The 250,815-nt window shown below is 47.9% G+C and overlaps 7 protein-coding genes and 1 pseudogene across 10 annotated transcripts; 4 read left to right on the top strand and 4 right to left on the bottom strand.

The window, feature by feature from the left end:
- Positions 1–10,997: 10,997 nt before the first annotated feature.
- LOC144949034 (P2X purinoceptor 3-like) lies at positions 10,998–52,005 on the bottom strand. Its single transcript, XM_078878831.1, has 12 exons — positions 51,860–52,005; positions 47,568–47,721; positions 46,337–46,408; positions 25,068–25,143; positions 24,243–24,339; positions 21,943–22,023; positions 21,461–21,602; positions 19,165–19,301; positions 17,051–17,144; positions 14,044–14,109; positions 12,367–12,444; positions 10,998–11,205 (listed from the first exon to the last, which is right to left on the bottom strand). The coding sequence occupies exons 1-12, from the start codon at positions 52,003–52,005 to the stop codon at positions 11,080–11,082; spliced, it is 1,269 nt and encodes a 422-aa protein (XP_078734957.1). The 3' UTR covers positions 10,998–11,079.
- A 9,018-nt stretch (positions 52,006–61,023) lies between these two features.
- LOC144952122 (uncharacterized) lies at positions 61,024–121,157 on the top strand. Of its 2 annotated transcripts, XM_078882536.1 has the most exons (6): positions 61,024–61,340; positions 70,761–71,453; positions 72,570–72,632; positions 74,006–74,068; positions 75,446–75,607; positions 120,468–121,157. In XM_078882536.1, exons 2-6 carry the CDS (start codon positions 70,787–70,789, stop codon positions 120,482–120,484), a joined length of 972 nt encoding a protein of 323 aa, XP_078738662.1. In that variant the 5' UTR covers positions 61,024–61,340; positions 70,761–70,786; the 3' UTR covers positions 120,485–121,157. The 2 variants fall into 2 exon arrangements, with proteins under 2 accessions (XP_078738662.1, XP_078738655.1); XM_078882529.1 differs by lacking the exon at positions 120,468–121,157 and having other exon boundaries at positions 75,446–78,044.
- VPS29 (VPS29 retromer complex component) lies at positions 84,903–90,023 on the top strand. Its single transcript, XM_078882487.1, has 5 exons — positions 84,903–84,997; positions 86,260–86,451; positions 87,172–87,285; positions 87,988–88,109; positions 89,139–90,023. The coding sequence occupies exons 1-5, from the start codon at positions 84,995–84,997 to the stop codon at positions 89,254–89,256; spliced, it is 549 nt and encodes a 182-aa protein (XP_078738613.1). The 5' UTR covers positions 84,903–84,994; the 3' UTR covers positions 89,257–90,023.
- Positions 91,165–103,995, top strand: LOC144952072 (calcium release-activated calcium channel protein 1-like). The gene is made up of 5 exons (XM_078882475.1): positions 91,165–91,454; positions 93,634–93,777; positions 96,305–96,422; positions 97,987–98,099; positions 100,479–103,995. The coding sequence occupies exons 1-5, from the start codon at positions 91,278–91,280 to the stop codon at positions 100,920–100,922; spliced, it is 996 nt and encodes a 331-aa protein (XP_078738601.1). The 5' UTR covers positions 91,165–91,277; the 3' UTR covers positions 100,923–103,995.
- A 1,448-nt stretch (positions 121,158–122,605) lies between the features above and the next one.
- Positions 122,606–153,868, bottom strand: TCTN1 (tectonic family member 1). 3 transcript variants are annotated; one of them, XM_078882508.1, is made up of 13 exons: positions 153,660–153,868; positions 150,459–150,573; positions 148,576–148,679; positions 146,018–146,151; positions 141,769–141,874; positions 140,324–140,439; positions 136,723–136,839; positions 134,094–134,222; positions 133,095–133,176; positions 131,800–131,899; positions 130,617–130,782; positions 126,851–126,991; positions 122,606–123,566 (listed from the first exon to the last, which is right to left on the bottom strand). In XM_078882508.1, exons 1-13 carry the CDS (start codon positions 153,838–153,840, stop codon positions 123,438–123,440), a joined length of 1,620 nt encoding a protein of 539 aa, XP_078738634.1. In that variant the 5' UTR covers positions 153,841–153,868; the 3' UTR covers positions 122,606–123,437. The 3 variants fall into 3 exon arrangements, with proteins under 3 accessions (XP_078738634.1, XP_078738640.1, XP_078738644.1); XM_078882514.1 differs by having other exon boundaries at positions 131,800–131,896; XM_078882518.1 differs by lacking the exon at positions 134,094–134,222.
- Positions 153,869–154,174: 306 nt separating this feature from the next.
- Positions 154,175–174,874, top strand: LOC144952140 (GTPase Era, mitochondrial-like). The gene is made up of 11 exons (XM_078882547.1): positions 154,175–154,322; positions 154,620–154,763; positions 156,620–156,747; positions 157,565–157,642; positions 159,658–159,704; positions 160,875–160,936; positions 162,142–162,260; positions 166,089–166,373; positions 168,388–168,537; positions 170,654–170,734; positions 171,948–174,874. The coding sequence occupies exons 1-11, from the start codon at positions 154,193–154,195 to the stop codon at positions 172,068–172,070; spliced, it is 1,347 nt and encodes a 448-aa protein (XP_078738673.1). The 5' UTR covers positions 154,175–154,192; the 3' UTR covers positions 172,071–174,874.
- Positions 174,875–190,905: 16,031 nt separating this feature from the next.
- On the bottom strand, positions 190,906–191,074 carry LOC144931132 (U2 spliceosomal RNA; annotated as a pseudogene).
- A 44,256-nt stretch (positions 191,075–235,330) lies between these two features.
- Positions 235,331–249,747, bottom strand: LOC144949028 (dual specificity tyrosine-phosphorylation-regulated kinase 4-like). The gene is made up of 11 exons (XM_078878817.1): positions 249,699–249,747; positions 249,075–249,223; positions 247,941–248,077; positions 247,028–247,168; positions 245,274–245,406; positions 244,718–244,799; positions 243,273–243,442; positions 242,709–242,769; positions 241,192–241,309; positions 239,944–240,207; positions 235,331–235,499 (listed from the first exon to the last, which is right to left on the bottom strand). The coding sequence occupies exons 1-11, from the start codon at positions 249,745–249,747 to the stop codon at positions 235,331–235,333; spliced, it is 1,473 nt and encodes a 490-aa protein (XP_078734943.1).
- Positions 249,748–250,815: the final 1,068 nt, after the last annotated feature.

The raw sequence follows: 250,815 nt of genomic DNA, 5'->3' as shown, positions 1-250,815 counted from the left end.
CGACAGACCTGTTCTCCACCTGAGGACGGCTGCTTGCGTTGTGGCCGAAACGTCGTGAGAATTATTTTATTATGTTTTATTTTTATTATTTTATTATTTCCATTCTACGTGACTTTACCGAAAGAACCAAGAAGATGAATCCCTGCAGTCACGAAAACTTTAAATCGAAATTTTACACTTCCGTTACGGAAGTGTAAAATTACGTTTTTGCAATGTTTTCGTGACCGCTCTTATTGAATTAAAATAGCAGGTGTAACGTAAATTAATGCATTTTCGTAAATAAAATATTTAAACCCCGTTTTAAATACGTTTGTGTTCAAATTATAATAATCATAATAATAGGGTTTCCCCCTTTTTTCTAGCACAAAACTGCAACCTTTTTACGAGGAATCATGTGTGCATTAACCACAATACTTGTGGTCAAAATGCAAACAAAAAACACACTCTGATAATATATGCATTGTCCTTGAAACTGATTGGTCCTCACCAGAGACGGCTTTCTTTTGAGCCTCGTCTCAATTGGTGCTAGACCAGAGGACGCCAAAAGGCGTACAGCTCAAAGACAAAAAAAGTGGGGGGGAAAAGGGGAAACCCCCTATTATTATAATTTGGTACTGGCAAAGGTTCATACTCTTAGTTCTTTCGGTAAAGTCACGTAGGTAAAAAATGAAATTAAAATTAATAAAAAAATAATAATAAAAATCACGACGTTTCGGAGGCAACACAAGTCTCCGTCATCAGGTGAGACCGTCACAGCCAGATTTGCTGCATCAAGATTTTTTTATTTTTTATTAATTTTAATTTCATTTTTTACCTACGTGACTTTACCAAAAGAACTAAGAGTATGAATCCTTGTAGTCACGAAAGCTTCAAATATAGAACTGGCAAAGGAGCTCTAATGATGACGTTTGTGTTCGTTTACACTTTGTTGAAAACAGATATCATGGTGGTTGTCAAGGGAGGCTCAACTCGTAGCTTTGGCCACCAGGGGGGGCCAAAGCACCTCCTGGCCCCACGCTGGTTACGCTCCTGCCAGGCCCTGTCTGTTCCACCTTGGCCCCCTCTGCGCTCGCTCAAGTATTGCGATCTTGGTCCTCGTGTTGACTCCTAGATTGTGTTTCGATTTAAAGCTTTCGTGACTGCAGGGATTCATCTTCTTGGTTCTTTCGGTAAAGTCACGTAGAATGGAAATAATAAAAAAATAAAAAAATAACATTTATTTTTTATTTTTTTATTTTTCTTCTTGGTTCTTTCGGTAAAGTCACGTAGAAGGAAATCATAAAATAATAAAAATAAAACATAATAAAATAATTCTCACGACGTTTCGGCCACAACGCAAGCAGCCGTCTTCAGGTGGAGAACAGGTATGTCAAGGAGACAGAGAATTATTTTATTATGTTAAATTTTTATTATTTTATTATTTCCTTCTACGTGACTTTACCGAAAGAACCACGAAGATGAATCCTAAATTGTGGTCGACATGACCCATCGTCTGTGAACAAAACAATGCTTCGCAGCTCATCGGACTTCCTCCAGGATAAATAAAGATTCTGATTCTGATCATCACCGTCAACCCAAAATGAGCACCGCATTTTGGGAAGTCAACATTCGTCTTAGGGGCCGTCCATAAATGGCGTCACGCGATTTTGGACGAATTTTGAACCCCCCCCCCCCCTTCGTTACACGGCGTCACGAAAAGTCAGAACCCCCCTCAAATATGACGTCACAAAGCTCTGCCCCCCCCAAATTTTTTTTAAACATGCTTCAAATCGCTTTCAACTATTGTCATTGTAGTGCGTATTTAGTGTGGCGCTGCACTCTGATGTTGTAGGAGAAAACATTTATTAAAAAGTCAATTTGATTAAGTAGAACGTGTTGTCTATATTTACTTAAAGTTGCGCATTTTGATGTGACGTCACGTTTCTCAAACCCGCCCCCCTCGTCACATATCGTCACAAATGTCTGACCCCCCCCCAGGTGCGTGACGTCATGTATGGACGGCCCCTTAGTTGAACACGTAGTCACGACAAATATTTTCCATGAGATGATTTTTTGGGTTAGATCGCATAGATTCGTCTTAGTTTCAAGTTTACTTTGTACTTCCAGATGAGAACTCAAGAGACCATGATAGGAGTATTATATATAGCTCAATGGGCCTTACCTGGTAACATTTTTAAAACACATTCCTGCGGAGGGAGCTGGTAGGAACGTTGGGTTGCTCGGTCAATGGCCAGGGTCAACGGCGGCGTGGTGTATTCCGCAAATATGCCCGACTGTGAGGGCGGGCGCAAGCCGGCGTGAGTAGGTTAAACGTTGAGTTTTATAAGGGCACCACGGGGTGACCAGTTCCTCCCCACCCAGCCCCACCCCTCCCTCCCTCCACCCAGCCCCACCCTCCCCACCCAGCCCCTCCCCACTCAGCCCCTACCCACCCTCCCCACCCAGCCCCTCCCCACCCTCCCCTCCCCACCCAGCCCCTCCCTACCCACCCAGCCCCTCCCCTCACGACGGACGGACGGACACAATAATCCCCTGTGACCTGGTGTAACCAGAGGTTCCAACCAGTAAAAAGTTTCGTTTATTTGCCCGAGTGATCTGAGGCATTCGTTTGCTGCCAGTAGGGGCGATGACCGCTGCTGTGTATCATCACAATTGAGAATTTTTGCCGTTTATTTCACATTTTGTCAAATGACAAAGGCACACGACAGTCTGCGCTGGCGAATGACATCGCTGGATCTTTCACGGGCCACTGTGAAACAGTCGGCGCGTGGTGTTATCGTGGACATTACACACTGCAGTATTAATGAGGGCGGCGGCTGAGATTCGAGCCGTGAAACCTCCGCAATAAGCCACGGAAGTGCTACCGCTCGGCCATGTCGTCATCGCCCTCCTATATATATAAACTGGCCCTGCCATAGGAATGTGGAATTGTCGTCACGGACTCGGGCATTTGCCCCAGCAGTGTGTTAAAGGCTCTACGCTATACCGGGGATCTTTATCTTTGATGATGGTAGTAATTATGATGATTTTGCTGATGATAATGATTGTGTTGGTGATGGTGGTGATGACGATAATTATGCGTGCTATGAAGAAGACCCGTTGGCAGAAACGTCGCATATCTATTTTTATTTTATTTTAAGACAACACAGCGTTATTGACGAATATTTTGAGTGTCTCTTCTGTTAATTGTGCCTGTGTATTACTGCCAATGCACCAGCAGCATCACCAAATAATTTGAGAAATATCAGCGTCCTATAAATTAAAATCTTTATTCTTTTGATGGTTGTGGTCGTGTTGGTGGTGGCGATAATGACTTGCGATGGTGTCATCGTGATTTCGATGATACTGTTGATGATTCTGGTGGTAAAACTATAGTAGTGAAAAGGATGCTCATGTGATGAAGATAATGATAGTGGTGATGATGATGATGAAAATGGTGGTGGTGTTAACGATTGGGGTTTCATTTTCTCCATTGACATTTTCCGGAACGCCCCTGGGGCTGGCTTTGGGTAGGCATTAATTATCGGCGTAAGACACGATCACTCTGAGTATACGCTTATCACAACAATCCAATGTATTTGGATCCTATATCCATATAATCCTGCGGACATGATTATTGGAATCTCGAGTGCAATGAGGACAATAAGGCAAGCTGAATCGGACTTGCCAAAATAATCGCTAGAACAGCGTTCCAAAATTCTGAAATGAAGTGCCGGTCACGATTATGGTAATGATGATTCCGCTACTGCTGCTGATGATGATAATGTAGTTGGTGGTGATGATGGTCATGATAATGGTTTGAATCAATTTTTTTTATTTAGACTGCAGGAGGAATCCGATGAGCTATGAAGCTCTTTATTCACAGATGTCCAGTATGGGGGGGTCAGCAAAGTATGGGCGGGCCAGCAAGTTTGAGGAAGATGGCTCACAATATTTAAACTAATTCTAGATTTTAAGTTTTCGTGACTGCAAGGGTCCATACTCTTTGTTTTTTTCGGTAAAATCACGTAGATAGAAAAAAGAAAATAAATTAATTAAATCACGACGTTTCGGAGGCAACACAAGCTTCCGTCTTCAGGTGGCACCGTCACAGCAAAATTACTGTATCAGTATAGTATTTTTTTTGCTGTGGTTTTCCCACCTGATGATGATTGCTTGTGTTTCAATCGAAACGTCGTGATTTAATTTATTTTATTTTATACCTACGTGACTTTACCGAAAGAACCAAAGAGTATGAACCACAACACCTTGCTGATCTCGGCAATGAGCATAAACCATCACGTAAACTCCCGGTCATCCTCGCAATGGCTTTTGGGTAACCATCGAACAAAGATGGTGACCACATCACGCGCTTTCAGATGCGCTTCTGCGGCCATCTGGAACGCTCTTCTTCCCGGTGTTAGGAAATCACTGGAGCTATGCACTTTTTAATATAAATTGAAAACGAATTTATTTAGAGCTGCTTTTGTGTTTGGGGCCGTCCATAAATGACGTCACGCGATTGACCCCCCCCCCTCAAATATGACGTCACAAAGCTCTGCCCCCCCCCCCCACAAAAATAAAACATGCTTAAAATCGCTTTAAACTATTGTCATTGTAGTGCGTATTTAATGTGGCGCTGCACTCTGATGTTGTAGGAGAAAACATTTATGAAAAAGTCTATTTAATTAAGTAGAACGTGTTGTCTATATTTATTTAAAGATGCGCATTTTGATGTGACGTCACATTTCGCAACCCCCCCCTCCTCTCGTCACACATCGTCACAAATGTCTGACCCCTCCCCCTAGGTGCGTGACGTCATTTATGGACGGCCCCTTTAGTTTGTTCTTCCCCCACACCTCTGATGAGCACGGTTGACTCCGTATGGTGCGAAATAAGTTCAACATACATACAGACATGCACGTGTGCCCAGTATCGGTTGCCCAAATTCAATATTCCCTACCGCCAATCACACATACAACCTTATGTTTGCCCATTAACCACAGCCCAAGGCATTTCTCAAGGCGAGAACCATACATTACTTTGTAATTAATGCTCGGTAAGCACTTGATGAAGCATTGTGAAGGAACATGACACCAAGCGCACACACGTTTGTCAGGACGGGTGTAGCTACACAGGAGTTGGCAGTCGTGGACTACTGTCTGCTGAACTTCTTTCGCACCGTACGTAGCCAACCGTGCTAATCGAAGGTGCGGGAGAAGAACAACAAATTTCGATTTAAAGCTTTCGTGACTGCAGGGATTCATCTTCTTGGTTCTTTCGGTAAAGTCACGTAGAAGGGAAGTAATAAAATAATAAAAACATGATAAAATAATATAATAATATTATATTTTATTATGTTTTTTTTTATTTTATTACTTCCCTTCTACGTGACTTTACCGAAAGAACCAAGAAGAAGGACAACAAACTAAACACAAAAAGCAGCTCTAAAGAAATGCGTTTTCAATCTAGATTTGGAAGTGCATATCAGAAGGAAGAGCATTCCAGACGGCCGCAGAAGCGCATCTGAAAGCGCGCGATGCAGTGACCATCTTTGTTCGTGGGTACCCAAAACAGCTGCTGCGAGGATGACCGAAGGAAGTTCACATGATGGTTTATGCTTATTCTTAGGTTTTTTCGGTAAAGTCACGTAGGTAAAACATTTAAATTAATCGTGCTGTGACGGTTCCACCTGAAGACGGAAGCTTGTGTTGCCTCCGAAACGTCGTGATTTTTATTTTATTTTATTTTTATTTTACTTTTATTAATTTTAATTTTTTACCTACGTGATATTACCGAAAAAAACCTAAGAACATGAATCCTTGCAGTCACGAAAGCTTCAGATCTAGAAATGATGTATGCTCCTTGACGAGATCAGCATTGATTCTGGGCACCAGATACTGGGGACGAATGTGTGTCTCACTCACTCAATCGATCTTCATTCATTTACTCTATTGGTTTATCTTTGTAGGGCAGCACTCAGAGCCCTTGGGCGAGTCTACATTGGGAATGTATCTGGTCGGGGTCCAATAACACATTCCTGCGGAGGGAGCTGGTAGGAACGTTGGGTTGCTCGGTCAATGGCCACGGTCAACGGCCAGGGCGTGGTGTATTCCGTAAATATGCCCGACTGTGAGGGCGGGCACAAGCCGGCGTGAGTAGGTTAAACGTTGAGTTTTATAAGAGCACCATGGGATGACCAGCCCCTTCCCACCCAGCTCCACCCCTCCCACCCCCCACCCAGCCCCACCCTCCCCACCCAGCCCCTCCCCACCCTCCCCACCCAGCCCCTCCCCACCCTCCCCTCTCCACCCAGCCCCACCCCTCCCATTTTTGGATGCACGACGGACGGACGGACACAATAATCCCCTGTGGGCTGGTGGAACGAGGTGGTTCCTACCAGTACAACTCAAAGCGTCTTTCTGTTTAATCAGGTAACCGGGTGGCATCTGTCTCTGTTGGTGACCCTTAAGCCAGCGGTGAAAATGCTACTTTTTCATGGCGTGTGTTAATCCTTTCCCTCCAGAACAACCAACGTTGACTTCCCACAAAGTGGTACTCGTGTTGTCGACCTTTTGTAGTACAAAAGTCTGAGTCAACACCAAAACCAACATTTGCATTCACAAACTTACAATTGTGAGTCACATGCTCTGGACCCACCAGAGCACTACCTCGCCTGGTATACAGGAGATCGTGGGTTCGATCCCGACCCTGACTCCTGTATATTCAGAGTTTGAGTTTGCATGCCTCTCTCCCCGTGGTTGCGTGGATTCTTCTCTGGACCCTCCGGTTTTCCCCTCCACATTTATAAACATGCGTTTGCAGTATTTGGTCTGATATACATGTCCACGTGATAAGCCACTTCGTTGAGCTATTATTTGTGGCCAGGTCGCTTTTGAAAAATGGCTATATAGCTCAATGGGCCTTACCTAGTAAAATAAAAATAAACAGTTTAGCTTCGTTTAAACAGTTTAATGACCTACTCCAATAATGACAATGGTTGCCGGTTAAGATCCATTCCTGATCATTTAGATTGAATCTCTGTAATGCAGATCCGCACTTTTAATTCGGATCCAGAGAGATACAAAGGATCTCGGATTCGATGGCCAGTTCCCAAATTTAGATGCTCTCTCTGCTTTCCACAATCTGTATCGACTGTAACCAAGGCCCACTTCTGCAATACTGATCTACGATCGCTAACCTAGATCTATTTCCGTGAATCTCGATTCACTTTGATTCATATATTCATCTAAAGCAGAGCCATTCCCTCTAATCCCCGCAAATCCACTCGAGTTCCATCTCTTAGGTGAGTTTCGAGTTGCGTCTCTTAGGCAATCGGTTCACTGTCTCCGATATCTTTAATAACTTGTTTCAAGGCAAACCCCCATACCATTTGACTTGGTAAACTGGCGACGAAATAAACACATTGGGTCAACGTTTGTCCAACGGTTACAACCACATGGCAACGTTGGTCCAACGTTGCCATGTTCACACTGGGTAGGAGAGCTATTGTAAATTCGCATTCGCACCTCTGATTAGCACGGGTTGGCTCCGTACGGTGCGAAAGAAGTTCAACATAAAAACATGCGTACGTTTCAGAGTGAAAAGCAACGGAGTAATGTGCCTAAACTATGTAGTTTTTTCTCTCTGTGCTATATTACCTGCTGTGACACGTGTGTGTGTAATAAACGACTTCCACGACACGTTTGAGACTTGCGTCGTTTCTTTATTAGTTACTAGCTGTACTACCCGGCTTCGCCCGGGACTTGGATTCACCACGACCCAGTGGCGATGTTCACACACAAGTTACTTGTTTGAGGCTGAGTCGACCTAGGAGAGGCCCAGGACCGGTTGAAATAATCGTCACCGGAGGTGGCCGTGAGTGGGAATCGAACTCGGGTCGCCGGGTTCGTAGCGCGGCGTGCTAACCACGACACTACAATGCGTTACGCTTCCACATGCGAGGGTCACGTGACAGATGTGACGTCACAGCTCACTTGGCGTGCAAAAAATGTATGCTATATTGAGCTCCCCCCTCCCACAAAAAAAGTGTATTTTTATAATTTTTGCATGGTGTACAGTCTGGAAAGTACCCACATGGCAAATGTCCAGTTTGTTGCATGTCGGGAAATACTCTAAACATTTTGAACAGACACACATATTCACAACTTTGCCGTTTATATATATGGAGATGACTGATCGGCTCCGCACTCTCTTTACGTGGTCACCCTCTCTCCCTCTTGCCGCATGCACGCGCTCTCTGCTCCTCTGTTCCCTCGACGCGGCTTTCCTCGATGCGACCCTGCGCATCACTGGTCGACGGCTCGCCGGGAATCGGGAGAGCTTCGGCCCTCGAGGCTACCACGTGGTCGGTGGCGTGGCAAAATGGCGGAGATGCAGTCCGGACCCAGGCTTCCACACCGAACCCCGAGTCTCTCCTCCTGCCTCTCCTTATATCCTCCTTGGCGGAGCGAAGCCCCGCCTCTAACCACGCCCCCTTCAAAACCTTCTCGATGGTTCCCAAATGTACCCCTGAGCTCCGCCCATGAACTTTGGCCCAGATCGAACCCGTAGCCCTGATTGGCAATTACCGATGCGGCAAAGCCTATGCAGCCCTCAGTATGTCGGTGTGCTCTCTCATTACACATGGATTCCTGACATAGGAAATTGAACAAAAGCTGTACAGTTTGCAGAGATTTACTAGGGGGTGTTAATGTTGGGAATTACATCGCAACAGGAATGTATGGTTTAGAGCAGTGGTTCTCAATGAGGGGTACACGGACCTCTGGGGTATGTTTAAATGTCCCAGGCGATTTATAAATGTGTGAAATTATATCTAGATTTGAAGTTTTCGGTAAAGTCACGTGGGTAAAAACAAAATAAAATAAAAATAAAAAATAAAATATTTTATTTAGTTTTCACCTACGTGACTTTACCGAAAAAACCAAGAGTATGAAATTATATCGTACATGACAGCCAATGGTGAATCATTATGTATGAATCTGGCAATATAAAATAACAAGTCCACTACCGCTCCGAACACGTGTACAGGGTGACTGGAAAGGCAGGACTCATACGGTCATTTAATTAATTTCAACACTGGCATTAATGTTGATTCTTTAGGTTAATATTTTATCTGTTATGATTAATACGTATTTTTCTTCTTCCTGTAGGGTCACCTCAAATATGTCGTTAATGAAACTTGAGCAAGAACCCTGAATGAATTGAGACGAAACATAATTGATGAATGTTCAAATATCACACCCGTAGTCTTAATAAAGTCCGACATTCATTTAAAAAAGGACAATTAATGCGTGCATTAATGTTAATGGGAGTCAGTTTGAACATGTTAAAATAAAAATAACCGTGTGTCCTGAATTTTGGGCCGCACAATATCATGGCTAGATAATCGTGGTTTCTTCATAAACCATGATAATCAGACCTCCCCTATACATATGATCATATCAATGAGCTCCTACGTTGTTAAATAAATTAGATGCATCGAATCATATATACGGTACGTTTATTAATTACAGTTGAATAGGTAACATTCACATGCACAATAACAAGACTCTCCTCTAAAGTAAATCTATTCATGACAATCTATAACCAGGATTTACATCTACATAATAAGAATCCATTTCAATGAGGTTCCACTCACTTGAATAATCTTAAACTCGACCCACTTCCAATGAACTGGATAAACTGTCCGTAACCCATATCCATTATAATCCATATGCAATCTTTCAAACCCTGATCCACGCTATTCCCGCCCTGTACCCATCCAAATTTACTTCGTCTGATCTTGGGATTTGCAGAGGACCTCCACAAAGCCCTGGCCTACAGGGAGTATGTTTGAAATTAAATGAACTGGCAATGTCAGGAGGTCAGGTTTCAGAATTAAAAATCTTGAGATCCAGCATCATGACAGCAAGTTTTAGGATTGGTGTCATGGGACCTTGAGCTGGGCAATTAATTCCGCATTCCCATGAGCCACATCACTCGTTTTGTGTCACCAATGTGAGTTTAACTCGAGTTCAGGTGAACTCCCTTTCCCTCGAGTTCGATGTCAATGGTAACTCGGTAATGAGTTTCAGAATCAGCATCTCAGAACTTTGTTCCAGGAGTATGGGGCATCAGGTGGAGCATATTTAACCTTTGCTCAAATATCGTCATCAGGACTGACGTACTGATTAAGATATTGCTCCAGGAGACCGTGTTTCAGATTTATTTCTCAAAATATGACCCCAGAAGAACTCGGGTTCACTATGACTCAACTTGGCTCTGAACGACCATGCTTCAGAATCACTGTTTACTGCAGTTCCGATGATCATGGTTGGCTACATACGGTGCGAAAGAAGTACAACATACATACATACATACTGCAATAACATTCGAGGAGACTAATGTCTCAATACCCACCTCTAGACGTCTAGGTTTAAGGATCACTGTCTTAATTAAAACTTAATTCCAAAAACCTCTGTCTCAAGATCAGTATCGTAAGCTTTGCGTCCAGAAGACCGTGTTTCACCATCAGTGTCTTGCTTGAGCCTCAACACTCAAGATATAACTGGACTCGGGGTAGAACATCTTGGAGATATAGCTCTAGCAGAAGGCGAATGATCACGAGAAAGTATCGTGACCGATGTCTCAGCCAAGCGGGGGTTTCGGGCGAGTACACATGTATGCATATACTCTTTGTTTTTTTTTCGGTAAAGTCACGTAGGTAAAAAATAAAAACATGATTATTCTTTTTTTACCTACGTGACTTTACCAGAAAAAAACAAAGAATATGGACCCTTGCAGTCACGAAAACTTCAAATCTAGAATAAATGCATATGTATGTTCAACTTCTTTCGCATCGTACATAGCCAACCGTGTTAAGTGAGGGTGTGGGTTTTAAGCAGAGGTGTTGGTGCTAATAGGAATTTTGGGTGCTAATCGGAGGTGTGGGTGGTAATTGGAGGTGGAGGTGCCAATTGGAGGTGGAGGTGCTAATGGGAGGTGGAGGTGCTAATTGGAGGTGTGGGTGGTAATTGTAGGTGCTGGTGCTAATTGGAGGTGCTGGTGGTAATTGGAGGTGCGTCGTGGAGAGAGGGATCACAGGATGGAGTCGTCAGAGGAGGGGTAGCTGCTGGGGATGCCGTTCACCCTCGTGACCACGACCGTCTGTGAGGGCGACGGTGAAAACTCCATGCTGGCTTTGCACTGCTGGGAGGAGGTCACCTGAACACAAGACACACACGTGACGACACAGCTCTCTGAAAGGGTCTCTCTTTCGGCGCCGTGCCGCGCATCGTTCGGCAAATTGTTCGCGCTGAAGAACAACAACAACAACAGCAAACACACGTCAGCGAGCTATTCGATATGACAATGAAAGTCTAATGTTGTAAAGTACAGGTAGTCCCAGACTTACGATGGAGATGCGTTACGACGACCCCATCGGAAGTCGAAAATATCGTAATTCGAAGATGGCCTCGCCTAACCAGGAGTCTTAAAGAATGGTGATAATTTAGCGAAAACAGAGCAATTTTTACAATACCGTACTGTATAAACTATATACTGTATGTATTTAATAATTACAATACATGCTTTTTTCCACTAAAATTGGGCTTTGAAACACAAAAAACACAGGGAAAAAAATACACGCCCTAACACCGTGACAACTTAACTAATTTGCTAGTAATTTACGCATTTGTCAAATTTGGACCCTGACGCTGGAACACTATGGCCTATCCTCTTGCGGACAACGTTAGGGGTTATTTAACGCTCACAGTGAAGCATACGACTCGTAATGTTGCTATGGTTATCGCACCCGCAGTATTCATTGGGGCAGGTGAACGTGCTACCGCGAGACAACATCACCGCCCTAATACATTTGAGATGCCAGTTAACTCTTTGCCATGCTGATGACACGTGTACGTTATCAGTTTTTCTTCCGATTCCGGTTCCGATGACGTCCGTGTACGTCATCAGAATGGAATCGTGAGTAAAAGGCCATGCGGGAGGTCGTGTGGCACAGTTTGGCGCCAGCTATCGCACAGTGCGGTCGTGTCGCTGCAGTTCTGAGAGCGGTGAGTACAATGCCTTTGAAAACAACGGCTCTATGCCTCTAGAAATAACATTAACGCGTTCTGAGACTCAGATGTCTCGGATCGGGAAAAGGTTAACTCGGCATATTCTAGCTCCGAGGATTAAACGCGCCATTTTGCCATGTGACAAACACACGGCATGTCGTTCCACGATATCACCATCCCACGTGGCCACTAACACAAGGTAATGCACTGCTCACGGTCAGCGATTGAATGGCATTGTCCTCATCTGATGCCAAAACGATGCAGAAAGAGCAGAAGAGACCTGGCTGGAAGGTATTGGCTGCACGCTCACCTCCTCGAACTTGCTCTGCCGGTAGACGGAGCGCTGACGCATGATGTTCAGAAGCACCCAGTCACAGATGATGGATGCCTGACGAAGACAAAGATCCCCGTGTAGCCTTAACACATTCCTGCGGAGGGAGCTGGTAGCATCGTTGGGTTGCTCGGTCAATGGCCAGGGTCAACGGCGGCGTGGTGTATTCCGCAAATATGGCCGACTGTGAGGGCGGGTACAAGCCGGCGTGAGTAGGTTAAACATTGAGTTTAACCTATTCAGCCCTTCCCCACCCAGCCCCACCCCTCCCACCCCCCACCCAGCCCCACCCTCCCCACCCAGCCCCTCCCCACCCTCCCCACCCTCCCTTCTCCACCCAGCCCCACCCCTCCCATTTTTGGATGCACGACGGACGGACGGACACAATAATCCCCTGTGGGCTGGTGTAACCAGGAAGTTCCTACCAGTAACAGACTGTAGGGGTGGCATGGCACACGAGGGGGTGGGTGGCCAGCACCATGCCCGACCACCTTTGTTTCCCTAGCGGCGATGTTTACGCATCACACCAGGTACTCATTTGAGGCTGAGTCGACCTAAGGGAGGCCCAGGACCGGTTCAAATAATCGTCACCGGCGTTGGCCGTGAGCGAGAATCGAACTCGCGTCGCCGGGTTCGTAGTGCAATACTGCGGATATATATTGAACTTCTTTTGACTGTACGTAGTTAACCGTGGTAATGGGAAGTCCACTACCACTCCACACACGTGTACATGGTGGCCCAAAAGGCGGGACGCTTAGGGTCATTTCATTTATTCTAACGCGAGCATGGAAACATTTAATTGTTTATTCGGATCCGCCTGATGACGGTTGCTTGTGTTGCGATCGAAACGTCGTGATTGATTTGATTTGATTTATTTTATTTTATTTTTTATCTATGGTTGTTTTTTTGTTGTTATGGGGGGCATGTAGGTCTCAGGGTTAGGATAGTTCACCTACAATTGTGACTTTACCGAAAGAACCAAAGATTATGGATTCCTGCAGTCACGAAAGCTTCAAATCAAGATTAATATTTGATCTATTATCATTAATTTATCATTTTTCTTCTTCCCGTGGGGGTCATCTCAAAGCTGTCGTTTACAAAACTCGACCAAGCACCCTGGATAAATAGAGACGAAGCATAATTTATGAATATTAAAAGTTTACACCTGTAATCTTGAAAAAAGGAAATCCTACTTTTATTTCAAAAGAGAATGCATGCATAAGTATTATTGGGAGTCAGTTTGAACATTTGCTCTCAGAAATTGAATCATCCGATGTGATTCGTGAGAATAAATTGATTGACCGCCGTCGTATAACGTAGTCGAGCATATGATATCGATTCAAAATAGATTTTTGGCTGAGGCCGCGTAAATAATGACGGAATATTGTATTGTATATGAGCATTGTGTTAGTGTGCAGTGTAGTGCAGTATTGTAATTCATCGCATTGTTTTATAGTGACCTTCGTTACGTACCAGCGCATTGGATTTTCTTATTTTGACATTCCCTGTAAACGTAGTGGAGTGCGTTACGAGGCAATTCAATGAACCGCGCTGTATTCTAGCAAATTGTATATTAGCACAATACCTCGCGCTGCATTGTAATGTGGTGCGTTTTGTCGCAGTGCATCAGAGTGCGTTGCGAGCGAGTCTACTTACTACTCCAACTGAAGTGAGAGCTGCCACGAGGTTGATGATGGTTGGGATGATGTCAAACCTCCCGGCCTGCACACACGCACAGTCAAGGTGCATCAACCATCAAGCTGCAACGTGTACACAAAAATATTTGGCACGTGTCGTGACAGGTTCTGCTATTCAGTGGCCTAAAATCAAATGTTTTCGCTCCGGATGACCGCTGCAAAGTATGATCTTGTGTTTTGACTTAGTGTGCTGATCTCAAAGGTGCATTGAAAAATGTTGATACTCCTTCTGATGCTCCTGCTGTTGTGGAGTGACTCATACAGTGAGCTATGGCTACAGGGTTTGGTGGTACATGTTGTTTATGTCGTTTATTGTGAAATTTCGGTCACAGTTCCTATGATCACTGTTACATTTGTAATGCGGGCGTAAACGGCTTCGCGGATATGACGTCATGGGGGGGAGGAGTTAGGTCACGTGTGAGAGAGGGGTGAGGTCTTAAGGGAAAGATACCGGAAGAGACGGGAGAGTGTGGGAGATAGAGTTAGAGTGAGGCCACGCAGGGCGGAGGTCGAGGAGTGGCGAGATCGCCACACACACGGAGAGTAAGACTTGGCACCGTCGGCCAGCGGTGACCAAGCACGGAGGAACGACGAGCAGCGGTGGAGCTGCAGTGAGGGCAGCGGTGGAGCTGCAGTGAGGGCAGCCGGAGGACTGCACAGGGGATCTGCAGCGGAGCTGCAGAGGTGTGGAGGCTACGGGAGCGAGGGCAGCTATGGAGCTGCCAAGGGGAGAGCTCTGAGCGAGGGCCGTGTGGGACAAGTGTAAGAACCCGAATAAAGGACAACGGAGACAGACCCAGGATCGAGTCCTTTATTACACATTGCTTATGGCTTTATTTTGGTGATTTCGAAAAGTTTTTTGGTTTGGCCATGTTTTGTCTGTTGTAGTACGGAGTTAGACTGATGGCTTTAATCTAAGTTGTCTTGTGGTTGTTGTTATTTGCCTTACATCCCACTGGGATTTTTGCACAGCGTTGGTGTATGGTGCGTTTTCTGGAAGACTTTGCAGTTTTTTCCTGGATTTTTCTGTTTGCGCATAGTCACATGGTCACTTTAAGATGTTTTTTTGTTCATGTTTTTGTTTTCTTGCACCCGGTTCAAGAAAATGAAAACTAAAGATCCGACCATATCCGTCCAGTGCTCGCTGAGCTGCATTAGAAGGTCGCACTCACTACACACAAAGTGCTTGCCACAAATAAACCAGAATATCTTTGCTGATCTCGTCAAGGAGCACAAATCATCGCGCAAACTCCGGCAATCCTCGCCGTGGCTTTCGGCCAGCCATTGAAACAAACAGGGTCACCGCAACAGGGGCTTTCAGATGCGCTCCCGCGACCGTCTGGAATGCTTTTGCATTCTGATGTTAGGAAGCCACTGGAGCGATGCACTTTTAAATCTAGATGGAAAACTAATTTCTTAAGAACTGCTTTCTGTGTTTAGTTGGCCGTCCTTCCGACTCACCTAGGATTAGCACGGTTGGCTATGTACTGTGCGAAAGAAGTTCAACATACATACATACAGCACTCACTATCCTTACCACCACCATCACCACCTCAACAACCTGTAACATTTTATAATAATAATCATCATATAATACAAGAGTATTTTTTTAGCCTTTGTCAATGGACTGCTGGATCAAGACCTCCTCCTTCACCACGCTGCACAAGGCAGGTTGAAGGCTGCGGTGTGGGGGTGGAGGGCACACCTTTAGATATAAGTTGCCACTGATGTTAGCCGTGGTCGGGGAGAAAACTGAGTGTCGCCAACCTCATAATGCAGCAGCAGCACATTGCGTGCAACAGTTGAACGTTCATGCAATCGTAGGTGAGCAGACTGACCGTGCAACATGGGGGACCTGTGATGGGAGACTAAAACCCCAGACTTCAATCCACGACCCAAGAGGTGCTGCGACATTGGTAATTATGAGCCGATGAGAGGCACCGAGATAGAAGGCTTTAAGCCAGGGCCTGTAATAATGGCAATTGTGGACTCCCTAACAGAGAGACCCCATCCAGTGGACCGAGTTCGGGACCTCAGAAATGCAGTTTAATGCCGTGACGTGGTCATTATGAACCTCCTCAGAGAGTCGTCCAGTTGCAGTGCTTGGACAGTGGTTATGGTGCTCAAATAAATGGCGATTGTGAACTTCCTTAGGTTACACATTCTTGCGGAGGGAGCTGGTAGGAACGTTAGGTTGCTCGGTCAATGGCCAGGGTCAACGGCGGCGTGGTGTATTCCGCAAATATGGCCGACTGTGAGGGCGGGCACAAGCCGGCGTGAGTAAGTTAAACGTTGCATTTTATAAGGGCACCACGGGGTGACCAGCCCCTCCCCACCAATCCCCTCCCCACCCTCCCCTCCCCACCCAGCCCCACCCTCCCCACCCAACCCCTCCCCACCCTCCCCTCCCCACACAGCCCCTCCCTCCCCACCCAGCCCCTCCCTGCACGACGGACGGACAGACGGACACAATAATCCCCTGGGGGCTGGTGGAACCAGTGGGTTCCTAGCAGTATTAACCTTCTGAAAATCCAGGGCTCAAACTCTGATCCTTTAAGGCGCTGCCTAAGTGCTGTGACGTGCTATTGTGCATTCTCTTAAAAGAGGGAGACACACTTCGACCCATGACTCAAATCCAGGTCCAAAGTAGTTGCTGGCTTAGGGTTCCGACGATATCATTAAAAGGCTTAATGTTTCTTACCCACGTAAACAAATACAATCAATCTTTGAATCAATACAAAGTAAGTATTGCCGCCTACTGTGAAAACCTAGCAGGACCTTGCTGAAATAGAGCCATTACACTCAATTAAGCTTTCCTGGGTAAAGAAGTGTAAAAGATTATAATAATTTTTGTCTGTGAGGTTAGGGTTTGAATCCAGGCAGTGTGAGTTCTGATGTGGTCAGGGGTTGAACCCAGGCGGTGTGAGTTGTGATGAGGTCAGGGTTTGGCGACGAAGTGGCCTTACCTGGCCAGACACGAGGATGTCGATGCGCACTCCGTACGCCTTGATGAGCGTGCGGTGCTCTGTGCCGTTGGGGAAGACGTAGTGCTTAGCGAACCTGGCGCGGAACGAGAGAAGGCACCGACTCGCAGCGAAGGAGAAGCAGTCCGATCGTAGTTGCATCCCACTGGGTTCTTTGCACACAGCGTCGGTGTACGGTGCTTTTTCTGGAAGATTTTTGCTGTTTTTTTTCCGGGATTTTTCTGTTTGCACGTAATCACTTTAAGATGTTTTCATGTTTTTGTTTTTAGTTTGTTGCGGTTGCACCCGATTCAAGAGCCGAATGGCTCACGGGGCTATACCCAATAAATTAAACTGAAACTGTGTGCGTGTTTGTGCCTATTATTAACAGACTATACGGTGGGACCTTAGTCTTTGTTTGGGCTTGTTACGACTGTTGGGGAAAGTGCTGTTAGCGAGCACCAATGAAGGCCGGCACGGCACAGAGTGGGGGGTGGGTGTAGGCACCACGCCCGGCCGCCTTTGTCTCTCTGGTGGCGACATTTACACACCGCACCAGTTACTCAATTTGCGGTTGAGTCGACCTAGGGGAGGCACAGCACTTGTTCCAACAATCGTCACTGGGTATTGGCCGTAAGCGGGAATCGAACTCGCGTCGTCGGGTTCGTAGCGCAGACGCACGTGCATATGCGGCACGGGCATTTACAAGACAAAGATCCCCCGTATAGCCTCAACAGACTGTAGGGGCAAGTGCTGTTAGCGAGTAGCACCTGTGAAGGCCGGCACGGCACACGTGGGCGTGGGTGGCCAGCACCACGATTCCGGTTCACGGCCAACACCGGTGACGATTATGGGAGCCGGTCCTGGGCCTCCCCTAGGTCGACTCAGCCTCAATTGAGTACCTCGTGCGGTGTGTAAACGTCGCCACCGGGGATAAATAGGCGGCCGGGCGTGGTGCTGGCCACCCCACCCCCTCGTGTACTGTGGCGGCCTTCATAGGTGCTCGCTAACAGCAACTTGCCCCAAGTCTGTAAAGGCTATACGGGAGATCTTTATCTTTGTGCCTGTTATGGGGAGACAAAGGCGGTTGGGCCTGGTGCTGGCCACCCACCCCCTCGTGTGCCGTGGCAGCCTTCACAGGTGCTACTCGCTAACAGCACTTGCCCCAACAGTCCGTTGAGGCTATACGGGGGGGGTCTTTGTTTTTGCGTGTGCCTGTTACGAGGAGCGACGCTCACAACAACGACGACGAGTAGAGTGCCTGGCGGCGGCTAAAACGCAGTGGGCGAGCACGAGGGTGTTTGCGTCTGCCCAAGTCATCTCAGGGCAGTCAAAAAACACCCATGGCGGCGAGCCTTCGACGACGCTTCGCACATGGCCTCGAAAGTGCACGTGGCCTGGCACAAGCGCCGCCGCCGTGACCCCAACTGCCGCCGTGACCCCAACCGTGGCCGTGACCCCAACCGCCGCCGTGACCCTATCCGCCGTGACCCCACCCCCTGCCGTGACCCCAACCGCCGCCGTGACCCCACCCCCCGCCATGACGTCACCCACCGCCGTGACCTCACCCACCGCTGTGACCCCAACCGCCGTCGTGACCCCACCCCCCGCCGTGACCCCATCCGCCGTGACCCCAACCGCCACGCCACGCGGTGGGCGAATGGGGGCCTTGTTTTGTTTGTGCCACCCTTTCGCCGTTGCATGTGCGGGTGTCCGCGAACCGCGAGAATTCCGTGTCACTGCGAGTGTTTGGCTGTTGTTGTTGTTGCTCGTGTTGGTGTGATGCCACTGTGTTGATGATGTTGGTACTGATGTTGGTGTTGATGTTGGTGTTGATGTTGGTACTGATGTTGGCACTGATTTGGTGTTGATGTTGGTACTGATGTCGGTTATGTTGGTACTGATGTTGGTGTTTATGTTGGTACTGATGTTGATGTTGGTGTTGATGTTGGTATTGGTGTTGATGTTGGTGTTGATATTAGTGTTGATGTTGGTGCTGATGTTGGTGCTGATGTTGATGTTGGTATTGGTGTTGATGTTGATATTGATGTTGATATTAGTGTTGATGTTGGTGTTGATGTTGGTGCTGATGTTGGTTGTCGGGGGTTTGACCTCACCGGAAGTTGTACCCTGAGCCCACGGGGTTCTCCTTGGACACCGTGTCGAGGCGTCGGAACGAGTAGAGCGGCTCGCAGAGCGAGGCGTTGAAATCGAAGTTGCACCTCCAGTCTATGAGCACGCCCAGCACTCCACCCTGCACACCGTGTAGCCGAAACAGACCGCTGGGGCAAGTGTTGTTGGAGGAGGTGGGTTGCCAGCATCACGCACGGCCGCCTTTGGGACCGTCCATAAATGACGTCACGTGATTTAGAACGATTTTTGACCTCCCCCCCCCCCCCTAGTCACACGGTGGTACAAAAAGTCAGACCCCCCTCCCTCAAATATGACGTCACAAAGCTCTGCCCCCCCCGCTCCCAAAAAATAAAACATGCTTAAAATCGCTTTAAACTATTGTCATTGTAGTGCGTATTTAATGTGGCGCTGCACTCTGATGTTGTAGGAGAAAACATTTATTAAAAAGTCTAATTAAGTAGAACGTGTTGTCTATATTTATTTAAAGTTGCAAATTTTGATGTGACGTCACATTTCTCAACCGCCCCCCCCCCTCGTCACACATAATCAAAATAAGAATAAAAAATAAAATAAAAAATAAATATAATTCGAATAATTTATTTAGTTAATCGATTTTATTATTTTTTTATTACAATTTTTCACCTACGTGACTTTACCGAAAGAACCAGTTAGTGTGTTTTTTGTTTGCATTTTGACCACAAGTATTGTGGTTAACGCACACGTGATTCCTTGTAAAAAGTTTCAGTTTTGTTGCCAGAAAAAAGGGGGGAAACCCCCTATTATTACAGCAGTACAACTCCCACCTCCATGCCGGTGTCAGACTGCAACACTGAGGTGAGCAGTGCCATTGGGGGCGGGGGGAGGAGAGCCCGAGGCCTGATGATAATCAGCTGTTTCCCTCTAAGGCACCCCTCTCAAACTCTTGACAATCACACCGACGAAGGCCATGCCACACCGCGGAGTTATCATTGATACTGGACTCTCATCCTCTCGCAAAGTAAACCTCAACGCTGCAGGAACCTCTTCGTTGTCCCCCCCCCCCACATCTCCAATTAGTTGGCTACGTACGGCGCGAAAGAAGTTCATTATACATACCCGCAACATCTCCCGCACCCGACGTGGTCTTATACTGCCTGCCGAGACCCTGACCCATGCCTTCGTCACTTTTCCCAACTCAGCAACGGCAACTGTCTCGTGTTCAGCCCTGGTGATCTGGCTGCCATTGGTGGTGTGTTTGAAATTGGTGGGGTGTTTGAAATTGGTGGTGTGTTTGGAATTAGTGGTTTGTTTGAAATTGGTGGGTGTTTGAAATTGGTGGTGTGTTTGAAATTGGTGGTGTGTTTGAAATTGGTGGGTTGTTTTAAATTGGTGGTGTGTTTCAAATTCGTGGTGTGTTTGAAATTGGTAGGGTGTTTGAAATTGGTGAGTTGTTTGAAATTGGTGGGGTGTGTTTGAAATTAGTGGGGTGTTTGAAATTGGTGGTGTGTTTGAAATTGGTGGCGTGTTTGAAATTAGTGGGGTGTTTGAAATTGGTGGTGTGTTTGAAATTAGTGGTGTGTTTGAAATTGGTGGGTTGTTTGAAATTGGTGGTTTGTTTGAAATTGGTGGGGTGTTTGAAATGGGTGGGGTGTTTGAAATTGGTGGTGTGTTTGAAACTGGTGGCGTGTTTGAAATTGGTGGCGTGTTTGAAATTGGTGGTGTGTTTGAAATTGGTGGCGTGTTTGAAATTGGTGGGGTGTTTGAAATTGGTGGTGTATTTGAAATTGGTGGTGTGTTTGAAATTAGTGGTTTGTTTGAAATTGGTGGTGTGTTTGAATTTGGTGGTGTGCTTGAAATTGGTGGGGTGTTTGAAATTGGTGGCGTGTTTGAAGTTGGTTGCGTGTTTGAAATTGGTGGTGTGTTTGAAATTGGTGGCGTGTTTGAAATTGGTGGCGTGTTTGAAATTGGTGGCGTGTTTAAAATTGGTGGCGTGTTTGAAATTGGTGGGGTGTTTGAAATTGGTGGTGTGTTTGAAATTGGTGGTGTGTTTGAAATTGGTGGGGTGTTTGAAATTGGTGGTGTGTTTGAAATTGGTGCTGTGTTTGAAATTGGTGGTGTGTTTGAAATTGGTGGTGTGTTTGAAATTAGTGGTGTATTTGAAATTGGTGGTGTGTTTGAAATTGGTGGGGTGTTTGGTTCTGGTTGTGCAGCTGCCACTGGTGTTGTGTTTGGATCTGGTATTATGTTTACTTCTGGTGGTGTCTCTGACACTTGCCCTCGTGATATGGTGGGCTTCCTCACATTGGTCCCGATGCTTTTGAAGTCTTGCCCAGCGCCCTTTAGGATGTCGCGCAGGGAAAAGATGGGGCACAGGTTGTTGTGCTTCGGGTGGTGGTGGCACGACTTTAGGAAATTCTTGTCCATGTTCTCCGGCAGGTTCCCCCTGTAAGCACATCCACACAATCAACCACACAGTCACCAATCACAGACACACTCAACCAAGCAACCACACAGACACACAGCCAACTGCAAAATCAAACAAACAACCACAAACACTGCCAATCGCACACTCAATCAACCGCACACCAATTCAACTTCATAATCAGCCATAGCTTTTATAAGCACCCACACAACCACACATCTGCTCAAGAATCCACTGAGTGAACCACAATAACCACGACAAAATTGACGTTGAGAAAAAAATCAACTTTGACAACAACACATTTTCAGTGTGTGTGTGAGGGCTCTGCCCTCCCTGCCTGATCGCTCGCTCGCTTGCTCACTTTGCGATGTTGAACTTGGAGAAGCGGATGTTGTTCTTGATGAGAATGGTGAAGTTTTCTGCCGACCGCAGCAGACGCTTCCTGTAAAGAATCCAAGAGTGGCCACACAATGCATCAGTGAAAGAACGCGTATGTGTCTCGACAAAGTTACATCCGTGAGGTCCTCCGGCAGGCAAGGCTGCACTGGGTGGGTCACGTAGTCTGCCGGATAGAGGGGGCTAAACGGGCGTGGCACGGACTAGAGAGGAGATGGAGTAATGTGGTAGAAGAGGACGTGGAGCTGAGTGGACTTGCCAATGACTGGTACCAGTGGTATCAAGATCGGCCTCTGTGGAGGAGGCTCGTGAAGGACGCTACTGGGCAGTTGGAGGCAGTCGCCCTCCAGCAACAACGGAAGGCGGAGGAGCGACGCTCACAAGCGGAGCGCCGGGCGACTAAAACAAAGCAAGTTGGCACAGTAGGGGGTACAGCTGGTGCATCTACCGATCATCTCAGTCAGCCGACCCATGGCACCTGGGCCTATCCCGAGACCTATCAGCGGGCCTTTGACACTTCACATGGCCTCAAAGTGCACCTGACCTGGCACAAGCGCCGTGGCAAATGGCAGGTATTGGTATTGGTGGGGAGCGGTGGTGTAGCGGTTAGCGCGCTGCGCTACAAATTCTTCGATCGGAGTTCTGTTCCCGCTCACGGCCAACACTAGTGACGATTATCTGAACCGGTCCTGGGCCTCCTCTGGGTCGACTCAGTCTCAAATGAGTACCTGGTGCGGTGTTAAAAAAACATCGCGACTGGGGAGACAAAGTCGGTCGGGCGTGGTGCTAGCCACCTACCCCCTCATGTGTCGTTTAATAGGTGCTCGCTAACAGCACTTGCCACAACAGTTTGTTCAGGCTATAGGGAGGATCTTTGTTTTTTTTGGGAGCAGTAATGTAACAGTTTTACACGTAGGCTTGTCATACATAATAGAGTTTTTTGGGGGTTAGATCGCGTAATAGAGGTTTTTTTTATTAGATCGCGTATTATGGGTAATGTAGCAGTTAGCGAGCCGCCCTACAAACTCAGCGACCCGAGTTCGATTCACGCTCACAGCGCAAACACTATGTTGAACTTTTCACCGTATCTCACGGTCCTACATAGTAACTGCCAGCATTACTGCAAGGATATTCATAACCTGGAAAACCAATCTTGGACTCCTCATTAATGAATTGGCCAAACATCAAAATGAGCAGGATCTTCCTGAATGAGTATACTGAGACTCGGTGAGGCTTTCGTGGATAAAATGGATTTGCTATTACTGGTCGGAACCACCTGGTTCCACCAGCGCACAGGGGATTATTGTGTCCGTCCGTCGTGCATCCAAAAATGGGAGGGGTAGGGCTGGGTGTAGAGGGGAGGGTGGGGAGGGAATGGGTGGGGAGGGTGGGGAGGGGATGGGTGGGGAGGGTGGGGCTGGGTAGAGAGGGGAGGGTGGGGCTGGGTGGGGGAGGGATGGGGCTGGGTGGGGAGGGGCTGGTCACCCCGTGGTGCCCTTATACAACTCAACGTTTAACCTACTCACGCCGGCTTGTGCCCGCCCTCACAGTCGGCCATATTTGCGGAATACACCACGCCGCCGTTGACCCTGGCCATTGACCGAGAATCCCAACGTTCCTACCAGCTCCCTCCGCAGGAATGTGTTTGTGTGTATATATACGTAAGGGCGTGTGGGGAGCCGGTAGTCCACTGTGCGACGAACCCCGACAACTCGACTTCGATTCCCACTGACGACCGATAACAGTAAGCGTATATTTGAACCAGTCTTGGGCGTCCCCAAAGGTTGACTCAGCCTTAAACAAATTATTACCTGGTGCGGTGTGTAAACATCAGCATTTGGGAGAAAAAGGCGGTCGGGCGAGGTGTTGGTCACACACCTTACTCGTGTGCCTTTGCCGGCCTTCATGTGTACTCACTAACAGCACCTGCCCCAACAGCAGAGGTCGCAAATGGGTTTTGATTCCTTACCCGTACCTGGCCGCACCAGGGTCGCAAATGGGTACCCGTACCCGTACCCGGCTGGGTACGCGCACCCGTTCCCTACCCGTACCCGTACCCTACCCGAAATGAGTGACAAACGGTGACTCACCAGTGACTCACGGCCTACCCGTACCCGTACCCGGCCGCACCAGGGTCGCAAATGGCTACCCGTACCCGTACCTGGCCGGGTAGCCGGGTATCGGGTAGGGTACGGGTATCGGGTACCCGGTTGCGACCTCTGCGCGTGCGTGCGTGTGCGCGTGTGAAAGTGAAGCTCTTGTCACCCCACGTTCTTTCCCTCCACCTCCACTGGGCACCAGGCGTTCACTTCGCATGTGGACACGTTCTCGTCAAACGGCACGCAGCGTCCAGTCTTCTCTCCTGCGGTGGACCCAAAGTCAAGAGGTGAGGAGGAGGTGGTGAAGAGGAGTAGGTGGCGATTAGGGCATCCAGAATTGAAAGAACACAGAGAGGATTGTTTTTTTTTGTTTACCAGGTAAGGCCCACTGAGCTGTATAGCTCTTATCTTATTTATTTACTTTTTACCTACGTGACTTTACCGAAAAAACCTAAGAGTATGAATCCTTGCAGTCACGAAAGCTTCAAATAGAGAATTACATTGCTTTCATGGCATTATTTTGGTGATTTCGAAAAGTTTTTTTTTGCTTGGCCATGTTTGTTTGGTGTAGTACGGAGTTAGACTGATGGCCTTAATCTAAGTTGTCTTGTGGTTGTCGTTGTTGTTTGACTTGCATCCCACTGGGATTTGTGCACACAGCGTTGGTGTACGGTGCTTTTTCTGCAATATTTAGCAGTCTTTTCTTGGATTTTCTGTTTGCACTTAGTCACATAGTCACTTTAAGATGTTTTCTTGTTCACGTTTTTGTTTGCTGCGGTTGCACCCAATTCAAGAGCCGAATGGCTCACAGGGCTATACCTAATAAATAAAACTGAAACTATGAGCAGTGCCATAGGGAGGCGGGGGAGGAAGTTCGAGGCTGACGATAATCAGCTGTTACACTCATTTCCCACCTCCTAAACCACTGCACCACCGCTCCCCCACACACACATTCGTATCTTGCACACACACACACAGAGCCCTCTCGCACCGCTATAGAGGTGATCGTTGTGCCTGGGAAGGCAGCTTGTGTCGTTTGTGCACTTCGCGAATTTGTTTTCTCCGTCCTGTGAAAACACACACACGCATTTCAAGACATTAGGGGGACGTCCATAAATGACGTCACGCGATTTTGGACGATTTTTGACCCCCCCCCGCCTTCGTCACACGACGTCACAAAAGGTCAGATACCCCCCCCTAAAATATGACGTCACAAAGCTCTGCTCCCCCCCCCAAAACAAATAAAACATGCTTCAAATCGCTTTAAACTATTTTCATTGTAGTGCGTATTTAATGCGGCGCTGCACTCTGATGTTGTAGAAGAAAACATTTATTAAAAAGTATATTTAATTAAGTAGAACGTGTTGTCTATATTTATTTAAAGTTGCGCATTTTGATGTGACGTCACATTTCTCAAACCTCCCCCATCGTTACACATCGTCACAAATGTCTGACCCCCCATCCCCCCCCCCCCCAGGTGCGTGACGTCATTTATGAACGGCCCCTTAAGCGAGTGCCATACGTTGAGTTCACGGCTCTTATCACGGCCGTGGCACGTGCGGGGATTTACACCGAGAGGCAGAAAGAGAAACGGAGCCGTGGATTAGAGCACAAACGCTGTTACATTTCTAGATTTGAAGTTTTCGTGACTGCAAGGATTCATACTCTTTGTTTTTTTCGGTAAAGTCACGTAAAAAAAAAATAGCCTTCGCTAAGTTGTCCTCACCTGAAGAAGGACGCTTGTGTTGCGCCCGAAATGTCGTGAATTAATTTATTTTATTTTTTAAAAATTACCTACGTTATTACACTTTGGCAGACATCGCATTGACCATTCAGGAAAGCGAGTGGGCTCTGGCACGGGCACGTCCACGATACGGGATGGCTCAAAGATCAGGAAACATGGGGTTAGATTTATTTGGACAAATCGCAAAGGGTTACTTTATTTAATTTAACACACGTTCAAACTGACTTTCGTCAACATCAATGCATGCATGAAATGTGTTTTGAAAGCTCATCAATTACGTTTTGTCTCAATTCAGTCAATGTTCCTTTTTAATTGTTAAACGTCATTTGAAAAGGAATAAGAAAAATAGATATCAGTAATATACAATAGGTATCGATTTAAAGCTTTCGTGACTTCATGGTTCTTTCGGTAAAGTCACGTAGAAGGGAAATAATAAAATAATAAAACATAATAAAATAATTCTCACGACGTTTCGGCCACAACGCAAGCAGCCGTCCTCAGGTGAAGAAATAGAGCTGTTGGAAGGACAGGACGCTGTCTTTCCGACAGCTCTGTTCTGAGAATTTTATTATGTTTTATTTTTATTGCTTTATTATTTCCCTTCTACGTGAGTACACAAAAATAGTTATCGAGAAATTAGTGTTCAATCTAGATTGTTTCAAAGTGCATAGCTCCAGTGGCTTCCGAATATCGGAAGGAAGAGCGTTCCAGACGGCCGCGGAAGGGCGTCTCAAAGCGCGCGATGCAGTAACAGAGGTCGCAACCGGGTACCCGATACCCGTACCCTACCCGATACCCGGCTACCCGTACCCGGCCGGGTACGGGTACCCGTTTGCGACCCTGGTGCGGCCGGGTACGGGTAGAGGTAGGCCGTGAGTCATTGGTGAGTAACCATTTGTCACTCATTTCCCAACCTCTTGTCTCTTCTCACAATTCAAGTTCCTAGAATCAACTCACCCGCGCCTGCAACATGGCTTCATCCCAGAGGTCGCAATCAGGTACCCGATACCCGTACCCTACCCGTACCCGGCCGGGTACGGGTAGGGTACGGGTACGGGTACCCGTTTGCGACCCTGGTGCGGCCGGGTACGGGTACGGGTAAGAAATCAAAACCCGTTTGCGACCTCTGTGCAGTGACCGTCTTTGTTCGATGGCTCGCCAAAACCCGCTGCTAGGATCACCAGAGTTTGCGTGATGACAGCAGAGGGCAATGCAAAAAATATCTATCTGACCGTTGTACTGTATTTTTATGCTGCAAACTCTATGCATTCACCGACACGCACTGACGTGGTATAGTATGATCACCCACCCCCACCCCTTTATGACCTGCATGCACGACCGTGGGGAGGCCCTCATCTGGCAGTGAATTGACAGAAAGGTTTTGCATTTTTTGTGTATGTGTAGAGGAGTCGTGGGTGACGTCACGTCACGCTCGCCCTCGGAGAGAGTGGCGTCGCAGAATGTGACGTCAGGCGGACCTTGGGGGACGGTGACGTCATGTCCCCTGGGGGGTATTTAAAGGGGGACCCGGGGGTAGGAGTGGGGACTCGGGGTAGGTGATCCTCACACGAGGCTAAGGGAGGCTACTCCGCCCGACCGGCCGAGGTTGGGGTAGTCCCGGACCGGGGCAGGGAGGAGAGCCGAGTTAGCCGGCGTTGTAGGGGATCACAGTCCCCTGTCCCCTGGGGAGTTATAGGCTAGGGTGGTTTTGGTTCGGCGTAAGAACCTCAATAAACTCGGCGTGAGCCCCTAACAGAACCTGCCTCTGCGTCGTGTAACTTGCGCCGCAACACATGTACGCGACGTGTCAACTACATGTTTGCTCGCCAACACGGACCGACTGCAGGGATGGGAGGGACGCAGGGACAAATGCAAGTGGGAATTAAGGATATGGAGACTGAAATAAATGGAGGAAGTCGTGATGAGACAGAGGCAGCAAGATGGGAAGCCAAGAGACACGCGGAGTGAGAGGGTTGCTGAGGTTAATGTAATCTATATCCATTATCGCAACAGTGCTTCCGCAAAGCACGTGTCGATGTGGACATTCGTCAATAACGCACACTTAGATGGATTCCCAGCAAGCACACTCACCACACAAATACAAATCTCCCCCGTGGAGCCTTTAACAGACTTTGGGGCAAATGCTCTTAGCGAGCACCAATTAACGCTGGGACCGCACACGAAGGGGTGGGTGGGTGGCCAGCACCACGCCAAATGGCCTTTGTCTCCGCAGTGCTGATGGTTACACACCACACCAGGTACTCATTTAAGACTGAGTCGACCTAAGGAAAGCCTAGGACCACTTGAGATTATTTACTGATGTTGGCCTGGAGTGGGAATTGAATTCGATTCTCTGGGCTCTTAGTGCAGTGCGCTAACCACTGTACGACTGCTCACCACCACATTCACATTCCAACATGAACACAAACCGCACGTGTATACAAAACCACAGGAAATACGCTCATAAAAAAAACTACGAAGACAGCTATAGCCTTAACTAACTGTTGGGGTAAGCGTATTAGCGAGCACAATACGACGGCCTCCACAGCACATGAGGGGGTGAGTGGTCAGCACCACGACCGGCCGCATTTGTCTCCCAGGTGCTCATTTGATCCTGATTCGACCTAGCGGAGGCCCGGAACTGGCTCAGAAAATGGCCGCTGGTGTTGGTCGTGAGCGGGAATAGAACTGAGTTCCCAGGTTCATAGCCCAGCGCGCTAACCGCCTACGCCACCGCTCCCACACCAAAACCACCCCCACACAGCCTCACGCACATAACGTGTTGCCCATTAGTCAGGACACGTATGATTCATGTCCTTGGTTCTTTCGGTAAAGTCACGTAGAAGGGAAACAATAAAATAATAAAAATATAAAACAATAACATTCTCACGACGTTTCGACTGCAACACAAGCAATCAACATCAGGTGTGAAAAACATAGCAAGAAAATTTAAAAAAAGTGGCGGGTTTTTTTTATTTTCTTGCCGTGGTTTTTTCAAATTTAAAGTCAAAATTTAACACGTAGGATTATTTCATTTGTTTTAACACTGGCATTAAATGTTTTGATTGTTAATTATTGAAGTTAATATTTGATCTATCATCATTCACCTCAAATCCATCATTTACAAAACTCGACCAAGAACATACTCTTTTTGGTTCTTTCGGTAAAGTCACGTAGGTATAAAACAAAATAAATCAAATCACGACGTTTCGGGCGCAACATAAGCGTCCGTCATCAGGTGGGACAACCACAGCAAGAAACAATTGCTGAAGTGGGCAAAAGGGGCAGCTGTAACAAGAGGCTATATAGGTAAGAGAGGGGGGGAGGAGCCAGGGAGGAGAGATAGAGAGGGGGGTTTGGGATAGAGGGAGTGGAGGCTACAAGTAAGACACAAGCACGGCAAAAAATGCCGGGGTGTGCCCGAAACGTCGTGATTTAATTTATTTTATTGTATACCTACGTGACTTTACCGAAAGAACCAACGAGTATGGATCCCTGCAGTCACGAAAACTTCAAATCTAGATCGACAATTAACCCTTGAATGCATTGAGACAAACATAATTGATGAATCTTCAGAGATTAGATCTGTAATCTTTAAAAAAGCCCTAAATTAATTTAAAAAGATAATTCATGCATTCATGTTAATGGCAGTCAGTTTGAACATGTGTTAAAATACATTATATAATCCATAAAAGAGTTTTTTTGGGTTAGATCACGTAAATATACATGCGTCGTCAAACGTGCCACCAACCGACACAGCCAATTAGTAAGGTTTGTCACGTAAACAAGAAACATACTAATTCGTTACTAGTACAGCACACCGGTGTGTTGGAGAGTAAACCCACAAAATTGACAATTGGAGTCCGATGTTTTTTCGGCCAGTAATTCCAACTGGCATCATCAGGCGACAGCCAGATTTGTGGAGAAATCATCCTGTTCCGTTCTTATTGTTATACAACACTGTGGGATTTACACCATTGGAACCTCATTTGCCAGTAAAAAATTTGATAATTGGTTTTTACCCTTCTATCTGGCAACAAAACTGACACCTTTTTTACAAGGAGTCATGTTTGCATAAACCACAATACCTGCAGTCATAATGCGAACAAAAAAGATAACTCTGATAATGTATGCACTAGGCCAGGGGTCGGCAACCTGCGGCTCCGGAGCCGCATGCGGCTCTTTTGAACCTTGACCGCGGCTCCGGGGCGGATGCTAGCGAGGGGAGGAGGCGCACTGTGACACCTGCTCTGGCGTTGCCGCTGCTGACAGGTCGCCGCTCCGCTCCACACTGCCCGCCCGGTGACAGGCAATAACGTTGCCGTTGCTTTGTCACATGTTTGGAAGAAGTAAAAACCTTCCTGGGCAGCAAAGAGCTCACCTTTGCTGAGCTGGAACAGCCAGAGTGGCTGGAAAAATTACATTTTATGGTAGACATGACAGCACATCTAAACACGCTAAATACAACCCTTCAGGGGAAAGGAGGCACATCCCTGCACATGCTGGAGGAGGTTTTGGCATTCGAGCGCAAGTTGACAGTGTTTGTCAAAGATTTACAGAGAGGTACACTGTCTCACTTTCCCTCTTTGAGAGAGTTCAAACAAAGTCATGATACGATAAATTTGGAATATTTCAAGTCTGCAATCACCACAATGCAAAGTTCGTTTGGGAAACGATTCTGTGAGTTCAGAGAGGAAAAAACGACATTATCCTTCCCTGTCACTCCCCTGGCGATCGATCCATCCCTATTGAATATGACTGCATTTGCAGGTGTAAGTCAACCTGATCTTGAGATGGAACTGGCCGATATAGCCGACAAAGATATATGGGTGTCCAAGTTCAAATGCTTGACCGCTACTCTTGAGGATGTTGCCCGTCAGAAGGCCATTCTGGCTCAGAATCATAAATGGAGTGATATTGAAAACCTTCCCAAACAGGACAAACTTGTATTCGAAACATGGAATGCCATCCCCAACACTTATATAAATATGAAAAAGTATGCATTTGGAGTCCTGTCGATCTTCGGCTCCACATATGTATGTGAGCAGGTCTTCTCCAACATGAACTATAATAAAAACAAACATCGATCACGCCTCACAGATGACAGCTTGCAAGCCTGTGTGAAAATGAAGGTGACGTCTTACAGCCCTGATGTGCAGACACTGTGCACTGAGGTTCAGGAGCAAAAATCCCATTAACCAGGTAATTTAGCTATTAATTTGCAAAAATATATTTTACATTGTTAAGTGAAAAAGTCCTTTTTTTATTCAGATTGACAGCTGACTGCACGATCCTGTATATAGCAATAAGGTAAGAAACAATATATGCAGTGTTATATTTGTTTTAAATGTTGCAATGGTTTTGCGGCTCCCAGTTTATTTTTTCCTTCGGAAACGGGTCCAAGTGGCTCTTTATGTCTTAAAGGTTGCAGACCCCTGCACTAGGCTTTAAGGAAAGCTGCCTCGGGTGTGGACCAATCAACTTCAAGGACAGTGCATACATTAACAGAGTTATGTTTTTTTTTGCATTATGACTGCAGGTATTGTGGTCTATGCAAACATGACTCCTTGTAAAAAAGGTGTCAGTTTTGTTGCCAGATAGAAGGGTAAAAAAACAATTATCCTGTGCGATTTGTTAAAATAAACATAATAAACCCAGGTGTCCTGACTTTTGGGCCACAGACATGACCACACAGACATTGAAAACCACGTAGAAAACTACAAGAACATAAATGCATCACGGCCCACGTGAACACACACAATACACACCAACTACACAATAAACCCAACACAATAATATCTTCCATAATAGAGGTTTTTTTTGGGTTAGATCGTGTAAATATATAAATGTGTCGTTAAAACCCGCCACCACCCGACGCAGCCAACTAGTAAGGGTTGTCACGTAAACAGAACGTGGCCAATTCGTCACTAGTACAGCACACCGGTGTGTTGGAGAGCCAAGCCACAGCATTTACACTCTGAGTACGACGTTTTGCCAGAAATTACAACTAGCTTCATCAGGCGACAGATAGATTTGTGGAGAAATCCACCTGTTTCGTTCCTTAAATAGAGGTGTAGATGTGGTGACCACACTTCTGCGCTCTGGCACAAAGTGGGGGGGAGGGGGATTAATGAGCCAACGTACATTATGCATGCGCATTATGCAAGCCCTTTGATCTTCTCCTTCCTGTCCATTGTGTGTATTAAAATAGCCGTACCAACGGTAATCCCTATTGAAGTATGGTGCCCTGTATAGGCATGCATTTAAACAATGTGTTATTTGATGATTCTCTTCCACGCAGCACTAAGTCGGTAGCTATCCCAACGGTTAAAATGTTTTTATTATTTCTTTAAATTTTGATAGATTCTCTAATTAGTCTTGGCCAGTAGTAGCTAGTTTTGCAACATTATCAAAATCAATTGAGTGTTCTTGTTGGCACGCGTGTTTTGCTACTGCTGACAGTTGAATTTGTGAGTATTTAATATTTATCTGATGTTCTTTTAGTCTCGTGCTAATCATTCGTCCTGTTATTTGATTTGGTTTTGGCATTCGTTAAGTTTATCTTTGCCGTGGTCTAGCCACACGGCAAATAATTTAATAATTCATTCAACACGTTAAAGAAGCTCTGCAAATAAATGGTTACAATGATGCACAAATCAACAGGGCATTGAATGCCAAAACCAAATCAAATAACACGAGCATTGAAACTGTCCAAGTAATAAAAATGATCTAAATACCGTACATTGCGGGAGTAACTGATAAACTAGCCAGATGTTTGAAAAAACCAAACATCCGAGTCAGATTTGGCACCGTACATAAAATACAGAAATTTATATATCGTACAAAAGATGTATTACCAAAGCTATCAACAGAAGGTGTGTGCAGGATTAACTGCACTTGTGGCAAATGTTATGTTGGGCAAACAGGACGAATGATCAGCACGAGACTAAAAGAATATCAGAGAAATATTAAATTCTCCCAAATACAAATGTCAGCAGTAGCAGAACAGGCGTGCCAACAAGGGCACTCAATTGATTTTGATGTTGAAGTTCTGTGCAAAACTAGCTACTACTGGCCAAGACTAATTAGAAAATCTATCGAAATTGAAAGAAATAAAAAAATATTTTAACCGTTCGGATAGTTACTCAATTGATTTTGAAGTTCTGTGCAAAACTAGCTACTACTGGCCAAGACTAATTAGAGAATATATCGAAATTGAAAGAAATAAAAATGATTTAACCATTCGGATAGTTACCGATTTAGTGCTGCGTGGAAGCCAAACATCAAATAATACATTGTTTAAATGCATGCCTATACAGGGCACCATACTTCAATAGGGGTTACCGTTCATACGCCTATTTTAATATACAAAATGGACCGGAAGGACAAAATAAAAGGGCTCGCATAATGCGCATGCATAATGTACATTGGCTCATTAATCCCCCTCCCCCACTTTGCGCAAGAACGCAGAAGTGTGGTAACCACATCTACGCCTTTATATAAGTGTAGTGACGTAAATGGGGTCACTATGGCGGTTAGCACCAGCTACCGTCACAAGAGTGGAGCTGTGGGTCTTGGGCCTCTCTCGGGCACCAGAGTGGGTATCAGAGGTCGCAAACGGGTTTTGATTCCTGACCCGTACCCGGCCGCACCAGGGTCGCAAACGGGTACCCGTACCCAGCCGGGTAGGGTACGGGTATAGGGTACCCGATTGCCACCTCTGGGATGAAGCCATGTTGCAGGCGCGGGTTAGGATGATTCTAGGAACTTGAATTGTGAGAAGAGACAAGACGTTGGGAAATGAGTGACAAACGGTTACTCACCAGTGACTCACGGCCTACCCGTACCCGTACCTGGCCCCACCAGGGTCGTAAACGGGTACCCGTACCCGGCCGGGTACGGCTAGCCGGGTATCGGGTAGGGTACGAGTATCGGGTACCCTGTTGCGACCTCTGGTGGGTATGCCATGGAAGCAGGCCCTAGGGGGCATAGTCCTGGTGACAGTGAGAGAGAGGTCGAGTGAGGCCTCACGTGACAGTCTGGGTGACCCCGAGAAGGCACGTGACTGGACGAGGTGGCAAGGGGGGCCCAAAAGGGGGAAAGAGGGACACGTGACGTAGGGGCCAGAGCCTTCGGGAAGGCCGATAAAGGCCAAGTCCCGAGCCCCGATCAGGGCTGTTCTCTGGAATCAATCCTCGGTGATACGTCTCTCCGATCTTCGGTCTTCGCTCGGCATCGTGGGTCAGTCACAATGTTACTGACTGACCCGGTTATGCAGTTGCCCCCGTGGTGGCTTAGTTAATACTCAAAGTGGCTATCACCTATGTTGTTATTTAGTACGTTTATGTAGTTACCCGGTTGGGGTGTTGGAATCAACGTGTTGCCTCCAAGTCAAGTGTGTGCCTCCGTGAAGAACACTACATAAGGAAGAACAACCGGTGGACTTCTCCACAAATCTGGCTGTCGCCTGATGAAGCTGGTTGTAATTACTGGCGAAACGTTGTACTCAAAAAGAAGGAAGCTCGTAAACATGGCAGCACAGCACCGCATATCGAGAGGCTGCACACAAGTGGTGGGTTTGGGTGGGAGAGCGGATTTGGAGCGGGGCAGGAGTTGCTTGGTTAGAAATTGTGGAGCGAGGTGTCGTCGTTATCGTTGTGTTTGATCATGTGGGTGGGTTGGGGGGGATAATCTGAGCCTAAAATCAAAACAGGCAGTGCGTTACACAGGCAGTCGTCAGGTCACAGACAGACACACACAAATTGGGTCTCCGCACTCCATCCAATGGGCCACAGGGTTTGGCCTGAACTCAACTCACTCCGTTGTGGCTGTAAGCCGTCGGCAGGCGTAATGATATTAACCGAGGCGGGCGGGAGGGGGACGGATGCTGGTAAATCCGGACCATTACATTTTTACCCAATGCTCAGTGATGTAATCAGATTATCGTTGCTCAGCGTCTACCGGTTTCATGATCGCTTTATAGAAATAATTTCATTTTTTTACAGTTTTTTAAATAGATTCTCACGTACGTATAAGCAATTTCAGCGGGGAAGAACTGCTCAACAGCGTGACCTGCTCGGTTCAAATATGAGCACAGCCAACGCTTACAGAACACGATACAAGGCCGACATTCATCATATATAGCGCTCGTATTTGTTTTACTTAACAGTATATCCACCTCATAGACACAGCATTGAAGTATTCACAAAATTAGCCAGGCATTGCCTCATTGTCCAGGAAGTAGCAGCAATAATATTCTTTAATTTCGATTTAAAGCTTTCGTGACTGCAGGGATTCATATTCTTGGTTCTTTCGGTAAAATCACGGAGAAGGGAAATGATAAAATAATAAAACATAATAAAAATTATCACTATTTCAGAGAATATTAACACAAATTCTCACTATTTGTGAGAATTTGAATGATGTTTTATTATTTTATTATTTCCCTTCTACGTGACTTTACCGAAAGAACCAAGAAGATGAATACGGGCAAATGTCCCTCATTCCCGCGCGAACTCGGGTCATCCTCACAGCAGCGGCTCTTGACGAGCCCTCGATCAAAGACGGTCACAGCATTGTGCACTTTCAGATGCGCTTCTGCGGCCGTCTGGAACGCTCTTCCTTCCGATATTGTGAAGCCACTGGAGCTATGTACTTTTTAATCATCTAGATCAAGGCCGTAATTATAATTTATATTGGGGGGGGGGGGGGGCGCATTAATTATGCTCAAAATGTCCCCCCCCCCCCCAATATATTGCTATTTTAAAAAAATTGCTGTGCTATGTAAATAAAAACAACAATTTGCTCAACCTTGGCCACAATATCTGGACTTGTCTTCATATAAATCAATGCATAGATTTATGTTTATATGATTGTGGTTATGGTTGTACTTTACTTTATTACTCCTTAATCTCTGCCATTACATACAATGAAACAAGAAATGGTAAAAAAAAGTAAAAACAGAGCAATGCAAATAAAAAAAAAGTCCATCCCACGCGTTAGTGATTTTTTTTTAAAAATATTTTAGGCAGGAAATGAGTTTTCAAATTGAGATCTTTTTCTGAGTTGGGACCCCCAGACACCCTGGAAGATTTGGTCCCCCCCCAATGTTGACTCCATGGCTACGGCCTTGATCTAGATTGAACACTCATTTCTTGAGAACTGCTTTTTGTGCTTAGTTTGTTGTCCTTCCCCTGCACGTCCGATTAGTAGGGTTGGCTACATACAGTGCGAAAGAAGTTCAACGCACACTCATTTAAAGACCAGCTCGTTTAAAGGCTGACTGGCGGAGGCCCAGGACACGGTTAGATGGAGATTTCAGGCTTCAGGTTTATTTTTTTTAAGCCAGGTAAGAATTCAAGAGACCAGGGATGAGTCCCATTAACGAGAATGACCCGGCTCAGTCAGAGATTGTCACTCGTGGTACGTGTCATCGCCAGACGTCAACCTTGAGTTGATCAGGATTCATATTCTTGGTTCTTTCGGTAAATATTCATATTCTTGGGTTTTTTCGGTAAAGTCACGTAGGTAAAATTTTTTAATTAATCAAATTAAATAAAATAAAAATAAAATAAAAATCACGACGTTTCGGAGGCAACACAAGCAATCATCATCATCAGGTATTTCATTATTTCCCTTCCACGTGACTTTACCGAAAGAGCCAAGAATATGAATCCCTGCAGTCACGAAAGCTTTAAATTGAAATTTATCAGGATTATTGCTTACAATGAGCGACACGCTACGAAACCACCACTCTCCTCACGCAGACTCTCATGTGCAGCCTTTTACAGACTTCTTTTGGGGCAAGTACTGTTAGCTAGCATCTATTAAGATCGGCAAAGCGCACGAGAGGGTAGTGCGGCCATCAAACATGCACTGACCACCCCTCGTGTCCCACCGAGGCTGAATTCTACACACAGTGCCAAGCACTCCCTTCATACTGAGTTGATATAAGTGAGGCCAAGCACCAGTTCATATTATGTCACTGATGTTGTCCATGAACAGGAATTGAATTCATGATGTTGCGAGGTTCATAGCACAGTGCGATGATTACTGCTCCCAAAAAATGCACCCGCACATACAGACTGCCCATGCATTTCTCTCCGCGATTATTAAACTAATGAAGCCACAGTCCAAAACACCTCCCTGCTCACATGAGCACTGGAGAATTTGCTCATCTCCATTCACAGCACTGGCTCAACGGTACGTATGTATGTTGAACTTCTTTCACACCGTACCTAGCCAACCGTGCTAATTGGGGGTGCAGTGGAAATTCCACGTTTCTATGATGGGGAACAAGTACATCCATGAGACAACCATTGTTGTTTTCTAGCAAGTTGGGACTCATATTATTGACCCTGAAGATACGACGATGGGACGTGTAAACACTTGCTGGAAGTTGAACTCGCAACCTTCCAAGAGCAGTGAATGCTCGTTATATACATTGCACGGAGGAAAGGAAACGATCAGACTCGCTAAACTCAGTCCTTCATTCCCATTAGCAAAGGTATCGAGATGTGAATATTATGAGCGACCGCGGTATTAGCTGTAACAGAGTGACAAAGAAGCGATTGAACGACTGTGAAAGAGTCGCGGTCGAGGATAAGTGAGCGCAGGAGTTGATCAATAATAGGCGTCTGGAGATAAGAGTACTTAAGGAGTTATATGACGTCATATGCTCAGGCTGTTCGATAGACATGACGCGATGTCTGCGTAGCATTTGCGTACATATGCGATTCATATACACGTTGTATAATCTGCAAACACCACAATATTGATTTAGTGCCATATAATCGTGGATCTTTGGAAGCAATATCGACAGGCTAAATCATTAACTCCGCCAGAAATGTGTTTCTGCCTGTCCCAAGCCAGGATGAAGGTGGAGAGGGTTGGTGTCTGGTGGCAACCGGCCGTAAAACCCTAAAGCCATTACATGAAAAGTCCTGGCAAAACAAATGGCCCTCATACTCTTAGGTTTTTTCGGTAAAGTCACGTAGGTAAAAAAATAAAATAAAAATTAATAAAAGTAAAATAAAAAATCACGACGTTTCGGAGGCAACACAAGCTTCCGTCTTCAGGTGGAACCGTCACAGCTACGATTGCTGTATCAAGTAAAGAGAAATTGCAAGAGACCTGACCTTGTATATATACTGGTTGAGGGGGGAGGAGCCAGGTTAGGCCCCTGGACAGGAGTTTTTAAATCCTTTATATTAAGTTCACTTGATTGCGAGCTTACGACCGTGCAAATCTTTCGGTCGTTTTTTAACCCACTTCCCGTGATCCAATCGAGCTGACATTTTGCACACAGACTCGTTGTGCGTGACAATTTATTTTCGTGAAAATTTTTTTCCCAAATTTTACACTTTTTAGGAATTTCTTTAATATATTTAATTACCAATTGCTTAATTGGGACAGGCAATCATCTGACCCATAGGTGGCAGTCATCTCAAGCCAGAGGACGAGAGGACTCTAGCCGCCACGCATATAAAGGATTTATAGTGAAAAACTTAGTTTTTACGGGTTAATTTTTTTTTATGATAAGATTGGTGCGGCTGAGGCTGCTGCTAGGACTGAACCTTTGTTATGTAGACTGCCAGGGTGGGCCCTCAGTTCCCCGCAGCCCTTAAGTGAGCAGAGGGTGCAAAGAATCTCGGGACCCAATGATTTTACTGCTGCAGGGAGTGCTGACACGGGCGGTGATAGTATGTTGTCTGCAACATATCAAGATGGAGAAACAGAATGTAAAGACATGGTCTGCTGCTGAGGCAGACTGTTTAAAAAGTTTTGAAATGGGTGTAGCTCAAGGGTTATAAAGAAGTGGCCTGGGCTAGTGATGTTAATGTGAAAAATTAGCATGTAACTGTAAGATAGAAGAGCGGCCTCCTAAACGAGGGCATGGAAGTGGCTATGTTAATGTGAGAAATTAGCATGTAAAAGTAAGCTAGGAGAGCGCCTTTGAGGTACAACCATTGCAAACCTTTTAAAACAGCCTGCCTCAGCAGCAGACCATGCTTTCCCACCTGATGATGGACGCTTGTGTTGCGCCCAAAACGTCGTGATCTATTTTATTTTATACCTACGTGACTTTACCGAAAACTTCAAATCGAGATAGAATGGAAAGAGCAGAAGGTTGTTGGGGAGGATGATGAGATTGGCCACGTAGAATATTGAAATAATTACAAGAAAAGGTCAGGAATTAGTGGACTGCTTGAGGAGGAGAAAGATGACATCGCATGCATCCAGAAAACAAAATGGAAAGGCAGCAGAGCGAAATTGATTGGCTGTGCTTTTAAATTGCTATACCATGGAACAATATCAAGGAGAAATGGGGTTGGAGTTGTGCTAAGTGAGGAGATGAAGACAAAGGTGGCGGAAGTCAGAAGAGTGAATGACTGATGAGAGTCAGATTGGACAGTGGGGTTGTAAATGTGGTGTGTGCGTATGTCCCGCAGATCGGCTGCAGTGAGCAAGAGAAGGATTCATTTTGAGAGAGCTTAGACCAGTAGCTTCAAAGCTTACTGGTAGATGAAGCAGTGGGGATGGGCACAGACTTAAATGGAAGAGTGGAAATAAGTAAGGACGGATATCAAAGGAACCATGGTGGATGCGGATATTTCAGTTTCATTTACAGTAGAACCTCGGAGATCGAATGCACCAGAACTCGAACAAATCGGTGTTCGAACGATATTTCTGAACAATGTTTTGCCCCGGAAACCGAACGAAATTCGGAGGTCGAACGGGCAATCGCCACTTGAAAGAACCTGCACGGCTGAGATGCGCATGGCCAGCGTGCATGACGCTTGCCCAGACAAAGGTTTTGCCGTGTGAGAAGCTCAGTTAACACTTAGCTCTAACCCAGTGCAGTTACTCGCAAAACATCGTTCCTTAATTTTTTAACACCACCACCTCCTCCTCACCACTTCCACTCAAGCCATCAACTCTCTGTACTACAGGTAAAAAGTGAAGTTCAATGTTAATTTATTTCATTTTTTCCATATATTTATTCATTTATTCCATTTATTTATTGTGTTTCTTGTTTTTTTGTATGATTTTATGCATGTAATTACTATAAACTTCGTGTAAAAATGCTTTATAATGAGAGATTTGTTTGTGTTTGGAACCAATTAATTAATGTCATTTACATTAATTCTTATGGGGAAAATTAATTCGGTGTTCAAGCAAATCGGCGTTCGAATGGCCTTCTGGAACGGATTAAGTTCGATCTCCGGGGTACCATTGTATTAGGTATAACCCCATGAGCCATGCGGCTCTTGACTCGGGTGCAACCGCAACAAAACAAAAACATGAACAAGAAACATCTTAAAGTGACTATACGCAACAGAAAAAATCCTGGAAAAAACAGCAAAGTCTTCCAGAAAAAACACCGCATTTCAACGCTGTGTGCAAAAAAAATCCCAGTTGGATGCAAGTCAAACAATAACAACCATAAGACAATGTAGATTAAAGTTATCAGGCCAACTCTGCACTACAACAAACAAACATGACCAAACCACAGAGAAGATGAGAGAGAAAAGGCTGGTGTGGTTAGGTCATGTTGATAGACAACAGAAAAACGATGTGGGTCAGACGGTGCAAGTGATGCAAGTGGAAGGAAATAAATCAAGAGGAAGGCAGAAAAAGAGGTGAGGCGATAGGATGCGGTCGGACACGGTGGCCCGAGGAACGGAAAGGGAGATGGTGCAGGACAGGGCAGCATTGAGAAGGTTGGCAAGTGGGACAAATGCGTGGAAGAAGAAGATTCACAGTTTAAATAATTGCCAGGTTTGAACCTAGCATCTGGATGGCTCCGACAAGCAGCCATTAATTTCACTCTCCTGAAGCCATCCATCTGGTCGACTGATGCTCGAATATTCTTTTGACAGGAAACCATTTAAGGGAATCGATTTTTGAAACACGGGGTCAAAGATCATCAATTCCCATCCGGCCATCAGTTGTTTATGGGAAGCGTCGTGGTGTTGGTGGTGGTACACAAAGGAAGACAGTCGCGTTTATTTTATATGAGACATGCACTGAGCACTATTATGGGCTCGTAAAGGACGTTACTCGGGCAGTTGGAGGCAGTTGCCCTCCAACAACAACGGAGGGCAGATGAGTGATGCTCGCAACGAGCGGCTAAAACCACAGCAAATTGGCACAATCGAGAGCAGCTTCGGTTTGGCCGGATAGAGGCTGGATAGGAGATGGGCTCATGCAGTAGAGAAGGATGTGGAGCTGAGTGGATTTGCTGATGACTCGTACCGGCAATGACTGGTTCCAGTGGTCCCATAACAGCTGACTCAGAACCGTGACCTCCTGTAAGCAAGCGAGCCTTCCACACTTCGCGTGATAGCCTCAAGGCACACCTAGCCTGGCACAAGTGCCGTGGTGATGTAACCGCCACTTAGTGGCGAATGACCACTCAGGAGTTGTTATGTATACATTGCGTAATTGTATAATAGCGATCAAGCGCGCCAGCGTTGACGTTTAAGACGATACCTATGGATTTAATCCCTGCTTTTTACAAAACACCACCCCTCCCCCCCACGTCTTCTGATGATACCTTCTCCAGCCTGCATTCTACTTTTCCCTGCATTGCAACATAGGCAAAGCCATGTACACAGCACGCGTGTGCAATGCGTGTGGGCATGCACACGTGTTGGGGCAAGTGCGCGCCGTTTGCAACATTGTGGTCGGCTCGGTTGGAAGTTCGATATTCAGGTGACATTCGCAACTGCATCATCATCATCTCTACACTTCTAAAAAACAACGGTTATGTGAAGCTGGATGAATGTGAGTGTTTGTGCACAACCTTCACAGCAAGAGTGAGGGTTGTTGTGCAAGCGTTCACACATGTGTAGTGGTGTTAACTACTCGCTGTTCGCAAACTGTGAGAGAGCGGATCGTAAACAAGGTTTTCCCGCTAAATCAGACGGTCAGGGTCAAATGGGGTGAGGTAGGATCCAAACGCCAGATTGGGAAGGACCAATCGGAGGGTTCCACAAGGTGGCCGGGGATTGGACAACCCGGCCACGAACAGGTATAAAAGCCAGAGCGCTGAGAGCTCTTGGCCAGTTCTGCTACACGAAGACCCAAGTCGGCCGAAGACATCTAGGACCCTGGACCAAGCCCTCCAGCCCTTATCAGGGCTAGGGCTCAGAGTAACCAGTGGTCGGGGAGAGATCCCCTAGGTCCAGCCAGAGGACGCTGGGAGAGCAGGGAGATTAGATAGCCTGCAAGGTCCGGAGCCTGTACCTTCTGAGGGTAACGGGTGATGGGACCATATACCCCTTAGTGTGATAGGGACTGTGTATCAAGATAATAAACAGTGTGTGCCATAAAGAAGTTTAGAAGTCCCTCCTTTACAACACTACACATGTATGTTGAACCTCTTTCGCACCGTACATAGCCAACCGTGCTAATCTGAGGTTTGGGACACGGTTGTGGCTTGTGCAAATATTCACTGAATATTGAACTTCCAACCAACTTCTAACTGCGGTTTGAGACAAAACCTCTATGAAGGCCGGCATGCCACATTGAGGGAGTGGGTGGGTGGCCAGCACCACGCCCGGATGCATTTGTCTCCCCAGTGCTGATGTTTACACAACGGTACCAGGTACTCATTTGAGGCTTAGTCATCCTACTCGGGGAGGGGCCCAGGAACCGGTTCGAAAATTCACCACTGTTAGTCGTGAGCTGGAATCGAACTTGGGTTGCCTGGTTCAGAGTTCAGTGCGCCAACCACTGTGCCACCGCTCCCACCATGCTATTGTCAATCCACTGCTGGATGAGGGCCTCGGTCCCCATGCCATGCGGGTCTTGGGGGTCGTGCGAGGTTACCTTGACCATCCTTAACTACGCTAACTCAGTGTGGGATAGTGAAGGTGGGCAGCATAGACATGAAAGTATAGTACAGTACAACGAATTTTACTGGTAGGAACCTCCTGGTTACACCAGCCCACAGGGGATTATTGTGTCCGTCGTGCAGGGAGGGGCTGGGTGTGGAGGGGGGGGGCTGGGTGGGGAGGGCAGGGTGGGGAGGGGCTGGGTGGGGAGGGTGGGGAGGGGCTGGGTGGGGAGGGTGGGGAGGGTGGGGAGGGGCTGGGTGGGGAGGGTGGGGCTGGGTGGGGGCTGGGTGGGGTGGGGAGGGTGGGGAGGGGCTGGGTGGGGGGTGTGGGGCTGGGTGGGGCTGGTCACCCCGTGGTGCCCTTATAAAACTCAACGTTTAACCTACTCACGCCGGCTTGTGCCGCCCTCACAGTCGGCCATATTTGCGGAATACACCACGCCACCGTTGACCCTGGCCATTGACCGAGCAACCCAACGTTCCTACCAGCTCCCTCCACAGGAATGTGTTCGCAGCACTACCTCCTGCTGGCAATGCAGCCCCGCAGCCGCCTACAGCACTTGGTTAATTCATGTGGCTCACCCACCCAGGTTAAAACTCTGCTGAGCTTCTGAGATCTGATGGGATTGGGAGAATTCATAGAAATGTCTGCAAAAAGTTGTAGCAGTTAGCGTGCTGCGCCATGAACTCGGCAAACTCAGTTGTATTTCCACATACGGTCAACACCAGTGACGATGATATTATCTGAACCGGTCCTGGGCTTCCCCTAGGTCGAATCAGCCTAAAATGAGTATCTCCTGTGGTGTGTAAACAATGCCATGTGGCAGACAAAGACTGTTGAGCGTGGTGCTGGCCACCCACCCCCTTGCGTGCCGTGCCGTCCCCTTCATAGGCGCCCGCTAAAAGCACTTGCCCCAAAAGTATGTTGAGGCTGCACTAAAATAAATTGTTAAGCAGGAGTGTAAAAACTAATTAGTTGCGTTCTCAGTGAAAATGTGGTAGATTGGGGGTCAGAGGCCAGAGGTCGCAAACGGGTTTTGATTCCTTACCCGTACCCGTACCCGGCCGCACCAGGGTCGCAAACGGGTACCCGTACTCGTACCCGGCCGTACCCGTACCCTACCCGTACCCGACCGGGTACGGGTAGGGCACGGGTATCGGGTACCCGATTGCGACCTCTGGGATGAAGCCATGTTGCAGGCGCGTGTGGATTGATTCTAGGAACTTGAATTGTGAGAAGAGACAAGAAGTTGGGAAATGAGTGACAAACAGTTACTCACCAGTGACTCACGGTCTACCCCTACCCGTACCCGGCCGGGTACGGGTAGCCGGGTATCGGGTAGGGTACGGGTATCGGGTACCCGATTGCGACCTCTGTCAGAGGCCTACTTGGGGGTCAGAGGCCTTTTTTGTCCTGGTGCTCCACACGTGCCTCTAGGGCAGTGGTTTTCAAACTGTGGTCCCCAGACCACCCAATGGTACGTGACCGCCCTCCAGGTGGTCCGCAGGGTTGTCATGCAAATGCGGGTTGATCCGGAAAGAATGGCAATGTTTATACCTTTTGTTTCGGACCTGTATTAATATTTGATTCATGATATTTAATTTCAATATGAAATTAGGTAAACTACCCTCGTTAAACTACCCTAACGCTAAGATCTAAATGCCCCCCCCCCTCTAAGAAAAACCTGCCGTGTAAAAAAAAGTTGTATTGTTCCGGTAATATCATCTTCTATGACTGGTATTTAGAGAGGGAAGTGAATGCGTCTTGTCACCAGGGGTGGGGGGCTGGGTGTTCCGCGGAAATACTGCTCTAGAGGACAACAATCACCTGAAAATGATTATGGCTGATGGCATATCGTTCGTTAGCACCAGGATATAGGCGGCATATTATTCCCTGAGTAGGGCTCTTACCCTACTCGATAGAAAGGGAAGAGTCGGACACTGATCGGTGGTGTGCTGACGAAAAATAGTGCCTGCTGTTGGTTAAACGTGTCGATCAGACTCATTAGTGTTGGAGAGAGGGCAATCCGATGGAACTGTGATAAAAAAAAACCTGCCCAACGATGCTCACCGGCTCCCTCGTGATCGCTCCGCATGCATAAAATATTAGGAAACCACTGATCCTCGCAGCGGCTTTTGGCTAGCCATCGAACAAAGATGGTCACTGCATCACATGCTTTGAGGTGCGCTTCCGTGGCCACCTGGAACGTTCTTCCTTCCGATATTAGGAAGCCACTGAAGCTATGCACTGTTGAAAACGAATTTCTTTGGAACTTCCTTTTTGTGTTTAGTTTGTTGTCCTTTTCCCGCACCTCCGATTATCACGATTGGCTATGTACGGTGCGAAATAAGTTCAACATTCATACATACATACATGCAAATCACATGTGCGATGAATTACGAATGATACGAAATGTAGCGTAACTTGTACACAAGTCATGCACACATTTAATATGTTGATTATACACGAACATAATTATACGAAACAAGACGGGCAACACAAACAAGGCCGACTACAAAAATGTGACAAATTATGTGGAGCGGATGACTCAAAAGATACAACCGAGGCAACAAATGAGATTGACAATATAGAAACGGACAATATAACGAGACAAGGCGAAAAATACGAGATAAAAAGAAAAATATATACTGTACAGGCAATACGAACAAAATGGCACACATGACAAAGACAAAAATCTCTGAAAATTAAAAACACATTAAATTTCTTTTCAATGTGAAGCATTTAACGTACAAGTTAGTCGGTGATGGTGCTGTGTTGGCAGGGGATGCACAACCACAATTTATATATTTTTAAATACAATCATAAAATATATAATCGGCGACGTTTCAGGCAATTACCGTACCTTTCTTCATGGCACATTCAAGTAACTTTCCATTCGCCTATCCAGGTAAAAAATATAAAGTATCTTAAGCCATTGGCAAGCTGGCTGTCTGGCCTTAATGTTACCCATCAGCATTTGTTTAATCAATAAAACTCTCAACCAATTTCTTGCTTGTGGGTTTCATTAGCTGAGTAAAGCTTGTGAAACTATTCACTATTTTAACAAAATATTTTATATTTTACCAGGGGAGGCCCACTGGCCTATATAGCTCTTTTTCATAAGTGACTTGGCCACAAATGATAGCTCAACGAAGTGGCTTATCATATGGACATTTATAGCAACCAAATGCTCTAACGCACGTTGATTCTAAATATGGAGGGGAAAAATCGGAGGACCCGGAGAATAGTCCACCTGAACACGGGGAGAAAGAGAGATATGCAAACTCCAAATATACAGGCGTTCGGGTCGGGATCGAATCCATGACCTCCTGTATACCAGGCGAGGTAGTTAACATCACACCACCGTGATTATGATAAGAGAAACACGCAAACTCGAAATATACAACAGGTGCCAGGGTCAGGATCAAACCCACTATGGCGCCGGAAAACTGCTGGATTGCGAGGCATTATTGTAAAGAATACCCCACCTTCACGATAGGATCTCCTGTTCAATGCAAACAGCAAGACTGTATAAGTAAAGCAAACTCGTGAAGCACTGCTGTTGTAGAGCATTACACGTATGCCTCAAACCCAGGAACTGAGACAAAGGTTACTGGCTCTGTGGCCCAACCAGACCATTTTGAACCACCGTAAACTCCTCACACTGCTTACCTCAGGACAGTTGCCGAGGGTCTGTTCCGGCGTCACGTACACGTTTGTGATGATGGCAAAACTGCTGGAGCCCTGCGGTGGGAGAGAGTGGGAGAGCGGGGCACAAAGGCAGCGTGTGTATGTGTATTATAATAACAACACACATAGTGCACTAGCTTGATACGCGGTGGTTTGGCTGCTGCAGTTCTTTATTATTAAAATTTCCCTTCCTTTATTACTGCTAATCCCACACTAGCATAATATGACTTTGAGATCCCCCCACCGCCTACACATTCCACAAGGAGTGACTAACCCCATATCTGCATGTGTCATCAACATGCTTAATTCCTCTGTTGATATGTAAACTCCTTTGTCAAGGCGCTCTTCTCCTCCCACCCAGCTTAAAATACTCTGATGTTGTAGGAGTGTTGTTATAACAATTCTATATTTATTTAAAGTTGCGCGTTTTGATGTGACGTCACATTTCTCACCCCCCCCCCCCCTCGTCACACATCGTCACAAATGTCTGACCCCCCTCCCCCCCAGGTGCGTGACGTCATTTATGGACGGCCCCTTACTTAAGGGTATGTATGAGGTTACCCAGGTAGTGTGATGTTACCCAGGGAGTGTAGGGTTATCTAAGGGGTGTGGGGTTATCCAGGGGGTGTTAGGTTACCCAAGGGTATGTATGAGGTTACCCAGGGAGTGTGGGGTTATCTAAGGGGTATGAGGTTACCCAAGCGTATGTATGAGGTTACCCAGGGAGTGTGGGGTTATCTAAGGCAAGGCCGTAATATTCAAATATGCTCAAAATGCCCTCCCCCCCCCCAATATATTGCTATAAATAAATTGCTATGCTATGTAAATAAAAACAACAATTTGCTAAACATTGGCCACAATATCTGGACTTGTCTTCATAAAACAATGCATAGATTTCTGTTTATTTGATTGTGGTTATGGTTGTACTTTATTATTTCCTAACCTCATTACATACAATGAATCAAGAAATGGTAAAAAAAAAAGTCTATCCCACGTGTTAGTGAATTTTTGTATATTTAGGCAGGAAATGGCAGGAAATTGGTTTTCAAATTTAGATATTTTTTCTGGGTTGGGACCCCCAGACACCCTGAAATATTTGCCCCCCCCCCCAATGTTGACTCCATGGCTACGGCCTTGATCTAAGGGTGTGGCGTTATCCAGGGGGTTGTGAGGTTACCCAAGAGTATGTATGAGGTTACCCAGGGTAGTGTACCTGAGCGGGAGAGACGTACTCTGCCACATCCCACACGCGCCGCGTCTCCGTGCCCACGGCCCCGACCGCCGCCACCCCTTTCACCTTCGTGATGATGGAGACCTCGCTCACGATGTCAGTCGCCTGGTATGCCTTCTGGTACACGAACACGTACCTGCACAAGCGATGCACAGCATTGTATCGACACGTCTCGATTGTTGCAACTCAGTACTCGACGGGGACGTCTGGCAAAGAAAAAACATTACCAAGCTTCAGTTTAATCATTGTTTTTTTACCCTTCTATCTGGCAACAAAACTGACACCTTTTTTTTTACAAGGATATGTTTGCATAGACCACAATACCTGCAGCCATAACGCAAACAAAAAACATAACTCTGATAATATATGCAATGTGCTTGAAGTTGATTGGTCCACACCCGAGACAGCTTTCCTTAAAGCCTAGTCTCACATGGGTTGGACCTGATGATGCATTATGGCTGCAGGTATTGTGGTCTATGCAAACATGACTCCTTGTAAAAAAGGTGTCAGTTTTGTTGCCAGATAGAAGGGGTAAAAAAACAATTATCATATTTTTTACTGGCAAATGAGGTTCCAATGGTGAAGCTTCAGTTTAGTTTCATTTTTCAGTTTCATTTATCTGGTTTAGCCCTGTGAGCCATTCGGCTCTTGTATCGGGTGCAACCGCAACAAACAAAAAACATGAGCAAGAAAACATCTTAAAGTGACTATGCGCAAACAGAAAAATCTAGGAAAAAAACTGCAAAATCTTTCAGAAAAATACTCTGGCACGGGTCGTGATGGGTCCTGCAAGATATCCCCCTACTTTGCTGAGTCCAATGCTCGCCGAACTGCATTGAATTAATTAATTACGAGGCCGCATGAATTATACACAAAGTCCGAGCCACAAATCAACCACAACACCTTTGCTGATCTCGTCAAGGAGCATAAACCACCATCACGCAAACTATGGTCATCCTCACGGCAGCGGCTTTTGGCTTAGCCATCGAACAAAGACGGTCAACCAGAGGTCGCAAATGGGTTTTGATTCCTTACCCGTACCCGTACCCGGCCGCACCAGGGTCGCAAACGGGTACCCGTACCCGTACCCTACCCGATACCCGGCCACCCGTACCTGGCCGGGTATCGGGTAGGGTACGGGTATCGGGTACCTGATTGCGACTTCTGGGATGAAGCCATGTTGAAGGCGCGGGTGGGTTGATTCTAGGAACTTGAATTGTGAGAAGAGACAAGACGTTGGGAAATGAGTGACAAACAGTGACTCACCAGTGACTCACGGCCTACCCGTACCCGGCCGCACCAGGGTCGCAAACGGGTACCCGTACCCGGCCGGGTACGGGTAGCCGGGTATCAGGTAGGGTACGGGTATCGGGTACCCGGTTGCGACCTCTGCGGCCAACTGCATTGTACGCTTTCAGATGCGCTGCTTCTGCGGACGTCTGGAACACTCTTCCTTCCGATATTAGGAAGCCGCTAGAGTTATGCGCTTTTAATTTCGAGGTTGAAAGCTTAATTTCTTTAGAAATTATTTTTGTGTTAAGTTTCTTGTCCTTCCCCTGCACGTCCGATTAGCACGGTTGGCTACGTATGGTGCGAAAGAAGTTCAACATACATACATATACCATACAGCAGCATCCTTCAGGAGCCTCCATTATATTAAAGATGGATTGACCACCACTTATCGTTGCAGCGCCGCACTGCTTTACGAATCTCTGAGCGAAGGCTGTGGTGAACCTCCTCATTCTCGGACGTGGGATGTTGGTACACGGTGGGAGTGGGCCTCCTACTTTCACCCACTTTTTGGCACATTTTCCCTCAGTCCCTCTTTCCCCAGTAGAGCTCCCCCTTCCTTCACCTTAGCCAGTGGCTTGGTCATTCTTGTAATTTTAGGTACAAACAGGTACCGGCACACAAACACCCACAAAGCAGTACGCACAGAAACACATTCCTACACGTAAACGCCAGGCTACACACACAATACACAAACACGTATTATACTGGTAGGAACCTCCTGGTTACACCAGCCCACAGGGGATTATTGTGTCCGTCGTGCAGGGAGGGGCTGGGTGGGGAGGGAGGGGCTGGGTGGGTGGGGAGGGTGAAGAGGGGCTGGGTGGGGAGGGTGGGGCTGGGTGGGTGGGGAGGGTCTGGGTGGGGAGGGTGGGGAGGGACTGGGTGGGGCTGGGTGGGGGGTGGAAGGGGTGGGGCTGGGTGGGTAGGGGCTGGTCACCCCGTGGTGCCCTTATAAAACTCAACGTTTAACCTACTCACGCCGGCTTGTGCCCGCCCTCACAGTCGGCCATATTTGCGGAATACACCACGCCGCCGTTGACCCTGGCCATTGACCGAGCAACCCAACGTTCCTACCAGCTCCCTCCGCAGGAATGTGTTTACATACAGCGTACACCGATACACTCTTGTAGAAAACGTGTGCATGACATTAACAGGCGCTGGCGTTTAGAAGTACATGCTTAGACAGTGGAGTGTAGAGAGATATGTTTAACGAAAGGTAGTATGCTGTTGTTGTTCTCAAAGTTGTTTAACAAAGACGTAAATTGAACAACTACTCATTGACAATTATTTACACATAACGAGACTATCCTGAGTGGCATCACCTTAAAACGCTACTTAATTAGTAACGTGCCGAGGAAGAAAGGAAAACAGACAACACTACGCAGAATTACAACATGCTGTATAGCGCGTTATAGACTGGAAACAACTGCTGTTAGCTAGTTCCAATTAAAGTCTACCCCAGCACACAAGATCGTGGTGGGACCAGCACCACGCCCAGCCGCTTTTAGTCTCCCAAGTGCTCAAATTAATACACCACACAAAATTGAATTGACTTATAGGGGGCACACGATTGGGTCAGAAGCCATTTGCCACTGATGTTAGCTGGACTAGGGGTTAAACTAGTGCGCTAACCACTCGGGCACCACTCCCTACTACAGTAAAATTACAGAGAAGCATACAATACGATAACAGTAGCAGCAACCTCTTTGGTTCTTTCGGTAAAGTCACGTAGGTGAAAAATAAAAAAATAAAAGTACATTTGTGATTTAATTAACTTTTTTTTCCAGTAAATTTGTAATTTCATTTACTTCTATTTATTAAATCCTTTATATTAAGTTCGCTTGCTTGCTTGCGTGCTTGCGTGCTTGCTTGCTTGCTTACGACCGTGCAAATCTTTCGGTCGTTTTTTAACCCACTTTCCGTGATCGAGCTGACATTTTCCACACAGACTCGTTGTGCGTGACAATTTATTTTCGTGAAAAATTTTTTCCAACATTTTACACTGTTTAGGGAAAAAAATGTAAATATTGAATTACCAATTGCTTAATGCTGGCAGACAATCATCTGACCCATAGGTGGCAGCCATCTCAAGCCAGAGGACGAGAGGACTCTAGCCGCCACGCATATAAAGGATTCAGAGTGAAAAACTTTGTTTTTACGGGTTAATTTTTATTTTATTTTATTCTATTTTTTATTTTTCACCTACGTGACTTTACCGACAGAACCAAAGAGTATGGATCCTTGCAGTCACGAAAACTTCAAATCTAGAATGAACAGTAGCAGCAGCAGCCTATATTCACACAAAGTGGTGGTGACATGGCCCCCGTGGTTGTTGTGCCAGGCTAGGTACATTTTGAGGCTACATGGAGACAATAACGGATTGCTCAGTGGCAGGAGGTCACAGGACAAACCCAAATGTCATTGGCTTCTAGACCGCAGTGGCTGGCATATAAACCACCCCACCTGCACAATGACGCTACCTCATTATGCTTCATCTGCCTGGCATTCAGCTCAATATTGTGTCACCCACCGTCTGCTGTTCAATGCGATGGCTGCCCAGTCGAGCCTTTCATGAGCCATTTGCACAGAGGGAAATATTGACAGCACTAGCACCACTCATTGGCAAATTCACTCAGGCCCTCCCGGGCCACATCGCTCATCGCCTGCCAAGTTTGTGTGGCGTGTTCATTTAGCTATTGCATCCAGCCAAACAGCAGCTGCTTGGGATTTGTGATGGCTGTGCATGCGGGCTGCACAATCCAGCCAAAGCATTCTTGCCTGATAATGCTCAAATCTGTGAAAATCTTTGAAAAACAGTGAAACTGCTCTTGCCCATACCCCTGTTGAGTATTAAGTATTGTGTGTTGCTGTTGTGTAGGCACCTGCGATTATCACGGTGGGCTACGTATGGCGCGAAAGAAGTTCAGCATACATGCGTGTATTACGTGTATTATTGTAGTGGTTAGTGGTTGTACACTCACCCTATGAAATAAGCCAGGATGAGCGTCTGTCCGATGCGATATGCGACGCCGAGGCCTCTGCTCTTCACCACCACGCTCTTTGGCGTCTCGTAGTCGAGAAATCCAGAGCAGCAGCTGCCCCCCTCAGACTCCTCGAATCCCCCCATCCTGCACCGGAGTCAGAACCTGGAACTTGGGAGCGAAAACCCGAACTCCCGAAAAAAAAAACTCTCGACACTGGACCCCGAAAGATATCGACGCTGAAATCTGCAGCCAATCCGAATGCGGACCTTGAAATCCGGACGCAACCCAAATCCCACAATGAATAAAAAAATTAATCTTCAAACTAAAAAATGCTAAATTGGAACTCAGAACCTCAATCCAGACTCCGACATAAACCTAACTGCAGAACGCAGAGCGCACAATGATAACCCAAGATCAAGACTCAGAGAATTAATCCTGGCAACCCAACCAAGCACTAAATTTTAGCTTTTAACTGAGAAGCAAAAGAGGACAAAAGGAACCCTGGTAAAAGTATTTTACAGAATTAGAAATAAAAGCCGAAAAAGCTGGATCCCATTCTGCTCTCACAAACCAAACCCAAAAATATCGTATTCTGGACCAAGATCTGAAACTTGGATAATTGTGTAAAGACACTGCCCCAAACCTGGATCTAAACCCTAAAACTGGAAGCCAGACCACCGCCTAGAACCTGGTTGTAACTTTACCCTTGCAACCAAGTGACAGCAGAACTAAAAATTAACAAGACTCCAGATCGTAATCCAGATCACCACCTGGATCCCAGAACGCAGAAGCAAACCCGGTCCTCGGTATAGCGAAGGCACTGAGCCTGATATGGGACGCAGCCACAGCCAATAAACCAGAACTCAAGAAAATCCTTAACAAAACTGAGGCTGGAATTGAGCTCTCATTCGTTTCGGTGTGAGTGGCGCGTTCAATGTGAGTTGTGTGAATGTTAGCAGACGCTGCTTATTAATAAGAGCTCTTCCCTCGTTTATCCCCTCCCCTCCCCTCCCCACCCCTTGCCTCCCAAGTGGGCAGCAGGAGATGGAGGCGCCAGGGATGTGCGGAGAGTGAAGTGGGCAATCCCTGCGGGCAGCAACTCAGACACACACAACTCGTATTACTTCCTCCCACCTGCTGACACGGCATCTACCACACACCGCAAACACACACACACCTCCCACACAACTACCACCGGCTAGCCGCTATTGCTTTCTCCCTCCTGTTCACCTATAAGATAAACACACCTACCACACACACACACACACCTCCCACACAACTACCACCGGCTACCCGCTATTGCTTTCTCCCTCCTGTTCACCTATAAGATAAACACACCTACCACACACACACACACCTCCCACACAACTACCACCGGCTAGCCGCTATTGCTTTCTCCCTCCTGTTCACTTATAAGATAAACACACCTACCACACACACACACACCTCCCACACAACTACCACCGGCTAGCCGCTATTGCTTTCTCCCTCCTGCTCACCTATAAGATAAACACACCTACCACACACACACACACCTCCCACACAACTACCACCGGCTAGCCGCTATTGCTTTCTCCCTCCTGCTGACCTATAAGATAAACACACCTACCACACACACACACACCTCCCACACAACTACCACCGGCTAGCCGCTATTGCTTTCTCCCTCCTGCTGACCTATAAGATAAACACACCTACCACACACACACACACCTCCCACACAACTACCACCGGCTAGCCGCTATTGCTTTCTCCCTCCTGCTCACCTATAAGATAAACACACCTACCACACACACACACACCTCCCACACAACTACCACCGGCTAGCCGCTATTGCTTTCTCCCTCCTGCTGACCTATAAGATAAACACACCTACCACACACACACACACCTCCCACACAACTACCACCGGCTAGCCGCTATTGCTTTCTCCCTCCTGCTGACCTATAAGATAAACACACCTACCACACACACACACACCTCCCACACAACTACCACCGGCTAGCCGCTATTGCTTTCTCCCTCCTGCTGACCTATAAGATAAACACACCTACCACACACACACACACCTCCCACACAACTACCACCGGCTAGCCACTATTGCTTTCTCCCTCCTGCTCACCTATAAGATAAACACACCTACCACACACACACACACCTCCCACACAACTACCACCGGCTACCCGCTATTGCTTTCTCCCTCCTGTTCACCTATAAGATAAACACACCTACCACACACACACACACCTCCCACACAACTACCACCGGCTAGCCGCTATTGCTTTCTCCCTCCTGCTGACCTATAAGATAAACACACCTACCACACACACACACACCTCCCACACAACTACCACCGGCTACCCGCTATTTCTTTCTCCCTCCTGTTCACCTATAAGATAAACACATCTACCAAACACCCCTCAGCGCACCTACCACACATACTTCAACACACCCACCACACACACCTACCACACACACCTCAAACACTCCCAACCACAAAAACCTCAACACATTTACCACACACCCCACAGCGCACCAACCACACATATTTCAACACACCTACCACACACACCTACCACACACACCCACCACACACACCCACCACACACACCTACCACACACACCTACCACACACACCTCAAACACTCCCACCACAAAAACCTCAACACATTTACCACACACCCCACAGCGCACCAACCACACATATTTAAACACACCTACCACACACACCTACCACACACACCTACCACACACACCTACCACACACACCCACCACACACACCCACGACACACACCTACCACATACACCCACCACACACACCTACCACACCCACCACACACACCCACCACACACACCCACCACACACACCCACCAGACACACCCACCAGACACACCTACCACACACACACACCACACACACCCACCAGACACACCCACCACACACACCCACCACACACCGCAAACACACATCCACCACACACACCTACCACACACACCCACCACACACACCCACCACACACACACACCACACACACCCACCACACACACCTACCACACACACCCACCACACACACCTACCACACACACCCACCACACACACCCACCCACACACACACCCACCACACACACCCACCACACACACCTACCACACACACCTACCGCACACACCCACCCACCACACACACACACCACACGCACCCACCACACACATCTACCACACACACCCACCACACACACCCACCACACACACCCACCACACACACCCACCACACACACCTACCACACACACCCACCACACACACACACCCACCATACACACCCACCACACACCCACCACACACACCCACCACACACCCACCACACACACCTACCACACACACCTACCACACACCGCAAACAGACTGCTCCCAACGGCTTCCTGACGTTGCTTCCTCCCTCATTCTCACCTATGAAATAAACACACTTACCACACACCTCACCACACCTACCACGCACAATTCAAATGTGCCGCTGTCATATAAACGTGGATATTTCTGTCCCAAAGTCAGTCAATAGTGGGAAGTCAATCATCCGACACGGCATTATGTAATATTAAAATGTGGGACCTTTTTTGCCAGTTTCAAAGTATGAAAAAATAAGAATAGTTTTTAACCTTTCCTGGCAATAAAACAGGTGTTAAGATGTTCAAACACCAAATAGAAGCCTTTTTGTAAGGAATCAAGTCCGCATTAACCACACGTACTTGTGGTGAATATGCAAACAGACATGATCTGATAAATAATATGCATTGTCATTTGAAACGGATTGGCCTACACCCAGAGACAGCCTTCTACTGGTAGGAACCACCTGGTTCCACCAGCCCATAGGGGATTATTGTGTCCGTCCGTCCGTCGTGCATCCAAAAATGGGAGGGGTGGGGCTGGGTGGGGAAGGGCTGGGTGGGGAGGGAGGGGCTGGGTGGGGAGGGGATGGGCTGGGTAGGGAGGGGCTGGGTGGGGAGGGTGGGGCTGGATGGGGGGTGGGAGGGGTGGGGCTGGGTGGGGAGGGTGGGGCTGGATGGGGGGTGGGAGGGGTGGGGCTGGGTGGGGAGGGGCTGGTCACCCCGTGGTGCCCTTATAAAACTCAACGTTTAACCTACTCACGACGGCTTGTGCCCGCCCTCATAGTCGGCCATATTTGCGGAATACACCACGCAGCCGTTGACCCTGGCCATTGACCGAGCAACCCAACGTTCCTACCAGCTCCCTCCGCAGGAATGTGTTTAATTGGCTCCCTCGGATGGAGGGGGGCTTATGACACACATTTTAATTACACGACGACCTAACCCAGCAGATACCAACTGTGAATCGTGATATTGATCGTGAAAGTCTACGTACGAAATCAAGGACAATTTCGTTGGTACTAAATTTCGATTTAAAACTTTCGTGACTGCAGGGATTCATCTTCTTGGTTCTTTCGGTAAAGTCACGTAGAAGGGAAATAATAATATAATTAAAATAAAACATAATAAAATAAAAATTCTCACGACGTTTCGGCCACAACACAAGCAGCCGTCCTCAGGTGAAGAAACAGAGCTGTAGGAAAGACAGCGTCCGAATGAACACCGCCAAGCTTGGCAGCATATATTTAAGCTGGGTCGGGGGAGGAGAGCGCCTTGACAAAGGAGTTCACATATCAACAGCGGAATTAAGCATATTGATGGAAAATGCAGATATTGGATTAGTCACTCCTTGTGGAATGTGTAGGTGGTGGGGGCGGGATCTCAAAGTCATATTATGCTCGTGTATTATGTAGGATTAGCAGTGATAAAGGGAGGAAGTAGGATTAGCAGTAATAAAGGGAGGGAAATTTGAATCGTAAGGAGCTGCAGCAACCAAACCAGCGCGTATCAAGCTCGTGCGTGATGTAAGCAACAAAAAAGGGAGGAGTTTCTAAAGAACTGCAAAAGCCCTACTACCATATAATACACCTATGTGAAAAAACTAAATATAAACTACATCAATATAATGCATGTGCTCAATATACTCTGCAATAAGCTGAGCTACTAACAGTAAGTCATACATTACACTTCTATGTCGCAAAAAGAATAATAATATGCCTCCAGCTAAACTTTTTTCCTTACATCACACGGATATACCCCGTACTATACACTGCCATAGACAAACACCAACATTGAATTATACACTGCGTAACTATACACTACCCTATACCTTAGACCAGTGGCGGCTCCTGCAAAATCTCTCAGGGGGGGGCAAATGTCTGGATGATTGATAAGGATAAGGTCCTCCCATGCAATGGATAAATTAACAGCTTAAGCATGTAAAGGCAACTTCACTTCTTTCATATTAATGAAAAATAAAGTGACTCTTAACAATACATCTTGTTTTTTTCTATACTCACTATTATTACAATCCACGCAGTGTCTTTTATTAAAGACCCCACTAGGTGGCGACAAATAGTATTGTTGACTGAAACGTGCTTACGTATGATGACGTAAGCACGTTAGTGCGAGCCCTCCCGGAAGCCATAGAGAATGCATTGCAGCGCCCGCCGTTCGAAAAAAAACATCTTTGAATGTAAGTCTATGGGACCACTCGGGGCGATTCTCAGCCGGAGTGAAATCGCCCAAAAAGAGGCGGTACTCCACAGAACGTGACATGACACTGATTGGACTATATCCAGAGGCACAGTAACGCCTAGCGTAACTCTGTGGTTGAATGAGATTGGTGGTGCGTCGCCCAATCGCCCTAATGAAGAAACCACCCCTGCCTTAGACTATACATTGTAATATTACACTATGTGCTTGTGGCCAGACCGCTTCTGAAAAATAAGCTCATTTGCTCAGTGGGCTTTACCTGCTAAGATAGAGTTTAGTTTTATTTGTATATATTTTTTAAGTGATTTGTCATCTCGTGTTTGTTGTATTGTTTGTTGTTGCCACGTTCTGACCTGCTCCGACTGGATATCTGTGAAAGATACTCTTAGGTTGTTTCGGTAAAGTCACGTAGGTAAAAAATTAAAAAAATGGAGATAATAAAATATGATAAATATTGATATAAAATATTAGTAAAATGTTTTTTTTATTTATGTATTTTTCCCTACGTGACTTTACCGAAAAAACCTAAGAATATGAATCCTTGCAGTCACGAAAGCTTCAAATCTAGAATCTGTGAAAGAGGTTTATCGGCCATTGGATTCCTCCAGTATAAATACATATTCTGATTGTGGCGTGATTAACCTTAGGGGCCGTCCATAAATGACGTCAGGCACCTGGGGGGGGGGGGTCAGACATTTGTGACGATGTATGACGAGGGGGGGGGGGGGTAAGAAATGTGACGTCACATCAAAACGCACAACTTTGAATAAATATTGAATTGTTATAACAACACTCCTACAACATCAGAGTGCAGCGCCACATTAAACACGCACTACAATGACAATAGTTTAATATATTTGAGGGGGGGGGGGGGTCTGACTTTTTGTGACGCCGTGTGACGAGGGGAGGGGGAGTCAAAAATCGTCAAAAATCGCGTGACGTCATTTATGGACGGCCCCTTATGGCCGGACCCCGGGGACCCGAATAAACGGAAGTAAAAATCGTATTTAATGAATTAATATATTTTTGGCGACTCCGTCCCACCGCGCACATAAAACGCCACGACCCGCCTGGCACGGATCATTCTGTTGTCATGTCGTGCGCAGAGGAGCTGAACAAGCGAATGCACTCCGTGCTCGGGTATGGGCAGGATCATTATAAGGCTGATCCAAAGCTGCTCAAACTGCCTACACGACTTATAGCATTATTTGTCATAACGTTGTGCATAACACAGTGAAACTGCTCTCTTATCTTCATTATTATTTGTGACCTACCAAATCAATGTTTGCAGCCAGGATCAATCGATGACAATCCTATTACCTGCAGATATTTAACAGACGAGATGCGTTGCGCCGTTAATTCCTCCTGTTTGATAATACTTAGATTGTCCGTATGCATCTGTGTAGATAGGTTTTTTTTGCGGTTAAGCCATAGTCCCCACATACCGCTCGTATCAATGCGGATAAGAGGATCGGCGACCCACTACTCTGTAGAGTAACATTGGTGTAAGCGCTTGCTACAATATGAACAGCGCATTGAAAACGCGTGCTATTTTACGTACCGTTTACAAAGTGTGTTCACAAATCGACACTTAGAAACACGATGATTGACAGAGGGGTGTAAATTATTTTTTCGATAGTGTATTTAAATAGAGGTACTGCAGGTAAGTAGTTTTTCAGTTTTAAAGGCACAGTTTAACAAGACAACACTTGCCACCATCCTTCAAACCCATTGGTGAAAAAAAGCAAAGTTTTTTGTTTACATTATAATATGTTTATGCGAGAGCCGGGGGCTTATGACACCCCGGGGTCCCGCCAGTATACAGGAGGTCTACATTTAGAATCAACATCACGCCGTTTAGAGTATGTGGCTGCTATCAATGTCCACATGACGATAAGGGGCCGTCCATAAATGACGTCACGCGATTTTGGACGATTTTTGACTCCCCCCCCCCCCCGTCGTCACACGGCGTCACAAAAAGTCAGACCCCCCTCCTCAAATATGACGTCACAAAGCTCTGCCCCCCCCCCCAAATAAAACATGCTTGAAATGGCTTTAAACTATTGTCATTGTAATGCGTATTTAATGTGGCGTTGCACTGATGTTGAAGGAGTGTTGCTATAACAATTCTATATTTATTTAAAAGTTGCACATTTTGATGTGACGTCACATTTCTCACCCCCCCCCCCCCTTCGTCACACATCGTCACAAATGTCTGACCCCCACCCCCCCTAGGTGCGTGACGTCATTTATGGACGGCCCCCTAAGCCACTTCGTTGAGTTCTCATTTAGTCGTCAGGCCGCTTCTACATAGCTCAGTGGGCCTTACCTGCTAAAATAAAAGTTAGTATGTTAGTAGATTTGAAGCTTTCGTGACTGCAAGGATTCATACTCTTGGTTTTTTCGGTAAAGTCACGTCGGGAAAAAATAAATAAATGAAATTACATTTTTCAGGAAAGCTGTCTCGGGTGTGGACCAATCAACTTCAAGGACAGTGCATACATTATCAGAGTTATGTTTTTTGTTTGCATTATGACTGCAGGTATTGTGGTCTATGCAAACATGACTCCTTGTAAAAAAAGGTGTCAGTTTTGTTGCCAGATAGAAGGGTAAAAAACCAATTATCATATTTTTTACTGGCAAATGAGGTTCCAATGGTGTAAATTGTAAAATAATATATTATGTTAGTATTTGTAATGTGACAAGAAACCAGAGTAACCAGTTAAATGCCACACGCGAGAGAAATGCAACATTGCCATCTCCTGGCCACATCGCAGCCGCACGCACACAACGCCTCGCAAGCCCCCAGCTGGTCCACAAATCCCAGGCTGAGCCAAAGCTACCCCCAATTCAATCACGGTTGGGAGTTCAAATCCTGGTTAGATTTGAACTTCTAACCTCAGCCCATCATCCCTTCGGTAGCGAGATGTTATGCCCTTCGTCGCCTGTGTACCATGACGATGCCTGCTGTATATTTGGAGTTTGCGTGTCTCTCTCATCATCATCACGTGGGCTAGAAGATGTTAACTACCTCGCCTGGTAGACAGGAGGGTGTGAAATCTATCCCGACCCTGACGATGCCTGCTGTATATTTGGAGTTTGCGTGTCTCTCTCTTTCTCATCATCACGGTGGCCAGGAGATGTTAACTACTTCGCCTGGTATACAGGACGTCTTGGGTTCGATCCCGACCCTGACAATGCCTTTTGTATATTTGGAGTTTGCGTGTCTCTCTCTCATCATCATCATCACGGGGCCTTGGAGATGTTAGCGTGTAAATATAGACAGCACGTTCTACTTAATTAAATTGACTTTTTAATAAATGTTTTCTCCGACATCAGAATGCAGCGCCACATTAAATACGCACTACAATGACAATAGTTTAAAGCGATTTGAAGCATGTTTTATTTGGGGGGTTGCAGAGCTTTGTGACGTCATCTTTGAAGGGGGGGGGGGAGGGGTCTGACTTTTTTGTGACGCCGTGTAACGATGACGACGGGGGGGGGGGGTTCAAAAATACTTTAGAATCGCGTGACGTCATTTACGGGACGACCCAGGGAACAAAGACGGCTGTGGCGGACCCGAGCAGCGAACTGCAGCCGACGACGCGAATCTCGACCGCGGCGAAACGGCCGCCAACTTCGGCAAGCCGCCCGACTCCGAATCGGCTCGCGCGAGACCTGCCGCTTGCTCCCCCTTCAACCTCTTCCTCTTACTCCACACTGGTTTTTTTTGTTCCCTTTCTCGCTCTGCTCTTCCTTTTGCCGCCCGCTCTCTCTCTCTCTCTCGCTCCCTCCCCCTCCATTCTTCCCTTACTACTCTCCGACAATCGACTCCGACATCCCAAACGAGGCAGCGGTTGTCGAACGAACGCCAAATCAAGGTGCGTGTGTGATAACCCTCAGCCACGAACCCCGCCTACACGAGGTTGAGATTCCCGCTCACGGCCAACGCACAGTGATGATTCGAACCGGTCTCCCCCAGGTTGACTCGGCCTCAAACGATTAGCTGGTGCGATGTGTAAAAAAATAAAAACTAGAGAGACAAAGGCGGCCGGGTGTGGTGCTGGCGACCCACACCCCCCCCCCCCCCTTCGTGTGACGGCCTTCATATGTTGCTATTCGCTAACAGAACTTGCTCCAACAGTCTTGTTCAGGCGATGTATTTTATTGCATTTTAAAGACTGCATGAAGGGGCCCAATGTGTTCTCCACAGGGAATGCATTATTTGCTCCGCTGCGGATCTCCTGCCACCGTTTTCCCATTCACATGTTTCATTGCTTCTACATACTATTAACATGCCCTCCCTTTGTTAATGCTACCCCCCCCCCTCCCTTTGGTGCTGCTGATCCTGCATAATGCATGGGCATAATATGACTTTGAAACCCCCCCCGCCCACCTCCTACGCATTTCCCATGAATATGCTAAATTCCTCTTGATATGCACATTCTTTTGTTACGTCTCTCTTCTTCTTCCACCTCCAACTCAGCTTATATGTAAGCTCCTAGCTTGGCAGTGTCTCATTCTTCACCTGAAGACGGCTGCTTGCGTTGTAGCCGAAACGTCGTGAGAAATGTTTTATTATGTTTTATTTTTATTATTTTATTACTTCCCTTCTACGTGACTTTACCGAAAGAACCAAGAAGATGGGGCCCAATGAGTTCATAGTCGCCGAGATTTACGACCCTGACCGCCTTGCTGTATAGTTGGGATTAGTTTTGTTGTCATTTGTATACGTACAGTGCGAAAGAATATAGGTTCTTTGGGTCAGATCGCGTTATTTAACAGGACCCTGCGGGGTGGGCTGGTAGGAATAATACTTAGTACCGGTACAGGGATATCGACCGGGTATAGAGGAGTTAAAGAAAAAATTACTGTATTCTAGTGTAACGTTCATTAAAAGTGTTTGTTTTGACAAGAAACGCTGTGAGATTTAAAGACTCGTAGTCTTTCATTTCCAAACGATCACATCTGAGATTAATTGACCTTAGATGGGGAAACTCGAATGCATTTACTAGTATAAAGGTGAAATAAAATAGAGGGAATAAACGGCACCTTGGTGCATTTTATGTCGTCTACATAGAGTTGAATAAACGGGCGTTTGGCATATTCATATAACAGTACTACATTGAGCAGTGTTTGTTTGGCACTTCGAGTTTTTATTCGCGCGCACGACATGGATACCGAAAACAACCACGACTTTGAAGACCCCAATGGTTGTCTGGACGCCCACGTTGAAAAGATGCTTGCTGAAACAGAGACCGCATTTGCTGCTGGAACCCTTTACAAACTCGCAGTGAAAAGCGTCGTTTCCATGGACCCAGAACCAACCGCAGTTGGTGCTGCTATAACGGTAGCATCGCCACCAAACATGCAGCCAGCAGCTAAATAATCAAAGATTGCAGCACACGGCAGAGATGTGGTGAACACGGCAGAGATGTGGTGAACACGGCAGAGATGTAGTGAACACGACAGAGATGTAGAGATGATAGTGAACACGACAGAGATATAGTGAACACGACAGAGATGTAGAGATGATAGTGAACACGGTAGAGATGTGAACACAGCAGATGTAGTGAACACCACAGAGATGTAGAGGTGATAGTGAACACGACAGAGATATAGTGAACACGACAGAGATGTAGAGATGATAGTGAACACGACAGAGATGTAGTGAACACGACAGATGTAGAGATGATAGTGAACACGACAGAGATATAGTGAACACGACAGAGATGTAGAGATGATTGTGAACACGGCAGAGATGTAGTGAACACAGCAGATGTAGTGAACACGGCAGAGATGTAGTGGACACGGCAGAGATGTGGTGAACACGGCAGAGATGTGGTGAACACGGCAGAGATGTGGTGAACACGGCAGAGATGTGGTGAACACGGCAGAGATGTAGTGAACACGACAGAGATGTAGAGATGATAGTGAACACGACAGAGATATAGTGAACACGACAGAGATGTAGAGATGATAGTGAACACGACAGAGATGTAGTGAACACGACAGAGATGTAGAGATGATAGTGAACACGACAGAGATGTAGAGATGATAGTGAACACGGCAGAGATGTAGTGAACACAGCAGATGTAGTGAACACGACAGAGATGTAGTGAACACGGTAGAACTATAAGCGAGTGAATAGCAGCAGCGACGAGGCCTCTCGCCGCTGCCGGGCTGCAGATTCAGCCGAGTCAGGCACCACTGCCAATATGCACAACAACAACAATAAATCTTCTTGGTTCTTTCGGTAAAGTCACGTAGAAGGGAAGTAATAAAATAATAAAAATAAAACATAATAAAACAATTCTCACGACGTTTCGGCTACAACGCAAGCAGCCGTCTTCAGGTGAAGAATGAGACGCTGCCAAGCTAGGAGCTTATATATAAGCTGAGTTGGAGGTGGAAGAAGAAGAGAGCCTTAACAAAAGAATGTGCATATCAAGAGGAATTTAGCATATTTATTATTTTATTAATTCCCTTCTACGTGACTTTACCGAAAGAACCAAGAAGATGAATCCCTGCAGTCACGAAAGCTTTAAATCGAAACAACAATAAACGTGCTGCGTTTCATCTCTGTGTTAATAAGCCTGCCGCACTAGGCCTCGCGAAGCCTGCTGCACTCGGCCTCGCGCCGTGCTTTTCGTGCACATATAAGGCGATTAAATGTATCTCGTCTCTGTTAATAAATGTTTCTTGTCTCTGTGTTAAAAAAACGTGCTGCGTTTCAGTAAAGTAATTTTTTAAATAAACGTGCTGCGTTTCAGTAAAGTAATTTTGAAGCGAAGTTTAAAGTTTTGCCGTTATGCGCCGGAAGCGACGGCCATCTTGTTTAATTCACAGATCGCAGGGGGAGCGGGCGGCCATCTTGTCGGACAGGGTCATGCCAAGTGTTTGCAGTAGGGGGCGATGTTGATACACGGACGGACGGACAAACGCGGACGGACGGACGGACAAACGCGGACGGACGCGGACGGACGGACGGACGGACACATTAATCTATTGGTGGTCTGGTCCACTTCGTTCCGACCAGTAACAGGACCCTGCGGGGTGGGCTGGTAGGAATAATACTAATACCGGTACAGGGATATCGACCGCACACACACGCGCATACACACACGCACATACGCGCACACACGCACATACACGTACACACGCACACACGCACACACACCGCACGCACACACACACACACACGTACACACATGCACGCACGCACACGTAATGAAGTTGTGTTGCTACGCTTCCAGTTCGCCGTGAATAACGATCCGAAGCCCAATAGCGCCCATTCATCACGCCGCTCGAGTGGGCCGGACACGCACACACGCACGCACACACACGCACACAGTCACACATATACACGCACGCACACACGCGCATACACACGCACACACACGCACGCAAACACACGCACACACACACACACGCGCATACACACGCACACACATACGCACACGCACGCGCACACACGCGCACACACGCACCTCTCACCTGCAAGGCAGCGGTCGCCGCTTCTCCTCCCACATCTTTCGTCGCGGCAGCTGTAACGATGGTGCAAGTTTGTTTTTATCATCAATTCCTCCTCCACCCCTCCCCGCCACTGTTCACCCACCAGAATAAATGAGTTCGCCCATAGTCAGTCGATCAAAAAGTTTCGCCGTGAGGCGCCGGAAGCGACGGCCATCTTGTTTAATTCACAGATCGCAGGGGGAGCGGGCGGCCATCTTGTCGGACAGGGTCATGCCAAGTGTTTGCAGTAGGGGGCGATGTTGATACACGGACGGACGGACAATATAATCTATTGGTGGTCTGGTCCACTTCGTTCCTACCAGTAACAGGACCCTGCGGGGTGGGCTGGTAGGAATAATACTAATACCGGTACAGGGATATCGACCGCACACACACGCGCACACACACACGCACATACGCGCACACACGCACATACACGTACAACAACAACAACAACCGCCATTCGCCACTAAGTGGCGGTGACGTCACCACGACGCTTGTGCCAGGCCATGTGCACCCTGAGGCCACGTGAAGTGTCGAACGCCCGCTGGCAGGAGGTCACGGGGCAGACCCAGGTGCCACGGGTCGACTGACCGAGATGACCGAGATGACTGGCTGATGCACCACCTGTGCCCCCTACTGTGCCAACTTGCTGTGCTTTAGCCACCCGGCGCTCCGCTCGTTGTTGTGAGCGTCGCTCCTCCGCCCTCCGTTGTTGTTGGAGGGCGACTGCCTCCAACTGCCCAGTAGCGTCCTTCACGAGCCTCCTCCACTGAGGCCGATCTTGACACCGCTGGTACCAGTCATCGGCAAGTCCACTCAGCTCCACGTCCTCCTGTACCACATCACTCCATCTCTTTTCTAGCCCATGCCGCGCCCGTTTAGCCCCCTCGATCCGGCCGAACAAAAGCTGTTTAGGCATGCGGTGGCTGGGCATGCGGGCTACATGACCCAGCCAACGCAGCCTTGCCTGCCGGAGGAGCTCACTGATGGGACTTTGCCTAGATCTTTCAAGGACTTGTGAGCTCCTCACACAATCCAGCCTGGTTAAACCCAGGATGGATCGTAGGCAGGCCAGCCTAAATGTTTCCAACCGGCGAAGATGCTCCACTAGGGGGGTCCACGTTTCGCAAGCGTAGAGAAGGGAGGGAATGACCGTGGCCGAGAAGACCTGAAGCTTCGTGCGGAGCGACAGACCAGGTAGCTTCCACACAGCGTTACGCAACCGATGAAAAGATATTGCCGCTCGACTGATTCGGAGTGAGACCTCTGCTGATAAACTGGAGCCGGTCATAAGCACACTGCCCAGGTATGGGAAACTCTCCACTCTCTCCACAACTGCCCCATCACCGATTGGGAGTTGTGGGGGTGGAGTGCCCGATGGTACAAAATACCCAGGCAGGTGCTTAGTTTTGGTGGGGCTGATGGTAAGGCCCCACCTCTTAGTGGCACGCTCCAGTCTCAGCAGCAGCGTCTCCAACTCCTCTTCTGAATGAGCAGCAATCACCAAATCATCGGCATACATAACGTGGTTGACCAATAGGGAGCCATCCCTTGATCGCACCCGGGCGTCGATCAGCCTCCCATTATATCTGTACCAAATGGTAATTCCCCCGGTACAGCTATTGAAGGCTTCACGAACTACGCAGTCGAAATAGATGTTAAATAATGTGGGAGCCAGAGGACATCCCTGTCGCACCCCAAGGTGTATAGGGAAAGGCTCAGACTCCCGGCCACGTAGTTTTACCCGGGCCCGCTCACCATCATGAAGGTCCTTAATGATCGTGAGCAGAGGGTCAGGGACTCCGAAAGCACGAAGAACAACCCAGAGCCCAGTCCTACTGATGGTATCATAGGCCTTGACCAGGTCAATAAAGCAGAGATGTAGGTCTTTTTGGAATTCCCTACACCTCTGCTGTAGCAGACGGACAGAAAATATGGCATCTGTGCAGGACCGCCCTTTCCTGAAACCGCATTGGGGCTCCGCAAGCCTCTCCTCAGCGTGCCTAGCAAGGCGATGTTGAATAATCCTTGCCAGGACCTTACCCGGCACACTGAGGAGTGAGATGCCCCTGTAGTTGTTACAGTCGGTACGGTCCCCCTTCTTAAAGAGGGGGACCACCAGGGCATCCTTCCAGTCCTGCGGAACCCGTCCAGTGGTCCAGACTGTTGTTATGATGTCATATAGGGCAGTCTGTGCACATTTCGCTTGGGAGATCATCTCTGCCCGGTGCCTTCCCTGGTCTCAGACTCCGGATCGCCCTCAGTACTTCCTCAACAGCTGGCACCTCAGCCAGCCACTCACAGGGGGTGACCTCTTCCAATATTTGAGGCACCGCAGCCTCAGCAGGGTTATCCCCACTTTGTGCCATGATGTTTTCCTGGCTGAGAGATTTTCCCTCCCCCAGGACCTCACAGAAATGCTCAGCAAATCTGCAAACCTGTTCCTGGGGGTCGGAGATTGGATCACCGTTTTTTCCTCTAATGATGGTAATAGGTGTGGCGCTGCAGGTTACTTTTTTGATGGAGTTAAATAGTGATTTGTAATCGCGGGCCACTGAGGCAGACTCCATCTCCTCAGCAACCCGCGACCACCACCCATCCTTACAGCGCCTTACGGCTCTCCGAACCTCCGAGCGAAGGCTGCGGTAAACCTCCTCATTCTCTGACGTGGGATGCTGTAGGCGATGAGAGTGGGCCTGTCGCTTTTTCTCAATTAACCTGAACACCTCCTCCGTCAGCCAGGGTTTCTGGGGAGGTCTGGACCGCGTACCCAAAGCAGCCATTGCAGCTGCATGAGTCACAGTCTTAAACCTCGCCCATTTACCCTCGACATCAGGTGAAGTGGGGGACGATGCCAACCCCAGCTGCAAGCAATGATGAAATTCTCGCTTGCAACTTTCATCAGCTAGCTGAGACCAGGCCACTTTTGGTTGGAATGGGGTCCTGGGTGTACACCCACCACCGGAGTGGAAGAATGGCAGGCGCATCTTACAGATGACTAGTCGATGGTCAGAGGTCAGATCAGCTCCACGGTAGGTCCTGGTGTCAAGGACATGGGCTCGCATCCGCTGGTCCGTCACTATGTAGTCCAGCAGATGTTCTTGCTTGGACCCGGCATGTATCCATGATGTTGTGTGGATGCGCCGATGCCGGAAGAGCGTGTTGGTAATTACAAGCCCATGGGCTGCACAAAAATCTAGCAGCCTCCTACCGTTATTATTGAGCTGATCTGGCCCATGCCTTCCAATCACTCCAGACCAGGTGCCAGCATCATGACCAACTCGGGCATTGAAGTCACCCAACAAGATGACTCTGTCCCGAGTGGCCACTTTAGCCAGCACCTGTGACAGGAGGTCATAGAAAGCGTCCGACTCATCGGCTTTGCCTGCATCCCTCCACGGATGTTCGTCTTCGGTGGGGGCATAAGTAACCACGACCACCACTCCTCGCCTCTGGTTGATGGGAAGGCGAGCCCAAAGTATCCTGGGGCTTACAGCTTCCCACACCTCACCGCCACGCTCCCACGCCCCCTTCATTCTTTTGTTCAGAAGAAGAGCCACACCCTGTTGTTTGGCAGTCTCCTGCCCCGAGTAGAGGACTGTCCACCCCTCATGGTGGCAGGATCCAGAACCGGTCCACCGGACCTCCTGAATGCCACAAAGATCCAGGCGGTACCGGTCCAGCTCCCGACAGAGGAGTGGCAGCCTCTCCTCCGCAGTGAGCGTTCGAACATTCCCCGTGGCCATCCGCAATGGTTTTTCGTTGTTTCTGGAGGAGCCCCGAGGGTGAAAATACACGTACACACGCACACACACGCACACGTAATGAAGTTGTGTTGCTACGCTTCCAGTTCGCCGTGAATAACGATCCGAAGCCCAATAGCGCCCATTCATCACGCCGCTCGAGTGGGCCGGACACGCACACACGCACGCACACACACGCACACAGTCACACATATACACACACGCACGCACACACGCACACACAGACACGCACACACACGCGCATACACATGCACACACACACGCACGCACGCGCACACACGCGCACACACACACGCACCTCTCACCTGCAAGGCAGCGGTCGCCGCTTCTCCTCCCACATCTCTCGTCGCGGCAGCTGTAACGATGGTGCAAGTTTGTTTTTATCATCAATTCCTCCTCCACCCCTCCCCGCCACAGTGTTTGCAGTAGGGGGCGATGTTGATACACGGACGGACGGACGGACGATATAATCTATTGGTGGTCTGGTCCACTTCGTTCCTACCAGTATAAATGTGTCGTAACCCTCCACCACCCGACATGGCCAAACAGTAAAAAATTAACCCGTAAAAACAAAGTTTTTCACTATAAATCCTTTATATGCGTGGCATCGGTTTTATTTTATTTTTCATTTCTGTTTTTCTTGAGTAAGAGTTTCATTTTTATCACATTGGTATTTTAAATAAAATATGAAATTGTTTTTTTTCCAAAAAGTGGAAAATTTTGGAAAACATTTTTCACGAAAATAAATTGTCACGCACAACGAGTCTGTGTGCAAATGTCAGCTCGATTGGATCACGGGAAGTGGGTTAAAAAACGACCGAAAGATTTGCACGGTCGTAAGCGCGCAAGCAAGCAAGTGAACTTAATATAAAGGATTTAAAAAGTGTTGCGTTGACAAAATAGTTCACTACTTTAGTCCACCAGTGTGTTGAAGAGAGAATCAACAGCATTTTAAATTTTTATTTGAAAATCTTATTTTAAAATTGTATTTAAAATTTTTATTTGAAAATTTTATTTTAAAATTGTATTTAAAATTTTTATTTTAAATTTATTTTTAAATTTATTTTTAGATTGTATTTTAAAATTGTATTTTAAATGTATTTAAAAAAATTATGTAAAAATGTATTTTAACATTTTATTTTAAAATTTATTTAAAATTTATTTTAAAATTTTATTTTAAAATGCTGTTGATGCTCTCTTCAACACACCGGTGGGCTAAAGAAGTGAATTATTTTGTCCTTTGAAAACGTGACACATTTTTTTACTGTTTGGCCGTGTCGGGTGGTGGAGGGTTACGACACATTTATAAATAACGCGATCTCACCCAAAAACCTTTGTTATGAATAATATTGGTCGCGAAAGCCTACGTGTTAAAGTGCGAAAGAAGTTCAACATTACACCTATACGATGCCTGCTGCTGTATAATTGGAGTCTGCGGTGTCTCCCCCCCCCCCCCCCCGTGGTCGCGTGGATTTTGCTCCTGGTCCTCCGGTTTAGAATCAACGTCACGCGTTTTAAGAGTATTATTTGACTCGCAATGAATATCCACGGATGCTATAAATATCCCACACGATAAGCCGCTGTGCTGGGCTATCATTGGTGGCCAGGTCACTTTTGAAACACATTCCCGCGGAGGGAGCTGGTAGGAACGTTGGGTTGCTCGGTCAATGGCCAGGGTCAACGGCTGCGTGGTGTATTCCGCAAATATGCCCGACTGTGAGAGCGGGCACAAGCCGGCGTGAGTAGGTTAAACGTTGAGTTTTATAAGGGCACCACGGGGTGACCAGCCCCTTCCCACCCTCCCCACCCAGCCCCTCCCCACCCTCCCCACCCAGCCCTACCCTCCCCACCCAGCCCCTCCCTCCCCTCCTCACCCAGCCCCTCCCTGCACGACGGACACAATAATCCCCTGTGGGCTGGTGTAACCAGGAGGTTCCTACCAGTAAAAGTTCCGAAAATGACTACCACCCTCATCACGTAAAAAGCTCTTAAAAATTTTTTGAAAATGTTGCCGTTCAGTTTCCCGTAGGAACCGTGAAAAGGCAATGGCGTGCGCGGTGGCAACCGGCCCAACCCCAGCCATTACCTCCATCACCCTGGACCCCACTGGGGACTTCCCGGCGTGGCTGGAGGCGCAGGGCGTGAACGAGGAGGTGGCCCGGGCCATGGACACGGAGCTGGGCATCCGGGACTACGAGGTCCTGCGCGCCTGCGTCAGGGACGGCCTCGTGCGTGACGAGCTGCTGGCCGCGGCGCGCGACCGCCTGCCCTTCGGCTTCTACGCCATGCTGCGGCGGTTCGTGGTGGAGCTGGACTGCCTGGACGCGTCGGGGGCACCAACGCGGCTGCTGCAGGCCGAGGCTGGTGGTGGCCTTTGTAGTCGTCGTGGTTTTAACGATGAACTGAAGGACATATTCGCAAAGATGGTCAACGGGTTGAGTCGCGAACTGTCGCTCACGATGCAGAGGCTGCACCAGGTGGATGTAGGCGCCGCTCGTGATGATGCTGGTGATGATGCTGGTGATGCTGGTGCCGAGGCAGGAGGCGATGTCGGTGGTGGTGTTGGACGTGGTGGAGATGGTGGACGTTCAAGTGGATTATTGGGGGAGGCTGGGTCTTCACAGAGTTCGCCAACTCGGGACAGCAAGCACGCGAACCGCACGGCCGTGAGTGACATGCCTGGCGAGAACTTGTTGACGGTCTCGTTCCACGGTGAGTTAAGTTCGTTGGTCCACTTTCCTTTGCAAGGTAGAGTTAAGGTTGGCCAATTTTCTTTCGTATGGCTGATGTAGATGCAGAGCAACAACTATAATTTCACATTCAGGTGGTCAAGTCAGATAACTGCGCCAGGAGTAGCAGAATGTATTACTGTGATGTCTCCTTTGTGTTTGTGGTTGGCTAATGATAGGCTGCTGCTGCACTGGTAGATGTGTGTTTGATAATTGTTTTTTTTACCCTTTTATCTAGCAACAAAACTGACACCTTTTTTTACAAGGAGTCATGTTTGTATTGACCACAATACCTGCAGTCGGAATGTAAACAAAAACATAACTCTGATAATGTATGCACTGTCCTTTAAATTGATTGGTCCACACCCGAGACAGCTTTCTTTAGAGCCTAGTCTAGATAAAAGGGTAAAAAACAAATTATCATATGTTGTTACTGGCAAATAAGGTTCCAATGATGTAAATGCTTACCCCGTGCTCTCATACTCTGATGGTGCATTGTCTTTGAGTTGTGCGCCTTTTGGCGTCATCTGGTCCAACACCATGTGAGACTAGCCTCTAAAGAAAGCTGTCTCGGGTGTGGACCAATCAATTTCAAGGACAGTGCATACATTATCAGAGTTGTGTTTTTTTTTTGCATTCCGACCGCAGGTATTGTGGTCAATGCAAACATGACTCCTTGTAAAAAAGGTGCCAGTTTTTTTGCCAGATTAAAGGGTAAAAAAACCAATTATCATATTTTGTTACTGGCAAATGAGGTTCCAATGGTGAGATGTGTGTTTCTTTTTTGTTTCAATATTATTCCAGTTGCACTATCTGGGTAATGGTGTGAGATGATCGAATCCATTGGGATATATCTTTGGACCGTGCTTCAGTCTGTTTGGCACATTTTTAATAACTTAGCACTGCTGAGATCCCTTGAAGTGACCATTTATTTGACACTATGGTAGGGCACTTTCCCACCACACCCTGCAAGAGAGAGAATGTTCATCGCACGATTTTTCAGAGCTGGAAGTTAGCCAAATTAAATGTAAATTCCCACATTTTAACTTTACGTAAAATTATGTCTTCTGTATTTATGTGTGTGTTTGTGTCACGACAGATAGACCCATTATAATGCAAGGTGAACACTCAATCAAGCTGGAACATGTAGATGTACGACAAGGTAAGATAACTGCAGCTAGACAAGGTAAGTTAACTGCAGCTAATACAAGTCCATGCGATGGCATTGTTTTGGGCTACAGTCGTAGTCTTCCAGCATTGCTGTGGCCAGAGCATTTGACTTGCTGCCAGGAGTTTGCGAGTTCATATCCTCGTTGTGGCCAATTCATCCTGATATTAATCGTGCCTGTGGGGTCTATAAAATGGATGCTGCGAAGAGATGCGCTTCACTGTTTGAGCGTGAAGAGATTTTTTGTAATCGGGCCGATGTTACTGGACCATGATGACAGTTGGTGCATATGAGATAATATCACCCCAATCGTTTTTGCCTCCCAAATTCAATCTCGTATTATCTACGATGGGAGTGGAGAACCAATGGCCCATCTGAACATTCTGACCTCCTACTTTATTTCACCACGATCGCATGAGGCCTACCACTTTTACATGGCCTACAAAATGATATTCATCCATCATTGAGAAGATCTGCACACAGTCCCATCGAAGAGCTACTCCAGCAGGGAAGGCTCCATTGGCTGCATCATGTAGCCCGCTTTCCCAGCCACCGCATGCCCAAACAACTTTTTTTTTTGGCCGGATAAAGTGGGCTAAATGGGCGCGGCACGGGCTAGAAAAGAGATGGACTAATTAGTGTTAAGAGGATATGGAGCTGAGTGGCCTTGCTGATGTCTGGTACCAGCGGTGTCAAGATCGGCCTCTGGAGGGCACAGGAGTGACGCTTATAACAATGAGCGGAGCGCCGGGCAGCTCAAATGGAGCAAGTTGGCACAGTGGGGAGCACAGGTGATGCATCTGCCAGTCATCTCAGTCAGTCAACCCATGACACCTGGATCTGTCCTGTGACCTGCCAGCAAACCTTCGACACTTCACGTGGCCTTAAAGTGCACATAGCCCGGCACAAGCGCCCTGGTGATGGACTTGTCTGGATTTGGTGGTGGTGGTGGTGATAGTGGCCACGCCATCTTCTCGAGTGCTGTTCCTACTTGCCCAAAAGTTGATGTAATTTGAGGGGTCTCTGTGCGTCTGCTTGTGTGTGGAGTCGTGATACAGCGGTTTCCACACACACCACTACAATGCCGGTGGCCTGGGTTCAATTCCCAACAATGTGCATCAGTAGTGTGTGGTATTTAAATGTTTTCTGGGCCTTCCTTGGTCATTTCAAACTTATACGAGTACCTGGTGCAGTGTTTGCCCATCTCTACTGGGGAGGTAAAGGTGGCCTGGAATAGTGTTAACCACACTATTCGATTATGCTCTTTAATGACCTTAATAGGAGCTTGCTAATAGCACTTACTCCTACAATTTATAAGGCTGAAGAGGTAAACCTTCTATTTATGTGTGTGTTTGTGTCTACTGCAGATACACTCATTCCAATAGGAGATGAACACCCAATTGAGCTGGAACCTGTAGATGTCCAACAAGGTAAGATAACTGCAGCTAACACTTGAGTCCATGCAGTGGCATTGTTTCGGGCTAAAGTCGTAGTCTACTTCATTTCACCACGATCACACGAGGCCTACCACTTTGACATGGCCTCCAAATGATATTCACCCTTAAAACTTTAGTGACTGCAGGAATTCATAGTCTTTGGTTCTTAAAGTCACTACTACCATCACTTACATTAGCATTATCTGCCCCGCCGATGCTGCCACACCTGAGCTACGCCAATGTTAAACCTTTACCTGGCAGCCCTTTAATTGGTGGAAACCCACCACCAATGCCGCCGTTGCCCATCACTCACATTAACATTAGCTGCCCCGCCCATGCTGCTGACACTTGGACTACGGCCATTTTAAACCTTTATAAACAGTTTGCCTTTAGAGGCTAACCCCCTTTTCCTGATGACGACCGCTTGTGTTGCGGTCGAAACGTCGTGGTTTTTTAATTTCACTTTATTACTATTTTTCTACCTACGTGACTTTACCGAAAGAACCGAACAATAAGAATATGATATTTACCCATCATTGCAAAGATCTTGGCTGCACTAATCAGGTACTAGAGGGGAATATTTTTGAGCTGGCAACAGCAACACTTATTTTATTTTAGCACACTCGCTCACATCTGTCACTGCAAGGGTCTCTTCATACTCTGTTATACTGGTAGGAACCTCCTGGTTACACCAGCCCACAGGGGATTATTGTGTCCATCGTGCAGGGAGGAGCTGGGTGGGGAGGGAAGTGCTGGGTGGGGATGGGAGGGTGGGGAGGGGTTGGGTGGGGAGGGGTTGGGTGGGGAGGGTGGGGAAGGGCTGGGTGGGGAGGGTGGGGAGGGGCTGGGTGGGGAGGGGGAGGGTGGGGCTGGGTGGGGGGTGGGGCTGGGTGGGGGGTGGGGCTGGTTGGGGAGGGGCTGGTCACCCCGTGGTGCCCTTATAAAACTCAACGTTTAACCTACTCACGCCAGCTTGTGCCCGCCCTCACAGTCGGGCATATTTGCGGAATACACCACGCCGCCGTTGACCCTGGCCATTGACCGAGCAACCCAACTTTTCTACCAGCTCCCTCCATAGGAATGTGTTTTCTCGTCTTGTAATTGAACGGTAACACATTTGTTAATGTGTGGCCAACCATTACATATCTGAAAGTCCTATTCGGCCCTCTGCAAGAAATGTGTTCTTCACCCTCGTCTATCACACAAATATTCAATAATCGTAAATATTTGATTGAGAATCATAATTCATTGATTCTCACGTTACATTTTGGTGCATGTATCTTGAACAAGAATCGACGAGTAAATGAAATTCAGCATGCCGACGCACCACTACCCATCCCCTTTCTTATTCCCCCCCATTTTTCTCCACAGGTCCCTCCAACTGTTTGCCCATCTCCCGGTTGAGGGGGCGTGGCGGCCTAGCGCAACTTAGCTCCCTGGAGGCCGTGGACTACCCCGATTTCTTCACCATCACTGCCACCGCCTCCTCCGACCACAGCAGTCTCAGGAAGCGGAAAACGAAGATGGTGGTGGGTAGCGCCAATGACCTTATTGGCGAGGCAACAGTCAGCGACACGCAAGGCAGTGGCACTGGTGGTGTCACTACTGCCCGACCCTGTGCGAAAGCCCCTCCTCACAAGTGCCCGCTGTGCCTGAGGCACTTCACATCGGTCCACTTGCTAATGGGGCACCTGCTGTCGCAGCACCATTGGCAGCGGCAAAAGCAGCAGCGGCAAAAGCGGCAGGGGCTTCAGCGGCACCACTGCACGGTGTGCGGACGCACATTCCAGTCGCTGTTGGTAGCCACGCAGCACATGATGAGGCACCAGTGCGGCGAGAAGCTTTTCCGCTGCTGCGCTTGCGGGCGTGGCTATCGGCAGATGGCAGGGCTGCGCTACCACAGCGGGCGCTGCCCTGGGGTGGCGAAAACATGACTGACGTATTGGCTGGGGAAGTGGGTGCTGGGGTAGATGGGGATGGGTCGACGAGAGAGGAATGTTGGAGGGAAGAGAGGAAAGGCAGAGCAGAGATTTGTGGGAGAGGAGAGGAGGGTTTTCTGTGTAGTGGGTTCCACGGAGACACACACTTTATTCTGAAAGGCACCACGTTTGTTATACGGCCCCAACAGGGCTACTACTCTCACGTTACAACGGGTTAACTCGACCCTAACCGGGTCACTACATAACCGGGTCAGGATGGCAACTTCTTCCTGACCCACAGAGCCTGAAAGTACAATTTAAGAGCGAAGAGACATCAACTCCTAGAGACAGCCACAATCGCTTTGCCCCATCCCTCTTATCGATCTCTCCCGAAGGAACCGGAGCCAGCGTCACGTGTCCCTAAAGCCCCCTTTTCAGGCCCCCTTGCTACCCCGTGCCGTTCACGTGCCCTCTCTCTCTCCCTTCAACGGGACCATGCCCTCGAGGGCCCGCTTCCCTGCCACACCTCCGCCGGTGCCAGAGAGAGGTACGAGACAGATGCAGTTACCTGCTCGTGAACCTAGATGGCGTACACGCCATAGAGACTCTATTTACATCTCTACATCTGGATAGGGGGAGGGAGGAGGAAAGATGTGGGGAGAGGGGATGGAGTTTTGTAGAGAGGACCGGGGGCTATGGTGTGAGATGGGAGGGAGCTGTGCATGTGTGTACGCCTTTGTGTGTGTGCTTATGTAGAGAGCGACGACCCGAGTTCGATTCCCACTGACGGCCAACATCAGTGCTCGGAAGTCGCTCACTACAAAGTATTTGGTCACAGGCACCTGTGTGGAAATGAACGCCTAACGTGCCCAGTGATGATATCCTGTAGGGTGGGGGGGGGCGTGAGGTCAGCACGCAAGAACTTGGCACAACCTGGCTCAACGCTGTGGGGATGTGGGTGACGTCATCGCCCACGCACGAGCATTTGCCCATGCGCCAGGAATCCAGCCAGGCAGCCGTGCATCCAGCCAGCAACACTTTTTTGTTCGAATATAATTTGATGAAGAATACAATTCACCAAGTCTGAAACTTAGACTGAAATAAAAATGCAATGAAAGATATGTTCCTGACCAAACCTTTCTTTGTTTTTTTTTTAAGTTAGAGAAGTTTAAGAATCAATGCAGTATATACCTGAAGACATCCTGGTTGACAATTTGATAATTAAATGGAGGGCAAGGGTATTGAGGACACCACATGGACCCTGGGTGTTCTCACACCTGAGCTTCCTGTGACTTGCATAAAAAAGCCATTATGATAATTTTGCTTCATCACTTCTTTTGCCAATTTTCTGGCTTCGAGAAATAAAAATATTGACTGTCACGTGGTGAATATTTTTCTCTGTACATGAAGCCGATGGGAAAGTGCTGCCCCCTGATGTGGATGAGAGGTCACTTGAAGAGATTTTTGGAGTAAATACAGGCCGTTCCCGCTTTTACGACAATGCATTCCTGGAAACCCGTTGTAAATCGGATGCTATTTTGAAAACTAATTTCTTTGCTTTTCGTGTTTAGCACAAAGTACAGTAAAATCTTGGATTGCGGGTAACTTGGTCTGCGAGTGTTTTGCAAGACGAGCAAAATGTTAAATAAATATAAATTTGATAAACGAGCGAGGTCTTGCAATACGAGTAGTACGTGCATACGCTTTGTCTGCCGAGCGTCACGTGATCACAACTGATGTACGAGTGCTTTGATATACGAGTGCTTTGGATTACAAACACGTTTCCGGAACGAATTATGCTCGCAATCCAAGGTTTTACTGTACGGTAGTTAAACAATGGGACACCTTAGCTCTGCACAATTGTAAAGCCAGCAGTATGCATACTATGGTTTAACTGAAGTCCGCTTTCAACTGTTTCAAGTTTCATTTATTTGGTATAGCCCTGTGAGCCATGCGGCTCTTAAGTCGGGTGCAACCTGTTGTATGTCTTGGAGTTATGAAATTTGATGAAAATAATGAAAATTAATCATTTTCCGAAAAATGCGCAAATCGCATTATGTTAATGTGTGTATTAACATGCATAAATTATGATAATGCATGTAATGATATGCATAAATTATGATGGTGTGAGTAATTGTATGCATAAATTATGATAATCGCGGAGATAATCGTAGCAATTTATGCGGATGCTTGCGATGATGTTAATGTGAGCAGTTGTGGTAATTAGGCTCAGCTTCGTTTATTCAGAGTTATGTCAATCAGGATAACACGATGATCAATGATTAAACGTTTACCGATTATCCTAGTGTGTGTTATGATATTTAGGTCTCCATTTTCATATCTCATCACAGGATACAGTTATCAAGAATAAGATGGTTTTGCATGGACTTGGAAAGAAGCACTCGAACAGTTGGTGTTAAGCAATTTTATTCTAACAAGCATGTGACATTCTATCATGCAGGTCGAACATGCGTCAATAATTCATGAATAACCAAACTCTTATGCATTTGCGATATCATGCGTTCGATTAATATGAATAACTAACATTCTTATGCAATTACGAGATTAAGCATTGACTAAAATGAATGAATAAACACTTATGCATTTACTAAATTGAATAACTCAAAACTCTTATGCATTTTCGATATTGTGCATTCGACTAATATGGACAACTAAAATTCTTATGCAATTACGAGATTAAGCATTGACTAAAATGAATGAATAAACACTTATGCATTTGCGAGAACAACTCAAAACTCTTATGCATTTAACGAACTGAATGACTAAAAACCCTCCTAACAACCAGGCATCTCATTAGTTCGTTTTGGTATCGATCACAATCGGCGACTGGCCGAGTTTGAAACCAAGCATGACACTCTTCATTTTGCGGTAATAAAAATCACTTATTATACCCAAGAGGCGAAAGTATATGTCAATAGATTCATCGGCAAGTGTGAAATCCTTTTAACGGAAGGTTGGAGTCAATGGTGGGTGAGGCGTGTTGCGGGAGAGCGAATTCGGCTCGGTTTTAATTAATTCTTCCGCGAGACTCTTAAGACAAAGAAAACTGGTTTGACAAGATTTTCTCTCTTTGTGCACGGTCGATTCGCAATGAGGATTTCGAGGGTTTTAGTTTGCATCGACGAATCTATTGGTCGTTTATGTGATAAGAGAAACAAAAAAAAGGCAAGAAAAAAAACTTCACCCTCTTATAACCGACGGATTCTTAATTACTCAGAGGGCCACGATTCCTTACGGCCAGCTGGTGTTCAAACTTTATAATTAGTCTTCTGATGATTGTCTAGGGTTGGTCCCATTGTGAGAGAGGTGGATTGTTTCTTGGATAAATTCTTGCATGCCCCGCGGGAAGTAGGTGTGTGCGTGTGTGTGTATGTGCTTCCTGGAGGTTGTGAGTGGGGGAGGTGATACGACCCTGGTTCGCAGATTCCTCTCGCCCGTGCGGGTTGCAGCCGCGACTTTCTCCGCAGGGAGGTGAGCGGCGGCGCTTGGCGGCGCTTGGCGGCCCTCGGTAGCTGACGGCGCGGTGGCGCGTTCTTTGTAGCTGACGGCGCGGTGTCGCGCTCTCGGTAGCTGACGGCGCGGTGGCGCGCTCTTGTAGCTGACGGCGCGGTGGCGCGCTCTCGGTAGCTGACGGCGCGGTGGCGCGCTCTCGTAGCTGACGGCGCGGTGGCGCGCTATCGGTAGCTGACGGCGCGGTGGCACGCTCTTGTAGCTGACGGCGCGGTGGCGCGATCTCGGTAGCTGACGGCGCGGTGGCGCGCTCTTGTAGCTGACGGCGCGGTGGCTCGCTCTTTCTCTCCACTGCTGGATGACGAGTCGGTTCTCGTTGGTTGTCGCTCTGGCGATGAACGATGCTTTCGTTCGTTGCTGGTATTGACGTTGGGTTGAAGTTGTTGGCTCGAGAGTGATAGCTGGAATCTCCGTCCGTTTCACTCACAGCTCGGCGGCTCAGTGTAGTAATTCTTCTTAGGTGGTGCAGACCTCAGCTTGTCACTGCACGTCGCTACCCCGCGAACATCGTCATTCTGGATGACGGGAGAGCTCCTTCGTTGTTGGCGACGAGATGAGATGGGGGGCCTGAGCCCCGGTGAGAGAGATGGAGGCCGGAGCCCCGGTGAGGATCTGTTTGGTGGGGCCCGTGGCCCGGACGAAGTGTGATGGGGCCAGAAGCCCTGACGATGTGTGATGGGGCCAGAGGCCCTGACGATCTGTGATGGGGCCAGAGGCCCTGACGATCTGTGATGGGGCCAGAGGCCCTGACGATCTGTGTTGAATGGATTTTTTTTTGGCTTATATCGAGAATATCCACTCAGTTTCCCGAGTTGTTCAAAGTCTGTCATAAAACCTTCTTGTGGGTGGGGCCATCTGCATCCGTGTGTGTGTGTGTCCGTCCGTGTGTTTCGCGTGCGTGTTTGTCCGTGTGTTTATTAGCTTTGAAGACACAGCTGTGTGTCGTTCTGGAAGGGGGGGGGGCTCGTGACGGCGCCAACGAAGATATCCATTAGCCAGACCGATGATTCGCGTCGAGTTCTATATATATAAAAGAGATATTCGAATCCATGTTTTTGTTACTGAATAATATTTGTCGCGACAACCTACGCGTTAAGCGAGCTTAATTATTTCCGCCCTCGCTCGGGGATCATATCTTTTGTCTCACACAGCTTAAGTTGTTTTGGTTTGGAAGTTGAAATGCGACTTATTCCATTATGCCCCAGTTATGCCGAAACCGTGTTCCCGATGTTTCATCGTGACCCGATCTCTCATGGAGATGTTATTCCTTGCGTGTGCAATTTTTGCTGTCCGTGTTGTGGGAAGACAAAGACGGTTGTTTCCACGGTGGAAGCACCCGGCGCATGCGCTTATTTATTTATTTCCCAGAGCGTGTTAATTTCCTTTGAGCCATTGCCCGGGAGTTTTATTGGTCTCATTTCCTTGCTTTTGTGCCTGCGTGTGGAGATCCTCTCGGAAAGACAAAGACGGTCGTGTTGCTGCTTCCCCTGGGTCGTTGTGTTTGGTTAATTTTGAGAGCCTTATTCGCCGTTAGCTCCTAGGATATTCACTTTAATTCCGTACTTATTATTTGACTTCTTGTGATTATTTAATCTGCTATCCCGGCTAGGAATTTTGTTTTGGAGCGAAATAGATGCCATAATTGTTCTTCGATGCTTCGGCCCGGCCGTGTAGAAATTCTTTGAAGGTAAATAATGTCAGTATTTAATTAACAATGATGAGTCGCGATTTTGGTGCAGACTGTAGTCTGCTTTCCAATTGGAGTGAGGATGGATACTGTTTGCTTAATCTTCATGGCTAAGTTTACTTGTGCATCTAACATGGTTCAAAGACCCGTGTGTGCTTTTTGTCGTCAATGCTGTTTCTTTGTTAAAAACATAACCATCTCTTCCTCCGCGGTGCCCGGCCCTGCAAGGTTTTTTTTACGAGAGGGTGTCATTTCGACCCTCTGCCTGCCATTCCCCCCTCCCTTGTTCCTCCTGTGTGAAATTCGGGGAGTTTTTATGATCTTGATTACCCTTCTTTCATGCCCTCTTTCCTTTGAAATGAGGTGTGCGCACATCTGTGTTAGTGTGTGGGGGCCTCTGTGGGAGTGTGGGGGCGTGTTCGTTCCCACGTTGCCGCGTCTATTAAAAAAAATGATATTATCTATGTTGGCAGAATAATTCTTTAAAAAAATTTAATTTTAAATATTAAAAAGGGGGGCATATACACAACAAACCGCAACAAACAAAATATGAACACAACATCTTAAAGCGACGACGCGCAACAGAAACATCCTGGAATAAACCAGCAAATATTCCCAAAAAAAACGTATTAAAACGCTGTGTGCAAAAGTCCCAATGTGGTGCAAGTCAACAACAAAAACCATGAGACAATTTAGATTGACCACATCTTTTCGAATCACCAAAATAAAGCTATGAAAACAATGTAACAAAAGTAATCATAAGAAGTGTGATTCAAAGTTTTACAATAAACGATATACATAACACGTACGACAAAACTTGCAGCCATAGCTGGCAGCTGCCCCAGGTTCACACACACACTGCTACTTTCCAGTCGATTAGCACAGGTGGTTACGTACGGCGCGAAAGAAGTTCAAAATCCGTACGTGATAAAAAAAAATACCGGTTACTATTTTATTCAGACAATGCCTAATCTAATGTATCTCCTTCAAAGTAGTCTGATCGAACGCAGTAATTCCAGTGGTCCTGCCATTTGTCGAGGCATCTCTGGTACTCTTATCTCAGGATGGCTTTCAGGTCCCCGAGTTGCGTTTTGGATGATGGTTGGCAAGTTTTAAAATATCTTCCTTTTAGGGTGCGTTTCAATGTAGGGAACAGGAAAAAGTAATTTGGTGTCAAATCTGGCGTCCCGGTACTTTTTGGATCAACACTCGTACGTATGTATTTTCCCATAGATGCAATGTTATACTTCTAGATTTGAAGCTTTCGTGACTGCAAGGATTCATACTCTTAGGTTTTTTCGGTAAAGTCATGTAGGTAAAAATAAATAATAAAAATAATGGAAATAATAATAGAAATAAAATAATAAATCACGACGTTTCGGAGGCAGCACAAGTCTCCGTCATCAGGTGGGACTGTCATAGCTAAAATTACTGCATCAAGTGATGCTGCATCAAGTGATACAGTAAATTTAGCTGTGACGGTCGTGATTTATTATTTTATTTCTATTATTATTTCAAGTATGAATCCTTGCAGTCACGAAAGCTTCAAATCTAGAATAGCCGATGTGTGTTTCCTTTTTATCAGCCATATTCAATATGGTTCAATAGGTAAAAATACACAAACACTTGAGAATAATAAAAGCTCCAGCCATGATATAAACGTCATAAATGAGGATCTTGTAAAGCAGACCTTCGTAAACTGGGGACAGCCTGTACTGTAGTTATGCAATATCCTCATCCACGTACCTTTCCCTAACGTGGAGTGGTGCATTGTTCAGAAGATTTGTTCATGGATTCTTAGTTTCACGACTGCTGATCGCACAGTCGGAATAAAAATTGGGGAAAAAGATGAGCATCGAAAAACAAGACGAAGTGTCTCCGAAAAATTTATTTTATTTGTATTGATTATTTTCTTTACCTACGTGACTTTACAGAAAGAACCTAGAGTATGGATCCTTGCAGTCACGAAAACTTCAAATCTAGAATGTCTCAGAAGGTTCATAAGACCATGTCGGTGCACCGAACATCTGAGAGTGGGTGCATCAGGGATGTTATCAGTGGTGCCATTGCACAGCAATGGATACCCTCTGAAAGAGATGAAACTCAGACTCTTAAGGGGGGTGCCAGTGGAGTGGCTTGACGTGGCTATTATATGAGCCCCCTATAAGAGAGACGCACACCCCCTTTCAGAAAGTCATGTCCGTTTTAAACCTCGAATTGGATCGTACAGCACCCGTCCTTGCAGCCGTTGTCGATAACCCTGGGCCTGTATGTTGGGCACTCATCTGTGCACGGTGGAGCTGTGTTAAGTTGTGGAAGCAGAGGGCAATGCTGCAAACTTGTACTACACGATGCTCCCACGTCAATGATCTCCATATTCACCCATCCACTGATGTGGTCTTTCCACAGAGTGTGAGGAAGCCCCTCATCCAGCAGTGGATTGACAGTATAAATAATGACACCCAATATAAGACATGATCCTTATAACCTGACATGGCCATTATGAACCACTAAGCCACACTCATTGGAGACACCTTATACTGGTAGGAACCTCCTGGTTACACCAGCCCACAGGGGATTATTGTGTCCGTCCGTCGTGCATCAAAAAATGGGAGGGGTGGGGCTGGGTGGAGAGGGGTGGGTGGGGAGGGGCTGGGTGGGGAGGGTGGGGCTGAGTGGGGGTGGGAGGGGTGGGGCTGGGTGGGGAGGGGCTGGTCACCCCGTGGTGCCCTTATAAAATTCAACGTTTAACCTACTCACGCCGGCTTGTGCCCGCCCTCACAGTCGGGCATATTTGCGGAATACACCACGCCGCCGTTGACCCTGGCCATTGACCGAGCAACCCAACGTTCCTACCAGCTCCCTCCGCAGGAATGTGTTGTTCAGCTTGTCTACGCAGGGAGGCCTCTGATTCTCATGACGATTTTTGAGGGAGGGTCCTGCCAAGTTTTCGCAGGAGGCGATGATTGCTGTGTAGATCCTAGTTGAGTAATTTGCGGGTATTTTTTCAAATTTGGACCCTGACATGGCCATTGTGAACCTCTATTAGACAGACCAACCCCTTTAAGAAAGAGCTGTGGCCAGCTGTATACTAGTGAATTAATGGAAATGTCCCATTCACTAATTTACATTGCAAACTATGGGAAAACAGTGTATTTTATAATTTCTGCATGGTGTACAGTCTGGAAAGTACCCACATGGCAAATTTGCAGTTTGTTGCATGTCGGGAAGTATGCTAAACATTTTGAACAGACACACATATTCACAACTTTGTTTTTTATATATATGGAGATAAATGAAACTGAAAAAATAAACTATTATGAGATTAACGAATGTGTGTTTTGTTGTCGTTGTAAACTGCACGCCATTGACACTGCCCCCCCACTTCTACGGACAAGCCCCGCCCACCCTAGACAAGCCCCGCCCACTAGACAGGCCCCGCCCAACCCGGGTCCGAAACTGTCCACCCCACCCCGTGCAAAGCTATTCGACGCTGACCACGCCCATCCGGACAGGCTCCGCCCACCTGGTGCAAATACATCCTATGCTGACCACGCCCATCCCGGACAGGCTCCGCCCACCTGGTGCAAATACATTCTATGCTGACCACGCCCATCCCAGACAAGCTCCGCCCACCTAATGCAAATACTCATAAGCTGACCACGCCCATCCCAGACAGGCTCCGCCCACACCCTTGCCGGCCCCGCCTTGACCGTCTTCGCCCAATCGCCCGCGTCGTTGCTGCCACCGCCGTCTCGCGCCGCTCCTTCTTCCGCCGTCGCGATGGTGACATTTTTGGGGGGCTCTGGGGGTATTGAGGGGGGCCACAGGGGACCCATGGGGCTCTCCGGAGTGCGGGGTGTTTGTTGGGTTGGCGGGCGGTGGCGTGGGGTGAGGTTTCGCTGGACCGGCCCTGTTGGGGTAGAGGGAAACGCAGCGTTAGGGGGGGCTATGGGCTGATGGGGTTAAGGGTCTCGTGATCGTGGTGGTGGTGATGATGATGATGGTGGTTGGTGATGTTGGTGATGGTGATTGTGGTGATGACTCAAAAACTGTGATTGCCGAGACATCCCCTCGCGTCTGGGAGTGATGATTTTGATGATGGTGGTGATGGAAGAAATGATAGTGGAAGTGATGTTTATGATGATGATGACGTTGGTGGTGATGTTAACGTTGGTGACTGATGACATTCTTGATGATGATGGTGGTGGTGATGATCGAAGTGATGGTGGTCGGTGTTGATGGAAGTGCTGATGGTATTTACGGTGATGGCGATGATGTTAACGATGGTTACTGGTGATGTGTGTTGGGTCACGAGTTGAGGCATGTGACCAGTGTGTGGGGAGCGGTGGCGCAGTGGTTAGCGCACTGCGCTAAGAAGCCGGCCACCCGAGTTCAATTGCTGCTCATGGTTAACACCAGTGGAGGGTTTATGTGAACCTGTGAGCTCTGGAGAATTGCACACACCGGTTTGAGCACCACGTTGGTTAGGAGATGTTAACTCCCTCGCCTGGTACACATGAGGTCATGGGTTCCACGCCTGCTGCTGTATATTTGGAGTTTGCGGTGTCTCTCTCCCCGTGATCGCGTGGGTTTTTCTCCGGGTCCTCTGGTTTTGCCCTCCATTTAGAATCAACATCGTGCCTTTAGAGTGTTTGGTTGCTATACATTTCCACGTGATTAGCCACTTGGTTGAGCCATTATTCGTGGCCAGGTCGCTTCTTAAAAAGACCTATATATGTTTAGCTCAGTGGGCCTAACCTGGTAAAATAAAAAATTGATGAGCATTACCCTCGTTCTATCTTTTGACATGAGTGTGTGGCACATTACGAGTTGAAATTACCATTATCACTTGACTTTTTCTTGAGAGGCCTCGCCAATATCCGCTTCCACGGGCCGTTCTCTAGCAAAGCGGTTGCGCTGACCCCGCTAGAGATACCGGATGGATAACTCATCTCTTGATGTGACAATGAAAGGGTCATTGGGAATACAACTTGGGGGGGAAGGGAGGAAGACTGAAATGAAAATGACGCTGTCGACGTTCACAGTTGGTGTTGGTGCTAGGAGATCTCCACATCCCACACCGCAGCTCAGCTCTGCCGGCCAAGTTCAAGAAGCTGCTGGTCCCGGGCAAAATCCAGCACATCCTGTGCACGGGGAACCTGTGCAGCAAGGAGTCGCTCGACTACCTGAAGACTCTCGCTGCTGATGTGCACGTGGTGCGGGGAGACCTTGACCAGGTGACAGACGGGCTAGCAGACATGGCAACACACTGGGGCACCGCGGGGACGTTGGGGATGTGAAACACGAGAGATGTGTCCCACAATTCACACGTGTGAATTAAGAGTTTGGTGCTTGAGGACACAAGTACACAGAATGGGGTGAATGAGAACATGGAGGGACACAAAGACCAGAGTAGCTGAGGATATTGGGGCACAGGTATACAGGGGCACGGTGACATTGGGGCACAGACACACTGGTACACAGAGGCACAGAGATAAGAGCATTGAGGACACGGACACAAGAAGACAATGGTCGTGCCCTTGCATGTCTCTCTTATGCCACTTATCTTCCCGTTTGTGCCTATATCTGTCCCTGTGTTTGTCTTTGTGTTTCCCTGTGTATATTTCCTTGTGTCCTGGTGCATGTTGCATTGTCTGTGCATGTCTCCCTGTGTCCCCTTGCTTCCTTCTGTTTCCACAAATCCTCCGTGTAACGCTGTGGATCTCTTGTGTCCCTGTGTTTCTCCACGTGTCTGTGCATACCCCCATGTGGCCCCCGCTTGTCCATGCATCTAAATTCATGTCGAAAGATAATAAATTACGTGACTTTACCGAAAGAGCCAAAGAGTAATTCCTGCAGTCACGAAAGCTCCAAATCAAGTTTTAAATTCAGGTCCCCATATATCTGCTTAATGTCCACATTTCTTTGTGTGTGTCCCCGTGCGTTTTCTCGTGTAGGTGGGGTCGTGGCCAGAGCAGAAGGTGGTGACGGTTGGGCAGTTCCGCATCGGCCTCTCTCATGGACACCAGCTTGTGCCATGGGGAGATGCAGCAGCACTGGCCCTGCTACAGGTGCCTGCACATACACACAGACAAATATTCCCTATGTAGCCGTAACGGACTGTTGGGACAAGTGCTGTTAACGAGCACCTATGAAGGCAGGCATGGCACACGAGGGGGTGGGTGACCAGCACGATGTCGCACCAGGGACTCATTTGAGGCTCAGTCGAGCTAGGGGAGGCCTGGGACCGGTTCAGATAATCGTCACTGGTATTGGCTGTGAGCAGGAATCTAACTCGGGCTGCTGGGTTTGTAGTGCAGCGTGGTACCCGTTGCACACGCACCCTCAAAGGCATACATGTAAGTGCATACTAACATACACTTGCACGTACATGGATGCACACAGATGTATAGACATACACGTGGGGAGCAATAGCATCGTGGTGTGACCTTCGAATCCCGCTCATGGCCAATACCAGGGATGATTATCTGAACCAGTCCCGGGCCTCTACAAGATCGACTTAGCCTCAAATGAGGCTGAGTCGATCCTACTGGGTATGGTGCTGATAACCCCCCACCTCCTTGCGTGCGGTGCCAGCCTTCATAGGTGCTCACTAACGGCACTTGCCCCAAAAGTCCTTCGAGGCTATACAGGGGGTCTTTGTCTCTCTGTATGGGTCTGTGTGTGTTTTCCTGTGTTTTCTTGTGTGTATTTGTGTGTCTGTGTGTGGCCACGTGTGTATGTGTGTCTGCCTTTGCGTGGCTTGGCAACAGAGGGAGCTGGCTGCTGACATCATCATCACGGGACACACGCACCGTTTCGAGGCGTTTGAGAGCGAGGGGAGGTTCTACATCAACCCCGGCTCGGCCACGGGAGCGTACAGCCCGCTGGACAGGTGTGCTATAATTGGGGGCACACGGTGGGCGACATGGGGGGAGAAATGGAGGAATGCAAGACACAATTGACGGGAGACATGGGGGTCAAACGTGGAGAAACATGGAGAGACATGGGGACACATGAGATTTGGGTGACGGGGTACATATGGGGAGACATGGGAGAAACATGGAGAAAAGGGGAGACATGGGTGATGGTGGACATACATGTGTAATAATCCTTCAGGAGACGGCTTCGGAATCGGTCCTTTTTATTTTCACTTCACGATACACCTTGCTCACTCACTCTCCGTTGCTGGCAGACAACGGAGAGAGGACAGACCACCCACTAAGTCCCCGCCGCGCACGTGGCAACCCCCGGCCCCGTCCGCGCGTGACCCTGCTCTCTTCCTGCTCCAGTCTGCTCACGATCGTTCTCCTCCCCTCGCTCTTAACACCTTCGTCACGTGGTTCCCCCAGCCAATCATCCATGGACAGCTCCGACCATTCTCGATGGTTCCCTGTCAATCCCGGGACCACGCCCCTCATCCGGCTCCCCATTAGCTGGGGCCCCGAATGGCTAAGCCATCCCCCTGATGGCCTGTCATGATGACGCATGGGCCATGGTCCCTATCCTCAACCCTTATTGGCTACAAGCAGGACCGGCAAGCCAATCCCCACGTGAACCCTCTGTGGCTGTTATTACACATGTATGTATGTTGAACTTCTTTTACACCGTACGTAGCCAACCAGGCTAATACATGGGGACAAGAGACAGGCCATTGAGTTATATTAGGAGATATGGAGGAGATGTAGGATACCCTGGTAAGGGCTGCCAAATCTAGGCCGAGCCTATTACAAAGTGTCCATGGGAACGCGCTATTCGTGTTTCCCCTGGTGAAGTGCATCTGGCAGTAGCGTATATCGCCCCGCATTTCCACGTGTCTTTGTTTGTCCTTGCTAACGCACGGGCTTGTCTGTGTGCATCTCGCTCTCTGTCCCGAGTAATGTGGGATTTTAACGATCGCGTGTTTATCTCCACGTCTCCGCAGTAATGTGGTGCCATCGTTCGTGCTCATGGACATTCAGGCGTCCACCGTGGTCACGTATGTTTATCAGCTGTTGGGAGATGACGTCAAAGTTGAGAGAATCGAGTACAAGAAGGCATGACGTGGCCTCCCCACTCCCAGCACTACCACCTCCTGCACCATCACCACTGCTACTAATTCACTGCTACTAACTCACTGCTACTCATTGACCACAACACAAATGCTACTACTCGTACTAACACAGCATTGCTGCTACTACTAACACAGCACTACTACCACCACCACCAGAACCAACGCAACACAAACACGACTAATAGATACAATTAGACAACACAATGATAATTTAGTGTGATAAAATAAGACATGACCCAAGAACAACCAGTACAACTGCACATGAAATACATCCACTACTACTCGCATCATACAACGAGTACTACTACTACTGCCACTCATTTAATACTTGGACATACGTGAGAGCCATGAATACTATTACTACGTGCGTGATACGAGTAGTTCTATTAATATTAACAGCAGGACGAGAAGCAGCATCACCAACACTACTGGCAACTGCGTCTTTACCACCGTTATTTGCATCGCCAGCACCATCACCTAAATCACCACCACCATCCACTGCACCACTACCTTCAACTATATCACGCCATTACAAATACCACCACTACCACAAACATCGTCACCAACGCCACCACCAAACCGCTACGCAATCGTAAACATCACCACCTCCCACAAACGCGACCATCGCAAATACATCACCTCAGCAGGCAGCTGCAGCATCTGCACAGATGGATTTTGGCGAGTGATGCATCTGTGAAATGTCGCCTTTACACATTCCGACGTGAAAATTTAAATTAAAGTGCCACATTTCATCTACACGCCAACTCTTGTTTCACTGTGTTTTTCTTAATGCCTCCTAAGTGGGGTGAATTTAAACCGTGGACCTGGTCTCTCTCATAGGGGGTTCATAATGGCCATGTAAGTACGCTGAGTCAGAACCTAGTTAGATTCCCTAGGTTCAATCACTGGGGCAGGCTGTGGGTTGGCATAGTAGTGTGGTTGGTATGGGTTCTGGTGCAAGGAATGAAATGAAATTCAACTTTTAAAACTTTTTATTTTACGAGGTAAGGTCCACTGAGCTGTATAGCTCATTTTCACAAGCCACCTGGCCACAAATGATGGCTCAACGCAGTGGCTTGTGTGGAAATTCATAGTAGCCAGATACTATTAAACGCACGTTTATAAATGTGGAGAGAAAAACCTGACGACCCGGAGAAAAATCCACGCAACCATGGGGAGAGGGAGACACCACAAACTCCAAATATACAGAAGGCATCGTCAGGACCGAGATCGAACCCACGACCTCCTGCATACCAGGCGGACTTCCTTCGCACCGTACGTAGCCAACCGTGCTAATCGACTGGAAAACACATTCTTGCGGAGGGAGCTGATAGGAACGTTGGGTTGCTCGGTCAATGGCCAGGGTCAACGGCGGCGTGGTGTATTCCGCAAATATGTCCGACTGAGGGTGGGCACAAGCCGGCGTGAGTAGGTTAAACGTTGAGTTTTATAAGGGCACCACGGGGTGACCAGCCCCTCCCCATCCAGCCCCACCCCTCCCACCCCCCACCCAGCCCCACCCTCCCCACCCAGCCCTTCCCCACCCTCCCAACCCAGCCCCTCCCCACCCAGCCCCACCCCACCCAGCCCCTCCCCACCCAGCCCCTCCCTGCACGACGGACGGACACAATAATCCCCTGTGGGCTGGTGGAACCACTCAGTGGGTTTCCTACCAGTAATACGCGTCCCGTTGTTCAACGCCTGCAACACGTCACCGATATGAGCGGTTCGAACACACGCAAACGACGTCATCGCCTCTCGGTTACAACAAGTGACGTCATCGCCTCGGGTTACAACCAGTGACGTCATCGCCTCGGGTTACAACAAGTGACGTCATCGCCTCGGGTTACAACAAGTGACGTCATCGCCTCGGGTTTCAACAAGTGACGTCACTGCCCGATGATGTCACGGCCGGGCATGGCCGCCAGAGGTGGGAGGTTTGTCCTCCCTCGCCTCTCCTCCTCCTCGTCGTCGCCGTCGCCCCTGCCTTGAAGCCCGCCCGCCGCGGCGATGGAGACGGTGGAGGAGGCTGCGGCGGCGGCGCTGTCCCGCGCGGGGCCCGAGGCTCCGTGGCTGCGTCGCGGTGAGGCGAACCTCGCCGCGCTGTCGTGGCGCCGTCTCTATCTGAGCCGCGCCAAACTCAAGGCCTCGTCCCGCACCTCGGCGCTTCTCTCCGGCTTCGCCATGGTGAGGCACGGCTCGCTGTGGGGGGTAGTGGTGGGGTGGGTGGTGGTTACGGGACGAGGGTGCGTGTTGGTGTGGTGGTGGTTGTGGTGGTGGGGGGTGGTTACGGGACGAGGGTGCGTGTTGGTGGTGGTGGTTACGGGACTAGGGTTCGTGTTGTGGTGGTGGTTGGGGTGGTGGTTGTGGTGGTTGGGGTGGTGGTGGTTGTGGTGGTGGTGGTTGTGGTGGTGGTGGTTGTGGTGGTGGTTGCGGGACTAGGGTTCGTGTTGTGGTGGTGGTTGTTGTGGTGACGGTGGTGGTGGTGCTGGTTGTGGTGGTTGTGGCTGGGGAGCGGTGGTGGTTGTGGTGGTGGTTGTGGTGGTTGTGATTGTGATGGTGGTTGTGATGGTGGTGGCTGGGGAGCGGTGGTGGTGCGGTTAGCGCGCTACGCTACGCACCCTGCGATTCCCCGGGTTCGTAGTCTCCTCTCACGGTTATCTGAACCGGTCCTGGGCCTCACCGAAGTCGACTCAGCCTGAAATGAGTACCTGGTACGGTGGTTAAAAACCATCGGCACTGGGAGAGACGAAGGCGGCCGGGAGTGGTGCTGGCCACCCACCCACATCCTCGTGTGCCGTGCCAGCTTTCATAGGTGCTGCACTTTAACCCAACAGTCTGTTCAAGGCCATACGGGGCGATCTTTGTATTTATTGGTGACTGGGTCATGTAACCCGCATGCCCCAGCCATCGTATTGCCCAGGCAGCTTCTGTTTGGCCGGATAGAGAGAGGGGGGGGGGGCTGGAGAAGAGATGGACTTGGTACGAGAGGATGGGGAGCTGAGTGGACTTGCCGAATATTGGTATCAAGATCTCTGGAGGAGGCTCGTGAAGGACGCTGCTGAGCAATTTGGGAGGCAGTCGTCCTCCAGCAATAGCGGGAGGACAGAGGAGCGACGCGCTCACAACAATGAGCCGAGCGTTGGGCGGATAAAGCGCAGCATGTTGGCACAGTGGGGAGCACAGATTATGCATCTGCCAGTCATCTCTAGTCAACCCATGGCACCGAGATCTGTCCTGTGACCTGGCCTTCGACCCTTCACGTGCACGTAGCCTGGCACAAGCGCCGTGGTGACGTCACTGTCACTCAGTGGCGAATGGAGGTTGTTGTTGTACTCGTCTGGATGTGGTGGATGTGATGGTGGTGAACACGCCATTTCCTTATTAAACCCATGACACCTGGATCTGACCTGTGACCTGTCTGCGAGCCCTTCAACACTTCACGTGTCCTGAAGGTGCACTTAGCCTGGCACAAGCGCCCCGGTGACATCACCGCCACTTGGTAGCGAACCGCGGACGTTGTAGTTTATAATGCCAATGGCGAGGGGAGGTTGACGTGGCTTAGCGCGCCACACCTACCCATGTTATTATCGCACGCTTTGATTGAACTCACTCTGTCTGTTGTTGTTGTATCCTCAAATCTTGTAACTCAATTTTTAACCCACTTCCCAATGTGGTATCGATTGCAAACTTGGTATACTTATGCCACACCGATGACAATACTATATTCTATCATAAAATATATATATTTTAAACATTATTTTTATATGTTATGTTTCGACTTGGGTCTAATTGTCCACGCTCAACTGACGTTGGCTGTCAATCACCACGGTCCCTTACGTTATGGCAAGCTTCGGGGCCACTTCCTGGAGTCGTGGAGTTCTTCCATTACTAGTACGGTACATTTCATCAAAGCGTGTTTTTAAGAAAGTTTTTTTTTAATATTACTTATTTTAACACATGTAGTTGTAGGGATGTTAGGCGCCGTGGTACTGTACATTGTAGTTGTATAGTATTACACTGCCTCGCGCGATACCACATGCTTGTGGTGTTAAATGGGTTGCATTGTTGTGCCCGTTCTACTTTTGGATGTGTCTGCCTAGAGGCGGATCTGGATACCTCCCAAGGGGAGCGGTTCTGAAATTCCCAAGCTTTTTAAAATAGTCCTACGGTAATAATAAACAATATTAAATGTATTTTCTCTGGTAAATATCAATGAAATACCAATATTGGGGGGGGGGGGGGGGTCGTCTCAACGTCGATCCGCCACTGATGTATGCTGTGGCATGAGTTCCCACTCTTAAGTTGCACTGTTAATGAGTTCCACTGTTGGACGTGTGTGTGTGTGCGTGCGTGCTGAGCCTAGGTGGCGATGGTGGAGGCACAGCTGGATGCGCGATATACTTACCCCCCCGCGCTGCTCGTCTCTTTCTCCGTGTGCACTACCGTGCTGGTCGCTGTGCACCTCTTCGCGCTCATGGTCAGCACCTGCATTCTGCCCAATGTGGAGGTGAGTTCTTCGTCCATAACCCCCTTTTCCCATCCGGTGACGTACGTCTGTAAATCGTCGTCCATGTGGACGTCATTGGAACGGAAACGGAAGAAAAACTAAAATAAAATAACTTTATGGAAACCGAGGCTCCTCCAAGGTCATGCAGAAAGGGTGTGTGGCACAATTTGGCGCCAGCTTTCATAGAGTGCGATCGTGTGGCTACGGCTCTCTGCGGTGAGTACAATGTTTAAAAAAAAAGTGCTATGCCTCTCTAAATAAAATGAACACTGACCACTTGCGCGTTCCGAGATTCAGCGGTGAACAGGACCCAATCTGCAGATGTTTCGGAACGGAAAGGGTTAACAGGAATTATATTCTTTGCCAAATTATTTTTTCTAAATTTCAGGTGTATCGTGTGATCATTGATGGCACCTCCTCTTGCTCAACTGTACATTCGAATAGCAGCTCACTGTCGCTCAACTTTTTAGTGTTATTTGAAAAGCAGTTAAGTGCATTGAAGAATGAAAGCTGCAATATTGTGATATTGTACGAATTCTGGCAACTTTTAGCAACTTAAGTATCAAAAGCAGTGTTAATTGAATGCACCCTTTACGCTCTATTTAATTAAAACATTCCTTTGACCTCCTGGCTGCAGCTCCTTGGTGCAAATAGGCCAGAAGAACATTCATAGCCTGAAACGTTAGCGACTGTTTTGTTTGTGTTTTGGTTATTAGGCGGTGTTAATATGGTGGTGCATTGGGTGGCGCACTGTGACCTGGGCCGGATTGCTGACTACGGTTAACATCAGTGGCGAGTGATATCTGGAACAGTCCTAGGCAACCCCCACCCTTCACCAGCCTGCACCGACCAGCATGGTGAAGTTTGGTTAAACAACTACCATGACTGCTTCATCCAGAATCAGATTCACAGAATCCTGTAAAAACCCTGCGGTGTGCTTATTGTGGTTTGTGTTGTATTGCACGCTAAATTAACAGGCCTATTTTGGCTGTTTTTGTACGTTAACGTGAATTGTGTGTGTTTTAGTCCAGATGCTGCTGGAAAACGTACATTTGTTCAAACAAAAACACGAGATCAGCATCGACCTCCTGGGTCTCATCAGCAGTGAGGCTTGGTTCATAAATAATGCTGAGTTTTTGTAGATGTTATTGGCAAGAGCAGTCTACCTTTATGACAGGGCCTCATGGAGAGACGGAGGAAAAATCTGTTGATATTATCATCTGTAGCGTTCCACTCCACCCATAATGAGTAAAAAAATATGCCGTGCATATGTGTGTTGTGCGTGTGTTGACTTCCCAGGAGTAATGCGTGCAAAATGAAGACCTCTATTATGGCTGTTTCTGCACGTCAACATGAAATGTGTGTTTTCGTCCAGATGTGCGTTTTCCAGCAGCATTTGTTAAAACAAAAAACGTGAGATCAGCTTCGACATGCTGGGTCTCTTCAGCTGCGAGGCTTGGTCGATAAATAATGCTGAGTTGTTGTCGATGTTATTGGCAAGAGCATGACAGGGCCTCATGGAGAAACAGGGAAAGTTTGTTGATATTATGATCATCTGCGGTGTTCCGCTCCATCCATCATGAGTTTTGAGAAAATATACCGTGCATATGTGTGTGTTGTGCGTGTGTTGACTTCCCAGGATTAATGCGTGCGTTGTGTGTTCTGTTTTGTGTGAATATTGTGCGTATAATGTGTTGTTGTATATGTTGGCTGTGTAATGTGTGTGCATTTTTATTGCGTTATATGTTGTGTATGTTGTATGTATGGAGTGTGTTGTGTGTGTATACTGTGTATGTTCTGTGTATATTCCATGTATATGTCTCGTGTGTGCTGCGTATGTGTGTTGTGTTGTTCTTAGGCGGTGAGTAACATGTGTGGTATACATACTGTTTGTGCTTAATATGTGTTTTATGTGTTTTGTTTGTGTGTGTGTATGTCTAGTATTGTGCGTGTGTGTGCTGTGCATGTGTGTATTCTGTGTTGTATGTATCTTCTGTCTGTTGTATGGGTATTTTACACGCTTTCTTTTAACCCACTCTGTCTGTTGTTGTATCCTCATATCTTGTAACTCAATTTTAACCCACTTCCCAATGTGGTATCGACTGCAAACTTGGTATACTTATGTCATACTGATGACAATACTATATTCTATCATAAAAAAATAAAAAATCAATATTTTTTAACATTATTTTTTATATGTTATGTTTCGGCTTGGGTCTAATTGTCCATGCTCAACTCACGTTGGCTGTAATTGGCCACAGCCCCTTGCGTTATGGCAAGCTTCGGGGCCACTTCCTGGAGTCGTAGAGTTTTGCCATTACGAGTACATTTCATAAAAGTGTGTTTTTAAAAAGTTTTTAAAAATATTACTTGTTTTATGTGTATGCTGTATGTCTAGTATTGTCTATGTATGTGTGTATTGTATGTATAGTCTGTCTATGTATTGTATTGTATGTATAGTCTGTCTATGTTGTATGTGTATTGTGCATGTGTTGTACGTGTGTGTATGTATTTGTTGTGTTCCCAGGCGGTAAGCAATGTCCACAACCTCAATGCAGTCGCAGAGTCTCCCCACGAACGTCTGCAGAAATACATCGAGCTGGCGTGGGGCTTCTCCACAGTGCTGGGCACTCTGCTCTTCCTGGGTAACACAGCCATGCATCACCCGCACCCGCACAGCTGTTCCTGGGTAACGAAACACGACAAAGATCCCCCATATAGACTGTTCTTCAGCCTCCCACTCCCAGCCCCGCTCACTTCCTCCTCCCCCTCCCCCCGCATTTTCTTGCTCGCTCCTTAATCTCTCCAGTGTGATGCACTACTCTCCCCCTACCCCACACCCCCCTCTCTATCTCTCCTCCCTGGCTCCTCCCCCCCCCCTCTCTCTTACCTATATAGCCTCTTATTACAGCAGCCCTTTTGCCCACTTCAGCAATTGTTTCTTGCTGTGGTTGTCCCACCTGATGACGGGCGCTTGTGTTGCGCCCGAAACGTCGTGATTTAATTCATTTTATTTTATACCTACGTGACTTTACCGAAAGAATTAACTAACTGTTGTTGGAGCAAGTGATGTTAGCAAGCACCTATTAAGGCCGGCATAGCACACGAGGTCGCTTTAGCCTCCCCTAGTGGCAATGTTTACACACCACACCAGGTACGTATTTAAGGCTGAGTCAACCTAGGGGAGGCCCAGGACCAGTTCAGATATTCATCACCGATCTTGGCCGTGAGTGGGAATGGAACTCGGATTACCGGATTCATTGGGCAGTGCGCTAAGCACTACACTACCGATCCACACGCACTCACATACACTGCTGTTTGGTTAACATAGCCATACACTCGCACACACACCATTTTCTCCTGGGTAACACAGCCACACACACACATACACTTTCTTTCTGATTAACATTCGAAGACGAATGCAAACATCCCCCGTATAGTCTTAACAGATTTCTGGGGCAAGTGCTGTTAGCGGGCACATATGAAGGTTGGCACGGTATACCAGGGTGTGGGTGGCCCCCACCACCCCGGCCGCCTTTGTCTCCACAGTGGTGATGATTATCTCAACCGGTCCTGGGCTTCCCCTAGGTCGACTCAGCCTCAAATGAGTACCTGGTGCGGTGTATAAACATCGCGACTGGGGATGCGAAGGCTGTCGGGCGTGGTGCTGGCCACCCCCACCCTCGAATCCTGTGCCGGCCTGTTAAGGCTGTACAGGGAATCTTTTTCTTTGTTGTGTGAACATCAGCACTGGAGAGACATTAAGGTGGCTAGCTCTGGTGTTGGCCGCACCAACCTTGTGGCCTGTATGTGCCATGCTGACTCGTTGACGGAACTTGCCCTGACAACCTGTGTTAGGCTAAATGGGATAATTATTCAATCCTGATTTGAAGTTGTCGTGACTGCAGGGATCCATACTCTTTGCTTCTTTCGGTAAAGTCACGTAGGTATAAAATAAAATGAATTAAATCACGACGTCTCAGGCGCAACACAAGCGTCCATCATCAGGTGGGACAACGACAGCAAGAAACAATTGCTGAAGTGGGCAAAAGGGGCTGCTGTAACAAGAGGCCATATAGGCAAGAGTGGAGGCTTCAAGTAAGCAACAAGCACGGCAAAACATAATTATTTGGGATAATTATTTGTCTTTGATTACGCGCTTCACATGGCATTGATGATGATCGTGTTGGTTGTTTTCTTGTCGTTTAGCGGAGGTGGTGTTGCTGTGCTGGGTCAAGTTCCTCCCCGTGGGGTCTACATTATCGGGGTCGAGGGGAGGGGCTGGGGGCAGTGTTGTGCAAGGGGACCTGAATCAAACTGAGGTAATGACGCACGATCGTACGACGTCGCAGGCCTCTCGTTATCCATTGCTCCCCCAGTGGTTTAATGAATTGTGACCATGCAGCCATAATTCGGGTTTGTATTTTCATCAGCTTAAATGTAACATTATATTTGCCTTTCATTTGGGGACGGGGGGAGAACACTGGGGGGCCATTGTTGTTGGCGAGTTTTTTTTTTTCCTGGCCATTGCTCAGAACTGTGGCATGTTCCATCTGAAGCGGTCCTTCACCAACCAGTCCCTCCAGAAAAACGCGGAGTTTTTTGGTGATTGTTGCGGGCAAAAATCGTTGATTATGCGGCACGTTTTCTTAAAAAATGCGATGGAATATGCGGGATATTTATGCAATTTTATGCGATTAAATTGCGGGAACTTGCAAAAATTGCGGGAACTTGCAAAAATTGCGGGAACTTGCAAAAACTGCGGTTTGATGAAAAAGAGAAAAACAAGTGATTCCCCCAACACCCTATTCACTAGGCTACTACTTTAATGTAAAGAGTCATTTCTTATTACTTCCTATGATAAGTAAGCATACTACATCACAGAAAGTGCTGGGAATATTTAAGTTCTCATCTTGTTTTATTTCAGACATTAACAAACAGATGGCTCAAACTTACAAAACATTGAGTCGAACAAGTTCTGTAGCTTTACAAAATGAATATGCTACAACTTCTGTAAAAATGAATAAATAAAATATTAAAAAATTTAATGTGTGCTTCCTGTTTTACAGAGGTAGCTATGCAAAATAATTTGCCCCCACTGTCATGTAACACACTGGGGAACTGCTTTGCGCGGTCTTTTGCGCTTATGTTTGATGGCAAATGAGAAAGATTTGCGGGCTTCATCATGGTTTCATTGGCATCGCGGGGTTTGCAGCTTTTCAATGATGTCGCGTAATGAGTGATGTCACTTCATAACGTTCCCATGGCAACAGGGGAAATGGCTGCGCTTGTGTGAAGTAAACGCAACATTTTTCAACTTTCTGCTAAGATATATGTGACTTTTTGCAACGAAAATGCGGGGATTATGAAATCATGCAAGCCCGCATATTTTGCGCGCGGAAATCTGCAATTTTTGCGGCGAAAGTGCGGCGTATTTGAAAAAACGCGCCCCCCGCATAAATATGCGGACTTTGGCTAATTTTGCGTGAAATCTTGCGATCGCATAATCGCGTTTTTCTGGAGGGACTGACCAACCCACACATATCAGTGTGGCGAATCTGCATGGTGAAGTATGGTCATACAACCCCCGTGACTGACGCGTCATCAGGAGTCAGCCTTGAGCCACTCCATGAATTGATATTTTTCTAATAATTAATTATGATGAACAAAACATTGAATTTCTTTACGCCATTAAATGTATACACAGTAAAACCTTGGATTGCGAGTAACTTGGTCTGCGAGTGTTTTGCAAGACGAGCAAAATTTGTAAATAAATGTTAATTTGATAAACGAGTGAGGTCTTGCAATACGAGTAGCACGTGTTTACGCTTTGTCTGACGAGCGTCACGTGATCACAACTGATGTACGAGTGCTTTGGATTACAAACACGTTTCCGGAACGAATTATGCTCGCAATCCAAGGTTTTACTGTATCTTGCAAATGAGCAACTAAAATTGGTTCTTGGGCCTTACAATACGTCACATAATGCATAATTTGTGAGTTACAATTGTTGGTTTTCTGGGATCATGCCGATGTGTTATCTAGCTCGGGCGGTGATGGCTAAGCATGCCTGTAATCCAATACTGTGGAGGCGAGGGTTGGTGGTTCACACAAATGTTGCGATACTCCTTTTCCCATGATTGTCAAGGTGTCATACCCTGACTCACCAACAAGGGATCCTGATACAAAATGGCCGAGGCAATTCAATATTACTGGTAGGAACCCACTGGTTCCACCAGCCCACAGGGGATTATTGTGTCCGTCCGTCGTGCACAATCGCTTTGCTGTTCAGAGTAATGTTGATTGCCTGACAGTCTTAACTAATAGCTTTAGTTCTCAGCGCCATACGTTAGCCACACGAAGTTGACCGGGCTGAAACCATCGACTTATTACACTTTAGAACCTGGATTATTGACAGTAGAGTTTAGGGAATGTGTGAGTAGATTTCGAATTTGTCAAATTTGGACCACGATGCCTGGCCCACGTGGCCTCCTCTTTTTCTCATAACATCATAGGATGTTAATGTCCGCTGCGAAGCGGATGGCGTGTGTTCATGAATAATCCACACACAAGGTAGTAACCAGGCCAGCCACTGGTCTAAAATCGCAAACCTGTGCAACAAGCGGAAAGTGCGCAAACCGCTTTGCCATGTCACCGATGTCCCCCGTACGTGCGTTCCCCTCAATCCCCGTGCATTCCAGATGGCACCACCCCCGTCCCTGCCCGTGGGCCTCCAGGCGGCGTGGGCGTCCACGGCGGTGATGGTGCCAGTGCTGGTGCTGTTCGTGTGTTTCACCGTGCACTTCTACCACTCGCTCGTCAAGCACAAGACGGCGCGGCACAGCCACCAGCTGGACGAGCTCTCCCTGTTGCGTGTGCAGCTCGATCCGCCCGGCACCGCCGTCAACGCAACGCAGCACCACCACCACGGTGGCGGTGGCGCGGCCCCGCAGCAGCAGCACCACCACCACCACGGCAACCACGGACAGCATGAACGCGCGCAGGCGCACGATAATGGCCACCATAACCACGGGCAGCAGCAGCAGCTGCTCAGCTACGGACGCGGCACCAACCACGGGCAGCACGACGACGACGACCTTGACGGCGACCGTCACGGGCACAGCTATGGGCACGGGCAGGCATGATGGCGACTCGCTCGTACGCACGGCCACAGCAGCCATGAGCGCGGCAGCAGCAGCAGCATTAGCGGCATCAGCAGCGGCCGTGGGTTTTAGCAGACTGACCAGCGGCGGTGGCGGCTGCTGCCTTGGACCGAACGGCGGCCGTGTGGGTTGGGGGCGACATTGCCGGTTGGTGCCAATTAAGTGGTTTTTTTTTTACCGCCGTCAAAAACATGACGTCTGTTGTCACTGTAAAGGGATAAGAGCGGTAATGAGGTTTGCATACATTTCGAGGTGCGGGAGCACAGGTTTTTTGAGAGTTTCTGTAAAGGATTTGAAGGAGGAGGAGAGATGTTTTAAACATTCACGTTTGTTGCATCCACTTATAATAATCTTGAGTGCAGTTTTCTGGGTTTGGCGTCAGGAATTGAATTCAACTCCTGAAAGTTGCCCGCCCACAGCAGCAGCTTGAGGTGGAAACTTGAGAAGAGAATTGTTCAACACGCAGCCCATCTCCCGAACACTGCAACGTGGGAGAGCGCAGAGCTGTTTCTTCCAGACACGCGTAGCTTGGTTTGATGGGAGCTTACTGTGGGTTTTGCGGAGCCTCAGAGGTTGGGAAGAAGCAGTCCCCCCCCCACACACGTGTGAGTGGTTGGCTGATGATGTGGGCCCTCATTTTAAAGAAGGTGGGCAGTACGTGACCCCCCCCCATCTTTAGACAGGGTAAAGCGATGGGCAGGGGATGACCTCCCCAGCAAAAACTGCCAGTTATATTGCAGGCTGCCTTTTTTATGTGACATCATCACTGCTGTTTGGACCACACAGGACAGGTTCTGCAGAAAGGGATGGATTCCCTGGTGGGTCTGCCCTTAAAATAGTTAGGGGGGGGGGGGCACACCTGTTGTAAACGAGGTAATGGGGACGCATCTCTCTTGGTGTAGCAAGAAAGGTCCTGGTTTAAATTATTGCAACGTCTTGCTCGTATGCCAAGCAGAAGCTTGCAGAAGCCACTTTATGAATACAGGCAGGGGTGGTGGTCTGGCACAATGTTATTTGATCACCGCAGCAGACGTGTATCGAAGTACGACTGGGCCCAACACCTCTGCTTTATTAACCTCTGAGCTGCCAGCAAAAGATTTGTCACCTATCTTAGCACAAACACCGTGGTGGCATCGCCAGCACTGGGGTGTGGCGCATGGCAAGTGGTGTTTCGTCGGCTTTATTTGCGTCTGCTCGTTCGTGTGTGTTTTGTGTCGCCAAACTTGGCACGTGTGTTGTGATATTGCCACCTTTTAGTGGTGCGTATTTTTGTATTGTGCGTTTGATGTTTACGTGTATATGCGGTTTCTCCCTCGTCGGTTACATAGCCTCCGTGACCTTTACGTTTAAATAGCGTTCGGGGTATATAGGTTGGGTGTGCAGCGAGGTAGGTACATAGGTAGATCAGTCTGTGGATAGGGTGGTGATTGGTAAGGTGGGTTAGATATTTAGTTTGGTACATATGTAGATGGCTGGTTCGGTGAGAAGGTAGGATGACACCGATTTGTTTAACCACGTGAGAACTGGAGAGACCGGCATAGTCTCATTTGCAATAGTTGAACCTGGGTCACTAAAATGGCAAAATAAAATAAAGTAGAGCAATGATGTAAATAGAAATCGGAGCAAAAACAACTATTACATGAGACGCTGAACATATTGCACAGCCAAATCAATGTTAAATAAGACAATTACCTGCAGCTTAAGTTGATTCTGGCAGGTTATATTGAGACTGATGGTTAGAACAATTACATTTAAGTAACGGAAACATTGGTAATGTGATGATTTAATCGTCACAGACACGTTAAACATATGTTGCTGCTGCTCTATATAAGAACAGGAGACAGAGCAGAGCCTCACCATTCTGGTGAATTGCCCGATGATGCTGGATGCAATTACCAGCGAAACGTCGTACTCAAAAATTGTAAATGTTGTGGTTTCACGCTTCAACACACCGGTGGGCTAAAGCAGTGAACTATTTGTCTTTTGTCAACGTGACACTTTTTTACTGATTGGCCGTGTCGGGTGGTGGAGGGTTACGACACATTTATAAATAACGCGATCTAAACCCAAAAACGTTGATTATGAATAAACATGTAGTCTGACTATTGTATTAATATGTACACAGATAAGAACATATGAAGTCGAGTGCAAGTGAAGTTGTATAGAAATGACTGCTCGGCATCAAGTTGAGACCTCAATGTTTTTTTAAACGATGGGCTTCTAGGTGTTGGAGTTAGTAGGCAGAGGGGTAGTGTAGGTTTTCTTATAAAATAACCAGCTGTCCAAGTCTCGTATCTCTCAATGTGTTTAAAATTGCCAAGTAAAGCCACGGAGTTGGCACCTGTGATGGTTTAGGTTTATGTTTTATGCTTCCGTGGTACACATAACAAAATGTATTAAGTGTAGCAGTGTATTTATGACTTTCAGCTAAGGTCACTGACAGCTGCAATTAGGCCCCAGGGAGACGTTCGGGTCCAGGGCTTGAAATTTAAGACCTCAATGTTTGCTGGCTTAGTGCCTTGTCACAAGCATCATCGACTCGGGAGAGCTCGCCAGTCATCTCGTGTGCTGCTTTCACATTTATCCGTCTCATTGGTGAACACTGCAAAAAAGAATCCAGCTCTCAAACAAGTGCACCGATCTGTGCCCTTGTATTCAGAGCAGGTCATTCCAAGGGGTCATCACAGCCAATGACGGTCGGTGCCACCAAATATTGCCATCGCTTCCGTCAGATCCTTAAGCTGTTCCAGAGTCAAACACCCGATCTCCATAGTTTGCAGCATCATCATCAGATTCTAAATGTTTATTTATACTGGAGGGATTTGGTGAGATTTAAAGCTCAATGTCACAGATGTCCATTGGGGCGGATCAGAACTTTACGACAAGCGATATAAAAACAACAAAATACAGATAAAACTAAGCTCTTTTTTTTTTTAGCTTACCAAAAGCGACCTTTCCACAAATTATCACACAACGAAGTGGCTAACGTAGAAATTACTCTTAGGTTTTTTCGGTAAAGTCACGTAGGTAAAAATAAATAATAATAATAATAAATCACGACGTTTCGGAGGCAACACAAGTCTCCTGATGACGGAGACTTGTGTTGCCTCTGAAACGTTGTGATTTACTATTTTATTTATTTATTTTTTACCTACGTGGCCTTACCGAAAAAACCTAAGAGTATGAATCCTTGCAGTCAGGAAAGCTTCAAATCTCTAATGTGGAACTTTATGGCTTTGGCTTAATTTTGGTTGCACTGTTACCTTTGCTGCAAAATCGTTTCTGTCCACGTCACTATTTGGATCCATGCGTGCGCACACTTTCTGATAGTATAGGTCGGTGTTCTTCACAAATTTTCAGAGGAGGGGGGGGCCCACTGTCGCCAATAATAAATAAGTGTGAGGGCCGCCATACCGCCTGCAAGGGGCTGTTTTCACATTTGATATTGTCGGAGACTGCACGTAAGGGGCCCACACTAAAGGCCACCAGGAGCCACCAGTGAACCCTTGGGCCTTGCAATGAACACTGGGAAAGATAGAGTCCACATGCACATTTACTGATGTTTTGATGAATTTTTAATCGCAGTTGCAAAGGATTATAAGTAACTAATTTACCTCCTTAGAGTGCACTACACGAACATGTAAACACGGTACAAATGGTTTTATTTAATGCTCTTTTTTTGTACGTATGTATTTTAAAATGTATTTATGTTAATGCGTGTTTTGTATTGCGGGAAACCTTTTAACGATTTTTTGCGTTTCGGTCACTTGATGACATTGTTAAGTGCCGTCTCCAAATGTCTTGATCGTCTGCCTTTCCATCTCTGGATCACTGTAACAGGTAGGGCTTTTGCCTGAAACGTTTGCCGCCTGTTGTTATTCTGCCGTACGTCTGCTGGCATACAGTGGAGCAGCGCGCCTCCCGAGTTTTCAATCGAGCATCGCGAACATTGTGTTCGATTTGCGAAATATGTTGCGCGTTATAAACTGCGGTTATTATTTTTGTTATTTTTTATGGCCAGCTGCCTAAGATGTGCGGCCACAGAGTCACCTTGGTGTGGAGTTTTTTTTGTTACATGTGTAGTGTTGTACAGACGGACTCTTCAACGTCTTTTGTAGCACACACTTTTATTAACACGGTCCCTATGCACTGAGGGATATACGGTCCCCTCACCCGTTACACTCAGAACGTACAAGCCCCCGTACCCTACAGGCTACTCAATATCCCGCTCTTTCAGTGTCCTCTGACTGGACCTAGCGAGATGTCTCCCGACCACTGGTTACACTGAACCCTAGCCCTGATAAGGGCTGGAGGGCTTGGTCCAGGGTCCTAAGCTTCTTCCGCTGTCTTGGGTCTTCGTGTGGTTCAACTCCCCGAGAGCTCTGAGCGCTCTGGCTTTATACTTGCTCGTGGCCGGGTTGTCCAATCCCCGTCCACCTTGTGGAACCCTGTGATTGGTCGTTCCCAATATGCTTTTCGATCCCAATTCACCCTATCTGACCCTGACCGTTTGGTCGCGCGGGAAAACCTTGTTTACGGTCAGCTCTCACAGCTTGTGAGACCCTGACCGTTAGTTTGAGCGGGAAAACCTTGTTAACGATTTGCTCTCCGAGTTTGTGAATATCGAGTGGGTAACTCTACTACATCACCCTCCCCTTCGGAAGCCTCAGCCGTCCCGGCTGTTACAAGCAGAAAATCCCCACCAATGAATCAAAGTGTGTGTGTGCCACAACCAACAAGAACAGGAACATCCAACAAGAACAGGAACACCCACTATAAATACCCCCCCCCCCCCCCATCAACAACGCAACATATGTACATGGTCAGAACCAATCACAAATAACGACATTCGCGACGCACAACGCATGCAGCATACAGCTGCCGCAAAAAAAACGATGGGCAATCAAGAAAAGCGACGCGATCTAGCCCGTGTGTATTTCGCGGGCCCGTCGTAGGGGATGGGTGCCCCTTTCCGGGCTGCAGGCTGACCAGGCATCCTGGCAAAAATGTCAGCAGGGGCAGGAGGCCTCTCTGCGTGGACCCTTGGAGCAGACAGGTCGGGCAGCCTGGCAAACATGTTGGGCGGGTCAGGCATCCTGGTAAACATGTTGGGTGGGTCAGAAGGTCTCTTTGCAGAGACTCTTGTTGTAGACGGGTCAGGCATCCTGGCAAACATGTTGGGCGGCTCACGGGGCCTTCGTGCAGAGACTCGTGGCTCGCACGGCTCCCTCAGTCCCGCATCATCTGCGGGAGGAATGAGACATCTGCGCTGTGAATTAGGTACCAACGGGGCGACATCCAGCTCGTCGGGCATATCACACGCTCGGCCCTCGTGTTTTGAGTGTGACGCAGAGCCGCGCGGCGTAACAAATGGCTTCAGACGAGAGGGGTGCACGAACCAGCGCCGTCGTCCCCAACGTATCTTAACACACTGTGGGCGCATTACCTGGACCACCTCAACCGGACCTCGCCATGGTTTTAGGAGTTTAGCCGATGTGGACACCGGCACCTGGGGGCAATGAAGCCACGCCATATCACCTGGAGCCCACTGATGCACGGACGTGCGAGGGGCCTGCAACCTCGAATTTGCCCGCTGGCGGGAAGCAGAATTTTCAATCGCCGCATCACGAGCCTCAGACAGCTTTTGCAGGTTGAACCGCAAATGGTCAGTGAGCTTCGATGACTGTGGGAGCTGCTCTATCCCAAGCCGCACATCAGGGGGGAATGGCCTCCCTGCCATACATTAGGAAAAATGGGGAGAACCCTGTCGCTGCATGTGGCGCCATGCGGTAAGCAGCGAGGACCCCTGGGATCTGCAGGTCCCAGTCTACGTGGGATTCGTCAACCTGATGGCATAGCATAGAGGTGAGGGTTCTATGCAACCGCTCCACCATGCCATCTGTTTGGGGGTGATAGGGCGAAGTGCGCACCTTCTTAGTGCCCAACAGGCGGCATACCTCACTCAGCAGGGTACTTGAAAAATTTCTTCCCTGGTCGGTCAGCAACCGTTCTGGAGCGCCCTTGTCCAGCACATAGCCTTGAACAAAGGCGTCCACCACGGCTGCTGCCGACTGGTTGGGGAGGGCCCAGGCCATAGGCCACCGTGTAAAATACTCCACCCCAACCAGAAGGTACTTGTTACCACGAGGCGTCGTAGGGAAAGGCCCCAAAATGTCGAGAGCAACCAGCTCGTTCACACGGGATACCGTGATGGGCTGCAGCGGTGGGCATGCCGGCTTCGCTGGAGGTTTACGTTGCGCACATTGGGTGCAGCCCGTTAAAATATCAGTTACGTCGCGGAGCATGCCCGGCCAGTAAAATTGTAGTTTTAGCAAGCCAATGGTTTTGTGCACACCCAGGTGCGACAATCGCTCGTGTGCTGTGCACACAGCCGAACACCGCAAAGCCGATGGCACTACAATTTTGTACTGGCAAGAATCAGCATCCCAGTGCATGAGCAGACCGCGGCGCATGGCAAAAGAGTTCGATTTACTTGAATGTGAGGACGAATCACATGCGCGACGACGCAAAGGCAACAATGACGCGTCGTTCATTTGGTGCCGACCCCATTCATCCAACGTTATCCCCAGCAAGTCGTCACTTGCTGGCGGATTTTGGTGGTCCACACCCGGCGCAGGATCGGAAGGAAGGGCAGCAGAAACCGTTTCAGGAGGTGCAACCGGGCGTACTATTTGCGGTTTGCACCGGCCAGAACCCGTGAAACAGGCGCATTGTTCTGACGGGAGGCGAGATAGCGCGTCCGCATTACTGTGCTGTGTACCCTTACGGTAAATCACCATAAAATTGTAGTCGTGGAGGACTTCAAGCCATCGGGAGAGCTGGCCAGACGGTTGGTCAATGCGCAAAGCGTATTGTAACGCAGAGTGATCGGAGTGCACAGTAAACCGTTGACCGTACAGGTATGGCCTGTATTGTTGTATAAAGTAAACAATGGCCAGCAGCTCGCGTCGGGTTACGCACTAACGTTGCTCTGCAGGGGACAAAACCCTGCTTCCATAGGCAACCACCCTCTCAACGCCATCAACGATTTGGGACAGCACCCCGCCGATCCCGGTGTTACTGGCATCGGTGTCCAGAATAAATGGCTTTGCGAAATCGGGGTAAGCCAGGGGCGGTGCTGCTACAAGAGCATTCCGTAAGGAGTCAAATGCGGCCTGTTCCGCGTCTCCCCAATTAAATTTCAGCCCTTTCGCTGTAAGAGCGTGTAGTGGCTTGGCGATTGTAGCGAAACCAGCCACAAAACGTCGGTAGTACGACGCGAACCCGATAAAACTGCGAACATCCCCAGCAGAGGTGGGGGTAGGCCATTGGCTGACACATTTAGTCTTTTCAGGGTCTGTGGAAATACCCGAGCGGCTGACTATGTGGCCTAGATAGCGCACAGACTCACGCAGAAGGTGGCACTTCTGCGGTTTGAATTTAAGGTCCGCAGCTCGCATCTTTTCGAAAACAGCGCGCAACCGTTCAATGTGTTCGTTGAACGTGCGGCCAAAGACGATAACGTCATCAAGATAGATAAGGCATGAGTCCCACTGGAGCCCAGCGAGGACCAGCTCCATGAGCCTCTGAAACGTCGCTGGAGCCGAGTGGAGCCCCATGGGCAACCTATTAAACTCGAAAAGGCCCTGTGGTGTCCGAAAAGCAGTCTTTGGCTTTGATGCTTCGTCGAGGGGGAGTTGCCAAAACCCTGACAGAAGGTCCAAAGTGGAAAAATAACGCGCCCCTGCCAGAGCATCTAATGACTCATCCATACGTGGAAGAGGATATGCGTCAGCCACAGAAATTTTATTTAGGCGCCGAAAATCTACACAGAATCGAAGACTGCCGTCGTGCTTTTTGACCAGCACTATCGGGGCACTCCAGGGGCTGTTGGAAGGAGAAATGATATCAGCCGCCAGCATGTCGTCAACTGCCCATTTAACATGCTGTTTCTCCGCAGGGCTGAGCCGAAACGGGTTTTGGCGGATAGGGGCAGCGTCACCAGTGTCAATGTGGTGACGCAGCAGCTTGGTGCAGCCAATATCAAATTGTGATTTGCTGAACACATCCGAAAATTCCCGCAAAAGAGCCCGCAATTTACTCTGCTGTGACCCGGATAAATCGCCGGCATCCGCGCAGAGAGCGTCAATCCATCCCTCGTCAACGTTATGAGGGAGAGGCTGCTGACTGTTCGCTACGTGTCCGACAACCCCGGTCCCCAGGGGCGCCACTGTCGCATGAGCGAGCACTGTCCCCTGTGGAATGACGGTGTCTGACAGACCGACATTCAAAACTTGTATAAATGGCTCCCTGTCGCCCGCTACAAGAGTCTGTGCGGCCACCAACGAAAGGCTGTTAACTGCTGTGTTGGAGGGTCCCAATAAAATGCCATTTACCGAGGCGGTGGGAGCGAGCGGTTTCTTTAACCGTAAGGGTACGAGCATTTGTGCCCCTGGCGGAATGCGTACAGCGCAAGCCGCAAAAGCCTGTACGGAAGCATTTTCCGTCCGTGAATGCGTGGCCGCGGGTAAAAATGCCATCCGGCGGCCCGAGGGAAGTTCAATACATCCCTGATCGATAAGGATTTTAATGGGCATTTTGGCAAGAAAATCAGTTCCCAGAAGGCACGGCACCGCAAGGGAAGAAGACACAAAAACAGGTCCGGCCAATTTAATATCGCCAATGGCAATTTGAGCCCGAATTTGCCCGAGAATCCCTAGGGAACTTCCATTAGCGGTGAAAAACGGAATGGAAACCTTTTCCAATGAACGACATCGGCCGGGCAGTATGTTGTAAATTAACTCGGAGATGATAGTGGCCGATGCACCAGTATTGACAAGCACGCGCACTTCCACCCCCTCGATCGAACCAACAACCACCGAGGAACCCGCCGTTGCTGCAACCACTCTATGGGCCAGCTCTGACCACTGCCCGGGTCGCAGTGGTCGCGAAGAGTCGGCCAAACGCCGCGTGTCATACGCCGTGTTCCGAGCGGAGTCAATGGTGTGTTGTGGTGTGTATGAGGGCCGAGCGTGTGGGGTGCCGCGACTTGCCTGGTTATGCTGCGCTGCTCTGGAAGCTCTGTAGTCTCGGGATCCGGCGGAGCGGCGGCGAGGTGCACGGCAGTCGGAAGAAAAGTGGCCTCGGCGGCCACAGTTGAAACACGTCGCGTCGCCGCGGGGGAAGGGCCGTCCCCGCTCCCAGTCGTTGCGGCGACTGGTGCGATCCGGTGATCGCTGGGGCGTCGCGCTGAACGTCGAGAAGACTCGATCAGGAGAGCGAGCGTTGTCCCTGCTGGCAGGCACCGATGTCGTAGCCGATGCGGTGATGGTCTCGTCCTGGTCAAGCATTAAGTGAGCATGAATGCTCCGGGCAGCTCGCAGTGAGCACATGTCCTCGTCATCCACGGCCTGGATGACAAGGCGCAGCCCCCTCGCCATCTCCAGCAGCTTCTGAAGGACGAGTGCGTCGATAGCCTCATCGTCCATGCGGGGGTAAGCCGCTCTTGCCATGACGAGTAGCGCGGTGCGGAACGCCAATGGCGACTCCCTTGGCTTGCACCGTCTCTCGTAGAACTGGTGGCGTGTGGCGGAAGGAGGTCCGTAGACATCAGACAGCCGCTGAAGTGCTGCTTGTAGTGTCGCCCTTTGTCGCTTGGGAATGGAGATGAGTGCAGCGAGAGAGTCATCGTCCAAGGTGGCTGGCAGTGCACGAAGTGCTTGTGCATCCGACCAGCCCACCATCTCCTGATGGCTGAGGAAGCGACGTTGAAATGCCGCCCAGTCGCCCCCTGTGGACGAGAATTCGCGAAAGACAGGCAGTCGCTGCTGTAGAGCAGCTGTGTCGTCGTCTTCGGCAAGCTCGGACTCGGTCCTGAACGCAGCGATGGCTTGGTCAACAACATGTACTGTACGGCGTGGCAGCCGTGATGACGCGGTGTTGCTGGAGGGTCCTGCAGAGGCAGCGTCGCTCTGCGATGACGCGGTGTGTTGTGATTGGCCCCTGGAGGTCCCAGCATACACTTGGCTTCCGCCCCCACGTGACCCGTCGGCGGGAAGGACATTCTCTTCCGGGTTTGCGATGGCGGGGACGCCCGCCGTCGGCCGCTCCTCCCCGCCCGCAGCCCCCAGGGTAAGTTGCTCCAGGATGGCTGCTGCAGCATGCAGCAGCTGGGCGAGGCGGGCGTGAGCAGCCTGGGTGCCGTCGCTCGCGGCGATCGGCTGCACAGCTGGTGGTGGGGCGGCTGGCAACACGCCAACATCTTCAGCGCCGCCCGCGGCACCCACAGGTGAGTCGGAGCTTGCATCATCGGGACTTCGCGTGCGGTTCGTTCGTCTTGTTTCCATCTTCTGACGCCAATGTAGTATTGTACAGACGGACTCTTCAACGTCTTTTGTAGCACACACTTTTATTAACACGGTCCCTATGCACTGAGGGATATACGGTCCCCTCACCCGTTACACTCAGAACGTACAAGCCCCCGTACCCTACAGGCTACTCAATATCCCGCTCTTTCAGTGTCCTCTGACTGGACCTAGGGAGATGTCTCCCGTCCACTGGTTACACTGAACCCTAGCCCTGATAAGGGCTGGAGGGCTTGGTCCAGGGTCCTAAGCTTCTTCCGCTGTCTTGGGTTTTCGTGTGGTTCAACTCCCCGAGAGCTCTGAGCGCTCTGGCTTTATACTTGCTCGTGGCCGGGTTGTCCAATCCCCGTCCACCTTGTGGAACCCTGTGATTGGTCGTTCCCAATATGCTTTTCGATCCCAATTCACCCTATCTGACCCTGACCGTTTGGTCGCGCGGGAAAACCTTGTTTACGGTCAGCTCTCACAGCTTGTGAGACCCTGACCGTTAGTTTGAGCGGGAAAACCTTGTTAACGATTTGCTCTCCGAGTTTGTGAATATCGAGTGGGTAACTCTACTACACATGTGCAGCCTTTTTGTGAATTAACTGCTTTCACTAGGAACAATACACACACGGGAGCATAAAAGTAGAGTAGAACAATGACTTTTGCTGCCACTTCTAGCCCTTGGTGTAGTGCCCCTGCAGCTGCCTGTAACGCCTTTTGTGCATATCTGCTCGACTTCCGAGATCCGCAAGAGATCCGGGTGCATTCCGAGTGATTTGGTCGTCGGTTTTTGAAAGTTGTAAAATTAATAATAGGGGTTTTCCCCCCCTTTTTTCTGGCAACAAAACTGAAACCTTTTTTTTTTACAAGGAATCATGTGTGCATTAACCACAATACTTGTGGTCAAAATGCAAGGAAAAAACACGCTCTGATAATATATGCATTGTGCTTGAAACTGATTGGTTCACACCAGAGACGGCTTTCTTTCGTCTGAATTGGGCAAAGGGGATCTAACGATGTAGATGCTCACCCCGAGCCCTCATTACTTTGATAGTGCATTGTCTTTGAGCTGTACGCCTTTTGGCGTCCTCTGGTCCAGCACCAATCGAGACGAAAGAAAGCCGCCTCTGGTGTGGACCAAACAGTTTCAAGGACAATGCATATGATTACACCATTGGAACCTCATTTGGCAGTAAAAAATATGATAATTGTTTTTTTCCCTCCTATCTGGCAACAAAACTGACACCTTTTGGCGTCATCTGGTCCAACCCTAGGCTCTAAGGAAAGCTGTCTCGGATGTGGACCAATCAACTTCAATGAGAGTGCATACATTATCAGAGTTATGTTTTTGTTTGCATTATGACTGCAGGTATTGTGGTCTATGCAAACATGACTCCTTGTAAAAAAAGGTGTCAGTTTTGTTGCCAGATAGAAGGGTAAAAAACCAATTATCAATGCATATGTTATCAGAGCGTGTTTTTTGTTTGCATTTTGACCACAAGCATTGTGGTTAATGCAGACATGATTCCTCGTAAAAAGGTTTCAGTTTTGTTGCCAGGAAAAAGGGGAAAACCCCTATTATTATATTTTGGTACTGGAAAAGGAGATCTAATATTGTAAATTTAAGATGATAAAAAATAAGAAAACACCAAATAGGTGTCTACGTGGTTGTTTGAACATTTTAATTATTGCCTTTTATTTTAATTTTTATCTTAATACTGGCAAAAAGGGTCCTGTAGATTGTAAAATTAAAATGTTCTCTCCTTATTCATAGTTTCTCCTTCCCCTCTTTCACTCCTGACCTTGCTTCTCACATTTCCACCTGCCTGTTCACCATCCAATCTTGGATCTCCCAGCACTCTGTGTATTCATCCTCCAAAAAAAATCTCAATTATTTTCGACAGGTAGGAACAACACTTCCACACTGCCCACCAGGGATAATTTGTCTGTCTGTCGTGCATAGCCACGCCCTCGATTTGTATTTCATAAAGCGCTTCGGGCGGGCTCAGCACGACGCAGCTTGCGCCGCGTGACACGGATCGCACAAATGCGCTGTCCAACCAAGTTTCTACCTGCCCACTCCGAAGGAACGTGTTCCTTCCAAAACCAAAATTATTTTCCTCCCTGCTTCCAGTTCCCCTCCTCCCCATCCTATCTCCATCTGCGCGTAATCTCGGCATCATATTTGACTCCTCTCTCTCTGTCCGACCACATGTCTGCCACTACCCGTTCCTGCCGCTTTCACCTGTACAACATTTGCAAAGGTCCGCCCCCTCATCTCAACTAGTGCTACGAAACTTCCAATTCACTCATCTTCACTCGACTCGATTGCTGCAACTCCCTCATGTTCGGTCTTCCCTCCTACGCATTGAAATCACTCGTAAATCCAAAATGCCGCTGTCTGGATCATCTTCAATCTCCCCTACCACTCCGACACATCGCCTCTCCTCCAGCCACACTCTGGCTACCAGTCTATCGTTGCCTCTTCAAATTCCTTGCCCTATTTTACATATCTCTGCCCCAACGTATCTCACGTCCCTTATCTCGTTCTTCGCTCTGTCTCGACATTCTCTGTTCACAATCCCAGCTGTCTCTGTTCCATCTTCTCCTTGTGCCCAATCACGATTCCGTTCTTTCTCGCATCTATCTGGCCCCCTTTCCCCGGAACAAACTGCCCCTGCACGTCAAACAATCAGCCCCACGATATTATTTGGGTCCTTCGGTAAAGTCACGTCGATGGGTTCAAATTAATATTAATAAAATAAACAAAAAACTACGACGTTTCGATCACAACACAAGCGATCGAAATGTTTCAGTTTTTTGTTTATTTAATTTTTATTAATTTGAACCTATCTGTGTGACTTTACCAAAATACCCAAAGAATATTAATTCCTGTAGTAACGAAAGCTTTAAGTCAAGATTGAATCAGACCCACTGTCAATTTTTCATTCTTCCCTCAAAACCCACTTATTTTCCCTTGCTTACCAAAACTCTCCTTCCCCCTCCCTTCGCCATTATTAACACTGTCCCTCTTCCCAACTTGTCTATCCATCCATCCATCACACTCGCTCATTATCCACTCACCGTCGTATATTTGACGCATCATATTCATGTACTACCGTCCTCAAAAACGTATTATCACACCGTTCTGCTGTGCAAATTGCCAATCCCCTCCGTTCAGCGCCTTGGTTAAGGCGCTGTATACATTAAAATAAGATCAGAGTTTGACCTTTAGGGTCACCGTGTGTGTTCGAGCCCAAAGCTCAAGGTCAAGGGGTCATCATAATCACAGCTGTTGATGCTGCCACACTTCGCCATCTCATTTGCTAGAGGCCCCCAACTGCTGCACAGTCGAACCTTCGACATTCAACGGCTTCGAATACAATTTCATTGCTGACATCTGGAAGCCCAACATTTTTCCGTTCGAGAAGGACTCTTCTTTTTAGTTTATTACGGTACCGTTAGGCGTTAGACGGCGGGAGCATCACGGACTTAACGATTCCTAATAAAGGTGAAACTGATGTGCAATTGTCATGTCGGGTAGCAGTGCGCTTATAACCCCCTATAAGGGTGAAGCCTGTTTGCACTTGACACACTGGTCATTTCACTCGACTGCCATGCATCTATCATGTAAGCTGTAGTGGGGCTTGCAAGGCGATGTGGATGCTTCCCACGATGCCTTTCTCGTCTTTACAACATCCACCTTGGTGTGCAACGGTTTATGTTTTTGGACCACTTTTGAGCCCATTGCCAATTCACTGTTGAATGAAGGCCCCCATATGCCGTGCCATTTTACTGGTAGGAACCTCCTGGTTACACCAGCCCATAGGGGATTATTGTGTCCGTCCGTCGTGCATCAAAAAATGGGCGGGGTGGGGCTGGGTGGGGAGGGTGGGGCTGGGTGGGGAGGGGCTGGGTAGGGAGGGTGGGATGGGTGGGGCTGGGTGGGAGGGGTGGGGCTGGGTGGGAGGGGTGGGATTGGGTGGGGAGAGGAGGGTGGGAAGGGTGGGGCTGGGTGGGGGGGAGGGGTGGGGCTGGGTGGGAGGGGTGGGGCTGGGTGGGGGGGAGGGACTGGGTGGGGAGGGGCTGGGTGGGGAGGGGCTAGGTGGGGAGGGGCTGGGTGAGGAGGGGCTGGGTGGGGAGGGGCTGGTCACCCCGTGGTACCCTTATAAAACTAAACGTTTAACCTACTCACGCCGGCTTGTGCCCGCCCTCACAGTCGGCCATATTTGCGGAATACACCACGCCGCCGTTGACCCTGGCCATTGACCGAGCAACCCAACGTTCCTACCAGCTCCCTCCGCAGGAATGTGTTTGGGAGATGTTTGATCGCACGGTTTCGGGTGTGCTTTTGCGGCCGTCTGGAACGCTCTTCCGATACGAGGAAGCTATTGGAGCTATGCACTTTTAAATCGCGATTGAAAACTAATTTCTTTAGAACTGATTTTTGTGTTTCGTTTGTTCTTTTACACCGCACCTCCGATTTGCACGGTTGGCTACTTTGCAAAAGAGGATTCATCCATCGTGCTTCACAGCGGTCAGTGCGGTGGGTTGGTGAAGGAAAGAGGATGCTGAGGATTGGTTTCAGATCGTACCCGTCACCCATGTTAGCCACGGCCTGGGAGCCAAACTTGGGTTGCCGAGTTTAAAGTGCAGCGCTGTAACCATTGGGCCACCACCTCTGGAGGTACCAAGGGTGGCACAGTCGGGTTTTTCACAATCGGGTTTAATTGTCTTTTTATATTAAACCCGATCATCTGAGATTGGGAGAAATCCGGTTTAATTGGTTCTAATTGCAGAACCGCACTTCGCCAACTTCTCAACGATGGGCTTCATCCATTCCAAGCTAAGGAACTTACTGGCGCCCACTATTGTGGAGGAGAAGCTCGTGTTCATCAAGACCAACCTGCACGCCGCATTCTACGACTACCCCGTGCCTGACGGCCCCGAGTACGATAGCAGCACCGACGAGGAAGCAGCCTAAGCCTATCAGAGTTTCGTATTCATTAAACCAGGTTTTAATTCCCCGAAATCGGGTTTAATTGTATTAAAGAAAAAACCCGATGCCTGCCGCTGGGAAAATCGGGTTTTTTCCACCCATGGGAGGTACTGGTTTTTGTTTTTGGATACTTTCACGTCATACGTATTTCAGCCACTACAGCAGCAGCAGCAGTTCTCTCATTAAAGCGTCTCCCGAGTTTTTAAAAATAGACGTTAGTACGGTAATTCAACACTCAAAACAGAGGCGGGTTTAAAATAACACTGCCTCCTCCAGGCTCTGTTACGCCCGACAAACGACATCAGTTCCAATCTTGATTTGAAGCTTTCGTGACTGCAGGAATCCATACTCCTGGGTTCTTTGGGTAAAGTCACGTAGGTAGAAAAAGAATTGATCGCGACGTTTCGATTGCAACACGCGCAATCGTCATCAGGTGTGATTGTCCCGCCTGATGGCGATTGCTTGTGTTGCGATCGAAACGTCGTGATCTATTCATTTTCTACCGAAAGAACCAACGAGTATGACATCGGTTCCATTTAATCCGACACCAATGTTTGTCTTGCATACGTTTTAGCAGCGGTATAAAAGATAACTGGATAAGACCGTGTGGTTATTCTGCGTGTCTCTTTGCCGCAGCTATCAGAGTGCTCGCTACATCTCCACTCGCTGTAAATCTGTCAACTCATACTCTTTGTTTTTTTCGGTAAAGTCACGTAGGTAAAACATTTAAGTAAATTAAATCACGACGTTTCGGGCGCAATACAAGCGTGGGGACAACTTAGGGAAAGTACACCTGAAGAAGGATGCTTGTGTTGCGCCCGAAACGTCGTGATTTCATTTAATTATTTACCTACGTGACTTTACCGAAAGAACCAACGAGTATGAATCCTTGCAGTCACGAAAACTTCAAATCTGTCAACTCATCTCTGATACCCCCGCTGTGATTATGGTTGTCACTCGGACCACACGTGGCCAATTTATTGAATTTCGTGAGTTTTCATCACCGGCCATCGTCTCACTCTCATGCCGGCAGAACCGACTTGTCGCGCGTTTGAGAATTCTTAACGTTTTGTTTGTTGCGTTACTTGGCCACTGCCACACAATTGGTCATCTAAAACCCTTGATATGTTTTTGTTTAGACCTGAAGTTTCACACCTAAATTGTCTATTTTTTATTTATTTTTTATACTCCGATTCAAATTGCATCTGCTACTGTAAACTGCCTCCTACCCTTGCCGTCGTTATACTGGTAGGAACCTCCTGGTTACACCAGCCCACAGTGGATTATTGTGTCCGTCCGTCGTGCAGGGAGGGGCTGGGTGGGGAGGGGCTGGGTGGGGGGTGGGAGGGGTGGGGCTGGTCACCCCGTGGTGCCCTTATAAAACTCAACGTTTAACCTACTCACGCCGGTTTGTGCCCGCCCTCACAGCCGGGCATATTTGCGGAATACACCACGCCGCCGTTGACCCTGGCCATTGACCGAGCAACCCAACGTTCCTACCAGCTCCCTCCGCAGGAATGTGTTTGTTGATGTTATTTGTTGAATCGTTGTGGTTACCCTCGCTGTGTGTGCGGACGCACAACATTCATTCGGTCTTATTTATTTGTTTTTATAAAACACACCTCGGAACATAATGGCCGCAGGACTGCTGCCCGCACCTGCGTTTGGAGGCGATAAAGTGGAAAAACACCGCTGCTCTAAAGATATGACTTGATAAATCTCCGTACTGTTTGACATCGATTCTCAAACTCGTGTTACGAACATTGAATTGAGCGTTCAAGAATCAAATGTTTCGATTAATATATTTTGCAAGCAATGGGTTAACATCGCCCGTGCAACCCCATTAAGTGGATACTTCATTTACCACCGGTGGTTACTACGTGCACTACAATTCCGAGAAAATAATCGAGTCTTGAATCGAATCTCAACCCTAAGTTGCGACAGCTTCATCGAATTGTCAGTGGAAGCGGTACAACTGCCACCAATCGGAGTATGTTTTGTCGCCCAGGGAACAAGGTCTTGGCGACGTTAATGGGCATGGAATGATCATTTATGGGCAGATAGGGTTGAGGTTATGGATAGGGCTGGGGTTAGGGATATGATTTATTTCGAGCTGCTGGTTGGCACAGCAACTATTTGAACTTATGGCGGTACCCCAGGGTACCATAGTTCTCCGGTTCTCACATAATGTCCGTGATGCAGTCATTTTTAGTCTCTGTTGATGGTCGGAGATACGGCATTCGACTCATCTCGACGAGCTGTACACGATGCACCACTACGGTGCGTACCGCGATTGTTCAGGGTTTCAGCGCAATCGTCCTCGCTGCTTTTCGACATCGCGGAGTGGCACAGATTTCGGATTGATTGGTACCCCAGTCGCGGAGTGAAGTAACACCCCTGGGAAAAAATAGTGTCCCAGAAATAAAATATTTAATTGCCTCGGCCATATTGTATGATTTGGTACCCCGGGCACCACCGTCAGGAATCATTTATCAGTATTTCACACTTTACCATGCCCTGACCGAGTGCAATCATGAAAGCATTTGCAGTTGCGGTACAGCACGATTTGAGGTCGCAGTTTTTATTCCTGATCAGCCATCCCTGTAATTTCCACTCAAAAACCCCAGTGTCTCCTTGTTCTAACGGGCAGCACTCGCGGTCCCTGAGTGTCGGTGGTGGGAAATTCCGCATTCCTATGGCGTTTACGGAGTACCAATTCTTTCATTGATGTTGCATGTTCATTTTTATAAACTCTGCTGCACAACGGTACACTGCTGTGAAGTGGATGTTTGACCCAGCGATGATAACCCGCTGAAGGAACTGGCCATTGTGAGTCAACAATGTCATCGCAACTGATTCCTAAATGATAACACTTTCTGTAACTGATGAGTAACTTAATACTGGTAGGAACCTCCTGGTTACACCAGCCCACAGGGGATTATTGTGTCCATCCGTCGTGCAGGGAGGGGATGGGTGGGGAGGGAGGGGCTGGGTGGGGAGGGTGGGGAGGGGAGGGGCTGGTCACCCCGTGGTGCCCTTATAAAACTCAACGTTTAACCTACTCAGGCCAGGCTTGTGCCCACCCTCACAGTCGGGCATATTTGCGGAATACACCACGCCGCCGTTGACCCTGGGCCATTGACCGAGCAACCCAACGTTCCTACCAGCTCCCTCCGCAGGAATATGTTTCATCAGGTACAGCAAAGTGTATGGAGGCTGGAAACAAATAAAGAGGAATACATAAAAAATGTGAAATGTTTCGATCAAAGGTGCGATTGCGACGATCATGGCCTTGCGTCTAATGACATCACCATGTTTTACATGCAAAATATGGCCACATTTTAAATCTTGGTGGTCTCAGTTAAAATTTTCTAATTTTTGTTTTGTCTTAAGCAGGTGACAACTATAAAAAAAGACCGGCAGAATCTCATTTGTAAGAGTGACCTGTCTGCTTCTATCAGGGAGTTAATGATTGCTGCGTATAATACCAATTGATCATTTTGCAGGTATTTTTTAGAGAATTGACAAACTCCAAGTTTGTCAGGGTCCAACCCTGCTGCCTGGCACACAGTGGCCTACTCTATAAAAAAAAACGATTTTACTTTACCAGGTAAGGCCCACTGAACTAAACATTCCTCTTTTTCAGAAGCGGCCTGGCTATGAAATGATAGCTCAACGAAGTGGCTTATATGGACATTTATAGCAGCCAAGTGCTCTAAACGCATGTTGATTCTAAATGAGGGGGAAAAAAACAGGACCCGGAGAAAAATCCACGCGACCAATGAGAGAACATACAAACTCCAAATATACAGGAGTCGGTGTTGGGATTTAATTCACAACCTCCTGTATACCAGGCGAGGTAGCTAACATCTTGCCACCGCGGCGCCAATATTCTCTTGCGGACGGGGGATTTTTAATACCCACTCTAAAGCCGATGGTGCGTATTGCTATTACGGTTATTACAATCACAGTAATAATAACCAGGGCAGCTGTATTTGAACCGTGAATGTTTGGAGAAAGCGGCGAACAAGCTACTGCTAAGCCACGTCACCGCCCCTTGCACTGACAGTATAGGTGCTTTTTTGTTTTTGATCTTCGCCCACACCTCTGACTAGTATGGTTGGCTACGACGAGTGTAAAAGACCTACATACATATGTAGTGGTGATACGCGCTGGTAGTAAGGATCGTGGGGTAGCGCGTGGTGATTGGCTGTGTGTTGGTGACGCGCGCTGACGGTGAGGGATCGTAGGTCAGCGCGGGGTCATGGGTTATGTGATGGTGATTGGCTGTGTGTTGGTGACGCGCGCTGACAGTGATGGATCGTGTGGCAGCGCGTGGGGATTGGTTATGTGCGCTGGCACAAGAAGGGATCGTGTGGCAGCGCGTGATGATTGGTCGGCTAGGGTGGGTGCTCGCATCGCGGTCCGCATAGGCTCCGTCTCCTTGGAGCGGAGGGCTATATAAGGCGGTGCGCGCGGGCGCTCGGGGAGAAGTTGGCGACCAGTGAAGACGGAAGACGGAGGAGGAAGAGATAGGGCCCTGAGACACCTAGTCCCGCTGTCCTTGTAGGGACCGGGGCCCTGTGTGGCTCAGAGGCGGGACCTTGGGACCCGGGGGCCGGACGTCCGTGTGAGGACCGGGCCACGGGACCCAGTGGTCGTGATCCGTACCCAAGCTGGGGTGGGTCTAGAGGTTCCCCCGGATGCTACGGGGCTGGAATGCCCGTGTGTGTGTAGCCGGGTGGAACGTGTAGCGTGAGCAGTAGTTACCACACGTGTCAGGTGGAACGTGTAGCGTGAGCTGTAGTGACAACACGTGTTATTGTGACAACCCAAGTGTGAATAAAGTGTGCTACCCGTCAAGTGGTTTCCCGCCGTAGTTTACTATACTTCACATACATGGTGACGTTATTTCACGTCCTCGGCCTGCTGGGAGGACTACGTTGTAAAAAGTAAAAACTTCCCACAACCAAGACTCTCGCCTTGAAAATGTTTATACACCAAGAAAAGCCTCACTCACGAGTCCCAGCACTCATTTGCAGGAGGGTTCTCTGAAATATGTTTGGACAATTCTGAGTATTTATTAATTTATTTAGAGGGGCATCGCGCCGTTTTTAAAGACGTCCTCTCCACAGAGAACCAAAGCGACATGACCACTCTGATAGCTGGCGGCAAATTGTGACATACTCCCTCCCGCAAGGCATTGTGGGAGCTTCGGTAACAAAGGTATTTTATTTGAAACTGATGACACACACGTACGTTATTGGAATGGGAAAGGGTTAATCGCAAATGGTGCAAATCGGTTTATAATAATGCTCCTCAGGTTTTCATTTTGAAATACCGGAAGATGTGAGCATCACACCATTGAATGTTAAAATTATGATGATGATGAACATGTAACCTCCACAATTAAGTCTTTCGATGAGGGGCACTTGTATAATAGTGTTTATCTACACGAACTCAAGTCTGTAGAGAAATGCAATGGTGTTCATAATTTCATCAGGCGAGAGACATTGAGATTCAATATCTCGATGTATCATGGGGTTATACTTTTACAATCCTCAATTTGGTACGTATTATTTATCTGTATGGCACGGCCGAGTCTCCCCTGAATAACATAAAATCACTGGTGACTTCCCCCAAAGCAGATCGTGGGAATTCACGTTAATATGAAGGGGCCCAGTGCGCTGAGTACTCCTGATGGCAATACGTTGCAGGATTCCACATCGTTACACAGTGCGAGTATATATATAGTTTCGTTAGCTCGTGTGCTTGGCATACAATCAGGAATTCCAAATTCTCTTTGGGGGCAGACTCAGCCCATCATGCCTCTGTCAATAAAATAGGCCCCACAGCTGTGGAAAGTCAATAGTTGTCTTATGAAGACTGGTCCCCTGCTACTAGAAAGCAGCACCAAATCAGCCTGACACATTCCATTGTATCTTGTAGCCTCTATTAAGCTCTAACTGGACTATGACCCTTTCCTAAATGACTCCACCACTAACAGAATCCTGCGGAGGGAGCTGGTAGGAACGTTGGGTTGCTCGGTCAATGGCCAGGGTCAACGGCGGCGTGGTGTATTCCGCAAATATGCCCGACTGTGAGGGCGGGCACAAGCCGGCGTAAGTAGGTTAAACGTTGCGTTTTATAAGGGCACCACGGGGTGACCAGTCCCACCCAGCCCCTCCCTGCACGACGGACACAGTAATCCCCTGTGGGCTGGTGTAACCAGGAGCTTCCTACCAGTATAAGTTCATGATTGTCAATGTACTTACTCCCAGTGCCTCAAGTCCTGGGTTTAAGCCCAGGTGCTGGGAGTCGCGTATTCACGACACTTGGAAAAAAAGCGTTACACGTTGAAGACGGAGATTGTTGTTGCGTAAAAATAATGTTTAATTGTGACAATATATGGCTTGTGTGACGGTGACAGCTGTGCATAGTCTGTGGTGTCATCACATATAGTTGTCATAAAAATCACAGGCAATTGAGCATTCAGACAAAAGCATATGAACATGCGTGTGCACATATGGGGGGGACATAGGTACACATGCATGTGCTCATATTGACATGCACACATGTGTACACACAAACACACACCAAACTCGTGGGGCAAGTGCTGTTAGCAAGCGCCTATTCAGATTGACACGGCATACTAAGGGGTGGCATTTCCAGAACCCGGACACTTGTTACCCCAGTGATGACGTTTACAACATGCCAGCTCCTGGTCGGGCTAAGTCGACCTAGGGGGGGTCCTGGACTGGTTCTGATGTCACTCACCACTGATGTTAGAACTCAGATTAACTGATGAAATCTGCATCATTACACGCCAACTGTGTGTACACGCACACACACATGGACCCCCATTTACCCAGTAGGAACGAGTGCTGTTAGCGAGAACCTATTCAAGTCAGCACAGTGCACAATGAGTTGCTGTGACCGGCACTACACTGAGTCGCATTTCTCTCTGTAATGCTGATGTTTACACACGGCACCAGCTTTTCAATTTAGGTTGAGTCTCGAGGCCCAGAATCAGTTCAGATAATGGACCACTGATGTTAACCGTGGCTGGTAAACAGACGCAGGCCGCCGAGTATTTAGCAAAGTGCACTAACCACGACAGGACCACTCTCCACACACGTGCACGCACGTTCAAGTGCGTCCCTGCATGAACGGCAGGAAGAAGTCGTCCGTCGGCGGTGTGGCTGGACGAGGTGGGGTCACGTCGGTGAAGCTCAGCGACAGCGACAGCATCAGCGGCACGCTCCGTGTGATATTACACTGGGGGACAAGGGGCGATAGTTACATGGAGACAAGGAGCGGAGTTACATGTAGAACTGAGATGGTACATCTCCCCGTGTTACATGTCCCATCTGTAACTCCAGAAAACGATTATTGATGTCCCATATCAGTGTGTTACATGTCGGGGATATGGTGAGATAGTGACAACATGACTAACGTTGAATTATCCAGCGATATGTGGTTTCAGTCCTGTGAAAAGGTCTTAACTTTGCTGTTGCCCCACGTAGAATCCCTGTCGATAAGATCATCGCTGAAGTTGAATCAGCAGTGAGACATCTCCCCCATAATCAAGCTGAGATGACTCGGCACGAGGTTGACAAAATTATTGAGAACAGCAAATTGCCAAAAACATATTAACTTCGGTGAAGCAAAAGCCTTAAGGGAATTAGGAGCAAATAAAGATATCCAAATTCTTGCTGCTGATAAGGGCCTGATCGATTTGTTGTTATGCCCCGTGAGGACTATGATAATAAAACCAAAGATTTTTAGAACGTAAAACAACGGCAATCATTGCCAAGTCATCTATTCTCAAGGAAGAGCAATACCTGATCAAACCAAGGGCATCAAAACCACCAAGATTTTTATGGGCTACCAAAATTTTTTTCACAAACCTCATGTCCCATTAAGACCCGTAGTACAATAGGCTCTGCCACGTACAAATTAGCACAATACGTAACGAAACAAATACAGCCTTACATCAAACATATAATGAAAGATATTAAGCTTAACCCTAATGATATTATATTCTTAGGTTTTTTCGGTAAAGTCACGTAGGTAATACATCAAAATTAATGAAAATAAAATAAAATAAAAACAAAAATCACGACGTTTCGGAGGCAACACAAGTCTCCGTCATCAGGTGGGACCGTCACAGCCGAATTAGCTGCAGTCACGAAAGCTTCAAATCTAGACCTAATGATATTTTCGTAAGTTTTGATGTGACCTCTCTATTCACGAGGGTTCCGGTCAACGGGTCAATTAAATTACTCGACACTCTGGTAACGAACAAAGGTTTAGCCAAAGATATCCCAAGACTAGCTGAACACTGTCTAAAGAACACTTCTTGTGGAAAGGTGACTTCTTTAAACAAAAGGAAGGAGCAGCAATGTGCTCTCCTTAGTATCCTGGTATAGCGAATTTGTACATTGAAGATTTTGAAGCAAAAGCAATAGCTTCAAGCACACTAAAACCATCTGCTTGGTTTAGATATGTGGATGACACATTGGTGGTCTGGCCACACGGCAAAGATACACTGAACGCATTTCTTAATCGTCTCAACTCGCAAAACCCATCCATCCAGTTCACCATGGAAGTGGAAGCTGATAGAACTCTGACATTTCTGGATATTCTGCTCGGACGGGATTGAAATGGAAAAACAACACAGTGTTTACCGAAAGAAAACGCATACTGACGCCTATCTGAATGCAGTCACACCATCACCCGCACAGAAATCTGCTCTTATCAAGACGCTCATTCATCGAGCTAAGAAAGTGTCAAATGGTGACAGTCTGAGAAGTGAAATTCAACATGTTAAAGAAGTGCTGCAAATGAACGGTGACAATGATGCACAAATCAATAGGGCATTGAATACCAAAACCAAACAAAATAACAACACATTCCTGCGGAGGGAGCTGGTAGGAACGTTGGGTTGCTCGGTCAATGGCCAGGGTCAACGGCGGCGTGGTGTATTCCGCAAATATGCCCGACTGCGAGGGCGGGCACAAGCCGGCGTGAGTAGTTTAAACGTTGAGTTTTAAAAGGGCACCACGGAGTGACCAGCCCCTCCCCACCCAGCCCCTCCCCACCCAGCCTCACCCCTCCCATTTTTGGATACACGACGGACGGACACAATAATCCCCTGTGGACTGGTGGAATCAGGTGGTTGCTACCAGTAACAGCAGTAGCAGAATACGCGTGCCAACAAGGCCACTCAATTGATTTTGATAATGTTGAAGTGTTGTGCAAAACTAGCTAATCAAAATAACTTTAACCGTTCGGATAGCTACCGCCTTAGTGCTGCGTGGAAGCGAATAATGAAATACATAATTTAATTGCATGCCTACAAAGGGCAGCGTACTTCAATAGGGATTATCGTTGGTATGGCTATTTTAATAAACAATAGACAGGAAGGACACGTTCAAAGGGCCTGCATAATGCACATGCCTAATGTACGTTGACTCAGTAATTTCCCCCCCCCCCCCCCACATTGTGCAAGAGCGCAGAAGCGTAGTCTCCACATCTACGCCTCTATGTAAGGAACGAAACAGGTGGACTTCTCCACAAATCTGGCTGTCGCCTGATGAAGCTCGTTGTAATTACTGGCGAAACGTCGTACTCAGATTGTAAATGTTGTTGCTTTGCTCTCCAACACACCGGTTAGTGCTGTACTAGTGACGAATTGGAATGTTCTGTTTAGGTGACAACCCTTACCAGTTGGCTGTGTCGGGTGGTGGCGGTTTTTAACAACGCATTGATATATTTACGCGATCTAACCCAAAAACCTCCGATGGAAGACCCAGGTATATTGGGACATTATGTAGATAGAGACATGTACATGAGTACACACAGTTATATGCGGACACAGGGACCCATTCTGTACTACACATACTCGGGAGCGTGCCTGTGTAATAAAGGTCGTGGAAGCGACTTCTGGAATCTGGTCTTTATTTGTCTTTCGTTCACAACACTCCTATCTTACTCCTTCACGCTGCTGACAGACAGCGTGAGAGGGAGAGAGGGAGAGGGAGACGCGCGGCCACGTGGCAGCCTGGACCCCGCTCCAGCGTGGCCTCACCCTACGTTCGTTCCAGATCTGACCACGTGTTGTTCGTCTCCACCCCTTTTAATACCCGGGTCACATGGTACCTTTCCACCAATCCTGGTTAACCTCTATGGAATCTTCTAGACTCCATCGTACGCTCCCAGGACCACGCCCCTGAATCGTCCCCCCATTGGCTGTAGCTAAAGCCAGCAGAACCAATCCTTTACTTACAGATGTCACCTTCCCATTACGTCAGGGCCACGCCCCTAGACTTCCCCCCATTGGCTATGCGCCAGGACCAGCAGAGCCAATCATCGTAACGAGGTGTGATCCATCAGCAACCCGGATATATCCTCACATTACACCTGTATGAGTATGTGTGAGTGCAAGTGAGTGAGCGGGCCTATGTGTGCGTTTGCCCTTGTGAGTGAGCATGCCTGTTTGAGAGTGAGTGATTTGAGTGTGTGTGTGCCCATGTGAGTTGGCAAGTAAGTGAGCGTACTGGTTTTGTTCGTCCTGGAATGATCCGTGCCCCGACCACGCGCCTCTGTGGGTTGTCCAGGGACCCGTGCAGCGACCACAGCACGTCGAGTTTTGCGGACAATGTCAGCGTACAATTGGGATTGTCGCATTCCAACCCCTCCTGCGGTGACACGCAACAACGCACGCTAGTCGGCGCACATATGTTCCCGTGCCGCCACAAGCGACAACACACTCAAACCACGCCATGAATCGTACAAAGTACACGTGCAGCGCTTTTGTCAGTCCAAAGCTGGTTAAAGGCCTGCCCACACTGTACAAGTTATTTCACCATACTTCACCATGCGGTCTTTCAGGTTGGTGAAGACGTGGAGATAAGAGCACGGTACAGCACAGCAGATTTAGCTGCGCTGCCCACAATTTAGCCCTGCAGCAACCTCTAACAAACTTAATAAAACATGATAATTGGTTTTTTACCCTTTTATCTGGCAACAAAACTGACACATTTTTTACGAGGAGTCATGTTTGCATTGACCACAATACCTGCGGTCATAATGCAAACAAAAAACACAATTCTGATAATGTATGCACTGTCTTTGAAGTTGATTGGTCCACACCCGAGACAGCTTTCCTTAGAGCCTAGTCTCACATGGGTTGGCGCCTTTTGGCGTCATCTGGTCGACATGGGTTGGCGCCTTTTGGCATCATCTGGTCCAACCCATGTGAGACTAGGCTCTAAGGAAAGCTGTCTCGGGTGTGGACCAATCAACTTCAAGGACAGTGCATACATTATCAGAGTTATGTTTTTTGTTTGCATTATGACTGCAGGTATTGTGGTCTATGCAAACATGACTCCTCGTAAAAAAAGGTGTCAGTTTTGTTGCCAGATAAAAGGGTAAAAAAACTATTATCATATTTTTTACTGGCAAATGAGGTACCAATGGTGTTAATAAAACATGTTTGGGATAGATCGCGTAAATCTAAATGTGTCGTTAACCCACAACTACCCAGCAGCCAATTAGTAAGGTTTGCCACGTCGACAAAATGTGCCAATTAGTACTTCAGCACACTGGTGTGTTGGAGAGTAAACCCACCAACATAATTTGAGTACAACGTTTCACTGGCGATTACAACCAGCTTTGAAGTTTTCGTGACTGCAGGGATCCATACTCTTGGTCCTTTCGGTAAAGTCACGTAGGTAAAGAAAATAAAATAAAAGATAAAAATAAATCACAACGTTTCGGATGCAACACAAGCGTCCGTCACCAGGTGGGAACAATCACAGCAGATAATCCCCTGATGATTGTAGCTCTTTTGCCTATTTCAGCAACTGTTTTTTGCGATTTATTTTTATCTTTTATTCTATTTTCTTTACCTACGTGACTTCACCGAATGAACCAAGAGTATGGATTACAACCAGCTTCATCAGGCGATTTGCCCATGGGAAAACGATCGTTTAACGAGTTTTCCCTTAGCGAGCAATTTTCTCAACGTTGGCCAGCCACATCTGTACACGAACAAGCCCTCCACACCATGGAGATGAGGATGCTCAGATGGAGCCTCGGACTCACTCGATGGGATCGTGTCATGAACGAAGACGTTCGGAAGCGACTTGGTGTGGCCCCCATTGCGGACAAGATGCTTGAGGCAAGGCTTCGGTGGTACGGCCATGTGATGCGAAGTGAAGAGTCATCAGTGGCCAAGACTGCCATGCGTATTGAGCCAGAGGGCCGCCGTCCACGCGGACGTCCGAAGAAGCGATGGATGGATCGAATAAAGGAAGACATGAAGATGGTCAACGCATCCCCCGAAGATGCCCTGGACCGAGCCAAATGGAGAAGACAATGCCGAAAAGCGGACCCTGTGCCACAGCGGGAACAACGCTAGGAAGAGTAGTCTCGCTCATTAAGCGAGAAGCGCCTGTAATTGCCTTTTGTTTTACGCCGCTGGTGGTTTTCGCACCTCCAGTGGCCGCAGGAGTTATGTCAACCGATTGCGGTACAATGCACGGAATGAATCGCACCTCCGATTAGCACGGTTGGCTACATATGGTGCGAAATAAGTTCAACGCACATGAATCAAACATTCTTACACGTGTAATTCCATGCACGTGTTGTCAACAACATTCCCTGTCGAGCAATGGCTCAATGAATTTCCACGTCTCTTGTAGCAATCCTTTAGTGTCCATGTGTTTGCATGACTTTCTATTGGAGCTGTGTTTTATTGGTTCGTGCAGTGCCAGCATCACAGTGAACAGGGTTCAACTCGCAAATATATACAGTGGAACCTCGGTATACGACCGCTTTGGAATAAGTCGAATTTGGTATATGTCGCGTTTTTTCGAGAGAAAAAAATTAACCCGTAAAAACAAAGTTTTTCACTATAAATCCTTTATATGTAAGATCACCTCTTGACATGCCCCGTATATTCCCGAGGGCACTAGCGTTGACCCGTTTAACCACTTTCAAGAACCTGGCAGCTTCAATTTAACTGCTCTATAAATAGTCTCCATTGTACAGCGTGGGGGAGGGGATTTCATGCCATGTGGTTAGTCAACATTTGCGTCATCATGAAACGGGCGGCTAGAGTCCTCTCGTCCTCTGGCTTGAGATGGCTGCCACCTATGGGTCAGATTATTGTCTGCCACCATTAAGCAATTGGTAATTAAATATTTAAAAAATTTTCCCTAAACAGTGTAAAAATTTGGAACATTTTTTTCACGAAAATTAATTGTCACGCACAACGAGTCTGTGTGCAAAATGTCAGCTCGATTGGATCACGGGAAGTGGGTTAAAAACGACCGAAAGATTTGCACGGTCGCAAGCAAGCAAGCACGCAAGCACGCAAGTGAACTTAATATAAAGGATTTAAAAATGTCTTGGGATACGACGTCTTGCTTGGCATAAGACGTCTTGCTTGTGAATACGATGTGTTTACGAGAACTTGTGTGGGTCGGGATGAGTCACCGCGTACAGTACCCGCGTATGCCCCGTTCACGACTGAAACAAAGCGAGGGGTAGGGTGGCGTGGGGGAGAGGGGCGGGGGACGTGGGGGAGAGGGGCGGGGGACGTGGGGGAGAGGGGCGGGTTGGCGTGGGGGAGAGGGGCGGGTGGCGTGGAGGAGAGGGGCGGGGGACGTGGGGGAGAGGGGCGGGGGGCGTGGAGGAGAGGGGCGGGGGACGTGGGGGAGAGGGGCGAGGGACGTGGGGGAGAGGGGCGGGTGGCGTGGAGGAGAGGGGCGGGGGACGCGGCGGGCTGCCCCCATGGAGGGTGGAGCCCCGGGTCGAGGCGCGCGCGACGTGCGGGGTTGAGGCACGCCACGTGACCAGCGCAGCTGGCAGCAGCGCGGTCACGTGGCTTCTGTATGCATTTGAGTAATTAGTGTCTAAATTATTTTATACAACCCCATTAATGTATAATATGCCATATAAAATATCATTTCTTTTCCTCTGGAACGGATTATTTCCTTTCCCTGTATTTCTTATGGGAAAAATTCGTTTGGTATACGTCATTTTCGGTATAAGTCCTACCTTCTGGAACGAATTAACGACGTATACCGAGGTACCACTGTACATCATTAGTGGCATAAAAAAACCCGTCCCTCGGCCTCCCCTAGGTCAACTCGGCCTGCAATGCAGTGTTCCAACATCAGCAATGGAGAGACAAAGTGTCACTGGACATGATGCCAGCCCACACAACAGCCAGCCTTAATCGTTGCTCGCGAACAACAATTGCTCCAACAGTCTCTATAGGTAAAAGGGGGAACATTGTTTATAGTCTGAGCTTACCAAAAGTGTGGCCAATCCCACGATGGGTACAGAGGGTGCCTCCATTTTCAGATCCATCGCGTCTCCCCACTCTGTCAGGTTCTCCGGATAGCTTTGGTTTCCGTTACCGAGCCATGCGTTCAACACACGGCGCTGTATTTCCATGCAGTTCATTTGATTGTCCAGCCTGCGCACAATGACACATCGGCAACACACACGACCATATCAGCACGATACTGGTAGGAACCTCCTGGTTACACCAGCCCACAGGGGATTATTGTGTCCGTCCGTCCATCGTGCAGGGAGGGGCTGGGTGGGGAGGGGAGGGTGGGGAGGGGCTGGGTGGGGAAGGTGGGGCTGGGTGGGGGTTGGGAGGGGTGGGGCTGGGTGGGGAGGGGCTGGTCACCCCGTGGTGCCCTTATAAAACTCAACGTTTAACCTACTCACGCCGGCTTGTGCCCGCCCTCACAGTTGGGCATATTTGCAGAATACACCACGCCGCCGTTGACCCTGGCCATTGACCGAGCAACCCAACGTTCCTACCAGCTCCCTCCGCAGGAATGTGTTACGTGGAAGAGACACCCTACACCAGGGCATGAACCCACACATAAGAGATACTGGTGCAGTATACCAGCATGGTTATTATGAACCCCTAGTGACAAGGGAGTAAAATCAAGATCTTAGTGGTGGTGATGATTCAACGCTTTGGAAGCAACATGAGGGTTTGAACCCAAGTGTTCAGTGGCGATGGCTTTCTGTTACCGAACGAATACATTACAAGGTCGCACTGAAAACACACAAAGTGCTTGCCACAAATGAACCACAAAACCTTGCCAATCTCGTCAAAGAAGCATAGACCATCACAGGAACTCCGTTCATCTTCACAGCGGCTTTTGGCTAGCCATCGAACAAAGACGGTCACTACATCGTGCTTTCAGATGCGTTTCTGCGGCCGTCTGGAATGCTCTTCCGATATTAGGAAGCCATTGGAGCTGTGCACTTTAAAATCTAGAATAAAAAAACCTAATTTCTTGAGAACTACTTTTGGTGTTTAGTTTGTTGTCCTTCCCCCGCACGTCCGATTAGCATGGTTGGCTATGTATAGTGCGAAATGGAATTTAGGCACACAGAACTAGGTAATCTTGACTTGGTCACCTTTAACCCCATGTGTCATTCCCCGGGGACTTTTGGGTGAGAGACAAACCTGAGGTTGCATCCAGCTAAGGTTTGCACTCCAAAGAGAGCCGGCCGACGCTGACGATCGCAGTCCGTTTCAGTCGGGAGATGAACTTGAATTCGCGTGGTGAGGGGGGGTGGTCAAGGAAGCAGGGAATCGACACGTACACGAGAGGTCATGCACGTGTAGGAATGTCTTCAATTTATACATCTACTGCTGGTTGATGGCCTCCCCGTAAGCCATTGCCATCTCTCGCCATCTTCAGAGGTAATAATCCACCTAGCACCTGCTGCACATGAGCCAATTTCATCGCTACCAGGATGTGTTTACACGGGATAATATCACAGTGGATGTTTGAGGATCGTGCCTAAGCACTTGACCTCTGAAACCTCTGGATGTGTGCCGATACTTGCACCGCCAAAGGCACGATCGTTTACAATGTTTGTGTTACATATATGCGGGCCAAATTATACGAACGTGTGCAAGGCATGCAATGGTTGCATCGGCTAAAAGGTTTAAAAATTAAGGTAGATTTATTTTAGCAAATTTCTACACTCGCGATCGAAAAGTCACGCGTGAGAATCCACTAACTTTAGTTTGTAAATGTTTTACAAATCTGGAACTCGTCCCTTATGTGTACGTGTGCCTTCCCATTTCCTAAGTAGCACTTAAGACGTGCAACCACCACGCATGTCAGATTACTGCAAGCTGCTGTGTGTGGCCTATGTGAGCAGTGCAGCAAAATCCATTGTTTGCATTTCGACTGCAAGTCTTGTGGTTATTGCAAACATGATCCCTTGTATAATGGTGTCAGTTTTGGTGGCAAATAAAAGGGTAAAAACCTATTACTATATCTTGCTACTGGCAAAGGAGGTCTCAATGTAAATGCTTACCCCGGGCTCTCAACACTCTAATAGTGCGATGTTTTTGAGTTGTGCGCCTTTTGGCATCATCTGGTCCAACACCAAGTGAGACTAGCTTCTAAGAAAAGCCATCTCGGGTGTGGACCAATCAATTTCAAGGACAGTGCATATCATTATCAGAGTAGTCTCTTTTTGTTTGCATTTTGACTGCAAGTGTTGTGGTTATTGCAAACATGATCCCTTGTATAAAGGTGTCAGTTTTGGTGCCAGATAAAAGGGTAAAAACCTATTACTAAAATCCATTGTGGTTCTGTACTTTCTATGGTCACACTGACCACTCTGGTAAATTATGGTCAACTCTCCCCCATGACACGCATGGAGCGGGGAAGGCCCCCATCTAACAGTGGATTCACAAAAGGGCTGTACACGTGTGTGTGTAAGTGTCGGTTGAAGGATATGAAGTGTTTGAGATGCCAAGCAGTGGATGATCCCAAAGGTATCCTGGGTTCCCACTACGCTTGGTAGGTATATTCCTCTCATTCTGCGCCCAGACATATACACAGGCACACACACACACACGCGTGCAGACTCCAATGCATGCACAACTATTTACACACATTTATGCTTTTATACAAGCACCAACGGTTTCAAAGATGATTGTGGACAACACGCACCATTGCATTTATCTGCTCTCTACAAACGCACGTGCATATTTTGAGATCACGTGAAGTGTCCAATGCTTGCTGGCAAGAAGTCATGGGACATGCAGGTTTTATGGGTCAACCGAGATGACTGGTAGATGCACCCTCTGTACTTGCTACTGTGCCAAGTTGTGTGCTCAGTCAGCACACACCACACATACACTTCGTAAACAACTAGAGTTTCAACAGGCAACCTTTCCTCAAATGTTACCCTAAAATGACAATCACCGTGGGAAAGACTGCCACTAACATATTGGTGTTCAAACCGCAGTCACATATACGAGTCGTGTTACCGTTGGCAGCATCACATTCAGGCACAAAGGACAATAACAGCTGCCATATGCCCCTAAGTGGCGGTGACGTAACACAATGCTTGTCAGGCTAGGTGCACTTTGAGGCCATGTGAAGTGTGTCGAAGACTTGCTAAAAGGTCACGGGGTGCCATGGGTTGACTGAGATTACTGGCAGATGCACCACCTACGGTCCCCCTACGATTGAACAACACGAAATACAAGAAGACAAAGATCTGCCGTAGCACTGTAAAAGACTTTAGGGGCAAGCGCTGTTAGTGAGCACCTATTAAGGCCGGCACGGCACACGAGAAGGTGATGTAGCCAGCACCATTCCCGGCTGCTTTTTGTCTCCCCAGTCGTATTGTTTACACATTGCACCAGGTACACATTTGAGGCTGAGTCGACCTACAACAAAGACACATGCACACAGTACCTGTACATACATACCTGCACAATATACGTACCGAAACGAAGGAGACAGTGAATGTCTGAAGTAAGGAGGAGTTGATGGGTGTCAAGTTCGCCTGGTCTATTATTGCCGTCACGTTATCAATGTAGCCCGAGGCAGCATTATACTGCACGATGAACTGAACCTTTTCGCAGAAAAAACACAGTACACAGCACACTTGTACACACTACACCTGTACAAGCTACACCATTCATGCACATCTGTACACAGGTCACAATTCATGGCACATCTGAGCACACTACAGCACACACTTGCTCGCCATATCTCACTCGCACACACCACACAGACAATACTCATACACACCATGGCTGTACCTAACACACATGTACAAGCAACACATGACGCCAGAACACAAGCTATGCTACGCCTGTAAGAAACGTGTTTGTCCACACAATACATACATGTGCAAAACCCACGTCCAATATACACCCGAACCACAGGTACCACATCTGCATACAATACACCTCTCCTAAACACACTGCACACCACATTACACCTGCATGCACGCATATTATTACACGTGCCCCTGCATTGTTGTACGTGCATGATAACATTGATTGAATTATCCCTGGGATGAAATAACATTGCACTCTGAATGCATACATATGCGATTGTGCGAGCACATATTTTAGTGTGTAATGCGTGCATTCATGCATGAACGTTGTGCGTGAATGTGTGGGAACATCTATAGGCATTTCTTTGTTATGTCTATGTGCATGTATGTGCGTATGTGTATCAGAGCCATTCCCTTTTCACTTTAGGGTGCGACAGGGATGTCCTCTGGCACCTACATTATTTTACATCTTTTCGACTACGTACTTCGAGGAGCCATGGCTGTACTGGAGGATTTTCCATCTGGTATATACGTAGTGGCATAGTGCTGGCTGCTGGCGAAAATGGGGAACTGCGGTGTACAGCAGTACTGAAGCGTATTATTAAATAAATACAATTACAATTCCTTACAAGGGAAACAAATACCAATGAATAACAATTGAATGATTACCAATCTATATAATTACAATACCCTCCCCCCCTCTTTGCCTCGAATCACTGCACCAGATTGAATTAAATGATGACGTCACCCTGCTGCTGCTCTATTTAAGACCGGGAGCAACAGGAGAGCTTCACCATTCTTGCCCGATGAAGCTGATTGTAATTACCAGCTAAAACGTCGTACTCAAATTTTAAAATGCTGTTGAATCTCTCTTCAACACACCGGTGGGCTAAAGAAGTGAATTATTTTGTCCTTTGAAGAACGTGACACGTTTTTTTACTGATTGGCCGTGTCGGGTGGTGGAGGGTTACGACACATTTATAAATAATAACGCGATCTGACCCAAAAACATTTGTTATGAGCAGTACTGATGTCAGCAGGCTACGATAGACACCAGAGGGGGACATATAGGGGAAGGATCACAGAGGAGGGGCCCATAGGGGGGCCCATCGGGAAGCCTCCGGAACCCGCTAGTAGGTTCCAGAGAGGGGGCGTTGCCCGGGCGGAAAGGGGGCGTGGCCCGGGCAGAAAGGGGGCGTGGCCAGGGCGGAGGGGGCATGGCCCGGGCAGATAGGGGGCGTGGCCAGGACGGAGGGGGCGTGGTCTGGGCAGAAAGGGGGCGTGGCCCGGGCAGAAAGGGGGCGTGGCCCGGGCAGAAAGGGGCGTGGCCCAGGCAGAAAGGGGGCGTGGCCCAGGCGGAGCGAGGCCACGCTGAGAGTATAAGAGGGGCCCCCCTGTTGGGGAACTCGGGGCTGTTGCTGGAGTGGGATGGTGCTCGTTAAATAGAAGTGCCTCCAAGTCTTATCGTCTCCGAGTTAGTCACTACACTTCTATACAAAGAGAAGCAGATCGATGCTCGGGTGTGGTCGAGGCATGGCTCCCTATCGGCCAACCATGTTATTACGCTGATGATCTCGTGATTACTGCTCACTCTGCGGAGGAGTTGGAGGCACTGCTGGAGCGTGCTACTAAGAGATGGGGCCTTAGTCGTGGAGAGTCCATACCTGGGCAGTACGCTTCTGACAAGCTTTGGTTTGACAGCAGAGGTCTCACTCTGAATCAGTCGAGCGGCATTATATTTTCATCGGCTGCGTAACACTGTGTGGAAGATTACTTAGTCTGTCACTCCACTTGAAGCTTCGGATCTTCTCGGCCACAGACATGCCCTCCCTTCTCTAAGCTTGCAAAACGTGGACCCCCCCCTAATGGAACATCTTTGCCGGTTAGAAAAATTCTGGCTAGCCTGCCGACGATCTAGCCTGGGTTTAACCAGGGGTGGGGGGGGGGGCTAAACGGGCACAGCACGGGCTAGAGAAGAGATAGAATAATGTGGTTCGAGAGGATATGGAGCTGATGCGACGCTCACAACAATGAGCGGAGCGCCGAGCGGCTAAAACACATCAAGTTGACACAGTAGGGGGCACAGGTGGTACATTGGCCAGTCATCTCAGTCAGTCAACCCATGGCACCTGGGTCTGTCTCGTGACCTGCCAGCGGGCGACCAACACTTCACGTGGCCTCAAAGTGAAAATAGTTTGGCACAAGCGCCGTGGTGTTGTCACCGCTACTTTGTGGCGAATGGCAGTTGTTTTTGTTATTGGCAGCGTGCGTGCGTACGTATGTTTTATACCTTTATCAATGCATTTGCACAGTGGTCCGAGGTCCAACCAACATTTTTGGGTGGATCTTTCCATATGACGGGGACCAAATCGACTACTTGACGCAGAGTAGTTTCATTCAGAAGAACCTGGGAGCAGAATTAATACAAGAAGCACAAATGCATCAGTTTTCACTTGGTTCAAAACCCACAATTTACAAGTGTTGGCTCAAATGTCCAACATGACCATTATGAATCACATGAAACTAATTAAACCTTTCCCCATTCCAATGACATATGGGTATGTATGTGTATATCATAAAAAATTACTTTATTGGCGAGTCTTTAGGTCGGAAGACGTATCGAGGCTCCCACAAGGCCATGCGGGAGGGTGTGTGGCAAAGTTTGGCGCCAGCTATCGTAGAGTTGCAGTCGTGTCGCTACAGTTCTCTGCTGTGAGTACAATGTCTTTAAAAACAATGGCGCTATGCCTCTCTAAATAGAATTAACACAAACCACTTGCACGTCGTTCCGAGATTCAGCAGTGAACGGGACCCCACCCTGCGACTTGCAGACGTCTCGGAACGGGAAAGGGTTAAGAGATATCCAGTCCTGGAGATTGAACAACGTATTTCCTAAATTCTGGCGCCGTCACCTGACATAGACATTTTTAATTCCCTGCGGAAGACAGATAACTCTGCTCTACTCTACAACTGACCTATGCCGAGCCACCTCATCGTAGCTCAGGAGGCTCCCATGTAGTTTTTTTTCAAATGCAGAACACAAGCTGGGCACTGACATCACACACATTGACAACAATTATTAACTCTGCCCCTGGCTCTGCTTGGCCCAAAGTCAAGATTCAGATGTCCTGACAGCACCACGCAGATGTCAGAATCAGAATATTGATTTATGCTGGAGGAATCTGATGAGCTATAAAGCTCTTTCTCACAGATGTCCAGTCGGGGCAGGTCAGAACTTAACAATCAGATGCGGCTCAGATATGCCAATGGAAAAGCAGTAATAGAAAGACACCTAGCGCTAATGCTCAAACCTAAGCACATGTGCTGTGTTTCCACGACTACTCAGAATCGGCCCAAGCCAGCCTTGTTTGGTTCCAGTTTTGGGGCGAACCCCCAGAGTGCATGTCCCTGTCCCAACAATGCTTGCATGGTCCACGAGGCCTTGTGGGCTCAGCCCCTACCAATCGGCCCTCAAGAAACTCCCTATCCCTACTCGGAAAATTCCGTCACAGTTCCTATGATCACTGTTTCATTGCTTTCATGGCTTTATTTTGGTGATTTCGAAAAGTGTATTGGTTTAGCCATGTTTGTTTGTTGTAGTACAGAGTTAGACTGATGTACTTAATCTAAGTTGTCTTGTGGTTGTTGTTGGTTGTTTGACTTGCATCCCACTGGGATTTTTGCACACAGCGTTGGTGTACGGTGATTTTTTTCTGCAATATTTTGCTGTATTTTCTTGGATTTTCTGTTTGCACTTAGTCACATATTCACTTTAAGATGTTTTTTGTTCATGTTTTTTGTTGCGGTTGCCCCCGATTCAAGAGCCGAATGGCTCACAGGGCTATACCTAATAAATGAACTTGAACTCTCCATAGCTGCGAGGTGGAGGTTGGGATATAATCTTGAAGTTTGTTTTTAAACAAAGTTCTAACAAACATTAAGTTCAAGTTTTTATATATATATGTTTTTATTCAGGTGAAAATTAAAGAGACCAGCAGTCTGATTTGCAGGAATGACCAGGGTCAACAAACTTAAAGCAGGCTTGGGTCGTGCTGTGTATTTGAACAGATTGTTGTGAATTTTTGTAAGTTGAACTACAGGGCATCACGGAGTATGCATCCCGTTTATGCGGTGACTCTGTGACCAGTAACATAGTTATCAAGTGTGCAGGTGGTGGAAATGCAGCATGGCTCACAGGCCTGAGGGGCCCAGGGACCGGGATATGAAGCAGGGGTTATTTTTTTACAGAGGGCCGGCCCAATGACAAGCATTCTCTGCCACTGCTTCTCATATATCTCTACTGGTTCTGAGGTCGACCAAGGTAAAATAGTGGAGCATTGTGATCACAGCGAACTCCAAGTCTTGCCCCAGAGATCACTTATATCACAGAACTCGAGAATGTACTCCTGTTGCGCCGCGGTGGTGAGATGTTAACTCCCTCGCCTGGTATGCAGGAGATCGTGGGTTCGATTTAGACCCTGACATCTGTATATTTGGAATTTGCCTGTTCTGCCCGTGGTCACGTGCATTTTTCTCCAGGTCCTCCGGTTTTTTCCCTCCACATTTAGAAATATATGCTGAGAGTATATGGCTGCTATAAGTTAACACGTGATAAGCCATTTCGTTGAGCTATCATTTCTGATAGCCAGGTTGCTTCTGAAAAAGAGCTATTATAGCTTTGTGGGACTTACTTGATAAAATCTCTTTTTTTTAAATAAAAAAATTGCGTAAAAAAATTTCGTTTCTCCCCCAATACTGAGCTGCTTATCTTAATGCATTTTCTTATGTGGTGGGGTTTTCTCATCATTTGCAGAACATTTGGACTTGAAATATAGTTTGCCATCATGGATTGACTTGCCTATTTTCAGGCTAAAGCTCAAATTGTCCACGTAAAAAACCTCACCAAACGTGTTGCAATAAAAAATGTTGGAGGAAGCAGGAAAGTTTGGTTTTAACTTGCAGAATAGAATGTCAGCAACGCAATATTGACCTTATCCTCGCAAGTATTTCTGGCAAAGTGTTATTCGGACGCACTTCTGGGAAAGGACTGCCAAACTCACATGGTAACTCGGGCAACTCAGAAAACAATGGAAACGCTTATTTTAACAACCAAATCGAGTTTGTCCTTCAACTTGAGTTCAAACCAGCTCAAATACACTTGAGTCAATGTGAAATGGCTGTCCATGGAAACCAGATATTGGTGTCGGGTCAGCCTGGATAGGTTACATTGGGAACACAGGCTCATTGGCCCAGGTTGTTAGACAAACAGAGCCAGCACACTTCCCAGTGCAGTGGAACCTCGGTATACGACCGCTTTGGAATACGTCGAATTTGGTATACGTCGTGTTTTTTCGAGAGAAAAATGTCTTGGGATACGACGTCTTGCTTGGGATACGACGCGTTTGCTAGAACTTGTATGGGTCGGGATGAGTCACCGCGTACAGTACCCGCGTATGTCCCGTTCACGACTGAAACAAAGCGAGAGGGGCGGGGTGGCGTGGGGGAGAGGGGCGGGGGGCGTGGGGGGCTGCCCCCATGGAGGGTGGAGCCCCGGGTCGAGGCGCGCGCGACGTGCGGGGTTGAGGCACGCCACATGACCAGCGCAGCTGGCAGCAGCGCGGTCACGTGGCTTCTGTATGTATTTTAGTAATTAGTGTCTAAATTATTTTATACAACCCCATTCATGTATAATATGCCATATAAAATATAATTTATTTTCCTCTGGAACGGATTATTTAAATTCGTTTGGGATACGTAATTTTCGGTATAAGTCCTACCCTTCTGGAACGAATTAACGACGTATACCGAGGTTCCACTGTTGTCATAAAAATGTGGCACCAGAGAGAAAACCAGCACCCAGTGCTTGAAACCTTTAAACGAAGCTAACTAACCTTGAGGAAACTGAAGGTGGTGAAGATTTTCCCGTCAAGGAAAGAGTATTCTGTGCATGCCTTTTGGAGGTCACCAATCAAACGCAGGCAAGATACTGAACTGTCCATTCGAAACCCTGCACGCACACCAACAGACAGACGCGAAGACATATAGTGCAGTTAGTATGCATCTAACGATGCAATCTGACACGTTACATTAATTGCCGTGATTATAGGACATTTTTTTATTCAAGAGTGTTTGGTTACATTTTTACTGACTCATTGGTATTGTATGCCTTGCTTGTGTTGTCTCATTCATTCAGTTGAAAGGCATTTTAGAATTCCATTTGCATTGTGGATAATGATCACGTTCTACGCAAGATTCAATGTATGAATATCAATTTCAATTAATAAATCGTTCTATGGCTAGCTGGAAGGGTTCCCATGAAGAATGGAACACGCACACAGATGCATTATATACAATGAAGCATATCCATTACCAGACTGTGGTGCTGTTAATGATGTTGTTTATTCTGGTAGTGTTGCCAATGTTGATTGTGATGATGATGGCAGAGATGATGATGATGTTGATTATTGTGGTGGTGGTGGTGTTGATGACAATGTTGATTCTGATAGTTGATTGTAAAATTGCTCTAAAAGTTGACAGTGGTGTTGATGATAATAGTGATACATTTTTCTGGTAATGTTGCTTATTGTGGTGGTGGTGATATTCGTGATGTTGGCCATGATGCTTAATTGTGATGTTGGTAAGTGTTGGTAATGATGAAGACGGTGATGTTGATGGTAATGTTGATGATTATGTTAATTATATTGACGATATTTGTTCTGATGATGTCGATTGTAGTAATGTTGTTAATGTAATGTCATTCACCTCCAATTAGCATGGTTGGCTCCGTACGGTGTGAAAGAAGTTAAAGTTCGAAGTTCAACATAATCGTACTGGTAATGACGCAGTTGATGGTGATGAGGATGTTAATATACAGGCGGTCCCTGCATTTACGAAACAATGCGTTCCTGCAAACCTCGTTATGAATCAAATCTTCTTTCCCATATACAGTAGAGCCTTCACTTGCCGATGTGTTTTTCCTTTCATCAGCTACATTTAACAATATTTCAATAGGTATAAATACACATAAACACTTGAGAATGCCACCAAGTCACATCGCAAACCAGACTGACTGTTCAAATGCGTTCGGAGTCATGTTGGAAGTTGCGTTGTAAATCAAGTTTCTGCGTCGTAAATCGATCCATGGTGGCATTATATAAACATCATAAATGTGGATCGTGGTCAACCGTCGTAAAACCGTAGACCGCCTGTATGTTGAAGACATAATTTGCGGGGATGTCAATTGCCATCGTGTTGTTGATGATAGCGTTGGTAATGATGATGCATATGATGGTGATGGTGATGAAGTCAACGCTGTTGATTGTGTTGATGTCCTCACCCACAGGGCCACCACCCCCACAGATTCCGGTTGAAGAGACGGGGACAGGGACAGAGAAACGAGTTCGTACATAAGACTCGAACACAACCTCAATAGGGTCACCCACCTGGATGACACAAAAACACAAAGAAAGTCAGAAACAGAGACACAGAGACAGTTAAAAATTTAAAACTACAGTCACTATGATAATTGTTTTTTTACCCTTTTATCTGGCAACAAAACTGACACCTTTTTTACAAGGAGTCATGTTTGCATTGACCACAATACCTGCGGTCGGAATGCAAACAAAAAACATAACTCTGATAATGTATGCACTGTCCTTGAAATTGATTGGTCCACATCCGAGACAGCTTTTCTTAGAGCCTAGTGTTGGACCAGATGACGCTGTCAGTTTTGTTGCCAGATAAAACGGTAAAAAACCAATTATCATATTTTGCTACTGGCAAAGGAGGTTCCAATGGTGGACTACAGTCACTACTTTCACTAATTAAAAAAATCCGAGTTTCATGATTTTTCACTGGCCGTTCCTTCAAGGCTGAGTGGCCAACCCCCACAGTTTGTCACGGTGAAGCAGGCTCGGCTCAGATGGTTTGGGCATTTGTTGAGAACAGGCAAAGGTGCATAATAGAGGGTTTGTTTGGGTTAGATCGCATCAATATAAATGCGTCATTAAACCAGACACCACCCGACACAGCCAATTGGCAAGGTTTGTCACGTAAACAGAACGTGGCCAATTCGTTACGAGTACAGCACACCGGTGTGTTGGAGAGTAAACCCACAACATTTACAATTTGTAGTACGACGCTTCGCCGGTAATTATAACTATCATAATCAGGCAACGGCGATTTTTGTGGAGAAATCCTCCTGTTTCGTTCTTAAATAGAGGGATAAATGTGATGTCGTCACTTGTGAACCAATCAAGTGCGGGGGGGGGGGTTAATTAATGCATGTACATTATAATGGATATGTAATGTGAGCAAGGATTGAGGGGGGGTGGAGTCTGGGTCACGTGGGGAGTGGGTGGAGTTAGGGTCACGTGGGGGGAGAGGATTTAAGGAGAGAACCGGAAGGGGAAAGGGGAGTTGAGACGGAGTGAAATACGAGGAGGCCACGCTGGGCAAGAGGGAGAGTGTGGCGCGGTTGCCAAGCGGTGGGAGACGTCGACACGCCATCGGTGTCAGACGCTAGAGAGCTAACGGGGCAGTGCTAGCTGTGGAAGGGGCAGCAGTGACGCTAGAGAGCGGGGCAGCGGTGGGGCTGCAAGGATCGCCTGACGGGGCAGCAGTGAGACTGCATATTGGAACAGCAGGAAGCCTGCATAACGGGGCAGCCGAGGGCTGTGGAGAGGTCGTCGAGCGGGACGCGGGCCTGAGCGAGACGCCGTGGTACGGAGATTCTACGAACCCAATAAAGGACAACGGAGATCGACATCTGAGAGAGAGTCCTTTATTACAGATGAAGTATTTGAAAATGACGGCAGGAAACTCCTTGACGGGAACACACTTCTTTTATTAAATCTTGACTTGTAACAATACAACGCGTGGCCTCTCTTCTTCACAATGCGCTTCTCTTGACTCTGGATTCTGTGCTGCTGGCTCTCTGTGCCTCGTGTAGACTCCGCGCCTCGGCTACACTCCTCTCTCGCCTCGTGTAGACTCTGCGCCTCTGCTACACTCTCCACTCGCCTCGTGTAGACTTTGCATCTCTCTCTCTGGCTACACCGTACGCATACTCGGCTCGTGTAGACCTTCCTCTCTCTCTGGCTACACCGTATGCATACTCGGCTCGTGTAGACCGTTCTCTCTCGCTGGCTACACACTATACATTACTCAGCTCGTGTAGACCGTTCTCTCTCGCTGGCTACACACTATACATTACTCAGCTCGTGTAGACCGTTCTCTCTCGCTGGCTACACACTATACATTACTCAGCTCGTGTAGACCGTTCTCTCTCGCTGGCTACACACTTATACCTTACTCTCCTCTACTCTCCATTACTCTCCATTACTCTCCTCTCCGGGCTCTATCTCTGCACCTTCGTCTTCATTCTTAGATGGTTCCACTTCTGCCCTGCTCCTCTGTGCATCACCTTATATACCCCTTCTTCCCGGGAGACGGAGCGGATGCGGACCTCAACGTCGGCACCGCTCCTCAGTTACCCAATCCCCACGCGCTATCCCCACGATCCGGTTCCGCTCAGCGCGTGTTTCCACTCCCCGACCAATCACACCGCGCTGCTACCCGATCACTCCCTCTGGGCGCGTCACCGGCACACAGCCAATCAGCAGCACTACCCCCACCCGCGCACTGACGCCTGCTCCTCCCCGTCAGCGCGCGTCACCACACACACACCCGTACATACGCGCTGGCACACGACATATACACCCAGCGCGTATCACCACTACACAGATATCAATTACTGGTTGGGTTAATCATAGGGTAATCAACATACATTATGCATGCACATTGTGCTTGTACATCCTGCCGTTTTTTGTGTGCACGAAAATCAAAGCTATCAATAGAAGGTGTGTACCGGATTAATCGCTCTTGTGGCGTGCTGCGCTACGAACCCGGCTAACCGGGTTCGATTCCCGCTCACGACTCAACCTTAAATGAGTACCTGGTGCTGTGTGTAAACATCGCCACTGGGAAGACAAAGGCGGTCAGGCATGGTGTTGGCCACCCACCCCCTTGTGTGCCGTGTTGGGCTTCATAGATGGTCGCTAACAAAACTTGCCCTAACATCCTGTTAGGGCTATACGGGGGACCTTTGTACTCTGCTGTCAAGTGGAATTATATTTTAATTAACTGCATAACACTGTATGGAAGCTACCTGGTCTATTACTCCATACGAAGCTCCGGATCTTCTCAGCCACAGTTATGCCCTCCATTTTCTATGCTTGCGAAATGTGGAGACCTTTAAAGGAACATTTGTGCTGGTTTGAAACATTCAGGCTGGCCTGCCTATGTTCCATTCTAGATTTAACCAGATTTCATTGTGTGAAGAGCTCACAGATCCATGAAAGATCTAGACACAATCCCATCAGTGAGCCCCAGCAGACGAAGCTGTGTTGGGTGGGTAATGTACTATAGCCTGCATGCCCAGCCACCGCAATGCCTGGCTAAACGACCGCATCAGAGGATAGAGAAGAGATAGAAAAAAAAGACGTGGAGCTGATTGGACTTGCAGATAACTGGTACTGGTGGTGTCAAGATTGGCCTCTGTGGAAGAGGCTCATATGGAGGACGCTACTGGGCAGATGTAGGCAGTCACCCTCCAATAACATTTGAGGGCAGAGGAGCGATGCTCACAACAATGAGCAAAACGTCTGGTGGCTAATAACGCAACTAGGAGGCACAGTGAGGAGCACAGATGGTGCATCTGGCAGTCGTCTCACTCGGTCAATTGGAACCACCTGGGGTTGTCCCATGACCTCCTGCCAGACAGCCTTCGACACTTTACTTGGCCTCAAGGTGCACCTAGCCTAGCACAAGCGCTTTGGTGATGTCACCTTCACTTAGTGGAAAATGGCGGTGATACTGGTAGGAACCTCCTGGTTACACCAGCCCACAGGGGATTATTGTGTCCGTCGTGCAGGGAGGGGCTGGGTGGGGAGGGAGAGGCTGGGTGGGGAGGGGATGGTGGGGAGGGGCTGGGTGGGGAGGGTGGGGCTGGGTGGGGGGTAGGAGGGGTGAGGCTGGGTGGGGAGGGGCTGGTCACCCCGTGGTGCCCTTATAAAGCTCAACGTTTAACCTACTCACGCCGGCTTGTGCCCGCCCTCACAGTCGGGCATATTTGCGGAATACACCATGCCGCCGTTGACCCTCGCCATTGACCGAGCAACCCAACGTTCCTACCAGCTCCCTCCGCAGGAATGTGTTTATACCCTAGGTGTGTACTGACCCCGAATGTGTATATGTTTGTGTACTGCCCCTGGGGGGTAGCAGTGGTTAGCACACTGCGCTATGAACCCGGCTACCCGAGTTCGATTCCTGCTTACGGCCAACATCGGTGACGATTATCTGAACTGGTCCTGGGCCTTCTCTAGGTCGACTGAGCCTCAAATGAGTAACTAGTGCAATGTGTTAATATCGCCACGATGGAGACAAAGGCGATTAGGCGTGGTCCTGGCAACCCACCCCCTGGTGTGGCATGCTGGCTTTCATAGGTGCTAACAGCACTTGCCCCAACAGTCTGTTAAGACCAAATGGGGGATCTTCATCTTCATACTCTAGGTGTGTGCACTGACCCTGTATGGTCTTGTTGCGCAAGCTTCTGGTGTCTTCTCCACCCACGTGAACGCCGTTCCCACTCCGCTCTGCAACACTTCTTTGTCGAATTCCGTGATGCTGCGCATGACCGGGTAGAAGTTTCGACACGAAACTGGAAGCAGAAAAATGTGCGTGCACATGCGAGAGTGAAAACCTTGGAGACCGCGCGGGTGCTCAATTGATTAAGCCTGACAATACACGGAACATTGAGTTTCTCTTGATGTTATGCATGTGTATCACAGCGCAGGTCGCTACACAGGAAAACCTTGCCCAACGTGGCTTTATCGAACACGTATCTAGGCTCTACACGGTTTACCTGATGAGGTCTGTTTTACGGAACACGGGGGTCATAAAACTTTATTTGGAGCTTTCGTGACTGCAGGAATTACTCTTTGGTTTCTTTCGGTAAAGTCACGTATAAAGAGAAAATAATCAATTAAATAATAGAATACGACGTTTCGAATGCAACACAAGCAATCATCATTAGGTACAAATGAAATAGAAAACAAACCTAGTATACTTAGAAATATAATGCAATACAACACAGAGGGTCGGCTAACATAACAGTCAACACCCTACCTGGTTGATTACGTTCTTCCAGAGAATGCTAAATTTGAGAGAGAGATAAAACACAGAACCGGGGACATATAGACAGACATATAAGCAGAGAGATATAACACAGAGACACATAGAGAGAGACACACACATAAGCACACAGAGAAACCACGCCTCTGTGTCGAGGCCTTAAACAGAGAGAGAGGGGGTCATATTTCGGCGATATGCAGTTTCATGCTGCTAAAATTCGCATCTCCGCATGAAAAAAAAAAAGTGGTGTTAATAATTTAGCATCCGTTGGAATGTGGGCATTAATCGACCATGTATATGCGCAACACAACGCGCACAATGGCACAACGCAAATGTTTTCACATTGCCGCATGCGACTGTCCATTCGCTGAGGATGTTAGTCATACGGACGCCTAGATGGCGAATCATTAACGTTCAAGTGACAGTGTTAGGGGCGAGCGTTAGGCGTGAGTGCCGCGGTGAGGTGAAATAAAAGAAATGGGAGTCCGCATGACACACAAGAGTTGTAGCGCCACTCAGCATCCTTTTGTACAATAACAAGGATGGAAATCACGTAAAATTATTTAAACAAAGAGGGAGGGGGTGATCATTTCGGACCCAATGCAACCCTATTTTTCCCATCAGGGCTATTGTTCGTCCAACACAATTTTGTATGTATGAATGTAGAACTTCTTTCGCACCGTACACAGCCAACCATGCTAATCGGTGGTGCGGGGGAAGGACAAGAAACACAGCATAACATGCACGTAAAAAAATACATATCACGTGTACAAGAAATCAGCTTACCTGAATGAGCAAACCATATTTAAGCCTTTGAAGAAAATCAAGAAATAGCGAAGCAATTACAGTGAGTGTTCTTTGGGTCTTTCGGTAAAGTCACGTTGATAGGTTCAAAGAAAATAACAAAATAACAAATAACTACGACATTTCGATCGCAACACAAGCAGTCGTCATCAGGAAAAGGGGAGTTAGCTTCTAAAGACAACTGTTTATATAAAGGTTTGAAATGGGCGTGGCCCAAATGTCAGCAGCCAATGCTAATGCAAGTGGTGGGCAGCGACCGAGGTGGTGGTGCGTTTTCCACCAATCAAAGGGCTGCCAGGTAAAAATTAGCATGTCAATGTCAGATCGCCGATCATCCTCCACGGCGAGCACACCAAGGTGGCTATGTTAATGTTACGATCGAAACGTCGTAGTTATTTGTTATTTTGTTATTTTCTTTGAACCTATCTGCGACCTATCTACGACGCAAGTTGTTGCTCGCTGCTAGACCACCATGCACGAGCCGCATCTGCATCGGCGTGTACATAGGCGACGCTCGCTGCAGCTTGCAGGGCAAATGGCTCGTGCGATCGTGTGCTCGGAGTGCTCAGTGCTCCGTGTGTTTACAATGCTGATGTTTATTTATCTTTCAGTAAATACTTTTGATAAATACGGTAATTACTTTTACTCAGGACGCAACTCTGCGTGCATTTTCCTATTTGTTTTGCTTCTCAATAACGTGTTTATCACATGTATTAAAGACACGTGACCGTCACGCTTCAACTTTCCCTGTATTTCCATTGGTTAAGGTTCTCAGGAAAAGGTGGTCACTTCATGCAGCTGCACAAACGTATACATGAAGGGGGTGGGGGGGGTTGAGAATTGTGCTTTGATACATGCAATGTGTGCTAGATAATTAAACGTGGTTTGATTTACTGAAATGTGACGCATGCATTACAGTGCAGGGAGATTTGAGGAATACACAAGAAAGGTTTTGGAAAAAGGGCAAGCGTTTCACACTGCACATGCGGCACATCAAAAGAGGAGACACGATAATCTGTTGTGTATTTGGGCCCAACCATCACAGGGCCAGATACATGGCGATGGCATGGAGAATCCATCCTGTAAATCAGTGCTGATGATGACAACGATGAGGTACTGTTGGCGGATGACTTGGCGAGTAACTCACAGTCGTTGTGGGTGATGCAGGCCAGGCTGGGCCGGCTGTCGTCGAGGCTGTAGGGGGTGTTGTGTTTGAAGAATGTGGAGGTCGGCACACACACACGTGCCCATCTGCACACGGACATGCATAAAACAACCATAATCACACACCCGGGCCGGTACGCAATCTGAGTATGTTGTGTGCTTCGCGTATTCTGTTATCATGAGTACTAATGCCCTGTGGTACTCATATTTTTACGTACTTTTGTCTTGTGTATACTTAAACGCCCTCTTCGTCAATCCACTACTGGACGAGGGTCTCCCCACACTGTGCCGTTCATGGGGGTTATTTGGCAATAACTCAGTATGCTGTTCAGTGTAAGTTGGCCAATGTGGGGACTCAAACACAGGAGCATAGAACACTACAACAATTGATTTTGCTGCACCACACCCTACTGATAACTCATGGACAACTGAAATCCAGATTGAAACCCAGACTGAAACTCACGATTTCGGTGATAACAACTTGGTGTTCTAACACCTGAGCCACCCAATCGCCTTACCATCCGGTAATGTTCGTCATCTTGTCTTCCATTGTCTGCTTATGTCAGGTTTGCCGCTGCCCAACTCCTGAGCCGCACCCGTAAACGAGACCACATCATTCCAAAACCCCGATCACTTCCCTGGCTCCCAATCCAATCGACCTCTCCCCTCTAATCTCACTCTACTCCTCTACACGGAGTCTCCGCTGAAGCTCCCAGTCAGTTGGAGGTTGCTCATTCTCCTCCGTTGCCACCATAGTCTGGAAATGCCATCTGCCCAGTCATCCATACTATTTACTCCCTTGCCCCTGTTCCAGCCCAGGTTCAAGTCGTTTCGTATTTCTTCCAGAGGTGGGACAAAGTCATTGTTATGCAAGTCCAAGTCGAGTCGCAAGTCATCAAATTCATGACTCGAGTCTGACTCGAGTCCAAGTCACATGACTCGAGTCCACATCTCATAGGTGGGACAAAGTCATTGTTATGCAAGTCCAAGTCGAGTCGCAAGTCATCAAATTCATGACTCGAGTCTGACTCGAGTCCAAGTCACATGACTCGAGTCCACATCTCATAGGTGGGACAAAGTCATTGTTATGCAAGTCCAAGTCGAGTCGCAAGTCATCAAATTCATGACTCGAGTCTGACTCGAGTCCAAGTCACATGACTCGAGTCCACATCTCATAGGTGGGACAAAGTCATTGTTATGCAAGTCCAAGTCGAGTCGCAAGTCATCAAATTCATGACTCGAGTCTGACTCGAGTCCAAGTCACATGACTCGAGTCCACACCTCTGATTTCTTCTATGACTGCCTCTTTCTGTAAAATAAATAAATATAACCATTATTTCTGAATAGCGTCTTGAGATGCAGTCACCCTTATATGCTATGTAAATCCACATTGTATTTGTACACGAGTCTTTGGGATCTCTATGTAATAAGTCTATAGATCTCTACGTAAACCTGTGGCTCTCAACATAATTGTATAGGTCTCTATGACTGCCCCTATAAAGTAAACATGCTCACTGTTTAAATTTCGATTTAAAGCTTTCGTGACTGCAGGGATTCATCTTCTTGGTTCTTTCGGTAAAGTCACGTAAAAGGGAAATAATAAAATAATACAAATAAAACATAATAAAATAATTCTCAAGACGTTTCGGCCACAACGCAAGCAGCCGTCCTCAGGTGAAGAACAGGTCTGTCGGAAAGACAGCGTCTGAATGAAACACCACCAGGCTTGGAGCGTATATTTGCTCACTGTTTCTCTACAGCACCTTCAGATGCAATCGCATTTAGACGTTCTGTAAATGCACGTTGTTTTGTATTGTGTGGTGTGCTTTTTGTCGTGCCCATCTCGTGTCATGCTGTTTATGTCACCGGTCCTGTGGACTTGACGTGAACACTTCGCGTTCATAGGCTGTGCAGTCGTTGTCACAGCCGCAGCCGACATCGCAGCCATCCTGACTCAAGTCGCAGAGGCAGGGAACCATGTCTGCTCATGTACACGCAAACACACACACACATTAGGGTTGCTGTGATACATTTTTTGCTGACAATATTAAATTAATTTTCACGATATGATGATTCCACTGCGTTTGTTTTCACAATTGTGCTGTATAGCTCTCCGATGTGTTTTTGGGTTGCACTGGGCATACAACCCAAAAACACATGTAAAGATATGATTATTGCGATATCCATTTCCCACAACTTTGTAATTCACAATTTAATTGTATAATTTTGCACGTTGCTCTATTCACAGATTACTAATACGTTCAACTGCAGTTCACAAAATATGAAAGTGCTGTTATCGATAACCAATTAAGGCTGGCACAAGTGCCTGTGAGAATTGTATTGACGACACTGTGCTTGGCCGACTTTGTCTTCCCTGTGCTGTTGTTTGAAGCATCACACCATGTATTGATTAAAACTGAGTTGACCTAGTGGACGCCCGGGACTGGTTCTAATACCACTCGCCACCGATGTTAGCATGGGAATAGAACTCGTGTCTCCGGGTATGTAGCACAGTGTGCTCACCAGTATGACCCCCCCCCCCCACTTACCATGCACATATATACAGACTTCGCTTAGCATGACCCCGTAGAACACTGATTCGTTATAGCGCTTTGTCCTGGAGGATGTTTTTTATGAAAAGATTAAGAAATCTACAAAGTTGCTTACGAGTGAGAACACGCAGCAGCGCTGACCGAGAAAATGTACCCTGTATGATTTGTGTCATTACCGATACCCCAATGAAGCCCTCATATATTGCTCGCAGGGAAAAAATTACTCCGTTGGGAACGCATCCCCATATACACAATGGTATAATGACCCCTTTTACCACTGATTTGAATGTGCTCACTTTTCCAGGGGCGCTAAGCAAGGTCTGCCTGTATATCAGGACTCCAAAAATCCCAGGTGATGTGGGGGAAAGTGTCGCACAGCGTGTTATCCGTGGTGCACCAGGATATTACACGGAAAAAATCTGCACGGAAAATCGTGATTTGTAGGGTTTTTAGCAATGTAATTCGGATAAATCTGTGAAGAATAATTCACACGTAACTCATCAATCCATGAGAAAATTTGCTTTTGGAAGCCCAATAGGAGCAAATATGCCACTGGGGGTCTGTAGTCAAGGATTTTTTTGACTTCAAATCTAAAAACGGAAAAATCCTGTACGACTCAACATATCATGCAGGCCAGTCGATGCAATGTAAACCAAATATATATTACCATTTGGAAATAAATAGACACACCATGAGGGGATTTATTTTTTTACATTGAAGCATGGCAGGGGTCGGCAACCTTTCAAAGAAGAAGATATTTTTTTTGTCTTTGACCAAAATAGTTCGAGAGCCGCAACACATGCAGAGCTGCTTGTGCACAGCAGATGACAAACACATTCTGACTTAAATAAACAAAATAGGCGATGGAATAAACTGTGTCTCTTTAGTATTTCCCCTCCCCTTAGTTATTCTTTAACAACACAGTTTGACCGTACATTTTGTTGTCACCAAGACATTCCATAGTTTAAGATTTAGGTTTAAAAAAATACGGCTGCCCGCAAAACAGGGCAGCCAAATAGCCGCATGCGGCTCCAGAGCAGCAGGTGCCGATACCTGCTGCCATTTCGGTAAGCCAGGTCAAGCCACTTGTTGCAAAATGAGAAAAATCTGACTCTCTTGAGTTGTTAGAATCAGAATATGCAATTTTACGGCTGGAGCAATCCGAGGACCTACACAAGCTCTCTTTTTTATGCCACAGATATCCATACTCTTTGGTTCTTTCGGTAAAGTCACATAGGTAGAAAAAAAATCAAAAAAATCACGACGTTTCGATCGCAATCTTCATCAGAAGCAAATGCAATTGTCTTATGGTTGTTATTGTTTGACTTGCATCCCACTGGGATTTTTGCACACAGCATTGATGTACGGTGCTTTTTTCTGGAAGACTTTGCTGTTTTTTCCTGGATTTTTCTGTTTGCGCATAGTCACTTTAAGATGTTTCTTGTTCGTGTTTTTACTTGTTGCGGTTGCACCCGAGTCAAGAGCCGAATGGCTCGCAGGGCTATTCTCTCTCTATATATAAAAGGTAAAGTTGTGATTATGTGTGTCTGTTCAAAATGTTTAACGTACTTCCCGACATGCAGTCTGCCTCAGCAACAAACCTTGCTTTCCCACCTGATGAAGGATGCTTGTGTTGCGCCCGAAACGTCGTGATTTATTTTACTTTATACCTACGTGACTTTAACCGAAAGAACCAAAGAGTACGGATTCCTGCAGTCACGAAAGCTTCAAATCAAGATTGATCTCAACCTTATTTCAAAGAAATGTCCCCATCACAAGGGAGAAACGCAGTCAACAACAACAACAAAAGTTTCCCGTCTTGAAACGGCTGTACGCCGTATGAAACTTGAACACTCTCATTTCCCTGGACAAGGACACGGGTAAAAACCGTATGGGTCGACAGTTATTCACAAGTTCAAGTTAATTTATTAGGTATAGCCGTGAGCCATTCGGCTCTTGAATCGGGTGCAACCGCAACAAACAAAAAACAAAAACATGAACAAGAAAACATCTTAAAGTGACTATGTGACTAAGTGCAAACAGAAAATCCAAGAAAAGACAGCAAAATATTGCAAAAAAAGCACCGTACACCAACGCTGTGTGCACAAATCCCAGTGGGATGCAAGTCAAACAACAACAACAACAACCACAAGACAACTTAGATTAAAACCATCATTCTAACTCCGTACAACAACAAACAAACATGACCAAACCAAAAAAACTTTTCGAAATCACCAAAATAAAGCCATGAAAGCAATGTAACAGTGATCATAGTCACTATGACGGTATTTTCACAATAAACGACATAAACAACATGTACCACCAAAACCCTGCAGCCATAGCTGGCTGCATGAGTCACTCCACAACAGCAGAAGCATTAGGGTCGCATCGATCGAGCGGTTTATCGATCACGACCGGCGATCACAGTCTGCCGATGCTGTTCAATTGTAGCGGTCGCCATGGTGACGCGCGACGCCTCTCCACACCAACCGCCCGCTCCGCGCGTCTCCCTCACCCTTGGCCGTGGCATGGCTTCCCTGAATCTCCGTGCTCGTTGGGGTGGCTTGGGTCGAGGGGGTCGTGGGAGTCGTTGGTGTCGTGGGGGTCGTGGTGGTCTGCGCGAAACAGCAGAGAGACAGGGACAGCAGCAACAGCAGCGACGGCGCAAAGACGCCGCGTACGGTGGAGGCAGCCATGACGATTGTGCGCGGCACGTGACCTGCGGAACCCGATCTCAACATCCGGGTAACTGGGGGGCTATGGGACCCGCCTTTCAACATCCGGGTAACTGAGGGGTTTGTGTGTTAGTCTATGAGACCCGCCTCTCAACATCCGGGTAACTGGGGGGCTATGAGACCCGCCTCTTAACATCCGGGTAACTGAGGGTCTGTGTTGTCAGTCGATGGGACCCGCCTCTAAACATCCGGGTAATTGGGGGGCTGTCTTGTAAGTCTATGGGACCCGGATCTCAATATCCGGGTAGCTGGGCTCTCTGTCAGTTTATGGGATCCGGATCTCATTGCCGAGTGCGCAGGAACCGGTTCCGCGATGGCCGCCCCCATGGCTCTGGTCGTGTGTGCCCGCTTCGTGTCGCCGCGTCTCGCGTCCCACCGCTTCGCGTCCCCCCGCTTCGTGTCCCAGCTTCTTCTCGCCGCGGGCCGCCCCGGCGCGACACCACGTGCGTGTCACAGTGTGTGCACAGTGCGTGTGCACACACATGCACAGTCCGTGCGTGCACGTGTTTGTACAGTGCGCGTCAGAGTGTGGAGCTTCGCTACAAACCCGGCGACCCGAGTTCAGTGCCGATTATATGAACCTGTACTGGGGCTCCCCTTGGTCGACTCGGCCTCAAATACGTACCTAGTGCCATGTTTAAACATCACCCCCGTTCCGGCCTTGATAGGTGCTCGCTAACAGCACTAGTGCCAACAGTCCATACAATCTTTAGCTGTTGTGTGTGTGTTTGTGCCTTCAGGGTGTGCTTGCTATGCTGTGCGGGCCGGAGCCAGCCGGGATGAGGAGGACAAGGTGAAGCTCTCTGTACTCGGCAGCGCCTTCCACGGGCCAGCACAGGGCAGCAGCCCTCTGGCAAATTCGCTGAGCGTCAGCGCTTTACCAGGTCCACACATACACATTGTACACTGTATATACAGAATACACAACACACCCACAGTGGACATATAGCACACATAAAGTATATCCTGAGCAAACATGCAGTTTACACATACAGCACATTGTAGTTACTGTACGTAGAGTATATATATACTCAGCATACTGTGTATACTGGGACAGGACGTAATTTGAAGCATGATTCGGCAGCCTTGCCGCCATTCCTCCGTGAATGTCAATTTTTGGTGGGGGTGTAAGCCACCAACACCATTCCTCAACTGTTGACGGGAAGCCTAGCCCACAATAGCCTGGGATTCGAGGCTTTCTACACCTCATCACTATGCTCCCACACCCCCCTCAATTTTTTAATTCAGAAGAGTCACTCTTAGTTATTGCCATTTTTCTGCCCCGTGTAGTTTAATGTCAAGTTCAGGTTCATTTTTGTTAACCTGGTGACTTCTCAAGAGATTAGGATCAACTCATTTGCAAGTGACCTGGGTCTCCAAAACGACAAAAGTAAAAGAAGGTACAGCAATAAAGTCAATAGAAATCAGAGTAGAAATTACGTCCAATGAGAAATGTAAAATATTGCACTAACATATATGAATGTTATATCATGAATTCCTTGTATGGCAAGTCAGCGCGGGCAGATTATTCTTTGACTCGTCATAGTACAATTGCAATTCAGAGAAAGAAACATTAAAAAGATGTAGGGTGACTTGTACTGTACTACTATCTAAACTTATAGGGATATGTCAAATGCAATTGCAAATTAAGTTATCCTAAAAATCGGCAGCTTAGCATACCCCTCTTTAACAGCAAAAGTGAGATTTCAGTTTGGCCAGACAACGTCAAAAGATCCACGTCCCCACTGCACTTGTGACACATACTTAGATGGATTTCTCGGTTATCCTTTGGTAGTTGACGTTGACGGGATTGCCAGGCCCATCGCACCCGTCTGAGTGCCCTCATTAGTCACTGTCGTGGATGTGAGCGTGCCATGAGGGTAACCAGATGACTAAAGTAATTCTTCCCCCCCCCATGGCATCGCTCACATCCGTCTTCTACCACAAGCAAGTGAGTGTGGTTGATGCACCCAACTTCTTCGGGTCTTCTCGGCCACAGTTTTGCCCTCTCATCTCGACGTTTGCATGAACCCCTTTACACCAGCTCCAGCTTGGAACATTCAGGCTAGCCTGTCAACAATCCATCTTGGTTTTACTTTGCTGGATTGTGTGAATAGCTCACGGATCCTAGATATATCTGGACATGGTCCTATCCGTGAGCTCATCTGGCTGGAGAGGCTCCATTGAGTGGGTTTTGTTGCCCTCAAACCCAGCAACTGCATGCGCAAGCAGTTTCAGTTTGACCAGATAGAGTGGGCTGAATAGGCACAGCACGGACTACAGCAGAGATAGCCTGATGTAGTACAGGAGAATTTGAGCTGATTGTATTTGCCTATGACTGGCACTATCGATGTCAAGATCAGCCTCTGTGGAAGAGGCTCGTGAAATACGCTACTGAGCAGTTGGGAGACAACAACAATGGAGGCTGGAGGAGTAACGTTTATAACAACGATCGGAGTTCCGGGTGTCAAAAACGTAGCAAGTTGGCACAGTGGGAATCACAGCTGGTGCATCTGCCAGCTATCTTTGTCAGGTCCGTTAACCCATGGCACCTGGGTCTGGTCCCATGACCTTTCAGCAAGCCTTGGACACGTCGGTGGCCGAAAGTGCACCTAGCATGGCACAAGCATTGTGTGACATCTTCACTTAGTGACACATCAGCTGTGGTGTGTTAATGTGTCATTTCTATTGTTTGTGTCTAAATTTATGCTGTATGCTGTGTATGCGCATGTGAATGTAGATGCCCACGCAGCTCAGATGGCGCTGACCCCGGATCAGCCAAGCTGCCCTCGTCTTCTCCGCGTCGCCATCATAGGCGCCCCCAATGCTGGCAAATCCACACTCGCCAACCAAATCCTGGGCAGGAAGGTACACACATGTGTGGGTACCTGCTACCTATGTGTGCATGTGTGTATAAGTTTGAGTGAGTGTCTTACGTGTGCGTGCCCGCACACGTGTATGTAAATGTGTGGGGAGCAGTAGTATAGTGGTTAGCTCACAGCGCTACAAACCTGGTGACCCGAGTTTGATTCCCGCTCACGGCCAACACCAGTGACAATTATCTGAACCGGTCCTGGGCCTCTTCCCTTAGGTCGACTCATCCTCAAATTAATTTCTAATGCAGTGTGTAAACACTACTACTGGGAGACAAATCCGGCTGGGCATGGCGCTAGCCACCCACCCACTCTTGTGCCATGACAGCCTTCATAGGTGCTCACTAACAGCACTTGCCCGAAGCGTCTATTAAATATTATATGGGGGATATTTGTCTTGGGGAGTGGTAGTGTAGTGGTGAGCGCACTGCACTGCGAGCCCGGCGACCCAAGTTTAATTCCCGCTCATGACCAATAACAGTGGTGAATGTCACCACTGGGGAGAAGAAGGCGGCTGGGCATGGTGTTGGCCACCCATCCCCTCGTGGGTCATGCCGACCTTCATAAGTGATTGCTAACAACACTTTCCCCAACATCCTGTTAAAGGCAATACAGGGAGGCTTTGTCTTTGGGGAGCATTTATGATGTGGTTCGTGCACTGCGGGTGTAGCCAGGAATAAAATTTTGGTCGCTGGGTTAATTGCGCAGAGCATGAATGACTGCCACTGTTGTATTTTTTGAGTGTGTACGCCTACATATTAATGCGTGTGTATTTGCGCACGTGTGTATTTTGTGTGTGGGCGAATGTGTAGGTGTTTGGTGTGTCCAGAAAAGTTCACACGACTCGCTGTACGTCTGCTGGAGTCCTCACGGAAGATGATGCTCAGATCGTAAGAGCCATTAATTTATACATGCTCATACACTCTGAACACTAATTAATATACACAATCTCACATGCACACACATGCAAATACAAATATCCCCCGTATAGCCTCAATGGACTGTTGGGGCAAGTGCTGTTAGCGAACACCTACGAAGGCCGACACGGTAAATGAGGGGGTGTGGGTGGCCAGCACCATGCCTGGCCGCATTTGTCTCCCGAGTGACAATTTTTACACACCGTACCAGGTACTCATTTGAGGCTGAGTCGACCGAGGGGAGTCCAGGACCGGTTTAGATAATCACCACCGATTTTGGCCGTGAGCGGGATTTGAACTCTGTTGGCCGGGTTCGTAGTGCAGCGTACCTACCGCTACGCTACTGCTACGCTCCCAGTTGGGACATTACCCACGTACACACACTCATCGTGCAAGCAGACACGTATAAACAGACTCGTGCATTTATACTCATAAACACACACTCTCACATGACCTCTCATTCGTGCACACACTGGTATAAACACGAGTATCAATTGTCACGATCACTCACCTGGCATTGCTTGGAACAGATTAAGATTACTCGCAGAATGGTGAGACTTGGAACTGCGGATTGTCCAGTATTTTTTTGGGAGAATTGTCAAAGCGTGCAGTCGAGTGGAGATACCTTAAATTACCACTAGACTCCCATTCATACCATTGAATACTGGAATCTCCATTTACATTTATGGGATTCTTCTGACAGCTTAGGAATTGGCCATATTAATACGGTACTTATGTTTGCACACATCGTCAATACACACGTACTGAAACATATGCATGTGCGGTCTATAAACCCTTTCACCCGTGTTCGATTCCCGCTCACGATCAATAACAGAGGCTAATATTTGAAATGGTCCTGGGCCTCTCCTAGGTCGACGCAGCCTTACATTAGAACCTGAGTTTTTGGGTAATGTATGATTTAATTTATAGAAAAAACTAGGTTGTAAAATGCAATATTACCTTATCAGAATATTTATCTTGGATAAATCCGATGAGCTGTGAAGCTCTTTATTCACAGATGTAAAGTGGAGGTGGGTCAGAAAGCTAAAAGCACAAATGCTAACTCAGAGGCTTTACATTGACGAGAGCCTTACAGTTTACCAGCAATTTTACCTTGGACTACTGTAGAAATATTTGATAAAATTGTATGAAATCGTACAAAAGATTATTATTTTTTCATAAACATATTAACCATAGTTCAGCAGTTACACGTTACCAAAGGGCCCGCTCAACGGGCCCCAACGGTCACATGACCACTCCTTCATCCGCACACGCTTGAGTTTATATTTATAATACAAAGTTTAATATTTTTAAATTTCCTTTATTCACTTTCCCAATCCAACAGTAAACATACTGTCAGGTGATGCAGGTTGTGCCCAGTCCTTATTAACGGAGCTCATTGTTGGGATGCTCCAGGGATGGCTGAACATTTATTAAAATAAATACGTGAGGGGTGCGGGTAAAATGAGGGGGGGGACGTGGAGTGGTTAACATGTTGGGGGGGGGGGGTAGGACCTACGCATGGTGGCTGGTGGGGGGGGTTACTATGTGTGCGTCCTTTTGACACTGGCCCCCAAGGGTCTTAAGACGTACATTTACGTCGTCGGTTTTTCTCCCGATTCTGTTCAATAATACATGGCATGAATGTACGTTATCAGAACAAAAACGAAAATAAAATACATTTACATTGGTATGTCTTCATGTCGGAAAATGTACTCGGGTTCCCGCTTGCGTGTTCTGAGATTCAACGGGGGACCTACCCTGCAACTTTTGCAGACTTCTTGGAGCGGGAAAGGGTTAAGCCGTGCAGCAAACTGATCTGAACACGTCATTACACTTTGTTTAAATATCTTACGTAATGCATCTATTTTAATGCAATAAACGCCCAGTACGCTGCTTATTTGGGGTTCTGCGTACGGACATGTACTCCACTATTCACGAAGGCCGTATATCTCAATGTTTTGCCGTCTTGTGTTCTATGCATTAAGGTGCTATTGGACACGCCTGGTCTGACAAGTCCCTCTCGTTCCAAACGGTAACGCACAGTGCACAACACGCGCACACAATGTATGACAGCGCGTGCAATACTGTGCGTCCATCACACATCGCAAAGCGCAGTGCGTGTGTGGAGCGTTGACACTGGTCAGTGGACTGCGCTACGAACCCAGCAACCTTTGTTTGATTCCTGCTTACGGCCAACGCCAGTGAATTTATCTGAACCGGTCTTGGGCCTCCCCGAGGTCGACTCATTTGAAGCTCTGGTGTGGTGTGTGAACATCGCCACTGGGGAGACAAAGGCAGTCAGGCGTGGTGCTGGCCACCCACGCCCTCGTGTGCCGTGCCGGCCTTCATAGGTGCTTGCTAACAGCACTTGCCTCAGCAATCTGGTAAAGGCTACACGGAGGGTCATTTATCATGAAAAGTATCAATGGATCTTTCTTTTCATGAATGTGTTTGGCCATTTTGTACATTGATGTTTTGTATGCATACAAAACATCAATGCATAAGTGTTTGTGTATGTGGGGAGCAGTGGAGCAGTGGTGCTACAAACATTAGTTCGAATCTCGGCTATCGCTAACATTTGCAACAAGTGACATCATCGAAACGGCTATGCTTTCTCGGCCTTAAATGAGCAAGTAGCTGGCGTAGCATTTAAACATCGTCCCTGGGAAAACGAAGGCAACCAAGCGTGCCCTGGGCCCCACCACCCCGTCATGTGCCATAGAGGGCCATGCTGTGTGCTCACTCACAACACTTGTCCCAACAGCAGAGGTCGCAAACGGGTTTTGATTCCTTACCCGTACCCGGCCGCACCAGGGTCGCAAACGGGTACCCGTACCCGGCCGGGTATAGGGTACGGGTATCTGTACCCGATACCCGGCCGGGTATCGGGTACGGGTACCCGTTTGCGTCCTCTGGGATGAAGCCATATTGCAGGCGCGGGTGGGTTGATTCTAGTAACTCGAATTGTGAGAAGAGACAAGACGTTGGGAAATGAGTGACACACGGTTACTCACCAGTGACTCACGGCCTACCCATACCCGGCCGCACCAGGGTCGCAAACGGGTACCCGTACCCGGCCGGGTATGGGTAGCCGGGTATCGGGCAGGGTACGGGTATCGGGTACCCGATTGCGACCTCTGCCCAACAGTCTATTAAAGGCTACGCTGAGAATCCTTATCGTTTTGTCCTTGTCTTTTCGCAGACATGGCCTGGCTCCATCTTTCACCAAGGATCCTCAAGCATCTCTTGAGCAAGCGGATGTGGGTACGGACCAATGTGTACGCGCCACCGTGCAATCGCGGTGTCTGCGTGCGAGCGCTAGGTTATGAAGGGCTCTTCATTGGATAAAATTAACCTGCTACAAATTTAATGAGGGGTTCGGTATCAGATGAGACGAATCTTCTTGAATGAAAGATGACATCACCGTGCTGTTCTATTAACGACCGGGAGCAAGTGGAGGGCCCTCACCATTCTTGCCAAAATGCCCGATGATGCTGGATGTAATTACCAGCGAAACGTCGTACTCGAAATTTTAAATGATGGTGATTCACTCTTCAACACACCGGTGGGCTAAAGTAGTGAACTATTTGTCCTTTGTTAACGTGACACATTATTTACTGTTTGGCCGTGTCGGGCGGTGGAGGGTTACGACACATTTATAAATAACGGCGATCGAACCCAAAAACCTTTATTATGAATAATATTGGTCGCGAAAGCCTACGTGTTAAAATGAATGGGACAATCGCTCAGTTTCATATGGTTACTACTGTGGCTGTGAGTTGGCCACATTGTGAAAACGAAGAAGTCTCGATGGCTGGCCTTGGTGCTCACTAACAGCATTTGCCTCTGCAGTCTGTATGGCCATACAGGGGCTATACAGGGGGTGTTTGACTTTGTGTATGGGGGGATGGGAAGGGAGATTGACATAGTGGTTCGTGGACTATATCGTACCCACAGAGCTGAGTTTTATTCCTGGCCGAGCACAACAAAAGTGGTCGTCAATTATATCTCAACTTATATTTGGCTTCTGCTACTTAGACTCAGTTTAACACACAGGCTTTCCGCAAGCAATATAATGTAGGTTTATGAGTTAGATCGCTGTAAGTATAAATGTGTCGTAACCCTCTACCACCAGACACAACCGGTAAGGTTTGTCACGTGAACAGAACATGTCAATTAGTAACGACTTCAGCGCGCCGGTGTGTTGGAGAGTATATCCACAACATTTGTTAACACACACATTTTTGGTTACGACACGCATTTCTATACTTACGCGATCTAACGCAAAAAACCTTTATTATGAATACTTAGACTCGGCCTGAAATTAGCAGCGAGGACACCGTGGTGTGTGTAAACATCAGCACTGTGGAGATAAAGGCAGCCAGGTGTGGTTATTGGACCATGCCACTTGTTCCAACAGTCTTAAGGCTACACGGGGGGGGGGGGGACACGTGTTTGTGTTCTCTTAGTGTTGGTGTGCGTGGACGTGTCGGACCCATGGTTGAAAACGCGATGTCAGCTCGACGCCCAGACCCTAAACTGCCTCCGCAAAAACCCAGAGCTTCCCAGCCTCCTGGTGCTGAACAAGGTGAGTGTCTGCAAGAAAACGGAGAAACGGCACTCGTTTGTGACGAGGCCACACGTAGCTTTGAATACGCCACGCCACGTCACGCGATTATACCACCAACACGCTGCACGCGTACGTTAACCCTTTCCCATTCCGAGACATCTGCAATTCGCAGGGTGGGGGTCCCGTTCACCGCTGAATCTCGGAACGCGCGAGCGGTTCGGCATTGATTTTATTTAGAGAGGCCTAGTGCGACTCTTTTTTAAAGACATTGTACTCACCGCGGAGAACTGTAGCGACACGTCCGCACTCTATGATAGCTTGCGCCAAACTGCCACACGCCCTTCTGCATGGCCTCGGAAGAAAAACTGATCAGGACGTACACGTACGTCATTGGAACCGTAAAATGTTAATATCGTCATTCTACAGTTAGTCCTCATTACTGGGCTAATTCCAGGTTGGGATGTCCCAGTTACAATACATCCCCATTTTAATGTGTTGGCGTTCACACTCCGCGTTTTTTACTTTTTTGGAATGTGTTTCGCTTAACGCACGCCGCGCCCGAGATAACGCGAGTCTAGCCTGCGCATGGCAGGCGACTTTTCTGAGTGGCGTGGGTGTTGGCGGCGTCGTTCAGTGATGCCTGGGAGCTGGAAATGTAGCTCTGATGTGCTCTGCGATAGGAGGCGTGCCTTCCTCTAGCTCAGTCTTTGTTCCAGTGTCTTTGTGTGTGTGATTGTAGCGTCATCTCGGCAATTGTGAACTTTATCTCGTGAAATATTCTTTTCAATCCTTTAACAATGAGTGGGTGTTGTGTCTATAGAAGTACTATATAAAAACAACACATTTAAAAAAAAACATGTAAAACTGTGTACTGTCTAACAAAAACAATGCAATTATGGACTAGAACGGCATCCCCACCTTTGCCATTATTCCTTATGGGAAAATGACTCCTACTTGAATGCAAATTTGCTTTACGCTGCAATTTTCAGGAATTCAAACCCCGTGTTAAGCGGAGACTTAAGGGTTTTTACAAAACCCCATATGTAGCTTATACATAAATGTCAATGTAAAAATACCAACACGGAAACCCCCGGCAACCACACTCCATTCCTGGAACGCACAATACATTGGCACAGTAGTCACTGTACAGTAAGATGCAAAACTAGGACTGCCTGGCACGTGGCATACCTGAGCAGTGTGGTGACACAGCTGATAACCAGCCAGCATGCTGTTTAATTTAAAAGCTTTGGGAAATGCGGTTTCCAAATTGTTTACATTTTTTTACTTTTAGAGGTTGCCTAAAAACCGCTCATTCAATATTTATACTGGTAGGAACCGTCAGGTTAGACCAGCCCACAGGGGATTATTGTGTCCGTCGTGCATCCAAAAATGGGAGGGGTGGGGCTGGGTGGAGATTGGAGGGTGGGGAGGGGCTGGGTGGGGAGGGAGGGAGGGGCTGGGTGGGGAGGGGAGGGGCTGGGTGGGGAGGGGATCGGCTGGGTGGGGAGGGTGGAGCTGGGTGGGGAGGGGAGGGGTTGGGTGGGGAGGGTGGGGAGGGGCTGGGTGGGGAGGTGGTGGGTGGGAGGGGTGGGGCTGGGTGGGGAGCGGCTGGTCACCCCGTGGTGCCCTTATAAAACTCAACGTTTAACCTACTCACGCCGGCTTGTGCCCACCCTCACAGTCGGCTATATTTGCGGAATACACCACGCCGCCATTGACCCTGGCCATTGACCGAGCAACCCAACGTTCCTACCAGCTCCCTCCACAGGAATGTGTTAAAAGGAGTATACCCACTACGTGATTTTCAGGACCACTCACTATAATGGATACCGTGAATTGTCCATAATGCTTTTAGTGATTGCATTACAAACCGTACTCAACAGCGCTGCGTATTTGTCTGTATGTAGTATTAACGTTTGTGTATAAGTGTGCATTCGTGTCGTGTAGTGGTCGGCGCACTGTATTTACATATTTGTCAATCCGAGATAAAATCCCGCTCACGACCTTAAAGAGGGGTGAACTGGTTCTGGGCCTCACCTAGGTCCGGTTAGCTTTAATCAAGTACCTGGTGCGGTGTGTTAACATCAGCGTTGGGGACACAAAGGCGCGCGGTGTTGGCCACCCACCCACCTCGTGTGCCGTGCCTGGCTTGAAAGGTGCTCGCAAACAGCACTTTGCCCCAGTAGTCTGTTAATAGCTATACGGGCAGCTCTTTCTACCACCAACAAACCGAACCACTGTTGATGGCATAGTAGTTGACACGCTGCTGGCGTCATCCAAGTTACCTGGGTTTGATACCTGGCCAAGGAACATATCGCTGGCAAGTAGTGATATCACCTGGATTGGCTCAGCCAATCAGTGTGAGTGAATTACCGGTGCTTGATCGATGAGGTGGCCAGGTGTGATACGGGCAACACCTCCCCTCCTGCACCCTTGCACGCAATGATTCCTTACCATTAAATGAGCGCTTTGCAACGTGTTTCAGAACTTGACAGAAATGGTCGTTACATAACTGTGTGTGTGTTATAAGTCGGCGGTCCCCAACCTTTTTGGCACCAGGGACCGGTTTCGTGGAAGAAAATTTTTTCACGGACCCGGGGGGGGGGGGGGGGGTTCACCATTGGGTCTTTTCCCCCTTTTCAAAGAAGCTCTCCAGCGACATTTGTTTTTTTACTCATTTTGGCTAGGAGTTAGCAGCTTGTGGGCTTAACAAAACTGTGACTGAGGCGAGTGCGCAGTGCGGGAAAGTGGCGCAGACGGAAGTGGTAAATAAAACAATGGGCGGGCCACACACGGGCTCACCGCTCACTTCCTGCTGTGCGACCTGGTTCCTAACAGGCCACGGACCGGTACCGGTCCGCAACCCGGGGGTTGGGGACCGCTGTTATAAGTTACTAGCCGTACTACCCGGCTTCGCCCGGTACTTGGATTCACCACGGCCGGCCGCCTTTGTCTCCCCAGTGGTGATGTTCACACACAACACACCAGTTACTTGTTTTAGGCTGAGTCGACCTAGAAGAGGCCCAGGACCTGTTGAAATAATCGTCACCGGTGGTGGCCGTGAGCGGGAATCGAACTCGGGTCGCCGGGTTCGTAGCGCGGTGTGGCGCTAACCACTACACTACAATGCGTTACGCTAACCACGTGCGCGGGTCACGTGACAGATTTGACGTCACAGCTCACTTGCTGTGCCAAAAATAAATGAATTATTGAGCTCCCCTCCCCCCCCCACAAAAAAGTGTATTTTTTTCTTTTTGCATGATGTACAGTCTGGAAAGTACCCACATGGCAAATTTCCAGTTTGTTGCATGTCGGGAAGTACACTAAACATTTTGAACAGACACACATATTCACAACTTTGCCTTTTATATATATGGAGATATAGATTGTGAAATTGGAATGATTTATGGCTGGCTGAAGTTGAGTGAACTGCAGTAAAAACAATAAATTCAGTTTCAACAGGCAATTTGCCATAAGCGCCTGTTGAATCGCATGATGAAGCTGGTTGTAATCACGAGCGAAACGTCAATCTCAAATTGTAAATGTTGTGGGTTTACTCTCCCAGCATACCAGTCTGCTGAAGTAGTAGACTACTTGGCACTTTTTGTTCACGTGACAAACCTTACTTATTGGCCGTGTCGGGTGGTGGCAAGTTAAGGACATATTTACGCGATCTAACCCAATAAAAAATCCCCCGTATTACGGATAATATTGGTTGCGAAAGGCTACGCGTTAAACTGGAATTCAGTTACAAAGTTATAGAACATATTGCAATAAACATCGTGTCATGAAAATTGCTATTGTGCGATGAACAAAACTTCGTCTCGACAACCCCGTGCGGTGTAGGTGGACATCCTCAAGGGTAAGAGCGACCTGCTGGAGATCACGGAGGCGCTGAGCTACGACGTCACCGCTGCCCTCGCCAGGGATAAACGTGTGGCTGCGGAAGAGGCGGGGTCTGAACCGGATGGGGCGGAGCCTCTGCAGGAAGGGGCGGAGCCTCTGCAGGAAGGGGCGGAGCCTCCCAAGGAAGTGACGAGGCCTCGGCGCCATGGCAAGGCGCCTCGGTCATTCTTCCACGATGTGTTCATGGTGTCGGCGCTCAACGGCGACGAAGTTGAAACACTGAGGGTGAGCACGCATGTGTGTGTGTGAGAACGGGGCTGAATAGGCGCTCGATGTCGCAACGTATTGCTCCATGTGCTTGGACGTGGAGCGAAACATCGGACATCGTGACGAACAACTCGTGGCAAATTGGGAAAACACGTCGGAGAACGTTGGCAAGTATGTGTTATCTGTACCGTTGCTGGGCCTCCCCAAGGTCGACTCGGTGTTAAATGAGTAACTCTGGCCGTAGGCAAACTTTTTAATTCGGAAAATGCTGCCGAGTGCGGTTGCAAGCCTTGAAACCTCGTGCACCTTACCGGCGAAGATTGTGGTGGATCTTCCTTCCCGTTGGCGTTGAGGAGGTGCCATACCTTGGCCCGCCAGGAGAAGGCAGTACAGTACAACCTCTGGTCACGACCCTAATTCGTTCCATAACTTTGGTCGCAACCCGATTTGGTCGTAACTCGAACCTAATTTCCCCATTGGATTGTATGTAAATACGATAAATCCGTTCCAGACTCCTACGAACTGTATGTAAATATTGTTTTTTTAAAGATTTTTAGCACAAAATTAGTTAATTATGCCATAGAATTCACAGTGTAATAGTAAACTAAATGTAAAAACATTGAATAACACTGAGAAAACCTTGAACAACAGAGAAAACTAACATTGCCGCTTCACGGTTTAGAATCGTTCAACAAGATGATTGTTTTGTCTGCTTCATCAGTCGGTCGATTCTGAGAGAGAGAGAGAATATTCATATGAGCAATTCATGTTTCTATTGAAAGTAAGTTAACAGTAATATTTGGGTACAGTATTGTTTTTGGAAGCATTCACCTTACTATCGTATGAACGTTTACTTCACCGCATCATCGTATGAATGATGCGAGAAGAGATTAACGGGTTCTTATGTTAGCGATTTACGTACTCGGCGCTTTCGCTCACAGCGAATGAGCGCACGTCTGACCGAGACCGATTACTAAGCGAGACTGACTGAGCAAGCGGCCACATGTAGGTCGCTGTTGTTTGTAAACAAACGACAGGAAATTTGGCGCTTACCAAAAAAAATGGCGCGGAAGGGGAAATCGGCCGCGGCCGTGTTTGATCGCCACCCGAGTTTGTGTTCGTGACCAGATTCAAAAATCTTGTGAATGTTTTGGTCGGAACCCGATTTGGTCGTGGTCAGAAGCGTTCGTTACCAGAGGTTCTACTGTACAACAAAACGTGGACTCCACCTGTTCCACCCTTACGGGATAGAATGTTTGCCCCCTCGCACACGTGCGGTTTCTCCCGCTGCTCTGGTTTCCTCCCACGTGTAAATGCTCATTAATTGGTCGTGAACATCTTGATATAAAGAGGACCGGAGGCCTTGGGCAATTGTTGACGTCGGCTTGGCGTGCGGCTGCCGCACCGCTTGTCTGTGGTTCCTCGCGCCTCTGAGTCGTTCTCTCTTTGAGAGTGAACGAAGACTGGGCATTAGAAATATAAATCATTATTATGAATAATAATTGCTCGTGGACAACACTTGACCGAGTGACTGTATGTAGAACTAGCTGTTGTTGTTGCACCAATGTGTGTGTTACTGTGTATTTACATTTGTCTGTATGTGTCGAGTCTTCGTGTGTTAGTCTGTGTTGTACGTGCAAGTATATGTGTGTGTGTACGGATAGCTACCATTGTACACCGATGAGGCACTGTTACTGTGTATATGTGTAGGTGTGTGTATATCATGCCAGCCTTCATAGGCGCTCACTGAAAGCACTTGCATCAAAAATATGTTAAGGCTCACGGCCAACACCAGTGATTATTATCTGAACCGGTCTTGGGCCTCCCTTAGGCCGACTCAGCCTCAAATGAGCACCCGGTGCGGTGTGTAAAACTTCGCCATTGGGGAGACAAAGGCGGTCGGGCGTGGTGGCGGCCACTCACCCCCTCGTGTGCCTTGCCGGCCTCCATAGGTGCTCGCTAACAGCACTTGCCCCAACAGTCTGTCACATGCTATACGGGGAACCTTTTTTCTCTGTGTGCGCATGAGTAGGGCTATCTGCTGTCGCGGGCCCGCGCATCGCCGTGGCGGTTCCACAGCTCCGTGCTCACCGATCAGACGCCCATGCAGCTGAGCCTCGATGCCGTGCGAGCGCGGCTGCTCGAGGTGCTCCCACAGGAGGTGCCCTACCTCATCAAGCAGGTGAAATACACACCACACACACACACACACAAAGGTCCCCCCCGCGCATAGCCTCAACAGTAGAGGTCGCAACCGGGTACCCGATACCCGATACCCGGCCGGGTACGGATACGGGTACCCGTTTGCGACCCTGGTGCGGCCAAGTACGGGTAAGGAATCAAAACCCGTTTGCGACCTCTGCTCAACAGACTGTAGGGGAAAGTGCTGAAGGCTGGCACGGCATTCGAGGGGGTGAGTGTGGCCAGCACCACACAATAGCCTTTGTATCTGCAGTGGCGATGTTTTATACACTGCCGCACCAGGTACTCGTGTGTGGCTGAGTCGACCTCGGAAGGCCCAGGACCGGTTGGGATAAAATATCGTCTATGGTGTTGGTGGCCGTGAGCGGGAATCGAAGTCAGATTGTCGGGTTCATAGCACGGCACGCTAATCGCTGCACGACTCTCCACATATACATGATCAGCAATCTTTATTTATGCTGGAGGAATCCGATGAGCTATAAAGCTTTTTTTTTTATAAATGTCAAGTGATGACAGGTCAGAGGGTTACAACAACAAACAATACAAAAACACGATAGGAGTGCAAATGATAGGAAAGGTAAGTACATTACAAAAAACTAAACTTTTTATTTTACCAGGTAAAGCCCACTGAGCTATACTCATTGGTTCTTTCGGTAAAGTCACGTATGTAGAAATAAAATAAAAATAAATCACGACGTTTTTAACGCAACACAAGCGCTCGTCCTCAGATGAAAATGGCGTAAACCACACAGCGAGGGAACACACAGAGGGACATCACACACAGAGCACACGGAGAACGGCAAACTGCACGGAGGCAAAATACAGCAAGAAGATGAGAGACGCGAACTCGGCAAACCTTAGAAACACAACGCGATGCTTCCCAGTCGGCCAACAACACAGTTAGACATTAAACCTGGTTGACCACGCATTTCAAAAGACTGCTAAATCTTGTGTTCATCTTCTGGGCTGAACACACCAATGTAAACGGAGGATAAGGAATCGTGAACAGACACGAGGTACAAGGTAGCAGAGATATATACACAGAGAAGACGCACAGGGAAAGGTGTTTAGGGCAGTACAGAGGGACGCAAGGAGCAACACCACACCAAGAGACATACACACATGGAGAAGCACACACAGCAAGACGCCCGGAGGGATAACGTACAGGGACTTCTATAGGCTGTAGACGTGGGGGAAGGGAAGGGCAACCGTGCATGGACATGCAAATACCAATGCAGGCCAACAAATGGGGGGAAACACATGGGGAAACGAAAGCGGAGACAGCACATGGGAAACAAACGAAAACGGAGACACCAACCACGGTAAACGAAATATCGAAGCAAAATTACAACAAGTCGAGATACATACACAGAGAAGACAACACGGGGAAAAAGATGTTTTGGACAGAATTGTAAGGACAACCTGCCCGTAGAAGTGGATTAATCTAGCATTGAAGCTTTCGTGACTGCAGGAATTACTCCACTCATTGGTTCTTTCGGTAAAGTCGCGTGTGTAGAAATAAAATAAAAATGTAAATAAATCACGACGTTTCGAACGCAACACAAGTACTCGCCCTTATTTTTCAGAAGCAACCTGGCCACATACGATGGCTCAACGAAGTGGATTATCGTATGGAAATTTAAAGCAGCCAAATAAACTAAATAATCTGCAAATATAAATCCACACACAGAGATATACAAATTTAGCATTCTCAGGAAGAACGTAATCAACCAGGTAGGCTGTTGACTGTTATGTTATCCGACTCTGTTGTATTACATTACATTTCTAAGTATACTAGATTTGTGTTTCTATTTCATTTATACCTGATGATGATTGCTTGTGTTGCAATCGAAACGTCGTATGCTATTATTTAATTTATAATTTTCTCTTTATACGTGACTTTACCGAAAGAACCAAAGAGTGGAGTAATTCCTGCAGTCACGAAAGCTCCAAATTAAGTTTATATACACAGCACCTTGGAGTGCTTGGATGCGAGCCCCTGGTTCTGAGTTTCGTCTTGCATAGGTGATTCACGGTGGCCACATGGGGCCACTGAGAAGCTGGCCCCACTAACGCCGTGACGTTTGTCCACACAGAGCGTGTTGCACTGGGAGGAGGGGCCCAGTGGGGAGCTGCATATCATCCAGCAGCTGACCGTCACCAAGAACTCGCACATGGTTGGTACCATCACCGACATTACGGACATGGCCACGTCACCGATATCAACACCATCACCAGCAACACAGACTTCACCAGAAATGACTGGCATCACCGATACCGCCAATATCACTGACATCGCCAGCGTCACTGACATAGCCACCTTCACTGATAATAACACCATCACCAACATCGTCATGAACAGTGCCACCTTCAGCGATGTCACCAGCATCACTGACATCACCAGCGGTAAACATCACCGGCCTCACCGATGGCATCACCACACCATCGCCAGCATTATCCCCACGTCGTCACCGACATGACCCACATTAGTGCACCGTGTGTCGTATGGCGACTGTCATAAGGCGACCATTGTCATCGTTATAGCGAGTTCAATATTGTCGTGCTGGGCCATCGAAATATTTAAATAATGGATCACTTTAGCCATTATCCAGTACAATACACGAACAATCGAATAACACGAGAAAAAAAAGCCTCGCTCACCTATTAGTTCCCACGTATGCCGCTGAACGGGAGGTGATGGGCAGGGCTTCATGACATCATTGGTATCATCATCGTCGTCAGCCAGATCACAGTGCTGGTGGTGTTATTGGTCACCGCTGTTGTGATGGATGGTTCATTGGGTCCTGTCGAGTACGTTGTTTTATAACACTGGTCAACAAAAAAAAAATCTGGCCTGGACTTTTGCAACTTTTTTAGACTAATTTCAGGGTGCTGATTCCAAATCTGATCTCAGATTTGCTCTATCACATCTTATTTTTATGCTATCGGCATACCCCATTTTCATTGATTTTACCCTAAATTAACTCTGTCACTTATGATTGCAAGTTGTTGCGAGTCAGTGACTGCTTTAGTGTTAAAATATGGTGCTGCATTTTTAGGATAGTGTGTTTATAATATCATTTTATGTAGATATCCACATTTATTTAATATTTTTCTTCTGCAGCTTTTATTGAAAATGCAATCTTTGATATCTCAAAAACCTGATGTGATAGACAAAAATTGATGCCAGATTTGGAATCAGCACCCCAAAATTACATTAAAACCGTTGGAATACCTTATGCCGGAAAAAGTGTGTTGACCAGTGTATAATTGTTCTTTGCTGTCGCGAGTGCCTTAATGTGCGACACGTGATTATTGGCCTTGTTGGTGCTGTACAAGATTCTGCATTGTGCGTGCTATATTGTACGACTGCTGTCGCCGTTGCTGCAGCGGATGCTGCTGGGGCGCGGAGGAGAGTGCGTGGCGGCCGTGTCACGCTTGGCTCAGTGGGATCTGAGCTCCCTCTTCATGCGCGACGTGCGGCTCAACCTCTCCGTCAAGCTCATCTCGTGATCGCCTGTGACGACCACCACCACGAGCAGCAGCAGCCTCGTGGCTACTCAAGACCAGAGGTCGCAAACGGGTTTTGATTCCTTACCCGTACCCGGCCGCACCAGGGTCGCAAACGGGTACCCGTACCCGTACCCGGCCGTATCCGTACCCTACCCGTACCTGGCCGGGTATTGGGTAGGGTACGGGTATCGGGTACCCGATTACGACCTCTGGGATGAAGCCATGTTGCAGGCGCGTGTGGGTTGATTCTAGGAACTTGAATTGTGAGAAGAAACAAGACGTTGGGAAATGAGTGACAAACAGTTACTCACCAGTGACTCACGGCCTACCCGTACCCGGCCGCACCAGGGTCGCAAACGGGTACCCGTACACGGCCGGGTACGGGTAGCCTGGTATCGAGTATGGTACGGGTATCGGGTACCCGGTTGCGACCTCTGCTCAAGACTAGTCCTTCACCATCCCCGCGACTGCCAAACAGCTGCATCGTGTGACACGTTGTGACCTCCGGTGACTACCAACGGCAACCTTGGTGGCCGCAGCCCCATGCCTGCGTGACTACCAGCTTCTCGCCTGTGACTCGTCATGCCCGCTTGTCGCTGGTAACGCCGGCAGTGACCACCACCACTGTCGTCACAATGTGCAAGACACTTTTTCATGAGCGGTCCTATATTGGGATGTTTGAGCAATTATATTTGAAGGAACGCTTGACCACTATGGTCATCATCGTCGTCGTCGTTGTCATCGTCGTCATCATCACCGTCACCATCGTCACCATCATCGCTGTGACCACCAACACCGTACACCAGCGGTGGCCAATAACACCAAGCACTACGATCGATTTTGCTGTACTCAACAGGGCTGCGTGATCCACCAGATTACGGACGCAAAGTACTAGTGCCATTTATTGGTAAAAGTTATCCTTTCTTTCAACGTAGAAATTCTTAGGGATTTTGAATGTGATCGGCCATCATGAAATTGTCTTTTGCTTATGTAAGTGTCCGTTCTGATTTGTCCTGAGATCCTCAAATATTTTTTTTGCGATCGCAATTCAGGTATTGGTCACTACTGCTATAGACGTCGTGACATCTTGATTACGCGCCACTGCACATAGTTTAGCTCGGGGATGGATCTATCTTGGGAGGTGAATGGTGGTAACACCTTCGATTAGCACGGTTGGCTACGTACGGTGCGAAATAAGTTGTGCATATGGACATACAAACGCCGAGAAGTGCGAACTGTCGGTAAAAAAAAATGAGCGGTGTAATTCGAACGCAGGGTAGAACACACCACCAGCAGCAGCAGCAGCACGTGTAGGAGACACCACGACACACCATGCAATTCACGTGAGAGGGGAGTTGCAAAGTGAAGCGTGTTGTTGGTGCTGTATAAGATGATGCGGGGCAGCAAGAAGAACCGAAATCCCACTTCACCTCGTCACGCACGTGACCACAGTAAATCGGCCCAGTGACTTGCAGCACCATCCTCGCAGCTACTAACAGCAGCCCCGTTAACATCCCTGACGATGGGGGAAGGTTTCACCCACCCTCTCCCCAGCCAGTCGGTGAATTGTCACAATTCACGCCTGCGATTCAATTGAAGGATCAAATCTTCGTCTCGTTTTTACCATCTCTTGTTTGTATAGTTTCTCACTCGCCATGTTTCTCGTGTAGTTTTGTTTGCTATGAAACCTAAATGTAACGGCACGCAATCCGCATACGTTGTAAATTGTCAGTTCTCTGCACGCGATTCGATGCGTGTGTATTGCGAGTGCAACAATTGACTTTATTTGATCAGTCATCACGTCGTTACGTGGCCAGTGACTGCCCTTGACAGCTGTGATTAGCAATACCAGTCCGTGACTGCCTGTGACAACCAACACCTGGTCCTGTCTGTACCAACTCCGCTATAATTTACTCTGAATACCCGTAACTATCACTGCAGACATGGGTTTGATTATTTTAAGTAATATACAATGTACATTTTTACACCTAAGTAAAATGTTTTTCCAGAGGGGGTGAGAATAGATGATTTATGTTTATCATATGCGAATGATATGCTCCTGTTACATTTAGGTAGTTTCCCTAAATTACTGTGCAATCTATAATGCTAACTTATAAAATGTGCATTAATTTGCCTTATCATTTTAACTGCAATGTTACTCTGAACTACTGTACAAAAACGCGGTCTTTCAATAAAAAAATACATCTAAAAGAACTTAAAAACGAACAACATTCCCACAAACTGCATACCGTAGTTTAAACCGCATACGGTAAGTCATTGCTTAACGTGCGTTCACACAACACGGTATCCACCGTCACGCAGTTCTTCGATCGGGGAAACACTTTTCGCGCAAAGCGGAACGCGCGCTTCATGTTTCTGCGCGGTCACCGACGAACTACTTAGACGTGCGGCTGAGCGTGATGATAAGAGTACACGGAATCATGCAGTAAAGTCACGTAGGTATATCAAATAAAATAAATGACGACGTTTCGGGTGCAACAAGCGTCCGTCATCAGCAGCAGGCCATGCTTTCCCACCTGATGACGGACGCTTGTGTTGTGTTTGGAATGTATTTTTTACCTACGTGACTTTACCGAATGAACCAAAGATTATGGTGTACCCTCAGGTGTTTGTGCCGCTGTCTTACTGCGTGTGCATTGTCCATCGTAAAACTTCATCGTTACATGATGGGGGAAATTGTTTTCGCTTAACGATTTTCTCTCGCGTTAACCGAGGACTTTTGCTGTACTCGGGTTTAGTGGCATACATCATCCTGGTAGGAACCTCCTGGTTACACAAGCCCACAGGGGATTATTGTGTCCGTCCGTCGTGCAGTGAGGGGCTGGGTGGGGAGAGTGGGGCTGGGTGAGGAGGGGCTGGGTGGGGAGGGGAGGGGCTGGGTGGAGAGGGCTGGGTGGGGAGGGTGGGGGGTGGGAGGGGTGGGGCTGGGTGGGGAGGGGCTGGTCACCCCGTGGTGCCCTTGTAAAACTCAACGTTTAACCTACTCACGCCGGCTTGTGCCCGCCCTCACAGTCGGCCATATTTGCGGAATACACCACGCCGCCGTTGACCCTGGCCATTGACCGAGCAACCCAAGGTTCCTACCAGCTCCTTCCACCCCCTCATGGGACCCCTAAGGAGACCCTGCGATCGGTCCCTCGCTGCATACCCGTCTGTTTCCGTTGTGCAAACTCCAAGCCGTGCACACACAAACGTGCTACTGCTCTACACAAATTGGCGACCCAAGTTCAATTCTGTGCCATTGGCGGTGCGTGAGTTTTGAACCGATCCCGAGTAATCCACTTCGCCAACCTCGCACTGACCATTAGGATGAAGTATGCTCAATCAGCGTCCATGCATTACTTGTTAATGGCGTACATAATTAAAATATTTTAGTGTGGAAAACGCCCCGTTTACTCGCCTTATTTAAGAATGCCCGTGGCTACAAGGATTTTTCATTAAATCTATCCGTCAATGTGCACGTGGACAGCTGTTTTGTCGATCGACTGCTGGCTGAAAGGCGCCCCTCCACGCCGTGGGGTCTTATTTAACCAGACTTCGTCGTGCTGGTTGTCCATGAAACAGAATTGCAACAACCAGTACTGCTTTTCCTGTGCTAAGCATGATTGCAGTTCCAAAAGTTTTGAACACAAACATAACCACGAACCGAACATGCTTTTGATGTTCTTGGATGAGGCCATGATCCTGCGCTTCCAACGTCGTCGTGAGATACGAAGAATCGATTCGGACCACTGGGCGGAAATCCACAACCATCTTTGAAAACGAACCCATGGAAGAAGATAAAACACATTCCTGCGGAGGGAGCTGGTAGGAACGTTGGGTTGCTCGGTCAATGGCCAGGGTCAATGGCGGCGTGGTGTATTCCACAAATATGGCCGACTGTGAGGGCAGGCACAAGCCGGCGTGAATAGGTTAAACGTTGAGTTTTATAAGGGCACCACGGGGTGACCAGCCCCTCCCCACCCAGCCCCACCCCTCCCACCACCCACCCAGCCCCACCCTCCCCTCTCACACCTGTATATGTGTATGTATGGTGGACTTCTTTCGCACCGTACGTAGCAAACCGTGCTAATCGGAGGTGCGGGCAAGTTGAGCGAGTGTGGGAGAAATGCCATAGTGTGCTAAATGAATAGATGAGCTTGACGTTAGGTTTGTTTGCCAAGTTGCCCGTGTAAATATAATTTAGATTAATGGTGCAATAGTTGCAAGCTCGAGCAAGACGAGAGAGAGAGAGGTTCCCTCCCATTCCCCACGTTAATTATAATTAATGCAAGAGGCATTAGGTCATGCTTCACAGAGGCGAGACCAGGAGTCGGGTAGAACTGGTCTTGACTGACCCCGAGGCAATTCGTTTTTTGGTGAATGACGAATGTGAAACGTCGTGATTTCATTTAGTTATTTTTCATTTGTATTATTATTTTTCATTTTTTTTTCACCTACGCGAATTTACCGAAAGAACCAAAGAGTATATGGATCCTTGCAGTCACGAAAACTTCAAATCTAGAATGTGAAGTCATTATTGGAACATACACGGCCAAGCAATGCATACACCACGGACAAAATAAACAATTTGGGCCACACCGGTGGGGGAGCTTTAATTGTCCACCTTCAAAATGCAACTCTTTAAATTGTCCTTAAGCTCCTAGTCCTGTATGATACGCATGTACAGTAAAACCTTGGATTGCAATAAACTTGGTCTGCGAGTGTTTTGCAAGACGAGCAATTTTTTTTTAATAAATATGAATTTGATAAACACTTTTTCTGCTGAGCGTCACGTGATCACAACTGACATACAAGTGCTTTGATATACGAGTGCTTTGGATTACAAGCACGTTTCCGGAACGAATTATGCTCGCAATCCAAGGTTTTACTGTATTAGATAATGAAAGCCGGCAAGAAGAACCGAATCCCACTTCACCTCGTCACGCACGTGACCGTCAGTAAATCGACCCAGTGGCTTGCAGCACCATCCTCGCAGCAACCAAAGATGGCCCCGTGACCACTACCACCAGCCCCAATGACATCCATGATTCCGGGGGAATCTTATAAAGCTTCAGCCACCCTTTCCTCTCCGTGGAATCTTCCGCAGAGGGGCCACGAGTCAGTCATTGGTGAAAACACAAAGATCATTAAACTCACCATTGGAACCTCGAAGGAAAGCTGTCTCGGGTGTGGACCAATCAACTTCAAGGACAGTGCATACAGAGTTATGTTTTTTGTTTGCATTATGACTGCAGGTATTGTGGTCTATGCAAACATGACTCCTTGTAAAAAAAAGGTGTCAGTTGTGTTGCCAGATAGAAGGGTAAAAAACCAATTCTAGATTTGAAGCTTTCGTGACTGCAATGATTCATATTCTTAGGTTTTTTCGGTAAAGTCACGTAGGTAAAAACATTAAAAAGTAAAATAAAAATAAAAATCACGACGTTTCGGAGGCAACACAAGCTTCCGTCTTCAGGTGGTACCGTCACAGCCACGACAGCTGTATCAAGTAAATGAGAGATTGCAGGAGCTACCACTCCGTTTATATAATGGTTGGAGAAGGTGGTGGGGCAAGGGCCGCATACTTTTTATTAATATGGTAAGGTGAGGCTTAAGACTAAGAATAGACTGCATGACAAAGGCTGAGCCTTTGTTATGGAGAGGTGCGGTTTGTGACTCAACCTGTAACAGGGAGACCACCACTAAACATGGTAAAACTAATGTTTTTACCTACGTGACTTTACCGAAAAAATCTAAGAATATGGTAAAAAACCAATTCTATTTTTTTACTGGCAAATGCGGTTCCAATGGTGTAAATGCTAACCCCGAGCTCTCATACTCTGATGGTGCATTGTCTTTGAGTTGTAAGCCTTTTGGCGTCATCTGGTCCAACACCATGTGAGACTAGGCTCTTAAGGAAAGCTGTCTCGGGTGTGGACCAATCAACTTCAAGGACAGTGCATACAGAGTTGTGTTTTTTGTTTGCATTATGACTGCAGGTATTGTGGTCTATGCAAACATGACTCCTTGTAAAAAAAACGCCAGTTTTGTTGCCAGATAGAAGGGTAAAAAACCAATTATCATCATTAAACTCGTTACACCCAGAACCCGGTTTAATCGCAGGCGACCTCGTGGATTCTAACCCAGGATCACAGCGGTTGCCAAGCTCGACGGCTGTGGAACTCCCGAGTCACGCAGCCATGGTGACACGTAACAACGACTGCCAATGTTGGCTCCACCTGCACCAATCAAATGTCGTTGTGGCAGATTTCGTGTGTTGATACGGTGCGATCAATCCCGTCGGAACGACGACGGTAATAGTTAAACTTCCGATTTGTGTGGCGAGGACTGCTGTTTCCATAAAATAACAACACACTCTAGATTTGAAGCTTTCGTGACTGCAGGAATCCATACTCTTTAGTTCTTTCGGTAAAGTCACGTAGGTAGAAAATAAAAAACAATAAATCACATTCACTGTGCATCTAAAATCACAGCTGAAGAGAGTTTATTGTCAGTGGAATATTGATTCAAAATAAATGTTTGTGTTAGATGACATGAATTAAGTGTGTGTCGTACACCCTGCTCCACCAGTGGAATATATTTTAGCCTAATTGGAGAGATTTTCAGGACCATACTTTCGGTAAAGTCACGTAGGTATAAAATATAAAATAAATTCAATCACGACTTTTCGGGCGCAACACAAGCGCCCGTCATCAGGTGGGAAAGCATTGCCTGCTGCTGAGGCAGACTGTTTTAAAAAGGTTTGAAATGGGTGTAGCCCAAGGGTCATAAAGAAATGGGCGGGGTTAGTGATGTTAATGTGAGAAATAAGCATGTTACTGTAAGATAGGAGAGCGGCCTCCTCGACGAGGGCATGGAAGTGGCTATGTTAATGTCAGAGATTAGCATGATGTTAATGTGAGGGATTAGCATGATGTTAATGTGAGAAATTAGAGGGCACGGAAGTGGCTATGTTAATGTGAGAGATTAGCATGATCTTATACCTACGTGACTTTACCGAAAGAACCAAAGGGTAACAACACACTGTTTACTTGCCTTCACCAAGCACCGATGTAAATTCCACACTTCTATGGCACTTGATCGCAGAGGCTCTTGGATACCCTGGTATTGAGTTACTCGATAGAAACTTTCACCCTCGATAAACGAGCTCATAAGGAGGGCTGCAAAGGGCTCGAGGAGTGTGTACGGCCGAGGGCACGTCCCATTCTAACATTAAGAAAGGGTGAAACTAATACAATTTGACACATTCTCTGAATTTGCTCGATGGAATGAAAGAATGATTGGAACGAGGCCAAGGGGCAGAAATAAGTACGCTGCCAGGCAACTCGATAAAGGAGCAGAGCCTGGAAGAGCTCACCAATTGCGAAATTTCTCAGCTGGCTTCTGAGACAAACACTCATACAAAGAAGAGTCTTATGGCCGACAATGCTATTTCGTTTTACACTGATGTCAACGTTGCATAGCTACCAAGGAGGACATCTTCTGATGAGGGCCCTTGGAGAAGCTCGCATTCATAGGAGACCACCTTCGCAACATCTCTTCTCGAAGACGGCAGAAACTTCTGCCCAACAAAATGGAGACCGCGCTTCCAAGGAGGGTTTTCCCGAAGAGGGCATGGCGAGGCGATGGCGTCTTGAGCAGCAGCATCAGAGTTTGAACGGAGCCGGCTAAGGGTGCCGTCCATAAATGACGTTACGCGATTTTGGACGATTTTTGACCCCCCCCCCATCGTCACAAAAAGTCAGACCCCCCCCCCCCTCAAATATGACGTCACAAAGCTCTGCCCCCCCCCCCCCAAAAAATGAAACATGCTTCAAATCGCTTTAAACTATTGTCATTGTAGTGCGTATTTAATGTGGCGCTACACTCTGATGTTGTAGGAGAAAACATTTATTTAAAAAGTCTATTTAATTAAGTAGAACGTGTTGTCTATATTTATTTAAAGTTGCGTATATTGATGTGACGTCACATTTCTCAACCCGCCCCCCCCCATCGTCACATGTCTGCCCCCCCCCCCCCCCTAGGTGCGTGACGTCATTTATGGACGGCCCCACACACTCCGTCCGGGTGTAAGTTTGTGAGCCGCTGTTTGTTTCGGGTGGACGCAGTCACTCCATTGTGGGGGTGGGGGACATCATTTTTATATATTTACACGCTTTTATTTAACTCACTCTGTTGTAAGCTCAAATCTTGTAGCTCAATTTGAACCCACTTCCCAATGTGGTATCGACTGCAAACTTGGTATACTTATGTCGTACTGATGACAATACTATATTATATCATAACAAATAAATTAGAACATTTTAAACGATCTTTTTTATATGTTATGTTTCGCCTTGGGTCTAATTGTCCACGCTCAACTCACGTTGGCTGTAAATCGCCACGGCCCCCTTACGTTATGGCAAGCTTTGCGGCCACTTCCTGGAGTCGTGGAGTTCTGCCATTACTAGTAGTGTACATTTCATTAAAGCTTGTTGTTTAAAAAAAGTATTTTTAAATATTACTTATTTATTCATGTCCCACTTGCGAAGGAGAAATGCCCAATGGGGAGCGGTCGCTGTTCTTAAGCGGTTGATGATGGAGCCACCAGCAGAACATCGGCGTGCGTAGCGGTGATGGACCTGAGTAACCTCTGAAGAGCTCCAAAGTGTTCCACAGCGGTGTTCAGTTGGTCACTTCTCAATTGTATTTGTGTCACCCTTTCCTGGTCTACCAATCGGTCTTTTGTGCTGTTTGGGAGACCAAGACCACCATCGCAGGGGCATATACAGTACTGAGTAAAATATTAGATGATGAGAACTTAAAATTGGCCAGGAGGAAAGGGAGTTTGAGCCGAGGACCTGCAATTGCACTGGTCTCTTTCCTTAATCACAACAATGTTGGCGTTGCGACTATATTTGAAATTTAAGAAAAAATACATTCCTACGCAGAAAAATGTCAGGCAGACTGGTCTGATGACATTTCTGTATTTAAAGAAAAACTTTAAAGACTCCCGTGTGTTTCCCCCCATGCCTGTGGATCTCTCACTGTGATGTCGTGATCTGTAATCTCAAGAAAGACAAAGTTCACCCGTATAGTCTGAACAGACTGTTGGGGTAAGTGCTGTTAGCGAGCACCTAATGAAGGCCGGCACGGCACACGAGGGGGTGGGTGGCCAGCACCACGTCCGGCGATGTTTACACACCACACCAGGTACTCATTTGAAGCTGAATCGACCTAGGGGAAGCCCATGATCGGTTTAGATAATCGTCACTGGTGTTGGCCTTGAGTGAGAATTGAACTTGGGTCGCTGGGTTCGTAGCGCAGCGCGCTCAACGATCATGTGCACACCGATTACCATGAGTACAGACCGCGTCCCGCACTGACCAGCGTGGTGAAGTATGGTCAAGCAATTCCCATGACCGACACGGCTTGAGAAGGCCTGAATTTGCTGACTCATCGATTGACAACTTAAAATAATAGTTGAACACATAACACGTGATATTTCCTTCACGTGTTATATGCAATTAGAAAACAAATGCATTTTACTTCGTCTCTTATTTCAGGAGGGTCCTGCTACATACAGAGGGATGTTTGGCCAATCATTTCAACTTGTAACGCGTCGTAGGGCCGTTGTGAGCTCACTCTGGTAGAGAGAGAGATCGACTAAGAGGCGAGAGGAACCACATACAAGCAGGAAGGTAGCCTGGCAGAAAGCCGGCACGCCAACAACTGCCAACGCTCTTGCGGTCCTCTATATGCTGTGGTGTTATCAGCCAATTAATTACAAGTTTACACGTGGGAGGAAGCCGGAACTCCCAGAGGAAACGCACGTGTGCGTGGGGCGAGGGGGAAACACTCGATCCCGTACAGACAAAACAGATATGAAGGTGTTATTTGCCAATTATTGAGCGTTTACATGTGGGAATGAGCAGGGGCTCCCGCACGTGCGAGGGGGAAACGCTGTATCCCGTGTTTAGTCTGTTGTCCTTCTCCCGCACCTCTGATGAGCACGGTTGGCTACGTACGGTGCGAAAGAAGTTCAACATACAACAGGTGGAGTCCACATTTGGGCGTACTGCCTTTTTGCAAGCCAGGGGTTATGGCTCCCGACTGCCACTGGAAGAGAGTTTTGCAACATTTATGCAATCCACCCAACCCTCGCTGCCTCTGCAGGATGTCAAAAACTTTACAAAAAAAATTAGGGGGGTCAAATAATTAGCGGTGACAGACATCTGGACCAATTAAGGGGCGTGCATGGTCACCACCGCGTGGCTAATGAGAGGTTTGGGTGCTTGTCAGAATGTGAATATGTATTTATACTGTAGGAATCCGATGAGCTATTAAGATGTTTTCACAGATGTCCAGTAGCTTGTGGGAAGGAAACGAAAAGGAAACGGGGGGGGGGGGTGGGGAGATCGAACTTGGGAGGAAAAAAAACCCCACCAGGAAAAAGGGGGGGGGGGGGTGATACTTAAAGCTCCTTGAGAGATGCAATAATCCATCGCGTCTCTGGGTCACCTGGACCGCAGCCAGCCTCCTCACCCACCGAATCCAACAAGGACCCGCTGCTATTCACGATCAGCACTTACCCTGCCAAGTACACGAACCAGGTTATACCTCTGCTGGCAATTGCCAATTCGGAGGGGGTTGAGTTACATTTACTTCCCCCTGGGGGTATCTACAAGGGAGATGATAACACATTCCTGCGGAGGGAGCTGGTAGGAACGTTGGGTTGCTCGCTCAATGGCCAGGGTCAACGGCGGCGTGGTGTATTCCGCAAATATGCCCGACTGTGAGGGCGGGCACAAGCCGGCGTGAGTAGGTTAAACGTTGAGTTTTGTAAGGGCACCACGGGGTGACCAGCCCCTCCCCACCCAGCCCCACCCCTCCCACCCCCCATCCAGCCCCACCCTCCCCACCTAGCCCCTCCCCACCCTCCCCACCCAGCCCCTCCCCACCCAGCCCCTCCCCACCCTCCCCTCTCCACCCAGCCACACCCCTCCCATTTTTGGATTCACGACGGACGGACGGACACAATAATCCCCTATAGGCTGGTGGAACCAGGTGGTTCCTACCAGTATTACGTCCTTGAGTTGGATGCACCAACTCAAGGCCATAGCTATGGAGTCAACATTAAGGGGGACCAAATATTCCAGGGGGTCTGGTGGTCGTCGTCTCCCCCCCCCCCAGCCAGAAAAAAAAAATCTAAATTTGAAAACTAATTTCCTGCGTAAAATATTTTTAAAAATTCACTAACACAAGAGATTGAGTTTTTATTAATTTTTTACAATGTCTACTAGTATATTGTACTAGCAGAAGTACCCGGCGTTGCCCGAGTGAAAAATATATTTCTTAATAACCTTACATATATACACAGATGGGCTGCTACCCCCCCCCCCCCCAGCCACGATCTCCTCGGCCGCTGTGCAGTAATATGTACGGCCTATAGTGTGGTGGGGTGTCGAGGCCTAGTACCGTGCAGAGCCTCCGGCCTCGCCTAAATGGCCCACCCGGCTGAGGCTGGGTACTGGGGCCGTTACCCCCCCCCCCCCGCGCTACAATAATACTGTCTAATCGCTATAATTTTATTATCTACCGACCCTATAATAGTAATTGCACACATTGGGGTGGGGGGGGGAGTGAAGAGGACGTGAAACTTTGATGAATTTACCTCAGAGTCGCGTGTTAATGCGTGCGCATATTTTTAACGGGAATTAAAAATGGCGTCCACCCCGCAGCGAATGCGTCGCTACCCGTTGCCAGGAGCAACCGTCGTGGTCCGCGCCGGTCGTCCAATGAAACTGCGTATGGTCCGGCGACACACAGACAGACAGACAGACACACACACAGACAGACAGACAGATTTGCGATTTTATATATATAGATTACAACCATAACCACAATCATATGAACATAAATCTATGCATTGTTATCTGAAGACAAGTCCAGATATTGTGGCCAAGGTTTAGCAAATTGTTATTTTAATTTACATAGCATCGCAATTATTATTTAAAAAATCTTTTTACGGCAATATATTGGGGGGAGGGGGGACATTTTGAGCATATTTCATTATTGGGGGGGATGTGTCCCCCCCAAATTTTATTATAATTACGGCCTTGCACCAACTCCACCCGCATCCATCACTGACAAATGCGCCAACCAACTCCACCCGCATTCTCCTAATCGCTCTCATTCATCAACAAGCACGCCGCCGTGTCCGTCCGTCCGACGTGCATCCAAAAGTGGGAGGGGTGGGGCTGGGTGGAGAGGGGAGGGTGGGGAGGGGCTGGGTGGGGAGGGGCTGGGTGGGGAAGGTGGGGCTGGGTGGAGGGTGGGAGGGGTGGGGCTGGGTGGGGAGGGGCTGGTCACCTCGTGGTGCCCTTATAAAACTCAACGTTTAACCTACTCACGACGGCTTGTGCCCCCCCTCACAGTCGGGCATATTTGCGGAATACACCACGCCGCTGTTGACCCTGGCCATTGACCGAGCAACCCAACGTTCCTACCAGCTCCCTCCGCAGGAATGTGTTTACAGACCAAATCAGATCTTATTGGTCACCCCGTGCCCTTATAAATCTCAACGTTCATCCTGCAAAGTCCCATCACGAGAGAGAAACACAAACAAATAGACAAAAACATTGAAAATATTAAAACGGCTTTACGCCGTATGGACCTGAAAAATAAATTTCCCTGTACAAGAATACGGGTAAGGGGCCGTCCATAAATGACGTCACGCGCCTATGGGGGGGGGGGTCAGACATTTGTGACGATGTGTGACAAGGGGGGGTGGGGGGGTTGAGAAATGTGACGTCACATCAAAATGCGCAACTTTAAATAAATATAAACAACACGTTCTACTTAATTAAATAGACTTCTTAATAAATGTTTTCTCCTACAATATCAGAGTGCAGCGCCACATTAAATACGCACTGCAATGACAATAGTTTAAAGCGATTTGAAGCATGTTTTATTTTGGGGGGGGGGCAGAGCTTTGTGGCGTCATATTTGAGGGGGGGGGTCTGACTTTTTGTGACGCCGTGTGACTAGGGGGGGGGGTCAAAAATCTTCAAAATCGCGTGACGTCATTCATGGACGGCCCCTAAACCGTCCAGGAGAGATTTCCCCCACAAATTCCACGCCTATGTGTGTGTGTGCATACAGATGCGTCGTCTATTGTGCGTGTACATGACATTGAGAATTTATTTCCGCATATACATTCTTAAGCAAATTTGTCGTGAAACAAGGAGGGGAAGAGAGGGGGGGTCGATTTTGGTGTTTCATGAAGGAGGAATGAGGAAACTGCGTCGTTCCTTAAGCGGTGCGACAGAGCGAGCTCGTGATCTGTCTGCAAGAGTCGCGCGCGTGGTGTAGAACTATTGGCTTTAGTAGAACTATTGGGTTGTTCCGACAGGCTAAAGGGGAGACGACAGAGCGAGGGAGGGTGGGATCGAGTTGATCGCAAGGCAAAGCCAGGGGTTACAGAGGTGGGGGAACAGACACACTCAGAGACGCGCATCAATTGAGGAGAAGAAAAAATCCGATGCGCACGGTTGGCCGCGTACGGTGCGAAAGAAGTTCAACGTAGCGCACTGATATAGCGCAGAGGCACGGGGTAATAATCGAGAGATAGAGAGAGATAGCGACGGAGATAGGAGGACAGCGTTTTGTTGTCAACACAAATTGAATAAGAGAACAGAGAGAGAGACGGAGAACCGGGTGGAGACAGGTAACGGGGGTAGTTGGGGGGGGGGTAGAACAAAGCGGCAAAGTGAGACAGAACCAGGCAATTGTCAAGCAAGAGACAGAAGGACAACAAGGGAGAGACACGGGGAGAGCCATAGAGAGAGAGAGGGAAAGATAGAGAGAGACACACGGAAAGCGAGAGAGAAAAAAATAAAAAATAAAGAAACAAGAAAAGAGAGAGAGAATTCGAGAGAGACGTAGGCACACGGTCCGAGCAAGCGAGACTTGGCAGAGAGACACAGACGCAGCAGGGACCCAGAGAGACACAGAAGCAGACCCCAGAGAGACAAAGTCCGGGCGGAAGCGATGGAAGGAGCTGTCCCGTGCGATTACTGCATCGGAGGATCAGCAGCAGCAGCTGCCGTGAAAACCTGCCTCACCTGCTTGACCTCGTTTTGCGAGGAGCACCTGAGACCACACAAGGTAGGGGAGGACATGCAGCAGTCACTTCATTTGAGGCTGAGTCGACCTCGACGAGGAACGGTGTTGGGGCGTGAGCGGGGATCGAACTCGGGCGCCAGCCTGGTTCGTAGCGCTGCGCGCAAATCGTTGCACCACCGCTCCTCACTCACGCACGCACGTACGCACAATCACCAGCTTTGGATTATCATCATCGGTAAGTCAAGTATTCATACTCTTAGGTTTTTTCGGTAAAGTCACGTAGGAAAAATAATAATAATAAAAATAAATAATAAAACGTAGTAGGGGGGAAATGTGTATTTATTCTTGTATTAATATTATTTTTCTATTATTTTTATTATTATTTATTTTTATTATTTATTTTTTACCTACGTGACTTTACCGAAAAACCTAAGAGTATGAATCCTTGCAGTCACGAAAGCTTCAAATCTAGAAAGGTAAGTCAAGTGTTTATTCAGTATTTCTACTACTATTCATTGTCTATGAATGTTTTTTTTTTCAAACATATATAGGGGTTTTTCACGCGACTATTTAAAAAATTTGTTTGTAGCTTTCATTTGGCATCGATTAAAGTTCTGATTTCAATTGCGAATTGAGGCTAGTTGTAAATGACTGGCGAAGCGTCGTGCTCAGATTGTAAATGTCTGTGGCTTTGCTATCCAACACACCGGTTAGTGCTGTACTAGTGACGAATTGACACGTTTCGTTTACGTGGCAAAGCTTACTCAACGGCTGTATCGGGTGGCGGCGGGTTTGACGACACATTTACATATTTACACGATCTAACCCCTTCCCCCCCAAAAAAAACCAACTGTGTTATGGATTCAATTGCGATGTTGTCTATTCTTACTCTGCTTCTTTCGGTAAAGTCACGTAGGTAGAAAAATAAAAAAAATAAAACATATATTTTTAGTTTTATTTTAAAAATATTATTTTTTTGTTTTATTTTAACAAAACAAAAATATATAATTTCTAGTTGTATTTTTCTACCTACGTGACTTTACCGAAAGAACCAAAGAGGATGGATTCCTGCAGTCACGAAAGCTTAAAATCTTGATCGTCTATTCTTGTTTGCCGTGCGACCCAACCCCATTACACTGGTCAAAACAAAAAAATGTTTTTTTATGGCCTGGACTTTTGCAGCTGTTTTAGACTAATTTCAGGGTGCTGATTCCAAATCTGATCTCAGATTTGCTCTATCACATCTCATTTTATGCTATCGGCATACCCCATTTTCATTGATTTTACCCGAAATGAACTCTGTCACTTATGATTGCAAGTTGTTGCGAGTCAGTGACTGTTCTTTGGTTCTTTCGGTTAAGTCACGTCTAAAGATAAAATAATAAATTAAATAATAGCATATTACGACGTTTCGATTGCAACACGTGACTTAACCGAAAGAACCAAAGAATAATTCCTGCAGTCACGTAAGCTCCAAAATTAAGATAGTCAGTGACTGCTTTAGTGTTAAAATATGGTGCTGTATTTTTAGGATAGTGTGTTTATAATATCATTTTATGTAGATATGCACATTTATTTAATATTTTTCTTCCGCAGTTTTTATTGAAAATGCAATATTTGATATCTCAAAAATCACCTGATGTGATAGACAAAAACTGATGCCAGATTTGGAATCAGCACCTCAAAATTACCTTAAAACCGTTGGAATACCTCATGCCAGAAAAAGTGTGTTGACCAGTGTAATTATTTATAGAAAACTTAAGAAGGCCCTCCGGCCATAGTCCTGGCAAAGACCCAGTGGGCCGGTCTGTGTCAGGACATATCAAATAGAATCAAAGGAATTTAAATAAAACATTTAAATTAAGTACTGTATTAGGGGCCGTCCATAAATGACATCACGCACCTAGGGGGAGGGAGGGGGGGTCAGACATTTGTGACGATGTGTGACGATGTGGGGGGGGGTTTGAGAAATGTGACGTCACATCAAAATGCGCAACTTTAAATAAATATAGACAACACGTTCTACTTAATTAAATAGACTTAAATAGACTTCTTAATAAATGTTTCCTCCTACAACATCAGAGTGCAGCGCCACATTAAATACGCACTACAATGACAATAGTTTAAGGCAATTTGAAGCAAGTTTTATATTTTTTAGGGGGGGGGCAGAGCTTTGTGACGTCATATTTGAGGGGGGGGGCAGAGCTTTGTGACGTCATATTTGAGGGGGGGGGGCAGAGCTTTGTGACGTCATATTTGAGGGGGGGGGTCTGACTTTTTGTAACGCCGTGTGACGAAGGGGGGGGGGGGGTCAAAAATCGTCCAAAAAAATCGCGTGACGTCATTTATGGACGGCCCCTTACCTCTGATATGTCCGCCTCATTGCTTATGTAAGCTCTCAGTTTGACCCATGACAGATCGCACGGAAATTTGGGCCACTGCGTGTGTGTGTTTCACAAATGCCTGGTGGGCATTTATCGCGTTTTTGGCTTTTGGGGCACCTTCTAAAAACGTTTTAACAACCCTCGCGATATTCAAGGATTACTTGCATTGTCATCGTCGCTAACAGCGGCAGAAGCGCCGTCATCCAATACGTCAATGCACCAAATTCCATCCGCATCCATCACTGACAATGCACCAACCAACTCCACCCGCATTCTCCGAATCGTTCTCATGTATCAACAAGCACGCCGCCGTGGTCTAAAGCAGTGGTTCCCAACCTTGCTTTTGGCTACTCTACCGTACCTGTCAACCCCTGATCAATGTCCTACCTGATTATAGACCAATTCAGACGGTATTGGTCACGCCGTGCACCTGATGAATCTCAATGCTCATCCTACAAAGTAACCTTCACAAGGGAGAAACACGAACAAATAGACACCACTAGTATACTCATCACTACACTCACCACTAGTACACTCACCACTAGTACACTCACCACTACACTCACCACTACTATACTCATCACCACTACACTCACCACTACACTCACCACTAGTACATTCATCACCAATACACTCACCACTACACTCACCACTACTATACTCATCACCACTACACTCGCCACTAGTACACTCATCACTACACTCACCACTACACTCACCACTAGTACACTCATCACCAATACACTCACCACTACACTCACCACTACTACACTCACCACTAGTACACTCACCACTACACTCACCACTAGTACACTCATCACCACGACACTCACCACTACACTCACCACTACTACACTCACCACTACACTCACCACTGCACTCACCACTAGTACACTCACCACTACACTCACCACTAGTACACTCATCACTACACTCACCACTACACTCACCACTAGTACACTCACCACTACACTCACCACTAGTACACTCATCACTACTACACTCACCACTACTACACTCACCCCTAGTACACTCACCACTAGTACACTCATCACCACTACACTCACCACTACACACACCATTAGTACCCTCATCACCACTACACTCACCACTACACTCACAACTAGTACACTCATCACCACTACACTCACCACTACACTCACCATTAGTACCCTCATCACCACTACACTCACCACTACACTCACCACTACACTCACCACTAGTACACTCATCACCACTACACTCACCACTACACTGACTACTAGTACACTCATAACCACTACACTCACCACTACACTGACTACTAGTACACTCATCACCACTACAATCACCACTACACTCACCACTAGTACACTCATCACCACTACACTCATCACTAGTACACTCATCACCACAACACTCACCACTACACTCACCACTAGTACACTCATCACCACTACACTCATCACTAGTACACTCATCACCACAACACTCACCACTACACTCACCACTACTACACTCACCACTACACTCACCACAAGTACACTCATCACCAATACACTCACCACTGCACTCACCACTAGTACATTCACCACTACAGCCGCGTATGGACCTGAAAACTCAATTTCCCTGTACAAGAATAGGGGGTAAGGGGCCGTCCATAAATGACGTCACGCACCTGGGTGGGGGGGGGTCAGACATTTGTGACGATATGTGACGAGGGGGGAGGGGGGGTTTGAGAAATGTGACGTCACATCAAAATGCGCAACTTTAAATAAATATAGACAACACGTTCTACTTAATTAAATAGACTTTTTAAATACATGTTTTCTCCTACAACATCAGAGTGCAGCGCCACATTAAATACGCACTACAATGACAATAGTTTAAAGCGATTTGAAGCATGTTTTATTATTTTGGGGGGGGGGAGAGCTTTGTGACGTCATATTTGAGGAGGGGGGGGGTCTGACTTTTTGTGTGACGTCGTGTGACGAGGTGGGGGGGAGTAAAAAATCGAGACTTTTGACTTTTAAAAACAACTTTTATTGCCGCCGGCAGCAACAGCACTGGAGGCGATTCCGATATAAAATACACCAAGTCACCAGCAACACAAACGAATAAACGCTACAAATCCACGCGCTGTGGCGCTAAATGCACCGCGCACAACACGAAAGAAAAGTCACGTGGTGGTGGTGTTGGTGGTGTTCATCGCGCACGCCACGGTGACGAGCGAGCACCTCAGAAGGTGAACACGAGGGTGCCGTCCACGCTGTTACAGAGGGCTTTTCCGGCTCCCCAGCGTTCGAAGAAGTAGAGAGAGAATGAGACAGAGAAGAGAGAGATGAGAGAGAGACAGAGAGAGAAACTGCAATACCGGGTTGATGCGCGGGGTGGACGGAGCAAGCCCCTATTCCATCTCCCTGTCCCAAAAATCTATTTAATATAAGGTAGCACAATGTGGTACGTATCAGATATTAAACTGATAAGAACAGGAGAGAGAGAGAGAACGATTCGGACGCGCCAGGAAGAACCACAGACACGCGGCTCAAAGCAGCCACGCGGTTAAGCCGGCGTCAACAATTGCCCAAGGTCTGCGGTCCTCTTTCTATGAAGGTGTTGTCGGCCAATGATATTGAGCATATCAACGTGTGGGAGGGAGGAAGCCGGAGCTGTCACAAGTGCGAGGGGTGGGGAAACGTTCCATACTGAGAAACATCCTCCTAAGGTTCAGCCTCCACTTCTCCCCGACGGTCCTCATCTTTGGATACCCGAAGGGCGACGGACCCCAACATCTTCAGTGGCCGGTCAACGTGCTCGTCGGCTATACCAAGCTCGCCATTTACAGGGCGAGGAAGGTGGCCCTGGAGGGGAAACGTCCGGCCAGCAGCCTGGGCATCTTCCGCGCTCTGGTCGGTGCCAGGGTGTGGCTGGAGTTCCGCCATGCGGCGCGGCTGACCCACGCCGTGCGGGCCTTCAAGGAGCAGTGGGCGATGGAGGAGGCCGTGTGCTCGGTGGCAGATGACGGGGAGCTCTGCATGCTGATATGAGCTACCCGTCGGAGGCCGTCGGACTGCGAGAAGGGCTGCGTGCAGAACGAGAGAGAGCGAGAGTGAGCGAGAAGGGGGGTGGGGGGGTTACATAAATCAAAGTAAAAAAAATACGAAATGATGAACGAAGCAAAGTGCCGACTACACCGAGCATCTTCTTGTTTCCACTGATCGTAAAAAAAAAGATGGACCAGGCAGAGTCGATATTGTTGCTGTTCACGTCACTCAGAGGCAGCACCACGGATCATTTGGCTGTATCTCTGGGCATTGTTCATGTTCATATCTCAGCTCATGCTCACGTCACTTGTCATTTGAACACGTAGGCTTTCGCGACCAATATGAGTTAAATGATGACGTCACCCTGCTGCTGCTGCTCTATTTAATACCGGGAGCAAGAGCAGAGCCTCACCATTCTGGCGGAATTGCCCGACGATGCTGGATGCAATTACCAGCGAAACGTCGTACTACTGAAACAGTAAATTTCGATTTAAAGCTTTCGTGACTGCAGGGATTCATTTTCTTGGTTCTTTCGGTAAAGTCACGTAGAAGGGAAGTAATAAAATAATAGAAATAAAACATAATAAAATAATTCTCACGACGTTTCGGCCACAACGCAAGCAGCCGTCCTGCTTGCTCACGACGTTTCGGCCACAACGCAAGCAGCCGTCCTGCTTGCGTTGTGGCCGAAACGTCGTGAGAAATATTTTATTATGTTTTATTTTTATTATTTTATTACTTCCCTTCTACGTGACTTTACTGAAACATTGTAAATGTTGTGGTCTCACGCTTCAACACACCGGCGGGCTAAAGCAGTGAACTATTTCGTATTTTGTCAACGTGACACTTTTTTGCCGATTGGCCGTGTCGGGTGGTGGAGAGTTACGACACATTTATAAATAACGCGATCTAACCCACGCTTGTGTATCAGCTCATGTTCATGTCTCAGCTCATGTTCGTGTTCCCGATCACGCTCACGACCGCGTGTCTCCCCCCTCTGCCCTCGGCCGCCGTGACAGGAGAACGCTCTGCTGCGCACGCACCAGCTGATAGAGGCGACGCGCAACGTGGCGGAGAAGCTTTGCCCGACTCACGCCCGAGTCCTCGACTTCTTCTGCGAGCGCGAGCAGCGGCCCCTGTGCCACGAGTGCTCCCTTGGCTCCGAGCACCGAACGCACCGGCACACGGCGCTGGAGGAGGCGTGCAGGGCCAAGCGGGTGAGCGGGTGCTCCACCGGCTCTGAAACACTCGACGAAAACACACTCACCGACTCCGATATTGGCTCACCATACGCTCACCGACTCTGATACACTCACCCACTCTGATGCACTGACTAAATCTGATACACTCACCCACTCTGATTCAATCACCATACACTCATCAACTCCGAGAGGCTCATACTCTTTGGTTTTTCGGTAAAGTCACGTAGGTAAAAAATAATATAAATAATAATAGAAATAAAATAATAAATCACGACGTTTCGGAGGCAACGCAAGCCTCCGTCATCAGGTGGGACCGTCACAGCCAGATTTACTGTCTCAAGTGACTTTACCGAAAAACCTAAGAGTATGAATCCTTGCAGTCACGAAAGCTTCAAATCCGAGAGGCTCACCGACTCCGATCCGCTCACCATACGCTCACCAACTCCGATGCACTCAGCAACTCCGACATGTTCACCGTACACCCACCAGCTTCTATACGCTTACTGTACACTGCTAGCTACTATACACTCACCAAATCCTTTGCACTCATACGCACGTGATGGCAGCAGTATGTTGAGGAGCTAATTTCTGAATTCTCATGTCGAAGGCTTCTAGCTGCGAGGAGAGGGCTTCGGGAGTTAGAGTTCGTGCATTTTTTCTGTTCCTCTTCCATTGAAGGAGCACAGGCTGCAGTGATAATACGGTGTTTTTTCTTATTATATCGCGTAAATATAAATATGTCGTTAAACCCACCACCACGCGACACAGCCAATTTGTAAGGTTTGTCACGTGAACAGAACATGTCAATTCCTTACTAGTACAGCGCGCTGGTGTGTTGGAGAGTTAAATCCACAACATTTGTAATCTGAGTACGATGTTCCGCCAGTAATTACAACCAGCATCATCAGGCGACATCCAGATTTGGCTGTCGCCTGATGCTAATTCACACTCAAATTGTAAATGTTGTGGGTTTACTCTACAACATATTGGTGTTCCGAAGTAGTCACTAATTGGTATGTTTTGTTCACATGATTAACCTTTGGAACCTCATTTGCCAGAAGAAAAAATATGATAATTGTTTTTTTACCCTTTTATCTGGCAACAAAAGTGAGACCTTTTTTTACAAGGAGTCATGTTTGCATAGACCACACTACCTGCAGTCATAATGCAAAAAAAACATAACTCTGAAAATGTATGCACTGTTCTTGAAAATGAGGTTCCAATGGTGTAAATGCTTACCCCGAGCTCTCATACTCTGATGGTGCATTGTCTTTCAGTTGTGCGCCTTTTGGCGTCATCTGGTCCAACACCATGTGAGACTAGGCTCTAAGGAAAGCTGTCTCGGGTGTGGACCAATCAACTTCAAGGACAGTGCATACATTATCAGAGTTATGTTTTTTGTTTGCATTATGACTGCAGGTATTGTGGTCTATGCAAACATGACTCCTTGTAAAAAAGGTGTCAGTTTTGTTGCCAGATAAAAGGGTAAAAAAACAATTATCATGATTAACCTTACTTATTGGTTGTGTCAGGTGGGGGTGGGTTAACGACACATTTATATATATACGTGATCAAACCCAAAACAACCTCTAATGAATAATGTTGGTCGCAAAAGCCTTCGTGTTCAACTGGGCTTCAACTGGGCTACACTGCCGCAGAGCAATGGAATAGCTGGGATGAGATACGATGTTTGGCATGTGATGGGATTTTGAGGTCTATGAACACCACGTGAATCACTCTTTGGTTCTTTCGGTAAAGTCACGTAGAAATAAAATTTAATTTAATAATAGAATACGACGTTTCGATTGCAACACAAGCAACCATCATCAGGTACAAATGAATGAGAAAACAAACATAGTGAACTTGGAAATATAATGCAATACAACACAGAGAGTTCTTCCAAAGATTGCTAATTTTGAGAGAGAGACAAAACATAGACACGGAGACACACAGACAGACACACAAGCAGAGAGAGACTCGCACAGAGACACACAGAGAGAGACACACACATAGGCACACAGAAAGACAACGTCTCTGTGTAGAGGCCTTAAATAGAGAGAGGGGGGTTGGGACAGAGGGGGAGTTGTGTGGAATTACTGCCCATAGCGGCCGGAGGAGAGAATGAACTTAAAAACAAGCACGGTAGAAAGCAAATTTAGTAAAATTAGGAAGTGTAATGCAATGCAACACAGAGAGTCGGTGAACACACAGTTAACGCATAGCCTGGTTGATTACGTTCTTCCAAAGACTGCTAAATTAGAAGTTAAGTGTGAAACAAACAAGCACGGCAAACCCTCCCCGTAATCCTCATTCTGTCTATCTGCTCAGCTACGCACTGCACTGGCAACAATGTACATGCACAGTCCAGGTTGTACTTTGATGTCATCTACATGTGACCGCAAAACAACACACTGTGGAAGAATTGGTTTTACTGGTAGGAACCTCCTGGTTACACCAGCCCACAGGGTATTATTGTGTCCGTCCGTCCGTCGTGCAGGGAGGGGCTGGGTGGGAAGGAGAGGGTGGGGAGGGTGGGGAGGGTGGGGAGGGACTGGGTGGGGAGGGTGGGGAGGGGCTTGGTGGGGAGGGACTGGGTGGGGAGGGTGGGGAGGGGCTGGGTGGGGAGGATGGGGTGGGGCTGGGTGGGGAGGGTGGGGCTGGGTGGGGAGTGGGAGGGGTGGGGCTGGGTGGGGAGGGGCTGGTCACCCCGTGGTGCCCTTATAAAACTCAACGTTTAACCTACTCACGCCGGCTTGTGCCCGCCCTCACAGTCGGCCATATTTGCGGAATACACCGCGCCGCCGTTGACCCTGGCCATTGACCGAGCAACCCAACGTTCCTACCAGCTCCCTCCGCAGGAATGTGTTACCCGTTCTGGGAATAAAACAGGTGTTGAGATGTTAAAACATCAAACGGAAACCTTTTGTAAGGAATCATGTCTGCATTGACCACACATTTGTGGTGAACATGCAAACAAAAACATGCTCCGGTAATATATGCATTGTCTTTGAAACTGATTGGTCCACACCAGAGACAGCTTTCTTTAGAGCCTCGTCTCAAACGGTGTTAGACCAGAGAACGCAAACAGGCGTATGGCACAAAGAAAATACCACTATCACGGCATTCATAGCTGTGCACAAACGGTGGCCATGTGTATTGGGTGAGAGAGGTAGTCAGTCAGTCATAGGCAGGGAGGAATTGCGCAAATGGAGGGATGACATCCCGCACCGTTCACATATACGTGGGAAGAGAACGAGAACTGGGAACCCAAGTCCAAGTTTTCGCACACTCTCTTTGCCAGTGTAACGTCAGAGTTCTTGAGGCGCACACTCAAAGAGTGGGCCTGCTCGCTCATTCAACTTACACCGACGACCCGTTTAATATGTCCACCCGTGTAAAACTTGTGTTGCACACTCGAAATGAAGGACGTGGGCAGGTGCTCCAAATCGAGGGCAGACACATTTATTGTGGTGAATAGCAATCTTGTGAAGAACAGCACCGTCACTCTGTAAAATGCAACAGCACGTGTTTTACAACCAGCATTGCTCCCGAGTCGCCATTAACCATGTGACTGGTATATCCGCGCGGTCATTCAATAACCCTGCCAGCCACCTACAGGCCCGACTCAATCATCACAAGCTGCTGTACACACATGCATTTATACACTGCACAGCACATCAGGACTTTCACAGAACCACACTTTACTCCCTTGCTGCACAAGGACATAATTAAAAGAGTAATCCATTCCTAATGTGCCACACTTGGAGTAGCCCGCACGAAACCCAGGTTTGAACGCAAAATCTCAGTGGTGGCAGCTCACAGTTCTGCACCCACAACCAACCAGTCACCGAAACCCTTCAGGTTTTAAACATCACGTCGCCTCGTTGAGCGTTTCAGCTCCCAAGTTTCAGGCTCGTAGGTTATAATCCGTGTACTGCGCGCCGTGTGGATTCAGGTGCTCGTGGAGGCAAGGGTGAGACTGGTGGACAATACTTCTGGTCTCCTGCAGCAGGAGACAGCCACGTTGAGCGAGGACCACACACACATCGTGGTATGGAACTCCCTCCAAGCCTGCGACTCGTGGGCTTGTCTGTCTTCCCACCATTCAGTTTTCAGTTTCATTTATTAGGTATAGCCCTCTTCTTGGTTCTTTCGGTAAAGTTACGTAGAAGGGAAATCATAAAATAATAAAAATAAAACATAATAAAATAATTCTCACGACGTTTCAGCAACAACGCAAGCAGCCGTCCTCAGGTGAAGAACAGGTCTGTCGGAAAGACAGCGTCTGAATGAACACCACCAGGCTTGGCAGCGTATATTTAAGCTGGGTTGGAGGGGGAAGAGCGCCTTGACAAAGGAATTTGCATATCATAGCCCTGTGAGCCATTCGGCTCTTGAATCGGGTGCAACCGCAGCAAACAAAAACATGAACAAGAAAACATCTTAAAGCGACTACGAGCAGCAGGAAAATTCCAGGAAAAAACAGCGAAATCTTCTAGAAAAAATGGCCCCAGTGCCATGTTATCTCAATAGGGTTTCATCCTTTGGGACGATAATGCTGGAGGCGGTGATGATGATCTTCGTTGTGTGAATGTTGGTAGTGTGGAGGATCGTGATTGCGATGGTGTGGATCGGTGGTTCTCAAAGTGTGGTTCCCTGGGTCACCAGTGGTCCGTGACGGTCCTCCAGGTGGTCCACGAGGCTGTGATGCAAACGCAGGTTGATTCCTTAAATAGTGACGATTCTTATACCTTCTTGGTTCTTTCGGTAAAGTCATGTAGAATGGAAATAATAAAATAATAAAAATAAAACATAATAAAATAATTCTCACGACGTTTCGGCCACAACGCAAGCAGCCGTCCTCAGGTGACAGACCTGTTCTTCACGACGTTTCGGCCACAACGCAAGCAGCCGTCCTCAGGTGACAGACCTGTTCTTCACCTGAGGACGGCTGCTTGCGTTGTGGCCGAAACGTCGTGAGAATTATTTTATTATGTTTAATCTTTATTATTTTATTATTTCCATTCTACGTGACTTTACCGAAAGAACCAAGAAGATGAATCCCTGCAGTCACGAAAGCTTTACATCGAAAGATTCTTATACCGTTTGATTCAGACGTTCATATTTTACTTTGGATATAAAAAATTTAAATCGAGTTAGGTAAACTATCCTGATTAAATTACCATAACCATAAGATCTAACCCCCCCCCCCCCCTAAATAAAACAACTTATAGCTGGGTTAAAAAAAAAGTGTGTGTGTTTCAGTCATATTAATAATTTTGTTTGACTGGTATTTAAACAGGGAAGTGAATGCGTTTTGTCACCAGGGGTGGGGGGGGGGCAGGGGGTTGGGTGGAAATGTTTGTATCGGCCGAGTGGTCCACGGGGCAAAACAGTTTGAGAAACACCGGTGTAAGCTAAGATGGTTTTCCATGATGTAGTTGATGTCCCAGGTTGAGTATTTTCGGTTGATGGGTGACCGAGCTTTTTCCTACGTAGCCCCCCCTCCAGACTCTGGCACTCTCTTACACGAGATGCCAGGATTTATCCGAGTCTGTAGACAAACATCAAACTCGTCTTAACACGCATCTATACACCCCCAGTTTATTAAACTTTTAGCTCGTTACAAAAATAGCTTTAGCACTCATTTGTATTATTTCATGAGTGTCTGCAGCTGTGTCTTGTGCAGTGCTTGGGATTTATTGATGAAAACTCTTTGTTTTTTTCGGTAAAGTCACGTAGGTAAAAAAAAAATTAAATTAAATAAAAATGAAAACAACTAATTTAAATCACAAAAATAAAATAAAAATGAAAACAACTAAATTAAATCACGACGTTTCGGAAGCAACACAAGCCTCCGTCTTCAGGTGGAACCGCCACAGCAAAATTACTGCAGTGAATAAAGAGAGCTGTTAGAGACACGTGCTTATATAGGGTAAGTTGTTTTAATTTAAATGTTTTCACCTACGTGACTTTACCGAAAAAACCAAAGAGTATGCTTCCTTGCAGTGACGAGAACTTCAAATCTAAAATTCTTGATGAAAGGCACTTTAAAACCAGAATTACCATCATTATTATTAGCTCGTGGTCTAGAGCAGCCACGCTTTACGAAACGTTTTCAAATATTTTTTCGTGTGTTTAGTTTTCTTGTCACCCCCCCGCCCGCACCTCCAATTTAGCACAGTTGGCTACGTACGGTGCGAAAAAAGTTCAACATACACACAAACACGCCCAGATGCACTTTAACCGGCGTCCGTGACCTCTTCACGTAGAACCTCTCGGACCGGTACTCATCTAAGTTGTTGAGGGCGTTTGACGAGGCTCGGGCGAAGCTGTCTCGGCAAGAGGACGAGGTGATGGAGGAGCTGCGGAACGAGGCCCAGCTAGCCCTCTCCCCCATCGAGGCGGCAATGGAGGAGCACGTGTCGAGCATCGAGCGTCTCTCCTGCGTCAAGAACAGTCTCCAGGCTCTGCTCGCCTCGGAGGTTGACCCCCTCTCGTTCCTCAAGGCGAGTCGGCGAGCGTGTGTGTGAGGTCGCGTTGGGCTACTCGAGCGTGCTCTGTTCTAGATTTGAAGTTTTCGTGACTGCGAGGATTCGTGTACTCTTTGTTTTTTTCGGTAAAGTCACGTGGGTGCAAAAAGGTTTAGTGTCTAACTGTGTTGTTGGCCGACTGGTTTGCATCGCATTAGTATAGTAATTCATGCAGTCACGAAAGCTTCAATTCTAGATTAGTCTGTCACAGTTAACGCAGTCTCACTTTGCTACTCACTAATTTTCTCATTCATCTACTCACTCACCCATTTACTACTCATCCATTCACTCATTCATTCATTAATTCACACACCTCTTGTTCACTCATATCTACTTCCTTGTCTGATCTCTCCCTCCTTTTTTTTATCAGAAGACACAGAACAATGCTCGGTGATTCAGCGCTTTGCTTCGTTCATCGTGTCGTTTTTTTGTGGATTTCATGGCCCTTTTTTGGAAATACAACCAATATAACATGAACACCATTGTGTACTCTATTCCTCGGCACAACACCCCCCCCCCCCCAAAAAAAAAACCTCTCCTAAATCCCCTGCGTCAGTAACGTAAACACAGAGCAGCCTACTCTTTGGTTTTTTCGGTAAAGTCACGTAGGTGAAAACAAAATAAAAATAAAACAACTAAATTCAATCGCGACGTTTCGGAAGCAACGCGAGTATCCGTCATCAGGTTGTGACTGCTCCAGAAAAATTACTGTAGCGTATGAAGAGAGCTATTAATACCTCTCTTCATAATCTTTTCTGGAGCAGTCACAACCTGATGACGGATGCTTGTGTTGCTTCCGAAACGTCGTGATTGAATTTAATTGTTTTATTTTTATTTTATTTTGTTTTCACCTGCGTGACTTTACCGAAAAAATGATCAGTCTATAATTGTAATGGTAGGTTATTTGAACAGTGAGAGACGGAATAACAACAACAAAATCCAGAAAAACGCATGGCAAAAATGTTATAAATTGATTTGCATTTTAATGAGGGAAATGCTCTGTGTTTACGTTACTGACGCAGGGGATTAGGAAGGGTTTTTTTTTTTGGGGGGGGGGGGGGTTTGTTGTTGTTGTACCTATGAATAGAGTGCACAGTGGCGTTCATGTTATATTGCTTGTATGTCCAAAAAAGGGCCATGAAATCCACAAAAAAACGACACGATAAACGAAGCAAAGTGCTGAATCACCGAGCATTGTTCCGTGTCTTCTGATAAAAAAAATGAGGGAGGGATCAGACAAGGAAGTAGATATGAGTGAACAAGAGGTGAGTGAATGAATGAATGGATGAGTGAATGGATGAGTAGTAAATGGGTGAGTGAGTAGATGAATGAGAAAATTAGTGAGTAGCAAAGTGAGACTGTGTTAACTGTCACAAACTAATCTAGAATTGAAGCTTTCATGACTGCATGAATTACTATACTAATGCGATGCAAACCAGTCGGCCAACAATACAGTTAGACACTAAACCTGGTTGACCACGCATTTCAAAAGACTGCTACATTTTGTGTTCATCTTCTGGGCTGAACACACCAACGTGAAACAGAGGATAAGGACTCGTGAACAGACACGAGGTACAAGGTAGCAGAGATACGTGATTAATTAAAATTACATTTTATTTGTGATTTATTTAAATGTTATTTTATTTCTACATACGTGACTTTACCGAAAGAACCAGTGAGCATGTTACAGACATTTTGACTGCTTGTGTTGTGGTTATTGCAAACATGATGCCTTGTGTAAAGGTGTCAGTTTTTTTTTTTCTAGATTTGAAGCTTTCGTGACTGCAATGATTCATATTCTCAGGTTTTTTCGGTAAAGTCACGTAGGTAAAAACATTAAAATTAATGAAAGTAAAATAAAACAAAACAAAATAAAATTCACGACGTTTCGGAGGCAACACAAGTCTCCGTCATCAGGTGGGACCGTCACAGCCGAATTAGCTGCATCAAGTGAAGCAATGATTCAAGATGTAATCCCTTATAAGCAAGTTGAAGGGAGGTGGAGAGGGGGGGGAGAGCTTATCAGGCTGTGGTAGCCAATGAATGGAAACGTATCGGGAGGGAGGAGGAGCGGTGATCAAAGACTGCACGCAGTGCTCAACACAATGAATGGAGACGTGTCGGGACGGAGGGCGAGCGGCGATCAAAGACTGCACGCAGTGCTCAACACAATGAATGGAAACGTGGCGAGCGGTGATCAAAGAACAATGAAGAGATTACTGTTAAACACTGTGGATGTTAACACTCGGTGAAGTAAATTAAAATAGTGCCTGTCAGATAAGATGGTCCAAAAAGTGTAATTAAGTCTTTTTTGCGTGGTTAATAACATCTTTCCAGTGATTACTGAGTTTGTACCCATCATCACGGTTGAAATTATGTCTGTGTTTGTATATTTGTATGGCTTCGTGTACAAACCTTTGATGGTAGCCCGGAGGTTTGCAGAGAACCTTGGTCTCGGAAAAGACAATTTCATGAGAGCCCGCCGAGTTGTAGCAATGATTGGCAACGGCCGAAGAATCAGTTCTGCCGTGTTTCAGATCTGACTTGTGCTCGCGGACACGATCAGCAACATGACGTTTTGTTTCTCCAATGTAGCAATCACCACAAATGCAACTCAATTTGTAGACTCCAGGATACTGTAAGTCAGGAACGACATCCTTCACAGATGGAATCAGATCACGGATTTTATGCACTGTACTGAATCGGACTTGGATCTTATGTTTGTTTAGAATTTTGGAGATCTTTTTGGTCACGCCTGCTATGTATGGTAACGTGATAGTTTTGGTCAGAGTTTCATGTGGTTGTTTCTGTGTGATGGGAGAGACAGCTTGGCGGATAGTGCGGTCAGAGTATCCGTTCATCCTGAGGGCCCGATGTACATGTCTTAATTCATCAGTCAGGTGGTGTTGGTCAGAAATGCCATGGGCTCTGTGGTATAGCGTTTTGATGAGAGAATTCTTTTGAGATGGGTGGTGGTGGGAATCCGGTTTCAAGTAGGAATTTGTGTGGGTGGCTTTCCTGTAGACAGAATGTCCCAAGGATCCGTCAAGCCTCCTCTTAAACAGAATATCCAAGAATGGTAGTTTACCGTCTTTCTCCACTTCCATGGTGAATCTGATAGATGGGTGTCTAGAATTGATGTGGTCCAAGAAGTGGTTCAATGCTGGGAGGCCATGTGGCCAGATGACGAAAGTGTCATCCACATATCTCTTCCACAGGGAAGGACGCAGGGTGGATGTCTGGATGGCGTCTGATTCAAACTTTTCCATGAACATGTTGGCTATAACTGGTGACAAGGGGGAGCCCATAGGGGTACCCTCATTCTGTTTGTAGAAGGTGCCATTCCAGGTAAAATAGGTGTTGGTGAGGCAATGCCTAACCAGCGCAGGTACATCAGAATTCAATCCATGTTGGACTAAGTCCTCAATCATTCTGTCTACAGGAAAGCCACCCACACAAATTCCTACTTGAAACCGGATTCCCACCACCACCCATCTCAAAAGAATTCTCTCATCAAAACGCTATACCACAGAGCCCATGGCATTTCTGACCAACACCACCTGACTGATGAATTAAGACATGTACATCGGGCCCTCAGGATGAACGGATACTCTGACCGCACTATCCGCCAAGCTGTCTCTCCCATCACACAGAAACAACCACATGAAACTCTGACCAAAACTATCACGTTACCATACATAGCAGGCGTGACCAAAAAGATCTCCAAAATTCTAAACAAACATAAGATCCAAGTCCGATTCAGTACAGTGCATAAAATCCGTGATCTGATTCCATCTGTGAAGGATGTCGTTCCTGACTTACAGTATCCTGGAGTCTACAAATTGAGTTGCATTTGTGGTGATTGCTACATTGGAGAAACAAAACGTCATGTTGCTGATCGTGTCCGCGAGCACAAGTCAGATCTGAAACACGGCAGAACTGATTCTTCGGCCGTTGCCGATCATTGCTACAACTCGGCGGGCTCTCATGAAATTGTCTTTTCCGAGACCAAGGTTCTCTGCAAACCTCCGGGCTACCATCAAAGGTTTGTACACGAAGCCATACAAATATACAAACACAGACATAATTTCAACCGTGATGATGGGTACAAACTCAGTAATCACTGGAAAGATGTTATTAACCACGCAAAAAAGACTTAATTACACTTTTTGGACCATCTTATCTGACAGGCACTATTTTAATTTACTTCACCGAGTGTTAACATCCACAGTGTTTAACAGTAATCTCTTCATTGTTCTTTGATCACCGCTCGCCACGTTTCCATTCATTGTGTTGAGCACTACGTGATGTCTTTGATCACCGCTCGCCCTCCGTCCCGGCGCGTCTCCATTCATTGTGTTGAGCACTGCGTGCAGTCTTTGATCGCCGCTCGCCCTCCGTCCCGACACGTCTCCATTCATTGTGTTGAGCACTGCGTGCAGTCTTTGATCACCGCTCCTCCTCCCTCCCGATACGTTTCCATTCATTGGCTACCACAGCCTGATAAGCTCTCCCCCCCTCTCCACCTCCCTTCAACTTGCTTATAAGGGATTACATCTTGAATCATTGCTTCACTTGATGCAGCTAATTCGGCTGTGACGGTCCCACCTGATGACGGAGACTTGTGTTGCCTCCGAAACGTCGTGAATTTTATTTTGTTTTGTTTTATTTTACTTTCATTAATTTTAATGTTTTTACCTACGTGACTTTACCGAAAAAACCTGAGAATATGTGTCAGTTTTTGTACCAGTTGAAAGGGTAAAAACCTATTACTATGTTACAGACTAGTTGAGTGTATCACTGCGATGTCTGCTTCGTATTTGTGGATCAGGCATTACGTCGTCAAATGTTGTATGATCTGTTCTGGATAACCACAGTAGCACACTGGAGTTTATTTTTTTTCTCATATATGCCAATTGATTTGGTTACTCTGCAAACACCGGAGGAATGTTGAACAGCAAGCACATCTTTTACAATGTTGTACGACGTTTCGCTCGAGATTGCATCCAGCATCATCAGCAGGTGCTAACAAGGCTCAGCTCTCGAGAGCTGCTTTGCTGAAACGCCAAATCAATTGGCACGTTTACTGCCACGTGACACATTTATTTGAGTGGCTCTGTTGGGTGGTGGGGAGTTTTAGTAAAACATAATTACTATACCTAAACGATATAACCCAAAAGAAAAACAAATGTAATGCACGGGAACAAAATACATAATTAAACGATAAGAACAGCCTCTGTACAGGGAATTAATGCACAAATTCGCCGATAATTAAAAAAAATAAAATTACATGCATGGATCTCCCTGTCCAAGGTTTCCCATTTCCCCTTCATCCAGCCTGGTCCCCAGCCGCACTTTGATCTCTCTCCCCGTTACAAAGTCTCACCATGGCTAACTGGGGCATGTTTTCACCAACTCAGTTAAATTGGCGCCTTCACATCACACGATCTCCCCTGTCTAGGACCAGATCAGACGTGGCTTGCAACCTATTCTAGCCATGGCCAGGAATCAGACTCTGGTTTTGGGGTTCGTAGCGAAATTTGCTAACAGCTGCTGTGCCACGTGAATGGTGAGCGAGTGAACAAGAAAAGAGATATTGTTGTTTTTTCGGTAAAGTCACGTAGAAGGGAAATCATAAAATAATAAAAATATAAAACAATAACATTCTCACGACGTTTCGATTGAAACACAAGCAACCATCATCAGGTGTGAAAACCACAGCAAGAAAAAAAAACGCCACTTTTAAAAATAAAAAAATTATTGCTGTGGTTTTCACACCTGATGATGATTGCTTTTGTTGCAATCGAAACGTCGTGAGAATTTTATTGTTTTATATTTTTATTATTTTATTATGTCCCTTCTACGTGACTTTAGCGAAAGAACCAAGAATATGAATCCCTGCAGTCACGAAAGCTTTACATCGAAAACGAAGAGAGATGCATCCTTGGAAGTACGATGGGAGTCAGAAAGATGAACAGATGAATTACAGATCATTCTAACTCATGGGCTTTCACAGGAGACACGTCGCTCAAAACCCATTACCAAGCTGTAGCATGTACAAAACACGTTCCTTCGAACTTGATAGGACAGCGCATTCGTGCATGACAGACAAATATGCACGACAGACAGACAAATAATCCCTGGTGGGCAGTGTGGAACCTGTTGTTCCTACCTGTAATATTTTGGCACATGTTGTGACGGGTACTGCAAGATCCGACTATGTCCAGCCAGTGCTTGCCGAGCTGCCTTGGCTTCCGATTGCCGAATGAAGACATTACGAGGTCGCACTCATTACACACAAAGTACTTGTCACAAATGAATCACAATACCTTGCTCATCTCGGCAAGGAGCATAAACCATCACGTGAACTTCAGTCATCCTCGCAGCGGCTTTTGGCTGTCCATCGAACAAAGATGGTCACCGCACCACACGCTTCCAGACGCGCTTCCCCGGCCGTCTGGAACGTTCCTTCCTTCCGATTTTCGGACCTATGCACTTCTAAATCGAGATGATTGAAAACTCACTTCTTTAAGACTGTTTTTCGTGTTCAATTTGTTGTCCTTTCCCCGCACCTCCGTATGGCGCCGAGGAAGATCAACATAGAGACATACAATAACGACGGCGTGGCAGCCAAATGGAGGGAATACAGTGAGGGAAATAAGTATTTGATCCCCTGCTGATTTTGTACGTTTGCCCACTGACAAATAAATGATCAGTCTATAATTTTAATGGTAGGTTTATTTGAACAGTGAGAGACACCTGGGAGCCAGAAGTCTTTCTGATTGAGAGGGGGTCAAATACTTATTTCCCTCCTTAAAATGCGAATCAATTCATAACATTTTTGACATGCGTTTTTCTTGGATTTTGTTGTTGTTATTCTGTTTCTCACTTTTCAAATAAACCTACCATTAAAATTATAGACTGATCATTTCTTTGTCAGTGGGCAAACATACAAAATCAGCAGGGGATCAAATACTTTTTCCCTCACTGTACGACCTGGAAGACTGACGAGGGAAAACAATGAATTCTAGATTTGAAGCTTTCGTGACTGCAAGGATTCATACTATTAGGTTTTTTCGGTAAAGTCACGTAGGTAAAAATTTTAAATTAATGAAAGTAAAATAAAAATAAAATAAAAATCACGACGTTTCGGAGGCAACACAAGCTTCCGTCTTCAGGTGGAACCGTCACAGCACGATAGCTGTCTTACTTGATACTTTTATTGATTAATTTTTTTTTACCTACGTGACTTTACCGAAAAAACCTAAGAGTTTGAGAGCAATGAAATTGATTTGTTAGCGGGTGCCAGGTGGATCATTGCATTGCAGGACTTTGAGAGATGGTGATTACTTGGAGAGACCTTTGGGGCCGTCCATAAATGACGTCACGCGATTTTGGACAATTTTTGACCCCCCCCCCCCATCGTCACACGGCGTCACAAAAAGTCAGACCCGCCCCCTCAAGTATGACGTCACGAAACTCTGCCCCCCCCCCCAAAATATATAAAACATGCTTCAAATCGCTTTAAACTATCGTTATTGTAGTGCGTATTGAATGTGGCGCTGCACTCTGATGTTGTAGGAGCAAACATTTATTAAGAAGTATATTTAATTAAGTAGAACGTGTTGTCTATATTTATTTAAGGGAATCGACGATATAGTTATTGAAATGTTTAAATAAATAACGAATGATTGAGTGCCCTTTATTAATTGCAGATGCTGAAAGATCAAGATTTGAATGAGAGCCTGCAGACCGGCGGTACTTTCAAGAGGAGTGAGAACATTGACACAACCTTGAAGCTGATTGTGGAAAGGACACTTTCATCGCTGAACACAGTGACAGAAGGTGAGACGAGCCGGCCCGGGGCACAGGCACGGTCATTAGGAACCTTCTAAGATTCATCCAGTCCCAGTGCTACAACACAGAACCTCAGAGGGACAGCCCCAGGACTCTGACATGGCCATTGATGTACCTTCTAAGATTCATCCAGTCCCAGTGCTTCAACACAGAACCTCAGAGGTACAGCCCCAGGACTCTGGCATGGCCATTATGAACCTCCTAAGATTCATCCAGTCCCAGTGCTACAACACAACCTCAGAAGTACAGCACCCAGGACTCTGACACGGTCATTATGAACCTTCTAAGATTCATCCAGTCCCAGTGCTACAGCACAGAACCTCAGAGGGACAGCCCCCAGGACTCTGGCACGGCCATTATGAACCTTATTAGAGTCATCCAGTCCCAGTGCTTCAACACAACCTCAGAGGGGCAGCACCTATGACTCTGACATGGCCATTAGGAACCTCATAAGATTCATCCAGTCCCAGTTCTTCAACACAAGACCTCAGAGGGACAGCCCCAGAACTCTGACATGTCATTATGAACCTTATTAGAGTCATCCAGTCCCAGTGCTTCAACACAACCTCAGAGGGGCAGCACCTAGGACTCTGAGATGGCCATTAGGAAGCTCATAAGATTCATCCAGTCCCAGTTCTACAACACAACCTCAGAGGGACAGCACCTAGGACTCTGACATGGCCATTATGAACCTCATAAGATTCATCCAGTCCCAGTGCCACAACACAGGGCCTCAGAGGTACAGCCCACAGAACTCTGACATGGCCATTAGGAATTTTCTAAGATTCATCCAGTCCCAGTGCTTCAACACAGAACCTCAGAGGTACAGCACCCAGGACTCTGACACGGTCATTATGAACCTCCTAAGATTCATCCAGTCCCAGTGCTACAACACAGCACCTCAGAGGTACAGCCCCCAGGACTCTGACATGGCCATTATGAACCTTCTAAGATTCATCCAGTCCCAGTGCTACAACACAGAACCTCAGAGGGACAGCCCCAGGACTCTGACACGGTCATTATGAACCTCCTAAGATTCATCCAGTCCCAGTGCTACAACACAAAACCTCAGAGGGATAGCCCCAGAACTCTGACATGGTCATTAGGAACCTTCTAAGATTCATCCAGTCCCAGTGCTACAACACAACCTCAGAGGGATAGCCCCAGAACTCTGACATGGTCATTAGGAACCTTCTAAGATTCATCCAGTCCCAGTGCTACAACACAACCTCAGAGGGACAGCACCTAGGACTCTGACACGGCCATTGATGAACCTCCTAAGATCCATCCAGTCCCAGTGCTACAACACAAAACCTCAGAGGGATAGCCCCAGAACTCTGACATGGTCATTAGGAACCTTCTAAGATTCATCCAGTCCCAGTGCTACAACACAACCTCAGAGGGACAGCACCTAGGACTCTGACACGGCCATTGATGAACCTCATAAGATTCATTCAGTCCCAGTGCTACAACACAGGGCCTCAGAGGTACAGCCCCCAGGACTCTGACATGGCCATTATGAACCATCTAAGATTCATCCAGTCCCAGTGCTACAGCACAAAACCTCAGAGGCACAGCCCCCAGGACTCTGGCATGGCCATTATGAACCATATAAGAGTCATTCAATCCCAGTGCTACAACACAGAACCTCAGAGGGACAGCCCCAGGACTCTGACATGGCCATTATGAACCTTCTAAGATTCATCCAGGCCCAGTGCTACAACACAGAACCTCAGAAGTACAGCACCCAGGACTCTTGGCCAATATGAACCTCATGAGAGATATTATATGGTTCTTTCGGTACTACATCATGAGACCTTTTTTGCCAGCACCAAAATATGATAATAGGTATTTCCCCTTTTTTTCTGGCAACAAAACAGGTGTTAAGATTCTAGATTTGAAGCTTTCGTGACTGTAAGGATTCGTACTCTTTGGTTTTTTTCGGTAAAGTCACGTAGATAAAAAATAAAATTATAATAATAAATGAAAATAACTAAATTAAATCACGACGTTTCGGAGGCAACAGAAGCTTCCGTCTTCAGGTGGAACCGTTACAGCCAAAATCACTGTAGTAAGTGAAGAGAGCTAATAGAGAAACGTGACTATATAGGGTAAGAGGGGGGGGGGGGGCAAGGTGGGGGGAGGGGGCGTGCCGTGTGGAGTCGGGGGGGGGGATGCTAAGCTGAGTTAAGCCGATTGATAACATCTATTCATTATGCAGGAGAGGTGGGGGTATTGGGGTACCATGAACAAAGGGACGGAAGTTGAATTGATGAATAGGAACGCGAAGGTAAGCTGACATGTGCTGGCTCACACTCAGTTAAGAAACTATAACACTAAACTATTTATATTTTTTTAAACTAAACAATTTTAAATTTTACCAGATAGCTATACATCTCTTTTTTTTAAAGTGACCTGGCCTAACGAAGTGGCTTATCAGGCCTACATTTTTAGCAGCCCAATTCTCTGAATGCGTGTTTCTAAATGCGGAGGAAAAAACTATCGGGAAAACACGCAAACTCTAAATAGACAGGAGTAAGGGTTGGGATCAAACCCACGACCTCCTGTATACCAGGCAAGGCAGTAAACATCTCGCCACCGCGGCGCCCCAAGAGTTGGAACTAAAGCATTAACAGTAATTGTCTCAGTGCCTCGGACCATTATCAATCCTCTGAGTAAGAGTCACAAGTCCCAGTGCATGAACCCAGGTTTTTCTCACCCGTTTGCCTACAGACAGGCCCATTTCGACTCCACCCTCATCAACCAGTGACGTTACTCCTGCACCGATCCCGATGGTCCCACAGACATCTCTCACCGTACAGGACCTCCTCAAAATCGGAGCCTTCACCGACATCCACAAAGGTCAGTAGAAGGTTCACCCCCTGCCCTTGTGATCTGGAACTCTCTCTCTCTCTTCCTCCCAGCAATTCATGCTTTGGACTTAACATCCATGGGTGGATTTTTCTCCTGGTCCTCCGGTGTTTCCCTACACATTTAGAAACATGCGTTTAGAGGTATTTGGCTGCTATAACTTTCTGCATTCTAAGCCACTTCTTTGAGCTATCATTTGTGGCCAGGTCACTTCTGAAAAAAGAGCTATAGCTCAGTGGGCCTCCTCATAAAATAAATAAATTGTTTAGTTTTAAATATTTAGCCTAGGCTCAAGACCTTCCTCTACTTCCCTGCATATGTCTCTTCATGCTTAAAAAAATTGCCAATGGAAGTATCAATCTATGCCCCCTTTCTATCAGCAAACCGCCTCATCCTACGTATTCATTATATAGGTTTTGGGTCAGATGGCGTTATTTATAAATGTGTCATAACCCTCCACCACCCGACATGGCCAAACAGTAAAAAATGTGTCACGTTTTTCAAAGGACAAAATAATTCACTTCTTTAGCCCACCGGTGTATTCAAGAGAGAATCAACAGCATTTTAAAATTTGAGTACGACGTTTTGCTGATAAGACCGGAAGCAACAGGAGAGCTTCACCATTCTTGCCCGATGAAGCTGATTGTAATTACCAGCGAAACGTCGTACTCAAATTTTAAAATGCTGTTGATTCACTCTTCAACACAACGGTGGGCCAAAGAAGTGAATGATTTAGTCCGTTGATAAACGTGACACATGTTTTTACTGTTTGGCCGTGTCGGGTGGTGGAGGGTTACGACACATTTATAAATAACACTATCTGACCCAAAAACCTATATTATGAATAATATTGGTCGCGAAAGCCTACGTGTTAAATCATCCTAAGTAGTGTATCCAATAATTTGCTCATTGTACTCAGAACCGGGACTGCCTTGGCTGAGCGGCATTTCTTTGTGGTTGCACAGGCAGCCATCTGAAACTCTCTCTCCCAGCACCATCATCCACCTCGAAGCAGCAAGCTCAAGACTCACCTGTTCAGCCTCTCACTTGTCCAGGCTCTCACCAGTACAACTCTCACCTGTGCAGATGCTCACCTGCCCAGGCTGTCACCTGCTGAGGCCCTCACCCATTCAGGCTCTCACCTCTTCAGGTTTTCACCTATCCAGGCTCTCACCCGTTCAGGTTTGCACCTTATTCACATGCTCACTTATCCAGGCTTTCACCTGTCCAGGCTGTCATTCAAACTGCTTTCCCTAAAACCTTCTGCTACTAGACCCCCCAGATTATATGGTCTTTCTAAAATCCATCGTTTCCACGATCAACTCACCTACCTACAAACTGGCCCGTTTTCTGTCCGATACCTTGCTTCCATTCACGGGCAAGACTACCTCAGCAGTACTTAACTCAGCTCACTTGGTCTCTCTAATCAAAGGCATTTCACTGTTCTCAGATGATTTGCTCGTCAGCTTTGATGTAGTAGTTTCTCTGTTCACAAAGGTTCCTGTACCTGACACCTTAGCAATAATTGAAGACTTAGTCCAACATGGACTGAATCCTGATGTACCTACCCTGGTTAGGCACTGCCTTACCAACACTTACTTCACCTGGAATGGTACTTTCTACAAACAAAATGAAGGTACCCCTATGGGTTCCCCCTTATCACCAGTGATAGCCAATGTTTTCATGGAGAAATTTGAAACAGATGCCATCCGGACATCCACCCTACGTCCTTCCTTGTGGAAGAGATATATAGATGACACTTTCGTAATTTGGCCACATGGCCTGCCCTATTATTATATTTTGGTACTGGCAAAGGAGGTCTAATGATTCTATATTTGAAGCTTTCGTGACTGAAAGGATTCATACTCTTGGGTTTTGTCGGTAAAGTCACGTAGGTAAAAAAATAAAAAATAATAGAAATAAAATAATAATAAATGAAAATAAATCAATTAAATCACGACGTTGCGGAGGCAACACAAGTCTCCGTCTTCAGGTGGGACCGTCACAGCTATTACTGTATCACTTGATACAGTATGAGGTCTAATGAAATGGATTGATGTGGTCACTTATCAACTGACACGTTCATCCATCCATCCACTTACTGACTCATTCACCCACTCTGTCTGGTCGACCCCCTCCCCCCACCCCCGCAGGACTGTATGAAAACCGCCAAGTGGCCATCAAGATTCGCAAAGACGGTATCACCAACGAGCAGCTGCTTGAGGAGGGGCGAATGATGGGCACCTTGCGGCACGAGCGGCTGCTTAACCTCCTTGCCATGGTCTCCGAGTCTCCTGCCACCCTCATCATGGAGTTCATGAGCAACGGTGAATGAGCAGAGCTGAAAAACGTGGTAGGGGTGGGGGGATTTCAGTGAGAGACTGCAATCAAATGCACATGAAGACAAAGATCTCCCACATAGCCTTTGCTGGATGTTGCATTTGTCTCCCCACTGCTGATATTTAATCACGACCCTAGGAGAGGCACTGGACTGGTTTGGATCTTCGCCACTGGCGTTAGACAAAAGCGGGATTCGAACCCGCTGGATTCCCTAGCTCAGTGCAGTTGTATCGTAGTAACTCGGCGGGAGACGACTTCACGGGTAACACACTCTTTATTTCATCAAACTCGTTCACAGGTGACTAACACCTACTTTGTATCTCGGGTGACAAACACCCACTTAGTATCTCGGGTGACAAACACCCACTTAGTATCTCGGGTGACAAACACCCACTTAGCTACTTGGCGACTAACGCCCACTGAGCTACTCGGATGACCAACATCCACTTAGTATCTCGGGTGACAAACACCCACTTAGCTACTCGGCGACTAACGCCACTGAGCTACTCGGATGACCAACATCCACTTAGCTACTCGGCGACTAACGCCACTGAGCTACTCGGGACACTCCCTGCCCGGGGTATCCGTCTCGACTGTGGGTCCCCAGCCCGACCCACGGGGGCGTCGGACCCCGGGTCCCACAGCCTCGCCTCCGAGCCACACAGGGCCCCGGTCCCCACAAGGACGGCGGGACTAGGGGTCTCGTGGCACTAGGTCTTCAGCTCCGTCTTCGGGTCTTCAACTGGGTAACTCTCCCCGAGTGCTCTCGCGCGTCCCCCTTTATACCCCACCTGCGGACGTCGCTGCGAGCACCCACTTATTCGACCAATCGCCGGGCGCTGGCTACGATCCTCTTTTCCCACATCTCATCGTGCCTCACCACTCCCGCCGCGCCGCCCCGTCATCTGTCACTCCCGGCGCGCGCGTCCACACCACGCCCACAACGCGTGCCCAACCCCGCACCCCGCGCCGCCCCGTGATCCATCACTGTCACAGTCGGCGCACGTCAATACCACCACTACACATGCACGACCATGCTACTGGTAATGGGAGCAGTGCAGTGCGCTAGCCGCTACACTAACCGCTCCCCTAAAAAAAAAACAAAGATCCCCTGTATAGCTTGTTACCAGACTGTAGGGGTAAGTGATGTTAGCGAGCACCTATGAAGGCCCCCAACACACACACACAAACTGCATTTCCACAACCAAACTGAGAAAATAGTATCGGCCTTTGATTCTATTAAGTCGTGTTGAGCCAAGTTAGCACCAACCGGACTGTGTGGTTCGCTGGTAGTGGGCTGCGTGGTGTACTTTGAGAAGGGAGCTGTATGGGAGCTGTATAACAAAAGGCGGTTTAATTCTAGCTTGCTTATCTACTTCTGCCATCTACATCACAAAGCTCCAGGCGTGTCCGCAGCTGCAGCGCCAGGCGTTTTCTCACTAGCTTACCCCCCCCCCATGGCCCATCCTGGCTCCTCCCCCTCCCCTTAACCAGTATTTAAGGTCGTGTCTCTAAGAACTCTCTTCACTTGATACAGTAATTTTGCTGTGACGGTTCCACCTGAAGATGGAAGCTTGTGTTGCCTCCAAAACGTCGTGATTTAATTTTATTTATTTTCTTTTTTTTCACCTACGCGACTTTACCGAAAAAAACAAAGAGCATGGATCCTTGCAGTCACGAAAACTTCAAATCTAGAAGCTGTATGCTTGTTTGCATTCCCTATAAATTAATTGTGACATCGTGGGATCAACGTCAAAATGAAATGTGCATTGTCAGTGGCATCTCGCTCAGCTTGATACGAGGCCCATGCTTTTTCCTTAAAACTAGAATTTCTGCGCCTATTGCCGTCACCCCCACTGATGTCCTCTTTACCCCCCCCCCTCAATGTGTGCAGATACTACTTACTTTATTGTATGTAGGGTGTGTAGGGGGGGGGTTCACCTTCTATAACTTTTTGATTCAGGCCTTTTGAAAGGCTCTTATAATTTAGTTGACCGACAAACGGAACACCGGGCTTTTATAATAAATTGCACCACGGAAAATTTTACAAAAATTATCGAATTTGGCTTGGGATATTCCACACTAACCCTGCTACTCCAGGCATTGATTAATTGTTGTTGAGAATTGGAGGTGGTTAGGTGGTGCATCGAGGCAAAAAAAACTAGTCAGGCCCTGTCACCGTGCTCCAGTGATGTTACAGAGCCGATGTATTCAAATTTATGGAAGTGATCTGGCAGTGACATCGCTGGACAGCTATCTTGCTCTTATCTTCTTGGTTATTTCGGTAAAGTCACGTAGAATGGAAATAATAAAATAATAAAAATAAAATAGATATCTCGCTCTTAATCTTATACTTTAAAAGTCTTGATTCTCATTAATGGAGTATCAAACTCGTGCTGGAAAGCCCAGGACACATAGGCTGGTTTGAAATCTTGGTTTCATCCTGCATTTGCGGATATCAGCCGCCTGTGATTAAACCGGGTTCTCAAGTGTTAGCGAATGTCTGTACACAAAAAAAATCCTCAAATCATCACGTTTCATTTAGTTCAGGGCTTTTTTTGGAGGGTGAAATTCCAGTTGTGAGATTTACATTTTAGTTTTAACTTGCAAAGTGACAAACATTTTTTTTTACATAGCAAGGCGTTTTTTTTTAATGTGCAGCAACTCGCACGTGTAGATAATAGGTCGCTTGAAGGGATTTCTGAAGTAGTTCTATAACATCTCCTTCCACGGGTCGTTCTCTATATATACACACATCCAAATGGATGCTTAACCTCATAACGAGACGCCAAAAGCACAGTCGAGGCACACTTTTCATCACTGCTAGCTATGAATATTTAATATCTCTCCTGATGGCAATACCGATAGTGCAATTGATGTGTAGTTGGTGCGACGGGAAGGGTTAATCATTAGTTGATCAGCATGTGCTCATGTCACGTGCTTTGTGTATCCATGTATTTATTCACGTCTTTCTGTTCTCACGTCTCATTCTGTGTTTTCATATTTCTGTCTTCATATAGATGTGTGTTCATATCTCTGTGACTTCATTTTTCTCCGTTCTGTATTGATGTCTCTGTGCACCCATGTCCCTCTATACTCATATCCCTGTGCAACAGGAAATCTCCTGGCCTTCCTCGAGAAGAAATCTTCCTCCAACCGTGACCGTTACTACCTCAAAATGGCTGCCGAGGTACCCTTCATTTTCTTTTTTCTTACGGCCGAGTGGACGTAGTGGCAGGACAGCTGCGATGGCCTACGCAGAAAGTCGACGCCTCAACCCAGCACGAGACGACGGTCACATCCATAGTCGGTGGTCCCAAGCCATTGGTGGAAATTCCAGATTCCCATGACGGGATGCAATGGCATTGGTGCACGTCGCCCACGTGGTAGACGTTGGGAAGCCCTCCTCAAATAACCCAGAGGGGTTTTATCAGATGATACGTAAGAAGGAATGTATGTACGTTGAACTTATTTCGCACCGTACACAGCCAACCGTGCTAATCGGAGGTGCGGGAAAAGGACAACAATCTAAACACAAAAAGCACTTCTAATAAAATGAGTTTTCAATCTAGATTTGAAAGTGCATAGCTCCAATGGCTTCCTAATATCGGGAGGAAGAGTGTTTTAGATGGCCGCAGAAAAGCATCTGAATGTGCGTGATGCAGTGACCGTCTTAGTTTGATGGTCAAGCCAAAAGCTGCTGCGAGGATGACCGGAGTTCTGCGTGATGGTTTATGCTCCTTGATGAGATCAGCCAAGGTGTTGTGGTTCGTTTGTGGCGAGCACTTTGTGTGTCATGAATGCAACCTCAATCTATTCTTCAGCATCCGGAATTCAATCGACTGTATGTAGGAGAAGGGAAACTCCGATGTCACATTGGAGCAGACAAAGCTCGCACAATCTTTTACAGGCAGTGTCTTGTCTGGAAGTGAATCTACAATTACCAATCTGATGCTTCACTGCCATCTCCTGACCACCTCGTGTCCCACCCCTTCAACGCCTCGTGTTCCCAGGGGTATCCCAACCAAGTCCTGCTGACGAGATCGAGTGTGTTCACGCTGATTTGGTGGTGGTAGTTGGTGAGGTGATATTTTTTATGCCCTTCGAGGTGGCCGAGGGAATGCGCTTCCTGGAGGAGGAGGGCTGCGTGCACCTCGATCTTCGTGCGGCCAACATTCTTCTCGACGACGGCTTCGGCTGCAAGATCGCGGGATTCCAGCTCGTCCGCAAGCTCGTGGGCGAGGTGTATTACATCAGTGAAGGTGACGACTCAGTCCTTGTGATCATCATCATCATCGTCGTCGTCGTCGGTAGCAGCATTGCGTCGTTGCTCTGTAGATCAGGAGATTGATGAATGATCGGTCGCCATTATGACCAAAATTCCCACCGTTACCGGCACCACTATCGGCATCAGCGGCACGATCATTTGTATCTTCACAAAAACACCGCCGCCATCATCATTGTCGTCACCATCAGCAGCAGCAGCAGCTGCATTAAGGGTGAATGAGTCTTTTGTTATCATTCACGGTCGCAATTTCATTCGAGAATTGTCAAAACTGTGGGGAGCGTAGTGGCCTCTAGTGGCTGCAGGGGTCACGTGGCACGATTTGATACAACAAACGAATTGGAAAAATATACTGAAAGAACCAAAGAGTAATTCCTGCAATCACAAAAGCTCCAAATCAAGTTTGGAAAAATATAGCTATGATGTACTAATCTTTAGCTTAAATAATCGATAGTAATTGATTAGTATACTCGTCTTTACACCTATCATTAATCACCAGCGTCATCATCATCAGCGGTAGCAAGCAGCATCACTGGCATCATCACAAACATCGCCACCGCGATCATCACCATTGGCCTCTGTGTGCGAGAACTTGGCATGTAACGAAGCATCAGTCAGTCTATACGGGTTCTTCAGTTACTTCCTGTGGCTACTTCCCATTCATCATCAGCAATGATCGATCCGCTGCTGGATGAAGACCTGCCTAAGCTCTTGAAACCGCGATGTACACTTTTCCCTGGTTATTCGCGAGGGATGCGTTCCGCAGATGCTCGCGAATAGCAATAAATACGTAAATAAGCTATTAAATACATGAACATTATCTAAATAACACAATAAAATAAAATAAAACGTAAAGTAAATACAAAATTATTATTAAAGTGTTAATAATACTTTCAAAATGAACTCACTTTAAATTACGATGTTGCATTACATTCTCTCTCGTCACTTGATTTCACCACTTGCTTTCTTTCTCTCTCTCTCGATATCATCACGTAGAGTTCCAGATGCGATTCGTGGATAGCCAAAAATCGCTATTTTACTTTACTTTACCGAGTGTTAACATCCCCAGTTATTTTTTGGCAGTGCTCTCTTCATTGTTCAGCCAGCATTGGTATAAACATGGGCATTTTCGTTCTTTTGTCTATCATGTGTATCAGACCTCCCCTCCCCCCTCTCTGTCCATTGTGTTGGCGTGTGCAGCAGCAACCGCGTCCAAGCCGTTCGTCCATTGTTTTGGCCCCGCACCCCTCCCTCCCACTCCCGATGCGTTGCGCTTGGCGCTCCGTGCTGTCTTTGAGCCCCGCCCCCCTCCCTCCCGATACGTTCCATTCATTGGCTACCACATTCTGATGAACTCCCCCCCCCTCTCCTCCCCCCTTCAACTTGCTTATAAGGGATTACTTCTTGAATCATTGCCTCACTTGATGCAGCTAATTCGGCTGTGACGGTCCCACCTGATGACGGAGACTTGTGTTGCCTCCGAAACGTCGTGATTTTTGTTTTTATTTTATTTTCATTAATTTTGATGTTTTACCTACGTGACTTTACCGAAAAAACCTAAGAATATGACTAAGAATATAAAAATCGCGAACAGCAGGTTCGTGAATAACTAGGGAATAATACAATCTATGCAAAGACTGTTCCATCGCTGCTCCATCTCCACGGTAGACACCCTCTCAGCCGCGTCCCCAGTCATTTGGTGGCCGGAGTAGGTGTACGGGGAGGGATATCATCCAAAGATCTGAGGATAGATGGCAAATCTACTCGCCAGAGATCGCAAACGGGTTTTGATTCCTTACCCGTACCCGGCCGCACCAAGGTCGCAAACGGGTACCCGTACCCGGCCGTACCCGTACCCTACCCGTACCCGGCCGGGTATCGGGTAGGGTACGGGTATCGGGTACCTGATTGCGACCTCTGGGATGAAGCCATGTTGCAAGCGCGGGTGGGTTGATTCTAGGAACTTGAATTGTGAGAAGAGACAAGACGTTGGGAAATGAGTGACAAACAGTTACTCACCAGTCACTCACGGCCTACCCGTACCCGTACCCGGCCGCACCAGGGTCGCAAACGGGTATCCGTACCCGTACCCGGCCGGGTACGGGTAGCCGGGTATCGGGTAGGGTACGGGTATCGGGTACCCGATTGTGACCTCTGCTACTCGCTGCGCTACCCCTTACCTGTGTGTGTGTGTGCAGGAGACATGCTGCCCGCACGCTGGTGTGCCATCGAGACGTTCACGACCAAAGTCTGGACGTGCAAGTGTGACTCCTGGTCTTTCGGGGTGCTGCTCTTTGAGATTTACTCCGACGGCGCCCTCCCTTACAGAGGTTCAAACGGCCTGCACCGATTCACCCCCCCACCCCCACACTGCCATTTGAATGATCGTCGCGTTTTAGAATCATGGTTTGCCGCCGCGATTAATTACGTCATCTGAAAATTTCATCGCGTCTTTTGTCGTTTCATGTTTTGGTTTTTACCTCCCATCTCTGCACTGTTACTCCATCATGTTGAAGGTATAATTAGCGTATAACGTGCATAATTATTGATTTACACGTAATTAATATTTCACGAGCGTACAAATCGATTTCGCTACTTGCCTGACTGTTTGTTTGCCGAACTGTGGAGTGTTGTTGTCCTGCCCCCACACCTCCGATTAGCACGGTTGACTATATGTATGGTGCGAAAGAAGTTCAACATACACCTCATGAGCGCGAAATTTTGTAATAACCGTGCCTGCGACGGGAATAAAACTGTGACGACGTCTGCTTCGTGTCTCCCACCCCCCCAAACCCCCGCTCCCCCCCACCCCCCACCCCCTGTAGGGATGACGCACAGGGAGATGCTGGAGCTGCTGAAGCAGGGAACCCGCCTAACGCGTCCAAGGGTCTGCCCTGATGCCGTGCACAGCATCATGGCCTCCTGCTGGCATGAGGACCCACTCACGCGTCCCGACTTTGACGAGATGTCCACCTCCCTGAGCTCCCTCATCCGGGCCTAAGCTCCACTTTAGGGTCGCCAACTTTTCCACTGTAATCCAAGCCTCGTATACAGGAGGCCGTGTGTTTAATTCCGACTGTGATGCCTTTATATTTGAAGTTTGCACGTACACTCTTTCCCCGCGCTCACGTGAATTTTTCTCTGGGTCCTGTGGTTTTTCCCTCCACATTTAAAACCATGTGTTTGGAGTACTTACCTGCTATGGATTTCCACGTGATAAGCCACTTCGTTGAACTGTCAAATGTGGCCAGGTCATTTCTGGAAAAAAGAGCTATACAGCTCAGTGGGCCCTACCTGATAAAATAAAATAAAAATTTAAATAGTTTTTAATAGATGCTGGGTTTCATACCGGGTTTCATGATTAAATCAGGGTCCCAAGTCCTCTTCTTGCATTTGTTATCAGAGGTCAATATCCAAATTGCCTGACCGCTTTATTTTTGTACAGGAGCGAGTTTAAGTGATTTCCGTGAGCATTGCATGTTGAGATCGCATATACGTTAAGATGGCGTACATGATTAACAGGGGATAGAATAAGCGGCGCGTTTTCAAAACAACGTTACTGATGCAGGTGCATGCTACCCCAGAAGGAGGGGGCATTCTTCGTGGATGATTTAGAGTTCATCGCGTTACTTTAAGGCGGGTGATCATGAGGTCCTCCTCCTCTTCGAATTATGAGCTGTGTGACCCTTCCCAGGCTGGCATCCTTGCTCGCAAGCTTCACGAGTCATAATTGAAAAAGGAATCGAGAGGGACAGATTCACGTTCATTAGAATGCACAACAAATAAGTCGTGCTGCAGCTGCAGTGTGCACACCGGTCCTTTGTGTAGACCAGGGGTCGGCAACCAAAATAACAAGAAGAGCCATTTCTTTCCAATTCGGTACAAAATTCAGTATTTCAAGAGCCGCAATGCATCTGAGTACATACTGTACGTACGTACATATTGTCAAGAAGCAGCCCGTAAAGAGCCGCATGCGGCTCCGGAGCCGTAGGTTGCCGACCCCTGGTGTAGACAAATTAACGAATTAGCTGTCGGACATCACATTCATTATGTTTTATGTTAATATAACTAATCTATGTATAGTTATATTATGCAACTTGCATGCCGATTAGCTATAAAGTGGATGATGTTGGAATATATCTTCAGCGTTGATCCATAGTCTGCTCCGAACTCATAGTTGTATAGTTGTTCGTAAAGTGAGGAATGATTCGAATGTTGAAAGTACGTTGTAAGCCCGATGTGTGCGTGACTTTAACACATTCCTGCGGAGGGAGCTGGTAGGAACGTTGGGTTGCTCGGTCAATGGCCAGGGTCAACGGCGGCGTGGTGTATTCCGCAAATATGCCCGACTGTGAGGGCGGGCACAAGTCGGCGTGAGTAGGTTAAACGTTGAGTTTTATAAGGGCACCACGGGGTGACCAGCCCCTCCCCACGCAGCCCCACCACTCCCACCCCCCACCCAGCCCCACCCTCCCCACCCAGCTTCTCCCCACCCAGCCCTTCCCCACCCAGCCGCTCCCCACCCTCCCTCCCCACCCATCCCCTCCCTCCCTCCCCACCCAGCCCCTCCCTGCACGACGGACGGACACAATCATCTCCTGTGGGCTGGTGTAACCAGGGGGTTCCTACCAGTAATAGTGTGCTTTAAGATATATGTTGTCTTGTTAAAGGAGATGCCCCGTTCTTTATTAGTCTGTGCGCTATTCCATTTATCTTGGGAACTGGCTCGCATGTTAACGAATGCTCTCTCCCATTTCGATTTGAGTCTGTATCATTATTTGATGTTGCATCCCAAAGTACAAGAGTGACTATATTCTTGGGTCTTTCGGCAAAGTCACGTAGAAGGGAAACTATTAAATAATAAAAATGTAAAACAATAAAATGCTCACGACGTTTCGACTGCAACACAAGCAATCATCATCAGGTGTGAAAAACACGGCAAGAGAATTTTTTGAAAGTGGAGTTTTTTTTCTTTCAAATTTTATTAGGGAGCTACTGGAGCTATGCACTTTTAAATCTCGATGGCATTTTTTTTAAAATGCTTTTTGTGTTTTAGTTTGTTGTCCTTCCCCCCGCACCTCCGATTAGCGCCGTTGGCTACGTATGGTGTGAAAGAAGTTCAACATACATACAATTAACAATGTGTGTCTCCTGGTGACACTGAACCCGAGGGTCTACGATGTGAGGGGGGGGGGGATTATCAAGGTTTTTTTTGAAAATAATTAATCCCACATTATTTTGTTGTTTTCGGTAAAGTCACGTAGGTAAAACATTCTAATATATTTTTTTAAAATATTTAAAGATTGCAATAATTTTTTTTTAAAAATTGTAATTCAAATAATTTCTTTTACTTTAATATTTTTTTTCTTTTTTTGCCTACGTGACTTTACCGAAAAAAACAAAAAGTATGAATCCTTGCAGTTGTCATGCCGCCGCCACGAAGCCGTTCAGCAGGCGCCCCATCTAAGACCTCGCCACCACCAAGCGACGGAGCCGACCCCGCGTCCCCCTCACCTCACCTCGCACGAACACACCCGCACGCATTCCCCCCCCCCCCATAGAGCTCGTGGGGAGGTCACCTGGCCGACCGGTTTTTATCCGAGAAGCCCTTATCGGGATTAAACTTTCACGGTTTCCGGCGATCAGGGAATTGGACGACCTCCCCCGTGCTACGTGGCGCCGCGGCGCTGCGACCAGCCTTAATATGGTGGGGTCGCGGCATGGGGCATTCGGCCACCGCGGTGGAGGCGCATTTTCCCCCCACACACACCCCCACGGGTCGACGAGACAGGCGGAGGAGGGAGGGGACAGCATGAATAGCGGGACCGCATGGACTCTTGCGCATAGTCATGGAGGGTTGGGAACATTATGCTTGAGCGCACAGGCCCCATTGTTAGGAAGGGTAAGGGAGTAATTAGGATGTACGCCGCCAACGCCGCTCACTGATTAGCATATCAAAAGCGCCGGAACCGCCGTGCGCGGGCTCGAGGTGCACGAGCCCATTGTTCAGCGCAGCCTCCCTTTGATGTAGGGAGGATAAATAGTGGGGCAAAAAGGGGAAATCGCTCTCTTGCTCCGAGAAGCCAACGTCCAGGACTGCCCCAGCTCTGCCCTCCGGACGTCCGTGCGACGTGTCGAGGCAAGCAGCGAGGAAAACCCACGGAACGTCGAGCGCCTCAAACCGTGAGTAAGGAGGTAAAAGTGTTTCGTGAACGATAAATAGGGAATAGGTTCCGGGTTAGTAGAGTAGGCAGCCTCGTCGATTCATACTGACTCAACAACCAGTCCCACGTAGCAGACAATAAATCATTAATAGCTGATCGTGGCCTCGTGTGATCTCGTGTTATAAGTGTGAACGCGTGTGGTACTGTGTATGCGTAAGCTCGCGGCGTGCGTAATCAGCGTACCCCAGGTGCGCGATCATAACGTGAGCGGCGAGCGCGGCGCAGAGCGGCGCAAGAGTGGGTATCGCGTGTGGAGCTGTATGCGTGTGTGCGCGCCCGTTCACGACGTGTATAATACAGGTGCGCGATCCTAGCGTGAGTGGTCAGGGTTGAGTGAGTGCCGCGCAGAGCTGTGTGTGGGTGTGCGCGTACGTAATTAAACATGCCTACTACGCGGACCCGCGGGGGAGGGGAATCCTGGAGCGACGGCTCTCACCCCATGGGTGAAGAACGCAGCAGCGGTTCGCCTAGCAGCGAGGGGGCGAGTAATGAGGTTAACCCGGCCGTTAGGGGTACCGAGGGAGGGATCGCGGGGGCTAGCGACCCTCACATATTGGTGTCAGAAGCGGGACGATCCCCCGCACCCCCAAGCGAAAGAGGCCCCCCAACCCAGATTAAAATCAAATGCACATTTACGGGCAAAGGAATTCCATCATGGAAATCGTTTGCCCGCAGCATCAGAGGGGCTAAAAAAGTTAATGGGTGGTCAGATGAGGAGGCGTTGCAGCAGTTAGAGTTACATTTAGATGGGCGGGCAGCTGACTTTGTGGAAGCTTTGCCCGCAAGCGCACAAAATCAGTGGGAAAAATTAATGTGCGAACTCGAACGTCGCTTCGGCGCCTATGACGAGGAGGATGCGCAGGCGGCCTTAGAGGCACGCCGTCGTCAACCCGGCGAGGATCTGCGAGATTACGCCGAGGATGTACGCATGTTGACCCGGCTCGCGTACCCAGAGTACGAGGCCAAAATAATTGAGGGCCTCGCCGCCGGTAAAATCCAGCGATATTTGGCACGCACCCCGTGGTGGCAGCCAAATGTAGACGGTGCACGCCTCTCCTTTAACACCCTCGTCGAGCGCGCGCGAAAATGCGAGAAACTCTCAGGTGAGCGCGCGCAGCCTCGAGGGAGGGGACGAGAGTGCGCCGTGGCGAGCCTACTCTCCGACGAGGAGGAAGAGATCGCCATCGCAGTAAGGGGACGGGCAAGGGAGCCCCAGAGACCTAGCGAGACCACCCCCGGGTGGGTAGCCGGGTTACAGGCTGGCATAGGAGATATACGCGAGGAAGCGAATAAAAATATGACCAAGCTGCAGTCCTCCGTTGAGGCCATCCAGTCCGAGATGGGGGAGCTGCGCGCCACGGTGGGAGGGCTAACGGGAAGGGTAACCCAACTAGAGGTGGAGTCCAGGCAGCGACAAACTGGGAGAGGGAGCGGGCAGGGGGCCCACTACGGAGCCGCCCCCCCTCCCCGGGCATGTTATATGTGCGATCGCCGAGGGCATCTAGTGAGGGACTGTCCTGAAATCACCCGAGCTAGGCAGACGCGGGGGTTAAACTCCAACGCCCCCTAGAGAGCGGACCAACTAGGGGTGCAATCGACGCGGTCCCGATACAAATAGACGATGATGAGAATAATGGCGAGCGAGTGATCTCCACACAGGTTCCAGCAACAACGCCCACGGAAACGGTGACTCCTGGCGACTGGCTACGGGAGCTGGTGGCAGGGATCACGGGGGCCACGTCGCTGGTGGAAGGGGAGGTAAACGGAGTGTGTACCCGAATCCTGCTGGACACGGGGGCGGTGGCCTCGCTCGTGAGCGCAGCGCACTGCAGCGCGATCGGGGTCGACGTGCGTCACCTGCAGGCACCGGACCGCGCGCTGCACACGGCGAGCGGAGCCGGAATGGGGCTGCTGGGGAGAGCCACCCTAGAGGTCCGCATAGGCAGTCAGGTGTGCACCCAGGAGTTCTACGTGTCGAGTGCGTTGTGTCACGAGTGTATCGCAGGTACCGACCTCTTAGAACGGCTAGGACTCAACGTGCAACCCCGCCAGCGATGCGCCACCATGGAGAGCAACGGCGAGCGGATACCGTTCTTGGGACGAGAACCGACGCGCCCCCGCTTCGCACCTGTGGCCGCTATCCTGGCGACGGCAGTCACCATCGGCCCGCTCACCGAGATGCTGGTGCCGGTGGCAACATCCCCCACCGACCCCACGCTCCGACCATCAGGAGAGGTAATGCTAACTCCTCACCCGGAGTTGGCAAAACGGTATGGGGTCGTGGGATCCGCCACGTTGGTAAACGCAGATGGGGACCGATTGTTTATGCGGATGTTTAACCCCCACAGTACCCCAGCGATACTGCGGCGGCGCACCCCGATAGCCACCGTACACCCCCTGCACGCACGCCACTCTAACGACTCGGTGTTCGCACTCTGGGCTGAGGACCCCGGTCGTTCTGAGGGTGACCAGGACCTGGCCTGGCGAGTCGGCCCGACTCCCCGAGCCGAGGTCATTCCCCTGCTCGACGCGTTACATGTACCATGGGCGGATTTACCTAAGGGAGAGGCCGATCGGCTGCGCGAGTTACTGCGGGAGTATGCCGACGTATTCAGTGAGCACGACTCGGACGTGGGTCGGACCGATCTTGTTAAGCACCAAATTGACACCGGTGCAGCCCGACCCATCAAACTCCCTTCGTACCGAGTGGGCGCACCCGAACGCGCCCAAATCAAAGAGGCAGTTGGGGACATGCTTCGCGATAACATAATTCAGCCCTCGGCGAGCCCCTGGTCAGCCCCAGTGGTACTAGTTACGAAAAAGGATGGGTCAACCCGGTTCTGCGTCGATTACCGTAAACTAAATGCAGTCACGCTCGGCGATGCCTTCCCCATACCCCGCATCGATGACACCTTCGACAGCCTCGCCGGAGCGCGATATTTTTCTACCCTCGATCTCGCGTCCGGGTACTGGCAGGTGGAGATGGCGGAGGAGGATCGGCCGAAAACCGCGTTCACCACCCCGATGGGACTATTCGAGTTTCGAGTACTCCCGTTCGGACTCACCAATGCGCCTGCGACGTTCCAGCGGCTGATGGAGTTGGTGATGCGGGGCTTGCAATGGGAACAGTGCCTGATTTACTTGGACGATGTGATAGTGTTCAGTAGATCTTTGTCTGAGCATTGGTCCAGGCTACGAGAGGTGTTCCAGCGATTGCGAGCGGCTCATCTCAAGCTCAAGCCACGTAAGTGTTACATCGCACAACGCGAGGTGGGGTACCTCGGGCATCGCGTCAGCGAGGCAGGCGTGCACACTGATCCGGAGAAGGTACGCGCCGTAGTGGAGTGGCCACGGCCAAGGAATCTGACGGAGATCAGATCATTTTTGGGGCTCGCCACCTATTATCGTCGATTTGTAAAGGGATTCAGCGAGATTGCACGCCCCCTCACCCAACTCACCTCCCCTAAGCACCCCTACCAGTGGACGGGGGCCTGCCAGACGGCCTTCACCACTCTCAAAGACCACCTCACCCACGCCCCCACCCTCGCTTTCCCCGATTTTACCACCGATTTTATTTTGGACACCGACGCCTGCAGCAGCGGGCTGGGCGCGGTGTTGTCACAGGTACAGGATGGGACGGAACGAGTCATCGCGTACGCCAGCCGGACCTTGAGTGGGGCCGAGCTGAACTATTGCGTGACCCGCCAAGAGTTGTACGCCGTGATTTTCGCATGTAAGCAGTTCCGGCCGTATTTGTACGGCAGGAAATGTCGCGTACGCACTGACCATTATGCTCTGCAGTTCCTTCTCACATTCAAGGAGCCGCGGGGGCAGATGGCCCGGTGGTTGGCGCAGTTGCAGGAGTACAACCTGCAAATCGAGTATCGGGCTGGCCGGACGCATGCAAACGCGGACGCCTTGTCGAGGCGACCCACGGTGGACGCTGAGACAAGGGCGGAGGAGGCCTGCCCGTGCTTCACGGGGGGACGCTGCCGGCAGGCAACGGACCCCCGAGCGGCCGCGGCCACTGACCCCCCCCCAGCGAGAGAGAGTGCAGTGTGCGCCACAGAGGCCCTCACAGGTGGCACCGAGGATCCCGTCGACCGCACGGCAAGCGCGGGACCCGCGGCTCGGGACCCGATCGGACGGATCCAGGAGGACGTCGGCTGCGCCTTCCCGGGCCTGAACGACGAGCAGCTGAGACAGACCCAGCAGCGAGATCCCGATCTGGCGGCAGTGGAGGCGGCACTGCGGGAGGAAAAGAGCGCCCTGCCAGGACCCTGGAGCGGTTTGTATGCCCGGTTGTGTGTGCAGAACGGAGTGGTACGGGAGTTAACCGAGGCCGGCCAGCCGGGGTGCATCTGTGTTCCTGCCCAGGTGCGACCCCAGCTGCTTCGGCTGGTGCATGACCACCCACTCGGGGGCCACGATGGGGAACGACGCACTCGAGAGACCCTGCGTCGCCAGTATCTCTGGCCCAAATTGGCACAAGACGTGGCGGCCTGGGTACAGGGCTGCCGCGCCTGTCAGCAGTGCGGGCCGAAACCGGCACGATACCAGGTACCCCTAAGGCCGTTCCGCGTCAGCCGCACGAATCAGCTGGTCGGGATTGACCTACAGGGGCCATTCCCGCGATCCCATCGAGGCAACCGATATATCCTAGTCGCAGTAGAGTATTTCACCCGCTACCCCGTGGCAGTGGCCATCCCTGATAAAACGGCCTTGGTGGTGGCCCGGGCATTCGTGGAACACTACGTACTTAAGCACGGGATCCCAGAACGAGTCCTCACCGACCAGGGTAGCGAGTTCGAGGCCGAGTTGTTCCAGGCACTGTGCCGAGAGTTCGGAATCCAGAAGGACCGAACCACAGCGTACCACCCCCAAGCGAACGGTATGGTGGAGCGCATGAATCAGACCCTGGCGGGGAAACTCAAACGTATGGCGGCCGCAAATCAACGGGATTGGGACGAACACCTCCCCTACGCCCTTTTCGCCTACGCCACCACCGTACACACGTCGACGGGACAAACCCCGTTTTTAATGATGTTCGGCCGTGAGTCTCGTTTACCCGCAGATCTGCTATTCGGCGTCCCTTCCCCCCAGCCGGAGGAAGGAAGCCGCCCCGTGGAACACCTGTTGGAGACCCTGCGAGAAGCCCGAGGTCGAGCATACCCGCAAGGGGAAGCCGCGCATCGGCGGCAGGAACAGGGCACCCGACCCCGCATGGAACCCCCCTTATTCCTGACAGGCGCTAAGGTGTGGCTACACACCCCTCGCGTCGGGGCCGGGCAGGTGGGGAAACTGACGACCTACTGGCGGGGACCCTGGACCGTGGTGCGACAGATCTCCCCCTGGACGGTACTAATTTATGGCGGGGAGAGGGATCGAGAGACGGTGGTCAACGTCCGCCGCTTAAAACCGTGGAAAGCGGCCCCGGCGAGAGAGAACCCCGTCACTCGAAGGCCCCGTAATCCCGGAGTACCCGCACCCCTCGTGTTGGGGGGCCTCGCACCCTACATGGGCCCCGCCGGGCCCCCGAGACGCCCCGACCCCGCCAGGGGACGGCGCGGACGACGGCCCCTAAACCCCTCCGCTTCTGAGTTTGTACCCCAGCCCGCAGGTACCGAGGTACAGGGAGAGCCGCTGGAGTGGAGGAGGAGGCCGCCGCAGGAGCTGCAGAGGACGGAGCCACCCACCCCGAGACCAGCCACGAGGGCCGGACGGACCCCCCGGATCCCGCAGCGTTTCCTCGTGGGCGCGGCTCAAGCAAGGTGCTCCAGTCAACCCGGGACGGGGACCAGCACCTCGGGGGGCTATGTCATGCCGCCGCCACGAAGCCGTTCAGCAGGCGCCCCATCTAAGACCTCGCCACCACCAAGCGACGGAGCCGACCCCGCGTCCCCCTCACCTCACCTCGCACGAACACACCCGCACGCATTCCCCCCCCCCCCATAGAGCTCGTGGGGAGGTCACCTGGCCGACCGGTTTTTATCCGAGAAGCCCTTATCGGGATTAAACTTTCACGGTTTCCGGCGATCAGGGAATTGGACGACCTCCCCCGTGCTACGTGGCGCCGCGGCGCTGCGACCAGCCTTAATATGGTGGGGTCGCGGCATGGGGCATTCGGCCACCGCGGTGGAGGCGCATTTTCCCCCCACACACACCCCCACGGGTCGACGAGACAGGCGGAGGAGGGAGGGGACAGCATGAATAGCGGGACCGCATGGACTCTTGCGCATAGTCATGGAGGGTTGGGAACATTATGCTTGAGCGCACAGGCCCCATTGTTAGGAAGGGTAAGGGAGTAATTAGGATGTACGCCGCCAACGCCGCTCACTGATTAGCATATCAAAAGCGCCGGAACCGCCGTGCGCGGGCTCGAGGTGCACGAGCCCATTGTTCAGCGCAGCCTCCCTTTGATGTAGGGAGGATAAATAGTGGGGCAAAAAGGGGAAATCGCTCTCTTGCTCCGAGAAGCCAACGTCCAGGACTGCCCCAGCTCTGCCCTCCGGACGTCCGTGCGACGTGTCGAGGCAAGCAGCGAGGAAAACCCACGGAACGTCGAGCGCCTCAAACCGTGAGTAAGGAGGTAAAAGTGTTTCGTGAACGATAAATAGGGAATAGGTTCCGGGTTAGTAGAGTAGGCAGCCTCGTCGATTCATACTGACTCAACAACCAGTCCCACGTAGCAGACAATAAATCATTAATAGCTGATCGTGGCCTCGTGTGATCTCGTGTTATAAGTGTGAACGCGTGTGGTACTGTGTATGCGTAAGCTCGCGGCGTGCGTAATCAGCGTACCCCAGGTGCGCGATCATAACGTGAGCGGCGAGCGCGGCGCAGAGCGGCGCAAGAGTGGGTATCGCGTGTGGAGCTGTATGCGTGTGTGCGCGCCCGTTCACGACGTGTATAATACAGGTGCGCGATCCTAGCGTGAGTGGTCAGGGTTGAGTGAGTGCCGCGCAGAGCTGTGTGTGGGTGTGCGCGTACGTAATTAAACATGCCTACTACGCGGACCCGCGGGGGAGGGGAATCCTGGAGCGACGGCTCTCACCCCATGGGTGAAGAACGCAGCAGCGGTTCGCCTAGCAGCGAGGGGGCGAGTAATGAGGTTAACCCGGCCGTTAGGGGTACCGAGGGAGGGATCGCGGGGGCTAGCGACCCTCACACAGTCACGAAACCTTCAAATCTAGAATTCCCACATTATTGTAAAGGATGTATCCTTTTGACAGAGCAATTTTAAAGTGCATGCCTTATACTCAACAAGTCGAATCTGAGCTGATGTGCTCAAACACTCCCTCGTTAATTGCGATGGATACGTTCCGGGGATGCTCGCGAATAGCCACTTTCCCGCATAACGATTTTGGGCTACGAAAACCCATTTCTTAAAAGAATTACCTCAAATAAATGCTCGAATAAGCTGTTTAACACGTTAAAACTATGCACCTCTCATCTCTTCATCTCACCACTTTATGTCATAATTTTATCTCACCACTTTCTCGCATCAAATTCTCTCCAAACACTCAATCTCATCACTTTCCTTCTCTCTCTGTCGTTCTTGATGGAGTGACGTAGAGTTCCAGATGCGATGCTCGGATAGCCAAATTCGTGAACAGCAATTTCGTGAATAACTTGGGAATTCTGTACTGTGAAGTATACTAAGCAATTAAACGAAACAATTGTTTTCATTTCATCAGGTAAGGCGCACTGAGCTGTATAGCTCTTTTTCAAAAGCGACCGGCCACAAATGATAGTATTGTAAAAAAAAGGTGTCAGTTTTGTTGCCAGATAAAAGGGTAAAAAACCAATTATCATATTTTGCTACTGGCAAAGGAGGTTCCAATGGTGTAAATGCTTACCCCGTGCGCTCATACTCTGATGGGGCGTTTTCTTTAAATTGTGCGCCTTCAGGCGTCATCTGGTCCAACACCATGTGAGACTAGGCTCTAAGAAAAGCTGTCTCGGGTGTGGACCAATCAATTTCAAGGACAGTGTATACATTATCAGAGTTGCGTTTTTTGTTTGCATTCCGACCGCAGGTAATGTGGTCTATGCAAACATAACTCCTTGTAAAAAAAAGGTGTCAGTTTTGTTGCCAGATTAAAGGGTAAAAAAACAATTATCACATTTTGCTACTGGCAAAGGAGGTTCCAATGGCACAAATGATAGCTCAATGAAGTGGCTTACCACGTGGGAATTTATCGCGGCCAAATACTCTCAACGCTTGTTCTTGATTATGTGGAGGGAAAAAAACCGGAGGACCCGGAGAAAAATACACGCAACCACGGGGAGACCATGAAGAAGTTTACTTTTAAGAACGTTTCCAGAGAAGAATTATTCAATTGCAATATGCTGTGGGGTGTGTGGGGTGTGTGCGTGTGGAGTGTGTGGGGTGTGTGCGTGTGGGGTGTGTGGGGTGTGTGCGTGTGGTGTGTGGGGTGTGTGCGTGTGGGGTGTGTGGGGTGTGTGCGTGTGGAGTGTGTGGGGTGTGTGCGTGTGGAGTGTGTGGGGTGTGTGCGTGTGGAGTGTGTGGGGTGTGTGCGTGTGGAGTGTGTGGGGTGTGTGCGTGTGGAGTGTGTGGGGTGTGTGCGTGTGGAGTGTGTGGGGTGTGTGCGTGTGGAGTGTGTGGGGTGTGTGCGTGTGGAGTGTGTGGGGTGTGTGCGTGTGGAGTGTGTGGGGTGTGTGCGTGTGGAGTGTGTGGGGTGTGTGCGTGTGGAGTGTGTGGGGTGTGTGCGTGTGGGGTGTGTGGGGTGTGTGCGTGTGGGGTGTGTGGGGTGTGTGCGTGTGGAGTGTGTGGGGTGTGTGCGTGTGGAGTGAGTGGGGTGTGTGCGTGTGGAGTGTGTGGGGTGTGTGCGTGTGGGGTGTGTGGGGTGTGTGCGTGTGGAGTGTGTGGGGTGTGTGCGTGTGGAGTGTGTGGGGTGTGTGCGTGTGGGGTGTGTGGGGTGTGTGGGGTGTGTGCGTGTGGGGTGTGTGCGTTGGGCGTGTGTGGGGTGTGTGCGTGTGTGGTGTGTGGTGTGTGTGCCTGTGGGGTGTGTGGGGTGTGTGCGTGTGGAGTGTGTGGGGTGTGTGAGTGTGGGGTGTGTGGGGTGTGTGCGTGTGGAGTGTGTGGGGTGTGTGCGTGTGGGGTGTGTGGGGTGTGTGCGTGTGGAGTGTGTGGGGTGTGTGCGTGTGGAGTGTGTGGGGTGTGTGCGTGTGGAGTGTGTGGGGTGTGTGCGTGTGGAGTGTGTGGGGTGTGTGCGTGTGGAGTGTGTGGGGTGTGTGCGTGTGGAGTGTGTGGGGTGTGTGCGTGTGGAGTGTGTGGGGTGTGTGCGTGTGGGGTGTGTGGGGTGTGTGCGTGTGGAGTGTGTGGGGTGTGTGCGTGTGGAGTGTGTGGGGTGTGTGCGTGTGGAGTGTGTGGGGTGTGTGCGTGTGGAGTGTGTGGGGTGTGTGCGTGTGGAGTGAGTGGGGTGTGTGCGTGTGGAGTGTGTGGGGTGTGTGCGTGTGGGGTGTGTGGGGTGTGTGTGTGTGGGGTGTGTGGGGTGTGTGCGTGTGGGGTGTGTGCGTTGGGCGTGTGTAGGGTGTGTGCGTGTGTGGTGTGTGGTGTGTGTGCCTGTGGGGTGTGTCGGGTGTGTGCGTGTGGAGTGTGTGGGGTGTGTGAGTGTGGGGTGTGTGGGGTGTGTGCGTGTGGAGTGTGTGGGGTGTGTGCATGTGGGGTGTGTGGGGTGTGTGCGTGTGAGGTGTGTTCGTGTGGAGTATGTGGAGTGTGTGGGGTGTGTGCGTGTGTGGGGTGTGTGCGTGTGGGGTGTATGGGGTGTGTGCGTGTGGACTGTGTGAGGTGTGTGCGTGTGGGGTGTGTGGGGTGTGTGCGTGTGGAGTGTGTGGGGTGTGTGCGTGTGGAGTGTGTGAGGTGTGTGCGTGTGGAGAATGTGGGGTGTGCGCGTGTGGAGTGTGTGGGGTGTGTGCGTTGGGCGTGTGTGGGGTGTGGTGTGTGTGGGGTGTTTGGGGGTGTGTGCGTGTGGGGTGTGTGGGGTGTGTGTGTGTGGAGTGTGTGGGGTGTGTGCGTGTGGGGTGTGTGTGGTGTGTGCGTGTGGGGTGTCTGGGGTGTGTGCGTGTGAGGTGTGTGGGGTGTGTGCGTGTGAGGTGTGTGGGGTGTGTGCGTGTGACGTGTGTGGGGTGTGTGCGTGTGAGGTGTGTGGGGTGTGTGCGTGTGAGGTGTGTGGGGTGTGTGCGTGTGGAGTGTGTGGGGTGTGTGCGTGTGAGGTGTGTGGGGTGTGTGCGTGTGAGGTGTGTGGGGTGTGTGCTTGTGAGGTGTGTGAGGTGTGTGCGTGTGGGGTGTGTGGGGTTTGTGCGTGTGGAGTGTGTGGGGTGTGTGCGTGTGGAGTGTATGGGGTGTGTGCGTTGGGCGTGTGTGGGGTGTGTGCGTGTGGAGTGTGTGGGGTGTGTGTGTGTGGAGTGTGTGGGGTGTGTGTGTGTGGAGTGTGTGGGGTGTGTGCGTGTGGGGTGTGTGGGGTGTGTGCCTGTTGAGTGTGTGGGGTGTGTGCGTGTGGGGTGTGTGGGATGTGTGCGTGTGGAGTGTGTGGGGTGTGTGCATGTGGAGTGTGTGCGTGTGGGGTGTGTGGGGTTTGTTCGTGTGGAGTGTGTGGGGTGTGTGCGTGTGGAGTGTGTGGGGTATGTGCGTGTGGGGTGTGTGGGGTGTGTGCGTGTGGAGTGTGTGAGGTGTGTGCGTGTGGAGTGTGTGGGGTGTGTGCGTGTGGAGTGTGTGGTGTGTGTGCGTGTGGGGTGTGTGGGGTGTGTGCGTGTGGTGTGTGTGGGGTATGTGCGTGTGGAGTGTGTGGGGTGTGTGCGTGGGGTGTGTGCGTGTGGAGTGTGTGGGGTGTGTGCGTGTGGAGTGTGTGCGTGTGGAGTGTGTGGGGTGTGTGCGTGTGGGGTGTGTGGGATGTGTGCGTGTGGGGTGTGTGCGTGTGGAGTATGTGGGGTGTGTGCGTGTGGGGTGTGTGGGGTGTGTGCGTGTGGGGTGTGTTGGGTGTGTGCACGGGGCGTGTGCGTGTGGAGTGTGTGCGTGTGGAGTGTGTGGGGTGTGTGCGTGTGGGGTGTGTGGGGTGTGTGCGTGTGGGGTGTGTGTGCGTGTGGAGTGTGTGGGGTGTGTGCGTGTGTGGTGTGTGGGGTGTGTGCGTGTGGGGTGTGTGGGGTGTGTGCGTTGGGCGTGTGTGGGGTGTGTGCGTGTGGAGTGTGTGGGGTGTGTGCGTGTGGAGTGTGTGGGGTGTGTGCGTGTGGGGTGTGTGGGGTGTGTGCGTGTGGAGTGTGTGGGGTGTGTGCGTGTGGGGTGTGTGGGGTGTGTGGGTGTGGAGTGTGTGGGGTGTGTACATGTGGAGTGTGTGCGTGTGGGGTGTGTGGGGTGTGTTCGTGTGGAGTGTGTGGGGTGTGTGCGTGTGGAGTGTGTGGGATGTGTGCGTGTGGAGTGTGTGGGGTGTGTGCGTGTGGGGTGTGGGGTGTGTGCGTGTGGAGTGTGTGGGGTGTGTGCGTGTGGGGTGTGTGGGGTGTGTGCGTGTGGAGTGTGTGGGGTGTGTGCATGTGGAGTGTGTTCGTGTGGAGTGTGTGGGGGGTGTGCGTGTGGAGTGTGTGGGGTGTGTGCGTGTGGGGTGTGTGGGGTGTTTGCGTGTGGAGTGTGTGAGGTGTGTGCGTGTGGAGTGTGTGGGGTGTGTACGTGTGGAGTGTGTGGGGTGTGTGCGTGTGGAGTGTGTGAGGTGTGTGCGTGTGGAGTGTGTGGGGTGTGTGCGTGTGGAGTGTGTGGGGTGCGTGCGTGTGGGGTGTGTGGGGTGTGTGCGTGTGGGGTGTGTGCGCGTGAGGTGCGTGGGGTGTGAGCGCGTGGGGTGCGTGGGGTGTGTGTGTGTGCGTGGTGTGTGCGTGCGTGGTGTGTGTGTGTGCGTGGGGTGTGTAGAGGTGGTGTGGTGGGCGGTTCCAGGATGGCCACGTCTTGGGGTCCAGGGTCAGGTCTCCGCCTCCTCCACTCCGGTTGACGTCATCCCCCAGTGGCGTCACCTGTATTGGGCACAAACCCAGGCGAAGCATGGTTTATGAAGGGCCAGGGCACCCAAGACGAAGCGTGGTTTGTCGCTTGTATATACTGGGGTGCGCTAGTGCAGCGATTAGTGCCCTGTGCTTTGATCCCAGTGACCCGAGCTTCATTCCCGCTCACGGCCAACACTGGTGACGATTACATGAACTGGTCGTGGGCCTCCCCTAGATCAACTCAGCCTTAAACAAGTACCTGGTGTAATGTATCATAACTGTGGTGGTGGTGGCCACCCACCTTGTGACGTGCCGTGCCAGCCTTCATAGGTGCTCTCTCACAGCACTTGCCCCAACAATCTGTTAATTATTTTGGGAGATCTTTGTCTAAGTGGCAAACCGGTTCTGTGATGGAGTCTTCATTCAGCCGCAGCCGCAGCAGCAGCAGCACTTGCGGATGAAGCTGAAAAATGTCCGGAATTTCTTTCGCACATGTTCCCTTGCCGACTTGCTTCTTGAAATGACGATGACTTCTTTCTCCTTCTCATCATTCTCGTGATCTTTCTTGCCGGGACAGAGAGTGGGGGCCAACCTGGAAGAGAGACACGCGTTCGATCGTTATGCCTCGTCTGCCTTTCACACATCCCTAGGTGTACTTATGCCTTCCTACTGCAGGGTGATCCAGATGTCTTGTGACCCCCAGTTGATCACTTGAAATTTCATCGTTTTGCAATACCAAATGGGTGTGAAAACATAAATTAATAATGAAAGGGAAAAAGATCTTACTGGTCAATTAATTGGGGTTCACAAAACATCTGAACCACCCTGTACAATGCAACTCAACGGTCAAAGCATTTCCACGCTGAAAACGAGCAGTAAGGCCACTGGTGAAAATTGCGCATTCGCAAGACAGGGGCAAATCTATATTGGAAGACCAATGTTGCCGTTGACAATTTGGAATCGCGTCAGCAGAAAATTGCAGTCGTGTCTCAAGATGCTGCATGAAACGGAGGGACCAGGGAGTGGAGCACTAATGAGAGAACCAACCGGCTGGATGCAGCACAATCAAAATTGGGATTTATCAGTTTTTTTAAAATAATTTATTAGGTATAGCCCTGTGAGCCATTCGGCTCTTGAATCGTGTGCAACCGCAACAAACAAAAAACCAAAACATGAACAAGAAAACATCTTAAAGTGACTATGTGACTATGAGCAAACAGAAAAATCCAGGAAAAAACTGCAAAGTCTTCCAGAAAAAAAAGCACCGTACATCAACGCTGCGTGCAAAAATCCCAGTGGGATGCAAGTCAAACAACATCAACAACCACAAGACAACTTAGATTAAAGCCATCATTCTAACTCCGTACTACAACAAACAAACATGGCTAAACCAAAAAACTTTTCGAAATCACCAAAATAAAGCCATAAAAGCAATGTAACAGTGATCATAGGAACTGTGACCGAAATTTCACAATAAACGACATAAAAACATGCGTAATAAATTCTAGATTTGAAGCTTTCGTGACTGCAATGATTCATATTCTCAGGTTTTTTCGGTAAAGTCACGTAGGTAAAACATTAAAAGTAATGAAAGTAAAATAAAACAAAACAAAAATAAAAATAAAATTCACGACGTTTCGGAGGCAACACAAGTCTCCGTCATCAGGTGGGACCGTCACAGCCAGATTAGCTGCATCAAGTGAAGCAATGATTCAAAATGTAATCCCTTATAAGCAAGTTGAAGGGGGGGAGGAGAGGGGGGGGGAGTTCATCAGAATGTGGTAGCCAATGAATGGAACGTATCGGGAGGGAGGGGGGTGGGAGGGGGAGGGAGCCAACAAAACATTTGGCGACGGCTTGGACGCGGCTGCTGCGCACGCCAAAACAATGGGCAGAAAGGGGGGAGGGGAGGTCTGATACACATGATAGAACAAAGGAACGAAAATGCCCATGTTTATACCAATGCAGGCTGAAAAATGAAGAGAGTACTGTTAAAAATAACTGGGGATGTTAACACTCGGTGAAGTAAATTAAAATAGTGCCTGTCAGATAAGATGGTCTAAAAAGTGTAATTAAGTCTTTTTTGCGTGGTTAATAACATCTTTCCAGTGATTACTGAGTTTGTACCCATCATCACGGTTGAAATTATGTCTGTGTTTGTATATTTGTATGGCTTCGTGTACAAACCTTTGATGGTAGCCAGGAGGCTTGCAGAGAACCTTGGTCTCGGAAAAGACAATATCATGAGAGCCCGCCGAGTTGTAGCAATGATCGGCAACGGCCGAAGAATCAGTTCTGCCGTGTTTCAGATCTGACTTGTGCTCGCGGACACGATCAGCAACATGACGTTTTGTTTCTCCAATGTAGCAATCACCACAAATGCAACTCAATTTGTAGACTCCAGGATACTGTAAGTCAGGAACGACATCCTTCACAGATGGAATCAGATCACGGATTTTATGCACTGTGCTGAATCGGACTTGGATCTTATGTTTGTTTAGAATTTTGGAGATCTTTTTGGTCACGCCTGCTATGTATGGTAACGTGATAGTTTTGGTCGGAGTTTCATGTGGTTGTTTCTGTGTGGTGGGAGAGACAGCTTGGCGGATAGTACGGTCAGAGTATCCGTTCATCCTGAGGGCCCGATGTACATGTCTTAATTCATCAGTCAGGTGGTGTTGGTCAGAAATGCCATGGGCTCTGTGGTATAGCGTTTTGATGAGAGAATTCTTTTGAGATGGGTGGTGGTGGGAATCCGGTTTCAGGTAGGAATCTGTGTGGGTGGCTTTCCTGTAGACAGAATGTCCCAAGGATCCGTCAAGCCTCCTCTTAAACAGAATATCCAAGAATGGTAGTTTACCGTCTTTCTCCACTTCCATGGTGAATCTGATAGATGGGTGTCTAGAATTGATGTGGTCCAAGAAGTGGTTCAATGCTGGGAGGCCATGTGGCCAGATGACGAAAGTGTCATCCACATATCTCTTCCACAGGGAAGGACGCAGGGTGGATGTCTGGATGGCGTCTGATTCAAACTTTTCCATGAAAATGTTGGCTATAACTGGTGACAAGGGGGAGCCCATAGGGGTACCCTCATTCTGTTTGTAGAAGGTGCCATTCCAGGTAAAATAGGTGTTGGTGAGGCAATGCCTAACCAGCGCAGGTACATCAGAATTCAATCCCTGTTGGACTAAGTCCTCAATTATTGTTAGGGTGTCTGGTACTGGGACTTTGGTAAACAAAGATACTACATCAAAGCTGACGAGAATGTCATCAGGAGATAGTACCATGTCCTTAACCATAGAGACTAATTGGGTTGAGTTGAGTACTGCCGAAGAGGTCTTGCCTGTGAAGGGGAGCAGAGTATCTGATAGAAAACGGGCTAGTTTGTACGTCGGAGAGTTTATCGTCGACACGATGGGTCGTAGCGGGGTGCCTTCTTTATGGATTTTAGGAAGACCATAGAGTCTGGGAGGTCTTGCCGCCGATGGTTTTAGAGAGGGACGTTTGCTTGGTTCGATTAGGGAAGTCGAACTCATGATGATACTGTTGGTTTTTGTCGTTAGGCTTTTAGTGGGATCGTTTTTAATTTTGGAGTAACTCCCATCATTAAGAAGGTGCGTAATAAAGGTCGTTGAGGCGACTTCTGGAATCCGGTCTTTTATTCACTTTTCATTACAGCTCTCCTTCACGCTGCTGACCGGCAGTGTGAGAGGGATAGAGAGGGAGAGAGAGAGACGCGCAGCCACGTGACAACTTGGAGCCCCGCTCTCGCGTGGCCTCCTCCTCCGTTCGTTCCCGTTCTGACCACGTGTTGTTCGTCTCCACCCCTATTTAATACCCGGGTCACGTGGTACGTTTCCACCAATCCTGGTTAGCCTCTGTGGAATATTCCAGACTCCCTCGTAGGCTCTCGGGACCACGCCCCTGACTCATCTCCCCATTGGTTGTGGCCAAAACCAGTAGAACCAATCCTCTACTTACAGCTGTCACCTTCCCATTAAGTCAGGGCCACGCCCCTAGGCTTCCCCCCATTGGCTATGGACCAGGACCGGCAGAGCCAAATATCATGACGAGTTGTGATACGTCAGTGAGCCGGATATATCGTCACATTACACATGTACCACCAAACCCTGTAGCCATAGCTTCTCCACAATAAAAAAAAGACCGATAGAGATTAGATATTGGCATTTGAAATGTACTGCTACATAAGGAATACTGCATCTAAACTGGACTAAAAAGAGTGACCAACGTAGAAGTAAAGAAAAAAGGTTGCACACAGAAGAAGTCCTCGTGAAGCAGCCATTGATGAGAAGGAAACTGGCACAATTTGGACACATTTAGCATAGACAACAGGACAATCAAAAGCGTGTTGTTTCGGAAAATGGAAGGAACTGAAAAGAGAGGAAGACCTAACAGAGAATGACTTGACGACGACATCATACGAGATTGGTGCCAGAAAGATATGCACTGCTTGAGCATATCTGGCACAAGACAGAGGAAAGTGGAAACAAATGGTGAAATGTGGAGTGGACACCTACAGGCAATCTACCCATGGTTCTTGATGATGATAATAAATAAAATGGATGACGGGGGTGATTAAATATTTACCGAAATATCCTCAGGATAATCGTGTACCTGACATTTTTGTTAATTGAGCAGTTCGATTTTCATAAAATATTCAACTTATACAAATATATTACCCCTACAAAACAGAATCCTCATCTTTATCATTTCCAATACAGATATTTTGTCTTTTATGATACAGAGTGTTTATCTTGGTGGTGGTAGTTTGACTGAAAGATTTACATGTACTACCCATAAATCATGGACTGTATTAACACTTCGTGGGAAATCAGCAGTGGATGTTTCGAGGAGAGATAGGTACGTGGAATTTCCCCCAGTGGGTTAGGCTTGATGATGGAGGTGAAAATTGCCAAATGCTCATTTGAACAGGTACTGTACACACTTTGTTGTGGCTTAACAATAGCACAACCAACCAAATATCCTTCAATATGGACTTGCACGCGGAGACTCACTGTTGGCTCTTGGCTGTCACAAATTCTTCAACACTGCATCCCCCGGGAGTCACCGATTCCTGGGTCCCATAGGACTGGGAGTTGTCGCCCGACAGCTGTGACTCTGCTGGAGCTGGGTCCGCCTTGAGTGACTGTGGGGCCGCCGTCTGACCAAGTGGAACGTTGATACTCGGCGCTGCAGCACTTCCCTGGACCTTCTTACTTCCCCTCACCCAGTTGTGCTCCAGGGCCTGCTCCGGTGTGAGCCGGAGTGTGGGGTCCCACCTGCCAACATGCACACGGGGATCGTCAGGGCCCGCTGTCCACATTTGTTCTGCTCACGAGGAGGGGTGGTTGAGGCACACCCAATGAATTGCCAACCGTATCCTCCATTGCATGCATGTACAGTGTGTTCTATAACGTGGTAGTTTCGTTCCTGAAGAACACCGTATTATCTTCTTGGTTCTTTCGGTAAAGTTACGTAGAAGGGAAATAATAAAATAATAAAAATAAAACATAATAAAATAATTCTCACGACGTTTCGGCCACAACGCAAGCAGCCGTCCGTTGTGGCCGAAACGTCGTGATAATTATTTTATTATGTTTTATTTGTATTATTTCATTATTTCCCTTCTACGTGACTTTACCGAAAGAACCAAGAAGATGAATCCCTGCAGTCACGAAAGCTTTAAATCGAAACACCGTATTATAGAAGCAAATCGCGTTGTTATAAATAATGTAGGTGAAAGCACAGTCCGCGATAACACGTTAGATACGTACGCAGGCTGAACAACGACTGAGGCATGTGGGTAGCATTTAGAAGCATCCAGCAGCATCCCAACCGTTTGTGATGCTATGCCGAGGCAGCCCTAAAACCGCTTATACCTATTAGCGTGACGTATTTATGTTCACTCAATCGCGTTACATCCAATTCGCAACCACGGTATAAAAATAATGCATTCCCAAATACATTCATCACGTTATATCCAATTCGCGTTGTGAAAACACGTTTTATAGGCGAACAAACTGTATGTTGAACTTCTTTAGCACCGTACAAAGCCAACCGTGCTAATCGGAGCTGTGGGGGACGGACAACAATCTAAACACGAAGGCAATTCTAAAGAAATTAGTTTTCAATCTACATTTCAAAGTGGCTTCATAATAATTGTGCTAATTAATTTAAGAATGCACAAAGCAAGAAACATTGCTCTGATATGACAAAGTGCACACAGGTGATAGTAAAGTTTTGATGGAGTAGGGGGCTCTTACTCAAGGCAGCCGCGAAGGAAGTCGAGCAACTCCCTGTCATCAGTATCCAGCAGCGACTCAAGAGGTAAACTGCTCGGGACAATGACCTTTCCGTTTACAATTGGGCGCCCATGGTCGTCTGTGTTTGTGAGGGAGAGAGAGAAAAAATTAACCCGTAAAAACAAAGTTTTTCACTATAAATCCTTTATATGCGTGGCGGCTAGAGTCCTCTCGTCCTCTGGCTTGAGATGGCTGCCACCTATGGGTCAGATGATTGTCTGCCAGCATTAAACAATTGGTAATTAAATATTTAAAAAAAAATCCCTAAACAGTGTAAAATTTAGGAAAAAAATTTTCACGAAAATTAATTGTCACGCACAACGAGTCTGTGTGGAAAATGTCAGCTCGATTGGATCACGGGAAGTGGGTTAAAAAACGACCGAAAGATTTGCACGGCCGTAAGCACGCAAGCAAGCACGCAAGCAAGCAATCAAGCGAACTTAATGTAAAGGATTTAAAAAGAAGCGTTGGACATAACTGTTGAGGAGGATTACGAGAGTGCAAAGACTGATGAAGATCAGATATTGGCACTCGAAATGTATTGCTTAAGAAGGATTACTGCTGCATTGAAGCTTGACCCAAAGAGTGACCAACGTAGAAGAAAAGACAAAAGACACCATTGGAACCTCCTTTGCCAGTAGCAAAATATGATAATTGTTTTTTTACCCTTTTATCTGGCAACAAAACTGACACCTTTTCTTGCATTGGCCACAATACCTGCAGTCGGAATGCAAACAAAAAAGACAACTCTGATAATGTATGTGTAATAAAAGACTCCGTCAGGCGATGCTGGTCTCCGTTTGTCTTTTATTCAGGTTCTTCTCCGCACCCCCACTGGCCTCCTCTCGGACCAGTGTCGCCTCGCGCGCGCCTCGCGCACGCTTCCTCTCGCGTGCCACGCATGCTCTCTCTCTCGCGTGCCCCGCACGCTCCTCCGTTAGCTCCTCTATTCCCGCACTCCACACACCGCTGGCCGACGGCGTGCTGAGGTCCTTCGGCCACGTGGCCGATGGCGCAGATCTCTCTCACCACCCAACGTGGCTCAGATTCTTAACTTCCCCGACTGCCCCGATCTCTTCTGGGCTCCCACTTATATCCATTTCCCCCACGTGACCCTGACTCCTCCCCTTCCGGATCGTCAGATCCGGCCTTCCCATACTACTCCGCTGGCTCCGCCCCCATTCACCTCGCCTCCCATTGGAGCCGAGGTGAACTGTGGCCCCTCCCACACGCCCCGCAGACCAGGTTCCGCCCCCCAATGCCCCGGGCCGTGTGATTGGACCAGAGCCTAGCAACAACCCCATTTACGCTCGCATTACATATGCACTGTCCTTCAAATTGATTGGTCCACACCCGAGACAGCTTTTCTTAGAGCCTAGTCTCACATGGTGTTGGACCAGATGACGCCAAAAGGAGCACACAGTAATGCTTGTCAAATGTGACGCTAAAAAATAGCAACCACCGTCCACTCTACTCACCCATGGTAATAGTCCAGTTGAATTTGGTCGACATCATTGATAATGGAGGGAGACCCAAGATCTGCAAAAAATTTAGTTCACATTCATTAGCTAATTTCATTGCGAGCACAGTGTACATTATAACTTTTAAAATCTACAGTATGAATTGAAAATGTATTGCACAAGTACTGCACGTGCTTTTGCATATCTTTATCCTTATATATGAATTATATAAAATCACCAAAAATTGCCTTCATAACTTGGGTCTGTCACAGAGTGGCAGGCTGTCACTGAGTTTCGCATGGTCAGTAAACCCCCAATGTAGTTCTGCTTGCCCCAATGGTAGCTGATCACATGAAGATGTCCATTCTACATATATGTATTGGCATCGGGGCACCGTTTTTATTTATTTTTTACCAAGGAATGAGTCCAGAGGATGAAGACAGCTCCATGGAATTCCGTGAATCGTACATTTAAGTCCATAACGTTCTGTATACCATTCTTAACGAAAACGAGGATACAGGCTATGGCCTGCATCGCAACTAATTCATAATGAATGCGCTTATCATTTCCTGTTTCAGGCACCTTGATGGCTCGGCCAAGCAAATCATAATATTTGCCGATGAAGAGCCTGCAGCCGAGAAAAATCTCTACAATCACGCAGCCCAGGGACCACATGTCTGCTGCGCATGTGACGAAAGGCAGCAGGAGCAGCTCAGGCGCCATGTATTGCCAAGTTCCAAAGCATCCGGCAACTGCTCACCGCACACACGTATTGGTACAATTAAGCACAGAGCATGGCTGTCTACGTACGCCGTGAAAGAAGTTCCACAAACATTCATTTCATTCGATTTACCGGTCAAGTGGTGCTGCGATAGAGCACTCGACTCACAGATTGCAAAGTTGTAAATTGAAATCCTGATTAGGAGGTGAAAAAGTTAAACACTGAATAAGTTGTTGTTTAAAGTGGTTGTACCATGGGGAAGTGGAATTTCCCCCATTGTCTCAGAGCGGTCAATACATGAATGCCACTGTTTGAAATGCTTTGACTCTTCGGGTAAGTGAGGACCCTACGAATGCACGTGTGACAGCTACATCTACACTAACTTATGCTCTTTTAGACTAAGTTTCGATGCGGTAGACCCTGGCCATTTTCAAATACCAACTGCCAGCACATAATAGGCTTCTTTGGGGTTACATCTCGTAAATATAAATGTGTCGTTAAACCCGCCACCACCCAACACAGCTAATTCGTAAGGTTTGTCAAGTAAACAAAACATGCCAATTCAGTGTTTTCCACGATTGGGAATTGAAAATGTGTTACAGGGAGTGTAGTGCAGTAAAGTCCTAATCACTATTCCACTACTCCAAAGACAAATATTCCCCATATAGCCTGTAACAGGCTGTCGGGGCAAGTGCTGTTAACGAGCCCTTATTCAGGTCGGCACGGCACACAGGAGAGAGAGGGTGGCCAGCACCATGCCTTTGTCTCCGTAGTGGCGATGTTTGCAAACTGCACGAGGTACTAATTTGAGGCTGAGGCGACCTAGAGGACGCCCAGGACCGGATCAGACAATCGTCACTGGTGTTGGTCATGAGCAGGAATTGAACCCCGTATGCCGGGTTTGAAGCGTAGCCCGCTAGCCGCTGCCCTGCCACTCCCCACTAACTCCACAAAGACAAAGATCCCCCGTATAGCCTATAACAGACGGTTGGGACAAGTGCTGTCAGCGAGCACCGATGAAGGCCGGAATGGCACGAAAGGGATGGGTGGCCAGCACCACGCCCGGCCGCCTTTGTCTCCCGAGTGGCAATATTCACACATCGAACTAGCTACTCATTTGAGATTAAGTGGACCTAGGGCCTAGGAGAGGCCCAGGACCGGTTCAGATTATCGCCACTGGTGTTGGCCATAAGCGGGAATCGAACTCCGTACGTCAGGTTCATAGCGCAGCGATCTAACAACTACACGACCGCTCCCTCCACTATTAACTCCACAGACACACCCAGACACAGGAGAAATCACTTACATGAGCTTGTAACGTTGGCACTGCTGCCAAAATCAGTGATTCTGATATTGCCGGTTTTATGGTTTTTGACAAGGATGTTTTCCTGGAAGGAAAAAAAGTTGTGGCTCTTGTAAAATGTGTTTGATGTGTACAGCTTTGAAGTATACAGGACGCAAGGTAAGACTACAATTTACATATCGGTTGAAGGTCGTTCACTCATTCATTTATTCCTTAAAAACTTGTAGTTAATGTTGACATTTGTAATTATAGCTGCATGAGTGTTGTCAATATTATTATGAATGTAAATTCGAATATTTAGCAAATCAAATGCGGTTCGCTCTGAAGAAGGCAGAGATACGCAATGTCCTACGTTTAAGCAAGGCTCGGCTATATATTTAGTGCATTTCTGAATTAGAAAATAGCGTGCATTTTAGGAGTAGCACGACAAAAGTCACGCGGTCTTAGACTTCTATGTTTGTGAGTCACGAAAGTTCGTCGTGACGACCCAGTTGGCTCAAAGCAATAATACAGAAGGATTGAATGAATGATACATTTCGGCCATTTTGCGTTCACTTACTGGCTTCAGGTCCCCGTGCACAATGGACTCCTGCTTGAGCTTGACAAGAGCCTTCAGCATGGCCTGAGTGTAGAGCCTGACTCTTGAAAGGGGAAAGTGCTTTGCATTTCTGAGCTCCTTTCTCAGGTCTTGACTACAACAAAAACAGGACACCGTGAATGGTTAGGTTGTTTTCCTCATGATCAATGCTCAGGATTGCTCAATGCGGTTAAGGCTTTTCCTCACGTAAAAAAGGCAATTCTCAACTCTGCCAGGGGAATGATGATTAAACATGGCCTGCTCATTGGGTTCAGATAAATATCATGGAGCCCCTTGAGATGGTTTGCTGTTCCACATTGGGCATGAATCCTGCTGACGGACGGGATAGGGCCTTGTGGTAGCTATCAGCTTCATTTGCAGCTTATGTCAGTTTGCTGTTTCTTTTATTTCCAATTATTATCTCATTTTAATTGGCTGTATTTTTGCACAATGCTGCCACTCAGCTCAAATGTATCCAGTAAGGCCCAGGGAGCAATTGTAAACTGTTATGTATATTATGTATATTTGGAGTTTGCATGTTCTCCCCGTGGTCGCGTGGACATTTTTCTCTGGCTCCTCTGATTTTTCCCTCCACATTTTAGAAACATGAATTGAGATTATTTATATTATTTTGCTGTGATGAATTTCCAAATAATAAGCCACTTTGTTGTGCGATAATTTGTGGCCGGGTTGCTGCTGAAAAATAAGTTAATACTTCAGTAGGCTTTGCCTGGTAGAATGGGGATGGTTTCGTTTAATTTGTATGTGTTTGGGTGATTTTTTAACATTTCTTGCACTTTGCAATACGATCATGTTTTTATATTGTTTTTTGGTGTAACGTTCTTACCCGCCCCTACTGGATATATGTATAATTACATAATCTAATTCGAATGTGCATCTCTAAGAAGCCACGAGTGTATTTTTTTATATATAAAAAAGCACTGACATAGCCTTAAAATAAATTGTTAAAGCATGCTAACATCTCAATAACCTTTCATGCCACGTAAAAAAAATCCTGTACGAATGCACTAATGTGATGGCGTTACAGATGTAATAAAGGTCCATATTCTTAGGTTTTTTCGGTAAAGTCACGTAGGTAAAAAAATTAAATTAATAAAAGTAAAATAAAAATAAAATAAAAATAAAAATCACGACGTTTCGGAGGCAACACAAGCTTCCGTCTTCAGGTGGAACCGTCACAGCACGATAGCTGTATCAAGAAGTATTAAAGGTCGTTGAAGCGACTTCTGGAATCCGGTCTTTATTTGTCTTTCATTACAACACTCCTTCACGCTGCTGACAGACAGCGTGAGAGGGATAAAAAGAGAGAGACGCGCGCAGCCACGTGGCAGCCTGGACCCCCGCTCTCGCGTGGCCCCTTCCCTTCGTTTGTTCCAGTTCCGACCACGTGTTGTTCGTCTCCACCCCTATTTAATATCCGGGTCACGTGGTACGTTTCCACCAATCCTGGTTAGCCTCTATGGAATCTTCCAGACTCCACCGTAGGCTCCCGGGACCATGCCCCTGACTCGTCTCCCCATTGGCTGTGGCTAAAGCCAGCAGAACTAATCCTCTACAAACAGCTGTCACCTTTCCATTACGTCAGGGCCACGCCCCTAGGCTTCCCCCCATTGGCTATGGACCAGGACCGGCAGAGCCAATCATCGTGACGAGTTGTAATCCGTCAACGACCCGGATATAACCTCACATTACACAGAGATGCGATTTCTTCTCACCCGACGAACTCCAAGACCATCGTAAAATGTCCCCTGAACATGAAGGTTTCGTGGAGTCTGATGATGTGGTTGTTTTCTAGATCGGCGGACTCTAGGGCTAGAATTATTTCCGGCTCGTTTTCAACGTCTATTTTCCAGGTGCTGTGGAGAAAAAAAAGTTAACAAGAATAAAATGTGATGCTGCATTGGCAGTAGTGCACAAGCACAAAAATCAACAACTCAACATATTCATTAATAACACTGACGAAACTTTTTTGGGCAATGGTCCGTCTTTGCTGGCCTCTTCTTTGCTACGGAGAGAAACCGTGAACCGATCTCGCCACACTCTAGTTATCGCACGCTTAAGAGGCATGGGGATGTACAAATACTAGGATGACACTGCCAGCAGAGCCCCCAATGACAAGGCCATATATATTCTTAGGTTTTTTCGGTAAAGTCACGTAGGTAAAAAATTAAAATTAATAAAAGTCAAATAAAAATTAAATAAAAATCACGACGTTTCGGAGGCAACACAAGCTTCCGTCTTCAGGTGGAACCGTCACAGCACGATAGCTGTATCAAAACAGGGACTGTTTTCTTGGGATTTCTCTCACTTGATACAGCTATCGTGCTTTGACGGTTCCACCTGAAGACGGAAGCTTGTGTTGCCTCCGAAACGTCGTGATTTTTATTTTATTTTTATTTTACTTTTATTAATTTTTATTTTTATTTTTTACCTACGTGACTTTACCGAAAAAACCTAAGAATATGAATCTTTGCATTCACGAAAGCTTCAAATCTAGAAGGCTATATATGCTCTAATCCCGATTTGTTCTGCTCGCATGGAAAGTAACACTCGTTAATTATCTCACATGTTATTGCTCTCGGCACACATCCAGATATAAATGTGGCTATTTCCATCATGAAATCTCACCATATGCAGTGCTGTAGCATTTTCAAGGCCACTTTTTCTTTGGTCTTGTGGTCCATGCAAAGTAGCACCTGGCCAAACGCCCCCTTGCCAAGCACCTTTAGTATCTGGTAACGGTACGCTAGGTGTTCGTTCACAACCTGCAACAAGATTAAAGAAGAGTTAATTATTCAATGCGCCCTTATTCAGTCCTCAACCATTACTCAGTTTTAAAGCGTTGCTCAATCAGTGCTCATTTAGTTATTGTTTTGAAATGTTGTATCCAAACCGATGTAACAATGTCCGAGATGCTTGTGATGTATCTGCCAGATGCCTCATACCCCACACTGGACACCACTGCCTCATGCTATGTAAAATGTGTCATAGACGGTCTTTCATCTCATATGCTTATAAGTATTCGCTCAGAGCTTAGCAGAGCGACATTGATTGTGTGTGTTCATCGGTATCTTGCTGAAGCTAACAACTCCACACGAACAATTGTTAGCAAGTATGCACATTGATGAGGATCTTTTTACAAATTTAATACATAGGCTTTGAACCAATATTATGATTCATGATTGAATTTTGGGTTATATCGCCACGAGTGTCAAATGCCAATGTGTGTCACACTTCTAATACCCTATTACAGCCAAATTGATAGAGTTTTAATGTGAACAAATGTGCCAATGTATTAATGCTTCAGCACACCGGAATGTTGGAAAGCAATCCACAACATTTAACAACTTGGTACGATGTTTCACTGCTAATTACAATCGACATCATCAGACCACACAGAGGATCCCTGATTTCAATGTTACACGAAGCTCATAATCCACCCTAAATTGCATCCGCACAAACCGTGGCAGACGTGGATACCTGATGCACAAATGGAAAATTTAAAACTCTGCAGTAGTTTGCGCTTGTGGTCATCCAGAACAGACTGTACAACATAACGATCCACAAATACAAAGCAGACATCACAGTGATATACTCCGCGACTCCAAATGCGGTTAACTGGCTTGACCGCCACCTGAATGTGAAATTGTATTGTTTCTCTGCATATACAATAGCAATGCGAAAGACAATTGCCTGGGTTGTTTGGGTTTGCAGTGGGGTGTGGACTAGTTGGAATGAACATGCACCATATTGGAGACTCACCGGAATGTAGTGGTTTTTTAAGTCGTCGTAGCCATTATTATTAACGCCATTTCTTGCACCACTAGTCTTAAAATAAAAAATATTTTCGAACTCCTGGATTTCTAGGCGTTCTAAATAAGTCATCTTCTTTCGGAATCTATCCAAGATGTCTGCACCCACACACATACACACATGCATTACTGAATGAACACATTCATATGTACCAGAATCGTAATATTTATTTTTACTAGAGGAATATGATGAGCTATAAAGCTATTTTTCACAGATGATAGGAGGGCAAAATATAGGAAAGTTATGCACATCACTTAAAAAAATATACAAATAAAGTTTAAACTATGTTTTTTTTCTTACCAGATAAAGCCCACTGAGCTATTAACATTTTTCAGTAGCGGCCAAAAATTACAACTCTAAAAAGTGGCTTATCATGTGGACATTTATAGAATCACAGAGCAACTAACGACTTATGCATGACTTCGAATGTGTGTGGTCTATTTTAACGTGTAGGACCGTTCAGGGGTTGACTCTGGCCATGTGAACTCTGGTCGAGTGAGTGTGGGATTGTCTTATAAAAGAGTGTGGCGGTAAATCATGTGGTCAAAGATGCTGAATTGAGTGGTGTAAAACCTTGCGATGTGTAGCTATTCCCTGCCTCCGAGATGACTCCAGGCGCCATAATTGCCTGCCAATCACGCACATTACAGACACATTTGGTTTTTATTTCACAAGGTAAGACCCACTGAGCTACAAAGCCCCTTTTCAGAAGCGACCCGGTCACAAATGATGGCTCAACGAAGTAGCATATCGCGTGCAAATTTACGACAGCAAAATTTTCAAAATGCATGTTTCTAAATGTGGAGGCAAAAATCGGAGAACCTGGAGAAAAATCCACGCGACCAGGGGGAGAAGATGCAAACTCCAAATATACAGCAGGCGTCAGGGTTGGGATCAAACCCACCACCTCCTGTACACCAGGCGAGGTTGTTAACATCTCGCCACCGTGGCTATGTGCAAATCGTCATTAGTAGTGGCCGTGGGCAGAAATTGAACTCGGGTCGCTGGGTTTATTGCTAAGCGTGCCAAGCGCTACACTGCCACTCCCCATGTATATGTAAACACACCCATAGACATACAGATACATGGACAGACAGATAAAAACACGGACTCAGAGACATGCGGAAAACCCTTGAATATCGTTGGGTTTATCATTCGCGGTTTCGACGTACCGCGTGTAACGTCTTTGTATATCAATTTAGCTATCGCGGGAGTTAGTTTTTGCCTTATACTGTACGAGGCAGTAGTGTATCATTGGCTGATACCATGGTGTGGGGCGGGCGAGGGACACCAGACAGTCAGTGGCACCTTAACCTTTAAAGTGAAACTATCTCACAGACATAGACAAAGACCCCCATGTAGCCTTAGGGGCCGTCCATAAATGACGTCACGCGATTTTGAACGATTTTTGACCCCCTCCCCCCTTGTCGCACGGCGTCACAAAAAGTCAGACCCCCGTCAAAGATGACGTCACAAAGCTCTGCCCCCCCCCCCAAAAAAATAAAACATGTTTCAAATCGCTTTAAACTATTGTCATTGTAAAGTGCGTATTTAATGTGCCGCTGCACTCTGATGTTGTAGGAGAAAACATTTATTTAAAAAATATATTTAATTAAGTAGAACGTGTTGTCTATATTTATTTAAAGTTGTGCATTTTGTTGTGACGTCACATTTCTCAACCCCCCCCCTC

Source organism: Lampetra fluviatilis, chromosome 3 (genome assembly GCF_964198595.1).
Source record: "Lampetra fluviatilis chromosome 3, kcLamFluv1.1, whole genome shotgun sequence".
Lineage (NCBI taxonomy): Eukaryota > Metazoa > Chordata > Hyperoartia > Petromyzontiformes > Petromyzontidae > Lampetra > Lampetra fluviatilis.
This window is presented reverse-complemented; position numbering and strand designations above follow the sequence as displayed.

What these genes read in the sequence shown, in the direction of transcription:
- LOC144949034 (XM_078878831.1), bottom strand. Translation starts at nt 52,005, where the DNA reads ATGGGGGGATTCGAGGAGTCTGAGGGGGGCAGCTGCTGCTCTGGATTT. An exon ending in CAACGATCACCTCTATAGCG is followed by an intron (nt 24,340 to 25,067) that starts GTGCGAGAGGGC and finishes GGTCCACCGCAG; the next exon opens with GAGAGAAGACTGGACGCTGC. An exon ending in CTCTCACTTCAGTTGGAGTA is followed by an intron (nt 12,445 to 14,043) that starts GTAAGTAGACTC and finishes TGTCTTCGTCAG; the next exon opens with GCATCCATCATCTGTGACTG.
- LOC144952122 (XM_078882529.1), top strand. Translation starts at nt 70,787, where the DNA reads ATGGCGTGCGCGGTGGCAACCGGCCCAACCCCAGCCATTACCTCCATC. An exon ending in ACATGTAGATGTACGACAAG is followed by an intron (nt 72,633 to 74,005) that starts GTAAGATAACTG and finishes TGTCTACTGCAG; the next exon opens with ATACACTCATTCCAATAGGA. An exon ending in ACCTGTAGATGTCCAACAAG is followed by an intron (nt 74,069 to 75,445) that starts GTAAGATAACTG and finishes TTTTCTCCACAG; the next exon opens with GTCCCTCCAACTGTTTGCCC.
- VPS29 (XM_078882487.1), top strand. An exon ending in CAGCACTGGCCCTGCTACAG is followed by an intron (nt 87,286 to 87,987) that starts GTGCCTGCACAT and finishes GCTTGGCAACAG; the next exon opens with AGGGAGCTGGCTGCTGACAT. An exon ending in GCGTACAGCCCGCTGGACAG is followed by an intron (nt 88,110 to 89,138) that starts GTGTGCTATAAT and finishes ACGTCTCCGCAG; the next exon opens with TAATGTGGTGCCATCGTTCG.
- LOC144952072 (XM_078882475.1), top strand. Translation starts at nt 91,278, where the DNA reads ATGGAGACGGTGGAGGAGGCTGCGGCGGCGGCGCTGTCCCGCGCGGGG. An exon ending in TTCTCTCCGGCTTCGCCATG is followed by an intron (nt 91,455 to 93,633) that starts GTGAGGCACGGC and finishes TGCTGAGCCTAG; the next exon opens with GTGGCGATGGTGGAGGCACA. An exon ending in GCATTCTGCCCAATGTGGAG is followed by an intron (nt 93,778 to 96,304) that starts GTGAGTTCTTCG and finishes TTGTGTTCCCAG; the next exon opens with GCGGTAAGCAATGTCCACAA.
- TCTN1 (XM_078882508.1), bottom strand. Translation starts at nt 153,840, where the DNA reads ATGGCTGCCTCCACCGTACGCGGCGTCTTTGCGCCGTCGCTGCTGTTG. An exon ending in CTGCATCACCCACAACGACT is followed by an intron (nt 146,152 to 148,575) that starts GTGAGTTACTCG and finishes TTCTGCTTCCAG; the next exon opens with TTTCGTGTCGAAACTTCTAC. An exon ending in GCTTGGCATCTCAAACACTT is followed by an intron (nt 131,900 to 133,094) that starts CATATCCTTCAA and finishes CACCCCCCCTCA; the next exon opens with CCACGCGAATTCAAGTTCAT.
- LOC144952140 (XM_078882547.1), top strand. Translation starts at nt 154,193, where the DNA reads ATGGCCGCCCCCATGGCTCTGGTCGTGTGTGCCCGCTTCGTGTCGCCG. An exon ending in ACCAAATCCTGGGCAGGAAG is followed by an intron (nt 156,748 to 157,564) that starts GTACACACATGT and finishes GCGAATGTGTAG; the next exon opens with GTGTTTGGTGTGTCCAGAAA. An exon ending in AGTCCCTCTCGTTCCAAACG is followed by an intron (nt 159,705 to 160,874) that starts GTAACGCACAGT and finishes GTCTTTTCGCAG; the next exon opens with ACATGGCCTGGCTCCATCTT.
- LOC144949028 (XM_078878817.1), bottom strand. Translation starts at nt 249,747, where the DNA reads ATGGCGCCTGGAGTCATCTCGGAGGCAGGGAATAGCTACACATCGCAA. An exon ending in CAACTGGACTATTACCATGG is followed by an intron (nt 241,310 to 242,708) that starts GTGAGTAGAGTG and finishes TCACAAACACAG; the next exon opens with ACGACCATGGGCGCCCAATT. An exon ending in GTGACAGCCAAGAGCCAACA is followed by an intron (nt 235,500 to 239,943) that starts GTGAGTCTCCGC and finishes TCTCTCTTCCAG; the next exon opens with GTTGGCCCCCACTCTCTGTC.